Source organism: Triturus cristatus, chromosome 9, assembly GCF_964204655.1.
Source record: "Triturus cristatus chromosome 9, aTriCri1.1, whole genome shotgun sequence".
Lineage (NCBI taxonomy): Eukaryota > Metazoa > Chordata > Amphibia > Caudata > Salamandridae > Triturus > Triturus cristatus.
In genome coordinates this window covers 782,907,439-783,195,796 of record NC_140592.1, presented here as the reverse complement: position 1 = coordinate 783,195,796, position 288,358 = coordinate 782,907,439, and the positions used below count along the sequence as shown (strand labels likewise).

Here is a 288,358-nt window from a genome sequence, read left to right as displayed (position 1 = left end):
GGAGATGTGGTTAACAAAAAAGGAGGAGACATAGAACAAGGCCGTTCAATAATACCCATTTATGTACATACTATTCAAGAATTGGTTGTCTAATAATATAGTAACACAACCTGTGGAGTTCTTTAATGTTTCTTTACAAGACTTAATGTCCTGCAGATGGGCATTGTGAGGATATGTTTGAATAACACTATCAAAGTAATAAGTACATATCACCAGCATAACCGCCAGTGGGACATTCCTCTAAATCGTGTGTCTGACGTGTTCTATTCGTTATGCTGTCAATCAGTGATGATATTTTGGCGAATTGAATCCTTCTGTATAATAACAGGAGATGAATAAGGTCAGAAATGTAATATTTCGAAATGAGGTTACACTACCTTTGAATAACACTAATAAAGTAACAGGTAGAACATACCTCTAAATTATGTGTCAAAACATATATTACTTGTTATCCTTTCAAACAGTATCGGTATTTTGACAGATCGAATCCTTCTGTAGAGTAATAGAAAAGCTGTAAAGTGTAAAGAAGAACTGTACTATAAGACATCACTAAATCAAAATGATGTACAACAAGCAACTTCATAACTGTCTACAATAAACATTTGATATAAGTGCTATCTTTTTAAAAATGCTCCACCCTCAATGAAGACTATGACTTCATAGAGTTTAAAAGCCTCGTCGATATCAACAAGGGCAGTTGTAAGCGCCCTCATTAGTAGAGACCATTGATGGTATCACGACACCCAATTTTCACTCATTACAATGGCTGTAAAGGTCCCTACAGTTCACGAAACTCGGGGTCCCCACTAGTAAGTGTAGGACCATAATTACCTATTGCTAAAACAGCGCCATATTGAAAAGGAACATGCGATATATCTGGTGAAACCAGCATTAGTTATATATCACTAATTTTACTGGGCTGATCTGTATCCATATTATAGAAGTGACTTGAAACTACTCAGGATGATTGAAGTAAACGCTCGCTTGATCCTTATACACATCCATTAACAGCGAATTTATTAATTAATTCAACTCACGTATTACTGGGTCCATGTGCCCAGAGCGCATCAATCTCCCTCGCGGTGTCGTGCAGCAAACGTTCAGCGATGGACTAGGGAATGTTTATATACTCACAACCATCAAGCTAGATTCTTAACACCTGGCTCTGATTGTTTTGTAATGCCTATCGGATTTTGAGGATTTGGCCGCCATCTTACAGCATGTCGATGGACATACATATATACTGGGCAATTGTTTCTGATGCTAATAAAGGGCAGCTGACAACCTAGTACAAGCCTGGAAAGAAATGATAAAGCAAACTATCTTTGTTTTTCTAGTATGTGACAAAAGCGATTCTATATTAGGTATTGCAAGGTTCACAGCTCTATGCTAATGAGGCATTTACAACGGCGCCATCTTGAAAAATGTAAGAGGAAGAAGGCTTGGTCACCATCTTGTAACATGTTAATGGACATGGATATATATTTATAGAATGTTGTAGTTGCTAGATGGGAGTGAATGATGGCTCAGTCTATGCCTAAGACCATGTTTTCAAACGAACTATCTTAGTTTTCATCTTTTGGTACAAATGTCCCTTCTATATGCGATGTTATGGAAGTCACAGCTCTTTACTAATAAGGCATTTGCAATGGCGCCATCTTGGAACGTGCAAGGTGTTTAGCATGAACACATGATATAAGTCTCTTTTTATGTAAATACTAAGTACAAATTCACTTAAGTTGTCAATGACAGGTAGTAGAATTATTTGTACAATCAACAACAAACATATTTAATATAGGGGAAACGAAAAAAGATTGTTAAAAGTTGCTATTATTATCCTATTTACAGAGCATGAAGTTGACTAAAACAGTGCCATCTTTGAGAGGGTAAGAGTCATTATAACTTGTCAATATGTATCAGCATTAATATTCATTTGATAATTATAGACATGATGTTTTGCATATCATACAAATAATCAATATCCTTGCATGAATCTTATTACAATGTATTGGCCAAAGGGTCATTACTATTAATTTCAAAATTACCATATTTGTAATGCAGACAATAGTAGTACTTTAAGCACATTCTCAGAGTATTTGACAGCAAAATGTAGATACATCAATGCATCATTAGGACTTGTTTACATGAGCTCTTAAACACTTGTGGAAGCATCATACATGGACTCACAATCATGTATCACAGAAACATGGAGAGGTACTATAAAAAATGATGGAATTCATTATTAGTATTAAGATCCAACAGTACTGATCAGAAACAACAGATCCATTTAGATTCTGCCTGTCTTTGGGCCGCTTCTCTGTCGCCTCCCCTTTCATGGGACAGTATCTGTTCCATGGCATGTAGCCAAATTCTTATTTCACCTGGATGTTCCCCATATATATGAGTCACAACCGGGTACTTTGGATCTCTGTTTCTAACAGCTCTGACGTGTTCTTGAATTCGCAACTTTAAGCTGCGCTTGCTGCTTCCAATATATACTTTGCCGCAAGCACAGCCTATCAATTATACCGTAAAGGTGGTATTACACTTCATAAAAGAGTCAATAGATTATTCTCTGGACTAATTGTATTTACAGTGTTTTAATCTATTCAGTCCCAAAGCACATACATTACAAGACTCACGTGTATAGAAGCCTCGTGGTTTTTCAGGTAACCAAGTTTTCTCCTCACTACGTATGTTTTTAATGTAGCTGGGACATAATGTATTTTTAAGGGTTCTACCTCTGCGGTACACTACTCTAGTTTTTTTTTAGAGTGTGCCCTCTGGTATATAATTTAGAATTCAATAAATGCCATTTTTTTCTCAGGATGTTGTAGACATGAGTGCCGTATGTGCTAACTTCCGTTATGAATATAACTTCAGATGATTTTGCCTTTGAGTATTTTTTGGATTTAGGGTTCAAGGTATCCTTTCTTTTTAGCTTTCTTGCTCTTTTCTCTGCTTCAATTAGGCACGACATTTCATAGCCTCTTTCTATGAAGTTTTGCTTGATTTCATTAATGTTTCTACGGAAATCAGAATCCTGGCTTCAATTGCGCCTTGCCCTAACCATCTCACCATATGGTATGGCTTTTATGGTTGACTTGGGATGTGCGCTTGTTACGTGTAAGACGCTATTGCAGGCGGTTTCCTTCTTATATATGTCACTCTGTATCTTGTTATCACTGATGTACAGTCATAGATCAAGAAATTCAATTTCTGACCTAGAATGTTTAATTGTTAATTTAAGATTTGAACAATTATCATTCAGTTATCTATGATAAGCTGAAAGCTCACTCAGACCACCATTCCAAATCATTATGATGTTGTCTATATAATGACCATAAAGGATAATATTGTCACTCCAGTTACATGCTCCTAGGCCCCAGGTATGCTCCACCTCAAACAAACCCATAAAAAGATTCACATAGGATTGCGCAAACCTGGAGCCCATGGCCGTCCCTTGCTTTTGTAAGTACACATCATCATGTAAAAAAGCATTTTGTGTCAAAATTATTTCAGACATGTTGAGCAACATCATGGCATGTTTCAGATGTTTGACATTGCGTTTAAATAGGAAGTATTTTAAAGCTTTGAGGCCCCGTGTATGTTGTATACAAGTATAATGGCTGTCAACGTCCATCGTTATAGATAGACGATCCTGAATGTCTCACTTTTAAGTTTGCACAGTACGTCCCTGAATGTCCTTCAAGTAGGACAGAAGATTTTGTACAATTGGCTGTAGAAACTTGTCCACATACTCAGACATGTGTTCAGTCGGTCCACCATTTCCTGAAATAATCAGTGATCCTGGTGGGAATGAGACACCTTTGTGGATCTTTGGTTGAACATAGATGCAAGGATACCTTGAACGATATACTTTTAAGTATCTGTATTCTAAGTCTGTCAGTAGACATGACTCATGCCAATCAAGTAATTTCGAGTTAGTAAATGTTTCAATCTAAGCAATGGAGTTTGATTTAAGTGTCTCATAGCAAGCAATATTACTTAATTGTCTCGCTTTTTCCCCAAATAATCACATCAATTCATAGGGACGATGTTGCCGCCCTTATCAGCCTTATGGATGACAATACTGGTGTTCTCCTTCAATGATTTCAATACCTCTCTGTCCTTTTCAGTCATGTTATATTCATGTTTGCATGAATGAGAACCAGTATGTTCATCCTCTAAACAATACAGATCCCTTGTCACATTATCATGAAATTCATCAATGACTGTATACTGTGTATTGGGTGGAATGTATTTTGATTTATGTCGTATGCCACTATCTATGTTAACATCTTCTTGTATCGCTAAATCTTGGGCAAGTTGAATTATATCACCCACTTCATTTTCTTTATCCAATGTCGCAATTACATGTATGTTATTCAAGTCTACGATGGTAAGATCAGATGCATCAGGGATTTGTGACATAGGAGTGAGCACAATAGGATGTTCATCAAAATGTTTTAATTTGATTTTACGCACAAATTTGTACAGATCTATGTGCACCTTCTCAAAATTACAATGTCCAGTAGGACAGTAGTTTAGGCCTTTACATAAGACATTTGTTTCTTGTACAGTCAATATTCTTGATGACAAGTTAACCACACTTTAATCTTTAGAGGTGCAAAATACATTCTCTTTTGCGAATAAAGGCATCGAATTATCAACAGTCAACACAATTACATGTTCTTGTTCTGCAGCATTGCACGTACCCCTGCTCTTGTGTTTCTTGCCACCCCTCCTGAGTCTTCGTTTACGGGTCTTTTTTTGTTCCCTAACCAGTACCTCTGTACCTCCCTTACAAAATCAGAGGATGAGTTGTTCAAGTTGCTATTGCTTGGGCCTTCTCCTGGATTTGTCTCCACAGAGGAGAGGGATCTACTGCTTGAGGAGACACTTGTGTCTCTCTCATTATTAGTTGTACCTGTTTGGCTCTTAGTAGTAATGTCATCATATTTCTTAGCAAATGTTAAAATACGTCCTCTTTCATGATCACCCTCATCTCTTTGGATCTTTTTCTGTTTCTTCTCCTTCAAATATAGCTGATAACTTGCTAATTCTTTTTTCAGGATTTCGTAGTTTTTCTGTATGGCTTCCCTTAAGTTGCTTTCACTGATTTCTTTTTCAGGTTTTGCTATTTCTTCTCTTATATTCTTAACTGTGCCTTCAGAATTTCTAATACGAATTTCCATCATTCTGTATGAGTCCATGTATAAGCCTTCTTCCCATTCCTCTAATAGGGCGGGTTCCAGATCTTCATAGTTAGGGAAAATTAGTATACGTAACCCTCTTGGTATCCTTTTATTCTCAATGTATTTTTTTAGAGTGACCCCATCCCACCACTTAGCTAACTTTAACTTCTTGGGTTTTTCTAGTCTCATGAACTTGTTCTTCAGACCATCTGCCTTTGGTATTATTGAACGGCCTTGTTCTATGTTTCCTCCTTTTTTGTTAACCACATCTCCCAAAAGCTCCTCTCTATTGACCTCAAAATTCATTATATGTTTCTCTGTTATGAACCCTGACGTTAGTGCTGGTGTACCCAATTTACATAAAAACACAGGACATTAATTCTTGAAAAGAAACATTAAAGAACACCACAGGTTGTCTTACTATATTATTAGGTAACAATTTCTTGAATAGTATGTACATAAATGGGTAGTCAAAGTCTCAATTCATTAAATCTCCCAATCATGAGTAAGATGTGCCAAACTAGAGTATACATAGACCTAAAATCTGGATGTCCTCTATGTATTAATAACACAGTAAGAGGATATGCCCAACAGAAATAATCAGTATATGTGATCTATCTCTTTTTTGTATAATTATAGAGCACTGTTGATATAAATCCAATTGTGTAATACATTTCGTTGTTGGAGTCACAATATCCACTGTCTAGCATATCGGAGCAAGATTGTGAAAATGTACAGCTTATCTGTTTTAAAATTTTGTATCTATGTATAGATTGTGTAAATATTTTCTGTATATACTCTTTGTAGCCCTAAAGAAGTCTGTGAAAGGACGAAACGCGTTGGCTACAACTATCTTTAATCCACGACGTTTCTTTTAAAGAAGAAAAAAGAATAAAGAATATTTGAACTATAATATCTTTTGTCGAATGCAGTGATTAAATGTCGCTCATTATTCTTACCTAATATGTTTCAAGTATAAACTTGTGGACTATTCTCATGCCGGATTCCCAGTAATATGATTATATTGATTACATTTTTGTGTGTGCGGGACCATTAGGTGGATATGTCGTGATAAAGCTTGATGTATCATGATGCTTCTTCAAGCTCAAGCAGATAGAATTCCTTAGTGAGGTCGAGCTCTAAGAAGAATCTTGAAGCACTCAGTTGATGAATCATGTCCTAGAAGTGTGGAGCAAATGTCTCTCTCATATGGTTAGGTTCAATGGGCACCTGTCCACACACTTTATTCCTAGAATGTTATCTAGGTACTGGAACAAAAGAAAAATCCCACGGTGTAGGCGCTTCAACTGGTTCCATATTGTCCAATTTTAGAAGACTGACGATTCCTTCCTCCACTTGGTTTTGAATATTAAAGGGGATGCCTCTGAAATAGTAGCAAAGAAGGGGAGCAGCGCACTCCTATTAACTTCCTTATCAATAAGCTTTGAATAAATGAAATAGGTGCTGCAGCGTTATGCTCGCTGTCTATCGAGCATATGTAAGACAGAAGAAAGAGAACAACCAACTAATGGTTGACGCTGCGCACAGTGCTAGGGGTAACAAAGACCCAAACAATTAGACACATTGGCAAAACAATCATCGAATGCAATATGTTGTGTTCAGAGAAACATATATTTAACTCATATATGCAATGAAACAATGTCACATTTTATCGACATGTAAAAAGTAAAATCACACTTTCTGGTGGTCATCCACCTGAAACAATTCTGATATAAAATCTAGTACATAATACATTTGAATGATCACATGATGGTATACTGGTGAGCCCAATGCATTTCGGGACTATGTTGTCCCTTCGTCAGGGGCGATCTGTGAAAGAGAATACATAAATATCACAACCGTTGATAAACATTAAGGTTTACATTCAAGAATACTCCATGGTGAAAACATCTCAGGTCAAATGGTGGTCAACATTACCTTAACCCAGATTAATAAAAAAAGGGGAGACCTTGTTGAGCATGCTGAACATAAGTAATGTGAAATGTAGAAAAAAGGTTGAGCAGTTATATCACCCAGAGCAGTGGTTACGCCAAGACGGTGTAAGTGAATCGTTTAGAAATAGATGTCAAGAAAGAGAGAGGGAATCGGAAAAATGATGGCTGGGAATGTCCTCACCTAAGGTATTATGTATTAACCTCAAGACATGAATGAAGATAATCGTAAAAACCGGACTGCGACGTGATAGACTGAAAGGCAAGGAAATGAGGTATCAGAACACAGAAAGGGCAACTGAAGAGAGTGTTGGGGATGAGGGTTTCTCCCTACTTACCAACAAGATGATGTAGACGAATGCGAAGGCTAGTGCTAAAAGAAATGTATGAAAATGTCATTTAAAAAGTGATCTGATGGAAAATTAGTGGATTAAAGCGCTTTAGATACTGAATCTACAAATGAACAAGATACTCACATAAAATAAAAAAGGAGGAGATAGCGTAACAGAGCCTCGGTGTATTCGAAGAGTCCCGTAAAGGAAACAAGATGATCTAGTATGAACCAAACGCCAATGGATGGCGCTCAAAACAGAAGCTCTAGATACAGATGCTGGAGCGAGAGCTGAAAAGATATAAGTAGGAGTAACGTTAACTGGTGGCCTAAAGACATGACGGCAGAGTGAACACTGTTGGTATGAGACTACGTGAGGGCAGGGTACTTACTGGAAAAAGCCAATGGCGTGGCGATAATCGGAGTGTCACGAAGCGTCCCGTTGCTGAAGCGGGATGTTCTGGTGTGAATAGCGCGCCATTAAGTAGCTCTAGAACGATATTGCTACAGCGGAAGTGCTAAAAGCGGATGTGATTAGTCGGAGAAATGGTGAAGAGAGAAAGGGGACTGGTTCTGGACGCCATGTTAAGTTGGTGTGTCGAAGAAAGCGAAACTAACGTCGGGAATGGGGAATAACTATGTAAATATCATAAATAGTCATAGAGGAACGGTAAAAAAACTATGAGTCACATATAAATATATAGAAAAGGAATAAAGAGCTGAAAGATGATAAATATAGGAAATATGGATAGAGGTAGGTGTCTGTATATGTATATGGTATATGAACTACGGAATACAGTGATGTTGGCATAAGATCTAAGATTGAACATACGAGAGTGAAGAAAATGATTTGTGAATGTGGGTGAATGAACATGCTATCCCTTGGTCATATGATATATAGAGAAAGAGTAAAAAAGCGTGAAGCCATGTGGTGAGAGTGTTAAAAAAGAAAAGGAAGGTAAACCTCAGGATGATAGAAACAGGTCAAGGAAAGAAGGCATACTAATGTTTACAAAAAACATGAAAAATCTAATCGATCATTGAGCCCACATGGGGCTAGGGTTTGCAATTTCTGGATCCAAAAAATCTCCCTACGTAAGAGTAGATTGGTTATGTCAGCGCCTGGTCTGACATCGATGGTTTCAATGATTTGAAAACGAAGTTGGGACATTGTATGTTGGGCTTCTAACCAATGCATGGCAAGACTTGAAGTACTGTTTTTATTTCTGATCCTTGATTTGTGCTCTGTAATGCGAGTTTTAATTTTCCGTTCGGTTTTGCCTACATAGGCCTTGCCACACGGGCATTTGATACAATAAATGGCATGTGAGGTGTTACAATCACTGTTGTGCTTCAAAGAGATTTTAGAACCCGAAGTCGGGTGAGTGAGGATATTTCCTGTAATTACATTGTTGCAATGTACGCATGCATGACATTTGCGAGTTCCATAATAAGAGATAGGTTTCTCAATGGTCCTGGTGGGTTTAAGAAGATCTCGTAGGTTTTTGCCTCTGGTATATGCAAACATGGGTTTCTCCTTGAAAAGGTCTTGAAAATCTTGTTCCTGTTGGAGAAGTTCCCACCGTGAGTGGATGATGTTCTTGATTTTGGTCGATGAAGTGGAAAAACTGCTGACAAATACCAGTCTATTAGAGGGAGTGCGTAGTTGCTGTTTCAATAAGTCATCTCGCGATGTGGCCAAGGCTCTTGTTAGGCAGTTGTTTAATACCTCCTGAGGATACCCTCTCGATGAAAAACGTTTTGAAGTTTCTAGTAGTTGGAATTTGCTGTTCACAGGGTCAGAGCAAATTCTACGTATTCGTGTGAATTGAGAGAGTGGCAGATTCGTGATGAGATGACGTGGATGAAAACTTGAAAAAGTAAGAAGACTACTGCGGTCTGTAGGTTTATGAAAAACAGTAGTGTTGAATTGATTCAAAGATGTTTTGGTGACTTGAACATCCAAATAATGAACCGAGTCCTTGTGAATAGTATATGTGAGTTGGATGTGAGTGTTGGTCCTGTTTAAAGTATCAATCATAGAGGTGAAAGACTGGACTGAGTCATTCCAGATCAAGAAGATGTCGTCTATATAGAGATAATATAAACTTATTTTCGACCACCAATCAATATTTGAGATGATGTTGTCTTGTTCATATTGTGCCATGTAGATGTTCGCATATGCAGGTGCTCCCGAAAATCCCATGGAAGTCCCATTCAGTTGTGCATAAAATTGCTGGTGGTATTGAAAGTAGCTATTATGCAGGCAAAACTTCAAAAGCTGGAGAATGAAAATTTTCTCAATGTCAATGTCATCCATTTTAAGTAGGGCCCATTCTACTGCCTCAAGTCCTGCAGCATGTGGGATCGAAGTATAGAGGGCTGTTACATCAATGGTACACAGGAAGATGGAGTCTTGAGGGTCAATGGTAATTTGTTGGAGAACTTGAAGGAAGTGAGTGGTGTCTTTGAGATAAGTCGTCCATATTTCTACAAATTTTTGGAGATAATAGTCCAAGAATTTTCCAATGGGGTCAAAGATGGATCTGCAACCAGATACGATTGGGCGGAATGGAGGATCCTTGGGGTCCTTATGAATTTTTGGGATCATGTACAAATGAGGACGTTGTGGATTAGATGACAATAAAAAAAGCCGTGTGGAGTTGTCAATCCATTCTTGGTCTAGTGCCGTATTGAGAATTGAGCTAAGCAAATCAAATAGTTGTGCTGTAGGGTCACATGGTAATGGCAGGTAAGTGTTGGTGTCAGAAACGTGTGCCAGTACCTTGGAATGGTAATATTCAGAATCCATCACCACTATGGCACCTCCTTTGTCTGCCGGTTGAATTGTGATCAAAGGATTGTTGGACAATTTCTGTAAGACATGACATTCGTATTTTGATGTATTACTGTGATGTTTGGGTCTGTAGTTCAGCTTTTCCAGGTCTTTGTTAACCAGTATTTCAAAACTGTCCAGGGTTTTGTGCGTTGAGGGCGGCATAAAGGTGCTCCTAGGTTTAAATTGGTGTTGGATAGATGTCCTGTCTTGTGGGGTATTCATTACAACATTGTTGAAGAAATGCTTGAGACGGATGGTACGCATGAATTTGAAAAATTCCCCTTGAGTTTAAAGATGGTTGGAATGAGATGTTGGTACAAAAGATAGCCCACGTCCCAAAAGGGACTTTTCTTGGTCGTTGAGACTGTATGATGATATGTTGATCACTAGTTCACCGTTTTCCCGCTTCGTAAGGCTTTTCCGCTGCCTTCCTTTCCCTCTCCTGGTTTTTCGTGTGTGGTTGATTTGAGTGTCTCTCTTTGGGGAGGTGGGCGCCCCTGATCCGTGGCCTGTGATAAAAAAGAAGACGTAGAAGCACTCGTGGAGGCAGTCGTGGTATCAGTTAAGGCACCAACCCCTGAGGGGGTAGAGCCAGTTTGTTGGGCAAGATTTACTGTGGAGGCAGGTGTGCGGCTGGTGGTTGTATCTCTTTCTGACGCCAAACTTTCATCGGATGATGTGGGTGTTTTCTTGTGGTCAAATCTTTTGCGAGTATATATCTCCGCCCACGTATAAACCTCGTTCAGTTTATAGTCAATGGTGTCACGTCTGTATTTTCGTAGCTTGCCTTCTTGTAACTCCCTTTCATAACTATCCAATTTTTGGTTAAGAACTTCCAGTTGTAACTTCCAGGAATCTGCTTCCATGCGTAATTGTAACTCATTTTTTAGAGAATAAATTTCATCTTCTAAATCTTTGATGGTTTTTGATAATTCCTCAATTATTAAGAGGATGAGGTCTAGTGAACATTTATTAAGGATAGAGTACCATTTGTCCATGAACACAGTGTTGAGGTGAAAACGAAATAGCATTGGTTTGATGGCCAGGCGCAATCCTCGCGGAATTCTTTTTGCTTTATGATATTGCACAAGGGTGGAGGCATGTAGTCTCTGATTAAGTTGTCTCCTTGTGATGAATTCAAGCTGACGGAGTTGTTGAGTGATAGATCCACCATGGGTGTCGGTGGTTTTGACTTCTTGAATGAGTGAATATATTTCAGAAGCTTCATCAGAGGTGTAAGCTTTCGTATTAGCTCTATTGTCCGTGATATTTGTAATGGCGTCAAATGTCATGATTATCGAGTGGGTGCTGCTGCTGGGACAGAAAAAACGAATGCAAAGAAGGGGAGCAGCGCACTCCTATTAACTTCCTTATCAATAAGCTTTGAATAAATGAAATAGGTGCTGCAGCGTTATGCTCGCTGTCTATCGAGCATATGTAAGACAGAAGAAAGAGAACAACCAACTAATGGTTGACGCTGCGCACAGTGCTAGGGGTAACAAAGACCCAAACAGTTAGACACATTGGCAAAACAATCATCGAATGCAATATGTTGTGTTCAGAGAAACATATATTTAACTCATATATGCAATGAAACAATGTCACATTTTATCGACATGTAAAAAGTAAAATCACACTTAGTGGTGGTCATCCACCTGAAACAATTCTGATATAAAATCTAGTACATAATACATTTGAATGGTCACATGATGGTATACTGGTGAGCCCAATGCATTTCGGGACTATGTTGTCCCTTCGTCAGGGGCGATCTGTGAAAGAGAATACATAAATATCACAACCATTGATAAACATTAAGGTTTACATTCAAGAATACTCCATGGTGAAAACATCTCAGGTCAAATGGTGGTCAACATTACCTTAACCCAGATTAATAAAAAAAGGGGAGACCTTGTTGAGCATGCTGAACATAAGTAATGTGAAATGTAGAAAAAAGGTTGAGCAGTTATATCACCCAGAGCAGCGGTTACGCCAAGACGGTGTAAGTGAATCGTTTAGAAATAGATGTCAAGAAAGAGAGAGGGAATCGGAAAAATGATGGCTGGGAATGTCCTCACCTAAGGTATTATGTATTAACCTCAAGACATGAATGAAGATAATCGTAAAAACCGGACTGCGACATGATAGACTGAAAGGCAAGGAAATGAGGTATCAGAACACAGAAAGGGCAACTGAAGAGAGTGTTGGGGATGAGGGTTACTCCCTACTTACCAACAAGGTGATGTAGACGAATGCGAAGGCTAGTGCTAAAAGAAATGTATGAAAATGTCATTTAAAAAGTGATCTGATGGAAAATTAGTGGATTAAAGCGCTTTAGATACTGAATCTACAAGATACTCACATAAAATAAAAAAGGAGGAGATAGCGTAACAGAGCCTCGGTGTATTCGAAGAGTCCCGTAAAGGAAACAAGATGATCTAGTATGAACCAAACGCCAATGGATGGCGCTCAAAACAGAAGCTCTAGATACAGATGCTGGAGCGAGAGCTGAAAAGATATAAGTAGGAGTAACGTTAACTGGTGGCCTAAAGACATGACGGCAGAGTGAACACTGTTGGTATGAGACTACGTGAGGGCAGGGTACTTACTGGAAAAAGCCAATGGCGTGGCGATAATCGGAGTGTCACGAAGCGTCCCGTTGCTGAAGCGGGATGTTCTGGTGTGAATAGCGCGCCATTAAGTAGCTCTAGTCGGAGAAATGGTGAAGAGAGAAAGGGGACTGGTTCTGGACGCCAAAACTCGCATTACAGAGCACAAATCAAGGATCAGAAATAAAAACAGTACTTCAAGTCTGTTAGAGTCGGGGATCTCTGGTTGGCGCAAGGTTGCCCTTGTGTCAAGCAGGAACCCTCTCCTCCACGTCAGGGCGCAGGATAACCCCTCGCGAATGACCCTTGCTCACCCTCTAGGTGCGTGGCGTGAGCAGCCAAGGCGATTCCTCAGGCGTTGTTGGTTAAGCACTTACAATCGTACACACAGTAAATACATCAATCCCCCCAGAAACGGACACCAGACTTGGATATATATAAAAATACGATTCTTTATGTAAAAATAGGTATATATATCTCAGCAGACTTATCACAAGACCAATAACGTTTTCGCTATGCCACCAGGTTGTAAAGCAGGCAAATGTTCGTTGTTCGTAGCTTCAAATGGATACTTTATAGTCTCTTGCAAATGTTAATCGTGGTTCCAGTACTCACAGAGATCGGCTCCTGCGAACGGGGAAATAAGGCGTTGCGGGCCCCGAGCCCGATACTGGAACTTCTCTCGGGATGTGGAGAGTCGGCACAGGTCGGTGCGACCCTCAGCTTGGGAAGTGTTCTTGGGTCCTCAATCAGCAGGTGTGGGCACGTAGGCAGGCGCGGCCAGCGACCCTTTAGCACGGCGGTGCAGGAGGGTCTCCACAGCGGGGGCGGCGCGGCCAGAGATGTCCGGGGATAGCGAAGCGGGGTCGCAGGGCACGGTCAGTGCAGCTGGATGACCCGGCGTAGATCACAGTCGTCGGACGGCTTCCGGCGGGAGGGGTGATAGCGCGGTCAGCGCGCTCCAGTAGCAGGCGGTGACAGGGATGCAGGCGGCCTGGCCCGGGGACAGAGAGCGGCTCGGGACGGAGCGGGGCTCTCACGGGTTTGAGGCAGGCGAGCTTCTGAGTGTCACGGCCCTAGGAGGGGCGATGAGGGGCGCAGTCTCTTTCCAGCGGGATGCACACACGGCTCGAATTGGAGGACGAGCAAAAGCACAGAGAACCCACTGTTCCTGGGGTTCAGTTCAGGGGGCAAGCTCAGATCAAGCCCTTGGAGAATGTTCAAGCACAAAGTAGCAAAGTCTTTTCAGTAAGTCTCTTCCTCTCCTTTCTCAGCAAGGCAAGCAGCAGGCCAGCTCCTCCAGCGTCTTCTTCTCCTTCTAGTCGGGCAGAGGTTCTTTGTGGTAAACAGGATTCTGATTTCTTAGGAGCCAGGCTCCTACTTTTATACCATGATTCTTTTGTTCTTTAGCGCCAGGGGGCCTAGGCCTGGCTCAGTCCAGTTCTGGAGCACTTTGTTATGGTGACTCTGCTCTTTCCTTTCAGCAGCAGGGCAGAGACATCAGCCGCCCCACAGGGGGTGGCGCCGGCTTTGTGGTGGCAGAGCACAGGTCTATTCAAGAGTCAAGGTGTACTCCTCCCACCCATCCAGGTGTAATCTCTCTACCCACCACCTGGCAGCCAACCTGTCTCTGCGGATTCCCCAACCCTGCTCCTTACTGTTGCCAGGCAGAACACATACACACAGCAGAGGCGGACTGAGATGGTCAGGTCAGTAAATACTAACTTTCTAAAAGTAGTATTTACAAACCCAGGATATTAAAATAAACTTGACTACAAGAAGTATTTTATCATCCTGAGTTCAGGCATATCAAACTTGACACTTCTACCATGCTCTCTGAGTCCACTGGGGTCACAGCGTTGGCGTGATCCCGGCAGCCCATTCTGGCCTATGGAGAGCAGGTAGCCTTCAATAGTGAAGAACGGAAATGGCTGTAATTCACTACTAAGACATGCCACACACATCAGGGCATGTCCTACCTTATGCCTACAATGCACCCTGCCCTTGGGCCTACCAGAGGGGTGGCTAATATGTAGGTAAGGGAAGGTTTAGGGACTGGCACGTGGGGGCACTTGCGCAGTCAGCGCGACGGTCCCGGACCGCGCACAGGGCCTGCGGTGGCAGACCCTAGACACACTTTACAAGGCCGCTTCCGTGGGTGGCGCAACCAGCGCTGCAAGCCCACCAGCAGCATTGGCATCCACAAGCCCTGGCACCCCTGGTGCACTTTACTGGGGACTGACAGTGAATCCAATCAACCAATCATGGACATCAATTACAGGTACACTTTACTTAGGGAGCACTTGCACTGCGGCACGGGTTAGCCGTGGCGCAGTGCCCCGAGCGGACAACACCAGCAAAACAATCGAGGCACACCATCAAAAAGTGGAAGGGAAACTCACGCCAAGGTGCCAGGTCTAACACGTGTCCCCTCCAGCTGAAATGTGGGGAGAACTACCCTTGCCCAGGGGGTTCCTCGTCACTAAGGCGGAAATACCTGGACAGACCGTCAGCGTTGGCGTGATCTGTACCAGGACGGTGTTCCACCGTAAAGTCCATACCCTGTAGGGAGATGGACCACCTCAACAGCTTCGGGTTTTCACCCCTCATTTGCATCAACCATCTGAGGGGCCTGTGGTCCGTCTGAACCCGGAAGTGAGACCCAAACAAGTAGGGTCTTAGCTTCTTCAGCGCCCAGACCACAGCAAATGCTTCTCGCTCAATTGCACTCCACCTACTTTCCCGTGGAAGTAACCTCCTACTGATGAAGGCTACGGGTTGGTCCCAGCCCTCCTTAGTCATCTGTGAGAGAACAGCCCCCACACCATGCTCTGAAGCGTCTGTCTGGACTAGGAATTCCTTGGAGAAGTCAGGGGCCAAGAGCACGGGCGCCGTGCACATGGCAGTCTTCAGGGTGTCGAAAGCTTTCTGACAGGTGTCAGTCCAAATCACGTTCCTGGGCTGCTTCTTGGAAGTCAGCTCTGTCAAGGGGGCAACGATCGTTCCATAGCCCTTGACAAACCTCCTGTAGTACCCAGTGAGCCCCAGGAAGGCCCTCACTGCGGTCTGCGTCTTGGGGGGTTCCCAAGCCAGGATGGTCTCAATTTTGGGTTGCAAGGGTGCCACCTTGCCACTCCCCACTTGGTGTCCCAAGTACACCACGGAACCCTGCCCGATCTGGCACTTGCTTGCCTTGATCGTGAGGCCTGCTCGGCGCAGCGCCATCAACACTTCCCAGAGGTGGCGCAGGTGTTCAGGCCAGGTGGCACTGAACACTGCGATGTCATCCAGGTAGGCGGCACTGAACGCATCCAGCCCAACCAGTACCTGGTTGACCAACCTCTGAAAGGTGGCAGGGGCATTCTTCATCCCAAATGGCATGACTCGGAACTGGAAGTGCCCATCTGGTGTAGAGAATGCAGACCTCTCTTTGGCCCCATCGGTCAAGGCGATCTGCCAGTACCCAGACGTTAAATCAAACGTACTGAGGAACCGGGCAGCCCCCAGCCGATCAATGAGCTCATCAGCTCTGGGGATGGGGTGCGCGTCAGTCTTCGTGACTGAATTGAGTCCTCTGTAGTCCACACAGAACCGGAGTTCAGGTGTGGCTCCCGGCGCAGCAGCCTTTGGGACCAAGACCACGGGGCTGGACCAAGGACTGCGGGAGGATTCAACCACCCCTAGCGCAAGCATCTTGGAGACCTCCTCCTGAATGCAAGCTCTGACCCTGTCAGTTACCCTGTAAGCCTTGTGCTTCACAGGTAAGCTGTCTCCTGTGTCCACATCATGGACGCACCAATCTGTGACACCAGGAACCAGGGAGAATCGGTCGGAAAATTGTCCCAGCAAGTGGCGGCAGTCTTCCTGTTGTTCGGGCGTCAGGGTGGGTGAGAGGTTAACTCCATCCACTGACCCATCTTTCTCAGAGGCCACTAAGAGGTCAGGAAGAGGCTCGGTCTCCTCTTCCATTCCATCATCAGTGGCCAGCAGCATGCCCACTTCGGTCCTCTCTAAGTGGGGCTTAAGGCGGTTAACATGTAGGACCCTCAAAGGGTTCCTGGGAGTCTGCATGTCCACCAAGTAGGTGATAGGACTTTTGCGCTCCACAACCTCAAATGGACCTGTCCACTTATCCTGAAGTGCACACGGCTCCACTGGGGCCAAGACCCACACCTTTTGTCCAGGTTGAAGCTCTACCAGAGTGGCATTCCGGTCGTACCACCGCTTCATCTCCTCCTGGCTGGCTTCCAGATTTGCCTCAGCAAGTCGCCTGAAACGCCGAGTCTGGTTTCGGAAGGCCAGCATGTAACTATATACATTCTGGGGAGGTTTCCTGGGAGATTGCTCCCAGCCTTCCTTCACCAAACTCAGAGGTCCTCTTACCGGGTGACCATACAGAAGCTCAAAGGGGCTGAATCCTAGAGACTTCTGTGGCACCTCTCGGTAAGCGAAGAGCAGGCATGGCAAGAGGACGTCCCACTTACGCCTCATTGGACCGTCCAGGCCCATGATCATGCCTTTGAGGGTTCGGTTGAATCTCTCAACCAACCCATTTCCTTGGGGGTGGTAAGGAGTGGTGAACTTGTAAGTTACCCCACACTCCTTCCACAGGGATTTCATATACGTGGATATGAAATTGGTCCCCCTGTCGCTCACCACCTCTAGAGGGAATCCCACTCGGGAGAAAATTCCCATCAGTGCCCGTCCCACCACGGGGGCCGTCACTGTCCTCAGAGGGATGGCTTCAGGGTACCGGGTGGCATGGTCCACCAAGACCAGGATGAACCTGTTGCCCAGGGCTGTCTTGGGGTCCAGAGGCCCCACAATATCAATACCCACTCGTTGGAATGGCGTACCGACCACAGGGAAAGGTTGCAGAGGAGCCTTGTGCTTCCCTCCGCTCTTACCACTTGCCTGGCAAGTCTGACAGGTTCTGCAGTAGGAATCGGAATTCTTGTGCATTTGGGGCCAGTAAAAGTGGGTGACAAGCCTGTCATAGGTCTTGTCCATCCCCAAATGTCCTGCTAAAGGCACATCGTGAGCCAGCCCCAGTAGGAAGGTTCTGAACTTCTGGGGTACCACCAGCACACGGGCTGACCCAGGTTCAGCAGCCTTAGGCTCGGAATACAGGAGGTCACTCTCCCAGTACACGTAGTGTGTTTTGGCCTGAACACCGTTGGCCTGGTCTGCAGCCTGCTGCCGCATACCTACGAGAGAAGGGCATTCTTTCTGCTCCCTGCAGAATTCCTCCCTGGAGGGACCTCCTTCTTGCTGCCAATGGGTCAGCTCAGGCAAGTCTCCCAGTTCGGCGATCTGTTCCCCGGTAGGCTCCAGAGCATCCCCCTCAGGGTCTACTTCCTCCTGGGCCGTGGGAACTTCGGGGGCCGGTTTCCCGCGCCTCCTGCGCCTTCTCCCTAAGGCCGGTTCCTGGACCTCTCCCTCAGGCTCCAGGACCCTCTCAACACCCCTACTGGCTGCCATGGACCGGGTGGTCACGCACGCCCAGTCGGGTAGACCCACCATCCTCAGATGCGTGGTCTTCTCCACCTTTTCCCAAGGGGAACTCTCCAGGTCGTTCCCTAGCAGACAATCTACAGGCATGTCAGTTCTCACAGCGACTTGTAGAGTACCAGAGACCTCCCCCCACTCAAAGGGAACTTGAGCCATTGGACAACGACTCTCTACGTTGTCAGCATTGACAACCCTACAGTAGGCATTGGGTACAATTTGCTCTTGAGACACCAGGTGTTGCCTCACCGAGGTCACGCTGGCTCCTGTATCTCTAAGAGCCTCAACCTTCTTTCCATTGATGGTCACCACTTGCCCATATTTCTTAGTGTTAGAGGGCAGGTAGGTTACAGGGACCATCTCACTGTCTCCTAGCGAGACTAGGGTCATCTGCCCGGGACCCCCACCCTCCTGGACTGCTACCTCCTCCCCAAAGTTAACACTAGCTACTTGCCGGGGTGGAGCACCAGTGGGTGCGGTCTTACCAAACAGGCGACACTTAGGATCAGAGGCAATGTGACCCGGGTCACCACACTTATAACAATTGAAGGGCCCCTTTGGAACAGGTCTACCTGTCGGGGCCCCGTTCTGCTGCGGGGGTGGGGGAGGCTGAGAACCCTTCTGCTGGTTCCCTTGGGAATTACTTTGGGGGCCTTTTTGGAACCCCTTCTGTTTACCCTTGTCCCCCCCACTCTTCTGCTGGGGACCCTGCCCACCTTTGGCGGAGTCTCCCACTTGACCCTTGTGGACCCTGGTGCTGAGCCAGCGGTCCGCCTCCTCAGCAAGCTTCCTCGGGTTGGACAGCTTGCTATCGATCAGGTGCTGGCGTAGCTCAGGAAAACATTGACTGGACAAGTGCTCCCATGCAATTAAATCAAGCAGCCCTTGATAATCATTCACTTTGCTACCCTTCACCCAACCATCCAGCGCTCTGCAGAAAAAGGTCACATATTCCACATACGTACTCTCAGGGATCTTCTTGGTCTCCCTGAACCTCTGTCTATATAGCTCAGGAGTTAACCCATACCTGGTCATTAAAGCTTCCTTCATATGGGGGTATGAGGTTTGGAGATCTAAGGGTAAATCTAACAGTGTGTCACGCCCTTCAGCAAGGAACCTTCCCCACAACCCCGCTCCCCAGTCTTTCTCAGGGACCCGGTGTGAGGACATGGCCACCTCGTAGGCCCTAAACCACTGCCCTATGTCATCCTTTCTGAAATACTCCTTTACTACATCTTTGGGGATGTACACCTTGGACTCTACCTGCGCTGGTGGAGTGCTGCCACCAGAAGGAGCGGTGTCCAAACTTTTCGCCTTCAGCTCCAACTCCTTCAATCTTATATCATGATCCATTTGGCGTTGTTGTGCCTCCAGGGCCAACTTCTGCTTTTCCATTTCCATTTGTCCTGCCAACTTTGCCATCTCCATTGCATGCGCCCTGTCTGCTGCCCTGTCTGCCAGCTCCTCTGGCGACCGGACTCTGCTGGGCTCCTCCAGGTTGTCGGGTGGAACGATGTCCCCCGCATTCCGTGGGTCTCGTGACTCCTTCCAGGCTCTCAGCGCCTTGGCGTACTGGGTTCTCCTCTTGAATCCAGCATGGGGGACTCGGAATTTTACACTGTAGCCTTTCAATTGCTCTATCGTGTAGCCTTCCAGTCTCTCCCAATCCACCTCATCGATTCCAGAAATCACAGAGAGTGCTCTCCCAGCGGAGTGTGAGCCAGGCATGGTTGCAGTAATGGCAGATGTCTCAACAAAGTTCAACAAATGAAAACCTGTGGTTGCGTTATTTGGTCTGCTCTCACTATCTGGTGATTAATAATTCACTGTATGCAAATTACAAGTGCAAATCCGAAATCCCAACCGCTGCCAACAATGTTAGAGTCGGGGATCTCTGGTTGGCGCAAGGTTGCCCTTGTGTCAAGCAGGAACCCTCTCCTCCACGTCAGGGCGCAGGATAACCCCTCGCGAATGACCCTTGCTCACCCTCTAGGTGCGTGGCGTGAGCAGCCAAGGCGATTCCTCAGGCGTTGTTGGTTAAGCACTTACAATCGTACACACAGTAAATACATCAATCCCCCCAGAAACGGACACCAGACTTGGATATATATAAAAATACGATTCTTTATGTAAAAATAGGTATATATATCTCAGCAGACTTATCACAAGACCAATAACGTTTTCGCTATGCCACCAGGTTGTAAAGCAGGCAAATGTTCGTTGTTCGTAGCTTCAAATGGATACTTTATAGTCTCTTGCAAATGTTACTCGTGGTTCCAGTACTCACAGAGATCGGCTCCTGCGAACGGGGAAATAAGGCGTTGCGGGCCCCGAGCCCGATACTGGAACTTCTCTCGGGATGTGGAGAGTCGGCACAGGTCGGTGCGACCCTCAGCTTGGGAAGTGTTCTTGGGTCCTCAATCAGCAGGTGTGGGCACGTAGGCAGGCGCGGCCAGCGACCCTTTAGCACGGCGGTGCAGGAGGGTCTCCACAGCGGGGGCGGCGCGGCCAGAGATGTCCGGGGATAGCGAAGCGGGGTCGCAGGGCACGGTCAGTGCAGCTGGATGACCCGGCGTAGATCACAGTCGTCGGACGGCTTCCGGCGGGAGGGGTGATAGCGCGGTCAGCGCGCTCCAGTAGCAGGCGGTGACAGGGATGCAGGCGGCCTGGCCCGGGGACAGAGAGCGGCTCGGGACGGAGCGGGGCTCTCACGGGTTTGAGGCAGGCGAGCTTCTGAGTGTCACGGCCCTAGGAGGGGCGATGAGGGGCGCAGTCTCTTTCCAGCGGGATGCACACACGGCTCGAATTGGAGGACGAGCAAAAGCACAGAGAACCCACTGTTCCTGGGGTTCAGTTCAGGGGGCAAGCTCAGATCAAGCCCTTGGAGAATGTTCAAGCACAAAGTAGCAAAGTCTTTTCAGTAAGTCTCTTCCTCTCCTTTCTCAGCAAGGCAAGCAGCAGGCCAGCTCCTCCAGCGTCTTCTTCTCCTTCTAGTCGGGCAGAGGTTCTTTGTGGTAAACAGGATTCTGATTTCTTAGGAGCCAGGCTCCTACTTTTATACCATGATTCTTTTGTTCTTTAGCGCCAGGGGGCCTAGGCCTGGCTCAGTCCAGTTCTGGAGCACTTTGTTATGGTGACTCTGCTCTTTCCTTTCAGCAGCAGGGCAGAGACATCAGCCGCCCCACAGGGGGTGGCGCCGGCTTTGTGGTGGCAGAGCACAGGTCTATTCAAGAGTCAAGGTGTACTCCTCCCACCCATCCAGGTGTAATCTCTCTACCCACCACCTGGCAGCCAACCTGTCTCTGCGGATTCCCCAACCCTGCTCCTTACTGTTGCCAGGCAGAACACATACACACAGCAGAGGCGGACTGAGATGGTCAGGTCAGTAAATACTAACTTTCTAAAAGTAGTATTTACAAACCCAGGATATTAAAATAAACTTGACTACAAGAAGTATTTTATCATCCTGAGTTCAGGCATATCAAACTTGACACTTCTACCATGCTCTCTGAGTCCACTGGGGTCACAGCGTTGGCGTGATCCCGGCAGCCCATTCTGGCCTATGGAGAGCAGGTAGCCTTCAATAGTGAAGAACGGAAATGGCTGTAATTCACTACTAAGACATGCCACACACATCAGGGCATGTCCTACCTTATGCCTACAATGCACCCTGCCCTTGGGCCTACCAGAGGGGTGGCTAATATGTAGGTAAGGGAAGGTTTAGGGACTGGCACGTGGGGGCACTTGCGCAGTCAGCGCGACGGTCCCGGACCGCGCACAGGGCCTGAGGTGGCAGACCCTAGACACACTTTACAAGGCCGCTTCCGTGGGTGGCGCAACCAGCGCTGCAAGCCCACCAGCAGCATTGGCATCCACAAGCCCTGGCACCCCTGGTGCACTTTACTGGGGACTGACAGTGAATCCAATCAACCAATCATGGACATCAATTACAGGTACACTTTACTTAGGGAGCACTTGCACTGCGGCACGGATTAGCCGTGGCGCAGTGCCCCGAGCGGACAACACCAGCAAAACAATCGAGGCACACCATCAAAAAGTGGAAGGGAAACTCACGCCAAGGTGCCAGGTCTAACAAAGTCTTGCCATGCATTGGTTAGAAGCCCAACATACAATGTCCCAACTTCGTTTTCAAATCATTGAAACCATCGATGTCAGACCAGGCGCTGACATAACCAATCTACTCTTACGTAGGGAGATTTTTTGGATCCAGAAATTGCAAACCCTAGCCCCATGTGGGCTCAATGATCGATTAGATTTTTCATGTTTTTTGTAAACATTAGTATGCCTTCTTTCCTTGACCTGTTTCTATCATCCTGAGGTTTACCTTCCTTTTCTTTTTTAACACTCTCACCACATGGCTTCGCGCTTTTTTACTCTTTCTCTATATATCATATGACCATGGTATAGCATGTTCATTCACCCACATTCACAAATCATTTTCTTCACTCTCGTATGTTCAATCTTAGATCTTATGCCAACATCACTGTATTCCGTAGTTCATATACCATATACATATACAGACACCTACCTCTATCCATATTTCCTATATTTATCATCTTTCAGCTCTTTATTCCTTTTCTATATATTTATATGTGACTCATTGTTTTTTTACCGTTCCTCTATGACTATTTATGATATTTACATAGTTATTCCCCATTCCCGACGTTAGTTTCGCTTTCTTCGACACACCAACTTAACATGGCGTCCAGAACCAGTCCCCTTTCTCTCTTCACCATTTCTCCGACTAATCACATCCGCTTTTAGCACTTCCGCTGTAGCAATATCGTTCTAGAGCTACTTAATGGCGCGCTATTCACACCAGAATATCCCGCTTCAGCAACGGGACGCTTCGTGACACTCCGATTATCGCCACGCCATTGGCTTTTTCCAGTAAGTACCCTGCCCTCACGTAGTCTCATACCAACAGTGTTCACTCTGCCGTCATGTCTTTAGGCCACCAGTTAACGTTACTCCTACTTATATCTTTTCAGCTCTCGCTCCAGCATCTGTATCTAGAGCTTCTGTTTTGAGCGCCATCCATTGGCGTTTGGTTCATACTAGATCATCTTGTTTCCTTTACGGGACTCTTCGAATACACCGAGGCTCTGTTACACTATCTCCTCCTTTTTTATTTTATGTGAGTATCTTGTTCATTTGTAGATTTAGTATCTAAAGCGCTTTAATCCACTAATTTTCCATCAGATCACTTTTTAAATGACATTTTCATACATTTCTTTTAGCTCTAGCCTTCGCATTCGTCTACATCACCTTGTTGGTAAGTAGGGAGTAACCCTCATCCCCAACACTCTCTTCAGTTGCCCTTTCTGTGTTCTGATACCTCATTTCCTTGCCTTTCAGTCTATCACGTCGCAGTCCGGTTTTTACGATTATCTTCATTCATGTCTTGAGGTTAATACATAATACCTTAGGTGAGGACATTCCCAGCCATCATTTTTCCGATTCCCTCTCTCTTTCTTGACATCTATTTCTAAACGATTCACTTACACCGTCTTGGCGTAACCACTGCTCTGGGTGATATAACTGCTCAACCTTTTTTCTACATTTCACATTACTTATGTTCAGCATGCTCAACAAGGTCTCCCCTTTTTTTATTAATCTGGGTTAAGGTAATGTTGACCACCATTTGACCTGAGATGTTTTCACCATGGAGTATTCTTGAATGTAAACCTTAATGTTTATCAACGGTTGTGATATTTATGTATTCTCTTTCACAGATCGCCCCTGACGAAGGGACAACATAGTCCCGAAATGCATTGGGCTCACCAGTATACCATCATGTGACCATTCAAATGTATTATGTACTAGATTTTATATCAGAATTGTTTCAGGTGGATGACCACCACTAAGTGTGATTTTACTTTTTACATGTCGATAAAATGTGACATTGTTTCATTGCATATATGAGTTAAATATATGTTTCTCTGAACACAACATATTGCATTCGATGATTGTTTTGCCAATGTGTCTAACTGTTTGGGTCTTTGTTACCCCTAGCACTGTGCGCAGCGTCAACCATTAGTTGGTTGTTCTCTTTCTTCTGAAATAGTAGGCCAGTGGCTTCACAAATTCAGCAGCATGCATTCATATCCTATAGTTTTTCAGCTTCGTAAAGACTCTGAACAGCACTGGAAATAGTTTCTTCCTGTTGGCATCCTGAAGTGAAGTCGCTATAGCAGTCAAAAGTCTGCCAGGAGGCCCATCTTAAAGCATACCTAAAACTCAGTAAGTAGCCTGTTTCACTAAGGGCTTCAACCACCAGATATTTTAAGCACATCAATCTTCACTGCTGAGGATATGGAAAGTCAGGAGGCAAATTTGACTTTCCATTTATAAGTCTGCCAACTGGCTCGAAGGCCTATACCACAAGCCAGTCCTTGCTTTACAGCCAGCAGCATGTTATATTTTGGGGCTTGTAGTTTTGCATTAGTTGGGTAAGCCACCAGAATTGTCTGAAGGCGTTATATATGTAAAGCGTTATACACGTTATACATGTAAAGCATGAGCGACATGCATTCATGCCAATATTTTAAAACAGGAAAGTGATAGATTTGGAAGAAGAAAAAAATTAGGGAAGGTATTTTCCCCATTGAGCTCTAATGAACTGCTGGTAATTTCAGGCGGTAGACAGCTCAAATAAATCCTAAGTCTCCCACTTGAATCAGGTGTATCGGCATGTATGGACATGTAGGTTAGTAGCAGTTAGCCTGGCGCAGCCCAATTGCAGCTTAGTTAACTATGCTCTAGGCTAGTACACAGGTTCCAACCTCTTCAAAAAGATTTTTTTTAAAATCAAAGAAAGGTTATTGAGTTTTCTATAATAAAAGAAAAAGAACCCCCCTACTTTCAGAACAATTACACAAATAGATAGGCATCTTGAGGTACACAACTGTTATGTGTCCCAGTTAGAAATAGTAGGACATGTTGTCGTTTTTACTTGTACACAGATCTTTCCTAAAGTTGCCTCCACTTTTCACATTGACTTTTGACATACATTTGCATTTGTGACACTTTGGGTTTGTTTCCTGGAAACACTGACCTTGCTTACACGAATCAACTTCGCAAGAACACTATCATATTGCCTTGTCTTTGTGTACAAGGCCTACACGTACATTGTGCAAATGTGTTTGTTATTTACGTCCATATGGCGACACAGCTATCTGTAGAATACAATCAACAGCAGCTTGATCACAATCTTGGCACAGAGCAAGGATGCCTTTTTTTTATATATAAACATCTGTTTCCAGGTATAGTCTCAGGAGGCACTCCTGCTGACTTTGTGAGGTCCCTACATGCTTAAGCTTTGTCCCAGCAGCTGACTGACATCTTTGTGAGGGGTCCTATATTTTTACCCACCAGGTAATGGGGTTAGCTCATCCAGTAAGGGGTTTCTTGGCAGAAAATATATACACCTTAGACACATAGGTTAGGGTCTGCATAGTAGGAGTATGCCAGATTGTTATATTATTTCATATGCTTGCATATATACGCTGTCTCAGCATGATGGTGGAAATTGTTTTTCTGCTCAATGTCCTGATACTTATTATAACTATCATTTGCTTTTGTCTATTGATCATTGCAGCACATACATTCTATACAAGAATCACTTTGGTTCAATACACATTGAAAACGTCCCTTTGTTTATTCTTTGTATATTTCTCTGAGCAAAAGAGAGCACGAGTGCATGAGCAAAGTGTTCTAGATCTGTCACCACTGTTCCTGAGGGAACAGGATTGTCATGTTCAGTGGTTGCCAGAACTGGCCGCTCCCTGTCTAGGTTTAGGGGGGCTTATGGTGACACCGTGAGCTAGCTGATCTAAGGGACAACATATCCTGCTGGGGTGCATGGAATCACTCTGGCACCATCCTAAAGTTTATGTAATCCACAAACATGCAGTTCCAACCTACATGGCGCCACTAACGTTGGTAGTGTTCTTATTTTCTATGGATCAACTGAGTAGTTACTCTTACTTACCAAGAACATTTTAATTGGTTTAAAGGCGCCCTCCCACACACCAAAGAAAATGTGAGACTGGGCCCACTCAGCAATAGCCAGTCCTAGCCGGATACACACTGCATCCTGGTATTAATAATTTGGCCGGAGCCCAGCTGCTGGGATTATAAAATAATCTATTAACAATATACAGATGCCTTACACAGTTTGTTATGCAAACATTAATACTTACTTAATACTCAGCCACATGTGAAGTTGTGAAAGGGCATATGCATGATAGAGAATTCCATCCTGAGAAAACCTACACACAGTCACTAAGTGATTGCACAGCACAGCTGGCAGAATGTAAACTCTAGTGCTGCCACTGCAGAATACGGATGCTGGATTCCCCACACTTCTAGTGTGTAATTCGTATTATTATGTGCAGTCATAAAATAAAAACCTATATTATTGGAGCCAGAATGGAGTCAGAGAATCAAAAGACTGCAGAGTAAAGCGCATGCTGCTTTGGGAACAGGTGGTGAAGCTGAAAGAATGCTTGCCACAGGCTTCTGTCATTCACACACTGAGCCATTAACGTGTTTGCGTTCACATTGCAGGGAATTCAATGGCTCATGAAGCCGCTAAAGCAACAATTCGCACTGCCGCGGTTGCTGCAATCACTTGTTCTAGTACGAGCATAGACAGAGACATCATTGTGGCCATCAATGCTTCTTTCAATTACACACACCTGCTGAAATGCTTTCCACTCAAGTACTCCTACAATTTAGATGCACAAAACACACCTTATACTCAGATTCCAGGATAGAGTTATACCAAATAGTGATCCTAGACTGGGGTTAATTCTAGCTGCACATGAGGGTCTGGCTTCTGCACATGCAAGGGTAGCTGCTACAATTTCACTACTGCAGTAACGCTATTGGGGGCCAGGTCTTTCAAACAGACCAAGGAATCTTTCCTCAGATACGACATCTGCCAGCAGATGAAGGGGTCCACAGTGGCACGTCCACCACAGACACATCTACTGGTTTCAAACAAGCCATTGTTTTGTGATTATTGCAGCCCCCTATCATCAGACTGGGCTTATACGTATATTTTGGTAGCAGTGGATTCCTGCTCTCGATTACTTTGGGCCTGGCCATAGCGATAGGCAGATGCCCAAACTGTTATGAAGGATCTGCAAGTCTTTATCGCAACATACACAGTAGGCACATTGTATTCTGACCAGGGACTGGCATTTAGCTCTGGCTTACGAAGAGCCTATGGGAAGTTTGGGTGTGACCCAGTGTTTCACCTCTCCATATCATCCCGAGGGAAACGCAGTAGTGAAGAGTAAAAACTGTGACTTACACAGTCTTTAACAGCGAGGGTCCTAGGTTCTGGTGGCAGTTGGGACCATCACCTATATGGGGTCCAGAGGGCTTTAAAACACATTCCAAGAAAGTCTCTGGGTGGTCAGACTCCCTATGAGATCCTGTTTGGGGTTAAGATGTTGTTCCCAGACATCGACAATGCCAGCACATTGGCGGCAGAAACACCATTTGACATCAATGAATGCTTGGCTGTTTTACAAGAACTGAATGACTTCTGGGATGAACAAAGCAATGTCCAAGTAAAATGCACAGCCACTAGAGAAGTGGAGGTATTTCTGCCAAAGCCTGGCTGGATCCCAAGGGTTGGGGATCTGGTCAGAGGAAAGATTGTGGACAAATAGGAGTTTGGGCCATTGTATAGAGAGCCTGTCCTGGCTGTTGAAGGTACACGAATTATACTTCTTCAACCCTATTCCAGACGTTGAGACAAACGGTTTGTCTCTATTATTCTGATCAAACCACAGTATGTGGCCGATTCTTAACAGTAAGCTGCGTGAGCTCACAAGTAGCTGCCAGTCTCCTTTCAACTACCATAGAGGAGGTTCAGATGGAAGCTTTAATTACAAATGAAGCCTGCTCTCTTCGACAAGAGACAATACTTAACAACAATGAAGTATGTCTTCTACTTGTTGCAAAAACCCCGACAACTGTACAGTCAACAAGTACCGAAACACAAATTTCAATTTGTAATCCTGAAAAGAACAAGATCTATATCAGTGTACCACAGATCGAGTCTCCAACAAGTTCAACACAACCTGCTGAGCTGCCAAGGATAGACCAGGCAGCTTCTGGTTACTTCATCGACTTCTCCTCCGGCCCCACGCCCCTGTCTTTTGAACTGAAGGTGTGTGTCTTCTGTCTTTGACTGAAAAGAACATACTTTGTTTCTATATGGTTACACCTTTGGATTACAATTGAATTACTGTTCCTAGTCCTTTGGATTGGGTTTGTGATGGTGTTATTTCTGCTTCTAAACAGACATTTTATCTCAGAACGCTCCGCAGTACACATGGTAAACTTGGTTCTGAAACTGAACACTTCATCTCACCATAAACAGAGAGACTTGTCCCTAGTGAACATTTCATCTGTTCCAGTTCCAGATGGGATTGTAGGGGATAAGGTATAATTGTATGTGTATGTTCCCATTGAACTTTTACAAATTCCACATTTGTTTAAAATTTCCTTAAATGACATTATCACCCCTAGTACTGTTTCTGATGGTTGGGACATTGATGCAGTGTATGAAATGAGAGAAGATTTAGATCATTCAGCCTTGTTTTCTTCTGATGATTTGTATGAGGGTACAGCTAACTTTGATGAGATGTTTTGTTTTCCACATTACGGACATCATTTTGTATTGTAGTTAGTATTACTCGTGCGGTTTTCAACTTTACACAATGGGAACATTGCCCTACACAACCAAGGGGGTTGTGCAAACGCATTTGTACAGAAGTTTGGTTATTTTTCTAGGTATGACATCTCTGACACGGCCTCTTTCTTTTAAAGGCTTGAACCGTCACCTGCAAAGAAAAATATGTTAACAGACACTAAGCTGATTGACTCTGCTTCTTTCTTTTGCCAACTCTCTGAACAAGGTTTCGACTTTTGGAGGGACACAATAGATGTGAAATCTATCTGGGGGACTAAAGATTGTCAGGTTCAGGGAACTGAGGTTTTATTTAGAGCCTATTTAATACCACAACAAAGGATTTTCCTAAACAAAACTGTGCAATAGCAACGTGTCTTGGCTTTGCCAAAATAAAAGATTTGAACACACCACAGGTTCCCACTCTTACACAATTTGAGAAATGGCAGCAATTAACATCATACACTGAGGATACCATACACGGCATGCTCCGTACGAGTAAACATAACTCATCAGACCCCAATTGGAAGGGATGGTTAATCTGGCCATTAGACACAAACAAATGTCAGGCTCGATTCCTAGGTAACAGCAAGGGATTTACAGCAAAAAGGCCCGACATGCAATATATGCAGACTGAACATTCGGGAGTGGTAACAACTTACAGTGTTGGGAAGTTGTGCCTTGATTGGCTGAAGACCTCGATACTGTCTCAGTTAAAGCAGCACTTGCTTCTTTTATCTGATGACCTGGAACTACGGGAATTTTTATTGGGTCCTTGAAAACCATTTCAAAAACACTTTCTTTATGTAGTCTATAATGAGATATGGAAAATCTCTCATCAGGAGGCTGCTGAAAGATTGCACGAGATTGACAGGGCCAACTTAGAACAGGCTCTTGCAATAGTGGACAACGGTATGACTACATTATCCTCCAGAATATATTCCTTGGGTAACATTGGATCATCCGTACAGCAAGACATGACTGCATTACAACACAGACAGTCCCAACTTAGGTCTATCCTATTGTTGAACTGAACATTACAGACACTACGTTCTGGCCACGTGCCGTGGCGACACATTAACATCACAAATCTATATTCACCTTACCACCTTCCAGAACAACAAATAGCTATGGCACGGAGGGATGCAAAATACACTATGTTACATATTGAAAGACTGAAGAAATTACCTTTTACAGTTCCAGATATAGCATCCTCGGACTGGGTAATCTATGGGTACATTAGACTACCAATCTTGACTTTCCACTTTCAGTACTGTCTACAACACCATTAAGTGGGCAGAGATGAAGTGCTAGATGATGGGTTCATACATGAACCTTGGGACCTTCCTTTCATATTCTGGTATTGGAAAAAGGATATTGAAGTTTTTCTATGCAAAGATATTTAACTGCACAGAACATGTCATGCCTCAGTGGCAACCTTGTCTTGCTACTTGAAGGGCTCTCCGGAAGCCATGATACGTTCAAATTCGGATTACTCTTGAATGGGAGTTACCTGATGTTGAACAATCAAGACTGCTGTGGGATGGAACCAGGGGTTGCCTATGTGGTGACCGTGTCTTTCATTGTTACTTGTTGTACACACGTCCTGTTTCTGTCTTCCTGTACAGTAAGGTAGGATACGCTATGGCCTTTAATTAATCTTACAAACATGCATTTTGATGCCCATAGCAAACAGAAAGCCTTATTATTTCAAAAAGTTGTGGTCTTAACGTCAATCAAGGAGACGTTTGATCTTCAGAGTTATAGGCGCTACTCTGCACCAACTTCCCACAACATTTTGGGGAACAGGTGCATTGTATTTTTAACATGTCTAGTACGAGTGGAATAGCAGTGTTTTTCAGAAGCATAGGCTTTGGGTTTGTCAACACCTTCCAGGTGGTGTTTGGAGTTATTCCATCTTTTAGCCACTCCGTCCTTAGAAGCATCTTTGGAGGTCTTCCGCTGGTCCTGCTCCTAATTGCAGGGATATTGCCTTTATAATTTTGATCCGCAGTGGATGTCTAATTTCGAGATCAAATGGAGCTGGCACTGCCTGACGTCCTGTTATGCCATGAGCACATGGTGCATTGCTTCGGCACATCTTTGCTTCGGGAACTGGATGAGCATTGGTTCCTGTCATTCCAGCCTGTATGGCTTCATTGTGTGCAGCCTGTATTCCACTGTCTCCCTGGACTTGTGCTTGGAGTTGCAGTTGATTGAACCTTCGGCCATTCACGTCATGATCGACCCACTAGAGGCCCATTTGTATAGCTGTCCTTTGAGGATTCCATTGCTCTGGGCCACGTTCTACAAGCCTCTCTGGGTTGCCTCTGCGCATGGTGGTTTGGATCTTGGCTTTGTCTCAACAAAACACCAATTGGTTGTTTTCACTCCTGCAGCAGTTGCTGTTGGGGGGGGGGGGTGGAAACATACTTGCTCTATTAACTTGGTGTCATGGTTCAGGTCTGGGTTCTAAATACCTGACCACCTTCAAACAGAACCATTGAAGGAATGCTGCATGACTGTGGGAAAGGCCCTACTTTTCTTTGCCTTTTCTTCAACCAACAGTGTACTAGGTATTTAGCGCAGGCATACATACCGAAGCTTAACAACTCATTATCAGGTTAGTGGTACAGTCATTAATTTCTTGCCAGGCTGCCTGAACTCAGCAGGTTGGAGTGTACATCAGGGTCATGGGCTATTAATGCACGGATCACGCATCCGACGCTGCTTCGTATCCTGTTCTGTTCCCTGAAGCCGCCATCCGTATTTTGGTACAGCTGATCGTCTGTCTGAACTTCCTTGCTGCGAAGTATTCCAACGCCATTGGAGCCACTCTCCAACCAGTGCTAGTCCTACTTTAGTCTCCTTCGTTCATGTCGTGAGTACACACCCAGGAGGTGCATTCCTCATGTCTCTCTTATTACATTTTAGTCCAGGTAGTAACCCACAGCGGCCGTGGGTATTGCTTAGGGATATCAACCAAGACTATCTGGTGCATGTAGCGCATTATTGGTGACTAAAGGATTGCACACCATTCTTTAGCATGTTCGTGTTATGAGATTTAGGATTTTTTTTTTTTACATGCACTGGAAGCTGCTTTTCAGCAAGCCTACATTTGTTTGGTTCATTCGCGTACAAAGTGCATTTACCCTGGTTACAGTTCGGCACGCATTGGGAAAGTCTGAGATTCAAAACGCTTTTTGGGGTGAAAATGATTATACAGTGGAATAGTGCTGTTCTGGGCAAATTTCTACAGTTTTAGGCAAAGAACGTTTATTTACTTTTCATGGTGATCTCTTAAACATGAGGAAACAAGCTCATGGCAGAAACTAACTTTCCTACTTGGAACACAACTAGGGAAAGGTGCATGGAATTATCATTTATTGAAGTACAGATAACATTTCTCCTATATCTACACTCAGTGATGACCAACTGAGCACTTAAAATAATCCTGGATCAAGGATTGCTCATGCTTATCAAGGATTGTTCATGCTTATTAAGGTTATTATCGAAAGGGTGCAGGTTAGGGGGAACATGGCGGCCGCTGCCTGAACGGCCGCGGGTGCTCCTCTCCGGGCTCCGTGTTACCGGTTGTAATGGCTTATTCTGAGGCGAAAGCAATGCTTTAAAATACCCTGTTTTAGTCCGTAAATCATGGTGTGCTTCCAGAATCCCTTTTTTTACATGCCGAAGCCGTTTTCGACGACGACGCTACTGGCGGTTGCGGCCGCAGTTCCGGCGCGGATAGACTCCCCTCGACTTCCTGATTCCTGCTGCAGCTGTCGGATCAGCTGGTGCGGAGGCTGGGTCGTGTACGGAATTCCGGCGGGGAGGGGCGAATTCGGAGCTGCTGAACGCCCAAGTTGGAGGTGGGGGAATGCCGCGGAGGTTCTGAGACGAAACAGAACCTTCCTGGTGAATCGTGCTCCACTTCTGATGCTTCTTTCTTGGATTTCCTCCCTCTTCCTCAGAAACAGGTAGTGAGGGCTGGGATTGAGTGTCAGATGGGTTGGCGAGGATTACAGGTAGGAGTGAGAGCGGTGTGCCCCTTGGAAATACCTAGGCTGATTTTCCCGTTGGTGGGAGGAATATCCCTGAGTACGGGGGAAAGACTGTTCTGGACACAATTAGGGGGGAATCATTACTGCTTATTCCTAACACTAAAAACGGATATAGGAATCATACGTGGAGGAATACAGAGGGGGTAATCTAAGGTCAAATTCCCCCCGAATGTATGGAGAATAGGATCCCTGTGCTGGAGGGTGCTTCCCCCCCTAAACTAACCAGATACTCATTAAGGGCCAGGGCGGCACATTTAGATTCCAACAAATTAATTACCCACTCAATTTTTCCGCAGCAAATACCCCCCCCCAGTGGCCGAGATAAGCATCTCGGATAGGAAGGGGAAGCAGTTTAAGCAGGAAAGGTCCTCAGGGGCCTCAGAGATATCTGCTCATTTCCCAAAATCCCAAAGGGGTAAGCTGAAATTAAAAGAAAAAAAACCTGTGGGTATCAAAGTAAGAACTACCCCCTCATTAAAATCCTACTACCAGGTCATGTCTCAGGCCTCCACAAAAGTGAACCCTCGACCTCAAATACAAACCTGCAGTGGCTCTAAAAGGGCATCCTTATTAGAGTCCACTATGCCTCATTCACCTGCTAGCGCTCCCTCCTCCCTCCCCTCGAAAGAGAAGAAAGGTATTGGAAGTTATTGACTCTGAGCAGAACAGCATGTATGGAGAAAATACCTTATCGGAGTCAAGAGATTCAGTAAATCCAGAAGTACATTTAGAAGTACATCCGGCTATTACCTTGGTCAACAGATACTCTATTCTGAATTCGCAGAAAGAGGAAGAGCAGTTACAGGGAACACAGCTAGCTAAAGGTCGGGAGGGAGAGCATGGAATGGATAAGCAAGAACTATAAGAGTCATCAACGGAGAGTCAAAACAAAGGAAAGGCAAAAGGACAATCTGAGGATACGGGTTGTTCCACTAGCCAGTCTGCTAAAGGGTCTGCACCCCTCCATATGGAAATTAAGGCCGGCCCAGTTACAAGCTCGCATTCGTTGGCCGACATCCTCTTAGCGCTGAAGGATGAAATGGCGAATAGGTTTACAGTCTCTGAGGCTAACCACGCGGATTTGGCGAATAGATTCTTGGTCTCTGAGGCGAATCAGGCTGCCATTCAATCATCCTGCGAGTTGCTGGCTCAGAAATTGGAACTAGTAACCGCAAGGACAGATGCAATCGAGGAGGAAATCCCCAAGATTAAGAACACAATGGAGGCCACAGCAGCAAAACTGGAAAAAATATCTATCCAGAACAAAGATCTCAAAGACGATCTTGAGAGGTTAGAGAACCACTCAAGAAGAAATAATTTGAAAATTTTGAATGTTCCTGAAGCAATGGAAGGAGATGATATTAAGAACTTTTTGATCTCCCTATTGAAGCGCACCGTTTTGAAAGATCATACTGGCATAGATTTAAGTTATGAAATCCAGAGAGTGCACAGGGACCCATTCAAAAGAAATCCCGGTCGGTTGAAACCCCGGAAAATTCTGGTTAACTTTTTATCTTATTCTGTGAAAGAACTGATTCTAGCCGCCGCTTTAAAAGAAGGTGCTATCCCCTCGCCATTTTCAGAACAAGCCCCCTTCTCTTTTTTCATTAGATCAGACATTTCTCATATAACAGCGGAAAGACAATGGGAATTGGGGAAAAGACTACCAGAACTGAATGGGTTGGGGGCAAAGGCCGAATTGAGGTTTCCAGCCACACTGAGGGTGATGTGGAACAACCATATGCACATGATACGCTCATCACAAGAAGTTGACACCTTAATTGCAAAAATTCAGCATGACAAACAGGGAGGTCTGTGAGGTCCGTGAGGTGCCTCAGTTAAGTAAAGCTGTTAAGTTAATCAAATTGGTAGCCCGGAGAGGAAATTAGCCCGAATAGGCATTTGCCTTTTGAAAGGTAGGGTTCCTCAGGGAGTAAGGAAGCTAGGGGGTCACGAAGGGTGGAAGGGGAAGGGGGTGGGAAGAGGGGAGCACAGGGTGGCAGGAAAAACAGGAAAAAGGAAAAAAGGAAAAAAATGAAAAATCCTCATTTCACCGATTATTTAGAATAAATTGTAAGTGCTGTCTGTTAAGTAATGAATTAACTTCGGAAGGATAAAAGAAAAGGGGGTAGTAAGATTCAAGTTATTTCATGGAATATAAATGGTTTAAGATGTCCTAGAAGACAAAGACTGATTTTTAAGTATTTAGAGATGCTACCAGTTCAGGTCTGTTTACTGCAGGAAACTCATCTCAACCAAGAAGAGTCTAAGAGTATTTTCTCTAAACTCCCATGGATACAATCTTTCTGTCACTCCCAACAATCAGTGAACTGCCGCGGGGTGGCAATCTTGGTTAAGAGGGGAATGACCTGCGAAATAAAATCAGTCTTAACAGATCAAACAGGAAGATGGATTATTGCCCAGTTGGACTTTGGAGGGGAAAAATTGACTTGTTCTTCCTTCTATGGTCCCAACGTGGACGATCCCTCTTTCCTGGTTAAATTACAGGATAATCTTATTTCAGTACCCCCCCCCCCCCTCCTGATTGTGGGAGGTAATTTTAATGTGCGGTTGGACCCGGTTAAGGACAGGTCTAATCAGAGTCATACTATCGGCTCTCCAAGATCTCGAAGGGTCATGAAAAACCTCCTATTAAATTATCAATTTGGTGGATGTTTGGAGATCCAAGATGGGTAGTGTTCAGGGCTTTACTTTTTATAGTAAAAAGTATCGTCATTCGGCCAGGATAGATTATGTCCTGATAAATAAAGAGGCCCTGGACAGGATCCTCAATATCTCCATCCTTCCGAGCCATCTTTCAGACCACGCACCTTTACTTCTGCAATATTCTATGAGTAATACACGTCCGCAATCAAGGTGGACCCTGAATAGAGTATTTCTGTCAGATCCAGGGATTATCCAGGCAGTTAAAGAGGCTACGACTGAATTTTTTGTTTTTAATATCGGTTCTGCCCCAATAGACCAGTTTTGGGAGGCATATAAAGCTAATCTGAGAGGGGTGCTGGGTAGTCAAATAGGAATTAAAAATAAAAAAAAGATCCTGGAATTACAGTCATTAGCGCTAAGAATATCTGTCCTTGAAAAAGAAAGGAATTGTATTAATCCTGAGAGGACTAGGGATATGGATAAATTAGAGAAAGAACTTGAGGATGCTCGACAGAATCTCAGGATTTTTTTAGATGAGAAATGTAAGGCCCAGTGGCGTGTACGGAATATGGAGAACTTCGAATATGGGGAAAGAGCCGGAGCACTACTGGCCTGGAAAGCTAGATTAGATCGGGCAAAAAATGATATAAACGAACTCATTATAGACAGTGGAGGTACTAAATCCAGCATACAAGTAGAAATGCAGGAATGTCTTCGGTCCCTTTTCTCAAAGTTGTACAGTGAAGACATATCCCCTTCCGCTGAATCAATCAGCTCATGGTTAAGGGATAAGTCCTTACCTACGTTAACTGAAGCCGCCAAAGGTCAGTTAGAAGCACCTATCTCTATTGAGGAGATAAGGGCTCAAATTAAGAGGGCAAAAAATAAGAAAACGGCAGGTCTTGATTCTCTCCCTAATGAGGTCTATAAATTGTTATTAGAAGAACTCCTGCCAATTCTCCATACACTCTTTAATGCAGTTTACAGTACCTCCGGGGTGGTCCCTTGATCTTGGAAAGAGGCCATAATAGTTTTAATATTGAAACCGGGGAAAAATCCCCTGGGGGCAGACTCGTATCGACCAATCTCTCTGCTAAATGCCGACTATAAAGTTTTTATGGGCATTTTAGCAGAGAGACTAGCAAAATTGGCACCAAATCTAATAAACATAGATCAGAAGGGTTTTATGGTCGGGAGATCTATCCAGGAACAAACCCAAATCTTGATTGGAAATATCTACTTGGCAGAGATCAGAGGTGACCCCTTGGCGGTAGTGGCCTTAGATGCTGCTAAGGCCTTCGATCGAGTATGTTGGAGCTTCCTATGGGGAGCGCTAGAGACAGCAGGTATAGGACCGATATTTATTCAGACCCTAAAAAATTGCTATGCTGGGGCATCGGTGAAAATTCTACTAAATGGTTCTCTGATTCCCAGCTTTGAAATAAGGAGAGGAACAAGGCAGGGATGTCCCTTGTCCCCTCTTTTATTCAATATATATATTGAACCTTTGGCGCAAATGATTAGGCTGGATAAAGATATAAGCCTATTTGTATCACAGGACTATGATAGTAAAATTGCACTTTACGCCGATGATATTATTATCTACACCAGTGACCCCAATACAGCAATTCCCCGGATCGAGATATTGTTGCAAGAGTTCGGTGCATTGTCAGGATATCTAGCAAACTCGGATAAAACAGAAATTATGTGTTGGAACACAACATATAGCCTAGGTCCTGAGAGTTGGGAGTTTAGATATCTCGGAATAAAAATAGTGAAAGATCTGAAGAAAATACCTTTCCTAAATATCGCCAAAATTGAAAAGGACATAGATTATCTCTTTGCTAGGTGGAAGAACCTTCCTATGACGATATATGGAAGAGTAAACCTAGTAAAGATGTCGGTTCTTCCAAAATTGACATATCTTTTTAATACGATCCCCCTCACTTTTCCACCAAAAATTATTAGTAAAATTCAGGGCAATATTGGAAGTTTTATATGGGCGCAAAAGAGTGCAAGACTTTCGTGGAAGAAACTAAGAAGGAAGCTTCTGTAGGACGGCTTGGCCCTACCAGATATTAATTGGTATCTAATGGCATTCCAGTTCAAGGGCACTAGGATGTTATTAACAACTCTGGTGGAATCTAGATGGGGCAGGCTGCTGGGGGAAATGATTTCAGCAGAGGGGGAAATTGGACAAAGTGGGTTTCTGTATAAATTTGGGGCCCCCAGATTTTTTAAACGTGTACGCCTTAAAGTTCTAAAAACTGCTTTATGAAACTGGTATAAAATAAGGCGAACTCTGGGTATAGGCTATTTCTCCCACTTTGCCCCAATATGGGATTCACCAGGGACCCCAGAGAGTCTGAAGGACGGCTTAGCTGTCCCGATAAGGAAGGCTGGTCTGGGGAGATGGTCGGACCTGGTAGACTCAGAGGGGGTACTCCCGTGGGAGCTGTTAGAGGCCAAGATTGGCCCCACCCTTTCAAGGTTCAAATACCTTCAGTTAAGATCATGGCATGAGGCAGAAGTGAGTGAAATCAAAGGGAATTGGGACATGGAGCAATTACTTCAGGATCCACATGCAAGAAAAAAAGAAATATCTCTATGGTATACAAATCTGCTGGAGGCGGAGGATAGAGAGATCCCGCCTCAAGCATTGGTGTGGAGCCCTCTCCCTCAAGCCCACCCTATTGAAGCACGTTATGAATCTTCTTTTAAGTTACTCTATAGATATATAAAGCCTGCTAGGCTGAAAAAGAATCACTTTTTTGTGCTGAATAGGCATTATTATACTCCCGCCAGAATTGCTAGGTTTGCCCTGGTCCCGACTCCACAATGCCCCAGATGTAAATATGACAAAGCGGATGATATCCATATTTTTTTGAGTGTATAGAATTGTGTTCATTCTGGAGGAATGTGGGGGATATCTTGACTGCTATTTTTGATATAAAATTGGAAGTTGACGTAAACCTTGTATTTTTTGGTTCAAACGACCCTATAAAGGAAGCATTGTCCCAATTAGAAAGGGGATTACTACTATATCTAATTATTTTGGCTCGGAGAGAGATCTGTTTAAGGTGGAAGGATCCGATCCCCCCCAATAGAGAAGACTGGGTAAAAGCTGCGCTGAATATGGCATGTTTGAACTAGGAAGATAGGACAGAAGTAGACGGAAACATCTGGTCCCCCCTATTAGTGTGGGGAGGTCGTTTGCAACTGATCAATCGCTAGTGCTATGAAGGCTGAATCCTGGTCCAATGATTACACCTATCCTCAACAGCGTGGGGAAGCCCAAGGGGGCAGCGACCAATGCAGTGAGTCGAAGGGCGCCCAGTTTCTCAATTCTCGGCTTGTAAAATCTGCCTAGGTTTAACGGTGAGATGAGGCCAAAAAAAAAAAAAAAAGTTTATTATCGTCATCTCTTACCTGTTTAATACTTGGTTGAATGGTGTTGAATGTATCGGGTACAAATACGTCTTGTTCCTTCTGTGTTTCATAATTTTGTTTCTGCCTCCAGGAAGAAATCTTGTCCAGACTATTCTGACCCTGTACACTTCCTCTTCTACAATACTCCTTTTCTTTTCAGGTTGTTATAGAAAAACATACAGTGGGTTATAGAAGATGGAGGAGGGTCTAGGAACATATATGCTTCTTAGTCTAATCACCCTGTTTTCTTTTTCACCTGCTTTAAGGAGTCAGACCGTGTCCCTACAAAGAGTGACAGCACATCCAATGTCCAGATCTCCTTCCCCATAAATCCTTCCTTCCTCCTTGTTTAGTATTGCACAATTACAAGCAGAGGGAAAGGAACGGTGAAGACAGATTCATATTATCTCTGCAAAGTCACATTGTGAGTAGAAGGTAAAAACTACGGTGATCTAATACTTGCTCTGAGGTGTGCCTCTGGGATCATCTGTGGACACTGGAAAAAGAAATGTTTTGTCTATCACCCACAACACATAAACATCTGGCTCTTCCGTGTGGTGGGAACTTTTTATTTGGCCTGGTTTTAACTTCCAAATTTCTTATAAATTGCCCTACATTTTATAACTTACATTTTTTTTAGAGATAATTTGGGTCCCCGAATAGCATGAGTGCCTGTTTTTAAGCGTTTTTATCATTATTTTAATATATGGTTTTTAGCAATTTCCTTTATATATGCTGTTTCATCTTTAGTAGTAGGATTTTTAGCTATTGATAGCTTCGTAGTCAAATTATGTCCTAGGAGTGGGTGTCATGTGTCCCAGTTAGGCCGACTGGGAAACGTTTAAATTTTTAAATGTACATGGATCTTTCCTAAAGTTATCCTCACTTTTCATATCGACTTTTGATACACATTTGCGAAACTTTGGGTTAGTTTCCTGGGAACACCAAACTTGTTTACATGAATCAACTTCGCAAGAACATGATCATATTGCCTTGGCATTGTGTACAAGGCGTACACGTTCATTGTGCTAATGTGTTTGTTATTTATGTCCATATGGCGACACAGCTAAAAGTAGAATACAAACAATGGCAGCTTGATCACAATCTCGGCCCAAAGCAAGTATGCCTTTTTTTTTATATATATCAACATCTCATTTCAAGTATAGTCAGAGGAGGCACTTCTGCTGATTTCGAGAGGTCCTTACATGCTAAAGCTTTCTCCTAGCAGCTGGCTGACATCTCTGTGAGGGGTGTCCAGCTCGTCACCAAGACGGGGTCCTACATTCTTACCCACCGGGTAAAGGGTTTAGATCATTCAGTAAGGGGTTTCTTGGCAGAACATAATCCCTAGACACATAGGTTAGGGTCTGCATAGTAGGGGTACACCAGAGTGTTATATACGCTGTCTCAGCACGATGGTGGATTTATTTCTGTTCACTGTCCTGATGCTTATTACAACTTTCATCTGCTTCTGTCTATTGATTATTGCAGCACATATATTCTATACAAGAACCACTTTGGTTCAAAAAACATTGAAAACGTTGCTCTGTGTATTCTTTGTATATTTACCAGAGCAAAAGAGAGCACAAGTGCATGAGCGAAAGGTTGTAGGTCCTGAGGGGACAGGGTTTTCAAGTTTAGTAGTCGCTCCCTGTCTAGGTTTAGGGGGCTTATTGTGGCACTGTGAGCTAGCTGGTCTAAGGGGCAACATATTCTGTGGGGGTGCACGGAATCAGTCTGGCACCATCCTAAATGTTATGTCGTTCACAAATGTGCACTTCCTACTGATTAGTAGAAACTACACAACAAGAGTGGTATTGCAAAGGTATTGTCACCTTATGCTTCAAATATAGGAGTACAAAACACATTTAGGGGACTCTTCAACTACACTGAGAGACTGAGCGACCTCAAGGGTCTAAGGCATGGGTATCGCACACAATTTCCAGAGGGCCAAAATGTTTCAGCTCGTGTGAGCGAGTGCTGCATTGATGGCAGGTGTGGGTGTAACGTGGGCATAAGGGATGCATAGTATGTACATATAAAGGCTGAATTGCACATTATGAAGCAAGAAGACCTGAGGTCAATCCCTGCTTTTCCACTTGGAAAAATTGTGTGATCCTAGACAATTGTTTTATTTCACTTTACCTTCTTTTTCTTCATTATCACTTATAAAAGAGGACCTCAAACTACATTACTTTACGATATGCACTATATGAAACCTTCTCCTGCGTTTCATTTGCTAAACTATGACTGCCTGCAGTGACGGCCTTCGCTGCAGCCAGCTCAGTGATTGTAAACATAGGAAGTTAATGAGCGATAGGCCTGTTGGGAGGGCAGAGGCCACAGCTCAGCCCTTCACCCCGACCCTCCCATCTCCGCCTCACGAGCCAGGACCTCACGTCCCTCCCGACACTCTCATGGACATCTTGCCTGCCACCTGTTAATGGCTGCTCAAACCCCCTGGGCACAACCAGTTTCGTTTCTATGGGATTATCATGTGTCCTCAAACTCCACCCCACCTTCGAGGGCTTGTCACACACCGCCTACATTTCACTCCTTTAGCCCGCTAACTTTCCCATATTCATGTTCCACCAGTAAAAAAAAAAAACTTCGAGTTTAACTCATCACTCTCATTTTGTACTCTACTAGCCATGCTTCTCAAAGCCAATCTTTCCTCCCTTCACCACGTCTGTTGTCCTTCAATAAAGCTACCTAATTATTATGAACACCCTCATGTCTTCTGCAAAACAGTGTTGTTACTTATGTGAAACTCGCTGCAAAAGTTCAGATATCTAAATGATATCTGTGTAAATATTGTTGTATATTTGTAATGTACAAAGTGCTCTGATCGTGTCGGATAGTGACGTGGCCACAATTCGTTATTGTTTTTTTGGTGTGTTAATCTAATTGGTGTAATAGAGGTAAAACAATACTGCAACACCTAGAATGGGTTTAGTTAACACAAGGAAGTCCAGAGCTTGAAACTGCATCCTTGATGACCTGGATGGAGGTGATCACCCTATGGATACTGGTCTGCTCCGTACAGCACTCCAAATACAGATCGCCTTCTCAATTTTTCCTTTAACTTTGCTTGTTTTAAGGTATATCTTGCTGTAATGAAGATCTAATCTACCTTTTTAGAAGGTTGAAAGGCTGATAATTGTCAAAAACGATTGAAAACAAATTCCTGAACCAGTGAAGTACTGTGATGTTGCCCAACTGTATTGAAAATCAATTTGAAAAAAATATAAAACGTACTTTCACAAAACCCTACCTCCTTGATCCTCCTTCAGGCCGTGTGCATACTATCCTCACAACTTAGTAGAAACCATTGCAATCCTGATCTACCACCATTTTTAGGTCTCGCCTACGTGGCGCGCATGCGTTGCATAGGAGACCTTTAGCTGTCGTACAGCTCTTTTTCAAAGCACATACTCGTGCTTGTGGCGGCATATGCCTTGCGGGAGTGTGCAGCGGCGCGCCACAAGCACGAGTATATGCTTTGAAAAAGAGCAGTCTGCTCTCCCCAGCACGCACGCAACACTCGTGGGTGCACCCCTCCGCCTCTCTCTCCCGCTGCAGCCTGCATGTTTTCACATCACTTTTTAGCGCGTGCTCTCTCTGTTTTTTGGGGGTTTGTTTGAATCATTCCCTCGGTGGTTGGCTTTTAACATTAGCACATAACGATTTTATTTTTACAAACCCCAGTTGTTGGACTTGGCCCTTCTGGCCGGTTCACCCCGAAACTTTTTGCTTAATACTGTGACTTGGTTTAGTGATTTTATTGACTTCTGCGCACTTTACCGCTGTGTCCCAGGGTAAAGTGCGTGCGTGTTGTGAGGTTGGCCTGCCCGCCCATAGGAATGCATGGGGGAATGTATGTGCCCTGGTAGTTCCTGATGCGTGGGGTGTGCAGGCCCGTGTTTGGTATGTGCGGACTCGTGTGAGTGAATGCTGCGCGTTGATGTGTGCGGCGTGCATGTACCTAGTGTGGAAGTGCCACTTCTAGAAGTGGGCACTTCAGTGTGCAGTATGAAATGTGTGGCTTGTCTGGCGATTGGCTGGTGAGGTCATGTGACGGGCTAGGGAAATCCCCAGAGTCAGAAGGAGTCACCCAGTGGTGAATGGGGAGTTAGCATGTTGATGGCTGGGGAGGAGTGTACCTGGGTCCTGAATAGGACAGGGCTTCCCCCACACAATGCTGGCGCCGGCCCCTGTGGTGCGTCTAATGACCCTAGCCCTGCCAGTGAATAGGGAGAGGGGCTGAGCAAAACAAAGTGCTCAGGAACCTGTTGGAACTGGTTCGCCCCCTCCCTGCACCTTAGACGAAGCCTGGTACTGTATAAAAAGGGGCTGTGTCCCCTTACATGGTGTTCTCTTGCAGGATCCACTTGAGGGGGGGCCTGCTGCTGCTGGGCGCCAGGAGAGACCGCCACTGGGGACTGCCTCCCTGCTGGAGGGCCCTGTGAGCTGGCTCTGGGCCCAGCCTTTGCCCCCCTGCTCTCTGAAGGAACTTTTGATGGCTGGACGTTGCTTATAGCGCCTGGGAGCGCTTTCTGGACTTCGTGGCGCTGTGCGCGCTGTTTTCCTGGACTTTGCCATCTTTATAGCGCTGGGAGCGCTGTTTTGCTTTATAGCGCTAGGCGCGCTGTGATTCTGATAGCGGGTGCCCACCCCGCGATTCTGCCGTGTTTCGACCAGGTCGGCGGGTGCCCACCCCGCCGTTGTGTTCGTTACGAGGGAGCCTACCCCTCATTGCCGCTGTGGACGAGAATCACCGCTGCAGCCCGGACCGGAAGTCAGGCGGGCTGAGGGCGGGCCTCCGGGACAACCGGAACTGAGAAGAGGAGGGCGGGAGCCTACCCAGCCTCCTACCGAAGCGTCGCGGCTGCTTAACCCCCGGAGCAGGCAGGAGCCTACCCTGCGCCCCGGGGTACTGAGGAGAGTGACGAGGACGGCCGGAGCTGGAGCGGAGGGGGGCGCGAGGCACATTGTCGGTGCCTGCCCCCTCCGTGTCGAGAAGCAGCCCCGGAGTCCGCCGGCACCAGAAAGAGCAGAGCGGAGACAACGCGGGAGTCCCCCAAGCAGCCGGTGAGTGTCTAGAGGGCTGGGGGACTCCGTGCGTGTGCCTGTGGGTGCCGGTCCCAGACCGGCTGATTCTTCAAGAGGCTCCAAACGGGGCGCATGGGTTCCTGAGCCCCGTAGCTCAAACGGAGGGGCAAAGTATTGATTGCTCGAGCCTGTGAGGTTTTACACCTCTGAATGTTTTATGCATCATGTGTGTTCCTTCCTTGCACCTCTGAATGTGTTTTGATGCGTCATGTGCCATTGCTTTACAACTCTGAATGTTTTAGGCATCATGTGTTTTCCTTCCCTACACCTCTGAATGTGATGCATCATGTGTAACGTTCTATTACCCCTACAGGTATTGTGATACTTAGGTGGTTGTTGCTTTCTCCTAGTACAGGTGGTGCTAGTGAGGTTCTAGTTCCCTGCGTGACAGTCTCCTAAGGTAGTTAGGGTTACGCAGGTGGTACTTCCCCGATACCAGTAAGTACTGGTTGTGTGCTATACATATTATTTTTGTGCTACAGTGATCTTATATATTTTTGTGCTAAAAAGTGCTAATTCTGGACAGTGGACCAGGTGGCCCTGTCTTGTACATAATCCCTTGTAAATTCTGCCTGTGCCTGTTGGCACATTGTAAAGTGTGTGTTTTTATCTAATGTGTTGTGTATAATACAAAGGTTATTTTTATAGAATACCTTGTGTGGAGTTTCCTTTGTGGTGGGCCCTGGGTGTTGTTGCTGGGTGCGCGCGCAAACGCTTTACACATCGCCTCAGAGATGAGCCTGACTGCTCGTGCCAAGCTACCAAGGGGGTGAGCAGGGGTTATCTTTGGCGTGTAACTTCCTTGCCCTGACTAGAGTGGTGGTTTCTGCCTGACTTTGGCGCAAGCCTTAGCCAACCAGAAATCGCCAGGTCTAACATTGGTGATCAGCGGTGGGATTTGGACTAGCGTTTGCGCTGTACCGCAGCAGCGACTGGCTACACCACAAAACTCTGCATTAGATAAATCACATTTTTGGGGATTATTGTTTTGAAGTTCCTTTATTTCTTCTCCTGAAGGTATCATTGTGTAATTGTGTCCAGTACATTTGTCCCCCTCCCTGCGCCCAGAGTTGGTACCTGTGTCACGTGGTGGTCAGGTTGAGGGATCAGGGGTGGTAGAAACTGCCTTACCAGTCCGAGGGGAGGGTTGTGTGTGGATGGTGTGTGTGGCATTAGACAGTGAGTGTGAGTTCTCCAGGATAGAGAGCTCACTGAAACCTTTTGTGAATTGTGTACTTCTGTGTAGCTCCGACCCCCAGGTTCCTTGTGTTGAACTCTTCTCAGGAACGTCCGCCAAAATGGAGCCTGCTTTTAACTTCTGTAGTCTGTTTAGGTACAGTAGGTTGGAGCTGGTAAGGTTCTGTGAGGAGAGGGACATAGAGGTGGGTGAGTCAGATACCCAGTCCAAACTGAGGGACAACCTGATCCTTTGGCAAAAGGAGGAGTGGGAGCGAGAGCGCAGCGAGGAAGATAGGGCCCGGGCCGCACGCCGAGAGGGTGGTGGGTCTGAGGGGAGCCCTGAGGAATCTGAAGAGGAGGAAGGTTACCTGACAGGGACGCCAGTAGAGAGTGAAGACCCCATAGATAGGGAGTCCCTTGCTGGGTCCAGTGTCAGGAGCAGCACCCCATCCCTTTCCCTGTCCCCAGAGGAGTGGGTAGATAGGAGGGAAGAGAGGGAGCATCAGCTGGCCATGGAGAAGCTCAGGTTAGAGCATGCCTGGGGGATGGCACAGCTGACTAGAGAAGAGAAAAAGCTGGAGACCGAGAGGGTCTTAGCGCAGGAGAGGATGGCGGAGGCTGAGAGGGCCTTCGCCAGGGAGAGATTAGCTCTGGAGGGTAAGTTGTCCCCAGAGCGCAGTGGTAGTTTTCTGGGCTCCCCAGGGAGGGTTGAGTCCAGTGGTGGCAGCAATAGAGAGACCAGTGCAGAGAATCCCATTCCCAGTTCCCCCAGTATGGTACCTAGTTCCCGGGAGGAGGAATGTAGGTTGAAATTCAGGGGCAGGAAGAAGCTGCCTCACCAGTCTTGGGAGAAGTTCGTGGAGGAATGCGATGATGCACTGTTTGATTGGGTAATGGTTAGCACGAAGGAGGATTTTGAAAAACTGTATGATCTGCTCATCAGAGAGCAGCTATCCAGTAGTTTTTATCCCGAGTTGCGCCAACACCTGTTAGCATGGGGGCGCACTGATCCATGGGAGCTGGCAACGGAAGCAGACCGATGGGAACGGGCCCCGAGTTATGATGAGGAATGGGATAGTTCTTCCCACACTAGTGACTCAAGTAGTGGTTCAGGTACCTTCCAGCCCAGCGTGGTGGAAGAGGCTCCGTGTAGCCCAGCTAGGTCCCAGGATAGCGAGGAGGGTGTAGGGGCTTACGGCCTGGCTCAGTGGAGCGGGAGTAAGTGGGTGACCGAGGGTCCCCAGACGTACGAAACCCTGCCTCAGGACTTGGGTGGTTTCCTGAGGGAACACCAAGTTGGGGACCTAGGCTGTCCTGTTAGCCCATTTGAGGAGGATCACCGAGTGAGTAGAGGACCTGGAGCGCCTGTAAGCAGGGCTCCTGTGGTTCTAGAGGCTGGCAGTACCGCTCCGGTAGGGAGGGTACAGGAGTCCAGCGTGAGGAGTGGTTGGGGGATGAGTTTCCCAGTGGATGCACCAGTGGACCAGGGACTAGCCAGTTGGGCTAGATCTTCTTGGGGGGACCCGGGTGGCGCCACTTCTGTTCTGGGGGATCTTTGCGCACTGTCAGGTGGACAGGGGACGGGAGATCTGCGCCAGACAGACAGTCACACGACACATGGGTCATGTGTCAGCCTCAGGGGGATGGCGTGTAAGTCCCCAGAAGTCCTGGAGTGCCAGGCAATTATTCCACCGAAGGTTTTAGACCAAAGGTTGGGAGGCCAGGTTCAGGAGCAGCCTGACCTGAAGGGTCTGACTACTGTAACCAGTGTCCTGACCGGTTCTTCTTCCAGAGGGACCGCCCCAGTTGGTAGGGAGCAGGACTCTGGAAGGGGGTGCAGAGGGTGGGAGAGCCCACCTCTGACCCCGGTGCAACCTGAGGGGTTAAACCCTAGGTTGGTAGACCAGTTCTCAGGGAGGGGTCCTGAGCTGGTTGGTGAGTTATGTTACGGGGTCGCCTCTCAGAGGAAGAGAGGGCGGAACCCTAGGAGAAGAGGTAGGGGGAGGAGAGCCTCACCCGTGACGTTTGGTCAGCTTGAGGGTACAGACCCTAGGCTGGAAGATCAGTGGCAGTTTAGACCTGCCCTGATGAGGGGTAGAGTGGAGAATGGCTGCTATGTGCCAGGGGTTACCACCCCCCACTCTGTGGTTAGGCAAGGACCAGTGGCACCTGGGTGGCCTAGGGCCTGGTCTTGGCCGCGGACAGCTTGGGAGTACCAGTGGGGTAGCCTAGTTGGTCCGGAGAGTGGTTTGAGAAGAAACCCCATGGGTTCACCGTGGCGTAGAACAGGAGGGTGTCCCGGCAGTGGCGGGCCCGCGTCCGTGTTCTATCGCCCCAAGCAGGGAAGTCCATCACGGTGGTGATTGGTCTACCCTGCGTTTTGGCTGGAAGGGGGTTGTGTTGGACTTGGCCCTTCTGGCCGGTTCACCCCGAAACTTTTTGCTTAATACTGTGACTTGGTTTAGTGATTTTATTGACTTCTGCGCACTTTACCGCTGTGTCCCAGGGTAAAGTGCGTGCGTGTTGTGAGGTTGGCCTGCCCGCCCATAGGAATGCATGGGGGAATGTATGTGCCCTGGTAGTTCCTGATGCGTGGGGTGTGCAGGCCCGTGTTTGGTATGTGCGGACTCGTGTGAGTGAATGCTGCGCGTTGATGTGTGTGGCGTGCATGTACCTAGTGTGGAAGTGCCACTTCTAGAAGTGGGCACTTCAGTGTGCAGTATGAAATGTGTGGCTTGTCTGGCGATTGGCTGGTGAGGTCATGTGACGGGCTAGGGAAATCCCCAGAGTCAGGAGGAGTCACCCAGTGGTGAATGGGGAGTTAGCATGTTGATGGCTGGGGAGGAGTGTACTGAATAGGACAGGGCTTCCCCCACACAATGCTGGCGCCGGCCCCTGTGGTGCGTCTAATGACCCTAGCCCTGCCAGTGAATAGGGAGAGAGGCTGAGCAAAACAAAGTGCTCAGGAACCTGTTGGAACTGGTTCGCCCCCTCCCTGCACCTTAGACGAAGCCTGGTACTGTATAAAAAGGGGCTGTGTCCCCTTACATGGTGTTCTCTTGCAGGATCCACTTGAGGGGGGGCCTGCTGCTGCTGGGCGCCAGGAGAGACCGCCACTGGGGACTGCCTCCCTGCTGGAGGGCCCTGTGAGCTGGCTCTGGGCCCAGCCTTTGCCCCCCTGCTCTCTGAAGGAACTTTTGATGGCTGGACGTTGCTTATAGCGCCTGGGAGCGCTTTCTGGACTTCGTGGCGCTGTGCGCGCTGTTTTCCTGGACTTTGCCATCTTTATAGCGCTGGGAGCGCTGTTTTGCTTTATAGCGCTAGGCGCGCTGTGATTCTGATAGCGGGTGCCCACCCCGCGATTCTGCCGTGTTTCGACCAGGTCGGCGGGTGCCCACCCCGCCGTTGTGTTCGTTACGAGGGAGCCTACCCCTCATTGCCGCTGTGGACGAGAATCACCGCTGCAGCCCGGACCGGAAGTCAGGCGGGCTGAGGGCGGGCCTCCGGGACAACCGGAACTGAGAAGAGGAGGGCGGGAGCCTACCCCGCCTCCTACCGAAGCGTCGCGGCTGCTTAACCCCCGGAGCAGGCAGGAGCCTACCCTGCGCCCCGGGGTACTGAGGAGAGTGACGAGGACGGCCGGAGCTGGAGCGGAGGGGGGCACGAGGCACATTGTCGGTGCCTGCCCCCTCCGTGTCGAGAAGCAGCCCCGGAGTCCGCCGGCACCAGAAAGAGCAGAGCGGAGACAACGCGGGAGTCCCCCAAGCAGCCGGTGAGTGTCTAGAGGGCTGGGGGACTCCGTGCGTGTGCCTGTGGGTGCCGGTCCCAGACCGGCTGATTCTTCAAGAGGCTCCAAACGGGGCGCATGGGTTCCTGAGCCCCGTAGCTCAAACGGAGGGGCAAAGTATTGATTGCTCGAGCCTGTGAGGCTCTAGGAGGCATTGTCTGGTGCTCAGAGCCCTGAGGCTCCAACGTAAGGAGCACTGTAGTTTCCGAGCGCGTGGCGCTCCAACGTTGTGGGACATTGGTTGTGCAGAGCCACGAAGGCTCTAGAGGGCATTTTTAATGGTCAGAGCCCAGAGAGGGCTCCAGAGGCACGCAGAGTGCCTGAAGTTCGTTTTCCAGCTGCCCAGCACTTAGTGGGCAGCTGCCACGTTTAGGTGGGGGACCATTTTCGTTTTAGTCTGCGCAGCTGGCGCAGCTTGACTGAACGCAGGGCGTCCTAGCCCCTTCCAGGCCAGTTGGCCCAGGGACTGCCACAGGTGGTGGCATAGGAGTTCTTGCGCAATTGTTCCTACTTGCACCTCTGAATGTGTGTTGATGCATCATGTGCCTTGTTTTACACCTCTGAATGTTTTATGCATCATGTGTGTTCCTTCCTTGCACCTCTGAATGTGTTTTGATGCGTCATGTGCCATTGCTTTACACCTCTGAATGTTTTAGGCATCATGTGTTTTCCTTCCCTACACCTCTGAATGTGATGCATCATGTGTAACGTTCTATTACCCCTACAGGTATTGTGATACTTAGGTGGTTGTTGCTTTCTCCTAGTACAGGTGGTGCTAGTGAGGTTCTAGTTCCCTGCGTGACAGTCTCCTAAGGTAGTTAGGGTTACGCAGGTGGTACTTCCCCGATACCAGTAAGTACTGGTTGTGTGCTATACATATTATTTTTGTGCTACAGTGATCTTATATATTTTTGTGCTAAAAAGTGCTAATTCTGGACAGTGGACCAGGTGGCCCTGTCTTGTACATAATCCCTTGTAAATTCTGCCTGTGGGCACATTGTAAAGTGTGTGTTTTTATCTAATGTGTTGTGTATAATACAAAGGTTATTTTTATAGAATACCTTGTGTGGAGTTTCCTTTGTGGTGGGCCCTGGGTGTTGTTGCTGGGTGCGCGCTTAAACGCTTTACACATCGCCTCAGAGATAAGCCTGACTGCTCGTGCCAAGCTACCAAGGGGGTGAGCAGGGGTTATCTTTGGCGTGTAACTTCCTTGCCCTGACTAGAGTGGTGGTTTCTGCCTGACTTTGGCGCAAGCCTTAGCCAACCAGAAATCGCCAGGTCTAACACCAGTTAATGTACATAGTAAGAAAACTTATGATAGTCTTCTAATCATTTTCGTGAATGCACATTCATTTTCTCCTTCACAAGAAAACCCTCTTGCAATAACACATCTTCACCTTTTCCTGTTTCTTTATTAGATAATTTACTCGTTCCAATTTACTAACATGAAAAAAAAAATTTTTATATATACCTCACTGTTACTTTCACCACATACCTTTTGGCAAAGTCCTATACACCAGTCACTATTAACTGATAATGACTTTCTGCAGATTCATTCAGTTAATCATAGCAGCTATCAGATAGGAAATTCATACAGACACACATTGCACGAACCTACTCATGTGCCAAACTCTACCGTCCGGTTGATGTGCAGCATTTCTCAAAACTCTGACAACTCTCATTGGATTTTAGAAAAACACTCTCTTGCTTAGTGGTCTTGCCAGGCTTCTTCACCTCTACCCACTGTCGTGATATCAAGCTGCACCTCTTGTGTATTCCTTTTCTTGTCATTATAGGCTTTTCAGTGTTCTCTAATTGCACTAATCCTGTCTCTTCAATGGACCGCAAACATTTCATACCAATAAATAACCATACTGGACAACGCTTAGATTTAGAAAACTTTCCTCTCAAGTTCAAATGGTGTCACCTTTGGTACCTCACAACAAGTCGTTTTTAGGTTTTGCCTGCAGAGTGCTTGCGCTATGCTTATAAATCTATTGAATTCCATACAATGTTTAAAGGGGCCCTGCTCATCATTGGTTCCTGTGCTTGCCACTTACTTTTCCTCCATTTCCATTGGCTATAGCATACTATTTCCTGTTGCTGTTTGTGTGCTCCATCTTATTAGTTTCCCAAGGACCAATTATTGTTTTCATCCGCTGTTCGAAAGACCATTCATGTGGTTACACACCACTTCTTATGACTTTAAGTTGAACTCATGAATGAAAGTCTGCTCACTGGCTATTGATTAAATGTAAATATTGTAATTATTAACACACTGACTTTATTCTGTATGTTGGACTCCACTATTTACCAATATACTTATTTCCCTGATTTTGTCTCAGTGCATCCATGTGTATTGTAAATAAACATGCATAAAATAACACGCAGCATGGTACTTTATTTTTAAAGCATTTTTGCATTTGTAAACTCAGCAGGAACGTCTGCCAATACTCCTGCTTACTTTACCTCTCATATTGAAAACATCCCCCTCATTCAGTACAGGACTTTAGCACTGCAGTATACCTTGACCACCAGTGGCCCTGTTTTTTTTCAACGTGAGACTGCTTGTGAAGGGACTAGAATAATGTGATGCAAAACAGCGCTGGCTCTTCAAATAGTAACATGGAAATTAGGTTAAAGATATACGTAGTCCTTGAGCCCTTGCAGCTTGCCGTAGTTTTCCTCTATGACCATTCAATACATGTTCCTTTCAGAAAACATAAAACCCATCTCTAAGAAGGCGTGGTGGTGTTTTGCAATGAGTTGTTGTTTCACTGTGTATGTGCACATGAATAATAATTAGCATTTTTACCTACCAACAGCATTGTTAAATAAAACTCAGGAGAGGACTACATACATAATAAGCATTGGCATAGGCAATAGGTCTCGTTTTTGGGACCTTACAAGTATTTAGTTATGCAGCACAATATCCTTGGTGCAACAACATTAACTGTTGCATGTTTAAACACTTATAAGGCCCCAAAGGCGAGACCTATTGGCTATGCCAATGCTTGTTTAATCAGTCAACACAGCAGCATTACCCCTAACCATATTTCTTCCAATTTGACTGGTTAACTCAATCACCTTGTAGAAAACTGCTTTTCTATTTTTTTTCTCTTTAGTCTAAACAAATGACAATAGCTTTTATTTATGTACGCTTTGTACGTATAGTTGGTGCTTGCAGGTTTTCAAAACATATCAATAAAAGCCATTGCCATTTACAATGCCAATAGCTCAAACTCTCGCAACTGCGAGACCTATTGCATTGCAAAGGCTTGTTTTAAAAACGAAGGCGTTCCTAAATTTAAATGGTGCACAACACCTGAATTACTTCCTTTAGCATAAGTTAAGCTGTAAATAAATGTGTACCCCTTTATTTAACACATTTCTCTACGCTAGTGCGGAGTAGAGAAACAGCAGCCCAATGCTGATGCTTACCAGAGGGCTGCATGTAAAGGTCAGGAGGGACACATGTGGCCCCCTGGTGGTACTTTGAATATCACTGCGGGAATCATAGGCGCAGGCTTTAAGTAGGCCAGGTCCTGCACCTGCAGTTCTAAAAAGCAGGTGCTGAGAGGGTCTCTATCGGGCTCTTCATTTTTGCCCTCACTCTCAGGATGAAAAAAAATACATCTTAATTCTTCAGCAGCACCACCCTTCACAGCCTTTGATGCAACTTCAGACACTCGCTATAGTACTTTCACAGTCTCATCATTTCAGAACGGAGGCATTTTCAATACTATGTTGTCTATTTATCTTATGCAACTAACAAGCATTGACAAGCCTATAGTCCTGGCTTGTTGTAGGCATAAGTGTACGTGTTGTAATATATGTCTGGATGCAATGACAGGAGCAGCAAAATACCAGTGGGGCAGCACCCTATGGTAAGCACAGATTTTTTAACTTGGTTGTTTTTAAGCCACGCCTTTTATATCGACCACGCCCCTTTGAAAGACCCCCCAGTTTATTCATCCCACTTAAAGCCATGCATAGGCGGATATCTGCCCGATAATCTACAAAAATGTGCAATTGTTCATCAAATGTGTAGTCCATATAAACAAAACTCCATAGCGATCAATGTCTTCGAAAAGATTTTTGGATATGCGAGCAACAAGCTGTGCAATCCCCCGCCCGAGGGCTGCCAATACAGCTAATCTAAAGTCATTTTTGTTGGCTTTAAAACCACAAGCTTCCCGCCTCAAATGTGTGTGATAACATGCATGGGGACGCTACAAAATAAAATGTAAACAAGTCTAATTTGGCGCCGCTGTGCTCTTGAGGGAAAGGAACACCTCATTTTTCCGATGTCGCACAATAATCCCACTTCATCTTGTCGTGAGCCCCTTCGAGCGGAGGTTTCAGTTTGGCGGCAACCTCCCAGGGAACAATGGCTACCGCCGCACACGTCAAAGGTGAAGGGTATACTGATAAGAAGGTCGTAAATCTTAGCCGCCGAAGAGTCCAACGAAGTCGGTAGAGGCACAAAAAAAACGAGGGCGGGGACCTCAACAAGCGCCGCCCTACTGCCCCAGACTAGAAAAGAGGTAGATGCCGGGCTGGCAGGGTTGTTCTCCGAGGACCAAAACAGCCTTGCAGAACGGCCCGGTGGACACGACGCCTGTACTGGACCCTTCGCAGTGTAAGCGCTCGGACCAGCCACACCATGGAGCTCTGCCTGTGCGACGTCCTGTGGGGCTGCGCGCTGCTCTACCTAGTCCTGCAGCTCATCAGGTTTCTTCGGGCGGATGGGGATCTCTCCCTTCTCTGGGCTGACCTCTTTGGAACCTCTCCAGGTAATAGTGGTTTTCCAGGTTTTTTTCTGGGAGGAAGGGGCTTGGGAGCAGGGTGGAGTTCAACAGTGCCTCTTAGGTACTTCTTGTCACGATGCCCCGCCCCCGTCTCACTCGGTCAAATTTTAGTTGAGGTTGTCCGGTATGATTAGTGTTTTATGACCTTGTCAACACAGGCAGTCGCTTTTCGTTTGTTTTCCGGGTTCACATAGAGCTAAACAACTAACCTCGAGGCGGGACATCATTTCTAGTTTGTCCTGTGAGCGATTTATTGTTTATGGGCAACCGTGCTGAGGGAGCAGTGTCTGCTTTGCCCAGACCACTGCTGGGGGCGCAGTGATAGAGCACTGCCAGTTCCTCCGAGCTTCCCTTTGCTTAAAAGGGCGTCCTGGGCGAAACCCGTTTTGACGCACCGACCCACACTTTTCTTTAGATCTAAGTCGCAGGAAGGCTGCTTACCTCTGGGAGCTCCAGAGAGCCTCCAAATCGGTGTCCTGTGGGCTCAGGACGCATGATGAGGTTGACACTTGCCTGTGCTGCCCCTGTTACTACAACATCTGAAAGCTTCCGGCGTCTGTACTCCGGAAATGATTGGTTCTGGAATTTTGAAGTCATGTAATTCCTGACCTGGAGACGCGCAAAATTGCGAGTTGCATGAGTTTATCAGTGAAGCAGGTGAAATCCTGTATGAAGGCACCAGAGCAACAGTGCCACGTAGGGTTGCGTTTGAGATTTTCACTTTGCAAACATATAAACAATGCAATGCGTATTTTATAGGTGGGCGAGCTAACAAATTAAATGGAAGATCCGAGCAAAGGGTCGACTGTTGCTCTAAGAGCCCGTGCATGAGTGAAGCCTGAAAATAGTTGGCATATAATCATTTGAGATCTATTTAGAATTCAAACTTATGACCATTTTAAACACGCAGAAGTAAGTGTTTCCCACCTTATTATTAAACGTAATCGTTTTTAAACAGGAACTTTAAACTTCTGCTCCCTGAGGTCATATTGAATGAAGTATCAGTTGTCATCTGTACCCTGTATGTGCGCTAATTTCTTTTTATAGGTGGGGCAACATTATAGTCCATCCAGCACAAGAGGTTTTCGATCATCGCTCATTCTGACTGCAAGTTTTTAAAGGTGCTGTCATGTTTAACTGAGAAAAAGGAGGTTGGGCGAAATAGCATAGTTGACTATGATCACCCAGTGTGGCCAAGCGGGGAAACCGTTAGAAAAAAAAAAAAATTCTCTAACATCAAAATTGTATTTGGTTAAAAAAAAAAAAATCTTAGAACATGAGGTTAGAGCGTGGGTAGCAAGCAGAAGTCACATGAAAGCTTGGCTCTTTTTGGTCTCGAAGGTCCAAGCCGAGCTAGGCATCTGTCTCCAGCTTTGAGTTTCTCGCCCATCTCTAGTATAATTATATTTAATCATTCATAGCAAATGGATCTATGCTGTAATTAAAACCATATGATCACACTGGATACATTATATGAAGCATATATACATAGTGCTACTCACCATGTGAACACATGCGTGATTTAGTTCAAAGTGAGGAAACTGTAAACATGGATGTCAATCTTGCTAGGAACCCAGGAGAAGAAGGGAGAGTGAGATGGAGTCCTGCACACGGAAAGCAATATATGCGTCGCTGCTGACCTGCTCCGCAGTTGGTGGCATTTTATAAACCATGTCTGCCAGTTTAAATATTGACGTTTGTTTTTATCGAACATCTACTGTGTAAATAAATGCTGTTTTTAGGGATTAAAGCTACGCCGTCTACGTGAGTAGCATGGACTTTTGCCTTATGCTATACAACCTTATAAAACAACTAATATATCCTGTTAAGAAAGGTTGTTTTTGGTGTTGCTGCTGTGGTAACTGATAATGTGCTGAATGAGTGTCCACATCTGTTGTTACACTTGGTAGGTTTCACAACATATCTTCTTGTCACCTCACAAACTTATCATGGCTTCGAGTCTCTGTGGGCAAGGTTGTTTAGCCAGGAGGTGGTTAGGCCACAGAATTGCAGGCTCTAACATGGCACTGCTGGGCTCTCCCTTACTGAAGTGGGTACTTATCCTTGTCTGTGTCCTTTCGAAGCCTGTTGGGTGGGTAAGAGAGGGTGTTGTCACAGCACAGTATTAAGCTCCTTTCGTTATTATGGGGGCGTTGGGAGGAAGGGGTTGGAATAACACTTTTCCAGTCTGCACTGCAACAAAAACCAATCAAAGGTACAGAAACCTTGCTGGGCACTCCTAAACGCACTGAAGCTCACCTACCAGACATGTGAATTCCCTCTTCTTCTGACGGAGTGCAATTTAAAAACCAGCACTGGCAAAACCTGACTCTCTCTAGTGACACTGGGGCATAGACCTATGTACCTTGCTAATGTTTTTTGCTCCATATGGCTGCTGTTCATGTGTCTATAAGCCATATTGGAATGGTTTTTCTTAAGGGTCTTAATAAGGTATTCTAAGATGACTATCATGGGTGGGCGTATATGCATGCTTACACATTGCAGCTTCCTTTGAATATTTTTAGGTCTCGCCTTGCTATCGCGTAAGCGATCGCAAAGCGAGACTATTGTAAGGGTGTTTTAAAAGTGCTCCCAAAAAGCGGATTGCATGGCTAGCACGCGCACAATCACGCGCATTGTGCCGCCATGCAATCCGTTTGGCAGCGCACTTCGAAGGGTCCGCTCCCCCGCCTGGAATGCGCTCCCCCGCCAAGCGCGCGCGCCACGCTCCGCCGGGCTTGTCTTGTTAAGATCTGTAGTGTGAAATCGAATATAGCTCTGGTATTCTCATAGTTTTCGCTGACTTGCTCTGTGCCCGGTTTACAAATGGTTAATATTCTGGCTGACTTCTGCCGACAGACCTGCTGCTACACCAAATATGTTTAGTTGCTGATTTATTTAACCTTGGCGAAATAACTCTGCTCATGGTGTTTTTCTGAATACTTTTGTCCCCTTGTGTTACGTGACGTCCAAGTCTGGCTTGCAGAGCCGGTACTGCACACGCACGACATTCTGCATAGCCCTCGTCATTCTGTGGATCCCATGTTCTAGTTCCATATGCTCATTGCAGTGGAATATTTTCATTATGAGGCTTAGGTTTCTACTCCATGCAGTGCATCTCTGCACGAGCGGAGAGTGTCAAAGGTGGTAGACACGAACGCGCCGTTTGGCTTGCATCAGTTAGCCGAAAGGCTGCCTCCCCTCACTGCTCTAGTTAACATACTAGGTAATGCCCCCATTCAAAACATTATATGGGTAAGCCCATAGAGTGCACATTCCACTTATTTACAGGTGCACGTCCCTAAACCGGAGGCATGTTTGGCGCTAGCATTGCAACGCTCTACCATCAGCCGAATGTTCACTGGTTTGTATTCTGGCTTGTCACATCAACAACTTTATTGTGTACTGCCTTCCCTCGCAATGCCAACTTCATTAACACAGTATGATTGAAATCCCGAGGGTGGGGGTTCCTGTCACATGCAAATATACAAATACCAATGTAGTTAAAACTCAATTAATTGATATCCACTCGAAAATTAGGTTGACCCGATAATCGGGCTACCGTATGCAGTGATTTAACATTGGATTATGATAACATCCGTAATCCAGAGTATGGCAGCAGTGTGTATAGTGTCATATGAACTCACTGCACCCTAACCCCTTTTACCAGTTTCCGCGACTGTTTTGTGTTTGCCAATAATCGGTCAGCAGAATGTAAATCTGTTGCTTTTGAGATTACACAATGCAAAGTCTTCACATAAAAGGCCAGTTTGTAGCCCAACAGTCCCCAGCATTTGAATATATGTTCAACATGGTCCCAAAGTTGCGCATTTCCTTCCCGGTGACTGTTTCATGCCATCTCCCAAAGTGACTTCATCTGATGCTTGGTGCAGCTAGTTATTTATTGCACACGCCATGTCGTCATTCCTTAGCACACAATAAGATGTATATACTACATAAGGTACAACCTATAAATATTAACACACCTCCAACTGCCCCACGCAAAAAACCACAAAAAAATACCACAGGCATGGAGTAACTTTTAATGTTGTATAAATATCTATAAAAACCAGCAACTCTCACAAAATACATTCGCAAAGCAGTACCTTACTTTTATTAAATGCATCTTTAAGCCCTTTTACTGCACTCCATAATTTTAATACACTATCGAATACATCTTTAGCTAACTACAAACCTCCATATAGCAGACACATGCCCTGCAGCACTGTTTACTGTCTGCGAGAAACATTATTTTTTCTAATCTATCACACCATCTATTGTGTGTTCTCAATTTGCCGCTTAAACAAGCTTGTCTGGTTCGTATACCTCAAGCTGCGCCTTTACCCCTCCCCGTAAAAGCTTCCATGTCAATTACAAACCGCAAACAGCCAGACTAAACAAGCGTTTGCAATGCAATAGGTCTCGCATTTACGCAGGTTTAAACTATTGGCATTGTAAATGAGAATGCCCTTTATTTATATTTTGGTTTACAAAACCTAAATAAAAGGCATTGTCATTTACAATGCCAATAGTTTAAACCTGCGTAAATGTGAGACCTATTGCATTGCAAATGCTTTTTTATTTTGTCACAGTAATTAATATTTTAATTGCAAAATCCATATTTGGGATAGCTGTAATCTATTTCCAGCGAAGGCGTGGCGGGCTGACATTAAACAGTGTAAAGAGCACTGTGGTAATAAATGCCTGTCCAGTGGCACATAATATGGCATCAACGTGCAGTGAATTTATTTTCTTAACTAAGGGGCATGCCACAGCTATGTCTGCTCCCCAGTATTCCACCTTTTTGCTGCTCTTCTGGAGTGCTCATTGGCTCTGGTCACCTGCAGTGCTTTAAATGCACTTCTCCATTGCCAAGGAGGGTACTGGTACTCGGGGTCGAATTGATATGGTGGGCACTGGGCCGAGGGACAGCGGTGTTCTTGTTTTTTAGCAGCGTGTTTACCGTTTTGCCGTTTGTCTGTGTCATTCAGCAGTGGCAAGCTGCACCATGGGGCTTGAACGGCCTGCTGGAGGCCTGCTGCTGTGCCAAGTAGGCCTCTGCTCCCTCCCCACCCAGTTGGAAGCTCTCATTGTCCTCAACAGCCCCCTGCCGAGCCTCCATGCTGGGTCGTCTTGTTAGATGGCCTATGGGACACTTTCTGCCTGGGCCGCAGTGGTGTGTGCAGACTGAATGAGTGGGGGTGGGGGCGGAGAGCCTGCTCAGGAGTGGCCACTTAGGAACACAGGTAATAAGGTCCATTTTTACCCCTTGACCTCTCACTGGGGTTTGACTGTCTTTCCCTTGACTCACTTGCCCCTGCAAATCAACCCCCACCCTGCTCACCTGCTGTGACATTGAGTCCATGATGGGCGGGGATGAGGTAGTGTGGATTACCTAGGTGGACTCCCTTCTGCCCAGGTGAGGTGAGAGGCGGTCTACTGACCTTACCATTAGAGGCTAGTATTGTTCTGCCCCTGACCTCCACCCTGCTGCACTCTGCACACGTTCACGACCCAGCAGTGCTCACTGTCTGAAAGCTTACTGACCGTGGGGCCTTCTGCTGAGGGGAGAGGACGGATAATGGGGTGAGAGAAGGTGAAGAGTAAAGGGGCAAAGATAGAACAAGCATTTGCAATGCAATAGGTCTCGCAATTAGGCAAGTTTAAGTTATTGGCATTGTAAATGACAATGCCTTTTATTTATGTTTTGGAAAAACAAATTAAAGGCATTGTTATTTGCAATGTCAATAGCTCAAAGTCACGTAAATGCGAGACCTATTGCATTGCAAATGCTTGTTCTATAAGGAAGAAAAGTATTCCAGTGTGAACTTTGCATGCACACGTGCAAAGGTGTCCATCTTGGAATTCTTTAGAAATCGCTCAAAGGTGACTGCCTTGTGGTACACCAGTAGAGGGAGTGCGAGGTGACAATAGGACACTGAGGGGGCTGATGTTTATTAAAAGGGAGTGGAACAAGAAAGGAGGTAGAGCAGGGAGAGCCAAGAAGGATACAGATATAAAATAGTCCCTCGCACTCTTCAGTACAGCGTCCAGAAATCAGCAGTCGAAGGATACAACTCATCCCAAAAACATCATCCATAGACAGGATAAACATAAGTATAGGGCGGAAAGCCATTGAGATGGTTGCAGTGAACTGAGATGCACAAGAAGGCCATGGGATTATGGGCAAGGGGTCGATCTAAAGCCCACCCTATTGTTTACAATAGGTTTGTTTTGAAACGAGCAATTAAAGCTGTCTGTAGGCAAAACTTAAAAGAAGTGACAAAGTAAAGGATCGTTTGAAAATTAGTGTAGAATGCAGAGTTGTCAGTCTGCGGTAGTCTGCTGCATTTTTAGGTAATTTACCATCAATTTCTTTAGACTTGGGGACGCAAGGTAATAGGTTACATCACTGCAGTCATTTGTCAATCGGACTGAAATCTAAACCTTGCTCCATTTTACCCTTCTTTGCTCTCACTAGAAAAGTTATTCCGTTTCATTTGCTGAGCACTCATCCTCCTAACCCCACCTACAGGCGATCACTCTCCGTGGTTTCAGTGTAAAAACAAGCATTGGCAAAGCCAATCGGTCTCGGCAATGCCTGCGCTATTGGCGTTGTGGATGTGTTTTACCAGTACTGGAAAAAATAGAAAGTTGCAACAAGGAAAAGAAGCATTGGCACAGCTAATAGGTCTCGCCTTTGGGACCTTATAAGTGTTTAGCCATGCAACAGTTGCATAACTAAATACTTATAAGGTCCCAAAAGTGAGACCTATTGGCTATGCAAAGCGGCCACGAAAGTGAAAGTGATCGCGGTAAAGCGCGGCGCCCGCGCACATGCACTGTAGCTCCAGGCTGGCCTGGTAGCACTTTTTGGAGCCCTCTCAATAAGTCTCGCCAGACCAGCGCATACGCTGGGTCAGGCGAGACCTAAAAACGAAACATTTCAGGCGGGGGAGACTAGTGAAACAATTGTCTATATAATTTAAAACGAATAAATGCCAGAGTATTTTTAGCTGAAAACATTTAGATGGATTTACTTAAGTCTGTGTCTTATTTAAGGAAAGCGTTCCTAGATGCAAAGCCTGTGGAGGCTATTGGTGGTAGGATACGAAAGAAGATAAATAAGTGAATAGTGGCTTTGTTTTCGGCCACCCTATTCAAGGACACTAACTGAAGGAGACTGGAAAAGTCAAAAGTTGACATGTTACGAAGTTGCTGTGAGTCGATTTTCCTGCCAGGTAAGATTGAGGAACCTACGTTTGGCTCTGAGTGGAGCAGTCCTTACATAAACTGAAACAAGTGCCCAAACTGGCTGAGCACAGCTCCTCCCTGGCCTGGCTCATTCCTGGCATGTGCTTAACCCACAGTAGCAGTCGTATAGTAATAGGCGTACGTATCTAGGCAGTGTGCAGAGTAGTATTGGGTGTTTTAGAGCGCACCCACTTTTCTTTTTTTGCAACCCCATAGACGTACTTTGCATTACACATGGCATATTCTTTCAGTATTTTCTGTGGATCCCAGGTAACAAGTTGAGTGTAAAGACTGTGGTATTTTGCTATAAGTTCTTGGAGGGTAGTTTACGGTCAGAGGGATGAGCTTATGTTTCTGCAGCTTCCAACTGAGAAGTGTTGTGCCTCGTGGATTCCTCCTTCCTCCTCTCAGGATTGCGTGTTCCATGGTGTCTACTGTTAATGAAGAGGCATTTTACATTTTCAGGCTTTTGCTTAGCCCTGATTCCTTTTTTTTTTTTTTCTTTAAAAAAATTTGTCTTAAACAAGGTTTAAAGGCGAAGAAGTTGATAGTCCATTAAAAATATGAAGGGGTGGTGTGATGTTCATTGCAGTTGTCACTCACATTTACCTCGGTTTGTGGCTACCAAATTTATCAAATTATTTGTGCCCTTGCTGGGTTTACGAGTAGCTCCATTGAGGCTAGGTGCTGTGCGCAGGTCGATGGATGGCCGGACCCATAAAGTCCTGTGTACATGCTCTGCAAATGAATACATTTTCCCCCAAACCTTAGGCCAGTACTTTAACCACTTGCTTATGAATTGTGTATTGCACTGACCAACCACCGCTTGCATAAGCCAGTGCTCCTTTGAACCCAGAAAGCTGGGAACATACCCTAGCTAAAGTGAAGATTAGCCTGCATACAATCTAAAATGACACAGCAGTAGATGTCACAACCTTATCTTGCCTTTAATGGGAATGAGATTGTTTTCCAGTCAAAGTTGAGATACAAGCTAGGTATATAGTGTAAGTATTTAGGTATACAGATTGTATAATATTTACCATACATAAATCACAGATTCATGTTCATCGATGTTGGTGAATGCAGGGCAGCAGTGAACGGTTGAGGCAATGCATCATTATGGAACAATTCTTTTTATTTCTTTAAGGTAAAAATACACCTCCTCCTACCTACATCCATCGGCTGGCAGGCCTAATGCCAGTAAAGCAGTACTCTTAAGTACTGGGAGCACAGGTGTTATTTAAATTCCGTTGTTAGAAACGATAAACTAGGTTTCATAATGTCTCGAACCTTTTCCCTCTTTTCTCCAGTGATACAGAAATCTTTACTAAACCAATTAACTCTCAGATCTTATGTAGCCAATCCCTGTGGTCAGGTGTCCTGTTTCATCACCTGAATGCCACAATCACTTGTTTGACAGCATACTAGAGGAGTGATATTCGCTTCTCCCCCGGGGGAATGCAGGGTTATGTGAGTCTGTCAGTCAACCCAACTGTTATAAATGTAGGGAATCTAAGAAGTTGTTTTTTCAAAATGAAGTTTGTCGTCCAGAGCCTCCACCCAGTATTTAGTTCGCATAAGGCAATGTGATGGCAGATGCAGGCTTGTGCCATTACAGCTCTACCGTCTCCAACATTCTTCAGTCTTGAATTTATCCCAGGATTGTATCCTCTCTGTAGTATAGGGCCAGAATATTAATCTTTATTAAAGTCTCCTTGTTGGCCATTGTAGGAAATTAAGTTACTGGCTGAGGGGAGTGAAACCCTGCTCAAGCAGCAACCACAATCACTGTCGGGGTGAAACACAAGCAAACCCCAAATTAACCTGTGCTTAACACTTTGCTAGTTTGACTCAAAAGCAATCGAGCTTAACTTGGGGGCAGTGTGTAAAGTATTTATGCAGCACTTCAAACTCCAATAAAGTGAAAACACAACACCAAGAAAAATCCCTCACTAATTTAGAAAAAAAAGCATAACGTTTGATAAATGATTTGAGACCCAAATGACAAAAATTGGATCAGTAGAACCGGAGATATGCAATTTAAAGGTTTAAGTGAAAATAGTGCCTAGAAGCACAAAGCGCCAACTGGGATTATGTGGTTGCACCGTGACAAAGTCACAAGTTCAAGCTGACCCCGATGGAGTGCGGGCTGGATACGGGCACCATGTTAGGCCTACTGAATAAAGTACAGTCCATCCTAGTTTGCAGAGCATTGCAAGATCCCACATCGTGAATGCCTTGTGCAGTGGCGGTTCCGAGGGGCTGCACTGCAGAGACTTGCATTGTTGAATGTTGTAGAGGAGGGCCTTGCAATGTGAAGTCTGGCGTTGAGCATGCGTCGCACAGTGGTGGTTTCAAAGAAGCTTTGGGGCTGCGATGTGAAATTCGGTGTTGCCATCCAGGATACCCTCGATGAGGGGCTTGAGATGTGAAGGCATGCATCAAGGATGCCTTGTGCAGTGGCAATTCTTAGGAGACTGTGGGCTTTCAGAAGTCCGGCGTCGGGCTGCAATGCAAGGTCCGGCGTTGGGGATGCTGTGGCATTTCCGAAGTGGAGATAAGTTGCGCTGCCTCACTTCTGACCACAGCTGGGCTGGCAGAGCACCCTCAGGCCCACTTCCAAGGGTCCAGGACTGAGGTGGCACCCAGTTGCGGCCGGCATGATTCTAGGGTGGGAGGGGGTCGCGCGCACAGGGGTAATTTTAAAAAAACAAACTTCCCATCGGCAGTCTGGTCCTGCATCTGCCTTGCAGGAAGCAGCTGCAGGCAGCCTCCCTCCCATCCCCTAAGCCAATCACAACGCTGCAATGGTAGCATTGTGATTGGCTGGGAAGCAGATCGCACAGGTGACTATGGGGTGGCTGTTTTCTCCATGCAGGCTGCATGCAGCTTACATGGAGAAAAGGGCAGTGTGTATGACTGGTTTGGTTGGCCCTGGGGCCGACCAAACATTCCGCGCCCACAACATTGGGCTAGCCTCCTCCCCAACCCGCTCACCCCCAACCAAACCCTTCTTCTGCTTTCTTGCAGTGCGAGAAGTAGAAACATAAAATGGTATTTATACCATGTCTAATCGAAAGGGTTTAAGATATGCCAGGAAGTAAGGCGCCTTGCTCTGTTTGCATTAAGTGTATTCGCTCTGCCATATGGCACGGTGCAACCAGGATAGGGGAAATACCCTGAACCCCCTAATTATGTGCGGGTGAAGACCCACACAATTTGCAAAAAAACATGGTCCCGGGCACATGTTAACTTGGTAAATGCACTGTTAGCCAAAGTCTCCTGCATTCAACAGTGTTTAGCAAATATGATCCACACAATTCTTCTTCAAATTATTTAATCTTTATGAAAACAACCAGCCAACATGTGTTTCGTCACAATGGAAAGTATCTCGTGACTTTCTCAGGGCTGGGAAGGATACAAAAGGGTAATATAAGCTATATATATATATATATATATATTTTTTTTTTTTTACACAAAATGCCAAGCTCCACTGGGGGATGGCCCCAAGGAAATTGGAGGTAGGAACACCATTAAGTCGTGCAAACCCTAAAAGAAAGTGTCAATACAAAGCAATGGTGACATCCTACAGAAGTCAATGCATGCATTGTTCTCTTTTTCCTTTAGCGGTATGGTTAACCCAACGAGTTCGAATTAACTACTATTTCTCAAATGTTTCCTTTTTGTTTTAGGCTTCACCGTTGGAAGCAATCTAGGAAGTGAAGTGTGGCCTACGCCACACCCACACAGTGGTAACCAGAACGGAGCCCCCTTGATTTCACTAGGTCCTGATGAATGCCATGGACCCAACTGGGCCACTTTGGCAGAAACATGTTGACCATTCATGAGACGGTTAGGGGACACCAATTACCCCAATCAGTGTCACATATATTTTAATATCATAGTTTTCAGTCACATTAAAAACACTCCTGATTACTATAATGATTTTTAAATCCACTCACTATTTCACGGGCCCCCACTCAGTTATTTAGAAGTGCATCCTTGTCGTTGTGTATGCCCGGCCTCTATCAAATGAAGGTTTTAGAGGGCGAGGACTGGTCAATGATGAAGCATGACACCAGGTGGTGTGTGAGACCAGTCCGTAACTTTTTGTGAGAGGCCCACACTCGCGACGTTCTTGTAACTTGTTTGGGTTATCACACTAGGAGCAGCTGTTTTGTGGTAAACATTTAATATTGGAGGCTGCTAGCTCCTAGAACCCCATGCCTCTTGTTCCCTTCTCCACACACATAGTGGGGTTCTTTTGTGATTGGACATCCCACAAAAAACACAGACCCGGTGGTAAAACAAGTGATTAAGCTGCATGATAGAAGTTCACGCTGTTTAAAACAGATGAACAGTCTATTTATTGCACATATGCAATTTGCTCCCTGAAAATGCTTGGGTGGTGTATTGTGAGGGGAGTCTATTTAGTGCTTTACAAGTGCGTTCTAGCTGGGCAGAAGGGTTTAAAGAAAAAAGATTACTCCGTAATATTTAGACAAGCGACTAAGCCGAGTGTTCTTAAGAAAAAAGTATTTGTCATACTGGCACATGAGCATTATTTCATTATTGGAACAAGTTCAAAAAGATTCAGAATATAATTAAGGCTGAACAGAAAAACTAAAAGCTGAGGTCAAATTTCTCAAATGTCATTACGCTAAATAATCCTTGAACATTGTTACGCATATATTGGAGTTAGTTCAAAACGATTCGTAATAGAATTGGGGCTGAAAAACATTGAAAACGAAGGTCAAAATTAACCTTGAACATTTTTGCGCACATAATGAGGATATAATCCATTATCGTGAGTATTAAGTAGTGCTTGTAAGTAAACGGATATTAAAAAAAACCCATTAAAGATGGCATAAGTATGCTGCCTGTCAGAAAAGCATCGATTGTCGGGTGAGGTCTAATGGGAAAAACGACAGCAAAAGGAGAGTCAAAATAAGGACAAAAACACAAAGAAGAATGAGCAAGAGTGAAGATAGCAAAAATAAGCAAAACCTCACTACTCCGCTGGTGATAATTCCAAACAGGCTGGTCTGGTGGGGATAGGATAAATCCTCTTAGTAGTGTGAAATCAAGAAAAGAAGTTCCTGAAAGGTCAAATGGGCAAGATTTAAAAAACGGTATAAGTAAACGGGGTCCCAAACTGGGCAGGGTGCTCCAAGAGGTCTTGCCGGAGATCTCCGAACTGAGAAGCGGAATGGACCAGATTAACGGTCCGCTTGTAGAGTAGGCTTGCCTGCAAATATAAGGGGTGCAAAGAACTGTAACTACAGTACGAAGACCGACAAAAACGAGGGGTATATGTCAGCATAAAACAATGCGCTGGAGGATCTTACCGGGGTATTGGCGATCCACAAACAAAAAGCGCCTGTCAATTGCAGAGCGGTGGGTTCTCCGTAGGAGAGATTCTGTGGAGAATAAATAACTCAAAGTTGCCCAACCATCGTTCGATCCGTTATTACTGCAATAAAAGCGAAGAGGATCGGCGCAGGACCACGGGGCTTACCTGTAGCGGGTGTGCTTCAGGACACTGACAGGCACTGGTTTGCCTCTGCTCCGGAAGCGGACAGTCAAACCGGAAGTGCCTTTAAATAGTATTCGGGACAAAGAAAAGACTAGTCAGTAAATCGCTGGTTTCGACGGAAAGGGTATAGCCAATAACCACGCCCCAAAATTAAGGAGCAGAGTATGTCCGTAATGAAATTAAAAGGGATAACCTATAACTGGGATGATGCGCGGATGTATTAAAGAGATTGGAAAAGCCACAAAATAATGGGCCAATGGTAATAAGCGCAGCGGGCTCAAAAGGATTACCTTGGCATCCGCATGAGTATGAATGCACATAAAAACCCAGAAATATAGTCAAAAAAAGGGTTAGAATGTGACACTACAACTCACCCCCTGGGGTTCCTCTCGTAGACCAATTTGGGACTCATTGGATACCAAACTTCTGAGCTACAAGCCACCGTAAACTCTTATCTCAGGAGAGTGCTATGCTGTCTAAAAGACATTCTCTTTCACAGCCATTTTACATTATAACACATCCTCTCCGCACACACAGGGCCCTTGTACTTTTTTTATTCTAACATGTAGGATTTTTATCCAATTTATACCCAATTTAGAATCTATGCATCACCTCGGTCATTGGTGCTCCAATTACCGCCTCATCATAGTCAATTAGATGACAGTGAGTGCCTTAACGTTGTCAATATGTATTCATGATTATTGTGATGTACTGTTGCTACAACCTAATGCAACATAAATCTACTGATGTGCACAATTTATAGTAGTCGATTGTTGTGGGTAATCTCCAAAGGTCAATAGACCTGCTATGATCGATTTCAAATCGTACAGTGACTTTTCTCCCCCCACCCCTGTATCCCTACTACACGCTCTTTCTGTATATTTATTTATTTTACCACTGTACTTCTATGCTTATGTACTGTTTGTCCTATGTCGCAGAAAATTCAATAAAAAGACTTGACCAAAAAAAAGGGTTAGAATAGGAAAAACCACATGACTACTGAGCCAAGGGTACTGAGAGCAGTGGGCTCAAAACTGATTAACTCTGCATCCGCACAATTGTGAATCAACATATAAAGGAGACCATTAACGCTAGATAAATCGCAAAATTATGCACACAGGACAGATGTGTCCAGACTGAAGAAACAGGATCATGAGGAAGCTGTGACCCCCAAAGTTAATTGAAAGCATAGGTAGGAAATGCATTTGGAGAAGCGGAAAGTTCATGAGTGCTCACAGTGTCGGATAGACCTACCATCCCGTATGATGCGGGAATAGAAAGATATACCAAAATAAGGTTAAAGGGAAGGTCTGTGAAAGATCAGTAGAAATACTAAAGACGGTTCAGAAAAGGAGGTTGCATGTGATTATAGTGAATGTATGAATGAAAGCATGGAATCCAATATTGTAATGTAGATATAATTCCCCGTTCCGCATCATACCAGAAATATGACACACAAAAAACATGTGATAGACTTAATATGGAGTTGAACAAACCGGTACCAATTAGTAATACTGTATGCAATCATGATGTAGCTTCCTCAGTTGCCGAGTAAGTTTTCCATTTCATGGTCACTGTTCAACCCATGCTTGACCGTGTGCAAACGCATGATCCAGGTGGCTTCCATGCAACGCAATCTGAGTTCTCTGTTGCTGCTTCTTATGTTTGCTGCCATAACATCAATGCCATAGAAAGAGAAAAGTTTTCGGAGACCTTGAAGGGCAAGTAGCAGCATGCACTGCCAAAGGGTATCTGGCATCCTGTTGATGACGTGCTCTAGCGTGCTCACTTATGCTTTCTTTCAGTGGTCTGATGGTGCGTCCCACGTATTTGCCATTGCATGCACACTAAGATGTACACCACAAATGTGGTGTTGCAATTGATGTTGTAATTTATATTGTACTTGTGTCCTTTATCAAAGCTGCTGAATTCTTTGATTCTGTGTCTAGCCCATCTGCAAACTCCACAGCAACCGCATTTGTGGAAGCCTAAGGTGTGTTGTAAGCCATGTGGTATTGTTAGCGGTTCGAGGAACAGTTGGACTGAGTCTGTTCCTAGGTGTCAAGCCTCGCCTGTAGGTGATCTGAGGTCGAGAGGAGATGAAGTCACTAAGTGTTCTGTCTGCTTGTAGGACAGTTCTGTGTTTGTTAAAGCTCTTTCTAATCATCTCACTCATGTCGGTGTAGTCAATAACTAATCTCACTGGTTGTTTGCGCATTTGGGTTCTAGTCTTGTCGCGTAATGTGTCTTCTCTGCGGGTGGTGAGGATTCTATCTTCAGCTTTGTTGATGTAGGATGTTTTATACCCTCTGTTTTTAAATCTGCTTTTCATGTCTGCAATGCTTTGCTTGAATCCTAGTTCTTCACTGCAATTTCTTCTCGCTCTCACAAATTCACCGCAGGGAATCACCTGCAATTGCTGTACTGGGTGTGAACTTGTGGCGGGTAAAATGGAATTACAGGAAGTCTCCTTCCTGAAAAGTCGACTGTGAAGCTTTTCTTCCCTGATGTATAGTTCAACATCTAGGAAACTAATGTGGGAAAAGCTGGAGTGTTTAGTAAATCTCATAACCATGTCGTTTGAGTTGAGATGAATGTATAATTCTTCTAGTCCTTCATTGGTGCCTGACCATAGTAATAGACAGTTGTCTATGTAGCGACCCCAAAAACAATGGAGTTGATCCATTGAGCTCCCTTAGTGCCCCTGATCCATTAGCTTCAAGTCCACCCATGTATAGATTGGCAAATGAGGGTGAAAATCTCAGCCCATGGCTACCCCTTTGGTCTGTTTATACCATTGTTTGTCAAAGATAAAGAAGTTGTGGAGTATCACCTGCATCCTAGTGATGAGCATGTTAGTGTGTTGCCGTTGAGTGGCCGGCCTGTTGTGTAGAAATCTGGTGATGACTTCTATGTCTAGATCTGGATTTATGCTGGTGTAAAGACACCACATCAAGGGTAACTAGAATCATGCCAGGTTGCCACTGTAGGTCAGCTTAGATGCTTCCTATGTGTTTGGTGTCCTAAATGAACAAGGGTAGGTTTTTAACCATGGGACCCAAGAAGATGTCCACATATTGTGCCAGTCTCTCTATGGGACCTCCTATGCCCGAGACTATAGGTCTTCTAGGTGAGAAAGGAGCTGGTTTGTGTATCTTCGGTAGGGTATATAGGCATGGGAAGCTGGGTCTAAAAACCTTCATGTATGAGTGTTCGTCATCATCAATGAGCCCTAACGTGTGCCACTCTGTAAGATGTTTGATTTATAGGGTCAAGGGACCCGTGGGATTGTACCGGGTAGGTTCATAGCAGGAGGTGTCTGACAATTGTGACAGGATTTCGTCGTGGTAGTCTTCCTGGTTCATGATCACAACATTTCCCCCTTTGTCGGCCTCCCTGATTAGGACGTCAGGGTCTGAAATCAATGATTTGAGTGCTAGGCGTTCATTTTTTGCCAGGTTGTCATTACTGTAGTGTTTGGTCTTAGTTCTCCTCTGTTCACAACACACCACCCAAGAATTTTCAGGGAGCAAATTGTATATGTGCAATGAATAGACTGTCTGTTTTTAACAGCGTGAACTTATATCATGCAACTTAATCACTTGTTTTACCACCGGGTCTGTGTTTTTTGTGTGATGTCACCATTGCTTTGTTTTGACACTTTCTTTTAGGGTTTCCACGACTTAATGGTGTTCTCTTACCTCTAATTTCCCCTATTGTGATGAAACTCGTGTTGACTGGTTGTGTTCGTAAAGATTAAATAATTTGAAGAATTGTGTGGATCAGATTTGCTAAACATTGTTGAATGCAGGAGACTTTGACTAACCGTGCATTTACCGAGAACGTGTGCCCGGTACTTTGTTTTTTTTGGTATTTATACCATTTTATGTTTGTTTCTTGCACTGCAAGAAAGCAGTGGGGCGCGACGCTCCTCTGACCACGTGGAGGATCTGCCACTGGTGGCGGCACCACTTGGCGGGGGGAGGGGGGGGGGTGGAAGGGAGTTAGGACTCCCAGCAGTCCAAGTACTGGGTTAAAGGTGGTTGTCAGGGTTGTGGAATCTTATAAAATATCTACTTGCCCAAGGGACAGGTTGCTTCAAAAATCTACTTGCCCTGTAACAAAACCCACATGTTCCGTAGGTGCTATGTAGTACGGCGGCAAATTATGGCAGCAATCCCATTATATAAGGGCTCTGATAATAGCCTCTCTGATTATGCCAGAGCTCATAACATAGCAGGATTTGAATACTAGCAATTGGCTTATTTTGCTACCTTTCTGCCAATCTACATACTGGGGCTGGAGGCAGCGGTAAGCAATAGTTCCCCATGGTTGGAATGTCCTTTTTAGTTTGTGCAAACCTACTAGCATGTTTTTTTTTGTTAAACTTTATTGTGTTTTTTTCTTTTTTGTTACCGAACAAATAAACATATTCATATCTTCATATATATCGTAATAATTCTGTGGTTTATAAGGCCTGCATCAAATATGTCACATAGTCAACATTGTGATCTTCCTAAGAAATTACATCCAACGTTTATTTTTGTGCAGCAGTAAATTCTCACACGATGATGTACAGATCACGTATTGGAGTACTTATAACAAATCAACACCCAATAACCCCACCCTCCTCACCTCTTAACACTGCCCCCCCCCCCCCCCCCCCGCCTCCGGCTCTGACTGTTTAGTGTAAAAATCAATTGAACGTCTCCAGCTAGTTAAACGTTCTGTGTCCAATTTCTGATCACACTGCCCCATCTATAACCTTCAGGGGTTTATACACATAATACTATGTGATTGCAGTTACTTTTGAGTATTTGGAACGGCTAAGGTATCGTCCGGGTTGATATTCTATATGCTTCCACCATTGCATCCTACTCCAAGGAGATTGGATTTTTCCTTGGGCCACGGGCCTCCTCTTTACGCAGCGCTTTCAGCTCCCGCCCATCGAAGCAGTTTATTATGCCATATACCTAGGGTGGGGGCTCTGGCTGATTTCCAGCGCATGGTGATGGACCTTTTTGCAACTATAAGCGCCAAGTCCAGAAAACGGAGCTGAACCTTTTGTGTCTTCGTTCGTCTGCGAATACCCAATATGCACTCTAGAGCCGTACTCCCCATGGGCAGGTGTGTAATGTCTCCCAACATATGTATAACCCCCTCCAAAACTCACCAAGGCAAACACACGCCCACACCATATGAATGAGATATGCTTCAGCCAATTTACATCTGGGGCAGTGATGTGCTGTTTCCAGGTACATTCTGTGTAGCCTTTGAGGTGTCAAGTAAGCTCTGTTTATAATCCTACATTGAATAAACTTGAATTTGGCATTGTGTGGTATTTTCCGTGGGTACTCCAATATGTCCCCCCCCCTCCCCCCCCCCCCCCCCCGTTCCCTGTCCGTTATGTCCCGTCCCAGATCTGCCACCCACTGTGCGCATGTGTTATCCAGCGGGATTTTGGCATGCGCATGGATACTGAGGTATAACCATTTAATGAGGTGGCTTCCACGTCCCATGTAATACAGAAATGGAACGAATTCACGCTGTGGGGCCCATTGTATTTTAATGTAGTGCAGTAGGGCGGCATGTGTCATGTAGAGTGTGGCAGGAGCTCCCGTAGCTCGTATGAAAGTGTCATGGTCCATTACTGTCCAATCCCCCAAAAAAGCTCCAATAGTCTCCTCACCCACATCTGTCCAGGGTCCAAGTACTCTTTGCGTCAGCCTGCCGCTCGCCAATGGTATCCCTACCAATGGAATGTTAGCTGCATATCTACCACCTCTAAAAGTATATCGCAGCGTGCTCCCCCAGCACTGCAGTGCCGTCTGGAGGAGGTTTGGTAGCGCTGGGGGTGGTTTACTATGGGGCAGTAGTAAAGATTGGAGCGCTCCCTGTTCGATGTGCCTGGAACTGTAATCAATTACCTGTAAATTACGTCATGCTGTCCAGTAGGACAGCCACTGTGCTTGACATGCATAGTAATAAGCTCTGAAGTCAGGTGCCCCCAGGCCAACTTCCCGTGTACTGATTTGGAGTTTCCTAAGACTTATTCAGCGTCGGCCCGTCCCCCATATTAAATCTATCAGGATAGTGTCTAGTGTACTAAAAGTTGTTGCGGGTATTAACAACGGTAGGTTTGTGAAATAATACTAAAGACAGGGAAGTACCACCATCTGAGAAAGCCACGCGGCCTATAGCAGATAATGGCAACGTGGTCCAGAAAGCTACCTGCAAGCGTATTCCCCGAATAGCCTTACCCAGGTTGCCCTGCAACATGTCTGCCTCCTGAGCGGTATACATTAATGACCATGTATTTAAAGGTATGTAGGGCCACTGGCAACTGGAGCTCTCCGAAAGCAATACAGTCCGGGTGTACTCGGTGCCTAAAGAAAAAGGCATTGGACTTAGATTAATTGAGGGATAAGCCTGATATCCGTTCGAACGCAGCAAAAATACGGGGAAGCGAACCCAGTCCCTTCAACAGGTCCGCCGCATATAAGATCAGATCATCTGCATATGCCGATACCAGATGTGTTGATGTGCCTATAGGGATACCGCACCGTGTGGCCTCTTGCCGTATACGGAGTGCCAATGGCTCCAGTGCTAGAACAAATATCGGTGACGGGGCAGCCTTGTCACGTACCCCTGTGTATACCATATTCCCTGGAGATAAGCTTCCCGGTTCGGACTCTTGCAGTGGGTGCCGCATATAGTAGCTTTACCCATTTTACGTATTCGGGGGGGTAAACCAAAGTGCAATGGCCCTGAGCATGTATTCCCACGATTGCTTGTCTCCTGTCCAGGGATATGCAGCTGGCGTTTGGATAGTGTGTGAGATCAGTAGACATGATGTGGTGCAGTCTGCGTAGGTTTAATGAAGTACTCCTAGCTGGTATAAACTCGCACTGATCCGTATGAATCAACTTGTGGAGATATGGCTGAATTCTGTTAGCCAATACCTTGCTTAAAATGTTGTATTCCGTACACAGCAGTGACAGGGGGCGATAGCCGATATGTCTGCCGGGTCCCTACCTGGCTTGGCCAAGGACACCACCAGCGCCTGGGCGGTGGTGTAAGGAAGACGTCCCACCTTGAGCGATTTCTTATGACTCTTCCAAGCGCGGTATTAATATCTCAGAATTAGCGTCAAAGAATTCCACCGGCAGTCCATCTTGGCCCGGTGTTTTATTGCATGAGTTCGCCTATAGCTGCTTTAAACTCTGCCCTGGTAATAGGTCCCTCCAGGTTCTTCTGCATGCATGTCGGGGGTTGTGGATACGTTATGTCTGTGAGAAATTCTTCGTTGAAAGACTTCCACCCCCCCCCCCACGTGTCACATGGGGACCAACCCTGCACCCATACGCAAAGAGCTTCTGCCTGCTTGCTAGCTGTTGTGTCTCGCAGGGGAGGATGTAATCGATCCAGGGTGATGTCCATCACCGCGTTGCAGTCTCCCCCCCCCCCCCCCCCCCCCCCCCTATGAGCCATGGATACGCTTCCCACCCCGCCAGTATGGAGTTCATACTCATGAAATATGTGTGTTGGTCATAATTCGGAGCATAAATGTTTCCTAGTATAACGGTATTCCGTCTAGTGTACCGCGCAGGAATATGTATCTGCCCTGCGTATCTATTAGTTTGTCCAGCACGACAAATGGTACTCTCCCCCTCTTATCCAGATCGTCACCCCGAGCAAAGGCAGAGTAATTTGTGGATATGACTTGACCTCTCCATTTCTTCCTCATTTTTGCAGCCTCCGCTTCCATTTAGTGCGATTCTTGGAGGAAGGCCACCTGCGCCCCTCAGCGTAACAAAAAAGCGGGTACCCTAGGTCGTTTGTGTATGGAGCCTAACCCCAGTATGTTCCATATAACAAATTTATATTTGTCTAGCATATGCAGTGCCATTCAAGCATGTGATTCTTCTGCTTTGCGGTGGATCATACAATCGTGGGAGAACTAACGCTATTAATGTGCCAGAGCTGTGTAACCCCCAACCTAAACATAATACCAGGTCACGCTTACAACCTAAAACAGGCCAGACCAAACCAGATGAACAGTGAACTAATACACAATAAACTGTAGCAATTGCAAAGTGGGGACTGGCAGCCACAGCCATTATGTAACGCAACACATAACCTGGAGCTCCCTAGAGCCCAAGCGTATCATATAGGATATTGCATTTGTCATAATAACCTAGATAAACCATGTAAAAGGATATGCAAGTTGTAGGGGAACAGTGCACCGGCAGCGCTTTCACCGACAGCAGTTTGCAGCAATGCAATCATCGTGATCAAACCACTATCCCAGTATTCCATCTGCCGGTTGAGGCGTCACAGGAGGAAAGAGTGTTAAGCTGCCTTCGGAGTCCAAGCGAACCGTGCTGTGTTCTGATTATTCTGACAGTCTGCAGAAGGAGCGGTCGCTGAAGATGTTCGCTGCCGCCAGGGCCGTCTCCTTGCTTGTCTGGGCCTGCTTCTGTGTGGGACCAGGAAATGATTTCAGGTTCGTGGACTCAGTCAATCGTGATCGCCGGTGTCTCGTATATCCAGGTCCACGTGACCTAGGAAGGGACCGGCCCGAGAGTTGTGTAGGTTCCATAAATTCAAGCCACTCTTCGACGTCTTCAGGGCTTTCGAAGAATTATGTCTTCTGGTCATAGATTACCTTCAAACAGGCGGGAAACAATAGTGCATATTTGAGGGTCATGGTCCGTAACTTCCTCTTTACATCTTGAAATGAAGATTACCTCCATTGCACCACGAGCTTGTAATCCGGATATAGCGAGATTTGACAGTTCTCAAACTGGATCTGTGGTCTTACGTGCTTTTTGCAATAGCATATCGTGGTCCCTATAGTTGAGCACTTTCACAATTCAAGGTCTCTGCTGGGCTCCCACCCTCTGCCTTCCCTTGGGGATCCGATGCGTCCTTTCAACACAAAAGAAGTCGGAGGGGCCCTCAGGGGCCACATGCATGCGGAACCAGTGTTCCATGTAGGTCGTCTCCTCAGTCCCTTCGCTTCATTCCGGCAGTCCTATAACGCGAATGTTATTGCTTCATGCCCTGCCCTCCACGTCCTCGACCCTGTCCATCATTCCTGTGACCTGTTTTCAAAGGGACTGGAGCTGACTCATGTTCCTTGTGTTGGGGCACCAAATCTTCCAGTGTGGAGCTATGATCCTTCAACGTGTCAGCCAATTTATTATGGTCTGCTTTCAATCTGGTAAAACCAGTGGTGAGGGTGCCTATTTGCTGCTCTATAGCTCTCCTGGATTCTCTGACTTTTTTTTAAGTATCAAGTCCAGTTTATCCTGTGCTCCCACGTCGTCTGTGGGAGGGATCGTGTTGAGCGTTTGCATGCTCATGGTTGCATCTCCATCTTCCAGATCTTGGAGTTAGTGGCCGCTGCCTCTTGAGTTTTGCCCTGTTGGCAGCCCATTGCTGCACTTCAGGTAATCGTGTTGCACGCCTTCTGAGCAATAGATCTGGGAGTCCGGGACAGGTGCAGTAGCTTGGCTGGTGTCTTTCAGGCCCCTGTGGTTAGTATATACCAGCTTTCCGACGCTATGAAGGAGATCTGTGTACAAAAAGCACAAAGAGCCCAGCTAGGCATCAAATCGCAGGTGTCGTGTAATAACTTGTGCGACTGTACACTCTCCGCCCCAACTGCCTGGCAGGTCAGATATCATAAAGAAGAGCCCCCAAGGTCCCAGGTTATCTGCTGCAGATGCAGGGGATGCAGCGCGCGCCACAGGATTCCTCGCTGCCTACAAACACCAATACAATGCGCCAAGCTGGTTATGATGCCCTGCGTGATTACCACCGCCTTTGACTGTGGTCCTGGGGTCACTGTCACACAAATTATGCCAGAGTCAATGGTGGGAGTGGGGGCAGGGGAGGAAGGGGGACACCACATGTCCGCCACCATGATCACTGTTCCCTCCTCTCCCCTGCGGTACCTGCTTGTTCGGTAGAGGCCCTCGCATCCATGCACCATCCATGGCAAAGCCGGTGTAGGCCACACACGCTCTCCTCACAATAGTGCCAGTCTCCCAAAGCCGACCACAGATGTGAAAGCTGGTCTGGTGTCCAACACACCGTCAAAAGGTAGAACATGCAGGGGACAAAGGTTAGTTCCAGCTGTCCCACCGTTGCATCGGTGCCTTTTTGTGGGGGACTCCGCTCTCCGACAGTTTGAACCGCCCAGGGGGGACCTGCACATCAGAGGCCTGCAGCTTTGTTGCGCATCTCCGTCCCGCCAGGCTATCATTCACTGAGCTCACGGGGGGGGGGGGGCGAGGGCATCACGCTGACACCTGAACCCCCAGGCAGGAGCAACGGGCAGTAGCAAAGGGCCCTCAGCTCAGTCTCACCTTGCATGCCCGGCCCAGATCCAGTTTTTCACCGCGCTCCAGCCGCCAGCGCCAGGCAGGATGAGATCGCTCGCCGGCCACTACGCCCCAGGGGCAGGGCCTCCGATTGTTCACTCTGCGGCCCACAGGATAGCCTCTGCACCTCGAGGGACGTCACAGCTTCACGCAGGCAGAGCCCGGTCACCGCACGGTCCGATGAGGTACCTTGGTGGCGCCGCCGTGGAGCTGCCCAGCAATTCAGCCCTCCCCACCCCCTCTGCAATGGCCGTCCCTCCAATCCTGGTCTCACAGCCTCCGAAAGCCGGGGTTGGCGCAGTTTTGGGCATCGGTGCACTGCTCACCTGTTGTGCTTCGCTTGCGGCCGGTTTTGTATCGCAATTACAAGTCACGATGCATGTTAATTCAGGATATTTGAGCTCGGGCTCCGGAGCTCTCAATCCGCCATGTTCAGCAGCTGGCCACGCCCCCCCACCTAAGGGCCTGTTTTATGGGTTTTCATCAGCTCCTCTCCAATATTTTACCATACAGAGACTGGCTGGAAATGAGGGCAGAAGTAAAACTTCTTCCAGGGGGAAAAAAGTGGTTGGTAAGAAAGTGAACTTGTTACTGCTCCACAGATTTGCACATGTGCAAATCTACACCTGCATATTTGCTCGGGCTAAATTGCAGTTAAAATATATTTTCTAGAAATAGGATTTCCTGACTTACTCCTGTAAATTCTTGTGAGTTGATAAACGCTGTAAATCTGCACTAATCCAAGGACATATACCATGACTACACTTTTGTAACTTTCTTTAAGAATTGGGCCCCTATTTAGATCCAGGGTTAACCCAAATCTTTTGTTTTTTATTACAATTCGCTCTATCCCTCTCCCTCTCCTCCACCCCCCTCTTCCCCCCCCCCCCCCCCCCTCCCTCCCCCCAAGCTAACCTCACAGTATTCTGCTCTTTCACAAGAAGCGTATCTGCACACAAAGTAGTTTTGTTCTTTGCATGGCAGTGTGAAGTTTTTGAAATCAGAAATATTTTTGCTATTGCTAATGTTTGTTATAATGAGGGCCCGGCAGCTCCCACAACTATACAGTTGTACAAAAAGTATGTCACAACACTCATTTCCAAAATCAAAAGGCCGACCAGCCATGACAAACCTGTGGGCTTTGCCAATGCTTGTTTGTCACGTTTCCTATAGTTTTGTTGAAAATGGTGGTTCTGATTTTCCATTATGAATATTTCTTTGAAATACTAGCATGCATTATCAAATTTTACCAAACGATGCTTCAGAGATATGGTACATAACATTTCATGATTGTTTAGCAAAACATTTTGTTTCTAGTTGTGTTTTTTTTAGTTTGAAAGCAAAGAATCCTCACTCTTGCTTTCAAGCATTTGCATCTAATCCGAGAGAATCCTGGAAGCATTATACGTAGCCTTATATTGTTAAAATTTGCAAATGTGTGTATATATTTTTAGACTGGAACCACTGACCGTATTGCAGTCTAAACTCACATTTCCTTAAAGCTCTCATCCTAATAATGAAGGCTTTCTATTTATGAACTATAAATACAAGTCCGAGTAGCATTAGCAGATGGACACAAATATTACCTTAACTGCAGACAATGTGCTTCCCTGATTATAATGTTGGTACTGTATTCTGGCAGCCAAAGGATTTGTGCTGCAGGGGGTTGGGTCTTGTCCCAAGGACAAGAGAAACTTGAACATTTGTTGTCCTTGACCCCAAACAATATGTCCTGGTCGTTGGGCTATAGGAATTCCTCACCTCTGAGTTGGAGCCTTTTCTTTCCCTGAGGTTCTGATCAGGAGGCTGGTCAACTAGCCCTTGGAGTCACTCCGGTGTTCCTGGATTGAAGATGCAGGTCCAGTTCTTCTTAGATATGGAGTTTATCATCACGCTGTCGCAGAATTCGGTTCTCATGGCCTCCACCTTGTGTCTATGCTTGGCAGAGGTTGCTAGGTGGATGGACTTGAATTGTCTCAGGCTCAACGTGGGAAACACTGAGGTTCTGACCATAGGCAATAGAGCAAACATTTGGGCCACTGCATGGTGGCCTCAGGAGCTGGGCTCAGCTCCATTTCCTTAACTTGAGAACCTTGGAGTTTTACCGGTTAAGTTATCTTTGGATAGTCCAGTCACTACAATGACAGGAAAATGCTTTGGTTTGCTCAAGATGCTGCGTAAAAACATGCGCCTTTTGCCGGAGTCTGCAACGGTTATCCAGGCCTTGATTATATCAAGATTAGCTTTTTTACAATCTTCTCTATCTTCGGGTTACTCGAACGGATCAAAAGACTCCAGAGGGCGCAAAACTCTGCGACACGCCTCCTACTAAATCTGTCGAGGTGTTTGTGTATTGGGGCCGTGCTTAGAAAATTACATTGGCTGCCAGCGACGCAATGATCTTCTTTTGAAGCTTTGTACTATTGTCGCCAAGCTTTTGCTAACAAAGGGCCGGGATATCTTCAGTCGCTAATAAAACTGTATGTACCTTCCAGGAATCTAAGATCATCAGGGGAGTTACAGGTGACTGTTCCAATGGATAAGAAAGTGTGCTCTGGCGGGAACTCTTTCAGCTACTTGGCACCAAAGCTGTGGAACCACTTGCTCTTATCAGTTCGTCTGGTGCAATCGGAATATCTTTTCAGGAAGAAACTCAAAACCTGTGTTTTTTAGGTCAAGATGTTTGAGAGTTTGAAACCGTTAGGCAGGGTGCAGAGATCTGCTTCCAGTGCTGGGATACCTTGTTTAAGGTAGCCATGCGCTTTAGAAATTATTTTATTATTATTCAGGCAACAGAGTAGTAGACCTTCTTGCAGAGCAGCATAGCAGTCCTTCGGAGTCTTCCACAGGTCCAGAGGTTTACTGGAGAGTTGGGTCTGACCGTCCATTGTTGATGCGTACTTTGAAGCAGCAGAAGGTTCTGAAGGTTTTCACCCTCAGCGGTGTTTTGAATTTCCTGCCTCCCTGCCCTGGCCCCAGCTTGTGTGGGGTCACAAAAGACTACTGTCAAAACCGTTGCAGTGTGCTGGGCAGAACCTTTTGTAATGTGTAAGTGTGGTAGATGACTGCTCCTCCCCCTCCTCAAGTCAGATGGCCTATTCTGCAAACATCTATTCCTCCTTTGTCTCACTGTCTGGGAGTAATACACAAGAGCTAATTGACAGCTACACCTAGTCATGTATGTAATGTCAAGATACCAACTTTGCAAAAGTGGCATTTTTCAGAATTGTGACTTCAACATGACTTCACTATAACTTCACTAATGAAGGGAGTTTTAAGTTGACACCAAACTTGACATTCCTACCTGCTTCCAATTGGAAGTTATCACTTATTAAATGTATTAAGTTAACCCAATGTTATCCTATGGAAGAGGCAGACCTTGCAGTAGTGAAAATCGAATGCAAGAGTTTTTCTCTACCAGGACATGTAAAAGTTAAAAGTACATGTTCAACTTTTTAAATAACATGAACATTGGAGGAAGCAGACCTTTAGATGGTCCAATATACAATCTCCTATATAATAGAACAAATTAAATAGGTTATACTGTTCGATATTGGATTCAAAGTATTATATTAAGGATCAAGAACTCGTATGTCACTAGGAACATTGCTTATAGAAGCAAGAGCCCTCACCCACCCGAAGGTGGCTTTTATCATTGTAATCAAATGCAACTTCTCTTGGAAGAACTTTATATTCTTGATCTCCTCATTCATTCATGCAATGTGCAAATATCCACTACAAAAATATTTAAAACAGGACCCAAAAAGGCAATTCAAAATGAATTTAAGTAAATATCAATGTATATTTATTAAAAAATTATTACAATTGTAATCATATAAAACACAATTCATATCCCCAAAGATATTCAAAGTTAAAAATAATCCAATAGTCAGTGTATCGTTGTATAAATAACAATTATAAAAACGAGAGACAGAGTGACAAACATATATCCTCATAATTGTGTTAATTCGTATTGTCCGAGTCTATGGATTTTATTGTGTATAGACACTACAGTTCCTTGACTTTAACAGGAGTAAAGTAGCGTTGACTCGTTTTGGTGGATAGATTATTGATAAGCCACCTTCTTCAGGACTAACCATTTTTTTAACCTCTTAGGAATGGGATACATGCACCTATATAAAAGCAAGAACAAAATATGTACAACTCCATTGTGTAATACCAAGATAATATTTTGCTTATTCCTATTCACAAGGTTGAAACCCATACGTTTCTAAGGGTACCACCCCATTTCTTATACATCAACAAGGATAATACAATTGATTTTTAATTGTTTAAAGGGTCCATTATAATAATAAAGCTAAAACATTTCTTATCACTGCACTCCATTCACACCTTAGTATCCTATTTATATACAATAAAGGATACCCTAACTAGGTTAAGGATGGGGTTACTCAAACTCCACATCCTTCCTGCATGTAATAAAAGCAGACTTCCCTAGTGGAACATTCTGGGACTTTTTATATGTATAAAAATATATTTTGCCTGATTTTCTAGTGTTCCTTCCAATGTTATAGAATAGGTGCATGCAGTTTCTATTGATAACTAACTCCTTTATAATACATCCTCAAAGGAACTCCTACCTCATGGATAAAAAGATGATTGTTGGTTAAAAACATATCGGATATTTCTCAATTTAATCTGTATGGCACTTTTTCCCATTGGCACCCTGTGTGGAAAAGACGAAAACCATTATATTAGAGGGTAAAAGAAGGCATCATTCGTGATTCTTACTCTGATTTTATGACGCGTCTCTGATCATTTAACACCCACCTTTTTAATAATACGTTTTTAGGCAATCCGCTTCAGTTATGGTCAAGGCACTATTTAGCGCCACAGTAACGTGTATAAATCCTACTCCAAATTAAAGATCCTGGAAAACAACCACCAGGGTTATACTCTCCTTACAAATCAACCCGTGACTTCAGTCGATAATCTTTAGATAATAGGACATACCTCCGATATTGGGATATCGTAATGGAAACTAATCACCAGTTTATTATGGCGCCGTAAAGATCAATAGTATGCTTCCGACCGTTTCAGAAATGCTACAAAGAATAATGGAAAGCATGAATAGCTAATGGTTATTAGTGGTAAGGGCTTATATCCTACTGATGCGACGGTATGGTTATATATTGCATTATCCCTTAGGCGGGGCTATGGTTGCCTAAAAACCAAGTCCCTTTATAGTTTATGTGCTTAAATTTATCCTTAAGGGCAACTGAATAAATCCTCAATGACTCCTCGACTAGAGTATATCACAGGTGCGAACTGTCACTCACCGTTTGTTTTCTTTTCCACGGGCTGTTGGGGTTGGGGGGGGGGGGGGCTTCTGTTTTCGTCAGGGTTGCGGTAAAGAATGAAAACTTTCCATTTTCTGCTTTAAATACATTTGCGTTCACCGAAGCCGGGCGTGTAGTTCCCAGCGTCTAATTGTGAAGCGAGCGTCGCACATGACGCAATACGTTAGTCGTTGATATTTTAAAGGTGATTCAGCTTGCCAGTGACCGCCATCTTATAATGGTTTTTAAATCACTATATGATCCTTAAAGATTAAATTGATGATTTTTCATGTCATAGGTCACCTATATCTGAGATCTGTTAAAGTTGGTGCCCTCGATTATGGTAATCGTATATGCTGAATCTTTTATATAAGATTTCTGTTTTAAAACTAAAGGTTTTAAGAAACTATCTATATATTTTGTTTAATGGCTTCAAAACCGAGCCAATACAGTTTATGATAGGTCTCAACAGAGGGTACTCTCGTTTTCATTAATTTTTGGTAACCCATATATGGCTGGTATAATGGCTTTTTTGTTATGAAGAAATTTAAATTTATTCTCTCATATCCAGTTATTGTCCCTAGCAGTGGTTAAAAGGGCTCCTATCTGTATTTTTAGTGAATTCCACCTTCTCATGGGTACCTCTCTGTAATGTTCCTCAACATTCAAAAGATTCACGATCCTGTTCTCAAAGTCTAGTGTGTCAAAAATGACCACTCCTCCCCACTTGTCGGCGGGCTTGATCGTGATACTTAAGTCATTGTTGAGAGCTACAATGGCTTCGCTGGGTGCCTTACTAATATTGATATTTGTGCAGGATTGTCCCACACTTTATGTATTTCAGATTCCACTACACGCTCAAAAGTAGCAATATTGCAGCTCACGTGGCAGATATTAGGAGTAAATGTAGACTTGGGTTTTAAGCATGAAATAATATTCTCCTCATTGTATTCTCGATTCTCAAAATGTTTGAGTCTAATTTTTCTGAAAAATGATTTAAGATCCTTTTCCAACATAAATGCAATAACATTAGTTATGAATGCAAAACGAAATCCTTTTTCTAAAACCTCAAGTTCTTTTTTGTCAAGTTCTCTGCAAGATAAATTCACAGTAGGGAATTCTTTACCGTCAGTATTTCTGATTCCTGGTTTTGAGAAATTCGTCTGGGGGGGGGGGGGGGGGGGGGGATTTCTCATATATTGTCCTATCCCCTGATTTCGATTTGATTCCATGCCCCTTCTTGGGCGTTCTAAAGAAAAAAAAAGAGTAACTAGTACCATAGTCTTTTGATGATGTACCCCCTGATCTAATCTGGTCGTCCCCTCATCTGCACTGCTCTGACCCGAGCTTTCAGAAAATGTAATGTGTTTCCAACCACCTCTTGTATAGATGGGCCTTTGTTGGTAGGGCCTCACGACCCTGGTCTCATTTGTTGATAGTAGTCTTTACCAAGGTAGGGATAATTCAATATTCCACTCCATTTACTAATATCTCTTCTCAATTCTTTTGTTTACCAAATAATCTTTATAGCCATCCACTTCTACATTAAGTTCTTTTAATTTCTTTTTTCCTCATCGAATGCTGTGGTGTTCCTCATCTCTAGTTCTAATTGTTCTATTTCTTGTTTCATCATCGTGCCTGCTCCTCATTGGGCTGACGCTGCAATGCACAACCGGCCCCATGAAGTGGCACTTTGCTGGAGATCTTTTGATTCATCTGAAAAAGGAGTTTGTGTATCCCAGTACCACTATAGAAAGGCTAGTAAGGCAAAGCGAGGGTTAACATTTTGCCGCTTTACCCTGCATGTAGTATTTCTATAGCACAAACCTATCCAAAAGGCAGCAGAGCACTGTACATGGTCAAAGATGATCATAAAATCAACAAGTAGTAGGAGAGGAAGCTAGATTGTGGACCGGGATTGCATTGTGATGTAAAGCTCTTTAAAGATGGGGAGTCTTCAACTCTTTCCTAAATTGAAGCAGCGTTGGGGTGGTTTTGAGAGGTTGTTCTAGATCCGGGGTATGTAAATGGAAGAGGCTTGTTGTCTTGTTTTCCATTTTATTTATACTTCTCAGTTTGCAGTCTGGTGTCCTCGTGCATTTGTGCTGCTAACCCCCAGAGTTGGTGAGCTTGTCTGCAAGATGATATAGGGTGCTGGTCGTGATGGCTTTTTAAATAAGGCAGCAGGTTTTGAAGATCGTGCAGGCCACGAAGGGGAGCCAATGGAGTTCCATCAAGGTGGAGATAATGTGATTATATTTCTTTTTGCTCTTGACAGGATGTGCTGCAGTATTTAGGATGCTCCTAAGGGGGTGCCAGTATAAAGCGTGAGAGGCCATGGAGTATGGTTTACCACCATCCAGATCCAACTGTATGAGGGCTTGAACAGTAGTTGTGAAGTAGCTTTTTGGAAGAAATAGTTTGACTTTGCCTTCTCATTTGGAAGGGACATAATGAGAATCAAAGTATTCTGGTCTTGAGAAACACATGGAGAAGTGCACTCTTTGCTGCTATCTGATAACATGGTGTTTCTTCTTCTGCAGGGCGCCAGAGCTTTTTTTTTTTTTTTTTTTTTAAACCTTTATTAATTTGTGCACAATAAACAAAGGACACATTTCCATTCATATGGCAGTTGCAAGTACCAGAAGTAATCAATGGTCCTACAGCATAATTTCCAAACTGGGCAGCGGGCAAATAAAATCCCATTACATTTCGCTGTCAACACGCACCACCCCACGAACCTTAGTCGCTCTCCTAGCTGCAGGCCCACCTTATGAAATGTCCTGGTGATAATTGAAGGTCTAATTCCCCAGTGCCTCTGCTTTCAATACTCTTTGTCCTCTGTCATCATCAGAACCCGCACTGTCACTAAACTTCAAAATTGGTCGCTCTCGTGTCTTGGTGCACTTCGTCAGTGGATGTATCGTCCCCTTCCTTAGTTGCCCTGTATGCTCTATACAGCGCCCAAAATTTCTTGGGCCTATTGCGGGGAGGGAGAAGGTCACTATAGTTCTCCAATATAGCATGTCGTTCGCCCACTGAGCAATCGTAGGAGGCGGTCCCTTCGACCAACAAATCGCCACTCTGTGCTTGGCCAGCAGCAGGCCCATGTCGACTAATCTGCGCACTGCTTTAGGTATTAATTTAGAATAGCCCAGCAGAGCCAATACCGGTTCCAGCGCAAGCTCCTGCCCAATCACCGCTGTAATTACTTAAATACTCACTCCCAAATACTCACTCCCAAAATCTGGCTATGTCCGGGCAGGACTATGCGAGATGTACAAAGTCAGCCAACTGTTCGCTGCATCGCTCACACCTAGTTTCTTCCCTGAGGCCATATCTGCACAACCTTTCTGGGGTGTAGTAAACCCTGTTGAGATATTTAAAATGAATCAGACGGTGTCTACCATTGAGTGAGCTACGTTTCGTGCTGGTGCAGCAGTACGTCCACCTAGCGTTGTCAACGTCCCTGTCTAGGTCTCTCTGCCAAGCTAAGCGGGCCATAGTGAAGTAGTTCTCTCTATAGGACATGGTCAGCTTGTAGATTTTAGAAACTATACGTGTCGGTTCGTCAGTTTTGATAACATAAGACAGGGCAGTCGGATCCGGAGGTTCTGCCAAGTCTCCCCCAAAATCCGTACTTATGCTTGCCGTGTTCTGTGGAATTGAAATTTTGGTAAGAAGGGTGGGCGCTGCATTCAGTGTCCCCAAGTCCTCCCAGCTTCTCGCTGTGCCTCCTTCAAACAAGTTCCCTATAGTCCGGACCTCTATTGAGTTGAGCGCTCGCACAATTCCCCCGTCCCTACACGGGGACACCCAGTGGCACAAGTCCAGTGGTGCAAAAGGAATACAGGATAGCACCTGAATGTGTAGCTTTTAAAGGTGGTGCCATGCATGTGTAGTCACGATGACTGAGTCAGGAATTCCTGTCCTACGGTCCTGGGGCGAAAATAGCAGAGCAGGAGATGGACGAGGGGAGGCCACAACTCTCTATACGCAAGTTAGGGGTGTCCGGTGAGCCATGGATCCAGTAATAAGCATGTGCACTTTGTGCTGCCCTATAATATAAGTTCAAATCGGGCGCTCCCAGCCCCCTACCCCCCCCCCCCCCACACCCATGTGGTAACGTGGAATAAGGATTTGCCATTTGACCCAAGGTTGGTTGCCAGCCCATGCCAATTTAATCATCAATGTGTTGAGCCTCTTAAAAAATGCGCTCGGGAGTACTAACGGGATATTGGAGAAAAGAAACAAAGCGAGGCAGTATCACCATTTTCATTATCGAAACTCTCGACCTCCTCTTCCAATTTACTAACCGCTCCGCCATAGTTTTCCCTAAACGACTTCAGAGTCCGAGTGCACCTGGATACTTCGGTATCGCACTGAGTCCGTCGTCCACTGCAATGGGTAGTCCGGTTCGAACTGTGTTGTGGCAGGGGTAAAGGGAAATATGATGGACTTCGGCCAGTTAACTCACAGACCCGACACCACTCCAAAGTGCACCACTTCGCGCAGTACAGGGGAGAGATTGCACTCAGGATCGCAGATATATAGGAGCGTATCATCCGCGTAGGTTGAGACGATAAGTTCGTAGTCCGGGAAACATATACCCCTATACCTATGGTATTCTCGAAGCGCACAAGCTGAAGGTTCTGCCACCAAAGCATATAGTATCTGCAACAGCGGGCAGCCCTATCGCCTTCTCCTCTAGTAATATGTATAGCTTCAGTCACCAGATTACCGATTTTGATCCTGGCTGTGGGCGCACTGTACAATAAACCTATAAGCTGCAGTAAGACTTTCCCCAGTCCCATCCTTGTCAACACCTGTCAAAGGGCCATTCAACAGTCAAAGGCATTCTCCTTGTCGAGAAATACTGCTGCCGCTTGAATACTCTGCTTAGTGTGCTGAATCGCATCAAACACTGTTCGCAGATTATAAGTAAGGTTTCGACCCGAAACAAACCCCACCTGTTCCGGGGCAACAAGTGTCGGGACCAAAGGGACCAGCCTGTTCGCCAGGATCTTTGCGAAGATTTTCATGTCAACATTAAGCAAGGCAAGCGGATGATAGGATGCGCACTCCTCAGGGGACTTACCAGGTTTCAGGATGGCTACAATGATCGCTTCTCTCATCGAAGGTGGCATAGTGCCCGACACACACATGTCCTCAAAGAGTGGCTAAGTGCGGCAGTAGCAGGTCCAAATATGCCTTGTAGAAAGCGACAGTCAGACCATCTATACCTGGTGCGCTACCCGGTTTCATGCTTGATAATGCCATAGTGATTTCTTCCCTTTCTAGGGGTCGAATCAGGAATTCACAATGCGTGTTCGTTAACCATGGCAACTTAATGAGTTAAATAGTCTAAAATGTCCTTGTCAGTACCTCCCACTAAAAGTAGAGTAGAGCTGTGAGTAATATTTCCTAAACCTCCCTGCTATGGCTGTCTCTTTAGTAAGTGTATCTCCCTCAGCCGACTTGATTTCAGCGACTACCGTTTTTTCTCGTTGTTTTTTTAGTAACTGGGCTAGTACCGCGCCCGGCCGTTCGCCTTCTCCGTGGGTGCGAGCTGTGGCGTATTTACCAAGATGTTTTATTTCCACGTCTGCAGTATCGTGATATTCTTCTAACTGGGCTATGAATTCCTTTATTACTTCATCATCCGCTCTAATTTGGAGGCATGCCTCCAGATTAGCGAAGGTCGTTTCCAGATCTGTAAGTCTCCGACGTATCGCCCTAAAGACACCGGCGTGTTTAGTCCTAGTTACTCCGCGGATATAGACTTTGAACGCCTCCCAAACCACCTGGAAGCTGCCCACCGAACACACATTTGCAACAAAGAACGTTTCGATCGCTTCAGCTAGCTCCTCTTTAAACACCGCATCTAGCAGAGAGTACGGTGGGAACAGCCAAGTAAAGGAGGGGGATAGACTTCTGGGGCACGTCTAAAACTAATAGTATCGGGGAATGGCCTGAGAGCGTACGGGTAAGTGCCTCGCAGGACCGAGTACACTTGTACAGCTGCCCGGTTGCTAACCAATCGTCTATGCATGTATGCAAATCATGATACGCTGAGTAATGTGTATATCCCCCTTTGTCTGGGAATCTCTGCCTCCACACAGCATGCAAGTCTATCTGTACCATTATATCCGTCACAGTCCGAGCTGCTGCCGTGACATGTCTCTCCGGCCTATCCTGGTGTGGGTTAAAAACTAAGTTGAGGTCGCCACCCCAGAGTTGGTGCCCTTCACCGCAATGACGTACCTTTCAGACAATGCAGCATAAAAGTTGGGATTATCCTAATTGGGGCTGTATATCTTAATTATGAGCACGTCCATTCCCTTTCCCCGGCACCTGGATATTACATATCGCTCATCCCCGTCAGTGTCTATTGGTTCGAGTTTAAGGGTGACCTTGGGGTTCACCCATGTAAGCACTCCTCGCGCATGTGTGGTAAAACCTGCTGCGTGTATGTGACCTTGCAATCCCCAGCTGCGAAGCATGGGGCTATTGAGAGAAAGGTGCGTCTCCTGCAGCAGCGCACTATCTACCTCGTGTCACGTCAAGTAGGCAAGGACCTTGGGGGGGCGTGGCTTGGCGCCGATGTAAGCAGCAGCGGACATTGGAGCTCCTCCGCGGCTGCCCTCCGCCGTAGATCATCCTGACGGGATACGGAGGCCCCCGATACTGCAAACTGGAGCGGAATACCGGGTGCTCTCCTGGCTGAACTTTTGAGCCGTGAGAAGCGCTGGTAACGGGAGAAAATGTAGTTCTCTCTGCGAGTCGATCCTCGCTGAAGCGGGACCTAAAATGGCGGCTGTGGTCGGAGGAGGAGATGCCAGCCGTTAGGGATTTTGGGTGCCCCTGGCTCGACTGCTGGCTGTCGTGCCCCGGCTGCCCGGAGGTAGGATCCTCCCTGGGAACCCTCTGGACGGTGAGGCCGCGGGGCGGTGAAGACTGACTCGCCTCTGTGGGTTGACTGGCCGAGGCTGCCTGACCCTAAGATGGCGGACGGAGGGACACTGCCTATCCCGAAGTGAAACTGCTCGCATCCGGCCGCCTCTCCTGCACACGGTGCCCGCCGGCACAGATTGGCGCTCTATCCGGCTGAGGCGGCAGATTGTGGCGACACCCGACTACACTGGTCTTGGGGCGGAAGAATAAGTTCCTGTGGCCAGAACCTCTGAGGTTCGCGCGTCTGGGGCTGCCGTGGCCCGCAGACATCTGCAGCGCCTGGAGGGGCTGGAGATTGCCACAACTGCCCTAGACTCTCGGAGACCTTGTGGTGCAGTCAGGAGGGAGAGAGACGGAGGCGCTAGTGGACCGCGGCTGGAGACACCTGAAGTAGCCTGCGATTCCGGGATTTGGTGAGCGAAGCGCACATGCTACCCCTGGTGAGTGCTGGCGGGCGCCTCACTTGCCCATGCTGAGTGGCACAGAGACGTGACAAGAGAGCGGGGCTGAGGGAGAGCATGGGGGAGGACCGAACAAAGTCACTGCTCACAGCACAGCTGTACTGGCACTGGAGGTGCACCGTGACGGACCGCCTTGTAGTGACGGTCACTGCGGGTGTCATCGCAGCACCAGGGGGGGGGGGGGTCTCGGGCCCAGAGCCTGCTAAGCCGGAGGGCCAAAGTGATAGCGCTGCGGGTCTTCCTATTTCCTGCACTGCACCCCCCCCCCCCCCCCCCCCAATCCCTTTTCCTAGTTGGACCGCCTGTCACGCTACTGAGGGAGCTGGGGCGACTGTGGACTGGAGTTGTTCGGCCCACGTGCTGTCAGACAAATAGCGCGTGGGCTGAGGTGCCACCGCGCCCACTGGAGGACGGCTGCTTCGTACTTGGACCAGTAAAGGTGGGGCCCTCGGACTTTACACACGCATCACTGTACTTCCAACAATAGCTTGGAAAATGGGGAGAGTGTCCAGGAGCAGGAGATATGAGGTGCTGCAGCCGACCGAACCGGAACAACACACAGACGACGAGGGCGGTACAGCCGGGGGGCATGGCGGAGGGCAACTCAGAGACCCCTCATTGGGTGACATCATGCAGGCCATCATATCCTCACGGGAAGCGTTGGAGGCGAGGATGGACACCATTGGGTCGGATCTCACCCTCTTGAAAGACAACCACCGGGAACTTAAAGAGAGGGTAGTGACCAACGAGACTACCATGAAGGACATCCCAGATGCTGTCACTATCCTGCAAAGCTCACTGAAAGAAGTGGTACACAGGGTTAAGGTCCTAGAGATGAGAGCTGAGGACAGCGAGGGGCGCTCAAGAAGGAACAACCTCCGCATAGTAGGTGCTCCGGAACGGGAGGAAGGGGCTGATGCGGTTCAGTATCTGGAAACCTGGCTGAAAGCTGAGGTGGCTCCGGAGGGTCTCTTCCCCCTTCTATGCACTGGAACGTGCTCACAGGGTCCCGGCTCGCCCACCTAGACCTGGAGCCCCACCCCGTCCACTTGTGGTGCGGCTGCTGCATTACCGGGATCGGGACTCTCTTCGACAGAGGGCCCACGAGAAACAGAACCTACAGATTGGGAACAGCAAGGTGATGATATTCCTGGATTATACTAGGGAGGTGTAGGGTCAGAGATCCTCCTTCCTGGCTGTTAAACGGAAACTGCGGCAACTTCATCTTCCCTATGCAATGCTGTTCCCGGCCCGCCTTAGAGTAACCTCTGGGGCAAAGACTCACTTTTTCCTCACCCCGCAAGCTGCTTGGGACTGGCTGGACACCCGAGGCGATGTTGGGCCGCGCTCGCCACACCTGAATTCGCCCCAGCCGCAGTTGTATCCCGTTTCACCCCCACGGAGGTCCCTTTCTCCTGCTGGCCGCCGGCGGGAACGAGAGAGGGCGGTTTTGGCAGTGGCGGCCATTAGCTGTGGAAATGGCAGTCCGACTGGCACGGAGATGGACCGCGAGAGGGACAGGACTGAGCTCGAGGGCGAGTAGTGTCCAGGAGCTCTCTGATGCTGAACTTCCGGATGTCACTCTGCAGGCAGCAGAGGAGGTGTTTGGTTAGTTGGTCTGCCGGTTCCTTGGAGAGAACCCGGTGAGCTGCCCCCTATTGGCCCTGGTCCCTGTGTCCTAACTGTTATCTGATGGAGGGGCTTGGCTATACAGTGGGGCCTGGCTGCATGACCTAGGGATGGCGAGGGGAGTCGGGAGTTCTGGGGACATCGGGAGTGGGACACGTACCTCCACCTTTTCTTAGTTTCAAGTATGACTGCCGTAGTTTGGATGGGGACCTGTTTTTGTGTGCCTGTCCTGGGATGTGGGAGTTGGGTAGGGTTTATTGTTTGGGATACGAGGGTTGGGGTCAGACATATCACTCAGGGGAATCACTGCTGTCAGTATGTGAGTCAGGATTATGGGTACCTCCGTAGGCATAAAAATTATGACCTGGAATGTTAGGGGGATGCATACGATGAACAGATGGCACAAAATACATGCCTACCTGACGGAGAAGAGGAGTTCAAATAGCCTTACTTCAAGAAACTCACTTGACTAAGACCGAAGGGGCTGCACTACACAGCGCCGATGGAGGGGGGGGGGGGGGGGGGTCAGGTGTTTCACACTACGTACTCTACCTTTGCGCGAGGGACCCTGGTGTGGGTGCATGCGGGGGTTCCCTTTCAATGTGTACGACAGATAATAGACCCTGAGGGGCGATTTGTGGTAGTGGTGGGGTGCCTGGATGGCCGGGATGTTACTCTGGCAAGTATATACGCCCCTAATGTAGATCTGCCGGCTTACTTTGCACAGCTATCTCAGAAGCTGGTGCTGGTCCTGACTTGCTCTGTGCTGTTGGGGGGGGGGGGGGGAGGGGGGACTTTACCTGCGTCACTGAAGTGACCCTGGACCAGTCCCATCCTCCCCGACGCCCCCACGCATAGAACAGCAGAAGCTCGACGGGACTGGCAGCGGCACTGGGAGCTGATAGACAATTGGAGAGCTCATCACCCAGGGGAACGGGACTCTTCTTATTTCTTATTTACATGAGCTACATGTTAGGCTGGACTATTCTCTGTTCCCCAGATGTGCATGGAGGCATCACCCGGAGTGAATATTTAGCCAGGACAATATCAGATCATTATCTCCTGCTGGTGTCCCTGAATTGGCTGCGAGTTAGGTCCACTATTCCCAGTTGGCGCCTCAGACCGGAGATGTTGGAAGACCAGGTCTTTCGAACCACAATAGGCACTGCTATCGGAGTATTTCCAGACCAACACTAACACGACCACTAGCATTCATAATGAGTGGGATGCTTTTAAAGTAGTGATAAGAGGTCACTGTATAGGAGAAGCGGTTGGGGTGCGCAGAACCCTGCTGCAAGAGGTTCAGAGGGCAGAACAGCTCCGAGATAGGGAAAGACCTGAATGGGTGGATGGACAGGAGGGGCCCACGACGGCCAGGGAAGGATTGGCGATCCAAGTAGAACGCCTGAGATGTTTTGATTATAGGGCGTACGCGGTGCAGGCGCACGCTGAGAGACAAATCTGGGACACTACTGGCGTGGCTGGCCAACCCAGCGCGAAGGGGAACTCCAATCTTAGAACTGCGGGATGGAGATGGGGCAGTGCATTATGGGCAGCAGGCTATTAATGGCCAGTTTCTGGAATACTACACCACACTCTATCAAAGCCTGCTACACCCCCAGGTGTTGGAGGAGGAGGATTTCCTGGATATTGAACTCCCTCAGGTTGAGGTGGGAGACGCGGAGAAACTGGGTCGAGATGTGGAACTGGAGGAGGTCCGGGGAGCAATAAAGCGTATGGCCAGGAATAAAACCCCCGGCTCAGACAGGCTCCCCATAGTTTTACGCCACATTTGTGGATCAGTTGACCCCCCCATCTGTTAGCCCTCTACAACAAGTCGCGGCAGGAAGGCTGCTTGCCTCGTGCAACCAGAGAAGCAATTATCGTACCACTTCTCAAGCCAGACAAACTGGCGTGGGATCGCGCTGCTTATCGCCCCCTCGCAATGCTTAACCTTGATTCCAAGATATTGAGCAACATTCTAGCCGTCCGTCTCCTGACCCACATGACAACACTGGTGCATGTGGATCAGGCCGGGTTTATTCCTTCCCGGAACACGGCCATGAATGTCTGTCGATTATGTCAGTTGCTTCACAATTCAGCACATTTCGGGGAAGAGGCGTGTATCGATTGACATTGAGAAGGCATTCGATTAGTTTGGAGTGGCCGTATTTGTTTCGAGTTCTCCGGGCTTTCGGTCTGGGCGAGAGATTTGTGGACTGGACGAGGATATTATACTACCTCTAGACTGCCAGGGTCTGCATGGGGGGGATTGATTTCGGAGGCCTGCAGCGTGGGCAGGGGATGAGACTAGGATGTCCGTTGTCTCCCCTCCTGTTGGCGCTGGCAATGGAGCCGCTAGCGGTGCATGCACGATTGGGACGATTTTACAAGGGATTGGACGGGGTGGGTTAGTGCCATTGCATCGCTCTGTACGCAGACGATCTCCTAATGTTCCTTGCCAATGCTGCTGAGGAGCTGCGGGTGGCCCGAGAACTGTAGGCTGGACTGGGTCGGGTGGCAGGCCTCAGTCAACTGGAATAAGACGTGCCTTTTCCCTATTCGGGGTGGTAGAGGGGCACCTCCAGGTGCGCCAGACGTGAGGTGGGGAAGCAGCTGCCTGACTTACCTAGGAGCCCGGATCTATCATGAACCCTCTGACCTGCTGGACGGGAATATCGGAAGGGCGTTACGAACCACTAGGAGCAACTTCGAATTCTGGGGGACCCATCCACTCTCGTAGCGGGGAGGGTGGCGTTGTTAAAGATGGTCACCTTGCCACGCCTTCTGTATTACTTTGGCTCCCTTCCCCTATGGATACAGCAAAAATATTTCACCCAGCTCAACACTATGACTACGGGATTTTTATGGGGGTCTGGGAGGCGCAGAGTGGCGCTTCCTACCATGCAGCGCCCCAGGCGGGAGGCTGGATTCGCAGCCCCTATTACCATGCAGCCAATTTTCAATGGTTTACAAAGTGGATGGCCAGGAGATTACGCCTGGGGGGAGGACCACGGGGGCATGAGCCCGGACCTGCGCCAGCTCTCTCGGACACTTCTCCGGCTTCCAATGCGGGAGATCCCGAGGGAGCTGTGGGTGGTACGGCAGTGCTGGAATCAGGCAAACAGAAGAGCCAAGATGGGACCCCCGTACACCCCGTAGATACCGCTGAGGGTCTGCGAGGCTCTGCCACATGGGGGGGGGGGGGGGGGGGGGATTGGCAGCGACTGCAAGGTTGGGAAGAAGTGGGGGTCTCCACTATTTGGGACCACTATGAGGATGTCGTGCTTTTACCTTACCAGGACCTCTTCAAAAGGTACGAACTGCCCGCCATGACTTTCTTTTACATGCTGCCTTGATGACAGCTCTCCGGAAGCACTGGAAGAGGGGGATGGCGGAACCCCCGACCGTTCTCCCCTGCCAATATGTGGTATATGCAGCAGGGACTATTAAAGCGGTAACCTGCCTATACAGGCGTCTTACTCAGGAGATTAGGTCCCCTTTGGAGAGGCTACGTATCAAGTGAGAAGTGGCCCTTGGGATACCTATAGAGGAAAGACCGTGGGAGGAAATGATGGAGCAGGCGTAGAAATGCGAGATTTCAGCTGATACAATTTTATGTCTTCCACAGGGCGTATCTCACCCCGCACAAAATCAATGAATTATTCGGGTCCCAAACTGCCTGTCCCCGTTGTAAATTAGAGAATGCTACATTTTTACATATGCTTTAGGAGTGTCCATTGCTGCATGAGTATTGGGGGGGAGGTAACGGCTAAACTGGGCGAAATAACGGAGAGGAGCATTGATCAGACCCCGGGTTTTTGCTTAATTCACTGGTTTCCCCACACTGCCCGTAGCAAAGTTACCAGTAAATTCATAGACTTGGGGCTTGTCCTTGCTAAACGAGAAATCACCAGTCATTGGAAAGCGATCACGGCGCCTAATGCTGCGCGCTGGCTGCGAGAATTGATAAAATGGGCCGACTGCAAGGGGACTCTCAGACTACAAATGGCCCAGAGAGCCAATAATGACAAAATGTTGACTGCAGCCAGAGCATGGGTGGCGATGGTGGACTTACTTAAGAACCCGACGGACGACACTGACTGATCCCCCTTCACGACAACACTAGCGCACATGCATGGCTGCATCGCCCTTATAGAGCGGGTGGTAGGGCTGGAGGGCAGTGGGTAATGAGTGGTAGCTCCCGTCCATTTGTCCTCTGACATTGTGATACCAGTGGTCCAATCAGCGTGACTCATTCTTAATACTGGGAGATAGCGGATGGAGTGACATGTCTGACGGGTGGGGGGGGAAGTTGGGAGGGGTGGGGGGAGGGTTGAGGGTGATTTGTTAACCCGTTATCTATTGAGGAGGCTTGAAGTGAGGTCTCACAGGGACACTTATGCACTGGATCCTCCAGATGGGGCTATAGATCGTGCCTAACCTGGAGCTGCCGACTATGTGCGGGATTGCAGGACCAAGAGGGGAAATAGGGGTAGTGGGAAAGCCATGAATCAAACTATGCTGCTATCCAACATCCACCTGTGGTCAGCATGTGCCCATATGTGTGTTGTCTAACTCTGCATGCATGCACACATCTGGGTATAATCTGTATGCATGCGAGTGCGCCTGCAAGTTCAGTTAGTGGATCAAAACCTATTTTACCGCACTTTAAGACCCCTGCAATGTATCAAAGAACTCATAACCCGAAAACTAGCCAAACAATATGGCTTTGCCAATGCTTACTATCTATGATCAGGGGCTGGTGATGTGGCCTACAGAACGGTTATTTTTTGTTCACCTCTATTCTTCATCCTATGTACAATACGTGAAATTCTCGTGAAGCCTTGAGAGAAATCTTACCATTCAGTTTTTGAGGTGTACAGTTTTGTACCTCTTAACAATTTTTGGTAAGTGATAAAGTGCTCTTTCGCAATGGTTTTTATTTAATGTTCAGAATGGCAAACACATTGAACAGAGGTAAGTTAAGTATGTGGGCGTCGCCTACAAGTGAACTTTGCTATGATGATTTTTGTGACCTTTGGTCAGAGGGAGGACAGGTGAGGACCTGGATACGTTTGCCAAAATAACGTGTACACCGGTTATCAAAATGTGAGGAAAAATACATTTGTGATCAAAAATTGGAAGTAGGCGAAGCATAAGATTTTCTTCCCAAATGAGGTTGTCTGTTAGCTAATGTAACATTGCAATTCAAATACTTAGGAAATGAAATTAGTAAAGTCCAGGTATTCAGATTAAAATATAAAAATATACTCCCCATGAAGCATTTAAAAACAAGATTAATTTAACTGAGACTAATATCCTTATAATAGGTAAAGCGTGACACCAGAGGATGAAAATGTGTTGTGGATGCTAGCGAGACCAAAACGTTATGAACTATTGTTTAAGCAGTGTGAAATCACTGACAAAATGTAGGCTGTGGACCAGGTTGAATTATTTCCCCTAGAAATGTACCTTAAGTGGCAGCGCAAAAGGAGGGTTCCATGCTGCTTGGTGGTCGGTGCTTGAAATGTTTTGTGATTTACTGTTAAGTTTCTTTTGCCTCAGAAAAATAACATTTGCCAATTTGACGAAAGTACATATGAACGTAACCATAGAGGAGAAATGAGCAGAATTATTCTCTAGAATTTCTATCGGAGAATTTGCTGCAGTGGAGTAGCAAGTGTGATTGCGCTACTCAAGTGACTGGTGTGGACACAAGCTTTACAGATAACACTGGAAGGCTCTCCAGCTGTAGCACTACCTCACACCAAACTTTTCCTGATTTTCTTCTGACCTTCTAATAAAGTTTTGTTATGAGAAGGTTTTTTTCTTTATCTTTAGAATAATGAAAGTGATTTGAAGCTCAGTAGCACCGATTGTTATTCAAGCTATCACAGAAGCATTATTCTGCGTGGATATTTCTCTGCTTACAAACTGGCATTACCTCATTTCTCTAGTGAGAAAGTCCAAAGAGTTCGAAATACTACTTAAGAGTTACTCTGAAACTAAATATGGGGAGTCGTTTACCAGAGTAATAATTACATACACCAAAATGCATTGGGTTTTGCTACTCCAGGTAATTGTAATCTTCAGTTGTGATTTAAAAGTATAACTGAAATATACAACTACATGGTCCACAATGCATGGACAGACCAATCAGAGAGGAATGTCTGTGAAAGCTGGTTCATTGGAGTTTGGCCTCAGTACACACTTTTGGTGGCTACTTCAATGTGTCTAGGTTGGCCAGTAGCATGGATATGTCCATAACCTAGAGGTGACAGTTGGTCCTTCTGATAGATAAGTTCTTAAACACCAGAATTTCCAAAGCCAGTTAGAGTTGAAGTAAAAGATTTTCTTATGAAAACATTTGTGCCACTTGGAGTTGGCTTCCAGAATGCCTCGCAAAGTAACTGAGCCATCAGAAAAGCTTTATGCTACCTGGTCCAGCAATAACCAAATCAGAAGTCCTCTATTCTGTTATTTTAGCTTGCAACCCAACCCTTGGTTGAGTACTACACAGAACATGGGTGTAATTTGTCCGGGGCGGGGGGGGGGGGGGGGGGGAGTGGGTTCAGACTGTAAACTAAGCGTGGCTTTTAGCACCACCGAGAAATGTAAAAAGTGGCCTAGTATTTGATTGTGTCAGGGTTGATATAGGATTGTTTTTCCACTTTGCTGCAGCGCTCTACCTGACAATGTTTTATCCTTTAGTAGTAGCTCTGGTGCTGAAATTTCCTCTTCTAGTGAAAGTGTCCAGAAAGAATCCTTATGTTTTTCCCCCAGCTCTTCGTCTTTTACAGAAATTAGATTGATGCAATTTCTAAGATTCTACATGCACAATCCACCTACCTCCTGGGTCGAGGTATGTCTGAACGTTTCAATAAAAACTCTTAGGCGGGGGATTCTTTTGAGAACAAAGGGTTTTATCCCAGTTGAAAAAACATCATAAGCTAGCCTTGGTTACCGTATGACTAATAGTTCATCACAAAGCATGGGCAGATATACCCTCCCGAAGCAATGGACATTTCCAGGCAGCATATACAGAAAAACAACAACCATCCATTGATAGCTCATCCTGGCACAGTTGATAATTCTAACGAGAAAGAAATAATATTCTTTCCATCATGGATTCAACCTTCAAACACAGCTGCAAGTCTTGACACCTGAACACTGTAGGCGTCCTCTCTAATAATTATCACAGCACAGGAAAGTCGAGCTCTGCAAAATACCTATTTCCGATTTCTAATGTTAACCCTGTCCTGTGATTATATACTTTGTGGTGCAGACACATGATCTAAACAAGATGGGGGTCTGCTAGGTTTCTTAAATGCGTCCTAGATGTTCTCAGAGAAAATGTACAAAATAAGAATGGTTAGGATAGCACTTAATAAAGATAAATCCTGAAGTTTCTTCCAGCTCAAATTTCTCACCCAACCTGTAACTAAGTGACTTAAGAAGTGGTGCTTCCATCTACATTGGCCTAGAAAGGACCAGTACACTTGGAGCCTAATTTAGAGTTTGTAGGGTGGATTACCCCATCAGAAACGTGACTGCTATTCTGTCCACCTTATTACAAGTGCCTTCAGATATATTATACTTTTAATAAGGAGGATGGGATACCCATGGCCTTTGTAACCGAGGAATCGGTCTGCTAAACTCTAAACCAGGCCCTAAAAGCGCTGACTAAGTCTACCTCAGCACAAAGAGGATGAGTTTTTTTTCATACATTTCTTTCTCTCAAAACCCTCATCTGAAAGGATATTAATATAGTATTCAGAAGTTAACTACTGCCACCACCTTAGCAAGCTTTAAGTCTCCACCTGTATGCAAAGCAGGTGGCTACATGCACCCTAAACCAAATTGTGAGATACCCCGACTTATTTGGTCTAAAATTCTCCAGAATAAAATAGTATGAAGTGGGACAGTGGTTGATGAAATATCTAGAGCTGCCAGATGGCCATACTTTCTTGATTGTACGTGTAGGTTCTTCGGTTAGTTGAGCATTTAAATGTTTGTGGATCTATGACTATTTATTATTGTGTTTTTAATTCTCCTTCTTTCAGGAAAAGATCTGTCTGGGAAAGTAGTTTGGGTAACTGGAGCATCAAGTGGAATCGGAGAAGAAATGTCTTATCAGCTTGCAAAGCTCGGAGCGTTACTTGTGCTGTCAGCAAGAAGAGAGGACGAACTGCAAAGAGTTAAACAAAAGTGTCTCGGTAAGTAGCTGTTCGCCAAATATAAATTATTTTGTTTTGGAAATAGCTGTTTTGCTTAGTACAACGGTTTAGTTATTGAGATATAATCCTGATGTTATCAAAGTCAGAAGCGTAAAATAGCAGCTTAGGTGTGTGTGTTGGCATAAAACCCATTGACTTTCACCCAATTGTATACTTAACAGATCCTGCTAATTTGTTACGCATAGGCTCCCAAGAACCTTGTGGGCACATTTACGAGGGCTGCCGATGTCAGCAGACCGATAGACACCTCACTCAGCTGTTCCGCACACTTGTGTACCTATTATGTTCTTGGGCGTGTCGGTGCTTCATTTACATTCCCACCACCGTGCTAAGCGTAGATGGGTAAAGTTGTACTTTACCCCTCCTATTTTATGAGCGGTGGCCTAAAGCCTGTGCAATGGAAGAATGTCCCTCTTCGCTGCCTACGCACTCTCCTGGTGCAGCCACGTGCTGGATGGTCTGCCAGGTGAAGTCTTCATTGTGTCTTCTTGGGCGATATTGGCTTTCGGTTTGTGGCAAGCCTATGTGTATCTCACACAAAAGGTCAAAGGAAGAACAAATCTATCCTATATGTCTTCCATATCCTTGAACTCACACAGAGTATAGGGTAGCAATTGAGAGAAAATCTAAAGGGAGGCAAAGTAATGAAAGTTATTGAAAGTGAATGAGCACAACATGGTTGTGGATGAAAACCCTCACTCACCCGAGGGTGACATGCTTCATCATTGGGTTTCTCCAAACACACGAGGACCGCGTGGTACCTCGTGTGGCCTACAACTTAACCCAGAAGGGAAGGAGCAGGAGTAAAAAGTACGTGTAAGTTCTACCAACTCAATGTGGTGAGGAGGGGCAGAGTGCTACAAATTAAATATAAAGTGTATTAAACTATCTACCTAGGGGCAACAACTTTATTCCTCCTTCCTAGGTGGTAGTGATTAAAATACAGGTGAGTGTAGGGTTAGATATATATACCCTATTCTATGATAAACCTGTTTCTGCCAGTGTGACTCAATGTTCAAGGCATTCGTCAGGATCAAGCACCAGTCACTCTGCAATATCAGGTGTAAAATAAAAATACTAAACTGTGATACTTAGGCCTCTAACTCTTGACCATCATTCCCATGTGTGAATCAATAAGATCGGTCAGGAGGCTCTGAAAAACAATAACATTACATCCCAACATAACAATAGCCTTTCAAAAGCTTTTAAATCATCTAGTTTAGGAGTATAATTTATCAAAAAGGTGCTTACCTAAGTATAGTGCGTAATATAAACCAACTTCTACCAGATGTATCAACCTGTCCGTTATTCTAGTAGAGGGTGAAAATATGAGCAGAACGGCCTGATTAGAAGCCTATTGCAAACACCACAACAATATACTGGCTTGACTGTACAACGAATGGTATATTATCCTGTTCCTTACAAAGTATGAGGATAAAGGAAATGTAGAATAAAAAGTTGTATATATAAATGTTAAATCTGGACTCTTGTAGATGATTAAACTAATGTTTAAATGGCCATTTGATACTATTGTCTACATTTGTGCACTAACCTTGGTTGCCAGTAGGAGTATCTTGTATAGGAAGTATACTCAAGGACACCTAAAACAGCACATGTATTACTACCCCCAAAAAACCATAATAGTTATACCAGTCAACGTGCTATCCTTTCTCAACACCCTGTCAAAACTTGGTTAGGAGTGTATCTAGCACGAAAAACAGAAAAGAGAGAAACTACAAATTGGAGATTAGCGTGGCGGGCTCACTTATTATGAATGAACGGTCGTTGCTTAAATCTCGGGAGGACCGCGGCGCTAAATCAATGTGAATAAATACCGGGAAAACGGGGGCGTGGCACGCAGAACGCTTGCGTCCATGTCACGTGCGCGCCACATCTCGTTCCCATAGAGACGAAGGTAAGCACTCATGATAAACATGCCGCGCAATTGCGGTCCTGTTTATCGGCCCTTTTTAAAACTTGTAACTTTCGTTCTACAATATGAGTATTGTTCAAATGTGTGTGCAAAAAGCAATATATTCTTGATTAAATCAGCACACGAGTGCCCAGGGAAGCTCATAAGCTGTAAGGAATATATCGCAATATTTTATTTATAGTAAAGAATGTAGACCGTTCACGGCCAGAATAAAACCAATCCTGCCCTGAACACACGAGTAATATGCCGCAAATATTGGGGTCATACGTAACAGCCCATCTATGTGTGCATTTCATTCTCAATAATACTTGCAGGAAAAATATACATGTAGGGACGTTATCAGCTATAATACAAATCCTTCATTGATATTAGTAGCTAAGATCAGTAGCAACCAAACTCGTAGGATCCATGTTACTTGATGTTTTATATACCATTTTAAAGGAACAAAGGATTCTACCCAAAGCCGGGTAAGGGTGTGGACAATATTATCTAAGGTTCAGATATCATCCAAATTCTATTACCTTATGCAATATCAAATCAAAAATTGGTATTGCTACTTCTAAGGGGTGAATTGCTACTTAGCAGGTGTATATGTATGATGACTCGTCATGCGTCCGCATGATGTATCGCCTGTTGTGTGTTAGAGCCCACAGCACACCAGGGTATATCCTCATTAAGGCCTTTATGATGACTATCCAATCTAAAGACCCATCTTTGTTCTCTGTGGAACAACAGTTTCAAGAGGTCCCATATTATGGTAATGGGGTTTGTCTAATACCACCCAGATCTTTCTGTGTGTCCCACATCTAGGAAATGTCTGGTGAGTTTAGTATTCGATTTTTTACGTTTGATTGAACTCTTGTGTTCAATCATCCTAGTCTTGACCTTACGGGTAATCATACCAACATAGTATAACTTGCATGGGTATTGTATCAGATATATCACCGCTTCAGAGTTACAATTGGTGTGACTGAGAACCCAGGGTTTTTGTAGGCCCAAGTCAAGTTGAAGCGTCCGTGTGGTCAAATGACCAACTACACATGAACCACACGGAAAATGGCCCTGAACCGGTAAACTAGTATGAATAGTACGTAGTTGGTTTCTTTCTTGTAATACTCTCGGCCGAGAGTGCCTTTAAACGTAGCAGGAATCTTGGGAATATATTAGTACAAAGAGAAGCCTCTCATTCATTTTCTTGCCTTTATTCAAGATGTGCCAATTGGAATTGATAGCTTTCTTGTTAGTGGTGTTAAGATGGCTGACAGTGCTGACCCATACCAAACGATTGGTGGGAGGCTTATCATATGTCTCTAGCAATGCCTCACGATTATTATTCTTAGCTCTTCTTCGCATTCTGTATCAATCATGTAGGGTAGTGTCGAATTTGGAGATGTTCTCAGTGTAGTTGCATGTTTGTTATGCATACTCAAATCTGTGCAGTTCCTCCTTAATCGCAAAAACTGTCCAACGGGAAGGTTATCGCGGAGGGCACGGGGATGGAAACTCGTGTAGTTAAGTGCGTTGCATGCCATAGGTTTCTGATATAATTCTGTGAATATCTTGCCATCTTTCGGATATAATCTCAAATCAAGAAAAGGTAACGTCTCATTACTTGCTTCACAAGTACATTTCAAATGTGAGTTGAGAGTGTCAAGCCATCTTGAAAAATCCAGGCGAGAATTATGGTCACCTTCCCAGATGACTAGAATATCATCAACATAACGCTTCCACAGCAAGAGTTTGCTGTGGAAGGGATTGTCAATTGGGTAGATGTGTGTCACTTCAAACCAATGCATGAAGAGATTGGCCATACTGGGGGCACAGGTACTGCCCATTGAAGTACCCATCACTTGCCATTACAGCTGATCTTCATTAGAAAAAAAGTTCTCCTTCATTGCTAAATTGGCGAGTTTCATCACAAAAGGCCTTGGTGTCTGATCGCTCCTGGGATTATCTTTTAACAGCTGGCCTAGCATTTGATGAGGAAATGGTTCAAGCCATATTGCAGACAACCAGCATTTTAGATATGGCCACGCCCCTGTTTTTCTGGTATTTATTCACATTGATTTAGCGGCGCGGTTCTCCCTCCCGAGATTTAAGCAACGACCGTTCATTCCTAATAGGTGAGCCCGCCGCGCTAATCTCTAATTTTTAATTTTTATTTCTCTTCGTTTTTCTGTTTATCGTGCTATATACGCTCCTAACCCAGTTTTGAGAGAGTATCGCACGTTGACTGGTATAACTATTATGGTTTTTTGGGGGGTAGTAATACCTGTGCTGTTTTTAGGTGTCCTTGAGTATACTTCCTATATAAGATACTCCTACTGGCAACCAAGGTTAGTGCACAAATGTAGACAATAGTATCAAATGGCCATTTAAACATTGGTTTAATCATCTTCAAGAGTCCAGATTTAACATTTAGATTTACAACTTTTTATTCTACATTTCCTTAATCCTCATACTTTGTAAGGAACAGGATCATATACCATTCGTTGTACAGTCTAGCCAGTATCTTGTGTCTGCAATAGGCTTCTAATCCTGCCATTCTGCTCATATTTTCACCCTCTACTAGAATAACAGACATGTTTATACATCCGGTAGAAGGTTGAGTTTATATTACGCACTATACTTAGGCAAGCACGTTTTTGATTAATTATACTCCTAAATGAGATGATTTAAAAGCTTTTAAAAGGCTATTGAGTTGGGATGTAATGTTGTTTTTTCAGAGCCTCCTGACCAATCTTATTGATTCACACATGGGAATGATGGTCAAGAGTTAGAGGCCGAAGTATCACAGATTATTATTTTATTTTACACCTGATATTGTAGAGTGACTGGTGCTTGATCCTGATGAATGCCTTGAACATTGAGTCACACTGGCAAACATGTTCATCATAGAATAGGGTATATATCTATAACCCTACACTCACCTGTATTTTAATCACCACCACCTAGGAAGGAGGAATAAAGTTGTTGCCTCAGGTAGGTCGTTTTTTAATACACTTTATATTTAATTTGTAGCACTCTGCCCCTCCTCACCACATTGAGTTGGTAGAACTTACATGTGCTTTTTACTCCTGCTCCTTCCCTTCTGGGTTAAGTTGTAGCCCACACGAGGTACCTTGCGGTCCTCGTGTGTTTGGAGAAACCCAATGATGAAGCGTGTCACCCTCGGGTGAGTGAGGGTTTTCGTCCACAACCATGTTGTGCTCATTCACTTTCAATAACTCATTACTTTCCCTCCCTTTTAGTTTTTCTCTAAATTGCTACCCTATACTCGGAGTTCAAAGCCTCGGATTGTGCCATCTTTGCGAGGATATCCGACACTGAATGTCCTTGAGCTGTAATTGGCTGCAAGTAAGCACAGTGCTCCGTTTATTTATGGTCTGTCTCAGCCCATGTTTACAACTTGTTATATCCACATAACTACAGCCGAGAACTGGATGCACCCTAATTCTAATTGTGGTGTGGCTATTTTCGTCTGGGGAAGAATCTTCTGAAGTGGTTTAGAAGTGTAATTATTTACTTTAATACATTAAGGTGATTTTGCTTAGTATTACTTTAAACTCAAGACTTGCAGTTGATTACTTATGTTGCCAACTGAGGATCATTGAGACGGTCACGTTCTGTTTTTCTCTGCGTTACCGCTCTAGTGTAACATTGAGCAAATTACTTTATTTTACTGTGCCGTTGTTTCCTGTGAGCATGCACAAAGCACCACATTTATAGCTGAGCATTTACAAATTATGACTAGTTGAAGACTGCATGGTCTGGATGGATTGTACATGTTATGGCTTTTAGATGTATTTTACACTGAAACGTTATTTTTAAGTCTTTCAAAAACAGGCATGATAAACACATTTTTACATAAACTATTTTAAAGAAACTGCACTTATCTGTTACTAATGGAAAAAATGTTGTTTTCATTCTAGAAATTAGCGGGTTAAAAACCGAAGAAATCCTTGTTTTACCTCTTGATTTGGTAAAAAGGCACTCGCATGAATCTGCAGCCACAACAGTTCTTCACCACTTTGGTCGAGTAAGTGATAATTTAGTTTCTAACATTTTTAACATGCCCGTGAGAACAGAAAATATGCAGACTAATTGGGCTTTTTTTTTTTCAATCACTTAACATAAATTCTATTAATAGTCTAAATACATTGGCATTCCATTTTTAGGTGGAGCCGGGCAATGCTCATGTACTGTCTGCAGGACATGCTGTATTCACTAAAAGGACTTTAATCACGCCTGCTACTTACCACATGTACACTCAAGCAGGGCTCTTCTTTGCAGCCTACTATTGGTTCTCGCACTCGATACACCACTTCTGTTTGCCGATGAGGAGCACTGCTCAACTACAGATGAATTCCCCTTTATTAGTGGCCATCCACTTTGATGCAGGTACTATTCCTTCGACCTCCCCCCTCCCATTCCACCTGCCCTCTTTGCCATTGAATGCTTTTCTCAACCCCCAGCTCCCTTAATCTCACCCAAGACTTGCAGGCTGTGGGTAACCTGCCATTGTTCCACATCGTTGTGTGATCCTCCTGCTACCTTCTGCCCTCCTCCTTCTAAAAAAAGCTTAGTGAAAATGCATTCCATGTACCAACATGAAATGCATTTTTACAAAGTATTTTCATTTGTAATTAAAAAACAAGACTGCAAGCCTTCTTGTTAGTCTGTTTAAAAAAACTAACGAAAAAACTCCTATCCGGTGAACCTGGTGTCTTCAGAAAGCGCATTGAATGCTGCTTTAACAACATTATTCATAAAGTGCATACTCTCCTCTCCTGTCCGCAGAGACACCATCCGAGTATGGGTGTGGCAGGGAGGACAAGGGAGTCCTGCTTGAGGACTCGCATCTGCTGATGAATAGCCTTCAGCAGCACAAGTGCTCGCCTGCATAGTGTTTAGAGAAGACTTCTTTCCAGCAGACTGGGTACAAAAAGCTTTACTTTGCCTCCTTTCCGTATGTAAAACGGGCTGCGTGCTTTCCTTGTTCAGGTGAATGTGTAGGTGTTGCTGTGTGATAAAGAACAGTGCATCGTTCCTGCTCCATATTCTTCGGGTCTTCTTATTGACCTCATTTATGGTCCTCCCCGCCCCCCCCCCCCCCCCCCCCCCTCCTCCCTCACTCCCCTCCACACTCTGGAGCTGGTACATGGTATTTTCAGCGCTCGTCTTCACATGGATCTATCTTTATCCCCCTATTTCAGTGTTTTCCTTTTCTCATCTTCTCTTTTATTGTGTTCATTTTAGCCTGTTGTGTTCTTATCTGCATTGACTCCAGTGGGTAAAGAAACACCCCCGACCTCACCCCTCCACCCGTCATCTGTTTTTGCCCATGCCTGGCAGAACACTATGGAGGGGGCAAGAGGCTGTCCTCAGTGACTCTGCTGACGCACGCACCCGTTTTCCATCACAATTGTTTGTGCTACATTGCACTTTATTCCCCTATTGTTCTGTCCATATTCTGTTTCTTGGCACCCCCACCCCTTCGTCCCACATCTGTTTCTCATCACCCCAGCCCCCCCTTCCTCCCGTTGTCTGTTTTTGCAGTGTGCCCAGAGTTTTCCACCAAGCCCCCCCCCCCCCCTGAAAAAATCCCTCTTTTCAATGTTTTCGCCCGGTGTTTGTAAGGAAAGTGCCCCCTTCCATTGGTCAAAGAACAGGCTGTTGGAAGGTGCAAGCTCCCATAAGGGTGTTATGGCGCCTTTTTAAATAAAGTTTTAATCCAGCTACAAGATTTGCATTGTCGTTACTTTAAATAGAACACAGTGCCTGAGGACTACATTGAAGTCGTTCTACAGAAAGGTGGGGTAAACATTCACAATTCAAAGCCAAACTCCTATGCTTATTTTAAAATCTGCACATGTTTAATCTGTATTTGCCAGGGCCTTAGAATTCTGAATCATGCCTGTCATTGTACATATTGCTAATGCACGCACAATAACAGCCCATGTACTCTGAGCATTTGTATAAAGCAAATTTCACAGTAAACATTGGTGGGCTTTAGGATGAGGCTTCTTTGTCTGGAATACTATCCGAACAAAAGCCGTTTTGTACAGATCCTTCCGTGGTGGTTGTTCTTTTAAAACATGGCGGTTAAAATGCAATGGCACAGGCGAGTGTATCAACCCGCATAGCCAGATTATCACTACCACATAAATACACACCACATAAAACCAATCTATACCACATGGCAACAATCCACATATATACACTCCACAGCATGCCACCTAATTGCTATCCGCATAATTTCACTCAACCCCACAGTTCTACGCCATACCAATCAAGCCAACACCTTTCCATTACACACCACAAAATTCAACAAGAGACCACATAATTTGAATCAACAACACAATTACATAACACACCACATACATACAATCCACACCACCTAATTCCACATCACACCACAAAATTAAACAGCCCGCCACATAATTAAACTCTACTACATAACACAAAATACTATATCACATAATTACTCTCCATAGCACACAATCCCACTCCACATAATTCCTATACACTAAATACCATACAATACATAATTCAACTGCACAACATACCACAATTCCACTGCAAACCACATACATCCACTCCAAAACACACAAGTAAACATTTACAACACCAAATGCTCAAATTCTTGCAAATGCAAGACCTCTTGCATTGCAAATGCTTGTTTTCTTACTGTGATGGTCACTGACGCAAGTAGCCAGCATTCACCATTTTGTTCTCAAATTTTGCTCATTTCAAGTAGTGAACATACATATGATGGTGCTCAACAATCGAAGAGCATTGGAAAATGCAATAGGTCTCGCCTTTGATTAAGTTAAAGCCATTTGCTTAGCTAATGGTATTGTATTCTAGCTTTGCATTATTTAGTGTATATTTGTGATATTTTGTAGTTGTATGTAGTTAGAATTGTTTTGTTAGATGTGTAGTACTTTAAAGCATAGCTTTGGCAGGAAAAAAGCAGTGTTTCAGATTTTGGAGGTGAATAAATAGAAGAATAGTATGTGTTAATTTCGTATAGTGAGTATTACAATAGCATGAGGCAGACGAAAGGGGCGAGGGGAGAGCAAATATATGCACATCACAAATATATACTAAATAATGCAAAGCTAGAATACAATACCATTAGCAAATCAAATGGCTTTAACTTAATCAAAGGCGAGACCTATTGCATTTTCAATGCTTGTTTCAGTGGCGAGGGATACAAATCCCACAATTAACAGGACTTCCGGTAACCGGAGAGATCTGCACGGGCGGCGGCTCCTGTTCATGCACAGTGTACATACAGGCCGGATGACTGCATTCAAATCTATGATACATGTTAAACTTGAATAAAAAAACAAACACCTCCACGTTTCAATCCTTTGTTGCAATTTTAAACTATGCTAAGAAATCCGTCCATACTGGTGCCGCAGCGAGCACAGGTTGTGGACTCCCACCGGTTGGCAATCCATTTGTAGTGGGTTACAAGAGTACAGGCGCTTCTTGGTGCTTTATTGGGCATAGTTTGATAAACGCTCCTTCTACAACAGACTGAGTTTATTTGACTACAGTGTCCATAGGAGGAACGGACTTCAGCACAGTGAGAACCCGTACCTCGACTCTTAGAATGGTACACCACCGTGCTCTTTACTGAGAGTATTAGTATATAGTGCCTGTCGTGTCAATAGCCTTGTAGCGCTCTACCTGGTTTTCTCGCTGACCATGCGTTATGGGGCCATGTGTTTCTAATTAGAAATACATGGCCCCGTAAAGATAAAGTGCTTTGCGACTGCAGCAAAGCAAGCCACCGAGTCCGGATCGGAGACGAAAGGGCGTCGACCAAAAACCCTCATTTCCAATGGCAGGCCACAGTTTAGCATAAACGGTGACGCCAGCCAATGGAAATGAGGGGCGGGGCTTAAAGCCCTCTTCTGAAAGTCCTTGTTAGCAATAAATCTCGCTGCAACGCTAGGCGAGACCTAAAAAGTAAGAGAACTGTGATTCTGTGCACAATGGGGCGGGATGAGTAAGCGTGGGGGCGAAGTTAAAGGCGTATCTAAAAAACAAATATTATGTATCTATTTTCGGTCTTCCATCTTCAGGTATGTACAACTAAAATAACACACAGCTTAAATGTAAAATAAATGCAAGTTATGTTAATCAGTGAGAAATACTCTATCGTACTTCATGAAATCTTAGTTAATGCAGTGCAGAGGTCTGTGTCTGTAACCAGACAGCCACGAAATTGAATCCTGGTTGAAGCAGTGGAGAATAGTTAGGGGCTAACACAGGCCCCTGCTGTGTTACGCCCCTTTCAAAAGCATGCACTTCACTGCTCAGCTGGTAGCTCCTTTCCAGTACCACTCAAAAAGGATACATCTGTCCTCAGGGAGTGTCAAGTGATTCCACTAATCAAAGCCAATACCGGCTTCTGACCTCCCTTTTATATTTGCATATTGACCCATTGTGCACATTTACATTTCTTTCAGGTAAGCAGACAGTCTGACAAGGCGGCTTATTTAGGTGTTTGCTTGCCTTTGGTTTCACAGCACAAGAGACTCCCTGCCTTACACTGCAGTTGAAGCATGTCAGCTCTCGGAATTAACCGCCCCCTGACGGTTATCTTTTTACAAAAAGTTGGGCAACTGTTTTCCTTAAATAAAAAAATAAAAAAAGAATGGATACATTGTGCCCCTCCAATCCTGCACACTTTGACCGCTGATTGTGCTGGTCTATTAACTTCATAGTACTGCCTATTTTACTTGTTTTGCAGAGAATTTACATTTTCTCACAGAATCTACTACATCCCGAGAGGTTACATAGATACGGGCTCCTGAATACAGCGGGGAGTCACAGATGTGCGGAACCCTCCGCTAACTTCGCACATGTAGCCTGGTACTGTCCCGAAGTGTTCGCTTTCTTGGAGGCTATATTCCATGAATTAGAATGCATAACAGACATCGCACTGGAAGTAGATCCCATAATGTCCCTATTAGGCTATACGAAAACCATCGTAAAAACGCATCGTAAACTGATAGCAATCGGGTGGTTGTTTGGCCAAACGTTGTATAGCGAAGTGATGGGCTAAAGGCCCAGTATGCCATGTTTCAATTGTGGGCAGAGACATGACCTACTAGAACATACAGTCTGAGGTATATAATGACCTCCATTTGCGAAGCTGCCTCAAACATGTGGGACAGCTTCCGTACATTCTTAAACACGAGGGACTCAAACAGTCGGGAGGTAGCCACTTTTCAAGAAGCATAATCTACGAGTGTACTGACACCACACACAATATGCGCTTTGGATGCATAGGAACCAAACTGTTTATGCTGCAGGGAGGTTTAGTACCGAGTGAGGTTGCAATAGCATAATTAGCATACTTTACCCACTATAAGACACGGTTTCATCTGTCTGTTGGAATGTACTAGCGAGCTGCAAAGTGCAATAAGTGATGTTGAACATATATAATGTTATGATGTACATTGTCCGGTAAGTTGTCGTGCCTGACTGATCTTTATTTTTTTAAAAATATTTTTATAAAAACAAGTTATTAAAAAAAAAAAAAAACTTATATTTTCTCTACTCATCGCAAAACAGTTGGTCAATATTTCAAATTTATATTTAAAAAAACTACTTGAGGCTGTGGAGCGGGCTTACTTCGTCTTTGCTTGTAACTAAAGTAATGCTTTCTCGTCTCGATTGTAGATATTTTGGATTTCACCTCAATTTTAAAATGTGCTTGTGAAACTGTGGTTGTTTCAACAGTATTGGAGCTGCTTCCTCTCTATTTCATGTTGGGTCCCGTTCACATTTAGCTTCAAGAAACCCTTAAGGGTGTATGTATGTCCCACTCTACAAATCCAAGGAAAATACATTTAGAAACCTTTGTGTCAGATGAAGCTTCTATTTCTGAATTTATAAATTTGTTCTTAGCATATATTCCACACCACAGTGACATAAAGGATGTTTTGAGAAACCAGTATAACTGCTTGATTACTCACCTGTAACCTTTATCACACCTAGCCCAGTTCATACTTATTTAAGTCCTAAATCAGGGTGATATCACAGCTCCCCCTGAATGGTGGAGCAGCGTCGCCCCAATACAGATGGAAAAAAAGAAACTACAATAAAACAATTTTATCATTTTATTTTTCACTGACGGACGATGCTGCCGAGACTAGGGTGGGGGCCGGGCTATCCTCCGTGGACAGACAGCAGCACTGTAAGTGCGCATGTCAGTTTGGCCGGCGTCTTAGGACGGCCACGCTGACATGCACACTTGGATTTCTCCAGCCCAGCTGAATTGTGCAGCTAGGTGGAGAAAAGGCACAGGCTCTCGCTAACCGGGGTGCTCAGGCCAATCCTGGCGTTGCTCTCATGCTGGGCATTAGCATGAGAGCACAGTCTCGATTGGGTGGGGAGTCTGGGAACCTGTGCAGGCCCATGGACTTCTGGGAAGAGCGGAGCACTGAGGCGGCCGGCAGCGGGAGCAGCAGGAAAGTGGTTTTTTTTTTTTAATTTCAAAATGGAAATTGGCTAAATGTATAGGCCACAGAGGCCTTTATCGGCTATCAAATTTTAGATACTGTGGTTTATTAGAAATGTCGTACAACAGACCATGTGCCTGTTTAAAACTTTGGCGAACCTTTCACAATATAACAGCAGTGAAGACTTTACACCAAAGTTTGGAGAGGCTCCCCACTTTTTAGAAGAAAGTATACAAAAACTTTGAAATCCAAGTGGTGTCAATTTTTTCTAGATCTTAGATTTTCCCAAAGAAAGTCCACACTCCTGTGTCTAAATGGCCATTTAGAATCCTTGCATGTCTCATAATTTGAATAAGGGTTGAGAAAAGTCTTAATTCTACATATATTTAGATCTACAACCACAAAGATTTTCAACTTTTTGGGGACTCACAAAAATCACTTGTTTGCAAGGTAATCTGCATAGGTCAGATGTCCATGCACCCTCCTTTTCTTCATTGTATGCTATGGTAGACCATGTGTATGATTGCCTATGTCCACTATGAGACCGAAATGTGCATTTGCAAATGTATATTTTTTTTTTCCAAACTCAAAATATTTTCTGACAAAAGGCCTCATACCATGTGTTTCCTACTAATCATGAAAAGAGTCACTCCTGAATTTACTGTGAGCAATTTTATGTACGTTTCCTGGGTGGGAAAGGCTGTGAAGATTCTATTTGAAAATCCAGACTTCGGAGTTTGCAGGTGTTTCGAACATTCGGAATGCCCATCACCTCTTTAAAGCCGCCTTTCTTCTCTAAACACTTCCAACTAGTACTGCAGAATAATTGTCGTCGTCCTGGTGGTTTTTCCACAATGCTAAATTTAGAGAAAAAAGATGGGTGGAATGTCTAAATGAATCTAAGCTACTGGTAATTACACCGGGCTGCTTTTAAAGTCGATCATTTTTTGCCCAGTGTGACTATCGAAACAAGAACCATCCTCATGCAAGTGTGGCTTGGTCCTGCCATCAGAACTGCCTAGCTGACTTTGAACGGGAAACAAACATCCCCTTAATGCTAAACTCAATCTGCTGGCATAAGCTACCTCAACTCCTGTTTTTTGTTAATCAGCATTTGGAAATGCACATACATAAGGCACTGTTTGTGAACACCTAAATTCGATTTTGGTGTGCATAAAGTCCTATGGCTTTAGTCTTACCTTGTAAACTAAAACACAGAAAACAAACCCCTTGTGAACAATTGTTCTATAAGTATGTCTAAGTTTAAATCGGCAAGACATACTCTAATAACCAACACTAGTGACTAGTCCCCCAGGCCTAGATGCTAAATACCATATCTAATATCAAATGTGTTGTAATCATTAAAATGTCACAATGGCAGTGAAACCATCAGACAATACACAAGCAACTGATGCCAACGCTGGGGCAATCATTCACCCAGAGGCTGGGAAAGGCACAGAGGCCTCAGCACTCCTTGAACTGCAAACTGACTGTCAATTACAAGAAGTGTTTGTGGTTAGTACATTGGGCTTGATCTATGGAGGTGCAAGTTATAATAAACCACTCGGCCTACCCGAGCAGCGCTGGGATCCTGAGAACCTCTGTGTGTGCCAGAGAGATGAGGCAATTACACAGCATATCCTCCAGCACCTACATAATTACTTGGTTTCCAAGTTACCAATAAAGAGGAAAACGACACATGCTGTGAACAACAACGTGGTGCCAGTTTATAAGTGTGGAGTGTTCCAGGGCATCGCTCTACAAGATATGTATGCATGTATGTTCTATATGTCCTTCTTTTGGGTCAAAGAACTGTGAACTGGACAGCTGTGCGTATATTTAGTAATGTCATCCAGGAGAGCTCACTAGAAGTGCATGGATCCCGGGAGAGAGACCCCTCCATCTAATGAGCGCGAATGAGCTAGATCTTTAGAGCAGCAAGCTGTCATGATGGAAACCAAATGCTATTTTCCACAAAGTTCGGTTTGGAACACGCATTTTAACATTTCATTTGCCAAGCATTCCAACGTTAATTACAAAATGCTGACCAATTAATCTAAGAAAGTAATAATAGCAAAAAGAGAAAGGGAGGATAAGGCAGAGAAGTGGCGAGCTGAGAGGAGAAAAAGCTAGAAAGTGGGAGAAATAAAAGAATGAGAAAGCAGACGAGAAGAAAGGAAGAGGAAAAGAGTGAAAGAGAAGGAAATAAGAGACCAAAGAAAGGAGGAAGGGAAGAAGAAAGATGGCAGGGAAGAAGAAAGCTGGAAGGAAACGGGGATTTTGTAAGTGAGGAAAGAAAAAAGAAGTAAAAGCAAAGAGCTAGAAAGAATGAGAACGGAGAAGAAAGAAATAAAGAAAAGGAAGAGCTCAAGACTAGTGTAAGAAATGAGGTGAGCAGAGCAAGGTGGAGATAAGGAAGAAACGAACGAAGAAAGGAAGGAAGAGCATCGTGCGTGCACTGACAACAGCACCAGCAGGGCGCGCCATCAGAAACCCACCTCTTGAAGACTGACAGCGGGCTCCGGAAGCGCCTGCAGCTGCTCTGCGAGAGCAGACAGAATGTTAGCAGGCTGCTAATGAGGGTAGCCATGTCCAGCCTGCTGTGCCCGGCAGAGGGCAGCGGCGCTCGGCGGGCGGCTCTGTTCCCAACAATTAGGCGGCAGCATCCATTCAGCGCTTGATTAGCGCACGCACGGCGGGCACCCTACGGCCGCCACCAAGCCATCCGTCTCCTTGGGTGACGCGCGCCAAATCAGGAAGGTGGGCAATCCCCCACAGTGCGCCGTCTCTATTATTAACCTCAGAAGGAACAAGCATTGAAAGCGTACAAGCATTGAAAGCGTGTGTCATCGCAATCGCTCTGAAAGTGATCGTGATGACGCACAAGTTTTCAAAGTGCTGACCTATTGGCTATGCCAATGCTTGTTGTGCCCTGTAGATAAGAGTGGCCGTTTGTATGAGAAGGATTGATGTATGTGACAGTGGCCAAGATCAAGCTTGAGGATCGTAGGAACGATACGGTGATCCCATATTGCTGCTTTGCGCGCCTCGTGCACTGTAGCTCTATGCCAGCGGTAGCACTTTGAAAAAGTCCCTTACAAAATGTCTCTCCGAGCCAGCGCATACGCTGGGCTCGGCGAGACCTAAAAATGCACCAGGGAACAAACTGTCAGCCTCTGTAATAAGACCTTCGAACCCCAGACCGCTACCAGGAAGCATGCAGGAGCCACCACTGACCCTTAAACACATACACCATAGTAGAACAGGCAGGTCAAGGCAGAAATTAAGGGCAGCCAATTGTAGGTTAAAGAAGACCCTGCACTCCCGAACTGAGCCAACACTGACTGAGACCAGACAAAAGGCAAGTGATGGAAGTGGGACATGCCACACAGGGGCGTAGGCACAAGAGTGCAGAAGATGCTGTGGCACCTGAGACCAAGAGATAAGCATGCTTTGCATCCGTCAAAAAGGGTCCAGAACGACCCAAGCTGGCATTCAGCCAGACACCCATCAGACATTGGGACAAATGGCAAAAAAGCTGTGGTTAAGAACACCACATACTCATCCCCCACAACTGAACACTATGTCTGGTACAGGGGGAAGAAGGATGCCTCCAGTGGGACACACAACCATGGAGCAGAACGCAAGTCAGAAATGGAAACAAAAGGCCAGGCAGTGCCTGACAAAACCCTATTCCAAGCTTATAAGTAAAGACCAGGGCAAAAAAGCAGAAGCCACTCGGGTAACTGAGCATCACTGACCGTAACGTAGAAAGACTCTTGCTGCTAGCGAAGGGAAGTGTGCCATGTGGATGGAGAATGCCAAATACAACACAGCAGGCACAAAAAGTACCAACAAACTAGACCAAGGAGTAGGCGACAAACACAGCCCAGGCTTAGGACAACCAAAGCACAAGTCCCTGCAACAGCCAGAGCAGCACTGGGCATGCCAGTGGGACTCAGAGGCTCATGCCACAGCTCCCAAAATTAAGTCAAAGCAATCTCTGCACTTGACACTCCAAGGGGATGTAAATTGGTAGAGCCTGTGCTGCTAGACCAGAGCTGCTTTAAGGCATGGCGAATCCTGGTACAGAAGACTAGCTGTGTACTGGCTAGAACCAAGTCATAGGACCCCAAAGGGACCATGAGATGTAACCTGCACTCCCGCTACTGCGAAGCTACACCAGGAAGTAAGAAAACACTTCATACAGAGACAGACATTGCTGCCAACAAGCAGCCTGGGAAACATGATATAAAAGGTGCAGAGCTTCCTTATGCAGCGATAGGGTTTGTAACCAAAACCATTCTTTTTTCTTTCTAGGTTAGCAAAGTAGTTGCTTTCAGAAAGGTGAGAGTCGTGCATTCAAAGTAAATAAAGGATGCGAAGAGGACGACGGGTGTGGTGGTAATGGAGTAATTAAATGTACTTGATCTCATGTTATTTGTTTTAATTTCGCCGTTGGATTTCCAGTCAAATTAGCAAAACCATGCCTCATGCTTTCAGAGTTAACCGGGCAGCTGTTTGCTGTCTCCACAGATCAGCGGAGGCTGTGGGTCCCGATCCGTGGCAGAGAGCAGTCCTCCATAATTCGAGATCCCACCCATTGGCTGTCTGGAATCCCTTGTTCGTATATCCATCGCTTCGGGAGCCTTACTGAAGGCATTCATTTTGACTAAGCAGGTGCCATGTTTGTTGCTTTTGGGCTGCAAAGGTGGTTTTCAAGAACAATATCCCAAAGCATGAGCGGAAAAAAACGTGCACCAGTCAGTATTTCCAAACCAATTCCTGCATGTTTTTTGTCATTTCTATGCAGTTTCACCCAACATTTAATCTGCTTGGACCAGGTACAGTGTCCGCATGTTTCACGGGACATAGCAACTCAGGAATTTTTCATGCAAACAAAATGGGATGGCAATACCAGTTACCAGCAACTGGTCTAATTGGGCACTCCGATTAAGGTTAGTGACCGGTCTTCTTTATCTGCCAGCAGCGCCCTCGCTTGTTCATTCCCTTTGCAACATCTGAATTTAATTCGTTTGTTTCTGCTTTATCATGGTCTGGTACTTTTCCCGTTTTATTGTTGCCCCCAACGAACGTGTATAGCTTTCCCGATCGAGGCCTACTAAACATTTGCAAAGTGACCAACCCCTGTCTGGAACGGAGTGTTGGCGTGACTTCACCATTCTTTTAATGTATAAAGACATGGGCAAAATTATTGATAAGGGCTAAAACGACAGAAACAAGTAACTTTGATATCTACCGTGCTCCTGATCCTAACAACCTGCAGGACTGTGATGCTCTACATCCATAATCCATTTAAAGTGAATTTAGGCCATCCGCTAATGAAGCTACTTTTACTGACGTGCCACATTTGAAATGATTGTGCAACCCTTATTTGGTTGTCTGTAGTCTATTTATGATATATCACTTTTTTGTTTGCTACAATTCCATTTTCCTTGCTCTGCAGTGGACAGTGATTCAGCCATTAAAACATAGATTCTCCTATCAGGTACACTTATAGAAATGAATAGCAAATGCGCCCAATAAATAAGCCATGCTGTGTCACCTGCTGTGGCATATAGCCAGAGAAAATTAATGAAATGAAAGAAAGCCTTGTGACAACAATGCAGATAATATGGGCATGAGTGCCACATTCTGCAAAAGCAACTGCAGTGCGTAAAGATGATCACTGGGCCAGGAGCCCCAGGGGCAAGGACAGTTGACTGCAAGTGTGTAATCCTCGATTTACTATTCTCACTAATAAATGTAAAGTATGAAGATATGGCATTCAAATGGTGTATTAATTCTAACGAGAAATGCTTATCAAGCCTCTAGCTGGGGTGTATGAAATAACTAGGTAACGTCAGAGCACAAAGGAGTGGGAAGTTGCACTAGTGAAAACAAAACCCATCACAGCGGAACAGTGACCAACCGCTATGAAGCCCAAAGGCCCACATAGCTTTTCTTCATAAAGAAATCAAAGCTCTAGATATAATAAAGGCTGCTCTTCAGGCAGTGTTGATCCTGGACTTTCAGATGGATCTGCTAAGAGGAAAGCAAGTAAGGGAAGCAAACCTCTTACTGAGAGGCCCAGGTTATGTTACACCCACCCCTAGTCTGTGGTTCTTTTGAATAGACTTCAGGAACCCCACAGAGTTCCTGTAAAGTGGTTACCATTTACCTCAGTCAGAAGATTCTATGCTGTCCTTTGATAATAGCAGCGACATTAAGAAGTCTAAGTTTAATTTGTAACACTGTCGATGTAGAGGAGAATTTCCATGTTTAAGAAACTTTTGTAGTCGGAAGCATGATTCTGAGGTGTGCTTTGTTGAGGCACCGATATGTTACTTGATGCTTGAACTGTGGTTGACACCGAGAACCCACTGATTATCCACCTGCTTCTTTTAAACATATTGTTCGTTTTCAGCTGTCTTGAACATATACCTGTGAGATCCAGGCCTCTGAGGGCTCTTTCAGCCTCTCCAGGATGAGTATGTCCAGTGGGTAGGTATTGGCCTGTATGAAGTCAGACCACAATCTTTAGCCCACACGTCCTAGGATAACCACAACCTACCAGCCTAACGTATCAGTGGTTATATTAATGCTGCATGGAGCAGTAGTCTTGAGTTTCTATTATGTGAGTGGTGATCATTTCTGAATCAGTGGAAGCTTCGCAAACACAAGATGATGGATGGAGTGCTGAAAGTTTTCAACCACTCACTCCCAGTCACAGATCTGGGTTTAAATCCATTGTTATTTTGCTCACTACGCCACCGCAGTTTGGACCCAGCTATATGCCAGTCAGTCTTGACACTGTTCCTCATGGGAAAAGTCCAGCCCGAACTGTACGGTCCCCCCTGGACCGGAAACAAGCCTCCTGGGACCGGTTTCGGGGTTTCACCCCTCATCAGCCAGGCTAACTTGAATCCAGTGGCACAGAGCGCAAGGGACCCACCTGGATTCCGGTGAGCAAGTAGTTGATCCGTCTGAGCCCGTCCCCATTGATGTCAATGTGGTGGAGTTTTTCGGTCAGGGTGTGGTCGGATACGGTGTCAAAGGTTGCTGAGAGGTCGAGGAGGAGCCACAAAAGAATGTGTTAGTGCTTGCATGCCTTGACTACAGACAGGTTTTCCTTTCCTGCTTGGTAGTACGACCATTTGATGTCTGACAGACTGCGACTGGCATGTGAAACAATGTGTCTGTCTTCATCATGTCGATGTTGTACTAGAATGGCTCCTTGGCTCACTGGCTTGCGTCCACGGTGGGCTCTGTATACCATGGCGGGTCAAAGTATGTCTAAACTTCCTTTTTGATTTCTTAGAAGGTTCTTTCACATTCTAAATTTGTGAAAATTCTTCGTCCGTTCCCTCCAGGGATTGCGGATGGTCGCTTAGCCCTTGATTTTATCGAATAACAGTGGCGCGCCATCCCTTGGAATGATCTGACATCGCCTCCGTCCTTGGGGGCTGGTGTCTCATTTAGTGCCTTGATTTTGTGTGGATCAGGTATAATGCCATCGCGTGAAGACCTTTGTCCATAAAAATTTAAGTAGAACTTACATTTGGCTGGATTCAATGTTAAGTTGGTTCTTTGGATTTACTAGCATATTTGTTCCAATGCTCGGCCGTGCTCTTCTGTATTTCCGAATATCAGGATGTTGTCACTTTAGTTGAGTATATTTTCACGACTGAACTGATGGCTCACCTATGAGCTCTTGAGAGATCTTGGCTACTGATGACACTCCACAGCTGAGCCATTTGTATAGGAACAAACTTTAAGGTTCATGGTGAATCGTGTCATGTATCTCAAGTCTTCATGGAATTCTAATTGATGGTATCTTATGTTGCGGTCTAGTTTTGAGAATATCCCAGCTCCATTAAGGAGCATGATTGTGTCAAACAGGTGTGGACCAGGGTGTCGCTATTGAATAGCAGTGTTGGGTATTCTCACGTTCACACACAGCCAAACTTGTCCTTCTGTGTTGTGTATGGGTACAATTACTAGTAGAGACACCCATGGCATTGGCCCTTGTGTCCTTTTGATGGTGTCCTCCTTTCGGAGCTCCTGGAGTTCCTCCTCAACCGTTATCTGAGGTGAAATCAGCAGTAGGCCTTCCTTAAGGGCAGAAGGGTCCTACCCCTCCACCTTTTACCTGACGACAAGTGTGTGTCAGGCGGAGTACAAATCAGCCTGACGCACACTCTTCTTGTTCAGGTCGGGCATCCAGTCACTGTACATGTAATAAATGTGCAGGAGCCTAGCTGCCTCAGCTGAACTTTGTCGGGCTGAAGACGTCATTGCCCTGTGGGTGTGATCTCCTTGCCTGGCAAAGCCCTTGGTGGTCCCCACCCTCATTACAATGGGGAGCCTCAAACATGCACGCTTCAGTTTTAAGCTCTGAAGTGCCAGGTCTGGGTGTCTATCATGACTCCTCGTCAGAGTAGGGTGGGGTAAGCCTCCTCACTGACCACTTTTCACTCTGTGACCAGTGACAACTGCTGTCGCCTCTCTTTGGCTGACCCATAACTAGGTCAGCCAATGAGAGGATGTAGCAGTGCCAATCATTAGGATCCATCGAGGCTTCCCTACTGCCATCGGAAATCACCCCTGCAGTTCCAGTAAGTGTTTGTTTGGTGTGTGTGTGTGTGTGTGTGTGTGTGTGTGTGTGTATGAATGTATGTATGCATATTTGTGAGTGCGAGCAGTGAATGGGTGTGTGCGTGTGTGGGAATGTGTTTGTGGCTGGCCTGCCTGCTGCCCCTCTTGGTCAAATTACTGACTGCCACTGGGTGAAAAAGTAATCTTCTATGGTGTTTGGCTACCAGCTTGACCTGTTGGTTGATGTGCAGACGCTCTGTAAAGTCTTTCACTTTCCCAAGCCCTGTGAATAGTTTTGGATATCCGCTCACTGCCGGTGGTATGTGCTCTACTATGTACAAAACTAATTTGAGTTGTTCAACAGTGGGTAGGATGAGTAGACCTTCTAGTGGGCTTATTCATCCATAACGTGCTTGTCTGCTTTCATGGTTTGCTCTTTTTATGAGAATGTCATAAATTTTCCTAGGCATGGTAGTATTACGCCACGGGCTGTGGTGTGGCCAGTGACTCCCATCTACACCGGCGAGGGCCGCGGTTCAGTCCGCGGAGCTTCCCTATTCCTCTCGGACACGCCATTGTTCCACGCGGCAGCCCACCATTTTTGTAGTGTCTAGGGTGCAACCCACAAACCTAAATCTGCACCGCCACGGGACGCAGTTCAGCCCGCAAATGCATCCCTCCTGTTCTCCGGCACGCCGCGGATCCATGCGGCAATCCTCTGTTATTTCTGTAGCATCTCTGGTACACTGAGGTTCCAGTTTTGGATTCGAAGCTCCCTGCACAATGCTCTGCTTGGGCCCTCAGTTTCTTGCATCACCCCTGGGAGACCGATATGATGAACTCTCCAATAGCCATTCTCCTGCCTGGAGGCCAATTTACTGCATGTCTTTTTCCCTTGATTCCGCAGCCTTGTTCCCCGAATGCCTTGGGAAGGGTTTTCTTGTACCATTCCAAGATTACAGCCTTATCTTTTCACCACTACTTCCTAATCCAAGATGGTGCCTGCTCACTTCCTGTTGCATCACTTCCGGTCTATGGGTATATAAGGGGCCTCATCTTTAATTTTCTTGTGTTGCAACACTCCTCGCTCCTGCTGATGTGTCCTCGCTCCTGTTGGTGCATCTTCATTCCTGTCGGCTTTGGTTGCTTTTTTGGAAATCCTTTTGGACCTTTGTCCCTGTTGGACCCTTTTCTGTTTCCTGGTCTGACCTCTCCTTGCTGGTTATTTTATCGTGCCTGCTTCTGCTCCCTGGTTTTCTGTTGTCTTTTTTTCTGTTCCTGGAGTCTCCACCTCAACCAGAGTGTTTTTCCCTTTGGGGTCTTTCCTCTTTGAGACTCCTTCTGGAAGGCACTGTCTACCCTGGCGTTACATTGTCACCAGCACCATGGCTACTGGAAAGGGTCGCCCCTACCTCGGACAGCCAAGAACCTTCAAGACCCGGAACCGGGAAACCTCTATGCTCACTGGAGTCGAAAAGAAAAGTTCTGAACTTGACATATTGAAACGCCCAAAACCCCATATGGGTCTGGATGCTATGGATGTTCCCCAAACATTTCCTCAAGAAGGCGCTTTAAAAGCAGCACACGCTGTAGTGCAGACTGTTAAGCAACAAGCTCAGGACCTGCAACAATTTCGAGATGAACATTTATCATTATGTCAAGTTCTTGTAACTAGGGTATATGATATACCAACAATCTCAGCAACCATTCCACTTTATTTGGTGAGTCAAACTGAAAGAATGAATTCATGGATGCTTTGACAGTCTTGTTCGCTTTTTGCCCAGTTCAGTTTTAACTAGACAGAACCAAAGTCGGTTATTTGAACAGTGCTTTGTCCGGTCCTGCATTGGCATTGGTGACACCTTTGGAAGCCACAGAAGACCCACGATTGTCCAACTACAGGACCTTTTTCACTGCCTTCATATAAATGTTTGAAAGGCCTGGCTTCGAAACCTCAGCAGAGGAAGCTCTGTGATTTCCAGCAAGGTAACCAAGATGTCCTCCATTACATAACTTGCTTCCGACAGCTAGCTGCTGAGACCACTTGGGTGGAACGCACTCTAGCTACTCTGTTTTGCCAAGGTCTTCATGAAGAAATCAAGGACAAGTTTGTGCATTCGTCTCTTACTGATACTATCACTGGTCTGATGGATTTGGCTTGGTCTTTAGAACACCGTCTCAATGAACGCTGGTTGGAGAGACGCAAGGCTTGTGTCCAGCAACATACAAGAACATCACAACTCTATATTCGCAGGACAGAAGCTTACCTGCCTAAAATTTCTCCTTTGACAGGAGAAGAGCCTATGCAGATAGGTCTGGCCCGAGGACGACTGTCCGAGACCGAACGGGAACATAGAAGGAAACAATGGGTATGCTTGTATTGTAGTTCTCCTGGCCATATGATTCGTAGCTGCCCTACTCTTCCACATAACCGCCAGGAAAACGCCGGATCCCGCCCTCTGTAAGAAGGGCGAGGGTTGGATGGTCTGGTATTCCTTCAATCTGTTCTTCAAAAGAAACCTCAAATTCTCTTTCTCTTACCTATGCTCTTATGATTACCAACTAGTACAGAGGAGGAAGTACTAACCTTGTTAGACTACGGAGCCAGCGGTATTTATCTGGATGGGCCACCGAAAAACAAATGCTCTGCGTTTTTTAAAGAAACGTCTGAACAAGTGCGTACTGTTGACTGAACCGCACTTGTCTCCAGACCAGTAAAAGAAATGAAATGGTTATCGTTAACTTTCGGAAGGCATCAAGAGTACTTGTCCTTTGATCTTATAGCCTCTTCTAACCATGTCATGATTTTGGTAATCCCATGGCTGATCAGACACAATCCTTATGTCAACTGGGAAACCAGAACTATCTCCTCTTCCTCACATTTTTGTCAACAGTTTAGTTATGCTACTGAGGAATACTGGTCACCAAAGGAGATGCCTATAGTAAAGAAAGTTGTATGCAACTCCTTCAATGTCATACAAGGGGTACCTAATTGCTATCGGATGTATGTGAACGTGTTCCAGAAACCAAAGAATCTGATCTTACCTCCTCATAGAGCATTTAATTGTACCATTCCTCTTGAACCTGAGGTCAGTGCCTTTTGGAAGAGTGTACTCCCTCAATGAATCAGAGAAAGACACACAATACCTAGAAGAAAATCTTCAAAGTGGTGTAATTACATGGTCTTCATCGCTTGCCGGGGCACCTCTCTTCTTCGTACCACAGAAGACCAAAGATTTATGGCCATGTATAGACTTTAAAGGATTAAACAAAGTCTCTATCAGAGGTCGCTACCCCTTGCTTCTCATCAAGGACATATTAGAATCGGAGGGCACAGTTGTTTACCAATCTCTACCTTCGGGGTGCGGATCTCCTTTGATTCAAGGAAGGAGATGAGTGAAAGACCACATTTAGTACACCCTTGGGCCATTTTGAATATCTGGTTATTCCCTGTGGACTGACAAATGCTCCTTTTATCTTTCAAAGATTTATGGACAATGTGTTTGCAGATCTACTAAACCAGACCATGGCAATGTATTTGGATTACAGTCTTGTCTATTTTTCAAACACCGATCTTCAAAATGTGCATGTCACTCAAGTTCTTGAAAGACTACGCCAGAACAGCCTGTTCTGTAAACCAGAAAAGTGCTAGTTTGACCAACCCGAAGTTGAGTATTTGGGTTATTGAATCAACAAGACAGGAATTGCCATGGATCCACAAAAGATAAAAGCTATACTGGATTGGCCATCACCTTCAACCATTAAAGAAACCCAATGTTTCCTGGGGTTGGCAAACTTGTATCGTCCTTTTATTGACAACTCTGCCCACCTAACCAGTTTCTTTTCCCAAACGTTAAAGGAAAATCTCTGACGAAGGTTCAAGTGGACTTGGGCTGCAGAAAAGGCTTTTCAGACCTTAAAGAGGACTTCACTCATCTTCCTATTCTGCACGATCCCAATGCAACCAAGACGTTTATAGTCCAAACAGATGCATCAGACCGGGTCAGAGGAGCTGTCCTACTCCAAAGACCAGAGGATGATGGGCTTGAACACCCTTTTTTTTTTAATTTGTCACATGTCCTGTCAGATTCAGAGAGAAACTACTCTGTTATTAAGCGAACTATTCGCTTTGACGCTAGCCTGTCATGAATGGAGACTGTTCCTAATGGGTACTAAAGAACCGTTTGAAATCAGAACAGATCATAGGAATCTGCAATGTCTTTGCAGTATTCAGTGCCAAAATAGCCGCCAAGCTCGATGGGTCTACTTTTTCAGTGAATACGGCTTCACCATTACCTATATGCCAGGTCCTCAAAACAATCTGTCAGACACTCAGATGTCCTGAAAGTCTTACTATTCCTCAACAAAACATCATAGAATCACAACGTCTCATTGACTGTTGAATCGTTGCTTGACAGGGTCCAGTCGGGCTATGCATCTCTAACCAATGAAGATTGGAATAATGTGACCTATCAGCTTAACCAACGAGATAAACATTACTACAAGGCAAAGGTGCTATTCCTCCCTAATAAAAAAAGTAAAATTGGAGGCCTTGCAAATGTCATGATTCTCCCTTCGCTGGCCACTGTGGCCTCAAGAATACTCTTGAATTAGTGCTTCATTTCTTTTGGTGCCCATCAGTACAAGAAGAGAACAAAATATGCGTCCTCCTGTCCGACCTGTGCTGAAGCTAAGACTTCTCACACCAGACATGTGGGATTGCTTCAAGTTCTACCTGTTCCTAAAGCAGCATGTCATACGGTATCCACTGTTTTTTTTAAATTTATTTATTTTTTATTTTTTCTCTTCCTTGCCCCCGTCTGCAGGAAACAAAGTAATTACGGTGACAGTGGACTCATTTTCCTAGAGGGCACATTTTTCTGCTTTGAGGAACTTGCCTACTGCAAGAGAGTTAGGAAAGATCTTCATACAGGAGATCGTTCGTCTTCATGGCCTTACATAGGTTATTATATCCGATCAAGGTCATCAGTATACAGCCCAGTTGTGGGAACACGTCTGTAAAATCCTTTCACATCTAGGTGGCCTTATCCTCTGGGATCCATCCTCAGACCAACGGTCAGACCGAACGCATTAATCAAGGCCTTCTGCAGGAGCAACACACAACGGGAACAGACCTCATGGAAGGTTACAGCAAGAGAAAGGCGGTTACTAAGGAGGGACTACCAAGCCTATTGATGACCTATGAAAAGCCTCAATTTACAAAGGACAGTAAAAGGAGCTAATTAAAAAGATGGATGGAAAGTGGGCAGGGCTTCATGCTCCTATCCTGAATAAAATTATAAACAATGGGGTGACCCAAACTTAACCCAGAGGACCTGGGTAATATATGCTACACACAGTGGGCCGACCCGGGGAGCAACCACAACGACTAGAAATGATTGAATCACTGTTAAAACTGAGAAAGCACAAGTGAGGGACAAACAAATGATTATTTGCAATAAATGCTTCAGAAGAAAATGATGAGGCACAAACACATATGGTCACGTCAGCAATTTTTTTTAGATGTTATTGGAAATTAATAGAAAACACTGATTTATACAAATCTTACATAAAATCTTAAAACTGATCAATAAGTGCTCAAGCTCCCATAGAGTTGGAGGATAGGAATAGTGAGTGCTCAATGAAGGTGCTCTTGAAGGTGTAAAAAGGAATGGAGTACATGCTTTTCTTAATTAGATTTCTTCATCCAAAGGCCTGTCAAATACATAAATATGACATTAGCTCCATCCCATCTAGAGCACAGCTGTTTTTTAAACCTTTGTCCAGGCTGGTTTTAATGGGGCGTCGACGTTTCGAACCAACACAATAGAAGGGACCACTGAATGCCTCAAATGTGGGTCTTCATCAGGACTAAAGGGGAGAGCAACCTGGATGTGGGCGCCAACCAAATATGACAACGAATGCCGAAACTGTGCAGTAAAACAAACCAGAGGGTTCTGCCTTCTTAGGTGATTGATATCCTCCTGGATTTCAGAGTCATCCCAGGGTACTCTAAGGGAAATCAATCCCCAGATGTTCCACAAAAGATCAAACTGACGGCTACCGGCAAAAAAACTGGCTCAACGGCTCCGAATAGTTAAGCTTGATAATTCAATTATCGAGGGACCTTATGTCCAAACAGCAGCTTCTCTTCTCGCCGCTGCCCCTTCCATTGTATCAGGTCAAACAAGCCTAGCTAAAGTTTTTATTTTATTTTTTATTTTATTAATTAAGAAAAGCAATTCCCCCCCCCCCCCCCCTTCCTTTTTGCACCTTCCTTGAGCACGATTACTACCCCTTAACTCTATCGGAGCCTGAGCACTTATTGATCAGTTATAAGTATTAATGTAAGATGTGCATAAATTACTGTTTTCTATTAATTTCAACTAAAATCTAATAAATTGTTGAAGGGACTGTCTCGTCATTTTTGTCTGAAGCATTTGTTGAAAATAATCATTTATTTGTCCCTCACCTGTGCTTTCTCATATCGTGTTAACAAAGTTATTCAATCATTTCTTGTTGTTGTGATTGCCCCCCCCCCCCCCCCCCCCCGATTGGACCACTGTTTTTGTATCCTATCCTGAATATAGAATGGCTCGAAGAGATGGTTCAAATGCTGCCTAGGCGAGACCTAAAAATAAACTCCAGGCTGTGAGCTACCGGTAACTCGAATTAGACTGGTTGGAGACACTTTAAGTGTTTTTAGATAACTAAATGTATGCGGTTTTTCTCTGGCAGCAGCCCACTGGGAGGAGGGCAGTTAATAACCTACATGGATTTTCAGGACTGCGTGAAAGTGCTAATTTCACCTGACTTTTTAACCTACACCCGTATTTTTCTACTGTTCTTTGCTTCCACACAAATGCTTATCGATTCTCCTACCTTCTACGCGAAATTCTTCCCATTACTATACAACATTCCTTTAAAGCCAGCCGTAAGCATTACCATTTATTTGTTTATTTATATAGTGCCTGAATCGACCCCCGAAGGGGTATCTCTGCGCTTCGGACGGGCAACATGGGTGTAGTGCTACTACAGCAGATTCAAAGACAGAAAAGAGTGGTCTTGAGCAACTTCCTAAATTGTAGGTGGTCGGAGCATTGTCTCAGGAGCAGGGGGAGCTCGTTCCAGCAGTGGGGGCAAAGACAGGAAAAGGCCTTCCCCCCCTAATCTTGCCTTCCTGATTCGAGGAACCTCAGGAAGATGTTTGGAGCCTGAGCGGAGAGACCTGGAAGGTATGTAGGGTGTAAATTTCTCTGAGATAGGTGGGACCAAGATTGAAAAGCGCCATGTGGATGGTGCAGCAGACCTTAAATTTTACCCGTTGGCGTATGGGAAGCCAATGGAGCTGCATGAGAAGAGGGCGGGAGGCAGTCCGTGGGGGGTGGGGTGTTGAGGACCAGATGCGCCACAGTATTCTGGACTACCTGTAGTCTGCTAAGCAAGGTCTCATTAGCGGAAATCAGCAGAACATTGCAGTAGTCCAGGCGGCCTAATATGAGCGCCTGAGCCAATGTCTCCCGAGTTGAGTCAGGATGCAAAGGAAACACACCGGAGTAGGCCCAGTGTATGGAAACGGGAGCCAGCAGTCTGTGCAGCATGCTCCTTCAGAGTGAGGGCTTGATCCAGACGGATATCTACGTTCTTAACAGAGGCTTTGGGGCCAGGAGGGACGCCCAAGTCGGCCGGCCACCATTCTGGTGTCCATAATAAGGGGGCCTCTCCGAAGAGCAAAATCTCCGTTTTCCCAACTGTTTGATTTGGGGGTCTCTAGTTGGCATAGGTAGGTACCTGTGGCAAATAGGGACCCTTGTGTCTAGTCAGGGTAAGGAGCAACACTCCTAAAATAATCCCTGCTCACCTCCTTGGTAGCTTGGCGCAAGCAGGCAGGCTTATCTCAGAGGCAGTGTGTAAAGCATTTGTGAACCCATACAGTATTACAGTGACAACACTACAAATGGACACCACACAGGTTGTATTATAAAAATGAGTATTTTTATCTAGACTTAACACAAGACCAGACGACAAAAATCCACAATACTGTACTCAAAAATAGTCTCTTAAATGTTCTAAAATAGCTCAGTTCTCTCGTTGTAAATGCAACACTTTACTCTCAATGTACCTTAGATGCGTAGTGCAAAGAAAACAAAAGGGTTGCAGGGGAGTGGATGCCTCGGTTCCTTACTGCTGCGCAGGGAAGTTGATGCTCGCTTCCTTACTGTGTGGGGAGTTGATGCGTCGGTTTCTTACTGCTCTCTGGTGCGATGCGACACGCTGGCACTTCGATGCGATAATCTTCTCCGGTGCGATGCAACAAAATGGCGTCTTGGTTGCGATGCGACAACGGTGTGATGCGACACGGCCATGCGGCGACTTGATGATCTTTGGAGCCGCGACGGGCCCTGCGACGCACTTCTCCGGTGATGCGACGATGACATCTGTGGCAGCGTCCTGCTTCTCCGGTGATGCGCAGCTTCGGCGATGCGATGATGACCGCGGCGGCTCACTTCCTCGGCAATGAGATGACAGCGGCGGCGACACGCTTCTCGTTGTTGCGTTGCGCTTCCAGCTCCCAGCAACACGCAATCTCTCAGAAGGCCCAGCACAACAGCAGGCACTTCAGTTCCCAGCAAGGGAATTCAGGGGAGAGCTGGTTGGTGAAGTCTTGTATCCCTGAGACTTCAGGCAGGAGGCAAGCTCTAGTTCAAGCCCTTGGAGAGTCTTCTTCAAGTTGATAGAAAGCACACTCAGTCCTTTTTTCCTCTCTTTGGCAATGAAGAAACCACTGCAGGCCACCCCCCAAACACACAGCACAGAGGCAGTCTCCTCCTTCAGCTTCTTGGTTCTTCTCCTCAGCAAAGGTTCGTCTTGGTTCCCAGAAGTGATCTAAAGTTCTTGGGTCTGGGTCCCAATATTTATACTCCTTTTCCCTTTGTTCTCTGAAGGCAGATAGGCCTTTGCCTAATCCAAACCAGTTCTGGTCAGTCCTGGAGCACTTTGTTGCCATGTCTCCTTCTTTCCTTTTACAGTGCAGGGCAGGGATATCAGACACACCACAGGAGGTCGAGCCAGCATTGTGGAGGGAAGGCACAGCCCTATTCAGGTCCCAGGTGCTACTCCTCCCACCCATCTAGATGCAGATCTCTCTATTCACCACTGGGCCACCTCACCCTGTCTCCTGGAATTCCCCAGCCCTGTCACTCAAACTCCAGACAAGGAATACACAACCTAGCAGAGGCAGGTTTGGATGGTTAGATAAGAAAATTCCTACTTTCTAAAAGTGGCTTTTTCAAACCCAGAATGTTAAAACCAACTTCACTAAAAGATGTATTTTATCATTCTGAGTTCAGGCATACTAAACTCTCATTCATACCATGTTCTGAGTCCGTTAGGATTATAAAATGTAATAACCAAACTGCCCATTCTGACCTATGGAGAACAGGTAGCCTTGCAATAGTGAAAAACGAAAATGGCTGTAATTCGCTATTAGGACATGCCACACACCATTTTGTCCTACCTTTTACCTACAATGCACCCTGCCCTTGGGTCTACCATAGGGGTGAATAATGTATATAAAAGGGAAGGTTTAGGGACTGGCAAGTGGGTGCACTTGCACTGTCAGCATGGCAGTACCGGACTGCACACAGGCTCTGCAATGGCAGACCTGAGACACACTTTACAAGCTACTCCGGTGGGTGGCACTATCCGTGCTGCAAGCCCACCAGCAGCATTGGTTACAATCCCTGGTCACACGCAGTGCACTGTACTAAGGTCTGACAAGTAAAGCAATCAAGACCATCATGGAGTCACTAATCCATATATCAATTTACCATGGGGAGCACTTGCACTGAACAGCAGTGGCACAGTGCCCAAAGCATCTATAACAAGCACAAACGCATGCGGCAACAGCAAAAAATGGAAGGGAGACCCACACCAATGGTGCCAGGTCTAACACCAACCTTACACTGGAGGAAATTACTCTTCATCCAGTGGGAAATGGCTCTCATTCCAGAAGAGAAGGCCAACTGTACAGATGGAGTAAATTTGTCAAAGGTGGAAAGCAGCTGTGTCATCAGCGTAGGATGTAGGGGTGAACCCATGCATCTTCAGGAGAACAACATAGATGTTAAACAGTGTGGGGCTCAAACATGAGCCCTGAGGTACTCTCTTGGACAATTCCATGGGTGCCGAGCGATACGGGCCCAAATTGATGGTCTGGGAGCGAGCAGATAAAAAGCTTGTCATCCACTGAAAAGCAGAGTTTCTTAATCCAATCTCCTTCTGTCTCCTGAACAATGGTTGATGTGAAACTATACTTGTTCTTTTCATGTTTATATTGGGACAAATTGTAGAGGTAGTAAACTATTTTTGTATCATGGAATTGGAAATCTAAAACAAAGTGTTACGTTGAATGCTTTCTGTGCTTGTGCATGTAGCGAAGTGGCTTACTTTTGTGCTGTATCATTTGTGCAAAAATTATTTCAACTGCAGATATTCGTGAATATAGTGTAGTGGGACATTATTTTTTTATGTGTAAATTATATGGCATATTTTTAATTTAAAAAAATTCTGTTTGTAAATAAGTAAATATTCGATTTCCTTTGTTTATCTATCTGTTGTATTATTTCTCCTTATCTTCTCTCCCGCTAGCCATACTTTTTCAACTCTTAATTTAAGTAATCTGTTTCTCTTGTGTTTTGTTACAGATAGATGTTTTGATAAACAATGGTGGCCGCTCTCAACGTTCACTATTTGTGGACTCCAGCTTGGATGTTTATGAAGCACTAATTCAAATTAACTATTTGGGAACAATTTCCCTAACTAAATGTGTTCTGAAGCACATGATTGAAAGGAAGAAAGGGAAAATTGCCACAGTGAGCAGCATAACCGGCCTCATTGGAGTACCTCTTTCTTCTGGGTATGCTGCAAGCAAACATGCTCTTCAGGTAAATTTGCACATGCTTATTTTATCATCTTGGTTAAGTAACACTTCACTTCAAAGAGTGTGTGCATTAATATCTAGCAAACACATGTGCAAATGTTAGTTTTTGGATGTTTGAAAAAAGGATAGGAGCAAAGTGATAAACACTACAGTCGTGGTGAGTTGGTATTTGAAGTCATTACCTTAGTTTGGTGATTTTGGTGTGTAGTTTCTAGACGTTGTCTAGACTGGTATACCAGTCGAGACTAAGATCTGAGTGATCCGTTGAACACCCTTCGCTTCTGTCCTGTCAGGAATCTTGTATGCTGTATTGGGGTATGAATGTAAGAGTGAGAGGTCAAGCAACTACATGCAGAGATGATCGCCTGGAGGAGAAACTCTGTCACTCTAGAAGTCACACTCTGTAGTTGTCTTCTTGTACTTGTGTCCAGTAGACTGCTAACTATTACCTGATCAGCCTTACCATATTCCCTTTTTGCTATGCCCTTCCCAATGTTCCCAACAGCAGAATCCACCTACAAGCCTCATGTGTTCCTTCTTTTCTGAATCAAGTAGCAGACACAACGTTAAAACCCCTATGCTGTCACCTTACTTATTTTGATTGACACTGGTATTGCACTAATTTTTTTCAGTGTAGTTCACCCCTCTCAGCGAACCTCTATATTCTGTGTCTGTGTACTTGGTGTCTTTCACACCTGCATGGTAACCAACTGACGCGTTTCTGGCCGAATCGACAATCTTATTGTTCTCATTGTCTCTTTGGTCAAATCAAATATGAGCTTTAATGTGGTTTGTATATTTAGGACTTGGCAGGGGAATGTAAAATGGGATCCCAGAAGGGGCAATGAAGTAAATAATTGTAGAAGGGAAAAACCTTGGAGCGCATCAGGATGATGGAAAGGGTTAAAATGAGGAGAATCTAGATAAGGCGGGAGTACAAATCTAAAGTTTATTGGAGAGACACTCCATCTCGTATGGAAATCAAAGACAATCTGGACAGAAAGATGAAAGCTATACTGCTGCTGCAAAATATCAATTGTTCCCAACCAGGCGAATGTATTGCAGGAGGGGCCAAAATTGTACAGTCACAATCCTATTTTTAAGTTCTGGCTCTTTCACATTAATACGAGGAATCTGTTGCAGTGGTATTGAAAATGGACCACAGGGCAGGGAGTTGCCAAAGCTTCACTTGTAGATGCTTCCCAGGTGAGTGCTTCCATTGCTGTGCATTCATGCTTGCATGGTGTAGTGTTCATTCAGTGTAAGGTAAGCATGGTATAGCTATTATCTGTATAGAAATTAATACTTGGCCATCTTGAAACGAAGGTGCCTTTGTTACTGAAGGGGGGCGTGGAAGCAGTAGTTCCGACTGCAGTTTTCCTATGTCAAGAGCTATCAAATGTGCAGGCATCAGTGATGTGTTGAGTGGCACATGGTGGGAGTGGAGAAAACTGACTGCTCAATAGGACTCCGTAGCGGTCTTCACTGGGGAGTAGCCATGGAGCACACAGAGCAGTCGGTGGCCTCTCCATCTCTACTTATTATTGTAAAATAGGAAGGAGACTGGCTGCTGCCTCAACTGATGTCACTCAGCGTCTCAATATTTAATTTCCCCCAAAAGACGTGTCCGTGCCCCTTGCACTCTAGACGAAATGTCTAGGTACAAAAACAAAGCAGTGTCAGAAAAAGATATGGGAAACGTGGAAGCAACAGCAGCTTGACCATGTTTATATGACAACTGACAGTCAAAGGGACATTTACCAATTTTTTCGAAATGAGCTGCTTAGATATGTTCTGTAATTTTTTTTTTTTAAACTTATTTTTATTGCCATTTTCACATTTCATACATTGTACATCATTCATATTCTTCAAGTGGTCGTGTCCGATCATACATAGATATGTTCTGTAATACTACCTAATTAAGTAAAAAAGCTGTAGGAAGCCTGTAAACCATATTCCCCATCCACTATAAAATCTATTCAGTAGAGGTTACACGCTTAGAACTAGAAATGGTAATAATGTCTGGAAAGACCGCAAAATGACAAGGCAGCTAGCAGCCAAGGTAAGCAGGAAAATAATATCCTGATTGAATTCCTTCAGTAGTGGTTCATGAAAAAGAGCAAGCAATAGAGGGGACAAATGACAGCACTTTCACCTGCCTGTTTTAGTCAACAATGCATAAAAGTTGAGTTGAGAGAATTGCTGTAAGCAAGCTATTGAGTTTTTTGATAAGATATGTAATATCAATCAGTTCAACCAAACTACACATAAATAATACCTATCAAACTCCTTCAGATTCCTTGTCCATATCCAGTACGATCAGCTAGATAAGAGTTTTATCTGCATGGCATGATTTAAGAGAATAGAGGACAGCTTTTTGTTAACAGTAGTGCTTCTCCCAGTGACAAATGGTTGGTTATAACTTTTTTAAAAATATTTTCCCATCCTTCTTAGGGAAGACAATAGACTTGTATAATGAACTTTGTTTCACAAACCTAGTTTTATTTGCATGAGTCTCTCAGTCGGGTATATATTTTTAATACAATATTTTAATTGAGTTTCTTTCGGTCACAACCCAACAATTGCACAAGTCGTAGACATGTGTCTATTAAAGTTCTCAGTTCATTCCCTTTACATGCACATTCTTCAGTATTCCTTACAATCGTTTGCTCCTTTTCCCACCCTCTTGCTAAGTTGGTCCCCTCTTTCTCTCCCTTTCCATCCATTGTGACTGTCGCATTCCCATTTACAGCTTGGGTGGGTGCGTCAATGAAATCCAGTCCATAGTGTTGCATCCAGTTTCCCCATACCTTTCAAAACTTGCCTGGGCATCCTCTACTTTTATACGTCACCCTTTCCGCTGCCATACATTGGTCCATCCCTATTTTCCATTCCTTTAGTGTTGGTGTGTCTTGTGCTCCCCAATGTCGTACTAAAGCTCTCTTCTCCACCACTAATCCCAAAGCACTAAACAGTAGTTGTGGTCTCTGTATGTCTACTTCACTTTGTTCCTTATAGGAGGAATTTTGGGTCTAGGGTAAGGGAAACCTGGAGAATCCCACTGAATTCTCGTATAATCTTGTCCCAGTATATCTGTATCTTGGGTCAATTGTGTATGGTAAAGGTCACTCTTCTCCCCCTGGCGTCTCAAGCAATTTGGGTTTCCGGCACTGTAAACTTCGGGGTCCCCATGGGATATCAGGGGTGGGGGGGAGAGTAACTACACCAGGGTTAGCCCCAAGCAGGCACTAGGAATACTGGGGGCTAAATCGGGCACAACAGTTTCAATAAGACATGACCACCTCTTGGTGTCATGTGCCCCTGACATTACCTTTATTTATACACCCTGGTCCACGCCCGGTCCAGGGAGTTGTGTGCTACAAAGTCTTGTCTGGGCCGTGTGGCTCACTACATCCCATCTAACCAATGGGCGAACAAAATAAGAAACTAAACCAAATAACCAAGGTAACAAGCTAACATAACATGGTGAAATGTCCGCAGCATACCAGCTGCCACTCACAGTTCGGCGGTCTTCAGCACACAGTCTTTCAGTCGGGTGCTGGGCTGAAGGTTACTTCTTAGCTGGTACCGTTGTCCTCCTCCCGGCTTAAGGGTATCTACCGGTCTCATTTCTGTTCCCTCGTTCACACCCACTGTAGGAGCTTTCGGTTCTTCATCCAGTTCCACGCCTGATGCTGACTCGCGTTGCTCAGGAGTTCCTTTATTCTGCAGGCTTCGGCTTCCTTCAGTTTCTCTCCTCTTCCACCTCCGGCCCCACAGCCGGTACAGGAACCTTCTTGAACCACATAGCATTTCGCACTAACTGGTGAGGGCCTCTTCTGGCTGTGATCATTGATCCTTTCACTTGTGTCACTTCCCACAGCTCTCTTTCAAACGGTGTTTGAAACTTTGATCCCGGATGTCGATCTTTAACATAGTTTCCTCGGCTGATCCACGCAGGCCTGACTCTCCTTTACTGGCTTGTCTGGTCATTGGTGCGTTTTCTTGTGGCTTTAGTCCGAATCTGGTCCATTTCAGCAGGCGACCATTCTTCACTGGTGGGTATTATATCCCTTACGGCTTGCTGCATTAGGAGATCACTAGGTTGACATCAGGTGGTGCAGTGTGGAGTTTGGCGATAGGCTCGCAGAAAATGGTGTAGACACCCTTCAAGTTCTTCGGACTGGTACACTCCAATTCTCAGTGCTTTGTTGAGTTCTCGTGAACCTTTCCACATCCCCATTGGCTTGCGGCCACTGTGGGGTTATTGTTCGGTGTTGTGTGTTGTTCAGGATCATGTATTCACAGAACTCCTGCCCTTGGAATGAAGGACCCTTGTCGGTTCGTATTTCTGCGGGCATTCCAAGAAGTGTGAACGTCTTCTCCAGTATTGGTTTGACACTCTCAAATGCGGTTGATGCCACCACTGGAAACTTGGAATGACTGTCCATCACCACTGTGTCTTTCGTCTGGAAAACTGCCAAAATATAGACTTATGATGTTACACGTTGTCATGCTGGGAGCCTCAGTGATGACCGGCATGGGTGGGAGCTTCAGCCCCGGTGATCAGACACGCATGGCATCCTCGAACGTTTTCTTCCACCATGCGATCCATGCCAGGAAACCACACTTTTGCCCTCAGTCGTGCCTTGGTCTACTCAACGCCTTGGTGGGTAAGTTCCACCGTCCTTTTCCACAGCTTAGCAGTAATCGCCATCTTCGCACCACGGAGTAGGACACCCTCACATCCTTCACTCAGTTCTTCGCGGCACCTCCACAGCCCTTGTCGGTACTCTTTCTCTGCTTCCGTTAGCCCGCTCAGCCCTGCAGGAATAGCTTCCACTGATGGTTGCGTAACGCTTGTGTCACGGCTTGCAAACACCCATCCTCCTTGGTCACTCCCTGGATCGCCTCCACCGACAGTGCTCACGGGCAGGCATCTTCCACCACTTGTTTCACAAACTATTCAGTTCCTGCATCGACTTCGCCCCGGATCTCTGGGCCGATTGCCAGCAGATGTCTTGACAAATAATCGGCCGGGTTGTTAACCCCTGGACGATATACCACCTCAAACTTGTAGTGTTGGATTTGCATCGCCCATCATTCGATCCGTGGCGGTCCGCCCTAGCGGTGCCCTCAAACAACGACACCAAAGGCTTGTGGTCCGTGACCATGGTGACGTTATGTCCACACAGGTAAATATCGAAGTGCTGACAAGCCCAACGAATGGCTAACGCCTCCCGTTCAATTTGAGCGTACCTGCTTTCTACCGCAGTCAACGCCCGACTGGCGTATGCGATGGGCACCCATTCTTCCTGCTTATCTTTCTGGAGCAGTACCGCCCCCAGGCCCACTGGACTGGCATCTACCACGAGCTTGGTGGCTTATCCTGGCGTTAAATATGCTGCGGTGGCTCCTTGCAGCAACGCCTTCTTGATGGCATTAAATGCCTTAGCTTCCTCACAGGACCACTGCCAACGCACATGCTTTTTTGTAAGGTTTCTAAGCGGCTCCTGAGAGCGTGGCGAGGTGAGGTATAAATCTGCCACACTAATTGGCCATTCCCCAAAAACTCCAAACTTCTGACTGGGTCTGAGGTATTGCCACCGCTCTTATAGCTTCGACCTTGGCTGGATCAATCTGCAAGCCTTTCACCGAGAACTTGTATCCAAAGAAGTCAACTTCATTGGCGTAGAATTCGCACTTGGCCTTATGTAAGGTCAGTTCTTGCTCCACTAGCCTCCTCAACGTTGCTCTGAGTCGAGTGTGGTGTTCTTCCAATGATTTGGAGAAGATGAGAATGTCATCACTGACATTTAGTACACCCACCAATCCTGACAGGGCCTCCCTCACCGCATCTTGGAACACCTCTGCCGCTGAGGATACCCCAAAGCTGAGACGTATGAATCGTCGGAGCCCCACGTGTGTTGAAAATGTGGTTATATAGACTTTTCTCTGCCAACACCAGCTGGTGATATCTCATTCAGGTCCACCTTCGAGAACTATTGTGCTCCATTGATGTCGGCCACGATTTCGTCTATGGTGGGCATAATGTGTCTTTCTCTTCGGATAGCTTTATTCGGCAGTCTCATGTCCACACAGAGGCGGATCTCTCCAGGCTGCTTGGGCTTTGGCGTGATCCCCAACGGCGACACCCACGGTGTTGGTCCAGATACCTTCTCAATCGCTCCGTCCTTTTCCAATTGCTCCAACTCCACCCCGACGCAGATGAAATGGCACTCTCCTGTGCCGCAGGGCCACGGGCTTGATGGTGTCATCAATGTTGAGTTGTACCTCAACACCCTTCAGGCACGCCAAACCTCGAAACCGCTCCGGGAATTCAGCCAGGATTACCTCAGCCTGCGACTGATGGATGTGTCTTGCAAACATCACTAGTCCCAAGTCTTCCACCGAGTGACAGCCCAATATAGACCCAGCCCAATCACATGTGACATGGAATCATGTGTGTGTTGATTGGTTTCCATGCCTGACCTCCACCTCTATCATGCCTTGAAGAGGTATGGGTACGTCCCCTCCATAGGTGAATATCTTGCCTTTGTAGTTAACACGGTCGGTTTTGGGTACCAGGGCTTCATACTGATGTGCGTCGAGGATATTCAGATGTGCCGGTGTCGATCAAAGCCTTTACATTGTTGTCTCCAATCCATATCTGACAGACGGGCGGTGGCCTCCTGCTGATGTTGACGCCACGTATATTCGACACCACAAAGACCTAGTCATCTTCATCATCCTCCGTGAGGTGCATTTTCTGGCACCGACTGGCCATATCCTCCACCTCTTGCACAGTCTTTACGTTTTGCGGATGTTTTGTGCTCCGGTTGCGTCCAGATCCTGTGCCTGCTGTTCCCATGCACACCTTCACGAAGTGTCCGTAACGGTTACCTTTCAGGCACTGCCGGCCCTGTGCTGGACATACTTTCTGGGAGTGGCTTGCCATAGCAAAATTCTGCACCATGGCCTTCCTTGATGATCGCTGACCCCGCCCCGACTGTGCACCTTCTTTATGGCCTCAACGTGCGCCTCCTTTTATGGGCGTCTGGTTGAACGGTTGTGGGGTGCGGAGACGTCTCGCTAACGAAGATTCCATCTCCCCAGCCCTCGCGTCGGCCAATTCATGGGACCTTCCAAGAATGAGGATGTCATCCAACGATATTCCCGGTTGTCATAGTATCAGCTTGGACAATTCCAATGATTTGCATCCCACGATTAGCGGTGCTCTAGTTTCAAATAGTCGGTCAGTTCCCACGCAGGAGCTTGCCAACTTCCTCAAATGCGTGAAGAACATGTCTTATCGACTCAACCTCCCTCTGCTTGGCCTGGCGCAATTTGAAGTGTTCAAAGTCTGGGTTAACCTGTGGGTCGAAGTGCCGATCCAACGCCCTCACGGCCTTGTCATAGTCGTTTCCATCCCTCGTGTCCGGCAGTTCCTGGAATAGGTCGTAGAGTTAATCTCCACCCATGAGCAGCTTGGTTGAGTGCTTCACTGCATTGTCAGTTTCCCTGTTGGCCACAAAGTAATTTTCCAGTTGGCCAATCCCTTTTTTGCCACCCGGGTGCTGCCGTGGTTGGGTCCGCCAACTGGCTGAATGGCGGCAGTGACTTCACCGCCATGCGGGAACTGGGCGGTCTCGCTGCTGCACCTTCACCCTGCACAGCCGCCTGAGCCTGTGGCATGCTCATGTTGAGAATACACTGCCCTTGTCTTGTGGTGTCCATTAGCACACACGTGCACTCGCCTCAATGCCTCTCCGCAGTGGACCCACCTCACCAGGCTGCACCACTCCAACAAGCCTTGTGCCCCTGACAGTCTTTGCACACACTCAGCGCGTTGCTGTGCAGATCTCCCTTTGCTCTGTGAAGGCAATCGCACCACTGCGCGTATCTTCTTGTGCCCCCCTCGCCGATGGCACTGTGCGCCGTCCCCCGCCACTGCAGTCAGGCTCTGTTCCAGGCGCCGCTCGCGCTGCCATCCTCATAAGCGACCTGTCCTCGAAACGATGTCTGGCTCCGCATGCGCGCGCCTCGCGGATGGGCCTGCACCACGCTCGGCCGCCCGCACCAGCCGAAATCTTGACACTTGCCGGCCGCACTCATGCAGGACCATCCGCCCCCTTCCAGCCACCTTACCGCCTCCGTTGCAGTTCGCGGATGACACCGCACGGTCAGCTCACGCCTTCTCCCGGCTGCGGCACTTGTCCCGCGCACCCTCAACGCCGATTCGTGTTGAGGGGCAAGCGTGTGGTACGAAAACACCACTCCTCGTCGCCAAATGTAAACTTCGGGGTCCCCACGGGATATCGGGGGTGGGGGTGTAGAGAATAATTACACCAGGGTCAGCCACAAGGGGCACTAGGAATACTGGGGGCTAAATCGGGCACGGGAGTTTCAATAAGACACAACCACCTCTTAGTCTCACTGTGCCACCAGGTCACGTGCCTCTGACGTCCCCTTTATTTATACTCCCTGGTCCGTGCCCGGCCCAGGGAGTTGTGTGCTACAAAGTGTAGTAGGGGCCGTGTGGCTCACTACAGGCACGTCCTATTTTATAGCGCTTGGCCCTATCGTAGTAGATCCTGTGTAATATCTTCTATTGAATAAGTCCGAATCGTGCCCTGCTTGCCACCTCTGAGGTGCATTAGAACAGCTTCCCAGTCTACGGTCTCCATTTCTCCCCCTTCCTCCTCCCATTTATCTCAGATTATACCTAGGTTCTCCGGCATGTTCAGCGTTTTATGTGAGGGCTACTGCTTTGTCAGGGACTTTTGCAATAAGCAACCTTCTAGTGGGGCATATTCTGGGAGGTTCTCTACATTCATGGATTCCGCTACCCATGCATGTCTTATTTGTGCGTATTTGAAGAGTTGGGTGTTCTGGAGTTGATATTCAGTGAGGGAATGGATTTTAGAGCCCCTTTGTCTGTGATGTCTCCCACCATCGATTCTAGTTAGGGGAGGCCAGTGTTCCAGGGATCTGGGACTGTATACCAACGATTTGTGCCAGTGTACCTTGTGGCCTGAGTGTCTATCGTAGTCTTCAATGGTCTGGAAGACAGTGTGGATCGAACCTTTGGGTTTGGTTATTTATAGCAAGATGTCATCTGCATATAGAGTGTTTTCTACCCATGTATACTCTGCTGTGATTCTAAAACCCTGAATTTTGGAGTGTTGTCGATTCGAAATGTCAGTGTCTCTATCGTTAGTGCAAACAGCAGAGGGGATAGGGGGCATCCCGGTCTAGTCCCTCTACCAATTGGGAATTCCTGCGATGTTTTACTGTTCACTCTCACCATCACTCTAGAAGAGTTGTACAGCAGAACCACCCATTTTCTGAATTTTGGTCCAAGACCAAATTTAACCAGAGTTCCTCCACGAAGGGCCAGTGTACTGCGACAAATGCCTTCTCGGGTTCTAGTGATAGGAATATGTGTAGTGTCTTGCTTACTAGCCCCCATTATCCAGTTATGTGTTCTTCTAAGATACCACCTAGTTGCCCTACCGGGCATGTAGCCCAATTGGTCCCAGTAGACCAGTGATGTTATGACATTTCTCAGTCTTGTGGCCAGGATGGTCGCTAAGACCTTCACTTCAAAAATTAGGAGGGAGATTGGACAATATGGCTCACATCTGTTCCTCGCCTTACCCTCCTTATGTATGGTCACAATTGTGGCAAGTCAGAGGTCTGGTATCCCGTCCTCATAGGCATCTTTGAAGAGGTTAAGCAGGTGGGTAAGCAGGTGGCTACTCAGGACATCTGAGCATCTCTTGTATAGTTACACAGGCAGGCCATTCGGTCCCGGGGTTTTCCCTGTGCTGAGTATCATTATTGCCCCTTTCACCTCCTGCAGGGACAAGTCCTCATCTAGCGCTTCTCTACCTGTCTCTTCTAAGGACGGGGTCTCTGTTTGTCAGTCCACGATCTCCGAGGTGTCAGTTAAGGTTTTATCCCTATAGAAGTCTTTATAATATGTGGTGAACGCTGTCGCAATCTGTTCATCAGTTATGTGTTCCTGTCCGCGGCCTGTACTTTTGTCTAAGTGTCTCCAGTTGCCGAGTGACCTGTGTGTCATATCTTGTGATTTTCTGCTTTTCTAGCGTCAGGAGTTGGTTTTCTATTGTCTCTATCCGTTCCACTTTTTTTCCTTTCCCACGCTATGCGGTTTTGCACCCTATCTCTTAGCACTGCTTTGTATGCCTCCCAAAGGGTGACCCTTGCCTTTAACCATTCCCTCGTTCTCTTTAAAGAAGAGCTCAGTGTCAGTCTGTAGGCCGCGCATAATGATTTCGTTTTGAGGTCCTAGGCCGTTAGTCTCCATTGTGGTTGCTGTCTCCGATTTCTGTTCCCCAGCTTAATCCATAATGGTGTGTGATCAGACAGTCCTCTGGCTAGGTACTCTATGTTCGAGGCATGTGAGCTGCAGGTTGTACACTTTGCATAGATCGCCATCTGGTGTTGGGCTCAGATGTTTTTGACTTTGAAGAAGTCTTGTAGTCACGAGGTTGGTGACTCCTCCTTCAGTTAACAGTGGGCATGGGCATCGGCTCCATCGTTAGATGTTTTTTTTTTTTTCCCCGCCATCGGGTTCGGATGTGAGTTTCTGCGCTCCAGGTCGTTGTCATTATCGAACCCCCCCTTCGTCGCGCAATCACAGCTAGCCGACAGTATTGTCTTGATCGCGTTTCTTTTAACGCGCACCCTCGACAACAACTTTAAAAAAAATTCGATGCAGGCCGCTGGGCCTACCCGCGCCAGTAAAGACGGAAGTCGATGGAACGGACTCCCTATAAGTAATGTCCCCAGTGTGGTGCTAAATTCCCACACACTGACCTCCATCCCGTTTGTAATCTGTGCCTTTCTCCAGAACATCGAGAGGATGACTGTGAGGCTTGTCTATCCTTCAAGTCCAAGAAGACCATCTGGGATCGGCGAGCTTGACGCCACGAGATGTCCCGAGGCACAGGTTCCATTCAGGACATCTTCCATCCAGGTCCTGATAGCCTTCCGGAACCAGAGCATGAAGAACGGGTCCTGGATGACATCACCCTGGCTCAAAGGGATGTGAGTTATGGGACCCCCGCCCCACCCGAACCCATACCTAAGGCTCCGGTGACATCTTCGCCTCCGGTCCACACCGTAGCGCCCCGCCTCTGGGTCCGACTCCAAAGGAAAAACAAAAGGCTTCCAGTTCTGACCCAAGCCAGCCACCTGGTCCCCAATAACCATCTTTGGTGCCAAAAGCTAAGTCTCCAGAGATGCCGCGTGTCCCCCCCCTCCGTCGGCACCAGATAAACATTCTGCACCAAAACCGCTAAAAGACACCTCGGCACCGAAGAAGCCAGATAAGACCTCGACACCGAAGACCTCTGAGCTGAAACCATCTAAAGAGAAGCCTTTCATAACTAAGCCTCCCAAGCAAAAACCTCCGGAGCTGAAACTATCCGCACCGACTGTCTCTGAGCCAGGGTTAGCTTCTATATCGGACACTGTTGCTAAACAGCCAAGACCAGTTTCCAAAGACAAATCTTCCATGCCTATCTATTTCGAAGAACTTTTTCTTCCGGATCCGAAGCAAACCACCATCTTATTTCCAAAGATTGTGGGTATACCTTATGACATGCACATCTATTAACAATAATATTTAATTGCCTTCAGCCATATCCTTGAAATAACAATATTTTAGGGTGCTCTCATGGTGTCACAATACCCACCCACCAGGGTATGCTTCCACTAGGACTGAAGACAGCCTAGAACAATATTTAACCAAAATACACCAAAGCACACCAAGTGGTTGTAACTATTATCCAAAGATTTTCCACAATGCGTGGTTCAACCCATCATAAACAAATGTCCTATTGTAGAAATACACAAAGAATCTTGAATCTGGTACTTTCACTTGTTTTATTTCATTTCCTTATACATGGAAGACTGCAGCAGCAGCCGACGTACGTTTCGCCCCCCTGGGCTGTCTCAAGGCTCCGATTTGAAAACTGAGTTCACTTCCGTATTTTCAATGGCATAATAGTAAATGAATACCCTCAGGAAAAGTTTGGGATAATAGTTACAACCACTTGGTGTATTTTGGTTAAACCACCATCTTAATTCACCCAAGGACTGGTCAGATAGTTGCTTCACTACCTACAAAGAGGAAACCAGAACACGCACCGCTTCCTCTAAAGAAAATACACATGGCCACTAACACTTTGCCACCACCTTCACCCCCCCCCCCCCCACCCCCACCAATTAGCCCTAACCTACTAATTTCTCCAGCACATTCTCTACAACCAGAGGATATTGACGATGCACATGGGGATGGGCAAAAAGATGATGATAGTATAATACCATTGCACACCGAGGATCCTGATCCAGTCATCACAGGATCCAGACCTATGGTATGATTAGAATACCAATCCAGATTTACATAATGACCCAGATTTCTACCCCTCAAAACAATCTCCACCAGATGACAATGTTTGTTTTGCCCAACTAATAAATAGGGCCGCAACATATCATGGAGTCAAACTACACTCAGACCCTGTAGAAGAGGATTTCCTTCTAGAAACCTTTGACCAGCCACAAAATTCATCCCATGTCTTGCCAATGCTAAAAGGTCTTTTTAAACACGCTCCGGAGGTGTTCAAAGACCCGGTTAGAGCTAGGCTGCTTAACCCCAGAGTTGATTAAAAAAAAAAAAAAAAATACAAGACAGCTCCCACTGACCCAAAATACATTAAAGGTGAAATTCCTTTAGACTCCCTGGTCATAGACCATGCACGCAAAAGGGCAAATTCTCAGGGGTCAGGTGACACTCCACCTCCTGACAAAGAATCTAAGTATTGGGCAAATGCATGGCGTATCAAGCTGCTAATTATTGGAAAATAACCAACACTCAAGCCCTCTTGGCAAGGTATGACAGGGCTCACAATGATGAGCTGGAAAAGTAATTCAACACTTACCGCAACAATATAATGATAAAGCCAATGACCTTATACAGGAAGGCAAACTGATCACTAACACATCCATCAAATGCGCGCTTGACGCAGCAGACCGTGTCCCGTGCAGTAAATACTAGTGTTTTACTACGCAGACATGCCTGGCTCAGGATATCTGGCTTTAAACAAGAAGTGCAGAACAGTATCCTTAATCAGCCTTTTGATCATGAGCACCTCTTTGGCCCTGCAGTGGACACATCTTTAGAAAACTGCCAAGTCCATGGGAGCCCTACAGTCAACCTCTACTAGAGGCTCCTTTCGGCGTTCATTTTATAGAGCAGGCTCCAAAACAAATACACCAGAACACCCGTACTCATCCTACAAAAGTCCCAACCAGGGCTCTTTTTCCAGAGGTTACTCAAGAGGTTATAGGGGCAACAAGGGCAGATGCAGGGGTAACAACACCCGCAGCTCCCCTAACACCAAACCGTGACTTCCCCGCGCTTCCCCTCGATCATCCCACTCCTGTCGGGGTACGCCTCTCTAAGTTCCTACCGGTCTGGAATTCCATCATAACAGACCAGTGAGTAAGACAAATTATCCAGTATGGTTATCGCCTGGAACTCACTTCTACCCCTCCCAACAATCCTCCCAAACAGCGTCCAATATCATCAGAACACCTGACGCTTCTCAAACCGGTTCTTGCACTATTACAAAAACATGCAATCGAGCCAGTTCCCTTGCCTCATCAAGGCACAGGGATCTATTCCCTTTATTTTATAATTGGAAAAAAGGACGGGCTCTCAGACCAATACTGGACCTCCGACTTCTACATCCAATCGGACCACTTCCACATGGTCACTTTACTACAAGTGCTTCCACTACTTCAACAAGGCAACTTTCTCTCCACCCTAGATCTAAAGGACGCCTACTTCCACATTCCCATTCATCCCGCTCACGGGAAAGATCTCAGGTTTGTGGTAGATGGTCAACACTACCAATTCGAAGTTCTACTATTCTGGGTCACCACGGCACCCAGAGTTTTCACCAAGTGCCTTGCAGTGGTTGCAGCCCATTTAAGACAAACGCATTCATGTCTTCCCCTATCTGGACGACTGGCTCATAAAAGCAAAATCGCACAACAGCTGTGTTCAAGACATGCTCAGCACAATACAACTGCTTCACAGTCTGGGATTCACCATAAATCTGGGCAAATCACACCTCCAACCGTCCAGAATACAATACCTAGGAGCTACAATAAACACTTCCACAGCCCTAGCATATCCCAACCCAGTCAGGATAAGTGCTATACAAGCGCTAGTCCAAAAATTTCAGCCACAACACTCGATACCAGCACGAGTGTTCATGCAATTAATAGGGATGATGGCCTCTTCCATTTTTCTTATTCCTCATGCAAGACTACAAATGCGTCCATTACCAGTGTTTGGCACGTCAGTGGAACCAGGCTCAAGGACAACTAACAGATCTGGTGTTGGTGGATGACCGCACACATCGTTCCCTACAATGGTGGAACACACAGAACCTTTCCAAGGGGCGGTCGTTTCTCGAGCCAGTTCCACAGACCTTGCTAACAGACGTATCGCTCACTGACTGGGGAGCTCATCTCCAAACCCATACCATCCAGGGTCTCTGGACCTCCCAACAAAAAAAAAAAACACATACACTACCTGGCATTGTTAGCAATCTTCCTGTCATTGAAATCTTTTTCCAACTACACCTTCTGGGCAAGACTGTTCTGATCCATACGGACAACATAACAGCAATGTATTACATACAAAAGCAAGGAGGAACACACTCCCTGCAGCTCACACCTAGCTCGGAGCATATGGAGATGGGCCATTCCGCAAAAGATATACCTCCTTGCAGAACATCTCCCAGGCATACACAATCAGATTGCCGATCTGCTCGCCTGTCAAGCACAGTAGATCCACGAATGGGAACTTCATCCTCAAATTCTTCTTCCGTTCTTTTGCATGTGGGGACACCCAGAAATAGATCTGTTTGCCACACATTAAAATGCAAAATGCCCAAACTTCACATCCAGGTACCCACACCCATTGTCCAAAGGCAATGTGATATGGATGAATTGGTCAGGCAAATTTGCCTACGCTTTTCCGCCTCTCCCACTCATTCCGTTAGTGGTTCAGAAACTCAAACATTATCTTACAATGATCCTAGTTGCTCCAACATGGGCAAGGCAACCATGGTTCACAACTTTATTGGAACTATCAGTAGTACCACATCAAACACTACACCTCTCACCCAAACTGCTTACTCAGAACCATGTCGAGATAAGACACCCAGATCCCAATCAACTCAAACTGGCGATCTGGCACCTGAAATCTTAGAGTTTGGCTATCTCAATCTCCCACCAGAATGTATGAACCTTATCAAAGAAGCTAGACGTTCTACAACAAGGGCATGCTATGCGGCAAAATGTAAGATTCGTCATTTACTGCACGCACAACAAGATCAACCCACTAGATGCTTCCATTCAGAACATCATCTGTTACCTCTTGCATCTACAACAATGTAACCTAGCGTATACATCTGTTAGGTTGCATCTAGCCGCTATAGCCGCCTACTTACAAAACCGACAACACTTGTCTTTGTTTCGAGTTCCTTCTATTAAATCTTTTATGGAAGGACTTAAAAGAATAATTTCACCAAGAGCTCCGCCCTCTCCGGTGTGGAACCTTAATGTAGTCCTTACCAGACTAATGGGTCCGCCTTTTGAACCTCTCCACAAATGCCAACTACAGTTCCTCACTTGGAAAGTAACCTTTCTAATTGCTATCGCATCTCAGTCAGTGAACTCCATGCATTAACTATACAAGAACCATTTTTACAGATCCATCATAATAAAGTGGTTCTTAGGACTAACCCAACATTTTTATCTAAAGTAGTATCTGCCTTCCATCTCAACCAGTCTGTTGAACTCCCAATGTTTTTGCCTCAAGCAGACTCGGTGGCAGAAAGAGTTCTACACACCTTAGATGTGAAAAGCACAATACTTGACTACATTGAAGGATCAAAATCCTTTCGAAAGACCAAACAACTTTTTGTGGCTTTCTCCCCACCTCATAAAGGTAATCCTATATCCAAGACTGGAATTGCAAAGTGGATTGTAAAATGCATACAAATATGCTACATTGAAGCCAAACGTACGTTAACCATTCCCCCTAGAGCTCACTCAACACGGAAACTAGGGGCTTCTATGGCATTCTTGGGGAACATTGCCCTAGATGACATATGCAAAGCAGCAACTTGGGCTGCACCACACATCTTCACAAAACACTGTTGTGTAGATATGCAGGCAAAACAACAAGCTTATGTGGGCCAGGCTGTATTAAGAACACTATTCCAAACTACTGCAACAGATACAGGTAGCCACCGCTAAGAGGTAACTGCTGTATAGTCTATGCAGTGTACAACCTGTAACTCGTATGCCTCGAACGGAAAATGCTACTTACCAGTATGCATTTGTTCTTGGCATGTAGAGCTGCAGAGTTGTACGCGCCCACCTGCCTCCCTGGATACCTCTATCTGTTCCAGTATTATCTTACTTGGATACATTACGCATGGACATCTTTCTACTTCTCACTACTCCATCTAACCCTACATGGCAAAAACAATCTAACGATGGAGCCGATGCCCATGCGCACTGTCGACCGAAGGAGTCACCAACCTCGTGACTACAAGACTTCTTCGAAGACAAAAACAACATGCAAACATCAAGTCCAACACCAGACGGCGATCTATGCAAAGAGTACAACTCTGCAGCTCTACATGCCAAGACCAGATGCATACTGGTGAGTAGCACTTTCCTTCTTGGACCTCCCTCAATTCACCCTTTGGAATAAGGATATAGTTTAGCCTTGAATACACCTTGTGGGCCCCGAAAATGTATAAGTATTTTGGCCTGTGATTTCTGTACCTGCCATACATCTACCAGTCCCGTTGTGTTTGCAAATTGTCAGTGCTGTAAGTGGGGTAGTCTGTGACCTGTCTCCAGTGCTGTCTAGGGACACGTCCACCAGGTCGTTGAAGTCCCCTCCTATCATATGTAGTGAGGCTGTGGCTTTCAAGAGGGTTTCTGTGATTTTATGTAGTGTCTGCAGTTGCGGAGGGGCGTAAGCACAGATCCGGGTGACAGTCAGTCTGCCCCAGGTACCCGTCACCCTGGCATAGGTTTTATCTGAGTCTGTCCATATGCTTGTCGTGTCAAAAGAGCATCTTTCTTATCATAATCGCCACCCCTCGGGATCCAGTGGTGTAACCTGCGTCTGCCAAGACTCTGTAGGCTCCCCTCCCCAGGAATCCACACTTGGTGCCTTGTAGGTGAGTCTCCTGGAGCATCACCACATCTGGATGAAGGTGTCTGATATAGCATAGCACCAGTCCCGCACCAGTCCCCTTTTTATTCGATCTCCAAGGCCATTCACATTCCACGTCAAGCATGTGGCAGTTGGACTATCTATGGAGACCGGCATGGGTGGAGTTTAACGTTTGTTTTCCCCGTCCGCATGCGTGCCATGTACTGGGAATATTTCTTTCGAGGCCTATGCCATGGTCTCACCAGGGCTGTGCAATAAAACTGCTTTCTAACTTGTTGGACCTTATGTCCCAAACTCCTTCCCACATCACCTGACCCCCCCCCCCCCAAACTGTTGTCCCCCTTCTGCCACCCGCCCCCCCCCCCCGTAAAACCACTTTTATGCTACGAGTTCAAACTCTTACAGCCTGCAATTAAAACAGTCTATTTTGTAAAAAAAAATCTCTTCGGTGCCTCTTGAGAACTCGAGGCGTCGGTGCCAAGTGGGGGACGACAGGTACGTCGTCTCATAGTGCCGATCTCCAGCCTTTTCTGCCGGAGCGACCTTGTCATCTATTCTCCTGACTTTGGCAGGTCTGTAATTTCCTCCTGTGGTGCTGAATGTTCCGGGTCTGAGTTGGCTCCATATTTCTTATTTCAGCAACCAACGGGTGTGTGATTTTGTTGTCCAAAGAGGAGTCTTGATTTTCTGATTCGTATGCTGCAGTCATCTGTTCCTTTGGGTGTCTGTGATGTGTGGGGTGTCCCTCTTTTCCTGGGGTCACTGCCAGATCTCTTCGTTTCTCTCAGAGGATTGGGGTGCCCCCTTTGGCCTGGCTTCTCCGGTGTTCGAATTTGCGCTTGCGTGATGCCTTTCCGGATGCTCTGACATGCGTTGTTTGGCGGACGTGATCAAGTTTGTTTTTCACCAGGGGGATGGATGACTGGCCTTTCCTCCACCCACTTCCAGGCCTGCTCTGGAGGTTGGAAAAAGTACGTCTTACCCATGAAGATTACTTTGAGATTTGAAGGAAACATTAAACTACTGTGTGTTGTGGGCTCTAAACTTGGCCTTCACTGCGTCGAAGGTCCGCCTTTGACGTTGCACCTCTGGACTATAGTTCTGGAAGATCATTATTTTTGAATTGTCATGTCACACTTCTCCCAGTCTTCTTGCTTCCCTCAGAATCGTATCCCTATCCAGGAAGTTGAAGAACCTCGCTATTAATGGTCTCAGTGGTGTGCCTGGAGGGGGTCGTGCACTCAATGCTCTGTGCGCCCTTTCGATCACGAAGCAGGTGGAGATTTTTTCTTCTGTGATGTTTTTCAGCCATCTGGACAGGAGGTTTGACACATTTGCTTGTTTCACCCTTTCAGGAAAAGGCCACAAATCTGACCTTGTTCCTTCGGGCCCTATTTTCTGCATCTTCAGTGCACCAGAGCGTGCTCATGCTGGCCTCCTGTAGCTTTGTCATTCCTGGTTGTATCTCCTTTAGTGCCTCTTCAGTTTCCGTGATAAGTTTTTCAGGTGTGGTCACTTTTTCAGATACATTTCACAGATCTTGGCGCAACAGTGTTACTTCAGATTCTACCTCCCCTATTTTGGTTTCCAGTATCTCTCTTGAAGCCTTTATGGCCTGGAGCAGCAAGGCCCTGGTTGTTAATGGGGGTTGCGCCGTTTCAGGGGGAGTGACCGGCTTTGTATAGCAATCCGTGGGTAGTTGGGCTCCTTGTCTTTTCCCAACGCTGGCTGCATGGGGGATGATTTTTCCCTTGCATTGTTTTGTGTTATTTTGAATTACTGGGTATCTTTCCCTCCTCTGTTTTGGTGATGTGTCTTTTGGGGATCGTTAGGGGCCTATGTTGGTCTGAATCCATCCCTTTGTGTCCAGGCTGCACAGTGTGGTATTAATCTTCGGCCTCTCTTCTTCCCTCCAGTCCTCTTGCCACAGGGGGTTAGGTGTTTCCTGCTCTTGGGTTAGTGTGCAATGTCTGCCTCTCGTCCCTGGATTTCTCCTCTCTTCCGGCTAGTGTGGTAGTTTCTGGACTGTTTCATAGCGCCTTGGGTATCTGGCCCCTCTCAGCCGTATTCCCTGCCTGCGCTCTTGTATTTCTTCCTGCCTGATGGGTCTCGGCCTGTTTCTGCCAGTGCCTGGTTGAGTGCTCACCCCTCTCTGGCGGATCTTGCGGGTAGCCCTTCTGTCTCCCTCCCCCAGCTGGGTAGTCTCTGCGGCGTGGTCCCACCCGTTACCTCCGATCCGCGTTGAGCTGTGGAGGGGGTCGGGAGGGATGTATGTGGGCCTTTGGGTCTAGTGGGGGCTTCGCGTCATTCCTCTCCTTGTTGCGGTCTGGTCGCTGCTCTTCTCTCCGGCTATGCGGCCCTGCTTGCGCTCCTTTCCTTGTGTCTTCCTCCAAGTCCTGGGCTACGTCTTGGCGTTGGCCCCATTTTCTGCTGGTCCTCTTGTATTCCTTCTTGCCTGGTGTGCCTCGACTCAGCCCCTCCTGCGCCTGACAGATTCTCTCTCCTTTGGGTTTGCCACTGCATGCAAACCTCTAGTTTCTTCTTCCCCCCCCCCCCCCCCCCACCCCCCGTCTGCTAAGTAATCTGTGTTGCTCGGTCTCTGCTGCTGCGTTTGGCCCACACTGTGCTAGGGGGTAGGGGGTGGCCCCGGCCTGCTCCTTCCTGCGGTCTAATCACTTTCACTCCCTCCAGCCATGCGGCCTTAATTGCACTCCATTTCTCGTTGCTCCCTCACTGCCCCCTCCTCACAGGGCCTGGGTTGTTCCTTTCCTTTGGCCTGGATCTAGTGTCGAGGGGAGGCGGGAGAGGGTCAGGGGTCCTGGTCTCATGGACTGTCTGTCGGCTGGAGCGGTGGCTTCCTCCTGCGTCGCCCCATGGTGTGGCCAGGATGCCCGATCTCCGCAGCTTCACTGCCCAGGCCCAACGCAGCCTCTGCGAGCGCGGCCTCTTCCACGCTGCCGCACACGGCCTTCCACTCACCATCACCCACTCGGAGGGAGTCGCTCGTCTTTCCTGGTCCTGCACACCTTTCCATGGGTATCCTTGGGAGCCACCGGCAGGTTTCTTCTTTCCTCTGAACGTTGGGCGGGAAGGAGGTGGTGATTTTCTCCAGCCACGTCGTTGCCTCGTCCGGCCACAGGGATCCGCCGTCACTTGGGCCCTCTCCCAATCTTAGATGTCTCGTCTCCGTGCGTCGAGCCAAAAGGGTGTTCTCAACTTCAGCGTGTGTTATATTCTCATTGTGCAGTCTCCGTACCTTTTGGGAGGTGTCAGGCAGCAGGATTTAGCACAGATTCATTGCTCCGGCCAGAGCTCTGCAGAGACAAGTCTGTCGGCCATGTTGGTGGCCACGCCCCCCAGTCCGGTATATTTTGTATTTCTAACTAGACTACCCAGAAAACTTTACAAAGATATAATTCTATAGAAACTTCATCAGTGCTATCAGATTTGTTATTTGGAAGTCTTAAATTGCAGGATGTGTTGTATAGTTTCTTTTGCACCAGATAACAATTGGAAAGAGGAAAATGGCCTTTCCTAGATATACGTTGTCCTCCAAATAAAGCAGACTGTAAAAGTCTACCAACACCTAGATAGCCATGGCCTCCTTGATTGGACTGGCTGGTGAGGGACCTCTCAGTAACAAAACTGAGATTGGCAAAGAGTCTTCCTCAATCCATCAAATGACCGGTCTCTTTCATTGCATGTGGCAAGTTGTAGGGCACCTATTCTAAAGTCACTCATTCTGAATTAAAGATGGTATAAAAAAAAGTAAAAAGATCAAGCCCATTGATTGCACATGAATCCTTGATAGGAAAACTAACTTTACACAGATGAAAATCCACCATGATGAATTATGGTGATAAGATGCAGCTGTATGTCTAGAAAATTGGGAATATATAGTTGGCAGTGTCAACATGTGTAGAGGTGTAACGTAATTCCTGTGACATGATTTTCTTGTCTCCTTGAATAGATCTGATCACCACCTTTCTTCTGCCTTACTGTTTTCTATGCTGGACTCCATGGCTATCAACCTTGCGCATAAATATTCTCCTCAATGTTTGATTCCACATTTCATACAATTCCTTCTTCTTTTCTTCTCTGTAATGTGAATTCAATTAAAACCAATTCATAAAGATAAATGTACGGAATCCACTTTTAAAACAGATTGTTTGGCTTAATGCAGCTAATCGGGGAGCACAGAGACCGCAAATGTTAGGCACCTTCTTGTGGGCTCAAGAAAGATTTTTTTTTTTTAAACAACTGAAAATAACTGCAGTAGAATGGAGACGATTATTCCATAATTTCATCTCCTGCCAGATTATTCATACTAGTAAGCGACGTGCTTGCAGGGTTGTCAAGCCTCCCTTGCAGTCTGTCAGTTTGAGTATTAAATCCATATTGTCAATTGCCCCAGCCATCCAGATGGAATTCTGTTTGCCTGATGCACACTAACACATACAATAATAACTTGTAGCGAGAAAGCCCTGGGTTCAAACACGAAATCTGGCAGTACTGTACAAGCTGTTTTATATTGGGTTGATAAGAAGAAATTGTTCTCTGCTTTGTGAGTCCCAAAATCAAAGTTAGTTTTGGTAGGTGCAACAAAAGTAAACTAACAAAACCAAAAATTTGAATAACCGTGGATTAGATTAATTTACTATTCATGGGTTATTCAGGTTTGGTTCAGGATCCCTAACCAGGAGCATTGCTTCAGGAGGGTGCCTCGGGTGTCACACCCCCTAACAAATGAATTATCTAGTAAGTAGTTGTGTACAGGTGCTTTTATTTCGGTATGGTGAGGTATCTGCAGGATTTCCCCAGGCATTTTATATGTACACACGCAGACAGCAACACACACAAATGCGCTTTCTCTCTCTAATCTGTTTTGAGGGTCTTTAAAAGTTTGCTTATTTTGCTAAATATTGTGTTTTAAATACCCTTAACAATTCGCACTCCTCTCCCTGTCTCCTGCCTCTTATGTTCCCCCTCATTCCCTACTACTCGTATAATATTTTATGATATGCCAGCTTGATTGTTGGAAAATCTGATGCTAACACCCTTGCAGTCATACTGACTAAGCTACGCCCTGTAGACTCATGTGAGCTAGAAATGACAGAGCCCCTTTGGCTCCTGATGGACTCCTCAGAACTGTGACGCAAGAGTTTAAGTGAAGTGAATGCAGGTTTAAAATGTTTGCGGTTACCCACAGGCGAATAAAGACGTGTTATCCTAAGTTCCTTGTGTGGGATAGTCATTACTGGGTACCCAGGCTGGAAAGGGTGCTACAACTGGTGACGAGATAAGGGATAAGTGACCCTGAAGATCGACAGTGCTCTCCCAGAGTTTGCCGCGGTCTAGCAAACTGCTTGTGTGTGCCACATGCGTCTCCGTCGAAGTACAGAATCAACGCCTCGCGTATGTGGAGTCAAAGCTCAACTCCAGCCTGTGTAATATAACGAAAGCTTCACTGAAAAGTCTACACATCATTGGCCAAGAACCTGCTGGGAAGACCATAGAGAGAGGTAGCGCGCTACTACTCAACGTGCTGTACATCATACAGAGCAATAACACTAAAAGCAGATAAAAACATGTTTTTGAAAAACGCAGCAAATGGCGACAGCCAATTGCAAAATAGCGCTGCAATCAGAGCACTGCAAGGCAGAGATCAACTAGGTGTAAGACAGTATAAAGAGAAGCCTAGAAGCAGAGAATCAAATACAAGAAACACCCATCTGCTTACCAGAACTGAGTAAAGAGTCCTCATTCCACAGCGTTGGGGGAAGTTGCCCCAGAAGAAGTGCCCGGAGTTGTTTACGGAGCAGTCTATACCTGAAGTGACACATCACCACAGCTGCCGAGAGCAACTCCAGAGGTAGGTCTTCGAAGCTCGGAGAGCGGTGATCGGAAGAGTGAAAGGTTGTTTTCCCAAAGCAAGAAAGAGTCCACGTTTCCTGTAATTATCAAGGATGACCCAAAGCCAGCACGCCCTAAGGACTCAGATAATTTACATAAACAAGATCACCAAGCAGCGTCGGAAAGAACACTACTTTCTACATCCGGAAGTTCCACCAACGGTATTGTTGCTTCTGCATTCCTTAAACCACCATTCGATACTGCCAAAAAGCTGAATATTGGCGACAGATGGACTGCTTGGATAGAGACAATTGATTATTTAATTGTTGCATTAAAAGAAACAGCAAGAAATTATCTAATATCTTAAAAATCTAATTGGTGAAAGTGTAAAAGGAGTTACAAAGAAAATTCATTGAGTTGATAAAATTACATACCGTCCAAGCATCCTTGAATCTCAAGTTGAATTTAATGCTAAATGTAAATTACAAAAGGGACATTTTCAGTCAACAATGAAAAAGTTGGTGAAACCATCAACACATTTGTTACGAGACTGGATACACTAAACACTGTACGTTTAATGATGAGAAAGCTATACGCCTCAGTTATTGACGCATGCCTGTCCGATTCATTCAGACGATGAATACTATGAAACTCTTAGTTGGGAGTGCGTTCTCATGGCTTACCAAGCTGAAGAGCAAGCCGATCAACAAGCTGCTTACATGGAGGTCCAAGGTGCCCAGAGTGGCTCAGTTGTGAGGGTGAAAAGTAAGCCAAAGCACAAAGCAGAGGGACTCGAGTGATGTCTCCACAGAAGAAGTAGTTGTGCTTCAGGTGCGGATTTTCAGTCCCACACGAAGGTAAATGTCCCACCATTGGACAGGTTCGCAAAGGCTGTGGGAAGGAGAACCATTTTGTAACAATTTGCAAGGCAAAGAAAAATAAGTGCATCACAGTGCGAAAACAAAATGACCAACCGAACACTTAAGCGATTTTTGCACGCCCACAAGGCCAAGCGATCACACCAATTGAGGCAAATCGACACCAAATGAAATCGATCGTCATCTAAATCATCGTCAAAAAGTTCTTCAGTATTGACATAGTGAAGACCATGGTTGTACAATGGCGATGTTTACCTCAGTAAAATGTAAGCATGTTGGACTGACCGCTCAGGAAGAAAAATACAGGTCATAGAAAAGTCAACATGAAAATGTACCAAAGTCATTCAGACATTGTCTGAAGATTACACTTAAAGTAAACAATTGCTCAATACCTTTTTATTATCTGAGGGGTGTGTCAATAAACCTAATGCCTGAGGAGAAATACAGTGAACTATCTCCATTGCCACGACTTGCGCCATCAAAAACTAAAGTGTACACCTGGGCTGCACCGACGCCATTAAAAAATCCGGGTTCATTTGCAGCAACGATGAAACACAAGAAAACAAAGGTACAAGCACCCATTCATTTACACCAAGGTATGGCATCAAGTGCCTGTTTACTCAGTTTCATCACAGTTGCTGATATGGGACAGATATCCGTGAACTATAACATGAATGCTCATCACGAAATAGTAAGTTCTCTTCAGTGTTTCATGGGTGAGAAACTCAAGACTAAAAGTACAATTACACATTAATGATTACGTTTTTCCTATTGCACAAAGACAGACTGCATTTCATTTAAAGGAAGCTGTTGAAAAAGAACTTGAATCATTGATCAAACACGATATCATTGAACGTGCCACTGATCTAGCTCCCTTAGTTTCTACCATGGTGGTAGTGCCCAAAAAGGCCAGTGAAGGAGCTCTACACATATGCGTTGATATGCACCAAGCAAACAAGACAATTGAACAAGAATGACATCTATTTACACACATCTATGACGTAACACAACTGAATGATGCGAAGGTCTGTTCTTGCCTTGATTTGATTAAAGAATATCATCAGTTGAAACTTTAGGAGAGCTGCAGGTACATTACAACCCTTTTCTACATATATTGTTCTGTTCCGATACAAAAGACGAAGTTTCGGTGTGTTCTCAGCTGTAGAGCTGTTACAGGATGTCATTTTACGTATCCTACATCCTGTCATGAATGCGCTTAATTATATTGATTGGTTTTCAGAGCTACACAGAAGGAGCACAATAAAGCTCTTGCGCAAGTGTCATTTACTTGCAGATGCAGGTTTGACTTTGAATGCTGAAAAATGTGAGTTCCATTAGGCAAAACTAAAATTCTTTGGCCGTATCTTTTCTGACGGGGGTATGACACCCAATACAGCTAAAGTGCAAGCGTTGTCAACTGGCAGTCTCTCAGAAGATGTTTCAATGTTACGTTAATTCCTTGGCATGGCCATCTACTGTTCTAGATTTATACGAGACTTTGCCACCTTGAGTGCTCTGTTGAGAGACTTGACGAAAAAGAATGTTTAATTTCATTGATCACATAAGCAAAGTTTTAAGAAGTTCAAACAAGCTATTGAGAACCCTAATGAAATGGTATACTTTGATCCAAAGCTTCATTCAAAGATTGTTTTGACACTAGCCCCATCAGGTTAGGCACAATTCTTACACAGCACAGTGGACACCGAACTGCTCGAAGACATTTTGTGGCATTTCCAAGCAGAAGTTTGTCCCAAACTGAGTGTTTATTCACAGCTTGAGAAGGAAAGTTTAACAGTGGTGTGGGCTTGTGAACATATCCACGTATTCTTATATGGAAAGCCTGTTATCCTCCAGCATTGTTGACCATCTTTCACAATACAAAGGCCAAGATGCCTCCTCGCATTGAACATTAGGGTTTATAATTACAATACAACTACACAATTGTGCACCGTCCAGGGAAAGATTAAAACCCTGCCAACTACTTCTCACAAGTGCCTCAACAGTGCTACAGTACCCCTTCTGTAGCTGAAGCCTACACAAAATTCATTGTGAAATCGAGCACACCAGCTGCCATTTCGTTGGGACAAATTTTTACTGCCAAGATAATGTTAAAATTGAAAAACATTATTACACATCTGTCTTGAAATCAGCGCACTTGACCTCCTTACCAGTGACCGGAAATACCAGAAGTTTAAAAATGACAAAGATGCACTGTCTGTTACTCAAGAAACCTGCTCAGTGCGATTTATTGAAAAAGCTTGACTTTGACACCTGTATTGAATTCTACTCTTTGAACTTACTGATCGACCCCTCACTCAACCACAGGTGAAAGCTCTGCACCTTGATGTTCGGGAGAGCCATGACAACCAAGTTACCTCAATGGACCAACAGATGTTTAAGTACTGAGGATTAAACTTATCTAGGAGACTTGGATCATAAAATGAATATGAAGGCCTATGTAGACAACTGTCGACATGCAAAAGCCGTTACTTTTACTAGAGGATAGAGTGCTTGTTCTTCAGTCTAGAAAATCTGAGGCTCCCCTCCATGGTGAGCCCTTTCATGTCATGACCAGGAAAGGACCCATGGTGATTACCCAATGTCCTGGGGAGTCCATCATGCGAGATTCCGTCATGATGCTCATCAGGCACTGATGTCCATGTAAAGACTGGGTCTGAAAAGACCATTGAAGACCACCTGACTGCTGCTGTTCCTAAATCGTCAACTCTATCATGGACACTTCGACTGGCTGTCTCCAATTTCCAAAGACACTGTCAGGACGTGTGATCAGAGCACCACAAAGACTCATCAAAGAACTATGATTGTATATATTTGTAAAAAAAAAAAAAATATTTAACAGAGGGGGAGATGTAATGTTGTGTGAATTAACAATGATGGAAACCCTTTGGCTCCTGATGGACTCTGTAGAACTGACACGTGCGTGTTGGAGCTTAGTGGCGTGAATGCAGGTTTAGAATGTGGAGTTCAAGGTTATCCGCAGATGAATAAAGGCGTGTTATGCTAAGCTCCTTGTGTGGGGCCGTCATTAGCGGGTACCCAGGCTTGGGAGGGCGCTACACGCCTGTGTCCCTAACGTGGCCTGTGCTCTCCATAAATAACCTATTGGTCTGCTACATCATATGCCATATTTTCTTTACAGTGTATCTGGAGCTATGTAGTTATTGTCCTTGTTCTCATCCTCAATCAGCACATTTTGAAATGTAGTTAGAATGCCCCCCCTGTGTTCTGCACTTTCTTCCGGCCATAGCCAAGACTGATGATAGAGCACCAGGCTTGCACAAAGTGGCAAAGGGAGCCAGGAGGCTCCAACACACCCTAGCTCTTCAGCATTATTCTCTTGTTCTCTTTTTCCATTCAGATTGGCAAGAGGACTCCATGCTTGTAGCTCACCCTGTGTATCCCTGGAGAGGAATAAAAAAAAAAAGCCCCAGCAAAGTTATTACACAGGCGAAAGGTGGGGCTTACTTTTTTTTAATTAAACTTTTTATTGATTTTAACAACCAGGTATCGGCACATGACATATGTTATCACAAAATAATTCCCTTCCACAGCACACAATTCCATTTAACATCCACTTGTGAAATGAGCAAGGAGCATTACAAATCGCTGAGAGTATGTCGAACCCAATTGATCATAGAACGTAGCCCTATACATAGAGATACAGATCTTGGTACAGGAGAGGACGGAGACCGGGAGGCCACCCCACTACTAATTCAGTGGGAGGAGAAGCGTCTACTTCTGCCATCAACTGGGCCATCCGTTCATGCCTCTTTCTGCAGCTCCACCGTTGGGGAGATACAGATATCCCCTCTGTATTTATTCCATTTACCCCATTTATGACCCCGTTTCTTGGGGCATCCGCGGCCCTTAAAGACTGACTTTTCCACAATGATTGCGGTATCCATATCTCTTGCCCAGGCACCCTGGAGCGGGACAGCCTCCACCCCCCAGTTTCGTGCAATGTTTCGCTTCGCGATGGCAAATTCCATTGAAGCCCAAACCTGTTCAGCCTGAAAAAGATCGATCGCCCTCCAAAAATTAAGCAGGCAGAAGCTGGGAGATAGCGTCCGGGACTTGCCGCATGCTCTCTCGCGTTGATGGGCAACCCTCGCCCAATAATCCTGGATGTGTGGGCATTCCCATAATATGTTAATGAAGTGCCTCCTTGATTGCAATTAGAGACGGGTCGGGGCGTCTACCTATCCGGAACAGGAGTTTAGCGTCAAAGTAGACCCGGTGAATGATCTTGAGCTGTAGGAGTCGTATGCGCATTGGGATGGCCACTTCACGAGGGGAGGCCAATGTGTCACGCTAATCCTCATCTTCTATCATACCCAGTTCTTTCTCCCAGCTCGTCCTCCACTTATACATCGGATCTGCACGGTTGTTGACCAGTTTCCTGTAGGTGAGTGAAATGGCCTTGTGATCCATGGGATCCAATAACAACCGGTCCTCCAAGGGGGAGGAGTCGGGGAGTAGGCCGTCTCGTGGCAGAGCAGACGATACGGCATGACTAATCTGTAAGTACCTGAAGGTCTCGGTTTGGGCCAGCTGGTATTTCGTCTGAAGCTCTGCAAACGTGGCCAGTTTCCCCGTTCACCCACATATCCCCAACCGCAGATATCCCTATAGTGTCCCATTTGTCGAACCCTGGGCATTTACTAAGTTGTCCCAAAATGTTGGGTTCCCATAATGGTGTCTCCTTTATCAAACGCCTATGCCAGCCCAGTTTTTTAGTGATGGCATGTCAAGTCTCGACCGTGTGAGCAGTGGGGCCGGTCAAATTGAGTTTACTGTGAGTATTGTACAGCGCTCTGTTGTAACCGCGTCTTCCCAATGCCCCCGTCATAACAGCCCATGGTGAGTTTACTCATGGCTATCCGTGGCGTACGATTCTCCCACAATAAACCCCGTAGTGCATCCTCGATCTGAGAAAAATAGGAATCTGGAACGGGGTTGGGGGTGTTCCGTAATGCATACAGAAAACGTGGAAGTGCAAGCATCTTGAACAGGGACGTGCACCCCAGGAGAGAGAGTGAGAGAACGCCAATGCATGGCATCCGATTTGAAACGTTGAAGGGGTCCGAGCAAGTTTCGTTCAAAGAAGAGATCTGCGTCCGGGGTGACAAAAAATGCCTAGATAACAAACTGCGGAGAGCCACCGGTATCTCATAGCCGGACTAGCTGGGGGGCACCCCATAGCGCATACATCTGGGACTTGGACCAGTTTATACGATATCCTGAGTGGGCTCCAAAGATATGGAAGATATGAAGTATGGAGTAATCCCGCTGGGGAATCCAAAGACAAGAGTATGTCATTCGCGTAAAGCGAGATGTGGTCCTCGTGGCTCGGCGACCATTTAAACCCCCGTATTTCTGGATCGCCCAGGACCCATACAGTCAGGGGTTCCAAAACTAGGGCAAAGAGTAGTGCAGACAAGGGACAACCCTGTCTTGTGCCTCGGAGTGTGAAAGCGGCGGAGCGATGGTTAACGACAACCTGTGCCGTGGGTTGCGAATAAAGTAATCTGATCCAACGTATCAGTTTGGGTCCAAATCCCATGCGAGCCAAAACGGCGAAGAGAGTCCCATTCCATGGTATCAAACGCCATAGAGGCGTCAAGCGAGAGTAGGATTGAGTCCTCCTCGATGGTGTGAATCCTACCAAGGACCCTATGCACCCGTCGCAAATTCCGGGCCGTGTTCCTCCCTGGCATAAAACCTGACTGGTCCGGTGGACCAGGTCCGTGATGTAGAGGAGTCTAAGGTGGGGCTTACTTGGCATACCCTTTTACTTACATTCTGGGTGGCTGACAGCAATCACCTTAACAATGCTCCGCTGCCCCCTCTGAACCGCTATGATGTCCTGGTTTTGCTATGAAATGGCCCACTGGATATATTCTGTTGAGACCAGAATACTCATTCATGTACTGCTACTATGTGGGATGCCCAATAGTACCTTAGTAGATCCAACTATGCTAAGCCCCCATCATAAACACCCATCGGTGTGTCTGGCATTTTGAAAATTTCCTTTGAGACCCAGTAATGTGTAGCAGATCCAAAAACTTGGGAAACACTAAAGCTTTTAAAAAATACACATCTCCAGAGTGCGAGTGGGAACAATCGCAAGTGAGAATATCATCTAAAAACCTATTGAGTACAAGTTATGCATGAAATATTCTTCCCTGTTTCAGGTCACATAGATACCACAGTTTATGAAACACTTCCCTTTGAACAAGGACATCTAAAAAGGGGCTTTGGGTGCTCTCTTTATAGAGGGAAAATCCTAGTTAATGCTAAGCCCAGAATAGTTTCCAAAACCGCCTACATGGACAGATTGGGGTGGGCAACATATTCCTAAATATCATCTGCCTATGGAGGTTTTCTTTCATCCCAGGAGCTGCCCCATCTAAACTTGTATCCAAGGCATCCTGTCTTATCCAACAGGCTAACAGTTTTACAGCAATAGCAAAAAGCACATGTGAGAGTAGGCATTCCTCTCCCATGTCCCTATGTTGGGGAAAGGAGCCAGATAAAAGGCTGTTCACCCTCATAATGGGAATCGCTTTATTGTACAGCAGTTTAATTATTGATGGAAAAAACAAAAATATGGCCAAAGGCTCTTAATTTGTTTTTTTTGTAAAATAGCAAACACTTTGGCCGCATTGGGCAGAAGATCTAAGGTAGGCTTCATCACTGTCCAGGTGTATTCCATTTACTCATATAGCCTCCTAAGGCCAGCTGTGTGATCCTATTACCAGGCTTGAAGCCAGATTAATGTGCGCTTTGCTAATATCTTTGCAAGATTCGTCATTTCCACATTCGAGGTAAGTAAGAGGAGAAATCACTTTCAAACTTTTCGTTCTTGTGGATTAACACTATGGTAACCATACTTAAGTACCAGGCAAGACATCCTTCACCATTTGTGCAGTCTGCCGCAAATGGTCTGTATTTTTAATTATTGGCAGTTTAAAAAAACTTGGCAGCTAGGACATTGGGACCAGGGGCAATCCACTCTGAAGCTGTGTTGTGACCGCCACCATGTCCATTGAGTACTTTTTTTAAAAACAATCTTTATTGGCATTTCAGTGATTAATCCCAAATAGTTTTCACATACTATACATATTCATAACATTATTCCTGGTGTATCTAGTTCCAATTCACATGGTAAACAGTCTTCATACACATTTTATGGCGTATTTCAGTGGTAGTTGACATATGACGCATATCAATGAATGTTCTTTCGTTGCAGGATTACCATTAAAGTAATCTTCATAGAATAATGACTGTACCATTCTTCTATAACCATAACCCCGGCCCCACCCCCTCCCATGGGCCTGTGTCTCAATGCCCTACTTCCATATTCTTACCTGGGGGGGCCGATGTCCATCAACCGGGTGCAGCACCACGCAATCATCCATTAGTTTTTATTCCGAGGCTTGCTGGGAGTCTCCCCTCTCTTCTCCCTCCCCTTCTTGTGATTCTCTCATGTCTACAATCATCACAGACCATACCCGCACATCCTCTTCCGGTTTATCATCTTTCCTAATGTTTCATCTGCACCAATTCAGCGGTTGCCCATTCTTTCATGTCACGCAGCCATTTGTTTATGGGTGGAGGAATCGTGCTAAGACACGAAATTGCTCTCCTTCTCTTTGCCATCACCAACCCTAAAAGCACGGACCTCCTACTCCCCTTTTTCTCCGGCGTAGGATTTGGATTCAATAGAGCTGAAGGTATTCTGGGGATGGACCATCCAGTCGCCTGGTGTATAGGCCCCAACACCCCTTCCCAAAAAGGGCTCAAAATCTTACATTCCCATACCATATGCACAAAGCATGCTGTTGCTTCCCCACACCTGGGGCAGGCACTTGTGCGCTCCGGGTAAATTTTACTTCGCCTGTGGCTAGTTAGATATACTTGGTGCACTGTTATATTTGATTAACTTAAAGCGTGCTTTGGAGCTGACTTCACTCCTTCATGTACTTTCACCCACTCTTGTGTTATGGGTTCCTCTAATACCTCCTCCCATCTTGCCTGTACTGGAAGTGCTGACCAAGAAATCATGTCGAAGAGCCCCCCACCCGCCTCCCCCCCCCCCCCCCCCCCCCCCCCCTCCATCAGTGATATTATGGTGGTGAGGACAGCTGTAAGGGGGGTGTTCCTCTGGAAAGTAACTCCCGGGCTGCCGCCGCAATCTTGCCATATTGTAGGAATTGCCCCGAACCCAGGTCAAATGTGACTGCTGCCTCCTCTCGAGTCATGAATGTATTATTATGATACAGATCCCCTATTGTAAGGCATCCCCCATCTTTCCATCTCTGGACGGACATGGTCTTTGCAATTTTTTTTGAGCTGTTTTATGACCCACAAAGGCATGTGAGATAGGGTGCCTTCCGAATAACTCTGGACTATGTCTCCCCATGGTCTTGACACGTATCTAATATCTAATCATGTATGAGCATGCATCTGGGACCGCAGCTCCCATCATAAGCAACTCCGGAAGAGTGTCACTGCCATAAGTGCCCTCTAACCGGGCCTTCTCCCAGTTGCTACCATCATCCAACCAGTAGACCGCATATTGCGATTGGGCGGCCAAGTAGTACAAATGTAGGCGGGGAATCTCTACCTCCCCACCCCTGTCCACCCATTTCCGTTGTAGAGTGTCCAATTTGACACATTTCTGTTTGTTCTCACACAGCAACTCTGCCAGCAAGCTATCCAGTGCTGAGAAATATGATTTGGGGATTTAATAGAGTGCTGTAAAGTATAAAGGCATCTGGGTAGTATCATTTTTATAATTGCCACTTTTCTCATTAGAAAGGGAGGCAGGGACTTTCAGAACCCCACAGAAGCGTGCACACCGTTTAATATCCTCCCTGTATTATGCTCTAAGAACATCATAGGTGAATGCCATATTTGGACCCCCAGTTATCTCGTACCCTTTTTTTTTAACGGCAAACCCACTTCAGGGTATGCGTCAATTGTCTCTTGTGCCATTTTCCCAATAGGGAATATTAATGATGTTCCGGGGTTAATGCTGAGTCCGAAGAACTCCCCGAACCTCCGTAGTTCGAGTAAGAGGGCTGGCAGCACCTGGGCTGGGTGTCTGAAGTACACCAGCATATCATCTGCATACAGGGAGACGACATTTGTGGATCCAATAGCCTTCCATGTTTGTCCTGAGCGTGGTTGCTAGGGGTTCTATCGTCGCCGCAAAAAGCAGCAGCTACAAAGGGCGCATCCTTGTCTTGTTCCTCTAAACAGGGCAAACTTATCAGATATCACCCCCCTCCCCCACCCCCCCAGAGTCGCACCCAGGCCGTCGGATTCATATACAGCACCTCAGCCCATCGGAGCAACCCCTGTCGCATCCCCAGTTTTTTTTTTTAATTTTACAAACTTTATTAAAGAAAAAGGAAAAAAAAGACAAATACAAAACATTACAATATTTCTCGATCCACATTGATTTATTTTAGTGCTGTTATGCATTCCTCCAGCCAGTTGTTCACACTAGTCGTCCCCCTCGTGTGCTTACATCTTCATATCCTAATCAACGCACAAAAAGGAAAGAAAAAAAAAAAAACCCAGCCCTCATCAGTGGTTTAATTAAATGTTACTCCAGCAGCTGGAGAAATGCAATGCATGTCAATCTATTCGTCCTTTACCCCCCCCCCCCCCCAGCCCTCTCGCCAAGATTCTACGAACAATTTGAGATACATCCTAGTGCTCTGCCTCCGCCTATTCAGCAAGAATACATGTAATGGTTCCCATATGTTTCTGGGCCTTGAGATCGCAGGTAGTTCCTCTGCGTATGTTTCCAAATTATCCTTACAATACACCAGGTCCCTCAACCAGTGCTCCTCTGTCAGGCTACGTCTCCCTCCCCACGTAATCGCCACCCTACGTGCTGCTAACAGTAATGCTAATCTCACAAATCTTCCTTTCGTTCCCTTAATATGCGGCACGAAACAAAGCAGGCAGACACCCAGCGTGCATTGGAGTTCCACAGCCCCCATAGTCTTCAAGTTTCTCACCACCCCTACCCAAAACTTGTACACCTTGCTGCACCCCCACGCCAAGTGCAAAAAAATCCGCATTCCCCTGCCCACATCTCACACAACAATCCGTCTCACGCAGTCCGAAGCCATATAACTTTGCCGGTGTATAGTATACCTGATGTATATATTTAAAGTGTATAATGCGCAAATTTCCATTCATGCTGAGTGTTCCCGTCAATTCACACACATTTCCAATCTTTCTCCCGAAATGGTACAGGCAAACAAGCATTCCACCGTTCCAAGCTCTTGTCTGGTTTATTCCTGCTTTCACCCTTGATTGACTTGTATAGCCTGGATATCGATTTCTTGTTGGTGGGTGTGGTGAGGGCAAGTTGCAGTGTTAACAGCTTGGGAGGTTCGCTAGGGTAGGTGGCGTAGTGTACCCTGATCGCCTGGCGCAACCTATGCATTGCAAATGTAAATAGTAGTGACTGATTTCTAATGTACTGAAGAGAATCTATGGTGACACATGACCCATCCTGGTATATGTCCTGCATTCGCTGGAAACCTGCCTCCTTAAGCAGACGCATCGATGGCATCTCATGAGTAACCGACAGCGCCGCATGATATTCAATATACGTAGCTGGAGCATTTACCGGTAGCTTCCGCGCCAACCGCCCTATTGCCTGCCATGCCGCTATGGTGTCCACAGCATTAATCTCGGTTTTCGGGGTTCCACGCGTCCGATGTGTAATTGTACTATGCTGCGGAACCAGGTGTGTGTCTCCCTCCTCCACAGCCACGTGTGGAGTGTACGCATGCGGTCTCATCCAATAGTAGATGTATTTCGCCTGCGCACTGAGATAGTAGACCTAAAAATCCGGCGCTCCAAAGCCTCCCCGGTCATACCCGTTAGTTAGCGTCGCCCAATTCACGCGCGCACCTGTCGTATCGGAGTTCTACGAATGTTCTGAAAGAAACCCATCGTCAGCACCACCGGGATGTTTACGAATAAGTATAGGAACCGCGGCAACACCACCATTTTAATCAAGGCAATGCGGTCCGCAAGAGACATCGGTAATGAGACCCACACGTCCACCTGTTCTAACCTAGAATACGCTCTCACATAATTTTCCCGTATCACTACACTTGGATCACGATGGATCCACACTCCAAGGTATTTAACCGGGTCCGTGGACCAAATCAACGGGAATTCCACATCTGGACGTCTAGTGGATTCCATCAACGGAATAATTATGGATTTATCCCAATTTACAAGGAACCCTGACAGGTGACCAAAGCGTACATATTCTCGTAGCAACTGTGCCAGAAAGTGAGATGGGTCACGTACAAAAAGCACCATGTCGTCCGGGTATAATGATATGGCCACAGGGCGGTGTGCAAAATGTAATGCCGTTTCCCTGTGCCTCTGCCGTATAGCGCAAGCCAGTGCCTCTAATATTATAGCAAACAGGAGTGGCGATAACGGGCATCCCTGACGCGTGCCCCTCTTTATGATGATAGGATCCAATGTCAACCCGCCCACTCGTACCATAGCCGTCGGAGCAGCATACAGCACCGCTATCCATTGTAAAAATAACGGGGGGGAACCCCATCCGCCTCAGAACAAACATCATATACTTCCACTCCACTGAATCAAACGCTTTCGCAGCGTCCAATAGTGCCGCCGCCGCAGACCTGCTTGGTTCCAATATATGGAACATGGAAAAAACCGTCCTGAGGTTATGCGATGTAGATCTCTCGGGGATAAAACCCGACTGGTCTGGTAGTACCAGCCGTGGCATCAAGGGCTGTAGTCTAGTCGCCAAAACTTTAGCCAATATCTTCGTCTATATTGATCAGGGACAGTAGGCGATAAGAGTTGCATCTATCCGGAGACTTATCCTTCTTGAGCAGGTGGCAACCTTCCTGCCTCATGTGCCTCGGCGTACATTTCCAACAAGTGTGGGGCAAGCAAATCTACATACTTCTTGTAGAATTCCACCGTAAGGCCATCAGGCCCTGGTGCCTTACCGTTAGGAAGTGTTGCGATAGCCGCCCTGATATCTTGTTCGTCAATGGGCATACATAAATATTCCCTGTGGTCGTTCGATAGCCAGGCACAGGCTACATTTTCCAGATAGTCCTCCATTTCGGCCTCTGTCGTCTCCCCCTTAGAAGCATACAGCTCTGCATAAAAACTCCGAAGTTGTTATGGCCTGCGGATGATAGTGTTCTGTCCCATGTTCATTAGTGATCTTATCGATATGTGTCTGTTCCGATAGCTCCTTAATTTTAAGCGCTAATGTACGCCCAGTCCGTCCTCCTTCCCCATACCTGCGCGCCGTGTGCCTGCACAATAAATATCTTACTTCCGTGTCAGCAGGTCTGTCATATTCCTTGACCAGCTCATTAATACGGACCAGCGCCTCCGCCGTAGGAGTATTCGCATATATACTCCAGCTTACGCAGGGCTGTCTCAGTGTTTTGCAGCTGTGTCCTGATGTCCCTAAGGATGCCTACCGCGGTCCCAATGCACACCCCTCTGATTGTTACCTTGAACGCTTCCCACAGCGTTGAGGCCTCATCCACTGTACCCTTATTGATTGAGAAGTACTGTACTATGGCCTCCCTAACAGTGTTCTCATATATGGGGTCCAACAATGCTTCCGAACGCAGACTCCACGTGAACGGAAGCCGTATGGCTGTTGGGACTTCTATATCCAGCTGTACAGGATTATGATCTGATAGTGTGCGCAGCAAGTTCATCACTTCCCTCACCCAGCCCGCTGCCTCCTCTCCCACCAACTATTAGTCTAGTCTCGACCAGCTATTGTGTGATGTCGCATGTGTCCCCTCTTTTGCTAATGGATTCCGCATTCTCCATACATCACGCAACCCAAATTCCTCCAAGGCACATATAACGCTTCTGGCGATCTTAGGAGTTCGATGAGACATTGGATTGGACTGATCTAAATCAGGATCTAGATAGGTATTCAGGTCACCTCCCTACAGGACAGGGGCCACCGGCCAGGTTCTTAATATACCATACATTCCAACAAAGCATCCTGGGTCATCCACCACAGGCCCGTACATGTTGACTATAGTGACCAATGCGCCTCCCAACTTGCCCTGTACCATAGCACATCTTCCTGCGTCCTCCACATACGTATGAGCCGGCTGAAATGCCACCCCTCGCTTAATTAAGTTCATCGTGCCACGCGCATATGACGAGTAAGCGGCCGCCAACCTGAAGCCCGCCCACCTCCCTGCTACCCTCCGCTCAGTATGTTGTGTCAGGTGCGTCTCTTGCTGCAAAGCTATGTGGATAGAATGACGATTCAGATAGGCCAACACATGCCGTACTTTTTTAGGAGAATTTAGGCCTCTAACATTCCAAGTCAACATACAAAGTCTCTCACCCATTACCTTCCTGCGCAGCAACTATGTGGCCCAGCACTGGCTCTAGCGGCCATAGGGGGGCACTGCCCTCAACAATGCCATTTGCCCCAACCTGCTGCACACATCGCGAGCCCTCCAGCTGTAGACTGACAAAAGCAACACAAACAAAACAAAAATACAACACATACCATCCCCATCTCTCCCGCCGCCCCCCACCCACTCTAACCTCCCAATTAGGTTGAGACTGACACCAATCTCCCACCCCAGCCCCCCCTCCTGTAACAGACCCATCAACCATTGGGGAATACCCGCTAGGGGGAGCAGATCGGCAACGAATACTCCCACCGAAGTGAGGTCGCCAGGTTAAGACCATACGGTCCGCCTGTGCTCGCATACCTTGTATGCCACTAGTATCTACAATCCTGGACAACAATAGACTGCAACATTATGAAACTATTAACAGGAACCTGCAGGAACCATCCTTCCTCCCCCAACCACCACATAAGTATCACCAAAACAACATGTATATATGAGTGCTGTCATCATGTAGAAAAGTAAACGGCCCCATCACCACCATAAATCAGAATGCAATGTCCTCAAGTTCAGTCTGTTTCTTCCAGTCCCGATGTCGCCACTTCAGTCTCCGCCCCTTCACGACGAGGCTTTGATCTGCAAATCTGCTTTGCGAATTTGAGAGCCGACTTTGCATCAGTGAAGAAATGTGCCTGCCCTTCACTAGTTATTTTCAATTTGGCCGGGTAAAGCATGGCATACGGCACCAATGCCGCCTGCGGCATTTTTTTCGTTGGTGCAAACTCCCTTCTGGCGTCCTGCACCCCAGGGGTGTAATCCGGAAAAACGGACAACGTGTCCCCCTTGTAAGTGACCGGCGCCTTAGCCCTAGCCTCCCAGAGGATTGCGTCTCTATCAGCATAGTTCAAAAGGCGTGCAATGATCGGGCGGGGGGGCGCCCCAGGCCTCGGCCTGGGGCCCAAGGAGCGATGTGCCCTCTCCACTATCATCACAGGAGACAGTACCGAGCCAAATAAATCACGCAGCATCCCATCAATGAAGTCTCCATTTTGGATATGGCGGTCGACTCCGGCAGCCCAAGAATGCGAAGATTATTGCGCCTGGAGCGCGCTTCCAAATCCTCGTTCTTTGCACGCATGATTTCCAGAACTTTCTCCATCTGTAGTATTTGAGTCCGCTTCAGCCTGCGAGTCCTGCGTATCGGAGTCTGTTTTCCAGAACATCCAACCGGTGCTCATGCTTCTCTACCTTTTTCTTTACCACATCCTGTCCGGTCGCTAGCGCATCTATTTTACTATTAATCGATTTTCATGCCAGCGAGCAGCCCCTATCAGAATAGTTCTGGTGTCGTCTTCAGTGTCCTCTGCCATCCCCTGGGCACCCTGCGGACCGGTCTGTTCACTTCCCGCCTCAGTGGCTTGTGTGTTTCGCTTGCTTTCGAAGTGTAACCTGGGCTGCTTGGGGTCAGGCTTCCCCATGGTGAGACCAACGGCAGCGGAAAGCTGAGCGGGATCCAACGCCGCCGCACGCCCCCCCTAGACGTCTCTCAAAATCCGGCGTCCATCCCCTAGCACAGCGGTCCCCCGCCAGCAACCACCACCCGCTGCGCACTGTGTACGCCCTGGACGGGCCGAGATGAATCCGCCGCGCAGTGCAGCCCTGCCCAACTCTCCAAGCCCTATGGAATGGCCGCAGGGGGCTCCACAACCTCTTCCAGAGTACAAACCCAGCAGTGACCACTCGAGACTCCAGTGCACTACACCTCCACCGCCCAGGGACTCCGACATTCAGCGCCCATGCAGGAATCAGGGCCTTTATTCGCATGCAGGATGGCCAGGGTGATGCCACGCCGCCCCCCCAGCGCCCACTGGCCCGAAAGAGGACCGCCGGTGCACTAGCTCACCCAGGCAGGCACCCCCCCACCACAGCGAGTCAGGCCGGTGCACCCCCGGCGCAGCAGAAGCACCGAGTGCCCACCCCTGTGGCAGCCAGGCACCGCCGCCCCCACCAGGCACCTCCACAACCACCTCCTGGTGGACCCAATAGGGCCGCGCCGCCCACCCCGCACCACCCACCCCGCACCAGGACCAGCCGGCACCCAATCCCCACTTACTGCACCAGCGTCGGCAGTAGCGCTCCAGCCCGTAGCTCCAAGGGCACCCCCTGTCACGTCCAGCCAGGTCTCTTTAGTGCACTCTCCTTGCAGCTCCGCAATCGTCTCAGGTGCAGCCGAGCTGTCGGCCAGGCGCCCCCAGCAATCGGGCACGATGTTTCAGCACTGGGCAGCAGCTTAGGCAGCGCTGCTCGGAGGCTTCCCACCAGGGCACGCCCCTCTCACCATTGCGGTCCCCAGCAACTCAGCTCCATTCGTGTGCGATCGGCGCCTCCATCGCGCCGATCGCCAAGCGGGGACCCAGCAATCCAAAAGTCATCTCCTCGTCGGCCGCCACGCCGCGGTCATTCCGGTAACACCTCCTCAGCGCCGAAACTTCTCGATCGGGTCCTGGGCAGGCGCCATTTTGCCGAGCATCGCCCCGTCACTGCAGCGGCTCAAACCAGTGGCACAGACGGCAAGTTTTCGGGACACAAAGGATTCCGCAGTACTCCACCACACTCCGCTCCCGTCCCATGGCACCCTGGCGTCGCACAGACTGCATTTGCAGATGGTATTTGTCAAGCGAAGGACCTGACTAGCGGAGCTCCCTCAAGAGGCAGCCATTCCGCCTCGTGCCGAAGCCACGCCCCCCACCCCGTGCCCCCCCCCCCCCCCCCCCCGCCGCATCCCCAGTTTTTGTCGGACATCCCAGATGTATGCCCACTCCACTGAGTCGAAGGCTTGCTCAATATCCAGCAAAGCTTGGGCGCAGTCCTCTTGTTGTATTACCAGGGTGTGCCATATGTATGCAAGTTCTTAGGTTATGCGTGGTAGTTCTCTTAGTTATAAATCCTGCCTGGTCCAGGTGTATTGGGTGTGACATATGGGGCAGCAACCTGGTTGCCTAAATCCCGCTCAGTATCTGGATATCTAGATTTAGGAGTGAAATCTGCCGATTTGAGCCAGGCTGTAGGGAGTTCCTATCTGTCTGTAAAATTATAGACACCAACGCCTCCTGCATAGTGCCAGACAGGGATTGACGTACCCGTGCCCCATTATAAACCTACAGTAGCTTGTCCGCTATGAACGGTGTGAACCACTGATAAAAGTCGGCAGGGAGACAATCATTCAGTCCTAAGATGTCTGATAGCAAATAAGGCCTCCTCAGTTATGGGGCTGCAAGGGCCTCTGCCTCCTCTTGGCCCGTCTGGGGAAGCTCAATACAACTTAGATAGGGCCAGATGTATGTACCTTTATTTTAACTCACAAACTGGCTGATTCGGAGAACCTGTTACCGAATCGCAGTTTGGGTTTGGATATTAGAAAGTGGCGTGTTTAGGGTGTCCCTTCCCAATACCGAATCACATTGGTATGTATGAATGTTTTGGGACCCTAAATGCGGTCGCAAAACATTAGCATTTTACCACCTACTTCAAGTAGGTGGTAACCCATTCGCAAAAGGAAAGGGGTCCCAAAGGGACCCCTTCCCCTTTGTGAATGTTTGAAAAAGCATTTTTTAAGAGCAGGCAGTGGTCTCACGGACCACTGCCTGTACTTAAACAATGAAAAGAACCTTTTCATTTTTCTTTTTTTAAATACAACCTGTTTTCCTTTGTGGTAAACTGGCTGCTTAAAAAAAAAATGGTTACTTTATTTAAAGGCAATCACGTAAAATGGTGGTCTGCTGACTCCAGCGGGCCCTCATCCCCGTGATTTTAGCAATTCCTAGGGGGTTGCAAATTCTGACCTACCTCATTAATATTCATGAGGTAGGTCACTTGCGACCCCTAGGAATCGCAGAATGTGTTCAACACTTTCATACATGCCGTTTTGCAACTTTCCTAATTGCGAATCCTTGTGATTCTCAATTAGGAAATCGCAAAATGGTATCTTCTTACATCTGGCACATTGTCTTGTATTATTTCTGGGGATATAACTGAGTTGGTTTGACAGGTAGTGGCTATGTGTTCGGCTAGAGTATCCACAATTGCACGCTGGGTACAGACCATCTCTCCATTTCTGTCCTTCAATTGTAGGATAGGGGAAGAGCCGGACTCAGATTTAATCAATCTCGCTAGGAGGGCCCCCGATCTTATCACCTTCCATAAGGATGCGCTGTCGATATGTTATTTATTTGTTTTTCCAGTCAGTCCCATGAAGCCAGCAGTTCTCTATGCATTTTTCCCCCAATCCCCTAGAGCTTTCGGGTCTGTATGCAGGGAAACCTCCAGTCTACTCAGCCTCTCTTCCTGTACCCGAATGTCCTACTGTAGCTGGTGCCTAACTCCATATGTAGTCTTAATAGCTACCCCTCGAATCACAACCTTCATGGCCTCCCATTGTATTGCTCTAGTGGATGCGGTCCCCCCAGTTTTCGTTGCAGTAGTGAGTGAGTATTTCCTTAAGGGTGGCCTCATACGGAGGATCCAACAACGCATCTGCATGCAGTCACCATAATGGTATCGCTGGGCGCCCCACTCCCGTTTTGAGACTCGTCAGTAGCCGGGAATGATCTGACGGGTATCTGGGTAAGTATGAGATCCCATCTACCCCTGGAGCCAATCCTGAAGAGATACAGCAGTAGTCTAGATGGCTAAATGTATTGTTGGGGGGGGGGGGAGGGGGGGGGATGACAGGAGAACACCCTCTTTGAGGGAATACGCATTCATATGTCCATGAGCTGCAGGCCAGTGAGGGGATCTACTATGACTCTGTGCGAGGTTTAGTATTTTCTCTGGATGGGTCCCTATCTAGCCGTGTGTGAGAAAGTGCCCCCTTTCTGCATTGTAGCCCCCACTTTTTGCTGAACTGCTGATGTGCTTTGACTGAGTGTGCCCTGGGCTCCTGCCAATCTGGTACACAGGGCCTATGTTCTTTCCCTAAAACTGCATTGAAAACAAAACCCAATTGGCATCTCTGGCCACAGGTCAGCTCCTGGTAAATGGTACCACAGGCACCCAGGGTCCTGTGCCACCCTTAGAGGCCCTGTACCACTACACTCACACTCTGCCCTTGCAGTCTGTGTTTTGGTGAAGAACAAAGTGAAGTCAACATGGCACACATCCCTGTGTGCCATGCCTATAACCCACTGCCCTGGCATAGATCAGTCACCCCTCTAGCTGGGTGCCCAATAGCAGTAGTGAGGGTGCAGGTGCATGAGCCCTGTACCTCTACAGTGTCTATGTCCATTCCTAGACATTGTAAGTTCGGTGCTGCCATTGAGAGTATATGGTGCTGCAAGTTTGTCATTACGAACTACACGGCACCATAACGGCTGCACTGAAAACTGAAGTTTGGTATCAAACTTCTCAGCACATTAAACCCACACTGACTGTGTGGGATTTAATGAAAAATGCACACAAAGGGCATCTTAGAGATTCCCCCTGAAGAACGACCTACCACTAGTGTCCAGACTGAGTGGCTGCTTTCAGCTCCCACCACCAGACCTATTTCTAGACACCTGGGTCGAGAGCCTGCTGCTCTCGGGGGCCTGAAACCATGCACATCCTGGGACAAGGTGCCAAGCCTCCTCCCTCGGGATGGGCAGGGTCCACAAAGGGGGAGCTTCAAAGGCTTGCCGCCTTAAGGAGCTTCCCCAGGCCACTTGCTGCTTTCAGCAACTGGTCCCCACTGTTTCTGACCCTCACTTTGGGCGGGAAAGCCAGCGGGAAAAACAAGTGAGGAAGTGAGGTGTGCCTACCTCTGCCTACTCCACCTCTCTGGTGGGGGAGGTGAGGTGAAGCACAACTCGGTCCTGCCATCTTGCAGATGAGGGACCAAGCCAACCAGGGAAAGGCTTATGCTCCACTCTCACTGGAGGGTGGCAGAATAGGGGTGTACCCACCCCAGGGAAGGGACCCATTAGTCCCAACCTTTTACTTGCCTGTAACGCCATTAAATCTAGTATTTAGGGGGCACCCCTGAACCTTGCTTCCTCAGACAAGAAACCAGAAGAAGAAAAGTACCAAACAGCCGTGCCGACGCGTACAAGAGAAGGACGCCCACTAACTTGGCCCCAGCCCTACCGGCCTGTCCCCACCTCAAACCTGCACCAGCGAAATCCTGGTGTCCTGTAGCCAGCAACCTCGCGAAACCTGGAGCACCTTCCTGCCGTCCATCCTAAAGGTTCTGTCTCTGTGAACACCGGATTTGTTCAACAACAAACTCCAGCTCCGCAAGGATCTGCGAGTTTGTACCACTCTGCACCTGACACCCACGGCCCGAGTTCAAGTGGCCCAACACCAAGAGGAGGTCCCTCCGGCGATCCTGACCCGAGATCCGGCAACCCCTGACCTGCCTCAAGCCTCCAGCGGACGCCTGCAGCCTCAAACTGGAAGGTCCCCGCGACCAGGAGCTGGTAAGATCCGACCCTAAAAAGGCACCCCAGCACCTGACGCCCCACGGCCTTGGGTGGCTCAACCGACGGTGCCAAACCAACCCCCAAGATCCCAACTTACCTCTCCAAGTGGTGGTCTCAGCCAGAAGACCTTCGTCCCAGAGCCTGCAGTGCTTTTGCACACCAGAGACTCCCCTTTGAAACCTACAGGGCTTCCGACGCCAAAACAGCACTCTGCACCTGACCGCCCCAGTGCCGCTGAGGGTGCATCTTTCGTGCTGGCCTAAACCCCCATTTGCCTCTACCTTAAGTCCAGGAGCTTTGCTCCCACAACCCAGTGGCCTACTCGTCAGCAGCCACCAACTGGAGGCCCCCTATCCCCTATTGGATAACATTGGGTCTCAGCACTCTGCATGTGGCCGCCCTAGTGCCGCTGAGGGTATGACAAGAGTGCATCCTTGACCCTGGGTGACCCCGGAGTCTAACCCCAGAATACCAACTCCCACAAAAAAATACTTACCTTTGACCGATAACACTATTTTCCTCTCTAGGATAACAGACTGTTTTTCTCTGAAAAGTTTTTAAGTGTGGAGTTGGAAAACCTAAGAAATCCTTTCACAACTGTACTAAATACAAACGCTTTTACTCCCCTGTTTACAGGAAATGTCTCAGTGCACTATCCAGGTTTACTGTACTGTGTAAGAAAAGTAATCTGCAAATAAATCTACTGGTAATTTCACTAAACCTATACCAAGTATATATACTGTATTCTGAAAAACATTGCATTATCAGTAACCCTACTGTAATCCAATCAAAGTTCATTTACAATTACCAACCAAACTGTGTTACAACTGTATATTTACTGCGTACCTGTGCCAGGCTTGCTTGGTTCTTGGTTCTAGAAAATAAGATAACTAAAAGAATATTTTTACACAAACAATTGGTCTGAAGTTCAGTTTTTGGGTGTGTAAATGCATTTGCTGATAGTGTAAAACAAATGCACAACACTGTCCTGTCTGATAAAGCCTTACTGCTCAACCACACTACCACAAACGGAGTGAGGTGCTATCTACTTTACCTCTGCCTACCTTTTGGGTTCCACTGGACTCTGTGCACACCATACCTCACTTTGGTATTGGATATACATAGCCAGCTTCCTACACCCTGCATCTAGAACACAAAGTCTCCTAACAAATCACCTCCGCTCCTAAGAATGGGGCAGCTACCTCCAAACAGTGTTGTAAAAATGTCAGGACTATCCGTATTGGGGGCATAAATATTAATGAGGCATCTCTCGTCCCTCCCATGTCCCATATAGTCCTTCTGGGTTCTTCACATGTTTGTGTTGGAAGGGCACCCCTGGAGCCACCCATAGAAGTGTCTCCCTAGCGAACCCAGAATAGGAAGTGGCATACATCTGGCCTCTTCAATGCTTCCTGACGCATGGGACTGCATCCCCCCATACATGCGTTTCTTGCAGACCTGCAATTGCCACTCTATAACATTTCAAATATTACAGTACCCTTCTCCTTTTCTGATAGTTTCCCATACCACGTACATTCCATGTTATAATTTTTAACTCCTGTATCCCCATATGTGCATGCAATTACTCCTGGGCATCCCAAGCATTGCACTGCTGATGCTGTCCGTCTTCCTTCTCCGTCTCTTGGATCGTTTCCCAAGATCAGGCATGAGACCATTTAAATTTAACGTAGTCATGCATACCCCTTGAAACAGAACTACTTGCATCCCCCCCCTCCTACCGGGTATTCCTGTGAGTCTCATCCCCTCTGGACAGTGCGGGATATCAGCCTACTGGTACACCTAACTCCACCCACGGCTGCAACTATAGAACTTAGGGTTGTGCTCCATCATCATCTGCTAATGAGATCAAGAGTACATAGATCTGCTTTCACACCAGCAACGTCTGTGGAAAACAATTCCTCACCTTAGTGTATTCTTTGAATTCATAGAGCGCATCTATAGCACAGTAGGGCAACCCATCTCGTGTTTCCAACATCAAATGTTTGAAGAACTCCTTGTACTATGGTTGATAGAAGAAAGTAATCTGGCTCCCAGTACTCTCCAGTCCATCATTCTTTCTTCCCTCAGCCCACATGGTTACATTTATCTTTTGGTTCAATTAATCAATCTAGGATGTTTTCTTCAGAGTATCTGACTTCTTGCTTACATTTTCTGCTGAATGTTTCTTCTGAGATTTAGATTGTTCCCTTCCTAAATCTCTTATTCAATTTTCAAAGGCAAAGATTCAGTTTGTGTTATCTTTATATAACCATCCTCAACATTTTAGTACGTAGTGGTGCTTCTGAAGAGCACAGGGTCTGATGTATCAACGGGTTTTTACATATTTTGTATCTATGGTGAAATGCATCCTCACCACATTTTTTATCGCTTTTTTTATTGGTATTTATTTGTCAAACAAAATCTGTTATTGGCACATTACTCTTCAGCACAATAACACATAGCAGCTCAATATGCATCTGCGACTTATCCACATATTATAAATAGAATCAAGCCATCTCTTCCTGTTTCCAAAGGCTTTGCTCATATTTTGGTCCTGAAGTGGGCAAGCCTTGGTCACTAGATTTTTACATGTTTCTGTGGGCATTCCCTAGCCTGCTAAATAGGTTTCCCAAACATGGCCTATCTGTACAATTTCCACAACCACCCTGGAAAGGGCCATGGGAGACTTCCAGTGCCTGGCAATGCAACTCATGACCCACAGAAAACCCCAGCTAATGAGTGTATTTGCACCCCTGCTTCCACCTTAATTCCCAGCAGTGCACATTTTGGGGAGCAAATCTATAGAGTTGGAGAACCTTTGCCTGTGAATTGTATTTGCTCCAGCAACAAGTTTCAAATCCTGTAAGGAGTGCCACAAACAGTGGTCTGTGATGGACAAGGTCTTTTTTTGGTTTCATAGTTGGAGGGAGCTCTTGTGTGCGATGGCGTGTCCTCCTCCTGGACTGCTGGTGCTGTCCTTCTTCTGGATCTTGTATCCGTCGGGGGTGGCGATGTTGGTCCAGGTTTCTGTGAAGAAGGCGGCATCTGGCGAGAGGATGTCGGAGTTCCCAGCTCTCTACGGCATGTCTGTGCTGGGAGTGCACATTGAGGAGGATGCATTTCAGGGCTTCTGTGGTGCTGGCATCCAGTGCAGGGGCAGCAGCTGTGGGGGTCCGGAGGGTGGTGAAGGTTTGGTGGCAGGAGAACTGGCTGTGGGCAGTGTTCGGAGTGGGCAGCTGGCAGTAGTTCCTTCCGGGGTACAGTGGGAGGAGGGCAGCTGAGTCATAGCGGTTGATGGTCAGAGATCCAGGGTCCCTGGCGCTGGTCGCGGATGGAAGCTGACGGGCTTGCCTTTGGCATACCAGCGGCACGTCCACTGCGAGTGGCCACCATTAAATTGGGAAGTGGGAAGGGAAGAGCAGCTGGGAGGCGGGAGCAGGAAGCAGCAGGGGGGTGGAGGGAGGGGCCGCGGGGGCAGCAGCGGCAGGAAGGGAACGGCACTAGTCACGAAAAAACAAACAAAACGAAGGAACCAACAGAGGCACAATAACAGAAAAGACAGAAAATTCGGGCACAATAGCGAAAAGACAGAAAAACTGGTACAAACCAGACAGAAGACCGGCACAACGCAATAAAGACAGCAGTGGAACTAGCAGAAGAGCAAGGCTCTCACTGGACCGCCAGGGATGAGGCGCGGGCCGGAGCCTGCAGGTGGAGGAGGGCCTCGAACACCTACCAGAGAGGTGAGCGGGGTCAACGGCAGCAGCACAACAGTGGAGCTGCTGGGGGACAGAGCTGGTCTCTGACCAGGAGGTCAGAGGTCTTGCTCATTACTGCTGTGCACCCTATTCGAGCCAATGCACAGTTGCCCTTTAAGGTTTCTCGTAGCTGAAGAACGTTTCTTATTGCGCTCGAATCAGTCGCGTGAGCTTCAGGTACCTTCTGTCCGGTTGCCATACATCTCCTTCCCAGACTAGCTAGTGTTGAGGACTAAAGCTGTCTTTCTCCCGAAGGCTGTAACACCTTTCCACATTGTGCAGTCTATTACCCTAAAAGCGTTCTTCACTCCATCTCTTCCGTCTAAGGAAGATAGAGATTACATCACCCTAAAAGTGCTATGATCTGTGTAGCGGTGATATCTGGGGGTTTCAACCTTACATTTTGAAGGGCTTTCAAGGCCGGTCCTCTTTAATTTGCCATTATCTGTTTTCTCCTCTTCAGACCCCTTCCTGTGCCAGCATCAAGTTAAGCCAGTTGTCAAAGCTATCTGCCATTTTAAACCGGCATGTCCTCTGAGAAAGGCCTCATTCTAAAATACTGTTCACTCTCAGTGGGTAGTTTCATTGCTTCATTCAATAGTCTTCAAAGAATATCGGCAAAGGTAACCATTTAAACTTTGGTGGAAGCATCACCATAAATACTGGGTTTCGCTGAATTACTCCACAGTTCATTGGTGCAAGGATGTTCTGTTCAGAACCTCTGGTTCATGTTTCTTTTAGGTAAACCTTGCATTGAACTCCATTCACTCGCAGTCTCTGCACTTGCAAGTTTCTCCTGTGATCCCATCAGTTTTTTTGGCAAATGTTTGAGCATAGACACTTTATTGCCAGTGGCGGCTGGTGACATTTGAAAGTGGTGTTGCGTAAAATTAGTGGTGGAGCACACCGTCGCGAGCAAGCCCAACCGGCCTAAGGGGATTGGGGGGGGGTGTGGAAGGGGGGGGGGTGGCAAATGGAGCATTTTCAAGCAAATTTGAGAACACATACACTTTACCCTTCAGTCAAAAACGAGGTGCGGGTTTGCCTAAACTAATTATTAGTCTAGACCAACGTTCACCTCCTTTTTGACTGAAGAGTAATGTGCATGTAGTTATGTAGATGCTTAAAAACATACATCCCATCCTAGTCAGCCTAGCCTGACTCGCACAAGAAAATATATATAATTGCGCCTCTACTTGTATCTCTTGCAGACAGAATATCAGTTGTTTCTGTGGCACAGCTCTACCGATGAGACAGCCGGGACTGCAAGCTTTTAAATTTATGATTTTTTTTAGATACATTGGACTGGCAGAGCTAAAGCTGTCTCTTGACCTAACCTACAAATACAAGGTCTATTAATAACAATGGCTTTATACGTATCATCCACCTCTAAGTCGTATAACTGGAGATTTTTGTCCAAACTTGTAATGATTCTCATTTTACTGGCATTGCAAGGATAAACGACTGAGCTGGCCCTGGTATCATTGTGTTTCCAGACCTGCACAGGCCTCTGTGTATAGCCACCTCGGTAACACTGCATGGCCAGACCTGCACAGGCCTCACTCTTTGAGATGAGAGACAGGGTAGCCCCCATAAGAAGAACGTGACATCAGGCACAGTGACCAGGACAGCCTGCGAAAGAGGGACAAGAGGTTTGACGCAGGGGCAGTCGGCAACAGAGAGTGCGCTGTGAGACAGACACGAGGAAGCCTTCAAAGCGCTGGTATCTGATATCAGGCACGACCCAGCCTCTAGAAGCGAGGCACGTGAGATCAGAGAAAGGGGATAGCTTTTAAGCAAAGGGGCATGTGGGGTCAGGCAAAAAACAGGCTTCTAAACCTGAATTGGTGAGATCTGATACAGGGACTGACCAGTGGCGAACGGTGACATTTGAAAGTGGTGAGGCGTAAAATGTTTGGCATACTTCAGCATAGCGAGCGAGCGTAGAAAATTTTGAAAGAGTGGAAAAATGGTGCACTTAATCCCCAGGACAAGACGGCTTCATGCTTCAATTAAATAAGACTTTCATCCACACTCCCTGTACATCGGGGACATGGCAGGGCTGTCCTATGTCCCTGCTCCTATTTGCTTAATACATGGAACCCCTAACACAGTGCATTCAAGCGTACCCCCTCATTACTGGGTTGCAATTCAGGGGGAACACCCACCCCATTAGTCTATAGGCGGACAACGTGTTGGTGGCCTTGACAGACCCTATGACTTCATTCTCTGCCTTAATATGGAATTGTAGCATTTTGGGGACATCTCGGGGTTTAAGGTCAACCTTTCCAAATCCCAAATAATTCGACTTACAGTATCTAAGACACATCAAGATCAGCTGAGGGATCAATATCCGATCACTTGGGGCCCAGCCTCCCTCCCATACTTCGAGTACAGCTTACTTCCATTACGGTCACAACAGCTTGGTTAACTAAAACTGTCTCGTTAGGCAAGTGAAAGCAGAACTATTGATGTGGCAGCACCTCCAGATTTCGTTAATGGAGTCAATTGCTGCGATTAAATTTACTATTTTATCTAAAATATATACATTCCAAGCCTTACGCATAACATGACCGAGAAACTAGCTGACAAGCGGCGAAGGTGTCTCAAAGTAAAGCGGATAATCTCTTTCCTGCACTATATATCATCACGTATTTACAGACGTTTATGTGAACCCCTTTATTCTGCTCATTCAATGAAATCCGGCACTGATGGGATTCTGGGGAGAAAGGCAACGTACCCCAGAAGTTGGTATCGGTTGCAAAGTTATACTCTCCCCCTTTACAAAGAAGGAAATCTGCCGAAGGACAGAAGAATGAACAGCTTAGACGGCCCATTGGGGCTTCAAATCGATCTGCACTCGTATATTTCTGCTGCAGATGTATTGACCCGCTGAGCTAAGAGCCGCGTCAATGGGGAATGGATAGGATTTTACACCAATTTAAATTGCACTGTTGAGAAAACCACCCTTCTGTAAAAAGTTATGTATGAAGGACTTTGAAACTCATACATACAAGTTCTTCTTTTCGTAGTCAACGACTAATCGATTACTTCATTTTAATTACAAAACGGAGGACCAGTTATACAGCTGCCATCGAATGGCGGGTAGCATAGCCAACAGGATGCTACACTGAGGACGGAAGAACTTGCTACTCGCCGTTAAGCTCTCCCAACACCTCGTCGGAGGTAGTAAGCGCTACATTAACGTAATTTCCTGCCGCCTTCGTTATACAATAAGCAGCCGTTCTGCAACAAGAACACACCACAAAACCCAGACTACCACTGACGACCAGATAAAGATAAACCCTTAAAAAAATCTCACCAACCCAAATATCAAACACTCGCACACAAGGGACGTCAGTTCCCTTTCGAATCATCTACAGCCACAACATATGACGCATATATATGTTAATCCAACGAACAGCCTCAACCAACCAGCACCAGTGTATTCACCGTGGACCCCACAAACGACCAGTCTCTGGAGCACGGCTGATTTGCTGCGGGAGACTGCACTATAGAGTAACCGCCTTTCTGGCGGGATACCGCGGCAGTCGCGGCTCGCGAGGGGAGAAGAGGGGGTGTCGCGCGGGGGAGGTAGTTTTAAAATAATTAAAATCAATCCTACCTGACCAGGTCTGCGCCGCCGGCCTCTGGTCCGTTCTGGCGCCAACAGTGGAACAGCCGCATCACTGCTGGGAACTAAGTAGCAAACCCTTCTAAGCCAATCAGAGCAGGCGTAGGGCGATGTTACGCTTTGCCCGCCTGCCCATTAGGAGACCGAGGTTCGCTCTCCTAATGGGCATGCGCCAGCCTGAGCAGGCACCAGTGCGCATGACTGGGCACGGTGCAAAAATTTGCCACCATCCCCACTCATGCGCACTTGTGCTTGCCTGCTGCCTGCCCCTGACAATCATGACTGTCAGTCAACATGACGCCAGACCGGAGACCGCCCACCCCCTTCAGACTCTGAAGGAGGTGGGCGGTCCGACGTCTGACTCATGCTGACTGACAGTCATGATTGTCAATGTCAGTTCTCCCTCGGAGCCGCTGCGGCTGAACTTCAATAAAACTAAGAGTTACGGTGCGGGTGCGGGTGCGGGCACAACGCCCCAACGCCCACAATGGACGCACCGCCACTGGGACTGACTACAGCAAAGAGCATGGATTTTGAGACCGCCTCCAAAATTGAGACGTATTTGACCAGTCTGCATAGACAGAGGGAAGAGACGCACCAGACTCTCGAAGTTTTAGACACAGGTAGACTAGGAGAGAGATTGCACATGGGCTCGGGCACCGAAAGAGAGTGCAAAAATATAGTTACTGGGTCAGATATAACCAGGGATAACTTGCAAACGAGCTTTGTTTGTTATTTTCATGTTTGGTCGGAGAAAGAATCTGCTTTAATGCGTCCTGAGAGCCACAGGGAAACTCAAAGCCTCAAACACACGGGCACGGCAGCCATGTCACAGTCCGAGACTTGTGGTAAAAATTACCTTTTCTGCTCAGAAAACATAACCTGAGCAGTGCACCTCTGTGGGAATGCAGTCTGTGCCCCGGAGATAAGATTACACTGCGCTGAGCAGAGGACACCCGGCGCTCTCTCTGCAGTCACTTTGTGTGATTCCAGCCAGAGCTCCCAGGAGGGCTTAACCATGCAGGGCTCGACGTCCGAGCCCATGGCAGAGGTTTAATGTATCTAGTATTGATTAAAACCCGGTGACTGCCTGCCTCCTTGGAGCCAAGGACCCGCACTCTTCAGGCTCTTTCCAGTGGGGTGGAGCACTCTGGGGCAGTACAATTAAATGCAGGATAGAATATAGACCTGTAAAGTGTCTCTCTGAACCCATACTTGGGCCCGCTGAACTGGCCGCGCACCCCTGCCCGCTCTGGTGTTCTGATCCTACAGGTGTTGGCGCAGTGTAGTTTGAGCAGTCTTCCCTGAGACAGGCCGGCAGTCACGGCTCGCAAACTCGCGGGGGTTTAAAAAATAAAGTATTAAGAAAACTTACCGGGTCCACGCCGCCTCTGCTCATGGGCCGTGGTCCGACTCCCAACTCCCGCATTGGCGCCTGCCTTCAACCTCTTCGGAGTGGCTGGCAACCCCTCAGCCAATCCAGACGCTGCATTAGCAGCAACCGGATTGGCTAGAGCAGGGATACTCCCCGCCCATTAGGAGACCGGGGGCAGCTGCATGAAGCAACCCTCGGATCCCTCGCTCTCCTAATGGGAAGAATAGTAGTAGTGGCTAGTGCGCATGTTCGGGGTTGGTCGTAAAAATGACCTCGCCAAAACCGAACATGTGCACCACTGCCGCTGCCGCGCTGTCAGTTATTGAGAGACTGTCACTCAAGTACTGCCACAGGTCCACCTGCCCGCCCCCTTCAGCCTTCACCGTCCGATTGCCTCGGGCGTGTGACGTGTCCCGGTCAGGTACAGTTTACAATTAACATGGCTCCATGACTCCATTCACGCCTAAATTAGTTTAATAATAACTCTCGCAGTCTTGTGCAGCGGTTGCACTGAAATGCAAATTATTAGCGTTTCAGCGCGACTGCTGCGCGAGACTGCAAGAGTTATTATTAAACTAATTTAGTCGTGAATGGAGCCATGTGGCATTAGTGGTGCAACGCCCAAGCGCCCCAATGGACGCACCGCCCCCATTGCTGTAGGCGATTATTTTGAATTTGCCGTTAACACCATTAATCAGTTTCTCCGGCATCTGTACATCTCCATGTCCTTTTAAACTTCGAAAAGTATTTTGAACAAAATGTGTTTGTTTGGGGTATCTGGGCTTACACCATTAACCTGTAAACATTTTTCTGGTACCGTTTTTCTTTTGATGGGCCTGGTCTCTTAATATGTTATCATCAAGTACTCGCCCGACCTTCCTGCTATGCCTGATATCAATTAGTGTTATCTTGATAGTCTTTCTGAGCGGCTTACTGTTACTTTACACGCTTTAACCCTACAGTGGTACCACATGTCCTGAAGCAGGTAGCTTGGTCGAACATGCATATGCTTTCACCAAGGGCTCTGGAGTTACCTATATTGACTTCAGCTGCGTACTTTACTGCTCAACCTAGTATTTTTTTTTCATTTTTACATATCTTTGTACTATGAGGTAAAACAGGGAAGGGGGGTCTCATTTTCTCACAAATATGGATAAATATACGTTCACCTATATTCTTCTCAAGGATTTTCAGCATGAATTAGAGATTCTTAACATAAATTGTAGATCATGTCAAGAATGCAATGTTCCTATTGCATTTTTAAACATTCACAAATACTGTACTAACACAGTAGCACAGATTAGCCATTCTTGTATTATATGGATTGTGAATGAAGGAATTGCACCACATTTAGAAGTATGTTGTAAAGAATAACATTTAAACATAAACCATGCTTCCTCAAATTGAATGGGATCAACAATTGAACCTACTGGAGACAAATGCAATTTCTTGTTCAAAATCTTACTTTATAACCCACACTTGGATTCACCATACTGTGGTATTTTAAAAACTTAGTCACTGCATGTGAACAACCTTTCTGGTTTAAAGTGACATCATACAACCATCATCATATACATGCTGATAGAATCATTCTTGGATTACTGTTGACGTGCTTTATCCATGAACTCAAAAATGCTTATTTCCACAGGGATTTTTTAATAGTCTAAGGCTTGAACTTTACGATTATCCAGATATAATGATCACCAACCTATGCCCGGGACCTGTCATTTCCAACATTGTAGAAAACTGCTTTGCTGAAGAAGTCACCAAGGTAAACATTCTTTAGTAGAAATGCTTATAAATACTGCAACAACATTATTTGGTGATTTTGATTTCTGTTAATTAATGTTAATCCAGGAGGAGGCTGTCGGGTGAATGGCATCACTTATTAAACAAGCCAGATTTAAATGCAGAGGTTACTGTATATGAGCTGCTGGGTCGAAAATCTCACTAAATTGGCAGTAGAGGTGGTGTGTAGATAGTGGATACAAACCACATTTCTTGGTAATTGTGTGCTCCCTCTCAGGAAGGAATATTAATGAAACTGAATGCTCGTGTAAGGTAAGAGTCCTGACCTCATGGTGTTTGGTTCCTAAATGATATTGCCTCCTTCACATACTACACTTTGTTATACAATCAATGTAAATATAATGTGCAGCAGTATCTGTGCTGATATTGAAGAAAGAACAGCGGTTGTTGAAGGTCTCAGAAGTTCTTCCTCTTCTCCAAATGAGACTGGTGCGACCAAGAATGCTGTTTTGCGCTTTAAGATTGATGGTAGCTGTCCTCAGTTCATGTTTTGTCTGTCACCCAGTTAAGCCTCAGACTGTATTTAACACCTACATGTGGTGCTTTGTTGTGCATATTTAGTAGTGTTTACTATCTCAATAGTGCTCAACAGCTCACACTGTACACTATACCTTCTGATAACATTGGGACTTAAGTGACTGCCAACTTAAATGGGTAACTCTGGTACGAGCACTCTGGTTTCCATGCTGCTTAGAACTTCATTCAGGTCCATGCAGCTCAATAACTACACAAGGAAAGTACAAACTGAGTAAACTATTAACCTACTGAGTTTTCTATGCCTCATTTAAAGTAGCATCATGAGTTTTATAGGTTTCAGTCTGTATCCCTCATTATGTAGTGCCACTTTCCAAACCCACAATCGGTGTTTGTTTCAGAGAAGTCCATCTGTCCCTGCTAATCCCACAACTTATTTTCCTTAGAGTTCTTACTCAAATGAGAACCACCCCACCTTTTTCAAAACTCTGTGCCGACAGCATCAAACATAAGAGTTGCTTGTTTTTTCTCTCCATTGTGCATTTTGAGAAGCACTGTGGTTGTCTGGTACTTGGCTGTGTTTTTAAAAACCTATTCAAAGCACTGTGAGAAGGAATTAGGCTGGGCATATGTAGGCACAAAGACTTGACTTCTAAAAGCAGTGGTGATCCTACCACCTAGATTTGTCCCCATCTCCTCAAGAGTCTCCATTGACGCATGCATTGCTCCAAAGGTTTGCATGCTGATGGAGACCTGGATCCTTACTCTTGGTATTCAGGGTTAGGAACTGACTCGCAACAATTGTGATTTTAATTGATTCTATGGCTGTTTAAAACAGATTTAGTAGGGGGCATGGCCGGGGCAGAGACCAAGATAGCCACCAGCTAGTGCACCTCCAGAGGTGGTGGACCCAAAATATACAAGACTCACCTTCTTGGGGCATCTCTGAGCATCAACCATATCTGTTTATGCCCCTGTAGGCAGCAAAGCATCGGGATCTGCGGGTACTATTGGTCGGCGAGACCCACCTGCCTGAAAACTGCGAGGGGGACCCGCACTGACCAACATCTCCTCTGAGGCCTCGCAGCAACAGGGGCAACGGGCGAGCCGAAGGTTGAGACTAGAGTCCTGCCGGGGCCTCATCCACGATCATCCAACCCAAGGGGCTCCTTGCTGGTTTTGCAGGCTGCCGCTGCCTGGGACTGGCTTGTCGGGACACACTGCATCAGTGCTATCACAGCTGCTGGGGGGGGGGTGTGCCGAGTGGGCGGATTCTTCAGCCGGCCGCCTATGGTGCCTGCTGGGTGAGTGTTATGCCTGTTGTGGGCGGCCTGTTTGTGAAGGGCCACCTGCGTGCTGGCCTCTCAATCCTTCGTCTTCCTGCTTTGTTCTGCCCTGCCAGAGCCACTTTGCTCTGGTAGGTTGTTCATAATAATTTGATTAATTTCTATTCTTGGATGGATTATGCATCTGCATAGTGTTATCTTGAAATGAATCCACAGTGAACCCTTGTTTTATTTACATTACAGGTTGGGGAGAGCACAGGCCATGCTACCAGTTGGTCGTCCAGCTCCCAAAAAGTTAAAATAACGTGTCCGGGTGTCCTGGCGTTTTTCTGCCACCCCAAGGAGGTGGATTAGGCTGAACACCTCCTAAACTCTGTGCCCAGAGGTGTGTGTGTGTGGGGGGGGGGGGGGGTTACCCCCCCCCCCCCCAAGCCCGTCCCCAACACAAAAAACAGAACATTCCCGAAGTCTGCTGTCATTTTCCTTTGTTGCAATGTCAGCGTGGTGTGAGTGCTGGCATTTCATCAAAACAAAGAATAATCGTGCAAAGTCGGGGTGCAAGGGAAGCTGTTTATTTTGAAAAAGAAAATGCATCTTTTTTTAAAATTAGTAGCATTTTCTTTTCAGGTTAGACTAACAAAACATTGACATCTAGGCTATGAAGTTGGTTATGGAGTTAATTTAGTCTTTCATTGTTTCTAGACAACCTGTTGGTCTGATTTTCAAAACTGCTCAAATTATTTTCCTTCCCTGCTGAGGGAACTCCAAGAATTGTGTGCAGTGTCAGGATTCAACCTTGATTGACACAGACCAGAAACCATGAGTATCAATATGCCACAAGAAAACCTGGAATAGCTCTGAATACAATCACTGTCAGATGGTGCATACCATTGATTCATCATTAGGACAGCTCACCGTGACCATACAAGAGCTTTATATTTCTCACATCTCACAATTAGTTAGTAAAATTTGGCCAGACCACCAAAGGTAGCATAACTCCCTTTCGTAACTAGGCTATATTGCAAAAGTTAAGATGGTGTAATAACTAAAGTGCTATTCTTGTTTCATGCAGTGTCTTGTTATTGGCCTGTAGTTTTTGTACCAAATGCAGCAGACCTGTATGGACTGGGTGGGAAGAGATGTAGTGAAGAGGCTAGAATAGGATAAGTTATCAACCAGCTAGGAAAGGAGGCATTGGTGCTCCTAATTTAACTGGTACTACTAGATGGCATGTCTCAGCTACCTTCTGGAGTACCTAAAAGAAAAGACCGAGATACGTTGGTGTTTCTTTGATCATACCATAGAAGTGCAACCAATGGGATGTACCCTTGCTGAAGCCATTGAAGCCATTGAACTGCCAACATGTTGTGCTCCCCTGTTTCGCACACATTAGGTTTGAGTTCAGGTATGGTCAAGATGGGTATTGCCTTGTTTTCATCTCCATACACCGCAATCCTAGAAAACCGGATGTTTACCCCTGGTTTGAGTAGAGCGGACTTTTGCATTTCACAACTGGAAAGATTATTGGGCATGTTCTTAAAGAATGCAATTACGTTTTTAATACTGGAATTATTTGGACCCAGAGGAGACAGAGTTATAGATACATGCAGGTTGGGCATGAAGTGTTAAAACCAGAAGTCAAAACTATAAAACCTCTTATTTAATTGGAAAAATGATTACAAATAGTAGATAACGATAAACATCTTATTTCTAGAATCTGCCAACTGCTCCGGGCAGGAGCCCGAAATGGGCAATTTCAGATCAAGGTGGAGGAAGAGCTAGAATTGACCCTTTGAGGTGATTGACCATATCCAGGGTACAGAAGCATCCAACATTTTGCTATTGATAGTGATGCATCAGAGAAGTGATAGAGAGGTTGTGGGAGCACAGGACCACTCAAGCATAATCTATGGAGATGTTATAGGATACTGACTATTGCTATGGAGTGTTTGGGGGGTACTTTGCACACGCATTTTCAGAGCCAGCCAAAGAGCTAGCGCATACCTGGGCTTCCACCAGCAGCATCCGGACCACCTACGCCGTTGTCTCCCTGCCGCCGTCCCAACACCCACGGCCCAGAGACTACAATCCCCAGCCTGCAAAGTGGCACTGGGACACTTCCGGACGCCGTTGCGCCCGGAGGCGCTTAAAAACGAGAGGCTTCCTCCGCGTCGCGGGACGCGCGCTGGCGGCGCCGGGAGAAGGGCGGGACCGTCTGTGGCCGTCCGGGGCCGGGAGAGGCTGGGCTGGGCTGGGCTCCCCCCCTGAAAACCTTGGTACCACCACACTTGGCCCCATTCAGGTACTGATGCTGACTTTTGTGATCGTTCGCCTAACGCAGTGGTTGCAGATTGGGGTTGTGCCTACTGGACTTAATTTATGGTAACCTGCTTGCTGTTTGTAGGCACGATAGAGCCTGGGACCTTTTTGTCTTAAAATCGGACTGTTATCCCTTATTGTAACGCATTATTTAATTTTGTGCAAGGGCTTTGTAGTGTTTCTTCTATAAAGCTCTGTTTAGTAATAGTAATGTCAACTCGTTCTGAGAAAAGTTTGAGGGGGGAAAGAGGGGGGTATGGCGGGCACTATGGACCAGTTCATCACTCGTGTGGCCAACGTTATTGATAAAGAAATTACTATGGCTGAACGGCGGCTATCCCAAAGCCCGTTTGCCGATAGACGTTCTTCGATTGGCCAGCTAGCCCAGATACCCTCCCCGGACCGAACCTCGGTCTCGTTCCCTCATGCCCCCCACTCCTTGGACCACCCTCGAGTTGCGGCCTTGAGAGCCAATATAGAAGGCCTTGAAAGCCTGACGGCCACGGCACTTAATACCCAAAATGATGTGGCCCCCATCTTAGCAGTAGCCAAGCCAGCCACTTCTTCTTTTTCTTCACATTCGGCCGACCCCACTATCCTCCTAACATCGCCCCCCACGGCGGTTATCGGGGTGCAGGCAGAAATTCATCCTGCCTCTCCGAAGAGGATAAGATTTGTCACACCCCGGAAAATCAGACTGCCTAAAAATTGTAAAAACAAGAGGCAGGTAGGCGTTAGGAGGGTTGTTCATAATAAAGTAGTGGGGAGGGTGATCAGTCCCTGTCAGGAAGAGAATGATGAGGACACTACTGGGGAGCCTGCAGATTCTGTGTCCAACAATCAGACTGCGGGTAGTGCGGTGACTCTCCCCCTAGATTCTCCTCTCACCAAAAAAATGGAGGATATAATGAAATCCTTACTCCTTCCAGTACTTGATAGAATTAGTGGGTTAACTGAGCGGGTGGACAAATTGGAACAGAAAAGTGCAGCTAAGGTTGAGGGAGGAAGGACTAGGGGGGATACGATGGTAAGCCACTGTCTACCGTTCATCATAGTTTAGTTACCACCGTTGACAACTTATCAGCTGGGTTGAAAGTACCTAACTGTGATTTGTACCCTACTGTGTTGGCGGAGGACACTGCCAGTAATCCAGCCCACCCCTCCCATAGGCCTACGGTGAAAATTAAGACCCCTAAGGCTCCCAGCCTCATCTCAGGCAAAAAGACGACACGTTTCTTAGCCCCGGGTTGTTCAGGCGTCAAACTCAACTACTATACTTACCTCGCCAGTAGAACATAGTATACATGAGACCCCAATCGCCAGCTCAGTTCAAACTGCAAAGGTCAACATGGTGCTGCCAGGTGAGGCCCCTTCTTGTATGCGGGACCTTAACATAAATCTTCCTCCTGATTGCCAGCCCTATGTAGTTGTGTTGACCGGTGTACCGGCGCTTAGTCCGGGCAAGAGTGAGCCTTATATCGATTTGTTTAATAAGACTCTATTCTGGCTCAAAGAGAATAGACCCTTGCCAGACTCTTGGGAGGGCCGGATAATCCATGTACGTAGAGTTGGATGGATTGGTAGCAGGGAAAAATCTATTAATGGGGACTGTATCATAGTGAACTTTGAAGACCCAAGGATCGTCCGTTATATACGTAGGGGACCTAGGAAGGCACATAGTTCAGTAGGCAGTATGGGCTCAATTGATACTCGTGACCTTAGTTATTTTAATCCTCCAATCCCGCCTGTGAGACAAGCTGGACTCCACATGCGGGAGGGCTGGGACAGCTGCCATTTTCGTGGTTGCACCTCTAAATTCAGCTTATTTAATACTAACCTCAGCCAGCCGCAGGGCCGTCTTTGGCAAGGTTATTGACAGGAAATCTGCCCTAGACAGGAGTGCCATATTGAAGCATCTGGGGAATCTGACATCGACAACTCTCCACCTGGAGAGCAATTGGGGAACCCTCCCACCCCTACCCTCGCCCCCTTATCTACCCCTTGGGGACATCCACAGGCTGTGCCAGAGCCCAGCAGGGATCCACCCACTAAAGGCCTTTTGACCACTTATGACGTGGCACCACTTGTTGGCGATTTAAACTTTATTACTAACCCTACTTCCATTATAAGAGCACCAGCTCTAGGGCAGGGAGGGGACCCTAATACGTCTCTGAAGGTAGCTAGCTGGAATATTGCCGGTCTAGCCCGAAACATAGGTATCCCAGATTGGAATGCACTCATTGAAACATTTGGGATTTGCTTGTTCCAGGAAACTTGGTGCCTGGAACCTCAGTATAAGCTGGGCTTTACCACTTATTTTGTTCCAGCTGTTCGACCGAAGGAAGGTAAGGGGCGCCCTTCCGGAGGGCTCTTAATATGGGTAAGCATTTCCCTGCGGTGTTCTATCAAATGTTTCGTCACCACTTCCCCGGATTTACAGAGACTTTTAGTGCGTGGCCCGCGTGGAGGGCGGGCACTCGAAATATTTAATATCTATGTCAGAGGGTCTCGGGGTGGTGTATCCACCCTCTCCCCGACGGGCATTGATGAGGAACTTAAGAACTGTGGTCCAGATTCCCTTGTTTTATTAGCGGGGGATTTTAATTGCACATTCGAACCTCTTGCAGTGGACGATGTGCTGGGCCTCGACGACGATGCAAGGAGAGGCATCCCGCCGCTGTCAATTGCTCCAATCAAAAGATGGTCCCAAAACGCAATTGACCTCAATGCCCTCTGTCTGGCGTATGGCCTTAGAGCTACCAATGGCAGAACCAAGTCAGACCAAATGGGGGCACACACATTCAATAGAATAGGCCATTCCTCCAGGATTGACTACATTATGTTGAATTTTCGTTTGTGGTCTTTCTTGGTGGATATGGAGGTCCGTCCATCCATCGACAGTGACCATAACCCTCTATCCTTATCTCTGTCCCCCTTGTGGAAGGGAAGCTCCCCTCTCTCAACTCCGCATTTGTGGAAATCATCACACGAAGTGTGTCCGTCTAACTGTGGCAGGCGCCTGAAATGGAAGAATTTTATTGGCAATGAGGCCAAGATGCGGGAGGCACAATCTATAATGGCTAATATTTTACCTCGCCTAGACTCCCCTTCTATCAGTGCGCCAGAGGTATCCGCAGTTTTTGTACAAACCACAAAGGCTATAGGTGAGTTATTCATAGCCAAGAACGTGGGAAAGGGGGCTAATATGAGAGATGGCAGGAAGGGTCCAGCCGGGTGGTTCTCAGGTGCATGTCGTGTGGCCAAATGGGAACTACTAAAGGCAGTAAAAGCTAAGAATAGAGCCCTGGTATGTGCTGCTAGGGACAATTACAGGAGGGCCTTAATAAAAGCAAAGGCAGATTGGAAAGACCAGTTCTGGTGTGATCTCAAAGCCGCAAGCTTAAGGAAGGATGCAAAGGGTTTTTGGGACTTATTGAGATCCAGGGAGAAACCTGTGGACACAATGATTACATGTAATGTCCCCGAGAGTGCGTGGGTTGACCATTTCTCCCAACTTTATTCAATGGCTCAGGAAGTGGGGGATAGCTTGAGTGTACGACACCCTTATGTATCTCCCCAGTCGAAGGACGAGCTTCTGTTTACATCTAAGGAAGTGGTAGGGGCGATAAATAGTCTGGTGCCCAATAAAGCAGCAGGTCTGGATGGCATTCCCGGAGACTTGTTACGCACCAACCAGGAAGCTTGGGGAAAACTTATTTCTACCCTATTAAATTCCAGTTTTGAAGGAGCAACTTTCCCGACTTCATGGAAGGGTGCTGAGGTCGTCCCGATTTTTAAGAAAGGCTGTCGGAATGACCCAGCTAACTACCGCCCAATAAGTCTCCTAGACACTTCACAAAAGGTGGCTGGGAAGGTAGTCTTGACCAGGATACTGCAGTGGGTGGAGGAAAAGGGCATCCTTTCAGACTTTCAGGCTGGCTTTAGATCAGGCACGGGGACAATAGAGCAATCCTTTCGACTTATGATGCTTTACTGGAAGGTTGTTGCATTGGCCAAGGGCAGTCTGTATCTTGCTTTTATAGATTTGCGGACTGCCTTTGACCTAGTTCCCCGCAGCCAACTCTGGAGAGTGCTTGACGAACAGGGTATTCCACCCTATTTGTTAAATCTGTTCATAAATCTCCAAGCGGACAATTTTGCCCAGATCAGGTGGGGTAATCAGGGGCAAAAAACAGCATGCATCCCTGTAAATAGAGGGGTACGCCAGGGATGTGTTCTTGCTCCCACCTTGTTCTCCTTGTATGTCAATGGAGTGGTGGAGCACCTGCTTCAACACCCTGCAGACGCACCATCCCTGGCCTTAAGAAGAATACCTACCCTCCTATTTGCAGATGATACCCTTCTGATATCTAAAACCCCGGCAGGTTTGCAGAGTTTAATAGCAAACTTCAAGTCTTTCTGCGATACGAGAAGGCTAGTCATTAATACTGCGAAGACCAAGTATTTGGTCCTCAACCCCCCGAAAAAGTTGGCCAAACCACCGACTCTAGATCTTGTCGCCCTTGAGAGAGTCTCGGAGTTTGACTACCTTGGTATTCGACTCTGCGACTCCATGAGCTGGAATTGCCACCTCCAAAAGATGTTGCTGACCCACAAGAGGGTGGTGGGTGCCCTGCTTAAGGAACATCGTGCTTCAGCCTTGAAACCCATCGCTGCTGTTCTAGATATTTACAGGGCAAGGGCTGTTGGTGCTGCTCTATAGGGGGCTGAACTTTGGGGGATTCACAAGGTGGACCTTCTTTCCCGCTCGGAAAACAAATTCCTTAAAGATCTAATGGGGCTCCCCTATAGCACCCCAACCCTCCCTTTGCTTCTAGATACGGGTATTCGCCCACTTAGCGATCAGGCAAGGCTCCGCCCTCTTCTCCTATGGGCGAGAATATGGAGAACACCAGAATTAACCAGCTATGCGGATGGCTTAACTGATGTGTTGGGATCTCCAGCCTGGGCCAAGATTCCTTGGCTGAGGGAGGTCAAGCGTCTTCTCTTCAGCCTTGGACTCGGCGAAGACTGGAATAACAGAACTGCACCTCCTAAGCCAGAGCTGAAAAAGATCTATTGGAGCTGGGTAGCTGGCACCAGAAGTAGCAATGCCAATCTGTGTAGGTCCTCCATGGATTTTCTCCTGATAAAGGAAGTGCACTTCTGTGAACCTTACCTGGACATTATTTCAAACCGTAAGGACAGGGCTTTATACTTCCAATTCAGAGTAGGCTTACTCCCCGTTGGTGAACTGACATGCAGGTGGAAGGTTCCAATCCAGACAACTCCTTTTTGCCCCTTTTTCGAAAAAAGGTCTGAGTCTGTCCCCCATTTTCTGTTTGAATGCCCGGCCTATGCAGCTCCCTGGTGTAGATGGCTCGAGCCTCTTTGCAGAGAACTTGGAACTAGACTCCACGTAGAGGCCATGCGAATACTAAAAAATGATCCACGGCCCCTCTTTGCCTGTGGGTTAGCCAAGTTCCTAGGTTGGGCTTGGCGTATCAGATCAGCTAGGCTTTCGTATCTTGTTTAATATGCTTTTTATTCCAGGTTTTTACTTAATTTATTGACACCAGTAGCTGTTTTGAAATGTTTGTACACTTCTTTATGCACTGGTTCCTTTTTACTATTTTATCGTGTATTATTGTATTCCTGCTTTTTAAGATATAATCATATTGAAATAAAGCCTTCTTGACTGACTATTGCTATGGAGTGTTTGGGGGATAAAGGAAGCTGAGGATACAGATATCAGAATATCTGGCTTACATTCTATTAGAATGGCTTCCCAAGGTCAACTGGGCAGTTGGCAAGAGAGCTGATGCCTGATTAATATAGTATTGTTGTCAGCTAAACAGCCTGTTTTGGCAACATGGGGAAAGGCATTGGTCCCATTTCTTTACATCTTGCATAACAGACTATAAATATCCTGGGCATGAAGCAAAACACCCATTGAATAGAAGCTCAGAACACATGTACCTTCCCTGTACTAGAATCACTTCTTCTTGAACACTTTGGCACAGACTGCAAAATAATTGCCTATTAGATGAAAATCGTGTTGTCTTCTCCTTAACTTTACCACATTTTGCTTCTTGCTGAGAGGATAAGTCTTCTCCTAGATTCCACAGCTGTACTGCTGGGGGGAGGGGTAGAAATTGCAATTTTACCTCTCGTTTTTTGAAACCTCTAATAGCAGTTTATTGAATCTTCGATAAGCTTTACCTCTCTAGCAACGATTCCTCTAATTTTAGGCCTATCTCTGTGCTACCTTACATCTCAAAACCTCTGGAAAAAACTAATTTCTCAACAATAGCCCTTTGGGGAAACAGTAATGTCTTAGTCTCACTCTGGTTGCAGAGTTGCCATGAATGCTAAACTTGCAATAACTTATGTAGTTGATGACTTGCGAATGATTGATGTTAATTCAATTAGATTTATCTGCTAATTGAATTTTACCTCACTGACCGTTACACCTAGTTGCAGCATTTGAAGTACTGTCTAATATCTAAAACTATTCTGTCTTGAACCAAGTCATTCTTATCAGGCAAAGCACAATATGTCCAGCTTAGTCCATTAGTCTGAGAGCATATACCACCACTGCTATTGGATTCCACAAGTTTTGATTAAAATTCCTTTGCTATTTAATATTTGCTTGCATCCTTTGGCCAAACTCTTGACCAGCTTTAATACAGAGCTGCACTTGTATGCAGATAATACACTATTAGTTCTTACCTGTGTGACCAGTTCTAAAATGTTCCCTTAGATCTTCCAGCAGCTTTAGAGGCAACTTTTGTTTGAATGGAATCTACCTTTTAAAAAAAAAAAAAACATTTTTTACAGTGATTGCAACTCCCCCACATTGTATCCGGCATTTCAGATCCACATACATCCAAACAGGAACTTGAGCGCTTCCATGCCTCTGGCCAATAAGCAGCCATCCTCGGGGCACATTGCTGAGGGTAAACACTATTAACAAATACGGCGAATAATACAGATCTAGGTGTTGAGTAATTCCCTAAGTGGAGAGGGGAGAGGCCCCAACCTCCGATGCTAACTGGTCCAACAGTTCTCGTCTTTCGTGCCATAGCTCAATCGTAGGGGAGATACAAATGCCACCTCTGTATCTGTTCCACCTCCTCCATTTGTGGTCCCACTTCCTAGAGCATCCCCGTCCCTTAAATACTGTTTATTCTGCAATCAATGTAGAGTACATATCCTTAGCCCAGTCTCAACATCGGAACCCCGTCCACCCCCCTACTTCTGTGCAATGTTGCGTTTCGCGATGGTAAAGCCCATCGTGACCCAAGTCTGTTCAGCCTGGGAGAGGTCATTCGCCTTCCAAATATTGAAGGCAGAGCTGGGGGGACATTTGCTGGGGCTCATCACATGTTCTCACAAGTTGACGGGTGACTGCGCCCCAGTACTGCTGTATTTGTGGGCATTCCCACAGGATGTGGAAAAAAGTACCTACTTGATGACCATGTCGGAGACAGAGTGTGTCAGGGCGTCTACCCAGTCGGAATAGGAGTGGGACATCAAAGTAAACTCTATGGAGGATTTTCAACTGGATTAGCCGTAGCCGCATGGGAATGGCTACTTCCCTGGGGGAGGACAGTGCGTCGCGCCAATCCTCGTCCTCTATAATACCCAAGTCTGTTTACCAGCTCCCTTTTAGTCTCTGCATTGGATCAGCCCGGTTGTTGACAAGCTTTTTGTATATGAGCGATATCGCCTTATGGTCCATGGGATCTAACAGCAACCTGTCCTTCAGGGAGGATGAGTCCGGGAGAGCGAACTCCTTCGGCAAGGCTGTCAAGAGAGCATGTCTAATCTCTAGGTACCCAAATGCCGCCGATGGTGCTAGTTGGAATTTTGTCTGGGAGGTCACTAAATGAGGCCAACCTCCCTTTCACCCACATGTCCCCCACTGTGGAGATTCCAATCATGTCCCATTTATCGAACCCAGCGCATTGACTAAGTCAACCCAGCTTCTCAGGCTCCCATAACGGTGTCGCCTTGGTAAGGTGGTTCTACCACCCTAGCTTACTTGTGACTTTGTGCCAAGTCTCAACCGTCCGGGCAGTGGGGCCTGTTAACTGCAACTTGCGGGGATTTGTGTAGAGCGCCCTATTATAGCCACCCGTTCCCATAAGCGTGTGGAAGTTTGGGTCGTCATAGGGGCCGAACACCCAGCTGTTAACCGCAATCAACTGGGAGGCCTAATAGTAGAGTCGTAGATCTGGTAACCCTATACCTCTGTCGTACAACCCCCATCGTGAGTTTGGACAGTGTAATTCGCGGGGCTTGGTCATCCCACAAAAGTCCCCGTACAACTCCATCGATTTGGGCAAAGTAGGAATCTGGGATAGGATTGGGGGTGTTTTGTAGCACATATAGAAAGCATGGGAGCGCAAGCATTTTAAACGGGGACGCACGTCCCAGGAGAGTGAGGGGGAGAGATCGCCAATGAAGGGCATCAGATTTAAGGCGTTGAAGGGGCCCAAGCAGGTTGTGTTCATAAAAGAGATCAGCATCGAGGGTGACAAATACCAAGATAGCGAAAGCCGCAGTTTGCAACCGGTATCTCATAGCCCCTTGGACTTGAGGGGGGAGCACCCCACAGCATAAACATTTGGGACTTGGGCCAATAGAGCACGCTGGAGAGGCCAAATATAAGAGAATATAGTCAGCGGATCCCCCCCCTCACCCAGATGGCCAATGGTTCCAATACCAGTGCGCAGAGCAGAGGAGACTGGGGCACCCCTGCCTCGTACCCCGGCGTAGAGCGAACGTGATCGAACAATGGTTATTAACGACTGTGTGCGGTGGGTTGGGTATACAATAACTTAATCCAGCGTATCATTTTGGGCCCGAACCCCATGCGAGCCAGCACAGCGAAAAGTAAATCCCATTCGATGGTATCAAATGCCATGCTGGTGTCTAAAGATAATAGGACCGCGTCTTCTTCGATGGTATTTATCCTGCCGAGAGCCCCGTTCACCCTCCGGAGGTTTCGGGCCGTGTTACTGCCCGGCATGAAGCCTGATTGATCTGGATGAACTAAGTCGGTGATATGAGGAAGGAGTCGATTGGCCAAAAGTTTGGGCAAGACTTTGGCCTCGACTGTCAGGAGAGAAATAGGGTGGTAGGATTTGCAGTCATCGACCGGCTTGTTAGGTTTATGGATGACCATGATGGCAGCGTTGCGGACGTCGGCCGGAAGGAGTCCCATCTCGAAGCACTCCTGATAAAGGTTCAGCAAGTGGGGAGCCAACAGTGTAGCCATGGGTTTAAAAAGCTCGATGGGGAGTCTGTTTGGGCCCATCGCCTTTCCAGAACAGACACGTTGAATAGCTCTCTGAATCCGTCTCAGTGATATCGACCTTGAGCACTCTCCTGTGGGGAGATGCTGTTCACCTCTATAGTGTTCAGTAGGTTTTGCTAAGAGACATCGCACCTCACTCCTAATTGCTAAATTCGCCCGACCTGAGGGCTGGAAGCCTCCGAGCTATACAGTTCATCTATTTCTCTTGTTGCTGCTATTTTGTAATACTGTTGCTGCTATTTTGTAATTCTATTGTCTGTAACTTGGTATAACTGGTTTTTAAGAGCTGAATTTTAATATTTTAATATTTAACTGTTGTTGCACACTAGATTCGCACGGCCCACTTACCCGCACTTTAAAAATCGATTTCTTCACTCGCTTCGCGAGACTCCTCCCCCTCTTGCCCGGGGCCTATCTTTGGGCGCCATTTTCGTTTGGGCGGACTGCCGGGGACTACTTAATCTAGGCCAATGCAAGCGCGCAGCGCGCGCACGCAGCGGGCGCGCCGGAGGCACGCCAGAGGCAAGCCCGTCTGCGCCCGTCCGCGCCCTGACGGGACCTGGGGCCATTCCCCCTGTTTCTGCCCCCACAGCCCCCAGACGCACTTACTCTCGTTCCTGCTTGTATAACCTTCGACCGTTACCAGGTATACGCTGCCTTCGTTTGCATGGTAATGATGCCCCTTTGGCATGCCCTATATGCGCTCTGGCTCTTATATCTCTCCCCTCGGAAATAAACATTCCCTCCTCTTCCTTTTGGACTGCCACCCCTCTCCCAGTGACAGCACACCCTTCTGACTCTTCCTCCGACCTCAGTTTCCTCAGTTTAAATTGCAGATCTCTGCCTAAACATAAGAGGGACATATTTGACCTCCTTACTTCATCTAGGCCCTCGGCCCTGTTTCTTACTGAAACTTGGCTTAATGATTGTTCTGGGCCAGATATTGCCACTGCCCTCCCCGAGGAATACACCTTTGTGGGACGTAACAGAACTCTCAAGGATGGAGGTGGCATTGCCATCATTTACAAGAGGTGCTATACCTGCAAGTGGGAAGACTTTGATATCCCTAATTGTGAAGCTGGTAGTTTTAAATTGTTACTATCTCCGAAGTTCACATTGTCCGGTGTCCTTTTGTATCGCCTGCCAGGTGCCGCTGGTGCATGGGCAGCTGCCCTTCCTGAGCTCATTGCTCCTCTTTTGCTGGAATCCAATAACTTTCTGCTATTGGGTGACCTGAATATCCATTTTAACGATACCCTATGCTCTATCAGCACTCATCTTATACAGGATTTTGCCGCCCTTAATTTAAGTCTTCTTAACTCTGGCCCAACCCATAATGGCGGCAATCTATTAGATCCGATCTTTGCTAACTTGGCCAATGTGACCTGTTCTCCTTCCAGACCCATTACTTGGTCTGACCATTTTATTGTAGAGTTCTACATCAAGACACCGGGTGCTATGTGCCCTTCTACTAACCCACATTCCCTTGGAATCAGTAGAAATTGGCAAAAACTCAATTTGGAGCATCTTAATATTTCTCTTGAGAAGACCATACCTCCTCTCTTGAATATTTCCACGGACGATGCAGGGACAATCAATACTTGGCTCACCTCTGCAATTGATTTATGCCTACCGGCACGTAAATGTAAGCATAACTTCCGGCACCCTCCTGCTCCTTGGTTTAATGAACAATTAAAAATAGAGAAGTCCCGCTGCAAAAGACTAGAGCGTATCTGGAGGTCTAACTATTCTCTGGTTGATAAGGATAACTACAAACTTGCATTACACAATTACCATGCTTTATGTAATATCGCCAGGGCTAAGCACGTAAACAACATGATACAGAAGGCTCAGAACCGTCCTAAAGCCCTTTTTAGGGCAGTTCAGGAACTATCTGGTGCATCTTGTGCTCCTAAAGCCCCCTGTCTAGATAGCCTTCAATGCAATTCCTTGGCGAACTTCTTTAAGAAGAAAATTGATAACATCTATACTGGTTTTGATGTCTCACCAGCTCTTTCATCCAAGACCTCTACAATGAATCATGACCTACCTTCCCATCAGGATGATTCCGCATTGTCTTCATTTCCTCCACTTGATAAGTGGGAACCCATTTCTATGCCCGCTTTCCAGAATTTGCTGGCAGAGATTAAATCTGGTTCCCCTCTGGATCCTATGCCTCCGCAGATCCTCTGTTCCCTTGCTGACGCCTCACTGGATTGTATCTTGGCTCTTTTGAATGCTTCTCTTATGGAAGCAACTGTTCCTAACGCCTGGAAACATGCGATGGTGGTCCCACTCCTTAAGAAAGCTAACGCGGACCCCAGTAACCCAGCCAACTTTCGCCCCATCTCTTTGCTTCCCTGCTTCTCGAAGATATTGGAGAAGCATGTTAACTGTTACTTAACTACTCACATCGAATCAGCTAATGTTCTTCATCCCTCCCAATCTGGTTTTCGGACAGGCTTCTCTACGGAGTCCACCCTCCTAGGAGTCTCCGAGTCAGTCAGACGTCACGTAGATAATGGGGAGACGGTAGCACTCATCCTTCTGGATTTGAGTGCTGCGTTTGATACCGTCTCCCATACCATCCTTCTGTCTGCTCTGAAGTCTGTCGGGATTGGCGGCCATGCACTTGCTTGGATTTCTAGTTTTCTCTCGAAACGCACCTTTCAAGTTTTCTCTTCCTCTGCGGTGTCCACCGTTCACAACTCTCCTTATGGTGTTCCCCAGGGTTCCATTCTTAGTCCTTCGTTTTTCAACCTTTGTTAGACCCCTTGTCTTTCTTGCTGAACAGTCTGGTCTATCTATTTTTTCATATGCGGATGACACCCAGATTATTTTCTCTCTTTCTTCTAACCAGCACTCCTCTTCCTCCTCTCTTTGCTCTGGGCTTGCTGACATCGCCAATTGGATGCTGACTAACAAACTGAAATTGAACGGCAACAAAACTGAGCTGCTCCTATTTGGTCCTGACTCCACTCTCTGGGGCCCTCAACATTGGCCTCAGCAAATGGGTCCACTTCCTGTGCCTACAACAGCCGCACGCAATCTCGGGGTCCTTTTTGATAGTCAGTTATCCATGAGACAACATGTGGTTAACGTAGCCGCCACCTGTACCACCATCATCAGGTGGCTGAGGAAGATCCTGTGGATGCTCCCTCCCGACACCCAGAAGTCAGTAGTCCAGGCCTTGGTGACCTCGCGTCTGGATTACGGTAATGTACTACTTCTGGGCGCCTGTAAGGAGGTCTCTCGTAAACTCCAAGTAGTCCAGAACATGGCTGTCCGCTTACTTTGCAATCTACCCAGAACCTCCTCTGTTTCTTCTTTTTTGCGCAGCCTGCACTGGCTGCGCATAGAATCTAGATCTAAATTTAAAGCTTTATGCTTTATGCATCGTATTAAAGCGGGTAAAGCCCCTCATTATCTTTCCACTTTAGTCCATCAATACTGTCCCTCCCGCACCCTCAGATCTTCGACTCAATGCAGATTCTCTGTCCCCCGTTTTAAGCGTGCTAGAGTTGGCGGTCGCTCCTTCTCTTATCTGGCGCCCTCACTCTGGAATTCGCTTCCCATTCTTTTACGGTCTGAAACCTGTTATCTTAAATTTCGCAGAGGAGTGAAGACCTGGCTGTTCTCAATGTAATTCATTTTCTCAAACTCTTCTGCTTGACCTCTTCTTCCCCTCTTGTGTGTCTAGCGCCGGGAAACCTTCAGGTAGCTGCGCGCTTAACAAATTCATATATAATAATAATAATAATAATAATAGGTCAACTGACATCGGTGCTTGATGTCGGCGAACTAGCATAAACCTCCTCGAAACAAGACGCAAAGGTGTCAGCTACAAGTTGGGGATCCGTGTGAAGTGTACCGTCCGGGGCTGCGATTACATAGACCCATCGCGAAGCCTGCTCTTTACGCTCCAGCCAAGCCAGGAGCTTGCCTGTCCGTTCCCCTTGTTCATAAACCCAGTGTCAAGAGGTCAAGGAGCGCATTGTAGCTTCTTCCAGAAGTAACTGTTTATAGTCCTGTCTCTTGAGCTTAAGGCTGTGCTGAGTTGCGTGGTCAGAGCCGCTCGCAGCCGACTCCTCCAGAGCTAATATTTCCGCTTCAATCTCAACCACCCTCTTGGACCTCTCGTTCCTATGCCCCACTACCAAGGAGAGGGCCCTTCCCTTTATTACGGCTCCAAACGCACCCCATAGTGTCCATGCCGAGTCGACAGTGCCTACATTTTCGGCAAAATAATATTCTGCATCCTTGCGTAGAGTGTTCTTAATGTGAGGGACCTTCAACGCCCATGGCTGTACGGTTATTATGCCGGGGCGTCTGGCCTTACGTATTGCAAAACATGTAAGGACAGGAGAATGAACCAAGATTCCGCGAGCAAGGCATGTAGCGCTCGTGAAGGTGTGAATATCCTGGGCATGTGTGAATATGTGATCTATACGGGATTGGCTACTGTGTGCCCCAGATTGAAATGTGAAGTGCCTGTGTAGAGGGTTAAGCCATCTCCGAATGTCAACTACCCCCAGGGCATTAGCCAACTCTAGTAATTGCGAGCCCTTCGGGGGGTCCTCCCGAACTGGGAAACAGTCCCGAGTACCATCCATTGCTAAGTTTAAAATCCCCCACCATCACCAAGATTACCAAGGGAAGATCCAACAGCAGGGCACCGATATCCCGCAGCGTCAATCTGCAACCCTGGGGGGGGCATAAACAGAGACAATATTAAGAACACGTCCCTCCCAGGAGCCCGTAACTGCCGTATATCTACCCTGCAAATCAGTCCAGGAATTGTGTACGATATATGGACAGTTCTTTCGGAGGAGAATCCCCACCCCCCTGGAGTGGACTATTGGTCAGTAACCTTTCCTATTCAAGGCTCCACACGTATTACCAATTAGGTGTGTCTCTTGCAACATTACTATATCCAGCTCCTGCCTCTTGATATATTGCAGTACAATACGGTTAGAATCCGGGGTCTCTGGTTGGCGCAGGTAGGCACTTGCGACAAGCCAGGTCGTAGGATCACCTCTTTAAAAATAACCCCTGCTCACCCTCTAGGTAACGTGGCGCGAGCAGTCAGGCTAGATTCCAGAGGGCATTAGGTTAAGTGTTGCAAGTTGTCCCACACAATAATCACCAAACCACCACACAGACACGAGTGTGTGGTTATATCAAAATAAAGTTCTTTATATAAAAGATTTCTTTGCAGGCAGGTTGATAAACTACAGTTCTCTTGTAAGTACTAATCCAGTTACTGTTTAAAGGCTTAAAATACAGTCCACAGTTATAAAAATGGCACAGTTCTGATCAAAATAAGGTTATTTGGGGGGTTGTGCGCTTCGTAGCGCCTCAGGTACGCTTCGTACCGCTATTTCAGGGCGTCGTGCCGTTCCTCACGCTTCTCGCGTGAGTACGCGTATGCAGGCAGTGAACCAGATGGGCCGTACCTACGTAGGTACGAGTCGAACTCGATCCAGGCTTCGCTCGCCAAGTCTCACGCTTCCCACGTGAGCGCCGGTAATGCTTTTCAATGTGGTACGGTCCGGACAGTGGCAGAGACGAGCCGTACACGGACGGCAGCACAAGTACGGTTCAAACTAAAGGCAGGTACGGCTCAAATTACAATACTTTCGAGGCAGGTACGGTTCGAACTAAAGGCAGGTACGGCTCAAATTATAATACTTTCGAGGCAGGTATGGTCCGTACGAAGGCAAGTACGGGCCGTATCTTAGCGCGGACAGTCACTAATACCTTCTTTCTTCACGGGGATGGTCACGGCAGCCTCGGGTTTCCACGGGGAGGTGTCCCACGTCGCGGTGTCGTCCCTCGCAGTCAGAGGGTGGCGGTGCTTCGTGGCACACTCGCAGAAGGTCTCAGCCACACGATAGAAGGCAGATGAGGGGAAGGCAGCTCCGGGGCAATTCTTAGCGCGTTGCAGCGCCGACGGAGTCTCGGTAGATCACCAGTATATTGTAGGTCCTTGCGGGGATCTCGGCGGCGCGGGGTCGCCAAGGCTCGGTGCGCAGACACTCTGGGTCCTTTCCTTGCGGTGTGAGCTACGGCTCGGAGGGGCAGGTACTTGCGGTGCTGGGACCAGGCAGGTCCTTGCGGTGCTCATGGTAGCCCCAGGTGGCAGATGTCGCGGTGCTGGGAAAGGGGTAGAGGCACACAGGTTCTCTGGGAGTCAGCTTCACAGAATCGCTTCCAGGCACTTCTCCTCTTCTTTAGGAAAGGTAGCGCCCACTGTTCCTGGGGCGCAGATCAGGGGGGCAAGTTCACAAGCAAGTCCTTGGAGATTGTTTAGAAGCACAAGTTGAATCAAAGTCTTTTTCTGTAGTCTTTTCCTCTTCTTCCAGCAGACGGGCACCCACTGCAGGCCAGTCTCTTAGGCAGAGAGACAGTATTCCTCCTTCAGCTTCTCCAGGTCCTTCTCCTTCAGGCAGAGGTTCGTCTTGGCGTAAACAGGATCTGATTTCTTAGGAGCAGGGCTCCTTCCTTTATACACCAAATCCTTTGTTCTTTGTCGCCAGGGGGCCTGGGCCTGGCTCAGTCCAGTTCTGGAGCACTTTGTTGTGGTGACTCTGCTCTTTCCTTTCAGCAGCAGGGCAGAGACATCAGCCGCTCCACAGGGGGCGGAGCCGGCTTTGTGGTGGCAGAGCACAGGTCTATTCAAGAGTCAAGGTGTACTCCTCCCACCCATCCTGGTGTAATCTCTCTACCCACCACCTGGCAGCCAGCCTGTCTCCTGGAATTCCCCAGCCCTGCTCCTTCCCTGTTAATAGGCAGAACACACACACACAGCGCAGAGGCGGACTGAAATGGCCAGGTCAGTAAATACTAACTTTCTAAAAGTAGTATTTACAAACTCAGGATATTAAAATAAACTTTACTAAAAGAAGTATTTTATTATTCTGAGTTCAGGCATACTAAATATGACTTTCTACCATGCTCTGAGTCCACTGGGATCACAGGGTGTAGCAATTCCAGCAGCCCATTCTGGCCTATGGAGAGCAGGTAACCTTCAACAGTGAAACGTAAATGGCTGTAATTCACTATTAAGACATGCCACACACATCGGGGCATGTCCTACCTTATGCCTACAATGCACCCTGCCCTTGGGCCTACCAGAGGGGTGACTAATATGTAGTTAAGGGAAGGTTTAGGGACTGGCAAGTGGGTGCCCTTGCGCAGTCAGCGCGACAGTACCAGACTGCGCGCAGGTTCTGCAGTGGCAGATCCTAGACACATTTTACTAGGCTGCTTCTGTGGGTGGCACAGCGGTACAAAAGGGGGTGGTGATGGACGGAGCATCAGAACCAATCAAACACTCACACCCAGTCAACAGATCTGGGTTTGATCCATCACCGTTCTTTAGCCCACTCTGCTACCCCAGTTCAGACATGGCCATATGCAAATCAGTCTGACCCTGTGCCTCATGGGAACAGTCCAGCCCGAACTGCCAAGCCATGCCTTCCCTGGACCGGAAACAAGCTTCCTAGGACCGGTTTCTGGCATTTCAGCCGTCTTCAGCCAGGCTTGCTTGAATCCAGTGGCAAAGTGAGCAAGGGACTCACGTCTGAGCATACCCTGCCAACTTATGGCGAACAAAGCGGTACAAAAGGGGGTGGTGATGGACGGAGCATATGGCTGGGTTCAAACTGGAATGGCGTGGTGAGCAAAAAAACGATGGATTTAGGCCCAGATCTCTGTACTGGGGTGAATGTATGACATTGTTCTGCATTCTGTCCATCAACTGTTTTTGCATTTGTCACCCCGAGTGGGATGGGTATGCTCAGACGCGAGTCCCGTGCTCTCCATGCCACTGGAATCAAGCTATCCTGGCTGAAGAGGGGTGAAACCCCGAAACCGGTCCTAGGATGCTTGGTTCCAGTCCAGGGAGGACCTGGCTTGGCAGTTCGGGCTGGACTGTTCCCATGAGGCACAGGGTCAAGACTGATTTGCATATGGCTGGGTTCAAACTGGAATGGCATGGTGAGCAAAAAAACGATGGATTTAGGCCCAGATCTTTGTACTGGGGTGAATGTATGACATTGTTCTGCATTCTGTCCATCAATTGTTGTTTTTGCATCTGTGGGTGGCACAAGCAGTGCTGCAAGCCCACCAGCGGTATTTGTATTTACAAGCCCTGGCACTCCTGGTGCACTTTACTAGGGGCTGACAGTAAACCAAATGAACCAATCATGGACACCAATCAATGTATACACTTTTCAAAGGGAGCACTTGCACTGTGGCACTGATTAGCAGTGGCACAGTGCCCTGAGCAGATAACACCAACAAAACACAATGAGGCACATCAGCAAAAAGTGGAAGGGAAACTCATGCCAAGGTGCCAGGTCTAACACGTGTCCCCTCCAGCTGAAATGTGTGGGGGGGGGGGGAACTACCTTACCCCAGGGAGTTCCTCTTCACTAAGGCGGAAAAACCTGGACAGACCGTCGGCATTGGCGTGATCTGTGCCAGGGCGATGCTCCACCGTCAAGTCCATACCCTGTAGGGAGATGGACCACCTCAACAGTTTTGGGTTCTCACCCCTCATTTGCATCAACCATCTGAGGGGCCTGTGGTCGGTCTGAACCCAGAAGTGAGACCCAAACAAGTAGGGTCTTTAGCTTCTTCAGCGCCCAGACCACAGCAAATGCTTCTCGCTCTATCGCACTCCACCTTTGTTCCCGTGGAAGTAACCTTCTACTAATCAAGGCTACAGGTTGGTCCCACCCCTCCTCAGTCATCTGTGAGAGAACAGCCCCTACACCATGCTCTGATGCGTCTGTCTGCACTAGGAATTCTTTGGAGAAGTCAGGAGCCAAGAGCACGGGCGCCGTGCACATGGCAGTTTTCAGGGTATCAAAGGCTTTCTGACAGGCATCAGTCCATATCACTTTTCTGGGCTGCTTCTTCGAAGTCAGCTCTGTCAAGGGGGCAACTATGCTGCCATACCCCTTGACAAACCTTCTGTAGTACCCTGTGAGTCCTAAAAAGGCCCTCACCTCAGTCTGGGTCTTTGGGGGCTCCCAAGCCAGGATGGTTTCTATCTTGGGTTGTAGGGGCGCCACCTGGCCGCTCCCCACCTGGTGTCCCAAGTACACCACGGACCCCTGCCCGATCTGACGCTTGCTTGCCTTGATCATGAGGCCTGCCTTGCGCAGTGCCATCAGCACTTCCCAGAGATGTTGCAGGTGTTCTTCCCATGTGCCACTGAACACTGCGATGTCATCCAGGTATGCTGCGCTGAACTCGGTCAGTCCAGCCAACACCTGGTTGACCAACCTCTGGAAGGTGGTAGGGGCATTCTTCATCCCAAATGGCATAACCCGGAACTGGAAATGCCCATCTGGTGTGGAGAATGCGGACCTCTCTTTGGCCCCATCAGTTAAGGCGATCTGCCAGTACCCAGACGTTAGATCAAACGTGCTGAGGTACCGTGCAGCCCCTAACCGATCGATGAGCTCATCAGCTCTGGGGATGGGGGTGCGTGTCAGTCTTCGTGACTGAATTGAGTCCTCTGTAGTCCACACAGAACCGGAGTTCGGGTGTGGCACCCGGCGCTGCAGCCTTTGGGACCAAGACCACTGGGCTGGCCCAAGAACTGCTGGAGGACTCAACTACCCCAAGAGCAAGCATCTTTGAGACCTCCTCTTTGATGCAGGCTCTGACCCTGTCAGTTACCCTGTAAGCCTTGTGCTTCACAGGTAAGCTGTCTCCTGTATCTACATCATGGACGCACCAATCTGTGATACCAGGAACCAGGGAGAACAGGTCAGGAAATTGCCCCAGCAGCTGGCGGCAGTTATCCTGTTGCTCAGGGGTCAGGGTGGGTGAGAGGTTTACTCCATCCACTGACCCGTCTTGCTCTGAGGCTACCAAGAGGTCAGGAAGAGGCTCAGACTCCTACTCCGTCCCATCATCGGTGGCCAAGAGCATGCCCACTTCGTACCTCTCCAAGTGGGGCTTCAGTCGATTGACATGGAGGACCCTCAAGGGGTTCCTTGGAGACTGCAAGTCCACCAAGTAGGTGACAGAACTCTTGCGCTCCACAATCTCAAAGGGTCCTGTCTACTTGTCCTGGAGTGCACAAGGCTCCACAGGGGCCAGGACCCATACCTTTTGACCAGGTTGAAGCTCAACCAGAGTGGCATTCTGGTCGTTCCACCGCTTCATTTCCTCCTGGCTGGCTTCCAGATTTGCCTCAGCAAGTTGCCTGAAACGCCGAGTCTGGTTCCGGAAGGCCAGCATGTAACTGTATACATTCTGGGGAGGTTTCCCGGGAGATTGCTCCCAGCCTTCCTTGACCAGACTAAGAGGTCCTCGTACTGGGTGGCCGTACAAAAGCTCAAAGGGACTGAACCCCAGAGACTTTTGTGGCACCTCGCGGTATGCAAAGAGAAGGCATGGTAAGAGGACGTCCCACTTACGCCTCATGGGTTCCTCAAGACCCATAATCATGCCTTTTAGGGTTCGGTTGAAGCGCTCAACTAAACAGTTTCCTTGGGGATGGTAAGGGGTGGTGAACTTGTATGTCACACCACACTCTTGCCAAAGGGATTTCATATATTTCGATATGAAATTGGTCCCCCTGTCGGACACCACCTCTAGAGGGAATCCTACTCGTGAGAAAATTCCCATCAGTGCCCGTCCCACCACGGGGGCAGTCACTGTCCTCAGAGGGATGTCTTCAGGGTACCGGGTGGCATGGTCCACCAAGACCAGGCTAAACCTGTTGCCCATGGCTGTCTTGGGGTCCAGTGGCCCCACAATGTAAATCCCCACTCGCTGGGATGGGGTACTGACCACAGGGAAAGGTTGGAGTGGAGCTTTCAGCTTCCTTCCACTCTTGCCACTTGCCTGGCAAGTCTGGCATGTCCTGCAGTGAGTGTCAGAACTCCTGCGCATTTGGGGCCAATAGAAGTGGGTGACAAGCCTCTCAAAGGTCTTGTCCTGCCCCAAATGCCCTGCTAACGGAACGTCGTGAGCCAGCCCCAGTAGGAAGGCTCAACTTCTGGGGTACCACCAGCGCACGGGTTGACCCAGGTTCAGCAACCTTAGGCTCTGAGTACAGGAGGTCGTTCTCCCAGTAGACCAAGTGAGTACCGGACTGATCACCATTGGCCTGGGCTGCAGCCGCATACCCTCTAGAGAAGGGCACTCTTTCTGCTCCCTGTAGAATTCTTCCCTGGAGGGGCCTCCTTCTTGCTGCCAATGGGTCAGCTCAGGCAGGTCCCCCAGTTTGGCTATCTGTTCCCCGGTAGGCTCCAGGGCATCCCCCTCAAGGTCTGCTTCCTCCTGGGCCGTGGGAACTTCAGGAGCCGGTTTCCCGTGCCTCCCTTGCCCTCTCTAAGGCTGGTTCCTGGGCCTCTCCCTCAGGCTCCAGGGTCCCTTCAACACCCCTACTGGCTGCCATTGACCGGGTGGTCACGCACGCCCAATCAGGTAAACCCACCATCCGCAGATGGGCTGTCTTCTCCACCTTTTCCCAAGGGGAGCTCTCCAAGTCATTCCCTAGGAGACAGTCTACAGGCGTGGCAGTTCTCACAGCGACTTGCAGAGCACCAGAGACCCCCCCCACTCAAAGGGAACTTGAGCCATTGGACAACGACTCTCTGTGTTGTCAGCATTGACAACCCGACCAATAGGCACGGGGTATGACCTGCTCTTGAGATACCAGGTGCTGCCGCTCTGCAGTCACGCTGGCTCCTGTGTCTCTAAGAGCCTCTACCTTCTTCCCATTGACGGTCACCACTTGCCCATATTTCTTAGTGTTAGAGGGCAAGTTGGCTTGGGGGGACCATCTCACTGTCTCCTAGTGAGAATAAGGTCATCTGGACGGGGTCCCACCCACCTTGGACTTCTACCTCCTCCCCAAAGGCTACTGTAGCCACTTGCCTGGGTGGAGCACCAGTGGGTGCAGGTTTCACATACTGGCGACACTTGGGATCACTGGCAAAGTGATCCAGCTCACCACATTTATAACACTGAGGAGGCCCCTTGGAAACCGGTTTACCTGTCGGGGCCCCTGTCTGCTTCAGGGGCGGGGGAGGCAGAGAACCTTTCTGCCGGTTCCCTTGGGTATTACTTTGGGGGCCTTTTGGAAACCCCTTCTGTTTTCCCCTGTCCCCCCCCCCCCACTCTTCTGCTGGGGACCCTGCCCACCCTTGGCGGAGTCTCCCACGTGACCCTTGTGGACCCTGGTGCTGACCCAGCGGTCCGCCTCCTCTGCACGCTTCCTAGGGTTAGTCAGCTTGCAATCTATCAGGTGTTGGCGTAGCTCAGGAAAACAATTAAGCGACAAGTGCTCCCATGCAATTGAATCAAAGAGACCTTGGTAATCATCAACTTTGCTACCCTTTACCCAGCCATCCATTGCTCTGCAGAAAAAGGTCACATACTCCACATACGTACTCCCCGCAATCTTGGTGCACCCCCTGAACCTCTGTCTATACAATTCATTAAAGCTTCTTTCATGTGGGGGTAAGAATTCTGCATGTCAAAGGGCAAATCTAAAAGTGTGTCCCGCCCCTCACTGAGGAACCGTCCCCCACAACCCCGCTCCCCAATCTCTCTTAGGGACCCGGTGGGAGGACATGGCTACCTCATAGGCCCGGAACCATTGCCCTATGTCATCATTCCTGAAGAACTCTTTAACTACATCTTTTGGTATGTACACCCTTGACTCTACCTGCACCGGCGTTGCGCTGCCACCAGAGGGAGTGTTGTCCAAACATTTCTCTTTTCTCGCCAGTTCCCTCATTCTGGCGTCGTACTCCATTTGGATCTTTCTTTCTTCAAGAGCCATTTTCTTGCTCTCTAACTCCAATTGTCCTTTTAGCTTCAGCTCTGCCAATTTCATTTCATGATTCCTGGTGGCCTGTCTGTCTGCCAGCTCCCTTGGTGACAGATCTTGGCCAGCACTGTGGATGCTCTCCGCTGGCTCCACTAGGTCAGCTTCCTCAGGTACACTATCCTCAGCTGCAGCCCTTGATTCCATCCGGGCTCTCAGCGCCGTGAGGTAGTGTGCTTTGTTTGTGCACCCTCTGCGTGGGACCTTGAACTTCTTGCAGAAGTGTATGAGTTGGTCTTTGGTGTATTTGTCCACTTTCGACTCATCCCATTCCAGTTCCATTCCAGAGGCTTCAGATGCTGTATTTTCTGTGCTGTTTGAGCCCGGCATGACTTCAAACGCAAGGGATCTTCTTTAATTTGGCAAGCGAAATTAAAGTTTAAAAAGTTCTGTGGTTCAAGCTACTGGACAGTCTACTGTGCAATGGTTAGTAATCACTGCGCAGACACCAAGAACGCAAATCCGTAAATCCCACCGCTGCCACCAATGTTAGAATCCGGGGTCTCTGGTTGGCGCAGGTAGGCACTTGCGACAAGCAGGGACCCTTTCCTCTAAGTCAGGGCGTAGGATCACCTCTTTAAAAATAACCCCTGCTCACCCTCTAGGTAACGTGGCGCGAGCAGTCAGGCTAGATTCCAGAGGGCATTAGGTTAAGCGTTGCAAGTTGTCCCACACAATAAGTGCCAGGTCTAATAAATACCCCTTTTAAATTTATCCTCAAGACCGTTAACATTCCACGTCGCTATATTAAGCGTGAAGTCAGTCGCCATCCTGCAGGTCAAAGGGAAGAAAACAGAACAGGATGTAGTTGTCGGCGGGGTAAGTCTCCGGGCACCCTCTCAACTCATGACACTGCATTGTGAACTGCGAGGAGCAGGTGGTGTGGAACGTATTAGCGCTAATCATAGTGGGACTATGCCAAAATTGGAGTCGAGCATTGTCATGTACCGATACTAAACAGAAAAGAACAAACAACCAAAGTAATACCGAACCCAAAACACCCCCTTCTCCCGAACCTCCCTCCCCAACTCCCTCTCCCCTCCCTGCATGACGGGCCTTGAACCACCCGCCACCCCCAACTTGCAGAGCACCTGTTGCCCACCCGAAACATTCAAGAAACGTGATACAATCCCATTCCCTAAAGCATCAAGAAAGAAAACAGTGCCCACCCCGGCCCATCAATCCCCGAACAGAAATTTAAAGCAAAGTCACAGAGCCTGCTGTTACACCCTGACAACAGACCAACAATTCCGTTGCAAAAAAGACTCTCAATCAGTTGTCATACCCCCCCTCTTCACAGACACTATGCAGAACTGAGCAAACAGAACAGGGAAAAATCCGTCATGGACAGTCTAGGGCCACGGGTGAAGGGTTGTGGGAAATCTTCACTTCCCTTGATAGATAGCATACTTGCAGTTCTGACTCAATCACCCTTCCGGACCCCGAGTCGTCGATTCCTCCAGTGTCGGCGACCCCGGTTGGCGGCCACGGCCACTGGGGGCCCCAGCACCTCCCGTTGACCTGTGGGATCGCTTGCCAACAGTTCTCCAGCCCTCAAGCCAGTCCCATGCCTCCTCTGGCCTAGTGAAGAATAAGAGTTTCCCTTCCGTTACAATACGTAGCTTGGCTGGAGACATCATTGCATACTTAACATCCTGATCCCTAAGAGCTCGCTTCACTTCTAGGAAACTGCGCCGCTGCTTCTGGACCCGCAGAGTGAAGTCGGGAAAGAAGGTCACCCTGCTGTTTTCAATGATTATTGGTGGGGCCGCTCTCGCTGTTTGCAAAATTGCATCTCTATCGCGATAATTGAACACCTGCGCCAGGAGAGGTCTGGGTGGTGCCCCAGGTCGAGGTCTACGCCCGGGTACACGGTGGGCACGTTCAATAGAAAAATATTTAGATAGGCCCCTTGGCTGAAGCTGCTGGAGAATCAATTCTTCCACATAGAGGTCAGCTGCAGGCCCCTCTGCCCGTTCCGGTACGCCCAGGATGCGGACGTTGTCTCATGCGGCCTTCATAGTCATCGAGGTGCAGCGTTGGTGTGCCTCTTGCGCCGTCTGGAGCTTAGAAACTTGGCTCTTAAGAAGCTCTGAATCAGTTTTAAGGTCTTTTGTGGTCATCTCCACAGTCCCAACCCGCTCCGCATAATCTGCATATTTGCTCTTATCAGGGATACCTCCGTGGCTACAGTGGCAATACTGGCTTCAAGGGAGGTGCGCACTGTCGTTATTGCTGATAAAATGTCTTGTAGTGTGGGCTCCGGACGTCCCTCAGGGGTCTTGGAATTAGTCTGATTTCTCTCCTGGCTCCTGCCACGCAAATTTGTCAAGTTTGGCTTGACCCATGAGATTGAATAAGCGGAACTTCGTCTTTCCCTAGATCCTTCTATAATGCAGAGACGTTCATCACTGGGCATCCCTAACAATAACCTGGGTGACACTGAATGGGTTTGCCTGTAATACCACCAAATGTACCATTGATTTCTCCTTAGCCGGTCCCGGTTGTACCCCTTGTAGCAGCCCCAGAGGTACCTTGTGTAGCCACGAGACCACTGGTCTCTAAATCTTCTGAAGTAAAGAGCACCCAGTAAAACTGATGCGGGGCACTGGTATACAAAAAACAAGGAATACAAAGGGATCTCAGTGTCAACTGCATAAACGACCATGGTATACCAAAAACAAATTCTGTGAGAACACAAACTGATGTGGCTACTTCTCTTTTCCCATTAAGTCATGATGATGTTGGGGACGATACTTCTGCTACTATGGCTACTGTTGAAGAATCTGCTTTGGAAACTGCGCTAGCTTGTATTCCAGAACTGATTGGAAAGAACTTCACACTTTTATGGGAAAAATTGGATCGTCTGGATGCTGAATAATTTAAGTGGTAATAATACGATACAGCATCCTAGTGTTATTGAGGGAGAGGGTTTAAAAATAGCAGGGAATGTTAACCCAACTACGAAACCACGAAGTTCAGATGGCAAAGCTAAGGAAACTCCCATGCTAAGCCATAGTACCATGAAAGGTAATACATATTAAGTACCCCATGGATCCAGCACGGAACGGTTGGGCTCGCTCAAGACCCCTTTAGATCGTCTAGCTATAGGCAATACACCTAACTTGATTGATAATATCAGAGAGGGTTCAAGAAACAAATGTCTAAAGCCTAATACTGAGGTGCTGAGTCTACCCCCAGCTACGTGCCCCTATGTCTTACTTTTGGCTGGTGTCCCTGCTCTCAGGGAGGACCAGAGGTAGTCATGGGTTGACTTGCGTAACGAAACCATGGACTGGTTAACTAAATATAAAAAATTCCACCTGTCCGCCATAAAAGAGATTTTAATGGTGCGTAGAGTTGGTTGGATTGGCCAATCCCCCAAGACCATTGAGTGTGACTGCATTGTGGTCAATTTTCGCAGGCCTCATTTGGTCCGATGTTTTAATGAGCTAAATCCTAGCCAACATACCACAATTAGCGCCCTTCCATTGGGTTTCTTTTATAGACCTCCCTCTGGGTGTCTTGTAAACAATCTTTCCCCATCTCCCTTGTTTAATAGGTTCCAGGTTCTATCTGATCTAAATGCTCAAGACTGACCACTATCACTACTGGAACATGAATTTTACTTCAGATCCCCCTGTATGTAAAATTAAAGTTCAAGATGACCAACTAACTTCAGCTAAGACTTAGGAAAACAATGGTTCAAGTGTTTCAAATATGAACGTAGGTAGATCCCAGCTGGAAATAGGTGTACGGTATTGGCTATGTTTGATAATAGAAAAGGACGCAGCCATGCACCTTGAACCTTTAGACGCACCACTTACACCCCTGTTTAATGAGTGTGGCTATAGTTGAGGTGAATCAATCCTCATATAATAATGAAACGGGCTACCTTGACACTATTAACAAAAGTCATGAAACCTCGGGAGCAAGGAATGAGATGGGAATTGTACATAACGATCAAATCAGGGAGAAAGGGCAATCAGAAATACGTTGAACATCATGGAATATAGCCGGGTTGAAGAGGAACTTAAGAGATGTAGAATGGCAGGAATACATTGGACAAAGCGAAATATGTCTCCTACAGGAAACCTGGGCTTTGGAGACCCCGCATAAAAGTGGGATTTAAAACATAGTGTCCATGCTATCCCTTCGGTTAGAGGCAGGCCATCAGGAGGTCTCGTTATTTGGGTAAAAACGACTCTATGCACGGACATAACTCAGTTGAATTTTTCGTCTCAGGATTTAATTGGTATAAAGATTTGAACACAGGACAGCACTCAATTATGTGATAAATATTTACAGCAGACCAAGCCCAGCTAGTAGGGAATCTCTGGTGGTAGAGCAGTTAGATCAATTTTTAAATTCACTAGATCCAAGTATATTGGTAATCGTGGGGGGTGACTTCAATCGTAAATTTGAACCGGTCGTGGGATTTGGAAATATCTTCGATAAGGAAGATATGGAAAACAATTTTCCCCTTCTGGAAAGCACCCCGGTAGTACCCTGTACAGTTCCTGTTGCACAATTAGTAAGATTAGTGACAGGACATGGACTTGGAGCCTGCAATGGCCGATTACATTCTGATAGTCCAAATTTTGCCACATTTAATAGGAATAACTGTAAGAGCAGTATTGATTATATATTGGCCTTTGGCCAATTTTACACGACTAGGTGGTTGAGGTCAGAACTGAAAATGACCATTATCCACTACATCTGATACTAGAAGCCCATTTATTTCTACTAGCTCCTTTGAACACTGTAGACAGCAACTGTAGCGTCATTGAACCATTACTAAGCAATAATCTAAGAGCCTTAAAATGGCCATATTTAGTGGGAAATGACAAGGTTATGAAGCAGATTTATGACACTTTCATAGACCCTATTTCACCATATGTTGATCTTCTTGCTACAGAATTCCCTATTACAAATGTACTCTGTATATTGGTAGATGCATTGAAACTTGTTGTGAGTAGAATCCCAAAAGAACGTAAAAGGGATAGAGCAAAATTAAGTAATTTGGATAATCCCTGGTTTAATAAAGAATGCAGAGAAGCAACAAAAATCTTATTTTGGCAACAAAAACAAATAATGTCATGGTCTTAAGGGAGAAGAGGAACAAGTATAAGAGATTACTAATGCAAGATAAGAGACTGGGATGACAATATCTGGACGGATCTGATTAGTGCAGCCAAATCCAAAGACTGTTCGCTTTTGTCGATTGATATCTAAAGGTAATAAAGCGGGAAGATGTAACAAGGACCCCTTTTTAGACGCAAAAACTTGGGCCGCTTATTTTTCCCGTCTTTACTCGTCCTCGACGAAAGATGCAATGCTTAGTTTACACGATAATGCAATCCCAAGCATAGCTCCTTCACACTTCACCTTGGAAGACACTTTGGCTGCAATTGATGCCGTAAAACTGGGGAAAGCACCAGGCCCAGATTAAATACCGGTGGATTTATTTAGACACGGTAAAAATGTCTGGGGTCTGTACATTAATCTTCTTTGTAATTCAGTTGCTGCGGGTGCACCAATACCGTAATCTTGGAAAGGGGCTGAAATTACAACAATTTTTTTTTTTTTTATAAATGTTTATTGCCATTTTTATAGTTGCAATACAGATACAATACTCATTAAGAATGTGAAGATGTTTCAATAGGAGTACTTCAACATCAAATTCTGTGTACAGTGGTATACAATAAGACAGTTGTGGCCGGTCCCTTCGGCTCCCCCCCCCCCCCCCCCCCCCCCCCACACCAACCCCGTTCCCTCTTCCCGCCCAATCTCAAGACTTCATTGGGAGTCAGTAAGCGTAAGTCCAAAGTTTTTAAGCCAAGGCTTCCATTTTCTCCAAATCTTTTTGGGACAACCCCGTGCCTGATAAGTCGTTTTCTCCCCCAGCATGTACATGTCCATATTTTCCCTCCACTCATTCAGTGATGGGCCCGTCATTGCCCTGCATGTCTTGGCCAGGTCACATTTCGCCGCAGCTAGTCCTAGCTGGAGTAGCAGTATTTTTGTCCTAGGGAGATCAACCTCCGTGGAGACTCCCAGCAGCACTAATTGCGGGTTCAGAGGAATCGTCTCCTCCAGAATGGCCCCTAGTTCCTCTAACAGATTCCCCCAATATCTCTGAATCTGGGAACACTCCCAAACTGTGTGGAAGAAGTTGCCCTCCGGTACTCTGCAGCGCAAGCAATTGGGCTCCTCCGCCCTCCCTATACGATGTAAATGTGCCCTATCATAGTACGCCCTGTGTAGATACTTGAGTTGGATCAGTCTTTATCGTGTCTTGCCTCGCCAGGGTGCATAACCGCCATTTCGTTCTCCATTGCCCCCACGTCTAGTTCCCATTTGGCCTTCAACTTCTGTAAGGAGTCCGGCTTGTTATTGATGATGGTTCTGTATGTCCAGGAGACTGCCTCATCTCCTATCTCTCCCATCAGGAGGCGACCCTCTAATGGTGCATATTCCGGAATGACTGTCGTGTAAATATGTTGTGCCTGCCACGCATGTGTCAGCTGCAGATATTTTGTAATGTTGGGATTTGGCCATGGCATACTCTGTCTGGAGGTACGAGAATGTTACCAGTTTCCCTCGACACAGTATGTCCTTCAGCTGGGAGATGCCCAGCTGGTCCCATTTCCTGAAACCTCTCAGTTTCGCAATTTCTTTAAGTCTGTTACCTACCCACAGTGGGGTTTCCTTTGTCACTCTACCCGTCCATTTTATCTGCCTTTCCGCCTTTTTCCATGTTGCTATAACGATCTGTGTGGCTGTGAGGAGACTTTTGGAACCCTTACCACCATAGATATAATGTGCATATGGGTGGTCAGTGAATTGCGCATGTTCAAGCGCATATGTGGGGTGGTCTCTGTCTACATGACCCCATTCATTCACCACAATGAGGTGGGTTACCCAATAATGGGCCCGCAGGTCGGGCAGAGAGACCACTATTATATTGGTTTCGTTGTAATGTCGCCAGCGCTATCCTCTGTAGTTTCCCATCCTAGAGGAATGTTCTCTGTGTGTCCTCTATTCTGCTGAACACCTCGTCCGTCATCCATTGGTACGTGTTTTTCAGGACATATAAGAACTTCGGGAGCACTATCATTTTATAGAGTGCAGCCCGGCCCAGCAATGTAAGCGCCAATGTCCGCCACCTGTCAGCATCCGCTCGGAATTACCTGTGTACCCTGTAGTGGTTTCGGTCTAGAGCTGCTGCCGTATTTGTCATAACATAGATACCCAAGTATTTGATGCCTTTGTTGCAGCGCGGAGCGTCAAATTCCCCCTCCGGCACAGACCAACTACCTCCGCATCAAATTCACTCAAATACATTCATTTGGTGGGGCCCATAACACCAAATATAATTATACTCCGTTGATCTGTTTCTCTCAAGGGAAATACGCCTCCAAACGCTGACATGAAAGGAATACCTTTACCTTACACTTAAACATATTAACCTCAGACCCAAGATATCCCTCTCATAAGGAGATGGATCATTTAGTTGTTTTGAAGGTTTAGATTCAGTCATTTATCTAGTCTTAAATCCCATCAAACTCTCTTTTTATAATAATCGACACCACATTTGTCAATTAATCAAACATTCTTTATCTAAGAAATATTGCAAGAAACGTTAGAAATCATCATCCGCATTTTAGGGTATCCTATTTACCTATTCTGGCTAAAGTCGTCCTCTAAGTCAATCAGTCAAGGAAGAATTTATTCAGCAAAGTTAGGCCGCAATTAAGTCTCTCAAATTCAGGATAACAGCTGTCCCGCAGTGTCACTGTCCTCTCCGTCAGCATAACGTCAGGAAATCGAGTTCGTCAAAGAAGAGCGTGTCGATCAGCGATATCATTAGCGTTTTTAGCCTAATTCCCTACCTACTTTTATAATGAAAATAATGTCAAAGTATCCAGAACGGGGTTAAGAGAGTCCTGATTGGTCCATTTGGGGTAGCGGGGTACAGTTCTCAGGGTGTCAAACAATGAAGTCCTCACACTTGCTTGTTCCGGCTTTTAAATTGAGCTTTGTCTTTGGTCTTGGATGGGTTCCCGGAGCATCCTTGAAGGGCACATGTTCTCCCGGGGTCAGGTCCAGACCACTGCTGCTGGCGGGGACGCCTGCGCACTTCACCCAGAACCTTGTGTTGTCAGGGCAGTCACGCTTAACGTCTCGTTCAGCCATCTTGTTTAGGCCGAAATGGTCAATTTGAGCAAAAGAAACAAAACAACGTAATTAAACATAGAAATTGGCTAATAAAATGTTATCCCCTTGCTAATACCCAATGTGTGTGTATTTATCTAGCAGAAGCAACACTCAGAGCGGTTTATACTCACTGAATAAAGCACAAATCACAAATACATCACCAAAGCGACATATAACATTCAATATTCTAGTTTTCTACTATTAATATGCGTACTCAAGTTAGTTTACAATTAATATAGCCATGCAAGGTGCAATTCCCACGTGTAATTCTTTAATATAGTTGGTGAGTTAGCACTTCAAACAAATTAATAATAAAATTAATTGATTATTCGGATTAATATAAACATGCAGAATGGGGGGGTATACAATGTTGTATTACCCGCTCCAGCACCTTCAGGGGCCAGTTGGAGTTGCCTCGGGCACACATCATACCCACTACCTCTGCCCACCAGGTAAAGACAGGATTTCTCCCAATTAATTGTGTATCCCGCGTGAGCTCCTTAAGTTTTGCAACTATTCATTATTGTAGGGATTGATGTCTCTGGTTTTGTGACGTACATTAGTATGTCGTCTGCATACAATGAGATACGTTCGTCTGAACCCTCCTCTCCTGGGCCCCGAAATTCCATTATATCTGGGTGCGCCCTAATAACGCACATAAGAGGTTCCAGTACCAAAGCAAAAAGTAGTGGAGACAGGAGACATCCCTGACAGGTACCCCTGCCGATCTGGAATTCCCTGGACACCTCCCCGTTGACTCTGGTTCTGGCCAGTGGTCATTCATCGAACGGCTATCCACTGTCTGAATATCGGGCGAAATCCAAACACTTCCAACACTAATATAAGAAATGGCCAATGGACAGTATCAAAAGCCTTTTCGGCGTCCAGAGTCGGGATGAGATGTGGTTGTTAATTAGTGGTGGCCACCTCCAACCTCGGAAGGTTGAGCCGTGTCGACCGCTTAGGCATAAAGCCAGACTGGTCCTGATCTATGAGTTCCGATATTACTCCAGTAAGTCTGTTAGCCAGTATCCTAGCCAGTATTTTAGTTTCCATGTTGATAAGAGATGGGTCTCTATGAGCTATACTCATGCGGCGGTCTGCCCTGCTTGTGGATCACCACAATTGTGGCTGTCCTCAGATCTCTGGGTAGACTGCCGGTCTCATGCGCCTTCAGGTATAGTTGGAGATGTGGGCAAAAAAGTGTCACGTTCTGTTTGAAAAATTCTGGGGGGAGCCCATGTGGGCCCGGGTCCTGGCCAGTCTTCAGCTGGCCGATGGCTGTCACAGTTTCCTCTTAAGTAATTTTCCCATCTAATGTCTGCGAGTCACTATCTGTCAGTTTTGGAAATTGCGTGAGCTGGAGGTAGGCCCGTATCTGTTCGGGTCCTGCCAAGTCGCGTTGTGTGTAAAAGTGTTCATAATGGTCTGCAAAGGCATTGGATATTGCTATAGGGGTATCATGCGTCTGGCCAGTGTCGGTTCTTATCTGTGACACCCACCTGCTTTCGAACTCTTTCTTACTGAGCCATGCAAGCAGACGCCCGTTTTGTCTCCAGCGTCCTATAACCTTCGGTGCATGGCTTGTGCCGCATTTTGCGCATCTCTTTGCCAGCGCAAAATATTCCCGTCTGAGGAGTTGCATTCTACGCAGCAATGAAGGGTCAGTACTTGTGCTGTTCTGTGTTTCCACCTGCAATAGTTGGGATTCAAGCCCCGCAATCTGCACTACATACTTTCGTTTCTTGTGGGCTATGATGTTTTGGGCTCTATCTCTCAATACTGGTTTGTAGTCCTCCCACAGTGTAATAGCCGAATCTAAACCATTTTTTAAAAAGGTAATCGCCAAGACCCTTCGCATTACCGACCGATTAGTTTTATTGATACTTTACAAAAAATGTATGCTTAACAAAATTAAGTGATTGGATTGAGGAGAATTGCATTTTATCGAAATACCAGGCCGGTTTCAGAGCCAAGATTATTACAGTTGACCAGGTCTTTAGATTTGTCTGTATGAGTTGGAAGTACAGTTTTTAAGAAGGGCCATTTGTATATCGCCTTTGTTGACCTAAAGGCCGCCTTCGACCTTATCCCTAGAAACCTGGTTTGGAAAACATTAAAAGATCAGGGGGTTCCAGGGGAAATAGTAATACAAATGAGATTGCATGAGGATAATTGTGCAAAGGTTAGATGGGGTCCAAGAGGTGAACTTACTGAGCAAGTTCGAGTAAGCAGGGGCGTAAGGCAGGGCTGTGTGCTGGCACCCACCCTATTCTCACGGAATGTAAATGATATTCCAGAATATTTATTGGGCTGCGAACATGATTCTCCCAAGCTAGGGGGGGTGCCAGTACCAGCGCTTTTGTTCACTGATGATACCATCTTAATATCTCAAACTCCAGATTGGTTGCAATGTTTAATGGATACTTTTGGTGTGTACTGTGAATCTAAGGGCCTGGAAATAAACTCTAGCAAGACAAAATAAATGGCGATTAACCCTAATAAGTCCTTCAAGAAGAACTTAACCGTCAAAAGTCAAAAGATAGAATACGTGCACAACTTTAACTATTTGGGAATAAATGTAGACACTAAAATGACCTGGAAACCGCAACTAGAGAAAAGTAAGACTATCTTCAAAACTCTCTACTGATAGTAACATGAGAGTAGTATCTCGAAGGTGGTATCCCCAGCATTTGAGGTATCCAAGTATAGGGCAGAATCGGCATCTCTTTATGGGGCAGAATTATGGGGGCCTTCATGTAACAATACTTTTATGGTAGTAGAAAATACATTTTTTAGGAAACGTCTAAGCCCCATCGTCATGGACTTAAACATAAAGTGTATAGAGCACCAAACAATATTAAGACCTCTATTGTTTTGGGTACGATTATGGTCTACAGCAGAACTTGTCCATTATAAAGAAGGGCTAGAGGAAATCTTAAGATTCAACCATAGTATAGGCCCAAAGTGGCTTAAGCACGTTTATTGTTGGTTTCATTAATTTAGACTTGAAACTTTTTTGGGAGGAACCTGCACAATTAACCATGGTCTCCAAGAAAATATTGAAATCTACCTTTTGGGCTTACATTCAAGACAGCGTGTCCCGTAGCTCAGCTGTTGGAACGTTAACACAGTTCCTCTCCAAGAAACCAGCAGCGAGCTTCGAACAGTTTTTAGGTGCAGCCGCAGCTAGCAAAATCCTTATACTTGAAATTTCGATACGGTGTCTTGCAAATCAATTTGAATAATCTAAATGGGCACATAAACAAGGAGATGATAAAGCTGAATGTTGTGTATTATGTCAACCCGATACAAAAGAGAATGGCCTACACATATTATTCTTCTGTCCTGCCTATGCAAAATCTAGGAAGAAATGGATTAAACCTATCTGTCTGAATTTAGGCACTGGATCTTTCCTTGAGGCAGAAAAAATATTGACAACTGACACTTCTCAAAGTTGTTTTTAGTGTCTGTAGGTAGAATAAGATCAAAGGCACGATGGGAATTTTAGCGGATTATACTTGGAACATTGTTGATGTATTAACTATTGCATTTGCACTTTAAATATTAATATCATAAGGGCAATGTTATTCCAATTCTTATGTGTTGCAACTAAAGCACTTGCACTTTTAAACCTCTATTATTGTTGTACTAAAAAGAATGCTATAGATTTAATCAGCCCTGAGTTTTACAATGCAATCCGATCAGGAACTCCTCACAATGTTTTATCTATTTTTTAAGCGCTAGTTTTTAATTGTATTTATTCTGTTGCAAAAGGGTCTTGCATTTAGAATAGGATTATTAATACTGCACTAATGGTCTAGCGATACCTTGAGAATGTATGTTTTTATTATCTTAATGTGTGTTTTATTATTGTATATCTTTTATGGTTTTTCAAACCAAAAAAAAAATTAATTGATAGTCATATTTGCTTATGATATCCTTTTAGGAGTGCTAATATCTATTGCATCAACCAAGTCATTAGTCAAATCAACATGGCACCCTGGAGTAAAGCTTTTCAGGCTCTCATTAATAGGAGTGTAGGAAGAACTATGTTTTGTCTGGCCACTAAAACTTTAACAAGCTGTCAATATCAATAGTAAGCATATGTTATTCACTGATTCGTTTTTACAAAAAGTTATTAAAGGATTTAGACACACAGCAATTTCTGTGTATGTTTCGCTTTTCATTGAATTTACTTTCTTTGGCAATTGAAGGTGAGAATGATCCCCACTTCATTGATAATGGCGTTCCTAAGCTCTTTGATAAGAGTTTAACATATGATTCTAAAAGTACTGATTCGTATACCATTCCCTGGAAGTGTCCGTGTTGAATAGCTTTTAGCAAAACTAATAGATGCATCTCCTTGGTTTAGAAGATAAGTTGAGGCAGCAAGTTGTAACAATAAAGAATGTTCTCTAATAGATTTCCACACACGACAGGGCTTTATTTATCGGTCTACTTCTACGTCAACACCACTGTTGGAACATATTGTAGCCCTGCCTCCCTTTAATCTCTGAAAGCGAATAACCCATCAAAACATGGTGGTCTGGAAAAGGGAGAAAATGCAACACTAACCCTAATTAGCACACTCACCACTCACATGGATTCGATAGAAGACTGCAAGATCGGCCTCCCCCTTTCCATCAAGCCCAAACAAACGCCTCTTTAAAGAACAGTACATATTGACAAACAGTCCACCTCCTCTCATTCCAATCCAGTCACTCAGTGAACATTTGTTTACCTTTTGACCCCGTACAGCATTTCATTGCCTTTTGACTGGGTTTGCGCAGTATAAATACTACATATATGCATGCATTTGTACCCTATGGTGCCCTCACCAATTGGAAAACCCACAGCTAGCAGATAAAAGTCTGCACACTGTTACACCCAGTGAGCCAAAACACTACAAGTGCTGGAGTGTGCCAAAACAAACCTTAAGGTAACATAATGTTGATAACAACATTTTCAGCTGGTACAGTTGAAGCTCCGGAGCTTCAGAAGGATAAAATGTTACACCTAGTTTTTTAAAGAAAAAAAACACAAGTGCTAAGGTCACTCTTGCAGAGGAACACAATTCTTTCTGCCTTGATATACTTGAAGGAGTCCTACGGCATGTATAGGGCACCCGTGTTGAAGTATGCCACAAATTGTGGGTGAGGTGACCTATTCAAGTCTTTCACGTCTTCTTGGACTTCTGCAAGTATATCAGGGCAGAAAGAACATTGTTCATTTACTAGAGAGACCTAAGCACTTGTTTGTGGTTTTTGTTGATCTGGAGGTTGTGATGAGGTCAGACACCTCTCACACTCTGTGGGTATGTGTTCAGAAATAGTCTTCAAACAGTGAGTAGTTTAACAGCACAGTGGCGGCTGCCATTGAGTACAACAGGTGTGGCGGGGGGGGGATCCAAAAATAAAGTAAAAGTTACTTTCCTTGCTGCCGGCCGCCGCCTTGCCTCCGTCCAATTCTGTTCCTGCAGGAAGCACACACAGGCTCCCCAAACGCTGCTGTCACACTGAATTGAAAATGCTGCTCTTAATTTGATGTGATCTATCATCCACCCACTTGCATGAGTGGAAATCATTTTCGCAACCCTTCTGAAAGTATTTGGGATTATTTCTGGGAAATTTGGATTTTGTTACAAAATGCTGAGAGCTTGTCTATACTCTACCCTGCATCGCCTGTATAAATCTGGGAGCATTTGTAATATTTGCAATCCATTTCGTATTTTTGCAAAATGGGACTTTGTTGCTACCAATCCTGGAAGTAAAAACTAAAGTACTGACGGAAGTCTTCACACTTGGTGATTTACTGAGGCTCCCACAGACACCCTTATAGGCACCTGGTCTAAGCTCTGTTCAGGGCTACTCATTAATAGGCAGGTTGTTTATCGCCATCACCCTGCTGCTTGCGATTATTCCTTTCTACCACAGCACCACACCAGAGTCTGGTGGCACAGATATCCACCAGCAAAGTAAACATCAGTGCCTTTCCTACCACTCTACCTGATTGTGAGCCCACAAAAATAGGGGTATTTCGCAAGCGTATTGTCTCCTCCACAAGCTCATGCCCTTTGGGACACAGTGGCACAAATATGCCGAGTTGCTCCAGGCGACATTCCTTTGTCCATTGCCCAGACTGTTTAGGATGGTCGCTAAGTGGCAAAAATGTGTAATGAGATTGGGACCAGACACCGCTGATTCATTGACAGTCATTGGGACACTTGCCGGGGGCGGGCTTCGACATTTCCTCCAAGGCTGGAAATCCATCACTACAGAAGAGTGGGTCCTCCATATTATCCAACCTTGCTATGCCTTCCTATTTCTTTCTGTCTCGCCACACCTTCCACGGCCATCAGGGCAGCTAATGGAGGACCATCTGTCTTACGGCAAGATGTGCAGGCCTTTTTGGCCAAATAGGCCATAGAGAGGGTTCTGACCTTGGAAGTAGGAATGGGTGTTACTGCTGCTACTTCCTTGTGCAGAAGAAGGATGCAGGCCTTTGCCAGTTTTGTGTCTTTGCTCTCTCAATGCCTTCCTGTTGAAGGGAAAATTCCAGATGCTCATGCTAGCCCACGTCCTGTCTGCCTTAGACCCACAATACTGGATGGTGGAGTTGGACCTGCAGGTTGCTTATTTTCATATCCCCTTCCTGCACGTCCACAAGCGCTACCTGCAGCTCACTGTGGTCCCGGAGATTTTCAATTCGTAACCACCAGTTCTCTTCGGGTGTTCACAAAATTGATGACTGAGTGCAGCACACCTTCATAGGTAATGTGTATCGGTCGTCCCCTGCCTCAACTGGCTGCGGAAGCTGAACAGTCATCGCCCTCCTCCAGATGGCGGCATACAACCTAATATCATTGGGGTTCACTGTCAACTTGCCAAACTCACACTTCAATCCTTTGCAGACACTCCTGTTCATCTGAACTACTCTAGATATGGTCTGGTTTTGTGCCGTTCCCCATAAATGCAGAGTCCAAATGTTCATGCTATGATCCCAATGGTTCAGCCTCTGTGTTGGATCTCTGTGCTGCAGCCTGTGTGGCTTCTGGGTTTGTTGGCCTCCTGCATCCTGCTTGTGAAACCTGCCAGACGGCACATGCAGTTCTGCAGTGGGGCCTCCAATCCCAGTGTGAATAACATAATGGAAATCTGTTGGATTGTAGCCAGATTCATGAGGCGATTATGAAAAATATGCAGTGGTGGCTGCTGGACCATGATTGGATCCGTGGCAGAACCCTCTACTTACTCCAACCAGAGCTGACTGTGGTTACAAATGCATCACTGCTGGGTTGGGGAGGCCACTGTGTAAGAGGAGGAGATCAAAGAATTCTGATCTCTGGTGGAGATTCGACTCAACATCAATCTATTGGAGTTGAGGGCAATTTGCTTGCCATTGAAGGCCTTCCTACCCACCTTCAAAAGAAGGATGGTGCAGGAGCTGATGGACAACACCACTGCAACATTCACATGGGGTAGGGTTTTGGTTCCTGTGTCAAGACGCTCTGCGACCCTGGAAGTGGATTTATTTGTGGGACAGCCACCTGATGGGATCTTTAAACCCCAGTGAAATAAACTTTGGTGCCTAGTGGATCAAAAATTGCATTTTCACCCAGAGGTGGCAAAGGTGGTCTTTCAGCAAGAGAAACCATGGCTCCATCTTTTTGGCACTGCTGAGAATGTGTAATGTTAGCACTCCTGCGCCCTGATGTTTCCAAAGCAGGTATTGTGCAGAATTGCTTTCATGCTGGAAGTGGAGCTCAGGACTCCTGTATGCCTTCCCGCCACTGCCTCTCCTGATATGAGTTATGAAGATCAGGAACGATCGGCCCCTAGTCTTCCTAGTCGCACTGGATTGGGACTGAAGAGTGTGGTACCTGGGACTCATGGCCTTGGGCATCTGTCTTCCGATAAAGCTACCCCTTCGCGAGGGCCTTCTGTCACAGCAGCAGGGCATGGTGTTGCACTTAGGCCTGTACACTTTGCATCTCCATGGTTGAAGGTTGAGAGGAAACCGTTTAACTTCCTTCAACCTGCACCCTCAAGTCATTGACTATATCCTGGTGGTGAGGCTTCCCTTGTCAAAAATCAGTGTACCTCAGTCAATGAAACAAATTTGTGGATTGCTGCAACGCCCGACAAATTGACCTATTACAGGCAGGCTGTATAAAGAATTGTTTGTTCTGCCCCTAGCCCATCAAGGAATATCCTAAGGCATAGGTAATGGCTAATTATCAGCTCTTTCAGCTTTCTTGTGGTTACCAGACCAACGTTTGTTATTCAAGTCACACTTAGTGATGAGATTTTTGAGAGGTTTGCAACATTTGTTCAAGCCAAAACCCCCTGTGATGCCGGGGGGGGGGGGGGAGAGAAACTTAAACTTCACCCTGACCTTCACGTGCACGTCTTTTGAGCTGCTGCAATGTTGTCCTTTGAGACTTCTGACCTTAAGATATTCATTCTCATCGCCATAAAAGCAGCTAGATGTGTGAGTGAACCTTAAGCGCTCTCTTCAATCCACCCAATATCACCAATTCTTCCCTGATACGTTGGTTTTGAGGACCCGAGCTTCATTTATACCTAAAGTGGTTACTCCCTTTCATGTCAGCCAGGCTACACCCTCCTGGCATGCTTTGCTCCCCCTGGTCCCTCTAAGGAGGAAGAGACACTGCATTGTTTGGACCCTCAGAAAGCATTGGGCTTCCATATTGATCGTGCCAGGGAACATTGAGTGGATGACCAGGTCTTTGTTGGGCTTTCTGGAGTAAAGAAAGGCAAGGCAGTGCAAAAATTGACCATCTCCCAATGGATTGTTCTCAGCATAAGGCTCTGCTATGCACTGGCAAAAAAAAAAGCCTCCATTCAGGCTTATGGGCTCATTCCACCAGGGACAAAGCTGCTACCACTGTTAGCTCCTTGAGTGACTTTCCTGGACATCTGTCAAGTTGCTACGTGGACGCCTTTACACATGTTCACGAAGGACTACTACCTTAACAGTCCGGTCTGTTGAGGGGGGCATTTTGCCCGCTCAGCCCTGCAGGATTTTGTGGTTCACCTTGGGAGGTTCTGCTAGGATATCTATTCATAAGGTGAGAAAAAGAACAAGCTAATTTCCTTCGATAACTATCTTTCTGGTGGATACTCTAGCTGCAAATTGCTCATAACACTCCCCTCTCGACAAGACCTTTTTAGAGAAATCTGCACACTGATCATACCGATCTGCTCTTAGACTGAGTACACAAACAGCCTAGAAAGAAACTGACATCATGCTTTAAGTGGTGCTTATATGCAGTTCCAATTCTCACTTCCACAGCAGAATGGCGTTGCCGCGGAGCGCACAATACCACTTATCGGCATGCAGGAGACCTGCTCTAAATGTTTCTGGATTTAGTCTGTCACCTGGGGAAGTAACTTGTTCTTCATGGTATTATCTTCAAAATCTTTGGATATAGTTCAATCAATCGTCTATAGTCTTTATTTCGCATTTAAAAATGAAATTCATAAAAGTACATAGATCAAATTCACTATATATATATATATATATATATATATATATATATATATAGCATTAAGAGTATTACAGTGCAATCCCGGCTCGTTTAATCTGAGTAGAATAATTGAATGATTTAATACAGGATCTTTTGATTTATGTAAGTAACAGGGTTCTCTAAAACCATCCTAACACTAATTTTATAATACCACCGGATTACCTATGCTGCCTTCTAACAACCACCTTGTAACAACCACCTTAGATAACATTTTCAAATTTAAAATAGATCGTAGAAACAGATTTTGCCAAAGATTCATTGTAAGGTTTAGCAGCAGAATCACAAACTATATAAACCAGAATTTTAAAAACATGGGATTTAAATAGGATAAAATAACCTTGTTTAGAATTGGTTAAGAATCTTACATGTACCATACATACAGAGCATAAACTTCATGATTAGTCTTTGCATTAAAATCAACGAACTGACCACCTTATTAAATTGTTAATGTATTTGCGACCCCACGAGTTTTTGTTGCTGCTAGTAAATAAGCGGCAGTTAAAAAGCATACATAAGAGGTTTCAAGTTGTTGAAGATCAAATAATGCCTCCTTAGTATGACTCTGATTTTTAAATATTTTTGTATATAGTTATTTTTGTAGCGATTTTATGAAGTAACTTTAAGTGTTGAACTAAATAACAATACTAGCAACCGGAACCATAAAGCTAGTGGACTAATGCTAATGTGTGCACTTTTACATTTATTAACTCTAACCTTTTGTGTTGCAGACTCCTAAGAGAACAGATCAGTCCTACAAAATGCCCACGGCACGCTGTGTTCGGTTGATGCTGGTTAGCATTGCCAATAACTTGAATGAAACCTGGATTGCATATCAACCATTTTTGTTTGTATACTACTTGTGGCAATATACACCTACATGGGCGTGGTGGCTAACTGAAAAGATTGCCAAGAAAAGAATACAGAACTTTAAAGACGGATTGGTATGATTTATTTTAATATCGCTTTCAAAAAATGATGCATGCATGTTTACATCGAAGTTTAACTACTTACCCTAATGTATATTACAATGCCCACCGCTTCAATATGAGTTTCTTTCCCTTTAGCAAATGTTAGAACATCTTCATGAACGGCTGTCTTATCTTCTATTAGGAGCCATCTGTAAACACTTTTGTAATGTCGCGGAAGTTTAGAATTTAACTCATTGTCACAAATGAAATGACTTGTCCCTTGTCTCTAAGAGAAGGATAGAGGGCCAGTAGTCTGACTTTCTCCATCTCCCGCAGGATCACTACAGATGGAGCAAAGCAGCAAAAAAGGTAATTCTGCTGAGAGCACTTTCTCTGCGTATCTGCTTATGAAAAGAACTACAGTCCTCTAGATTGGCAGGTGCTGCAACACCACCGCTCTAATTCATCCACTGCTTATCCCCACGGTCTCTACATATTCAAGAGCAATCTGGTACTGTTGAACAAAGTTCCTATCGTCACTTATCTCACCTGGGTCTCTTTAGGCTTCAGTGTGTGGATGCCATTGGCTGCTACTTTGTCACTATTAGAGAGCTGTTGCCAAGTGCACTAGCTGCCATCGACTCTGCTTCATATGTGGGAAGGTGGCAAGATTCCAGCTATTTTAAATGTGAGTAAATGGAGGGCCATTGTAGGTCTGAGATTATCAGGACACCAGTGTATTTTACTATGAGCTGGACAAAACCTTTCTGTGTGTGCTAAGGAACTATGTCCCCATCAAAAACTACAGGATTCAAGCCATGTGGAGACTGCACAACGCAGGCGTCCGATGCAGACATTCGCAGACAAGAACAAGGCATGCATGTTGTGTTTGGGTTCAGGCCGTGGCTCTACATCATGCTCCAAGGTTGCCTTCATGCACCCTAATGCTATTCGGGCATAAGAAGCAGACCTCTGTGTTGCATAGAAACAGCCGCAATTGTAGCACTGTTCTGCTCTTCTTGCAGGTCATGAGCCTAGTTGTGGTCCCAGACACAACTGTCCCTGCCAAAAGTTCACTTCTTGCTTGAAGTCTTCTGAGGTGACTTACAGGCTCTGGGATAAAAAGGTCAAGCAGGACGCTGCTCCATCCCACCACTTGAAGTCTAGCGAGAAGGCACAAGGGCTTGATGATGATCGCACTCCCCTGGTGACTCTCGATTCCAAACTGATGCCGCAAATGGTTCTGGGTGGCCCAGAGGTTCCTGGGCCGTTGTTGACCACTTAGCAAATAGCGGCCTTCAAGGAGGCCATGCTGCGGAGTTTTAGTGGTATTCTGGCTCCCTCTAGCATGCCTTCAGGCTCACAGAGCTTCTAGTCGAACTTCCGCCTGCTGGCCTGTCCCGACACCATTTGCCCCTCCAGTAACGACTTCAACTCTGGCACCAAAATCTACACTGGTTCCTTCCATACTGATACTAACTCACTGGTGCCGGTTGTGGATCCTGACCCCGGGCTCCAACCTCAAACTGCTGTCGACCTGTTCCTGCTCCATTTCACTCTGTGAAATCACAGAAACCCAGCAAGTGATTATATAAACAGAATCCAATCCCAGACCTTTAGCTTGACATCCGTATCGGCAGAGGGTTTACGCTTTTTTTTGTTTGTCTTTCAGGTTCACTGCCTGAGGTTAATGTGCCACTGCAACACTGATGAATATGAAGAATTAGATTGCTGCCTCCTCATTAAACTATTGATGTATTGTATTTCAACTTATAATCTTGCCAGTGGGCTAGACACATCTCCTGAAACCGAGCTAGACTCCTCCCTTGGTGCTACCAATGGAAGAAAGTGCTTTAATTGCAGTGGTGGTTCAGACAACGGCTGGAACATTGGCATAGTTGCCCCCTCTTGAGACGAAAATAAATGTATTAACTGAGATACTTCAACCAGGCTAGCCTCCTCTGAGCCATTGTCATTTAATTAAGCCCTCTGGCTACATGGTCCAAGCCATGCTTGACCACCAGTCTGCCTCTTGTGTAGGTACAGCCAGGCATTAAGGGATATGGCCCGCAACATCTTGCTGGCCTTCCCGAAGGGCCTCATTTCCCCCAGCAATTAAAGATGGTCAGGATGCAGCCAGGTATGTGCACTGGGCTAGCCTGGACACTACATTCTCCATCAGCAGAGTCACTGGCAGTGTCAATCTCAGATGTCATGCCTGGGTGAGATCAGCTGGGTTTATACAGACATCCCTAATACCGATGCCCTTTGGCTCAAAGCTCGAAGTTAAAAAAAAAAAAACACCTGATTCGACACTGGAACTTTTCAAAGACAGGCATAGCACATTCTCGAAGGCTTGATACAGCCAAACAATGTGCACACCAGTACTGAAAATTCGAAAGCCATACCTTTGGGCTAGCTCACAGGCAGCACCAGCTCTCCCAACTTGCACTGCAAAAGTCAGCATGTCCTTTCAAGGCCTCACTGGCATATGTACTCACTTTTCAAACTTGCACAGGCAACAGTCCTCATTCTTCTCTGCCCTGCTGCGGGTGGCTGCTAAGCTGCTTTAGTTTGCCCATCCTGATTCCCTTCTGGCCAGTAGGAGGCAGTGTGAAATTTCCTCCTTGGTTGGCGATCCATTATATTAGAAAGATTGGTCATACAGATTATACCTTGCCCCATCTCTCGTCCCCACTGCACATTCCTCCTACATCTGAGAGACTCGGAGGAGCACTTCACAGCCCTGATGCCAGAGATCAACCTTATGTTGTCCCAGGATCCCATAAAAGGGTACAGTATTCTGAGAAGTAGGAAGGTTGCAACTTGCTTTACTTTCATATTACTTTGTCCTCTGATCAGGCTTCCACATCAACAGGAGCTCCTATCTCTTCAACAGGGTATTGTAGCTCATGCAAGTCTCCGTAACCTATGCCTCTGTGTTGTTGAGCTGCGACCGCTAAATGCGACCTGCTGAATTAGGCAGTTGATGACATTCTTGCACCATCCATCAAAGTTTGGCTTACTAGGGGGTCAATGTTGTAAGTACCACACCAAGTGACAAATTTGTCCCAGTACCCAGACGTCCTTCCTTGAAGTTGATTTACTCTGCACACTGGGACAAATGTGTCACTTGGTGTGGTACTTGCAACACTGACTTCCTTGTAAGCCAAACTTTCTGATCTTCTTTTGTTTCTTATTTTGCTACCACAGTAAGGCAAGTCAGTGGCCACAATGAAAGGGTATTTATGGGCTTTTCCGGCCTTTCTGTTCTTACTTGACCAACCATTTTTGCTTACGTTGCCTGTCCTACATTTTTATATAGGATTGAAGCATGTTTTTCCCCACAAGCCATTTGTTATGCCTCAGTAGAACCTGAACTGGGTTTTGACAAAGGAAATTAGGAGAAAAGGAGTCCTTTTCCTGAGCTTTTTAAGGATCGTAAACCAGGTGGCAACTTCCTGGTTGACTTGGTTAACAAAAGTCAAACTATGGTTGAATATGACCCATAGATTTATGGCAGTAGAAGTCAGAATGAGGGTATTTCTGAGGTCTGATGGCCACCAGCCGGGTGACCATAAGGATGTTTGCTTGCCAAACTTCAAAATTGCTGTCTTATCGCCATTATGCTTAAGATAATTGTGGTTCATTCATTTAGCTGCAGTGCTCATACAAGCACTGAATCTGTCCTGTGTGAGACTGGTGACTCCTGACATTGAGATAAAGATTTGTTGTGTCCTCTGCATATGACATGATTTGGAAACCAAATGATTGAACTTGGGCTGACAGTGGGGTCAGTCACATAGATACTGAATATTGTGGAACTGAGAGATAAGCTTTGAGGTACTCAAAGGAATAGCAAGAGAATTAGAAGTGAAAGATAGAAAGTTTAACTGATTTCGGATTAATAGAAAAGACTGAAACCAGCCAATGGCTTTCCCCTCAAATGCAAAGATAAGAGATAGATAGTGTGAGATATGTTGAATCCAGCCAGCAAATCTAAAAGGACCAAGGCCGCCTTGATGAGTGATGTTCCTGAGACTTTCAGAGCAGATTTAGTGGTAATCTGGGGGATTTAAGTTTAATTTGGAATAGTCTAATATAGTGTTGCTCTCTACATAGTGGGAAATAGTTTTATTTGATTGGTTTCCCAGGAATTTGGTGGGGAAAAGGCAAAAGAGAAATTGTGTGAATAGAAGTATTAGCTGTGGTTTTGCTTACAGTGGTTTGAAAAATGCTTGCTTCCCTATAACTGGAACAAGGATCGATTTATGTGTTATTGAAATCTGGGACAATCATATCTTGGCCTATGTAGAATAGCTGAGGCTAACCAGGGTCAGAATGTGATCCTAACTTAATGTGTGTCATAGCAAATAAAAGTTCTTCCAGTGAGAGATGAGAGAGCTCTGTATTGCAAGCGCCAGATGTGAACTTTGGGCAGAGGGATACAGTGACTAATATATGAGGATGATTACGTGGAGAAGTTGCTGTAGATTTAAAAAAAGGAATCCAGGAAATCTTTGGCATGGCTGGAGCATAGATCCTCAGAAGGGGTGAGTGTGTAACTCTTAGAGTCGGAGAAGTAAGGTTTTTAATATCCTAAAGATTTCACAGGTGAGTTCTTGCGGATTCAATTAGTGTAAAATTGAATAGGAGTAGTGCAAATTAAACAAATTTAAACACTGATATTCCTCAATAGCTCTCTCGGTTAGAAGTTTTGAGTAGGGATCATAGTCTAGTCTCCAGATTCTTTCCAAGCTCTTGCAATTAACTTTTCTTTATGAATATGATATGATTATTCTTGTTATGGTACCATGAGGCTGGAGGTGCTTACTGATGACGTGCACCATTAGTGGGGAGTTGTGTGTGTGTTGGAAAATTTAATAAAAAATATAAAAAAAAAAAATGAGGCTGGAGGTGCTCAACGATAATGGCACATTTTTAAAGGGGCCAATGCAGTAAGATCTGAGGTAATAAAGAAATTTAAATTTGAGCTTGCAGTAATTGCAACTTTGGCCTAGGGCAAACGTATCTTGGAAAGCATCTGATTGATGCGGTATGGTTTGATATTTGAAAGGTTCGATGTAATGTAAACCGAGTAGGAGGTTGCTTTAGAATTTAGGTGGATAGAAAGAGTAAAGGAAAAAGGGAATGCAAAATAGTCAGACCAGATATGAAGGCAGAGGTTTGAGAACAGAGAATTATAAATCGTAGAAAGTGGGAGCAAATAAATGGTCCGCATGATGAGCAGACAGAATTTAAGAGAGGGAGTCCTAGAGTGTTAAGGCTGTCAGTTAGATTAACCGAGCTGATATTGGATCTTTTTTCATGGTGAAAGTTTAGGTACCCAAGGATGATGAAATTAGGACATTGTAGAATATAAGGGGAAGGTTTAAGTCTGGGCGGTGAACTCCTCTCCGCTCGCGAACCTCCCGTCGATTTCTCAACGCGCCAGATTTCTGTTTGCGAGTGGTCACGTATGCGCGCGACCGCTCGCGTTGAGAAACAGCCTGTTCGTGTTGAGAACTGCTGCTCGAGTTAAAATCTACTCGGGTGGCAGAAAGAAAGCAGCGCCCGCTTGCGCTGTGCATGGTGCCGTTCGCAAGGATTTCGCAGTGCGGACAAGCACCTGGTACTAAACGGCATTTATCCAAAGAATCTCTGCTGCTTGTAGAGCTCTGTGTAGCGTGGTGGATTTTTTTTATGCAATTCGCGAACTCCGCCTAGGCTTAGAAAGGTTGCCAATAAGATGTTTTCAGAAGTCTTTCTTATGGCCTGATGGGTGGTACATTAAAATGCCATATAAACAGAATATGGGACTCTATATAAGTGAAAAGATAGACCGTCTTATTTTTCAGATTTAGTGCTTAGTTAAAGAGAGCACTTTATTTCAGTCCTGTGTATTATCAGTTTGACCCAGTGCCTGAGAGGGTGGTCAAGGCGAAGAATTCACCTTGAAGTATTGTGGCAGCAATACCAGGACCGGATGTAACCTTCAGCCAGGTTTTAGTTGAGGCTGGGACATCTGGCTGTTGCAAAGTGCGAATCAAAAGAAATCATGGGGAACTCTGTCGCAAACAACAATTGTCACCCTGTCTACATGCATCCATTCACCCTACAAACAAAGCCCTACTTACTCTTTGAACATGAACAAAGGCAGCAGTTGGCAAAAATGCACATACTTTGAAAGCAGAGTGCTTCCACCTTAGCTGTTATATCAGTACCACAGAAATGTAATTAAAAACAAAGGTGAAGTCGCATGTCTACTAAGGAAGCTAAGATGCCTATAATTTCGGTCAAATAGCACACCTATGAAATGTACATTGAACCCTGCAAAAACAGATGAATGTTTTAGACTACACATTCCTGCCATGCCTAAATAATGTGGAGTACTAGTTCCTTAATTCTCCATCTTCAAAATTGCCATATATCTTTACGATCACATCTTATTCCTACACAAATGTGTATTTATTGGTCTACTTTTCTGAGAAGTTTGTCTGTTTATTACAAGGTACACCCATTACTCTTTTTTTAAACTTCCCCAGCTACATAACCATTTCTTTTCCAGCAGTGCAAGGGTTGTTGCGGATGTAGCAAGCAGGAATCATTTGAACAATAACTAATGTCATAGTGAGAATTGAATCAATCAACCAATCTTGAGTGCAGATCACAGCAGGAGCACCCTACCCGACTTTATACATCTAATTCTGTTGCTCAAAATGTGTACATTTCTGTTTGTACCACTTTAGTTCATACCCCATTCTCCTTTTTAAGAGGTGACCCAGCCGTGCCGCTCCATTTTTAGGTCTAGCCTAGACAGTAAGCGCTGTCTCTTCGCGACATGTATATACTTAGTGGACTTACAGCTCTACCATTGCTTTTCCTTTCTTTCTCTGTGTCCTTTAAAAATCCTTGTTTCCAAGTGGTTAATCTTTACAATTTGTTTCTCCTTTTCATTGGTTGTTCACTTCCATGGAGCAGCGCGCCGTTACTTGTAGCCTTCCACTTGTCACATTATAGCAAGTATAAGAGGGACTACTTTTTCCTTTGTACAAGAGCACTGTACAAGAGTGCCTGATCTTTTCAGTAGCTCTGACTTTCTTTTCTGTAAACGGGGCTGAAATGAATGTTTTTTGTTTTGAGCTCTTAACATGAGCGCTCGTGTCACTCAGCTCCAATGGCCCTGTACATTTTCACACACCTTTCTTTTATCAGCACGGTGCCCACTTTCATGCGTCATCATTGCGGCCACATCAGGAGGCAGTACACCTTCTATTTTTTCAGCAGGGTGCCCGTTTCATGGCCACTGCATTTCATGTTTCACCCTGGCAGGCACGTGCCCACATTTTATCTACACAGTTCACACTTGTGCCCAATAGATGGCCACTGCGCTTCAAGGTTCAACACAGCATCCCGCTTTCATGTTTTATTTCTTTATGTATCTACTGTTGCTTCCCGTTCATTGAAGATGCTTACTCTTCTTCCACTCTCCCCTGTCTTTGCATCTGCTGTTCCCATGGTATCTGCCATTCCTGTTCAGTTAATGCTCTTTTCTCTCCTCTTTATGTGCTTGTTTCGTATTCCCTTCGATCCTCACAATGGCTTTTAATTCCTCTCTCCTCCAGCCCTCTGTTGGCGCTCTCCTCCCATTCTGTTCTACCTTGTGTACCTCCTTCCTTTTTCGGTATCTGTCCTGCCTTCCATTGCCTGCTCACTTCTTCTCTGTTAACTGTCCTGCCCCTTCATTACCTGCCACCCTTCATTGCACAATAGCTTTTTACTATCTCTTCTAGGTATCTGTTCTCCCTCTTCCCCCTTTTTTAACTGAAATACACTGTCTTAGTAGCTCTGCTTTGAACCCACTCTCGCATGAGGAACATTGATCTTTTCTGCCTTCCCTTTTCTATCAGCCCTTCATTCCACTACACTCTTGTGTGTGCTCTAAGCCATTTCCTCAATCCTCCTTCCCCTGGCCCAGGCATGTGTACTTTGTGGTTGGTGCGCGACGGCTTAACACAAGGTTTTCTCCAGACCTGTCACTCTGATATAGGCCAGTGTTATGGCACGTTCCCACAGAGCAGGAGCTCATGGTTCAGACGTCTCCTCTGTACCAGATTATGGCTCATGAATGGTCGCCTCCCTCAGACTGTCCGCAGTTCGGTAAGCACTGCCTTCCGGTTCTGAGGCTTCGTTAAGTGGGATCCCATTTGATGAGCGTTTTGGTCTGTGTATGGGTTCCTCTTTCTTTATCAGATGGACTGTTAGCATTAATGCGTTCTCTGCATCCACCACCTAAACACAAACTTGTTGAATTTGTCAATTATAGTTTTTGTTTTCTAGGACTGAATGTTTGATGTGCAGCCTATAGCCTTCAGAAGTGCTTGGGACTTGCGCACTTTTATTTGGAAAGGAAAACGGCCCCCCTATCTCCAATGCCCTTCTTATGCTTCCCCAGCACAGGGGTGGCCTGGCCTGCCACTATCTCCAGGATTATTACCTTGCTGCTCAACTCTGCTTTATTTCGGAATGGGTAGTGAGGGAAAGCGAAAAACACTGGGTGCATAGGGACAGATCAGTGGCGTGCAAACCACTGTGGACCTGGCCTGGCTCCCAAAACACTTGCACCTACGGAGTGCATACATTGCTACTCCGACGCGTACGGTTTTAGAGGTGTGAGATAGACTTGCACCTTAAAGGAATCTCACCACCTTTCCTTCTCCGATCACCCCCATCACTTGCAATCCGGATTTTACCCCTGCACTTTCTCACATTTTTTCCAGCATGGGTCAAGGGTGAATACAGAATATTGCATGACATTTTCCAGGGTGAATCTTTTAAATCTTATGAGCAGTGCAAGACAGAGTTCCTACTTCCTGATGCTGCCAGACACCAGTACTTCCAGCTACGCCATGGGGCCCTGCACCCTTCTAATGCTTCAGCTGATACACTGCTCCTCACCCCCTTTGAATCCCTTGTCCGCAATTTTGAGGGCACGCGTGGACTAGTTTCCAAGACCTATGCAGTCCTACAACAATCCGCCTCCTGCCCAGCCATTTATACCAACGAATGTGGGAATTAGACTGCATCCAAGACATTACAGGTAAACAGTGTGAAACCCTGTGGTGTGAAATCCCAAAGATCTGTAGAAGTATTCTCCGCAAGAAACAGCCTACACGATCATGGTCCGATGGTATTATACCTCGGCCCGCTTACACTCCATCTACACGAACGTGCTGCCAACCTGCTGGCGTTGTGGGGAACCAGAAGGGAGACTTTTGACACACATGGTGGACATGTCCACCCATTGCACTTTTCCGAAAGGAAATACTAAGTCATATTAAAAACACTTAGGTTACCCAATCCAGGTAGAATATAGCACTGTTATGTTAGGACCCCATCCTCCAACACTTAAAACAATGACACATTCAGACTGGTTCTTAACTCAACATATGATGGGCGCGGCCCAACCACTGATTGCCTTTGCTTGGAACTCCCCCAACGCTCTCCCAATGACTTCCTGGTACACTAAACTATGGCACAGCTAGCAATGGAACAACAAACTCACAAATTAGCTAACACCGACAAGAATTTTACATGTCTTTAAGAGCCCCTTATTGAATACATGTCTAGGCTGGAACATCTGTTTCCAACTGCCCCGACTCTGCGCTCTCCGTTTATTTGAGTAGATAGACCAGCAGAAAGAGTCCTCCCTCTAGATTTCCCCATCGGTTATGAGCAGTGGGGGATGCTTTCGCCTCTGGAATGGATACTTATTTTGAGACCCCGCCCCTTCTTTCCCCACAGTGCTACTCCCCCTGTACCTTTATTTCATGACTTGCTACCCCTACTTTCCTTGCTGCCCTCTGCCCCTTCCATAGAATACACTGTCTGGTTTGTCTTGCCTCCCACTCCTCCCTCCCCCTTAGTAGCAGAGGCTCGTTGTCCTTCCTCCCCGGTCCCTAACTTTACCTTGGGTTCACTTGCTATTCTCACATGCCAGAGACAGCCTCAGAGACGCCCTTCTCCCTACACTAGAGAGCCAAATTCTCTTCAGAGGACATCTCATAGCCCTCTTTTTAGCTCCTCAGGCAGTGCACACCCACGCACAGTATATTTTTTGCTCCAAAGACCATCACTGTTGCTCCAGTAAGATGCTAATGTTTCAAATGCTGTATATTTCATCGTCCAACTATATTTGTTTTGGGCTTTCTGTCATCTGCCATGAATGCAATATGAACCCTTGTAATGTTCTTTTATGGAAAACTCAATAAAACCGATTTTAAGTAATAAAGAAGTTGGTTTTCATGTGTGGCGTTAGCTAAGCCCAGACTGAAATTATTTGTAAAATCTACTTTCATATAGGGGTGTCGTGTAGTTCCTATAAACCTATATTGGATCTGCGCATTTAAATGACATACACTGTAGGATTGGTGTCCAGACTGATTCTAGACAACCCTGTCGGGTTTGTTAGCCTGTATACCAGCTAGCTCACAGTGCCACTAGAATCCCCACCCCCCTTACCAAGGAGAGAATAGTTCTTGACAACTATCGAACATGACAACTCTGTCCCATCCGGTATCGTGGAAACCGTGCTATACTTTTCTCTCAGTCACTCGTGCTTACTTTGTCTCAGAGAAATACACGGAATAAACGGTGGGGACGTTTTCCAAAAAGCATTTATTGAACCCGCGTCATACTAATGTAAAATAGGTGTGCTGAAGCAACCATTAGACAGACAGATATAAATGATTAGAAGTGCTAACGGAGGAAAGGGATGGTCGATTTCTACCATCGTGTTAAAAATAAAATAAAAAATACAGGCAAGTATATAAAATACATGACTTGCGCACTCCTACGATGCAACCCTAACTATAGGTACCTAAGTGTACCTAGCATGTATGTAGGTGTAAAGCCAAGAATCCCTCTATTATAAAGTCAACCCCATTACCTGAAGTGAGAGACTGTGGAACCCCGCCTTGGTCTCGAGTTGGACATCCCACGAGGGATATCAGACCCCTGCGAGCTGGAGTGTCTGTGTGCAGTAACCTCAGTGTCTTGTGTCCGCATGGAAGTCCTTTTCTCCTCTGACTACCTCAGCAAGATATGGTGTTTATATGCCAAAAGTGATACCCTCAGGGGTTCTACCTTGCTGTGTCATGTCAGACTTAGGACGACGGAAGGAATGACCATTATACATACTTATTATGCAGGAGATGGTAGTCTTGCTGAGTTTCCTAGAATCCTCATACATAATGGATGAGGCTAGTTTTCACGGAAAACCCCATGTCCTGTTAGCAGTACCGTAACTAGGTAAAAGGTCAGTCCCAAGAACCGTTATTTAGTGTAATGGTAGGGGAGAATATAGGTGAAAGGGTAGGTTGCTACCTGAGCCTATATTGGGGTACCTATATGGAACACAATACCCACTCCTCATCCGACTGGACGACATACTTAAATTCGAACGTATTTGTAGGCGTTTGTACGCGAACAACTAAAAACATTATAAAACGGTGTTTAAAAATGTAAAAATCCGTAAAAATGGGTAAGATGATAGGTTTAAGTGATAGAAGTCTTAACTACAATTTTGTTCATATATATAGTTCGAACAACTGAGTGACTGAAAGCCATGCAGCTCAGCAAAAAGTGTCTATTGTTTAAAAAATCCAAATTTGGTTGTTTTTGAAAAGCCAATTTTTGCCCAGCACACGATCCGCCAAATGTTTGTGTCTTGGCTGGGAGACGCAACATCATTGTTGCCTGCAGTCACAGACGACGGTCCTTGCAACACCTCACAGATTAGGTTGATTGAGCACAGATGTTCCTCCGTATTCTCCACAGCCGCTGCTGGGAATGCCTGTGTGACAACAAAGGCCGGTATCTGCTCCAGCAGGAGCTGACGCATCCTTTGGCAGCTCTAAGAATGCTGACATAAACTTTGGAATACGATGAGGACACAGCAGAACATGGGTCGTTATCGGGTCCAGTAGAGCATCGTCTGGTGGTACACCTGATGGAAGTGTTAAACAGAGATCCAACATGCATTCTTGTCCGCAGAACAGGCATTGGAGGACAGGCAGAATACAGTCGATCCAGACTGGTCTGAATGATAGGAACCAAGAGTCACTCAGTTCTCAAAGGCGAGGTGTGCCCAGATGGAGTACCATGCGATCACGGCATTGGCGCTCCAAGAGCGTTTTTTTCATCTCTTTGGTGACTGGGACGTCCATTGCGTAGCAGAAAAATGACAATCAGGATACCTGCTATTAGGAACAGGATCAGTGGAAGCCTTCCAAAAATGCTTCAGAATGCGGAGTGTATGAAGTTGGAAATAACTCCGAAGATTGTCTGAAAGGTGCTTAACAGTCCAGAACCTATGGTCTTAAATAGGTGTACTATACCAGTCGTATCAGACATGTTAAAGATACGTTGTTCCATTTCTGTGAAATGGAAAGGGCAGTTTGTTCGTACTAGTGCCTGTATCTCAGCCGAGGACCTTGCAACCTGGAGATCATAAGTTTCTCGGGCGGAGGTTAAGGGCACGGTTTTCTGTAAAAGTATGGCTTTCATTCTGCTCAGAGTATCAAACCATATGAAGGACACATTGAACGAAGGCCATAACGGCGCCTCCTTGACTGTATGGGTCGGTGGAAACAATACTTGCATACAGCAAGTCACCCTGGAGCTTACAGTGACAAGATATGCGATGCCCGGGATCATCCCACAACAGCCTTAATCATTCAGCATCAAGTAACTCCCATTTAAATAACTTGATTACTGGATTAATCACGGCAACTGGGGACCCTTTCAAGTGACAGGATAAGTTAGCAACTGAACCATTACAGGCCCGTGAAGCATGATATCCTGGCATAGGAGAGATCCACTTAAAGCGTGCTTGCAGTTTGTACCGCTTAGAAACACGCAGCATTGTATATTTTGCTTCCCTTTGTGCATTATTTGCTTTTTAGTTAGATTGTATGCAGAAAAAAGGGACGTACTGTTGATAAATCGCAATGGCACATAACCAGCGCGCAATGATTGCAACGTCTGGCTTAATAACATAATAGAACATAGTTGAGATTGTCCGTGTTGTAGTATGGACAACTCCTTCTAATATATCTATGGCAGAAGATACAATGTTGCCCAGTGAATAAATCCTGGATGTTAATGTAGTCATACCATTGTCCACTATAGCTAACGCCTTTTCTAGGTTAATTCTATCTATTTCACCAAGTCTCTCTGCGGCTTCTTGTTGAGAGATTTTCCAGATTTCATTATAAATAGCACATAAAACATTTCTGACATGGCTTTCAGGGACCTAATAAAAAATCCCTAAAATCCACCTAATCTGAGAGTAAGGAGAAGTGTTTCACCCGGGACAGTGGTGAGGTTTTTAGCCAATCGAGATTCAACTTCCCAACACTGTATGATGTCACCACCCCAATGTTCTTTGTACATATCGTTGGCCTGGCCTATGGCTACTAAACCCTTCGGTTGTACCCTTGAATCTTGATCGACATCTGATTCTGTCTGTGGGCCAAACTAACCATCCCTTCCAATTGGGGTCTAATGAATTGTACTGTATGATGTCATCTATTGTATCCCTTCCACGTGATGTAAAATGTTGTCACCCCTCAAAGTGTGACGGTGTTCGAATCTGAGGTGTGTTCAAATCCTTGTTCTTGGCTATCCCAAGACAGGAAGTCTGTTGCACAGTGTCATGCAGAAATATCTGCTGTGGAATGAGGCACACTCTGAATAGTGCTTCTGTTCCCTGTACCTGCCATTCGTTTGAACCCCAGACTGATTTAATGTCTATAGTGTCCTTCCATAAGTCGAAACCCTGTTCAGTCGGGAAATAAAAGATGCAGAGTACATCTGTTTTGGTGTTAGCATATTTTTCTGTGCAGGTGCAACCTTATAGTAATATGAGGTTGGGTCAGAAATGTTAAACCCTGAAAAATTAAAACCTTTCTGTGAAAATGTTTGTCCAACGCCATCAAAAGGTAGTTCAAAATGTTCACATTGGTGGTGTGTGAAAACATTTCGTGGGATACTGGATTTGTGTAAAAAGTGATGACCATAATGATGGTAACAGTACATATTGTCAAAATCAGATGTGTCTAACATTTCAGTGCTTGAAAATGCAGCACATTGTTCCAAATCAGACAACGTACTATTTACAGTTTCAAAATCCCAATCGTCAGAATATGTACTCAATCAATCAATCATTCGCATTTATAAAGCGCGCTACTCACCCATCAAGGGTCTCAAGGCGCTGGGGAGGGGGGGGGGGGGGGGTCAGTGCTCGAAGAGCCAGGTCTTGAGCTGCCTTCTGAAGGACTGGAGTACTGGAGGTAGTGATATAATTTAGAGAAATTTTAAATAAATGTGGTACTTTCAAAAGTTCAGTAGGACCAAATACATCTTAATCAACCTTGTCCCAAACAATACCATCAGGAATTGGAACAGCTGTAATGTTCACGAAGGACAGGACTTTGTTCACGATGAGAAGTATGAGGTTTCAGGACCCAGTTCACATCTGATATTGCAGAGCGTTCTGGGAGATGGTTTCAATTCATGAGTAAGCAAAAGACAGTCACTAGGCCAATCCAGAACAGAAAAAAGAATATTCCCATTATCAAGAGCTGGAGCCAAGGTGATACTAAGTAAGTCTTTTTCAGAAAAATGTAGAAGTCACAAAATTGCTGCTTACGGGAAACTGGAGTTGGCTTTGACTCAAGTTAACTGGGATCCAGAGAAAATATATCAAAATCGATGAAGTAGCCAGATGCAGTTTGATCGATCTTTGGTAGCTCAGCAGGTTTTGTTGAACTGGCAGATGTCTCTTGTTGTGGCATATTGATGTAGACATCGGTGTTAGGCCGCATTGAAATTTGTGTTTTGAAGTTGTGTTTCAAGAGGAACAAGTTCCATTTCATTGTTGGAAATTCCATCGTTTTGTATTGGTGATTCTTCAAATGTTATGAGTCTTTCTGTCTAACTTCCTGTATGGTAGCGAGAGGAGAGCGCTGGCTACCCAGGAGCCCACGAGGCCTACTAGTCCGTATCGGCCACATATTGTAGTTTGATCAGATCAATGGAGATGAATCTTTTCTTTTTTGCCAGCAAGAGGCGGAAGTACTGTTATTGTTCCTTCAACAGCCAAGATAGGGACTGGCTTTCTGTACGATGGCCCAAATTCTTTCTTGTCCACAATCTTTTCTCTTACCAGATTCCCGACTATTGGGATCCAGGCAGGTCTTGTCATGACTGATTTGACTTCCCCCAGTGGCACATTTTTTTTGTAGTGCCCGGAATTCATTGAGATCCTGTAAAACAGCCAAACGTTTATTGATGTCAAATGCTTTTTCATCTGCCACTGTGCTTTCAAAATAGAGATCAGGTACCCACATTCTCGTCCCAAAAAGGACTTCGTAAGGAGTGACACCACTTAGGGAACTTCTTGGCATATTAGTAAGGGCTCTTTGTACCCCATGTAAGTGAATGACCCAACTACCACCCCAACCCAATACCCTTGCTGTTAAAGATTGCTTCAAGACCCAGTTTTTTCCTCTCCACGACCGAATTTCCCTCTGGATGGTATGGAGAGGTGTACCACAGTGCAACACCCAGACTTCCCATGGCTTCCTTGTAAGCCCTAGAGCTAAACGCAGAGCCACGGTCAGAGTGTAATGTGCCAACTGCATATGTCCCTAAGAAGACTCACAAATCTTTTATAACAGTACGAGCGTCAGCTGAGCGCTGAGGCCATACCCATAGGAATCTAGAGCATGTATCCACTGCCACCAACATATACCTGTAAGCCTCATCTGATTGTAAGGGACCGCAGTGGTCCAAATAGACACACGCAAGTGATCTGTCTGATAGTAGTGGTGGTGTCTGTGCTGGATGTGCCATGGTGGAACCCTTCATCTGCTGACAGATGTCGAACTTTAAGACAAAATTCTTTGTCTGTTTAGTAAGTCCTAGCCACCAATAGCACTGTTTCAGCAATGAAACTGTCGCTGTAACTCCTGCGTGTGCAGAACCCAGACCCTTGTGTGCAGCTAGTATTTAACCCAATCTGGTATTACTCTATACCCCACTCCTGAAATCTGAGCATATGGAATGTTATTTGCATGTAACTTGTAGGAGTACTTGAGTGGAAAACCTTTTGGTAAGGCTTTGCTGTTCTTGTGTGAAGCAATGAACGCTACCATTATCTGTCTATTCTCATTTTTTAACAAGTGATTGCAGCTACGGCAGTAGTACGTACTGCCCCTTTTGTGGCAATGAATTCCCTTCAACGTGAACGCCATCACGTTTATGACTCAGCGTGTGTATCACGTGAGCGCTTTTGTAGTTAGTTTTCCAACTCCGCACCTGTTCCCATAGCATTGTATGCTTAATTGTGCTACCTCTTGAGTATCTAAACCCTTTTTGACCCCAGTAGTGAAGATATTCATTGTGTGACTGGACACAATAAAAGGAATTGCACACAATCCGTGTGGGGAATTCTTGATCCGTGTTTATCAGTGCCAGTAACAGGGCTTTTAGTTCTGCCAGCTGAGCCATGAAGTCTCCTAGAGACTGTGTTTTCGTACTTCTAGGACGGAACTTGCCTTCCTGCATACGACCCTTCACAATTGCACATGCAGCGCTGTATTGCGGTTTACTTCCTACAGCCGGCTGAGCAGATCCGTCAGTGTAAATGATATATTCATACTGATCTAGAGGCATTATTTCATTTGGGAGAGGATATTCTTGTTCATATTGCAGAAACGCTTGTGTTTTTATACTAGGGTCATATCTTTATTCTACATCCGTTGCAGTGAGACAATTAGCCCATTGTATCTATCTTGGATGTAATGCTTTAGCATTAGGAACGCTTGCCTTTGTAGCAGCCTCTAAGGCTGGTACTGGAGTTACAATTATTTGTTTGCCCTGAGCCAGTGCTCTTTCTCTCACTACAGCGCTTTGTACTGCTGTCAATTTTTTCTGTAGAAGCAAAACGCATTACAGCATTTGTGTTAAAGTGTGATTTGTATGCTATGGGTACTGCTTCGCCTTCATTGAAGGTTAGGTAAGTATACTCATATTGACCCACTATAACATGGATCACCGGGTTGCGGACATTCACGCGTGTCTAAGTGTTTTGATGCTATCATGTCAGCTTGTAGGGAATGAAGGATATATGTGTGTTCCGGTTTCCAATGCCTAACTGAAAAATCAAGTTTTATTAAATCGTAGAAAGGTTTCACTTTTTCTGTGTAATCCAAAATGTATGTTCTGCCAAAATGTAAGAATCCCAATATGGATTGTAGATTTTCCAGGGATTTAAGGAGGTTGGAGCAGCGCATATTTTTCTAAAAAAAAGTTAGCTGCCAGGCTTTTCCCTTCACAATTCAATTCAATTTAATGTTATTGATATAGATCTCTTACGAGATCAACAATTGTACATAATTCCATTTATAATCATAAAGTGCTTGTATCAAATATTTTAAAACTTAATGATACTCGCACATTTAAAATAAGAGTAAAACGCATTTAAAACGTGGGTAAAATTAATAGCACACATTCATTTGGTGGATTATCACAAAAACAATTAAATCTAGAACATAACCATAATATATGTGCTAGGTACTGATTTCCATGATTGCATTCATCACATACCCCACTATCGTTATCGAGGTTGTTCCAGTGTCTTGTAAAGACCTTTTAAAGGAAGTATTCCTAATCGCAACATAGTAATAAATCTCCTAATTTTATGTTCCAAGGTACAATTTGTGTACTGTTGATGGGACTTAAACTCGATTGTAGTAGTGATATCGTTGTAATGAGTTAAATTCAGGCAGTATGCCTTATCCAGGTCGAAACTTAAACGGGGAGTCAAAATTTTCAGAAAGGGTTTCAAGTGTGCTGGAGTCCAGGACTGAAGAATGGATTCAGTACACTAGAAGTATTGTAGAGCAGTCTTAAGGTTTGTTTGAAATGTGTTTTTGTTTTTTCCTCGAACTAAAGCTTTCGTATCTCAATAGGTCCCTTAATGAGCCTTCTGCATGCAGAAATTTAAAGTCCCATCTCATTATATTTGCTAAGGCTATTGAAAAAGCACTTCTGATGACCAATTTCAAGTGAAGAATCTGTACTGGGACAGCTTGACTTAATAACAATATGCAAAGAAATGTACCTTCACTGATATGCAGAGCGTTCCATCTGGCTAAAGGGATATACTCTATGGCGTAGGTTATTGTTGATGCAATTTTGGCCCTGTATATTTCAAAAAGTGCTTGAAAATGCCTGAGCCTGCATAGTTATAAAATTTCCTTATGTGCCTCTGCTTTTTGGTTCATGTGATTATGATGAGAATGAACTTCTAAAGTTTGAGATAAGAAACGCCCGAGATATGTGTATGATTTTGCCACCTCAAATTTAGTGCAGTCGAATTGCCAATTATAGTTTTGCCTTCACTTGAAAGCTCGTATCCCAAAAATAGGACTTTGAGGTGGGCTATTATCGAATTTTTTTTAAAGTTGAATTTGTAGCCCTCCGAGGCGAACCCCAAAATTATGTTGCTCACTCTGGTCAAGTGATCCTTTAAATCCTCACCCGTCAGATAAATATCATCCAAATTCTGAAGTAACTCTGTTACTTTAGCGGAGAACAACCCAGGGCTATTCTTTTACCCTTAGGGGAGTTGACAAAACTGACCCTGGGAACCTAGCGCTGAGAATGATGTTAAATATCTGCTCTCGGGCACTATATTTTGGCAGAAAAATCCATTTGAGATGTCTAGTGTTTTGTATTTTTTCTGCCCTTTGTTATTCATTAATGCGGCACTGTGTGCATTCTGTACTGCAAATGTTTTAGTGCATGTTTTCAGATGCCGGTAGTCTAAAACTAGACTGTATGAATTATTGGGTTTCACTACGGGAAACAAAGGATTATTCATTGAAGAGGTGCAAGTTTCAATTACACCTTGGTATTCAAGTTGATCTAAGATTACCCTGACCTGTTTTTCCGCTTCTTGTTTTATTGGGTACTGTCTCTGGGGAATTGGAGTCGTTTTTACTGGGATTGTATGGTGGGGTGACTAAGAATCCCACCCAACATGGTTGCGATATAGTGCAGGAGCAAGTGTTACCGCCCACTCCTGCACGTATGTGTGTATTGGAACAAGATCAGAAAAAGCCAGTAAAATTACTGTTTCTCCCTTTGGGCAATCAATAACCATTTCAGGCAGCAAATCTTTTTCAGCTAAAAGCATGTCATAGCAATAAGTCAGGTTCTCTCAAAAGAGACCTTTAATTTTTCTAGGTTTGTCCCCCTCCATTTGGAGTGTTCATGTAACATATGTGGGACACTTATCGGTGTATCGCGTGTTTCCACCGTGATATGCTCATTCAACTCCGCGGTCACCAGAAATTCCATCCGGTTCTGGCGAGCTATTGTTACTTCTGGTGCGCTGTCTAGCATCATCGGAGCTCATTCCCCGTTCAGACGTTGAGTCCTCAGAATTCTGGGCATGTCTTACTTTGCGATCTGCTACTTTCTTCTTTTTAAATTGAGGTATTGATTTTGGCTTTTCTTCTTTTTTGGAAGTATAGTCTGAAGTGCGTTGTGTGTCTCTGGACTTTGTATGCTCTTCTTGTCTGTGTTCTGACCGTCCTTCCCTCTCAGTGTTTTGATGAACCCTGAAAGGAACGAGAGGAACGTGTATCAGTGTCCAGATACCTGTCAGGTTTTTTAATGTTATCACGTTTCCTAAGGTTGTACCTTCTTTCGGAGGGCTCCTGTTGAGGAGACCCACCTCTGGATAGTTATCTATTCTTTTGTTGTTTTCCCATTTCTTCTTCGAAGAAGTAGGTCCTTGCTTAGCATTATCTTTCATGACCACAAATGAGTTTGTTTTACTGCTCTAGCTCCCAAACTATCTCTATCTAATTCAGCATAGGTGTCTTCGATAATTTTAGGTAATTCATATTCCTGTTGTAAAGGAGTGAAGTCCCTCAGGCATTGGCGTATTGCCGCTGCTGCTGCCTCGCATTTTATGTTTGTTAATATTATAGCTGATATCTGGGCAAAATTTCCTAATAATTTCATCCCTAAGTTCAGAGCAGGTTCTGCTCCATACTCATTCTGTGTTTTGTCTTAATACATCTGGTATTACTGCTAATGAAGAGATACCATGAGTTCTGGTATACATGGCAGCGAAAACTGTACCCCAAGAGGTACAATCCTTTATCTGGGGAGCTATCCCCATTGGAAAGCAGATTGTTAGCATTCTGTGTTTTTCTTGAGGGCTTGTGTGTGGAAGTACTGCCTCTAATTGTGTTATTTTTTGAGCTATCCAAAATGGCATTTGCTCACGTTTAGTTGGCATTTTACCCATAGCCGCATGTAGCGTGTGAGGTGTTTGTCTTGCTTGTGTAGCCCTTGCTGGCTGAAGTGAGTGTTCTCATCACGAACTGTCAGATTTCTGTAAAGTTGTATTATTTCTTTATGAAGTGGACGTAAGTCTGCTACTGGCATTATGTTAATGTCTGGATGTGCTGTATTGGTCGCTAGGACTGGCCAAGTCGCACCATCTCTTCCGAGCAGAGTCTCACTATTCCTTTTTTGTGTTTAAGGGCACCTTTAAACCAGTTTATGTGCTCCTGGTAGGTGAGCGGAACTTCAGTGTCCTCATATGGACGGTATTCGTCTGGTGTTTAATCCTCAGTATAAGAATGAAATGTTTTTGATTGTGCATCCGCTTGTGGGAATTTAACCCATGAATAGAATACCCCTGTTCTATATGATTGGTGTGCCTCCATCATGAATGTGACTGTCCCACCCCTAGCTGTGACTCCATAGTCTGCTAGGTTTAGACTAAAGGCAGTTTTAACATTTTCTGAAATGTTTATTTCCCCTTCTTGCTCTTCCCTTGCTGGAACCGCATGTTGTGCTAGCACAGCGGCATCTTCGTCGGCCATTATTTTGAAGGAAAAAGTTTCACGGAAACTGAGAAGGTTTTATGCACAATCCTGTCCTTCAAGCTTGATAAACCTACAGCCAATACATATGATATGCCTACTCTACTGTGGCGGATAGTTCCCTTTCCACTCTAGACGTCTCTGGGGAAATGTGAGTAGGGGATCTTCTGAGAATAGCACGACTGATCTACTCAGATTTGACCGTTAAATAAGTACCCAACCAACGTTGGCGGCGCCATGTCGTGTAGTTCCTATTAATCTATATAGAATCTGCGCTTTTAAACAACCTACACTGTAGGATTGGTGTCAAGACTGATTCTAGACACCCCCACCGGGTATGTTAGCCCCTCTAACCAAGAAGAGAATAGTTCTTGGCAACTATTAAACATGACAACTCTGTCCCATCCGGGATCGTGGAAACAGTGCTATACTTTTCGCTCAGTCACTCGTGCTCAATTTGTCTCAGAGAAATACACAGAATAAACGTTGGGGACGTTTTCCAATAAGCATTTATTGAACCTGCGTCATTCTAGTGTAAAATAGGTGTGCTGAAACAACCATTAGACAGAAACAGATATAAATGATTAGAAGTACTAACTGAGTAAAAGGATGGTAGATTTCTACCATCGTGCTAAAACAATGAATACAGACAAGTATATAAAACCTACGATGCGACCCTAACTAGATGTACCCAAGTGTACCGATCATGCATGTAGGTGTAAAGCCAAGAATCCCTCTAGGATAAAGTCAACCCCATTACCTGAAGTGAGAGACTATGGGACCCTGGCTTGGTCTTGAGATGGACACCCCGCAAGGGATGTCAGATCACTGCGAGCTGGAGTGCCTGCGCGCATGAACCTGTGTGTCAGCATGGAAGTCTTTCTCGTGACTACCTCAGCAAGATATGGTATTTATATACCCAAAGTGGTACCCTCAGGGGTTCTAATTTGCTGTGTCATGTCGGAGTGAGGATGACGGAAGGCATGACCCTTATACATAGTTATTATGCAGGAGCTCTTTTTTTTTTTTTTTTTTTTTTTTTTATTTTATTTTTTATAGCAGTTTGAACACAACAGTATAAAATACATCAGCACAAATGCATATCAGACCTGGACAGAATACAGTACATAACACACACAAAGAGACTTATTACAGCAGATCTAAAATTTGACTGCCTAGCACTACTAGCTGTTTGTCTTTTCCCTCCATATTGTGATCGGGGCCCAGAATTTTCTACCAAAGTCGCATACCTTTTTGCCCTTCTGCTCATACAAGCATATCTCTATGTTATGGATGCTTAGCAGCCTTGAAAGCCACATTTGAAATGAGGGGGCCAGAGCATCTTTCCAACCTGAAGAAATTAACATCCTTAATACCGCAACCGACATAAAAACCAACGCTTCTTCTGTTTGAACCAATTTCTGCTTATTGTCACAGCCCAACATCATCAGGGTAGGAGATAGATCGATCTTAAGACCTAGCAGCCCCTCCCAGAACTTGCATATTTCCCTCTGTATTGAGGAAAGTGAACTGCAATAAAAAAACATATGCAAGAGGTCAGCTTGGACAGCATTACATCTAGGGCATCTATCATCCCCTCTGACCCCCCAGGCGAATAATTTGGCTGGGGTATGATACAGATTAAAAAACGTTTTATAATGCTGGGCCCTCAGGTTGGTAGATCTAAACTTTTTTATTGAAGATAATGGCTAGATCTAGGTCAACATCAGGGTTTTCCAGTTTGCGAGCCAGAGTAGCTTCTGCTTTTTCCATATCGTCTGGTATTCCCAAAATTAGCAGCTTATAAACCGCTTTGATCTTTTTACACCCATCCATTAACAGTTCGATTACGGGAACACCCTCCATATTCATTGGTTTCGGTCTCACTGCTTTTAATGACCGGACCACTTGACCATACAGGAACCAGTGATTGGCCGGAATGCCAAACCTTTGTCGGATGGTGTCAAATCCTAACGGTTCCTGGTCTCCCCATATATCACCGAGGGACCTAATACCACAGTTTCTCCAAACCAACAGGTTACTATCAGCCCCAACATACGGAAGTAAGCTCAAGTTACAAAACTGGAGATAACGATTTACCTTTGGGATTTTACAAATCTTCGAGATAGATCTCCATACCTCCCAGACCCCTTCCAGGATCTTCAGGCGAGGCCTTTTATAGTATCTACGATCCACCTCACGCCACAACAACCCAAAGGCCTGTCCCCCAATTAATAGCTCAAAGATAGAAGGTAAATCCTGGGCTGATGAATTAATACAACCAGAATACACTTCATTTCGAAACAAGATGGACATTTGTGTCAACAGGCATGACCAATGGTACAATCTCAAATTAGGTAGGGCCAAACCACCCCTTTCCCTGGGGAGAGACATAAAGTTTGTTGATCGCCTGATCCTGCCATATTGCCAAACAAATTTAATGAAAATAGACTCCAACCTTTTAATAGTTTTTTCCTCCAAAAATAAGGGTATTGATCTGAACAAATAAAGAACTCTGGGGAAGATAGACATTTTTAAAACATTCACCCGCCCAATCAAGGAAAGATGTAGCACGTCTATCCTTTTTTAGCTCTTTTTCAATGGAGTTTATGAGTGGGGGGTAGTTCTCAGCAATGATTTCCCCAACTGAGGTGTTGATCTTAATCCCTAAATAGGTTGCTGAGTCCATATACCTTGCATCGCTTTTAACTATATTAGAGGAGCAGATTATCTGGGTTTTGGTCTCGTTAAGAAGATAACCCGACCGCTTACCAAATTCCTCTGCTATTTCAACTAGGGCCGTGAGTGCCTGCTGAGGATTCACTGTGATGATTGCCAAATCGTCAGCATAGGCCAGGATTTTGCTGACGTGGCCATTGCATACCACTGGACTGATCCTGGAAGACCCCAAAATTTCCTGGATGAGAGGGTCTATATATAAAGCAAAGAGTATCGGGGAGCAGGGGCAGCCTTGACGAGTGCCTCTCCTAATATCTATTGTCCCAGAGCTCTCACCCATAACTACCACCCTAGCAACAGGATCTACGTACATTGCTTTGAGAGCTCTGATGACTTTTTCGCCGAACCCTCTTCCGACCAATACACCCCATAGGAAGTCCGATAGGGTCGTTTGGAACGCTTTTTCTGCGTCGAGCAGAATCATAGCGATCTCCCCTCCCCTTGCCACCTGGAAATCAAACAGCGCTATTGCTCTTCTGACATGGTCTGTTGTACTGCGACCAGGAATAAATCCATGTTGCCAAGGGGAGACAAGACCGCCGATGATCCTGCCCAACCTCTTAGCCCATACCCTGGAGTAAAGCTTGGTGTCCGCGTTTATAAGCGAGATCGGGCGGTAAGAGCCAAGTTTCTCCGGGGGTTTCCCCTTCTTATGAAAGACCACAATGTTGGTTTCACGCCAGGAGGCTGGAACCACTCCCGTGCAGATTATTCCATTAAACAGATCCACTAATAATGGAATAATTACTAATTCTAACCTTTTGTAAACTTCTAGGGGGATCCCATCCGGGCCGGCGGCCTTACCAGAGGCTAATTCATGCAGAGCTTCTGAGATCTCTCCCCCACTAATCTCCCTATCAAGTTCATCCTTCTCCGAGGTGTTAAGGCGGGGACCATTGTCAACCACATCGATGTCTAGATTATCATCCCGAATTTCTTCGTCATACAGGCGCTGGTAGAAGTCTTTAAATGCCTGTAAGATCTCATTTGGCGGTGTAAAAACCTCCCCATTTTCCTCAGAGAAATAATATTCCTGGCTCTCCCCTGTCTTATTTGTAAGGCTAGAACTCTTCCCGCCTGTTCCCCCGTTTCATATCGCTTAACCCTGGATGTTTGATACTCTCCTGAGGCTTTCTGGGTCATCAACTTATGAAGTTCAGCCCTACTTTTTAACCGTTCACTTTGGCTCTTCATGCTGTCCCTACCCCTAATTATATCTCTCGTATGCTGTTCTTCTGCAATAGACAAAACGCCTACTAGTCTCTCGCCTTCCCTCTTATCCTCCTTTCTTAATCTAGCCCCGAGACTTATGGATTCCCCTCTTAAAGCCGCTTTAAAAGAGTCCCAAACATCATTCCTAGAGGCGCTATATCGATTGGCAGCAAAAAACTCATCTGCCCATTTCAAAATATGACCAGTAAATCTTACATCTGTCAAGAGTTGCCTCTCAAAAGTCCACCTAGTCCTTGCCCTAGCAGATCCAGCTATTTCATAAGATAATATAAGCGGGTTATGGTCAGATAATACCTTCGGAGATTTCGTTATTTCTACCTTATTTAATTCATTAGTGGAAATAAAAAAATCCAGTTTTGTGAATTTCTGATAAGGATTAGAAAAATAAGTATAACCCAGGTTAGATGGTTCTCTTGCATCCCACAAATCCTTAAGCCCATGTGAATTAATAAGGGCCTTTATTGCCCTAAACACTCTTGGTTTCCTGCCCAGATACTTTGCAGAATCACCCCAATCAGCGAAGATATTAAAATCGCCGCACATAATTAAGGGAGTTGGCCAGGATGCGATTTCTAATTCCAGAAAATCAAATAGCTCCGGATCATCTTCATTCGAGCCGTAAACCACACAAAGTGTTGGACCACACTCAAGTTCCACCAAAACCCATCTACTGTTACTATCCGACTTAGTCCGTCTCGCCCCACCCAAAGTTTTTTTAACTAAAATCGCAACCCCTCTAATTGTAGATGTTTGGGTGGAACAGGCCACCAGCTCAAAACCGCTAAGGGACAGCAATTTCCTTTTAGACCAGGGAAGGTGGGTCTCCTGAAGACAAAGAATATCGACCCTGTTACTCTTAGCAAAATAACCCATCTTTAAGCGTTTCCTCCAGTCATTTAGTCCACCTATATTTAGAGAACAAATCCTAATGCGAGCCATCTAGACATAGAAAATGAACAACACAATAAGCCTGTTTTTCACTCTGTTTCTGTATCACTGAAGCCATTGCTTGACAAAAATAAAAAAAAATAAACACGATGTAACAAACTGCAATTTTAACCCCTTTACCCCCCTCAACCCCCCCACCTTGACCTCCCTCCCACCCGCTCTGACCTCCCTCCCCACCCCCATCGCTAACCCTCTCCAACACCCCCCTTAGTGAGGCGCTCAGACTAAGTCTGTGCATGTGATGGAAGTACAGTGAGTGAGGACAAAGCCAAAAGACCAAATAACTAGAAACCCTTATACGCCCCTAAACTTGAAGATATCTGTTTTTAACTATTTTAACCAGTAACGGACCAATCTAAACATACTGATCACACAGAGACCGAACTACTTGTTAGTCAGTCTACTTATCCAACGAATCCAGGTATTCCCTTGCTTTAATTTCTGATGCGAAGAAGAGGGTTCTCCCCTCATTAATCACTTTTAGCTGAGCCGGGTTGACAAGGGCTTGCATTCTCTTCTCCTGGAAAAGTTTAATCATCTCTCTCAAGCGCCATCTTCTTTCCACAGTTGTATGGCAATAGTCCAGGCGAATAAAAAAGGAGAACCCATCCCCATTCCTCTTGGCGTCAGGTCGAGCTTTTTCAGCAATAGCTTGTCTCAGAATGAAGTTTCCGAAGAATATCAAAACTGCACGGGGTCTATCGCCTTCTTTGGCATTGGGTCGGATCTTAAAAGGAGTGCGATTAACTCGTTGAATCTCGTTCACCCAGTTCCAGCTTGAAAGTTCAGGAAAAGCTTGTTCGAAGAGCTTGATCATGAATGCCTTTATGTCCGGCCCTTCCATCCCCTCCGGGACCCCCAAGACCCTAAAGTTCTTTCTTCGGAGCCTGTTCTCCATTTCCTCCATTTTCCACTGTAAGTCCGAAACCTGCGAATATTGAGCGTTAACTTTACTAGTGGCCCCGGCTACTTCAGCCTCCGTGGATACCACCCTTTCCTCGAGGTTCGAAACTCTATCAGCTGTATTGTTACAGGCTTTCGATAGCTTCCTTACCACTCCCTGCATCTTCCTCATAGCAGCCTGCACTTTGCGGTTGTCCTGGCGCGTTTCTTCTCTATGGGCCAGAATCTCCTGATGTATAGTCTCCAAGAGGGAGCGGTTTGAGCCATCTGCCGCTGGTCCTCCCTGCAGTGTTAGGTCAGGAGTGTGACCCCACCCAGTTCTCGGGAGGAGTGACCTTCTCTCAAAGATTGACTCTTGACCGCCGGGGGTCGCGTAATGGTAGATGGAACACCATCGTCAGATTCAGAGTCCGACCCTAGAAAGGAGCTACGTTCTTCATCTTCAGACCACTCCACACCATCTGATACCGAAAAATAGTATTCACTTGGCACTTTTTCTTTATCTGACGTTGTACCAATTGGCAATAGATCAAATTTCGCTCTTTCAGTATTTACTTCTGCTCCTAACTCTGGCCGGTTTTCCGATATACTGGATTCTTTCCCCATCTCTCGGAGTGCTCCGGTCATATCCGCGAGGACCGGCCCATCAGGGACGGCCTCTGTATCTGCAGAGGTGGACCCCGGACTTGAGTCGTTCGCTAAGGGTATACCGATAGGGATAGTAGGGATAGTAGGGGCGTTACACTCCAAGTTTGCACAGGAATTGCTAGGAGTAACCCCCACCGGCGGGTTCGCGCCTGCCCCCACTATCTTTGAACCCTTCTCCTTAACCTTTTCCTTATCCCTCCCGGCCTTGGGAAAGATATCAGCGATTGACGCTGCCGCCAGCCGGGTCCTACCTGCAGCCTGTTTCTTTTTAGCTTGCCCCGGTAAGATTTGGTTTCCTTGTGGGTCCTCGGGTCCTTCCGACCCCATCTCATCCCTTTGAGATTTTCTCCTTACAATCGCTGACTTGACCCCAGCAGCCACCTTAGGAGCCATAGCAATTTTCTGCAGTCTCTGCTCTCTCCGCTCTCTCAGTGCTCTCGGTTCCCTCGGTCTCCGAAAACAGCCTCCTCGAATGCCACTGCCGCCGAGCTCCTCAGACCGCGGATTACACGTCAGTACTCCCCGTCGTCTCCGTACCTGGCTCCGCCCTCTTTCACCTCCGCGGCACTCGCAGTTTCTGTGAGCGGCAGAGAGAGCAGCGGTGAACGCGGCGAGAGTGAAACGTAGGGCCTGCCTCAGCATCCGAGACCCGGTGAGCGCCGTTAGCATGGTTAGCCACAATATGTCCTCAGTATGTCCTCAGTCCTAGTGGGATAATAAGATCGTGGCTGCCGGTACCGGTACCTATCCCCAGGGGCTTAGCTCCCTGCCCTCACTGCTCTGCTGCACCGGTCCGTTACGGGACTGCCATCTTGCCTCTAGGATAAAGTCAACCCCATTACCTGAAGTGAGAGACTGTGGGACCCTGGCTTGGTCTTGAGATGGACACCCCGCAAGGGATGTCAGATCACTGCGAGCTGGAGTGACTGCGCGCATGAACCTGTGTGTCAGCATGGAAGTCTTTCTCCTGACTACCTCAGCAAGATATGGTATTTATATACCCAAAGTGGTACCCTCAGGGGTTCTAATTTGCTGTGTCATGTCGGAGTGAGGATGACGGAAGGCATGACCCTTATACATAGTTATTATGCAGGAGCTGGTAGTCTTGCTGAGTTTCCAAGAATCCTCATGCATAATGGATGAGGCTAGTTTCCAGGGAAATCCCCACGTCCTGTTAGCAGTACCGTAACTAGGTAAAAGGTCAGTCCGAAGAACCGTTATGTGGTGTAATGGTACGGAAGAATATACGTGAAAGGGTAGGTTGCTACCTGAGCCTATATTGGGGTTCCTATATGGAACATAACCGGGGCTTTTAGCTAGCCCTGTTCATCCAGTGGGTGGCATTGTCACCAATCTTTTTTTCATTACATGAGGAACATCGAGCGTAGACTTGTTTTAGCAAACCATATCAGCCAGTAGTAACCAGCCATATGAACTATCTAGATCTTTTTTTCATCATAGCTGAACATTGAGCGTGGGCTCGTTTTTAACAATCGATATTAGTTTTCAGTAACCAGCAACATGAACTTCACGAACGTCATGTAAAACTTGACAGCTCGGTCAGGTTAGCACTATTTGATAGGGGAACCATAATTTTACACAAGTGCACTTTCCTGTAACTGAACAAGTTACGATATCTTCGCACAGCCTGATTTTATTACGGATACCGGGATTTCGTTAAAATACAGAGGTCATTCACCACATTGTCCCAATACGAATGCACGTTGTGCATTATGACCATTTTATACACTTTTGCGTGCTGCTATCTGTTATTTAATCTGTGTACTGAGATTGAATGGTGTTTATTTCACAGATTTTTATGTTTTACGGACACTGACACCAAAGATCAGTACACTCTACTGCAGTCTACGCAACATCCTTTATGGCACTCAACTGTGCTCTACACCACTCCACAGCACTCTACTCCACTTTAACAGTCTACTCCACTCTAAGCTCTTTCACTATACGACCCTATACTCCCTACATTTCACAACACTACATGCAACTTCATAATACACTGTACCACTCAACTCTACACCATTCCACTCCATAATGCTACACTCTACTGCACTTTATAACATTTCCTTGCACGCCCCTTCACTTCAATAACTTTTAGCTATACTGAATAGCAGCCACACTACTGTACAACATGACTAAAACATATTGTCAAAGCCATAGGCGAGATCTATTGACTATGTCAATGCTTGTTTGTCATGCTTTAAAGAAAATGGGAAACCATGCAAGGAAATCCATGTTTTTCTTTCAGCAACCATTAAAAATGGAACAAAATGGTGAGGAGGATTAAAGTGAAAGTTGTGATCCTTAGATAAATGTTTTTATTCAAACAGTATTCAACATACTGGAACAACAATAAAAAATCTGACCAACCCACAATTACTTTCCCCTTCCCTTCCACTGAGGCCAATGTTCACTCATGGCCATATGTAGGAAGCTGGGTTTCTGTTGCAGAAACCCCACCACTTGCTGCCAGATTTTGATGCACTTTGACTTCATGTGCCATGCCAATTAGGTTCCAGGACCTGTGTGCTTTCCCAAAACTGTACCTTTGTACCCTCAATTGGCATCTCTCTGGCCACATGTAAGTCCCTTGTAAAAGGTACCAAGGGCACTGTGAACAGGAAAGGTCTCTGAGCTGCAGCATATATTGTGCCACTCTTTAGAGGTTCCATACCTTAACACACACACACACACTGCCATCGCAGGCTGCATGTTTTGGTGCAGAGAAAAGTGAAGAGTCGACATGGCACACATACCTATTTGCCATGCTTGCAGCCCAATGCCTATGGTATAGGTAAGGCACTCCTCTAGCTGGATATACTATACCACTGGTGAGGGTACAGCTGCATGAGCAGTGTACCCCTACAGTGTCTATGTCCATTCTTAGACATTTTAGGTGCAGTAAAGCCATAAAAAGTATATGGTCTGGGAGATTGTCATTACGAGCTCCGCAGCACCATAATGGCTTTACTGAATTCTGGGAAGTTTGGTAGCACACTTCTCAGCACAATAAACCCAAACTGATGCCAGTGTGGGATTTATTATACCATGCACTCAGAGGGCATCTTGGAGATGCCCCCTGAAAAACGAGCAGTCTCTGGTGGGTTCCCTGACTGGTGAACACCAGCCTGTCACCAGGAGACATGTTTCTGGACCCCTGGGGTGAGAACCTTCGCTCCCTGGGCCTGGAAACAAAGCCTTTCCTGGGCGTAGGTGGTCACACCTCCCCCAGGTCAGGAAGAGCCATCTGTGGCAGGGGCGCTTCAAAGGCCTTGACGTCCAATGCGATCCCCCCCGCCTCTCCTGCTATCAGGCGCAGGCCCCCTTCCTGTCTCACCCCCTTTTCGGCGGGAGGAGAGGTGGGGAAAAATGAGCACAGCACAGAAGGTGTGCCCACCTCTGCCAATCCCACCCCTCAGGTGGGGGAGGCGAGGTGAAGCCCACTCTGCAGTGCCCGCCATCTTGCAGATTGCAGGCACTCTCTAATCAGTGTTAGGGATTGTGAGCACGCCGAGGGTGTAGTCACTCTAAGGTCAGTAGCCCATGGGCTACTGACCTAGAGACCCCTAAAACGCCCCCTAGATACAGTATTTAGGGGGCAATTCCCACAATCTACGAAAGACGCTCAGCAGAGGAGACTGCAGAGAAAAATTGACATGGCCCCAGCCCGTTTGTAGTTTCCAGAGATCCTGTGCCAAAGGTTGCCTTGTCCTACAGCCAGCGATCTTCAGAACCCTTGGGAGGACTGACTGCCTTCCTTCAACAAAGACCGGATTTCCTGTGAATAGCAGCTCTGTTCACAATCGCCAAGCCTGCTGAAGACCAAGAAACATGATGCCTGGAACCACCATTGCACTCATCACATACGGCCTGAGTAGCCCACCGGTCCCAGTGAGGTTCCCCAGTGCTCCAGAGTCCGAGTCCACCGTGGGTAGACCCCTCCAGGACTCCCCAACGTTGCTTGCAGCCTCTGCACGGAGACCCCTGCCCCCCCCCCCCCCTCCCAACCGCGAGTGGTCGGGTAAGGGGAAACCAGACCTCAAAAGACACACCTGCATCCAGCCGCCCTGCACCCTGGAGAAGAGGACCTGAAGTGCACCTACGTCCCAGAACCTCTCAACTTACCTGCCCAGCTGTTGGTTCTTCCCGGCAGACTTCCTGGACCAAGCCTGCAGACAAAAATCCTAAACCGGCAACTCCCATTGAAAACAACAAGGCACCCGATGACCAATCAGCACTCTGCACCCGTCCGACCCTGTATCGCTGTGGGTGCATCTTGTGTGCTAACTCTGATCCCCTTTGCCCTGAGTTAAACCCTATGAGATTTGCTCCCACATCCAAGTGGCCTGTCAGTGAGCAGCCACCAACTGGATGCCCTATACCCCCATTGGATAACATTGGGCCTCAGCACCCGGCCACCCTAGTGCCGCTGAGGATGCTCTTTGAGTTCATCCTTGACCCTGGGGAACCCTGGGTCTAACCCTAGAAACTCCACTCTCAAGACCGATTTCTCACCCTTAAACCGATAAGCTGATTTTCTCCCCTAGGATGGCATTGACTGATTTTCTGTGGAGAAAGTTCAAAGTGTGGAGTTGACAATTGTATGGGAACCTAAAACAGTTTTTCCTTGCCTTTTATCTAGGAAATGTCCCAGTGTGAAATCTAGGCATATCACACTGAGTAAGAAAAGTAATCTGAAAAGTAACTTAAAAAGTAATCCTACAGTATCTGCAAAGTAACTGAAAAGTAATCACAACTGTTCCTAAATAATTGACCTACCTGTATACAAAAAAAGTGCATACAACTGCACACAACTGTATTGTTTTTGCTAAGTATTTCACTTACCTGCACCAGGCCTGGCTTTGTCCTAGAAATAAAATACAAATCAATAATATTTTTATACAAAACAAATTGGTTAGAGTTTAGTCTTTGAGTGTGTGAAATCATTTCTTGCCTGAGTTTGTACAATAAATGCTTAGCAGTACCCTCTGATAAAGCCTTACTGCTCAGCCGCACTACCACAAACAGAGAGTAAGGTATTATCTACTTTTACCTCTGCCTACCTTTGGGAATTCACTGGACTCTGTGCCCACTATACCTTACTTTGGTATAGTATATACAGAGCCAGTTGTCTACATTTACAAAATTTCCTTAGACGCCCTTTTATTACAATAAGTTTTAGTCATACTGAATAGCAGCCACACTACTGTACAACATGACTAAAACATATTGGCAAAGCCATAGGTGAGATCTATTGACTATACCAATGGTTTAAAGAAAATGTGAAACAATACAAGGAAATCAATGTTTTTCTCTTTCAGCTACTGTAAAAAATTGAATAAAAACATTTGTTCAAGGCTCACAATCCTCATTTTGTTCTAACGGCTTTCAACACATCGGAACAATAAAACAATCTGACCATCTGACCATCCCACAAGCTTTTTATAGTCTTTTCCTAAAGTAATAGTACCGATTGATTCTTGAAGTCCTTCCCTTTTACTTGGGCAGCTTTTGCCAGCTTTTCCATTCCCAGTTACTTCCACATTTATCCATCTAGCTATTTTCTGTCAGGGCAGTGGACGCGCCCCACAACTCAATTCTAGTTTGTTTTGCTGCTAATAGCATATGTGAAAGGAGTTTTCCTTCACGCCACATAGGGGATAGATTTCCTCAGATGACCTGTCTGGGATTATCACCTGTGTGACCACCAAAATAGTTTGTAGCTCTCCCTGCCAGAAGGGTCTAACCTGTGGACAGGATGATGGTGTCAATGAGCTGTTACTCCCAGAGACACAATGACAGTGAATCTACAGGGGTGTCTCATGATCCCTTCATCCCTTTTACATATGTACAGTTTTTTCACCATTGTTTCCCTTTTCCTAGTATGAGTCATGAAATTATTAGTTCATGTAAGGATATCATTCTGTTGGCCTTTGTGTAAAGTTATATTTAATCCTTTTTGCCATGCTTTTTGAAGAGAAGTTTCTCCTCATCTACAGGCATATTTAACATTTAGATACATGAAATTGTGTGTTTTTCGCTTTCACAAGAGATGAAAGATTTCTCAAATGGTGCAGGTTTTCTCTTTGCTCTTTGCTTAACTAGGAGTAGCTGTATCCAATGTCTCACTTGAAGGAATCAGAAGTGATCTGCCTTAAGCAGACCTAAGTCATGCTTTAGTTGCTAAATGGGCTTCACTCCACCCATCAAGCTTGGTGCTTTGGAAAGGTGGCAGCTAGGTACTGCTTTTGGAATGTCTTCTTTTATTATTGGCTTTTCTAATTTATCTATATTGCTTGTATCTTTGGTACGTAGATATGTTCCCACTAAATATATTTTTTGAAAGTAGTCTTCAGGTGCTTCTCCAGCATTGAGGCAATCATAGAATTCGAGGAAGCAGATGGGTTTGTCATTCTCCTTCTATGTAAATCACCCTCTACATCTTTCACCTCCTCAATGTGGCTCTTCACTCGATTGAGCTGTAACCTTTTTGGCTAGAAGCTTACCAGGTTTGTTACCCAAATTGTAGAACCATTGGTCTACTCTGACTAGCAGAAAGTTCACTCTTATTACGAGGGTCCCAATTGGTCCCCGAACAATTGTAATATATTTCAGTACATTTTGTGGCTAGGCCTGAATTTCCACCTCAAAGCATCTTTTAGTACTGCTTGGTCAGTGGGGGTATTCCCAGCAAGGGGGTACGTAGGGATGGGTGAGGGGTAGAGGGGGTGGTTTGTTCGTGATCATTTGTTACCATTGCCTCTATCTTAGTTTACTCACTGCAGCACGTTGTGTTCTAGCTGTGACGCACAACTACAATCACTGTTAACTTGCTTGAATGTCAGTGTGGGGTAGGTTGTCTACTTTTTCAGATCTGACGCTGATCACCTGGAACGTAAGGGGCCTCAATGCTACAACGCCATAAGGTTGATGTTGCATTTCTACAAGAAACACACCTGCCCAAGTCCGCTCCCACCAATTTCGCTTCAAGTTTGGGCCCGCATCACTACTTTGCAAATTACAGCACATATGCAATGATCCACAAACGTCTGCCCTTTCAGTTTTCCAAGGTCCATAATGACATTGAGGGTCGCTATACGATGGTAGTTGGTCAATTGATGGGACACCGCATGGTATTTGTATGTGTCTACGCGCCTAATGTGGACAGCCCAGCATTTTTTCTTGGCCTCCACGCACAGCTCCTATAGTTGGATGCAGACTATATTTGCATGGGTGGGATTTTAATCTCCTGTTGGATCCTGCGTGTGACAGTACGTCCAGCTCACCGGATACCAAACCTCGCGCGTGCGCCACGCAATGTTGGATCTGTGCAGCTCTATGGGCTTAGCTGATGTGTGGTGCCAGCACAAACCGGGAGAATCCGCATAAACTCACTACTCTGCTTAGTACGACACCTGGACACGATTAGATTATTGGCTTGTCACTCCTAATTTGGCAAATTGGTATCTGTCATCCCAACATCTCCCCAGCACGTACTCTGATCACTCCCCGGTCGTATTGCAAGTTTGGGTCTCCAGACCTGAGGGCTGTGAGAGACAGTGGAGGTTCCCCGGACAGGCCCCGACGGATGATATGTTCCATACGGAACTTCAGGAGACCATTGGGGAATACTTCAATCTAAGTAAAGGATCAGTGAGCTCATGGGCCACACTTTTGGTGGCCTTTAAAGCCTACATGTGGGGGGGTCTGCATCTCTAAACATGCTGCGGTGTTGAAAGACGTGAGATGTACGTTAGCTCATATTGAACAACTAGATGCACTCGACAGAGCAGGTTGAACGGCCTGATCCGTCTAGGATTGGTCGCCGCTTGACGCTCTTGACAGAGTTTAGAGGCAGCGGAGCGTGAGAATCACTTGAGTAAATATGCCATTGCACGGTGTTATGGAGAGGCTTACAGACCTAGCTGCACATTACCGCGGCTCCTGAGACCCTCGGCCGGGGAATCGTACATTTCTTGTATACGCTTCTCAACTGGCCAGACCCTGACAGGCACCCCAGACATACGGGGCAAGTTTTTAGCATATTACTCCGCATTATATGCGACGCGTGTTTAACACACAGCGAGGAAGACCGCAGGGACTTCCTTGCAGAAATTATAGTGGTGTGGCTCAAAGTTCATGCAACAGTTTCTAGCTGAGACATTCTCCACTGAGTAAATTATCAGTGCCATAGATGCCATGAACAATAGCTCAACAGGGGAATTATGTAAAGGGACCGTTAAACACAAGATTTAATCAAAACAGCCAAAGAGGGACAAGGGAGACCAAAGGGAATGAAAAAAAATATAATTTTTAATTAGATACACAACCGGTATGTACAATTTACAGTAACCATAACAATCATATGTGCACTGATAGTGAAGTGAACGGCGCAGTGACATGAGTGTTAAAAGGACAACATAGTGCGGCAAAGAACTATTCAAAGGATAAGGGTCAAACAAGAATATATACAATTGACAATGTATTTAAATCACAAATGGCCTTTCAAGGAGCCGCGATTGATGTCAAGTCGACGACGTTTCAACCTCCTTACGTTGAGGTCATCATCAGGACTATGGTTACCAGAGTATTTAAAAAATACCTGTGTTAGAAATCATCAATCGCGGCACCTTGAAGGGCCATTTGTGAATTAAATACATTGTCTTGTAAATTGTCAATTGTATATATTCTTGTTTGACCCTTATCCTTTGAATAGTTCTTTGCCGCACTATGTTGTCCTTTTAACACTCATGTCACTGCGCCGTTGACTTGTTCACTTCACCTTCACTGCACATGATTGTTATGGTTACTGTAAATTGTACATACCGGTTGTGTATCTAATTACAAATTATATTTTTTCATTCCCTTTGGTCTCCCTTGTCCCTCTTTGGCTGTTTTGTTTAAATCTTGTGTTTAACGGTCCCTTTACATAATTCCCCTGTTGAGATATTGTTTTTGCTACTACATATACCTGGTCTCAACTGGGCTAACGGGTTTGCTCCTGTTTTTCTTGTTTTTATAGATGCCATGAATGGCTCGACCGCCCCGGGCCCAGATGGTTTCACTGGCATCTTTAATAAAACATATAAGAACCTCTTAGCGCCATACCTTCTTGAGGCCTATAATGAAGCACTCTAACGCAAGGAGTTACCCCCCACTCTACGTGAAGCGGTAATCATTTTTCTCCCAAAAACTGTGAAAGATCCGCTCTTATGCGGCTGGTGCTAAAATGATTGCGCTGAGACTGGCCTTGCTGCTGGATCGAATTATCTCCCCGACCAAATCTGGCTTTGTCCCTCATAGGTCGCCAGCCTTGAATCTGTGAACATTATTTGCGGTGATGCATAGAATCTCACTGGACGTCCCGGCGTCTGCTGTCCTTCTTGATACTGAAAAGGCCGTCCACTCCTTGGAGTGGCCTTTTTCCTTAGCGGTTGAGGACGTTGGGCATCCCTAAGGAATTCATTGACATTCCTGCACTGCTTTACACTGCACCCACCACTAGGCTTCGACTGAACGGCACCCTGTCCCCTCCGTTTGCTCTTACCCGCGGCACTAGGTAAGGCTGCCCACTCTCCCCACTGCTTTTTATAATGGCTCTGGACCCTCTGGTTTGCCACTTTCAGGAGCGACATCTGCATAGAGGTCTCCAGTTCAAAACGGGTCCTCTCCTAATCTCCCTTTACGCAGATGATATCATTCTCTATGTCCGCAACCCTCGGGAGAATTTGGAACCGCTCATCAGAGATTATCTAATTTGGTGTGTTTTCTGGGCTGGGAATAAACTGGGGCAAGTCAGAAATTTTCCCCCTGACGCCAAGTACTGTTCGGTGGGATTGAGAGTTCCCTGTGACGTGGTGTGAGGAGTACTTGGAGTTCAGATCCATAGAGAAACGGAACAGATTATTCTGCTAAATTACGGCCCAGCATTGCAAAGCCTAGAGCAGCAGGTAGAGCGATGGCTGAGACTCCCTCTCTCCCTAGCTGGTTGAGTTGCACTTACAAGAATTTAGGAAGGACTACCATTTTTATATCTGTTCCACAACATTCCCATTCTGCTCCCTAAGTTTCTTTTGCACTCTCCGATCCCATCTTATCAGACTGGTTTAGGGGGGTGGGAGGCCCAGGGTTAGCTTGAATACATGGACCTTACAGTATGAGAGCGGTGTATTTGGGGCCCCCAATTTTCAAATGTATGATCTGGTAGCACAGTGCAGTTTTGCACATCCCTGGTACCACCCAGATGCGTGGATTTCCTACACTAGACCTGAGACTGACCTAGTGCTTCCAGCTCCCCTGCGTATGGTGTTGCCACAGGAATTTCCCAGAGACCCCTGGGATATTCAAACCGTATCCACAACTAGCTGGGCCTGGCAGAAGCTGGCGTGTGACTGGCTGGCGCGCCTTATACTCCTCTGAGATCCCCATCATTAACAACCCATGGCTTCCCATTACGGAAGAAAAGCTGGTCGAACGCACACTCACTTCATACTCATTAGACCAGATTGGAGACCTGTTTCCAGAGGGGCATGTCTTCTCTAGCACTGAGGAAGGGAGGTTCAGTGAGGCAACATTCGTGGACCAATTTGTTCTCAGTCGGATTCATAGGGCACTCCGAGCTAAGATTCCGGAATTCCCATTGGAGCCAGAGTCCTTCCCTTCATGACTCTTAATTACGAATACCAGGGGAGATCATCTAAAGTTATATAGAGCATGTATGTCTGTAGTCCCTAGCAAGGTTGCCAAGATCCGGGAGGCGTGGGAGCGGGACCTTGGACACCCAATTTAAGACTCCCACTGGTCCTTTTGTTGAACTCAGACTAAAGAGGTCTCCCTAAACAGCAGACCCAAATTAATACATTTTAAATATTTGTGGAGGGTTTATATGTCCCCGGTTAAAATTCATTCTATCGACCCCAACTGGCCGCACACGTGTCCTAAGTGCAGAGGACCGCAAGCCGATTTTGCTCACATGACCTGGAACTGTGCTAAGATTGGGGATTACTGGAGAGCCACTTTCAGATTGTTATAAAAAAAAATATAAACCTAGATCTAGACCCTACGCCTGAGGTCACCTTGTTGGGATGTGTATGATCTCCCAAAAAAGCTGCCAAAGTTACTGCCATTGCCCTTTTGCTCTCAAAGAGGGAAGTAGCGATCAAATGGGGCAGTAGAGACTTCCCCCCACAGTGAAAGCTTGGCTTAATAGCCTCACATTTAGCAATACGAATTGTGAACTTTATGCAACAACTCAACCCCCTGCATCCCGGCCCAAAGATATTTGGGGGAGCTAATTGCTGGACATCGGTTCTGCCCCTTCTTCACAGTAGCCCACAGAGATGGTCCCCACTGGGGTGGGGTAAGTTATGCACTACTAGCTCTCACAATAGCTGTGTTTATTATGTCAAGGTGAATGGGTGATGGGCCGTTGGGGAGAGCCCTATTGCTTGGGTCGATTGGATGTTTGTAATTCAATGTATGATGTATATGCTATCCCGAGACAATTTTGCATTATGTGAACTCATTTGCTTCGTAAAAATTTCTTTTTTAGCTTGTATTGTCGCAGTGAGTAACCATGCAATGTTTGTAAACATTTATGGAAAATGATCACTAAAGTTCAAAAAAAAAAAAAAAAAAAAGACCGTCTCCAGTTTCATTTTGTTCGATATATTCTGAAATGCTTTGCTTTCTGTTAGTTAGGACTGCTGCGTCCTTTAACAAGATATCATTGAGGCACCATTAAACCCCCTGCTTTCGTAGTGTAGTGCTTGAGCTATTGATTGTTCATGTGGTACCAATACATTTATGAGTCTTCTCATAAAAGGGCATGGAGATGCCATTTATCCCACAGGATATAATCTATACGAGTGTAGCTTTTGTGTGCTGCTGAATGGTGGGCGTATTCTGATTCTAAGGGTGCCAGGCCCTGCTCTTATCTAATAAACCCAGCTCTTTCCAGATGCACTTTACTCGCTACCGGTAAGACCGTGGTATTTTCGCTTTATTCTGTTGCTCCACTTATAAACATATTTAAATCTTCAGGTATTACAGCTGGTCCTGTCACTTATGCTGTTATTGCTTGGATTGTTTAATTCAGGAATTGTTCCTGGCCTTGATTGGGGAGATTATTTTCACGTGGGTCGCACTCCGCTGGTCTTTAGCAAGTAGCCCCATAGGATTCTGGATGATAGAGTAGCAGCGGCGAGTACACCTATGCTACAAAGTGTAATAATAAATGCCATCCCTGGACACGTGTTTCGAGGTAGTTGCCTCTCGTCAGCAGGGAGCAGGACTGTGTGGGGGGTGCCGTAGACTGCCAAAAAATATGAGGTTTAAGTACCTTTCGTGGCGGCGCGCGGGTGCAGACTCCAGGCTCGTCAGCCAATCGCTCAGGGAGCTTCAAACATTATTTTCACGTGGGTCGCACTCCGCTGGTCTTTAGCAAGTAGCCCCATAGGATTCTGGATGATAGAGTAGCAGCGGCGAGTACACCTATGCTACAAAGTGTAATAATAAATGCCATCCCTGGACACGTGTTTCGAGGTAGTTGCCTCTCGTCAGCAGGGAGCAGGACTGTGTGGGGGGTGCCGTAGACTGCCAAAAAATATGAGGTTTAAGTACCTTTCGTGGCGGCGCGCGGGTGCAGACTCCAGGCTCGTCAGCCAATCGCTCAGGGAGCTTCAAACATTATTTTCACGTGGGTCGCACTCCGCTGGTCTTTAGCAAGTAGCCCCATAGGATTCTGGATGATAGAGTAGCAGCGGCGAGTACACCTATGCTACAAAGTGTAATAATAAATGCCATCCCTGGACACGTGTTTCGAGGTAGTTGCCTCTCGTCAGCAGGGAGCAGGACTGTGTGGGGGGTGCCGTAGACTGCCAAAAAATATGAGGTTTAAGTACCTTTCGTGGCGGCGCGCGGGTGCAGACTCCAGGCTCGTCAGCCAATCGCTCAGGGAGCTTCAAACATTATTTTCACGTGGGTCGCACTCCGCTGGTCTTTAGCAAGTAGCCCCATAGGATTCTGGATGATAGAGTAGCAGCGGCGAGTACACCTATGCTACAAAGTGTAATAATAAATGCCATCCCTGGACACGTGTTTCGAGGTAGTTGCCTCTCGTCAGCAGGGAGCAGGACTGTGTGGGGGGTGCCGTAGACTGCCAAAAAATATGAGGTTTAAGTACCTTTCGTGGCGGCGCGCGGGTGCAGACTCCAGGCTCGTCAGCCAATCGCTCAGGGAGCTTCAAACATTATTTTCACGTGGGTCGCACTCCGCTGGTCTTTAGCAAGTAGCCCCATAGGATTCTGGATGATAGAGTAGCAGCGGCGAGTACACCTATGCTACAAAGTGTAATAATAAATGCCATCCCTGGACACGTGTTTCGAGGTAGTTGCCTCTCGTCAGCAGGGAGCAGGACTGTGTGGGGGGTGCCGTAGACTGCCAAAAAATATGAGGTTTAAGTACCTTTCGTGGCGGCGTAAATCACTAATAGCTCATTCGAGCGACTTTGGCTGACGAGCCCGGTGTCTGCACCTGCGCGCCTTGGAAGGTATTTTACCTATATATATGGCAGTCATCGGCACCCCGCATACCTACCTGCTCCCTGCTGACGAGAGGCAATTACCTCGAAACACGTGTCCAGGGATGGCATTATATTTCTATATACTCGTGGCGTAGGCGTACTCACCGTAGCCACTACACTATCCAGAATCCTTTGGGGTTATTTGCAGCATGACGAGCAGTGTCGCGACCCATTTACGTAAATCACTAATAGCTCATTCGAGCGACTTTGGCTGACGAGCCCGGTGTCTGCACCTGCGCGCCTTGGAAGGTATTTTACCTATATATATGGCAGTCATCGGCACCCCGCATACCTACCTGCTCCCTGCTGACGAGAGGCAATTACCTCGAAACACGTGTCCAGGGATGGCATTATATTTCTATATACTCGTGGCGTAGGCGTACTCACCGTAGCCACTACACTATCCAGAATCCTTTGGGGTTATTTGCAGCATGACGAGCAGTGTCGCGACCCATTTACGTAAATCACTAATAGCTCATTCGAGCGACTTTGGCTGACGAGCCCGGTGTCTGCACCTGCGCGCCTTGGAAGGTATTTTACCTATATATATGGCAGTCATCGGCACCCCGCATACCTACCTGCTCCCTGCTGACGAGAGGCAATTACCTCGAAACACGTGTCCAGGGATGGCATTATATTTCTATATACTCGTGGCGTAGGCGTACTCACCGTAGCCACTACACTATCCAGAATCCTTTGGGGTTATTTGCAGCATGACGAGCAGTGTCGCGACCCATTTACGTAAATCACTAATAGCTCATTCGAGCGACTTTGGCTGACGAGCCCGGTGTCTGCACCTGCGCGCCTTGGAAGGTATTTTACCTATATATATGGCAGTCATCGGCACCCCGCATACCTACCTGCTCCCTGCTGACGAGAGGCAATTACCTCGAAACACGTGTCCAGGGATGGCATTATATTTCTATATACTCGTGGCGTAGGCGTACTCACCGTAGCCACTACACTATCCAGAATCCTTTGGGGTTATTTGCAGCATGACGAGCAGTGTCGCGACCCATTTACGTAAATCACTAATAGCTCATTCGAGCGACTTTGGCTGACGAGCCCGGTGTCTGCACCTGCGCGCCTTGGAAGGTATTTTACCTATATATATGGCAGTCATCGGCACCCCGCATACCTACCTGCTCCCTGCTGACGAGAGGCAATTACCTCGAAACACGTGTCCAGGGATGGCATTATATTTCTATATACTCGTGGCGTAGGCGTACTCACCGTAGCCACTACACTATCCAGAATCCTTTGGGGTTATTTGCAGCATGACGAGCAGTGTCGCGACCCATTTACGTAAATCATTGATTGGGGAGATATATATATATATATATATATATATATATATATATATATATGTTCGAGGCATATGAGCTGCAGATTACACACTGTGCATAGATCGCCATCTGGTGTTGAGTCCGGATGTTGCAGTTGTTTTTCTCTTGGAAAGTCTTTGGAAGTCACGAGGTATGTGACTCCTCCTTTGGATGATCTTGCGCATGGGCTTCGGCTCCATCCTCAGATTGTTTCTTTTCCTCCATCGGGCTCGGATGCGTTCGCGCTCCAGTTCGGAACCGTTCCAGTTTTCCCGTTCGGCACACAATCCTTCCCCTGTTCGACGGTATTGTCTCGATCGCGTTCCCCACACTCGACGCGACTCTCCACGATCGAAGTCTTCGATTCCGGTCGTCGACGAAGGCCTTCGGGCCTACCTGGGCCTCCTGTCCTGGCTGATGGAACGGACACCATTTAAAAAGTGTCCTCGATATGGGTCAAAGTTTCCCCACACCGATCTACATGAGGTGTGCAACCTCTGCCTCTCCAGAACACTAGGCAAGGGACTGTCCAGCTTGCGCCTCCTTCCGATCGAAGAAGACAATTCGGGACCGACTAGCAAGGAGAACGATGGCTCACTCGTCGACTTCGATCCCCGACGACCTCTTCGAAGAAGGCATCGATGTTCCGGAACAGCACACCGAAGAAGGCCACGCCTCCGAAGCTGACGACGTTGAGGACATCACTCCGGCACAGAGGGGCGTGAGTACAGACGTCGACCCCAAACCCCCCTCCACGCCATTAAAGGCTTCGGTCGCGCCTTCGGGCCTAGGTATACACCGAGAGACTGCTTCCCATACCTCGCTTCCGGGCCCAGTTAAGAAGCCCATCAAGCCTTCAGGCAGCTCGGGCTCGAGCCAGCCTACCCTTGGTGCTGAAACTCTCATCCACACCGGCACCGAAAAAGAAAACTCCCCTTTCCTCGTCCGCGCCGAGCTCGACACCGAAGCACTCTGCGCCGAAGACTGGCACTGGCTCCTCTGCACCGATAACAACCTCCTCGGAGCCGAGCAAGAAACCAAAGAGCCTCGACTCCCAAGCCTCGAAGCCGAAACCCACCTCGGAACCGAGGAAGACCAAAAATTTCTAAACCCCACGGTTCCAAACAAAGAAACCGTGCCAAATCGATGCCTAAAAAAAACCACGGCTCCGACACCATCGGCACCGAAGGATCTGTCCCCTACAGATCAACTGTTTCGACCCGATCCTTACCAAAAAACTCTCGTAAAGGATCCAAAGACTGGGCATTTGACGCTTAGCACCAGAAAAAGATAACTGGACAAGCCTGCACCAGCTCCACCACCAAAAAGGAGAGACTTTGCCACCTCAACTTTGAGGATTCCTTCACCTCCCCTACCCCATCATTCTCCCACACCATCTCCAGATGAGGATGATATTATCTACGACACAGGGGACGGAGCGGACAACCAACCAACAGGGGATCATACTCCTACAGGCTCCCCAGACCCATGGGACGACTACAACATCCCAGACGTCCCTAACGTCCCGCAGGACGATCTTTATCCTTCCAGAACCCCCCCCCCCGAAGACACAATGGGCTTTAACCAGCTACTCCATAGGGCTGCCCACTACCACGGGGTTGATCTCCACACAGACCCCGTGGAGGAGGATTTCCTCTTGGATACATTTGACACTGCACAGAGGTCCACCTCAATTCTGCCCATGCTTAAGGGGGTTATTAAGCACGCACCAGAGGTCTTTAAAGACCCAGTTAGGGCAAGGGTCATCAACCCTCGCATTGAGAAGAAATATAAGGCCGCCCCAACAGATCCAACCTACATTAGTGGCCCCGCACCACTAGACTCCCTGGTAGTCTCCAATGCGAGGAAACGTGCCAATTGCCAGGCATCAGGTGAGGCTCCACCGCCAGATAAGGAGTGTAAACTTCTCGACGCCTCTGGCAAGCGGACAGCGACCCAAGCGGCATATGGCGCATTGCTAACACCCAAGCGCTCCTAGCCAGATATGACAGGGCACATTATGATGAGCTGGAGTCAATAATGCAACACCTCCCTGACAAATATAAACCTAGTGCCAACAAACTCATTCAGGAGGGTAAAACTATCACGAATACCTCCATCCGTTGTGCCCTCGATGCAGCTGACCGCGCCTCCAGGGCAATAAATACTAGCGTCCTTCTGCGTAGGAATGCCTGGGTATGCATTTCAGGGTTCAACCTGAGGTTCAGAGTTCCATCCTCAACCACCCCTTTGAGAAACACCTGTTTGGCCCTAATGTCGACGTAGCCCTCAAAAAATGAGAAAGGACACAGACACGGCAAAATCTATGGGAGCCTTGCAGTCGCAAGCTCCCAGGCGCTCCTTTCGCCGTTCCTCCTTTAGAAACACCACCAGAGGCTACTCCGACGACAGAGCCTCCACTTCCTACAAGGCCCCTACCCAATCCACCTTCACTAGGGGTTACCAAAGAAGCAGTTACAAGGGTAACAACAACAAAGTCAGAGGCAAAACTAACACCTCCCGCTCTGCCTCCACCCCCACCCAGTGACTTCCCTCCACTCCCCCCAGACTATTCCACTCAATTCGGGGGCAGACTCCACAATTTCCTTCCTGTCTGGGCTACCATCACCTCAGGCTACTGTCTAGAACTAACATCTACCCCCCCCCAACCATTCCACCCAAACAGCGCCCAATGTCACAGGAACATTTGTCACTTTTAAAGCAGGAGGTGATCTTCCTCCTACAAAAAAGTGCAATAGAACCAGTTCCTACCCAACAACATAATAAGGGAGTTTACTCCCTATATTTTCTCATTCCAAAAAAGGACGGCTCTCTAAGACCCATTCTGGATCTCAGACCCCTAAACCAATACATACACTCAGACCACTTTCACATGGTCACACTCCAGCAGGTACTTCCTCTGCTCTCCCAGAATGACTTCCTTGCCACCAAAGACCTCCAGGACACCGTTTTCCACATCCCCGTTCACAACGCTCACAGGAAGTTTCTCAGATTCGTAGTGGACGTCAGCTCTACCAATTCAAAGTACTCCCAGTCTGAGTCACCACAGCACCACAAGTGTTTACCAAGTGTCTAGCGGTAGTGGCAGCACACCTGAGAAGACAACACATCCACGTCTTCCCATACCTAGACCAGCTCATAAAAGCCAGCTCATACAACCAGTGTGTACAACACACTCACGCCACTATCCAACTACTTCACGACCTGGGCTTCACAGTAAACTACGCCAAGTCCCATCTGCATCCGTCCCACGTACAACAATACCTCGGTGCTACCATAGACACCAAGAGCGTTCGCCTACCCCGGTCCCGCCAGGATAGCAAGCATACAGGCTCTTCGCGCCAACTTTCAACCACAATACGCTCTACCAGCCTGAGTGTTTATGCAACTTATAGGGATGATGGCCTCTTGCATATTCATAGTACCTCATGCAAGACTCCAGATGTGTCCTCTCCAAGAGTGCTTAGCACGCCAATGGAGCCAGGCTCAGGGTCAATTATCAGATCTGGTGTTGGTAGACGGTCGTGCCCATCACTCTCTGCAGTGGTGGACCACCAAAAACCCCTTCCAAAGGGCAACCGTTCCTAGAGCCAGTTCCTCAAATAGTTCTAACTGCGGACGAATTGCTCTCCGGCTGGGGAGCTCACCTACTACATCACACCATGCAGGGCAGGTGGACACCTCAACAAAAGTTACTCCACATCAACCATCTGGAGTTACTGGCCAAATTCCTAGCCCTAAAAGCCTTTCAAACACACGTCTCAGGCAAGGCTGTCTTAGTCCGGACAGACCACATGACAGCCATGTACTACAGCCAAAAACAGGGCGGCACACACTCTCTGCAGCTCTCTCAGCTAGCACAGAGCATATGGAGGTGGGCCATACCTCAAAAAATTTCTCCTAGCCCAACATGTCCCAGGAGTCCAAAATACCATTGCAGATCTGTTGAGCCGTCCAACACAACAGATACACGAGTGGGAACTTCATCCACAAGTTCTTCAACCATTCTTTCAAATGTGGGGGCAACCACAGACCTCTTCGCCACCCACAAACGCCAAATGCCCAAGCTTCGCCGCCAGATATCCACACCCATTGTCCAAAGGCAATGTGATATGGATGAACTGGTCAGGCAGATTTGCGTACGCTTTTCCGCCTCTCCCACTCATTCCATTAGTGGTGCGCAAACTACAGCAACATTCCCTAACTCTCATCCTAGTTGCTCCGATTTGGGCCAGACAACCGTGGTACAACACATTGCTGGAACTCTCCGTAGTTCCGCACCAAAAGTTACACCTCTCTCCACGCCTCTTAACCCAGAACCATGGAGAGATCAGACACCCGGACCCAGCTCAGCTCAACCTTGCGATCTGGCTCCTGAAATCCTAGAATTTGGTTACCTTAATCTTCCCCCTGACTGTATGAATGTCATAAAGAAGCTAGACGACCTACCACTAGAGCTTGCTACGCAGCCAAGTGGAAACGTTTCGTGATCTATTGTCACAACAATAACGTCAATCCCTTAGATGTGTCTATCCAACACATCATAGGCTACTTACTACACCTACAAAGCTGCAACCTAGCCTACATGTCTATTAGACTACACCTTGCTGCACCATAGCGGCGTAACTACAAAATAGACCGCATCTATCACTCTTGAGAGTACCTGCCATAATAGGCTTCATGGAAGGCCTTAAGAGAATAATTCCCCCCAGAGTGCCACCATCACCTGTGTGGAACCTAAACATCGTTCTCACAAGACTAATGGGGCCTCCATTTGAACCTCTACATCAGGGGTACTCACCAACTTTCTCTTGGGGGCCAAATTTACAGTGTGGTTTGTGGCCGAGGGCTGCACCTTGGGGGCGGGCTCATTGGGGGAGGGGGCGGGGCTAGAGCAACAAAAAAAACTGACCATGAGGTGGAACACAGGTCCCTGCAGCGGACGCCTTCGTCCACTGAGCCACCGAACCCGGCATACACATCCCTCCCTCTCTGTCCCCCCCCCTCTCTGTCCCCCCCCCCTCTGTCCCTCCCCCCCCTCTGTCCCTCCCCCCCTCTGTCCCTCCCCCCCTCTGTCTCTCCCCCCCCCTCTGTCTCTCCCCCCCTCTGTCTCTCCCCCCCTCTGTCTCCCCCCCTCTGTCTCCCCCCCTCTGTCTCCCCCCCTCTGTCTCCCCCCCTCTGTCTCCCCCCCTCTGTCTCCCCCCCTCTGTCTCCCCCCCCTCTGTCTCCCCCCCTCTGTCTCCCCCCCCCTCTGTCTCCCCCCCCTCTGTCTCCCCCCCCTCTGTCTCCCCCCCTCTGTCTCCCCCCCTCTGTCTCCCCCCCTCTGTCTCCCCCCCTCTGTCTCCCCCCCTCTGTCTCCCCCCCTCTGTCTCCCCCCCTCTGTCTCCCCCCCTCTGTCTCCCCCCCTCTGTCTCCCCCCCTCTGTCTCCCCCCCTCTGTCTCCCCCCCTCTGTCTCCCCCCCCTCTGTCTCCCCCCCCTCTGTCTCCCCCCCCTCTGTCTCCCCCCCCTCTGTCTCCCCCCCCTCTGTCTCTCCCCCCTCTGTCTCTCCCCCCTCTGTCTCTCCCCCCTCTGTCTCTCCCCCCTCTGTCTCTCCCCCCTCTGTCTCTCCCCCCTCTGTCTCTCCCCCCTCTGTCTCTTCCTCCCCGTCTGTCTCTCCCCCTCTCTCTCTGTCTCTCCCCCTCTCTCTGTCTCTGTCTGTCTGTCTGTCTCTTTCCCCCTCTCTGTCTCTTCCCCCCCCCTCTCTGTCTCTTCCCCCCCCTCTCTGTCTCTTCCTCCCCCCTCTCTGTCTCTTCCTCCCCTCTCTCTGTCTCTTCCCCCTCTCTCTGTCTCTTCCCCCTCTCTCTGTCTCTCCCCCTCTCTCTCTGTCTCTCCCCCTCTCTCTCTGTCTCTCCCCCTCTCTCTCTGTCTCTCCCCCTCTCTCTGTCTCTGTCTGTCTGTCTGTCTCTTTCCCCCTCTCTGTCTCTCCCCCTCTCTCTCTGTCTCTCCCCCTCTCTCTGTCTCTGTCTGTCTGTCTGTCTCTTTCCCCCTCTCTGTCTCTTCCCCCCTCTCTGTCTCTTCCCCCCCCTCTCTGTCTCTTCCTCCCCGTCTGTCTCTCCCCCTCTCTCTCTGTCTCTCCCCCTCTCTCTCTGTCTCTCCCCCTCTCTCTGTCTCTGTCTGTCTGTCTGTCTCTTTCCCCCTCTCTGTCTCTCCCCCTCTCTCTCTGTCTCTCCCCCTCTCTCTGTCTCTGTCTGTCTGTCTGTCTCTGTCTGTCTGTCTGTCTCTTCCCCCCTCTCTGTCTCTTCCCCCCCCTCTCTGTCTCTTCCCCCCCCTCTCTGTCTCTTCCTCCCCGTCTGTCTCTCCCCCTCTCTCTCTGTCTCTCCCCCTCTCTCTCTGTCTCTCCCCCTCTCTCTGTCTCTGTCTGTCTGTCTGTCTCTTTCCCCCTCTCTGTCTCTTCCCCCCCCCTCTCTGTCTCTTCCCCCCCCTCTCTGTCTCTTCCTCCCCCCTCTCTGTCTCTTCCTCCCCTCTCTCTGTCTCTTCCCCCTCTCTCTCTGTCTCTCCCCCTCTCTCTGTCTCTCCCCCTCTCTCTCTGTCTCTCCCCCTCTCTCTCTGTCTCTCCCCCTCTCTCTGTCTCTGTCTGTCTGTCTGTCTCTTTCCCCCTCTCTGTCTCTCCCCCTCTCTCTCTGTCTCTCCCCCTCTCTCTGTCTCTGTCTGTCTGTCTGTCTCTTTCCCCCTCTCTGTCTCTTCCCCCCTCTCTGTCTCTTCCCCCCCCTCTCTGTCTCTTCCTCCCCGTCTGTCTCTCCCCCTCTCTCTCTGTCTCTCCCCCTCTCTCTGTCTCTGTCTGTCTGTCTGTCTCTTTCCCCCTCTCTCTCTCCCCCCCCTCTCTGTCTGTCTCTGTCTGTCTCTCCCTACTGCCCTCTGTCCCCTTACCAGACTCTCACACCCTGCTGTTCTCTTCTCATTCTTTATCACCTCAAACCCCCCCCCGCGCGCCCCCCCCCCCCACCTCTTCGCTTGTGTGGCAGCTGCGGCAGCTTCCCTTCCAGGGCACACACACAGCCCCACCCGAGTAATTCACAGGTCTTTAAGAGACCATTTGCATGATAACTAGGCTTTGTTGTATTTCACCTCTTGGCGCCATAGCAGCTCCACTCGGACTATCGCTTGAATCCCCGGGCCCCCACAGAGCAGAGTCTGTGTTTGCTGACACTGTTAATAAAAAAACAACAACAACAAAACACCGGTACGATGTCTGCAAGGTCCGCGGGCCGCCAAGAAAGGCTTGCCGGGCCGCTGGCGGCCCGCAGGCCGTACTAAGAGTACCCCAGCTCTACATATATGTGAGCTTCAATTTTTAACATGGAAAACTGCTTTCCTTGTAGCCATTACTTCGCTCAGAAGAGTCGGTGAGATACAAGCACTCACCATTCGGGAACCCTTTCTGCAAATGCATCATACTAAGGTTGTTCTCCGCAGTAATCCAAAATTCCTTCCTAAAGTAATTTCTCCCTTCAACCTCAATCAATCTGTGGAACTGCCCGTATTCTTCTCGCAGCCACAAACCATTGCAGAAAGAGCTCTACACACTCTGATGTCTAAAGAGCTTTACTCTACTACATCGAGAGAACACAACCTAAGTCGTAAGACCAAACAACTATTCGTGTCTTTCTCACCACCACACAAAGGCAACCCCATCTCCAAATCTGGGATAGCTAGGTGGATTATTAAGTGCATACAGATTTGCTACCACAAAGCAAAACTAACGCTATCTGTTCCCCCTAAAGCCCACTCTACACGTAAGATAGGGGCTTCCATGGCATTTTTAGGGAACATCCCCTTAGATGATATCTGCAGAGCAGCTACATGGTCTACACCACACACTTTCACTCAACACTATTGTGTAGATGTGCAAACTAAGCAACAAGCTAGTGTGGGCCAGGCTGTCCTCAAAACATTGTTTCAAACAACTGCAACAGATACTGGTGGTCGCCGCTAGGAGCGGGTACTGCTATATAATCTATGCACAGTGTGTAATCTGCAGCTCATATGCCTCGAACAGAATATGCTACTTACCAGTATGCATCTGTTCTTGGCATGTAGAGCTACAGATCTACACACGCCCACCCGCCTCCCTGGGTACCTTTATCTGTTCCAGTTTTATCTTATTTAGATACAGCACACATGGGTATCTTTCATCTTTCTTGCAAAGCTCCATCATTTCAGATGTCATCAGTGATGTCACTGACCATGTCATGAGTGATGTACTATGTGACGTCATCAGCTGTGCATTGCGGGGGCGCGAGTTATAGTTAGCTGAACTAACTATAACAGGGGAATTTCTAGGGTTTTGTATGAGGGAAATGTCCAGCTAACTAACGCCCCTGAAACCTATGGTTTTTTTCAGTGAATTTCTAAGGTTTTTTAAATGCTAATTCCTAACTATATCAGGCCTGAAACCTATGGTTTTTTCAGTGAAATTCAAAGGTTTTCTAAATGAAAATTTTGAATGTAACTGTTATACTGAATTTTTTTTTATACTGATTTACTAAAGTTTTTTAAACTTTTTTTTTAGATATATTTTTTTTAATTACATTATAATTACATTATACATTACAATACAAAATATACTTTCTCAGAATGAATTACTTTAGTTTATATACTTGCCAAATAGGCAACAGACTTTTAAGTACAGTAGTTACAGTTGTTGCAATGGGCAACACAATTTCAAACACAAAGCAACATTGAGCTCAATGTGAATTTCTACTTAAATGCAATTAGTTACTTTATGGATTACTTTTCTAACCACAAGACTGGATCCTAGATTCAGTCTTTGGACATCTCCTGTAAACAGTTGAGTAAAAGAGCTTTGGTTACAGTAGTGATTTTTAAGGAATATTATTGTATTTTAAAAGTTGACACTTAGAAACTTTTTCCCATAGAATCACCAATGTTATCCTATGGCAGAAAATTCAATTAGCAGGTAAGTCGTGTTATCGTTACTTTTTCTTACTCGGTGGTGGATCCTGGATCCAGCACTGGCCAACCTCCTGTAAACAGTTGAAAGAATGTGTTTAGGTCATACAGACTATTTTTTAGGAATATTTTTAGTTTGTGAAAATAGACACTTAAAAACTTTTCTGGTGAAAACCACACAATGGATTCCTATGGAAGCAAATACAAGTTACTGGTAAGTACGCTTAGAATTACTTTTCAGGGTCAGTGCTGGGCTAAAAGATGCAGCCCTGGGTTCTATCCCGATTTACTCACCTGTTATCAGAATTCGTAGTTCGGCTGATTTTAGAGGAATATTTGTACAATGGTGAAGGAAGGGGGAGGGGCCTGAGGTGATGTGTGCAAACACGCCCTGTGGCGCGTTTTAAGTTGGGTGTTTGCACAGCTCTCCCCTCAGGCCCGCCCCCTACCTTCACCACTGTGCAAACACGCCCAGTGGGGTGTTTTAAGTTGGGGGATTAAGTCCCCTTGAATCCTGAGCTCCCCTGGCGGCCAACTAGCCCACCAGGTACCTCCAGTAGGCGCCAGGGAGCTGCCTTGCAAAGAGGTCTTCAGAGGCCACACCCCTTTTTACAACACTCTGCAATGCAGCTCCGTGGCGGTACCTAGTGGGCTATTTGCCCCCTAGGGGACCTCTGGATTGAAGAGGAATTAATTCCCCAACTTAAAACGCCCCACAGGGCGTGTTTGCACAGTATCACCTCAGGCCCCGCCCCCTACCTTCACCACTGTGCAAACGCGCCCCGTGGCGCGTTTTAAGTTGGGAGATTAAGTCCCCTTGAATCCTGAGGTCCCCTGGCGGCCAACTAGCCCACCAGGTACCTCCAGTAAGCGCCAAGGAGCTGCGTTGCAGAGATGTGTAAAAAGGGGCGTGTAGACCGCCAGTAGATATATATATATAATTTATTATTTCAGTAGTTTACCACTATGTCCATTATCGCTACCCATTTACCCACCTTATCCTCTTGGCGTCCCTCTGTTTTGAAAGGACATTAATGGTTTATGAAGGTTCCCACTCCAGCTGTTATATTCTGTCCCTCTTTCAATCCTCTTTCTTAACACTGTCTAAGACCCTCATTTTTCCCTAGTTTCCCACTGTATCTTAAACTGTCAAGTTGAAAATCTTATAGTTAGCTGAACAGTACTTCTCATTTAGCATCCTTTAACTAAAATCATCCCTGTATTCAGTGAATCATTTTTATGATAAAGCTCGACTAAACAGACTATTCTCAAGTGGGCCACGTAGAGTTCTTTCTTATATATTGCCTGCTTTAAAGATCAATTTAGCAATACGTGTTACTGACATTTTTCATTCCTGTTTTTTATAGGATGTTGATTATTCATATTTTTCAACGAAGGCAAAATCTTCATAATGGACGTCACTGGCGGGTACATAATGACTTGTTAAATACCAGAGAAACCAGCATTTGAATCACATTAAAACTCCTGCTTCTTGTTGGCAGCACACTTTTTTTCCCCAGCCACACTATGAAACTCGAAACCACGTCAACAGGAAAACAAAAGAGGAACTTGTTATTGTATTAAAAGTCTTTTTTGCAACGTTATTGTGTTTCTTTAAATCAATGTTCACGTTTCCTTTTCTACATAGGCTTCAATTTTGATTACAAATTATCTGTAACAACCCCTAAATATGGTTGCAAACCAAATGAAGATATGAGTTATTGACTTTCACTGTGTAGGTTCGGCTGCTAAAGCAGCTAAAATCTTTGTGAAACACCAGGATAAAAAATGCAAGAATCTGCGTGGAAACAATGCTTTCAAAGTTAATCACCAAAGACCTTTATACCCCCTTATTTCACTGGCCTCAGAATTACAAAGATCCTCCATAACAGGAATTCCGGGTGGGAAATTGTAGGGTTTATTCTGAGCCACTTACAATAAAGGCTTTGGTCATTTTTAGAGTGTTTATAATGCATACCTCTGTTTAGAGTGGAAAGAGTAACTGATTGTATACAATCTATTAAAGTATGCCATAGGGTTTTGCACAGTATTGCAGGTTTAATATCAGCCTGCCGCAATATTGTGCCCCTTAGTTCTACTACCAGCTCACTGTCCTGGTAAAAAGATGTGGAGTTAAGAATGCTTGGATTACCTACTGGTAATAGAGATTACACTGAAACTTATCTTCCTTGTCCTTTCCTAAAATGTGAAGTGTTCCACCCCAGAGACGGTCACCGACAACCCCTTTAAGGGGACTTCTAGTTCACGGAGTTAAAGAAGAAGTGCTTCCTCCCAAACAAATCTGAGGAGCAACCAAAGCCAGAGAATGATATAACAACCTATGATGATGTGCATAGCACTTTACTACTTGATTGGCCATTCTAATTGGAACTGCTCTCTGCTCCAATCCTATCGCTAAGTGCTGCAAAGCTATCAGTGTTGCTGATAGCTCCTGCTAGTTCAAGGAGTGGTTGACTCTGTCCATAGACTCCTGCACAACTCCTTATTCTGTACATTCTGGGGCAGATTTACAATAACTGGCGCATCCCTGCATATTAGCAGGGATGCCCAGTTATCCAGTATTGGGGGTATCTTTCATTGATTCACATGCTTAGAATCATCCCCGCCGACGAGGTAGGAGTCTCGCGGCCCAATAAAACATATACATAATAGTCATGAAAAGCATTCTACAATAGGCTACTATGGACAGTAAGGTCACTACATTAGCCTATCTTAGTCCTTTTGTAAAAAGAACCTAATTTGGAACACAGCCAATCAGGCTGCAGCACCCTCTTAGAACCCTCCACAGAGAGGCAAACCCTCAGATTTTCTACTGCACGTCGTGTGACTGGGAGTCTCCCTGAGCTCTGCTCAGTTTTTCTTCACCTTTGTGAGTAGTCATATCTGATTCATAAAAAAAAAAAAAGCTTGTTTTTGCCTTGTTCCTCATGTGGGAAGAGGAGACTACGGGGCATATCATCAAGGGAAAGCGATAAAATTATCGCCGCTTTAGCGTCCCTTTTCGGGCGAAAAGCGGCGATAGTGCAATAAAATTCTCAGCAAGAACACGCTAGTGTGTTTCTATGCCTCTGCGCCAGTTTCCCTAACGCCCAGCTTTGCATCTCTAATGATATGCAAAGTGGGCGTTCCTCACCAAAATAACGTGGGAAATGTCGCTAACAGACATTTCTCCTATCCGCAAGCTGCACGCTAACCTTCACAGCGACGAGAAATGTAGCGCTAACCGCGCCTAACGCAGGTTTGATTACGCCTGCTTGTAACCTGACTAAACCATTTTAGCCTATGGGTGGTGGATTATAGGGCCGAGACCACCCAGCCCAATGAACAAGGTATCGCCTGTCGCTGTGCGATTATCGCTGGATTTCCAGCGATAATCGCACTTTTTGCAGCTATCGCTGGATTATATATCGCATCGGAGATGAGCGTTGCTGATAGCGTGCTATCTCTGCGATATAATCCAGCGATAGCCGGTGATAATTACCCTCGTGCGAAGCACGCTTAGCGATAATTATCGCCGGCTGTTACTGATCTGCACCTACATTTTGAGGATCCCCACAAGGAATGTATTTGTCTTTACCCAGTACACAAGGTTAAGACTGCAGGATTTGTAGAACCTTCCCTGCCAATACTTTGAAAGACAGAGAGGGAAGATTGCTGGTTTGGCTGGAGAAGTTGAAGGCTACATCTGATGTTGTTTCAGGAGATGATGGCAGTGTGAGTCCTCAGGCGTCCACCCCTCTGGCCAAAAAGAGGGATAGATCTGGTGATCCCCCTGAGCGACACAGTAAGACATTGAAGAAGCCTCACTCTGAAACTGGTCACTCTTCCTGTAAAAAAGAAGCTTTCATTCTCTTCAGAGGTGAAATCTGCTGACAAAATTAAGATTTCAGTGAAAACTGCCTCAAAACAGCAGAAGACTCATTCTGAGATCCTGTCAACGTCGCAAAAAAAGCTCCGTCGACGATAATCTCCTCAGATGGTGAGTGATTCCTCGACGTTAACGAAGAAATCCCGTTGTCGACGATCGCTTCGTCGACGACAGCACCGTCGACTATGCTAATCTCGTCGACGCCTACTTCGTCGTCGAGGGGACACATGCTGTCGACATAGACGACGATACAACACTCGTCGACGAGTCCACCATCAACGAAGATACTACTCCCATCGACGAGTCCACTGTCGACGACGGCAGCGGCTTAGATTACGACAACATCGTTGAAGATGGTTTTTCCGTCGACGATTACAACGTCGAAGGTAGCTTCTGTTATGGCTATCTCTACTGATACTGATTCACCGTCTGTGTATATCTCATTGAAGCGTAAAAGGTCTACATCTTTACAGATTACGCCAGTTTTAACATCAAAATTGTCGTCTTTCTCATCTTCAAGAAACTATTACCAGGACGTTTCCCATATTTCACCCTTGCCTCCTAGTCACTATCTGGAGGAGTCAGATGATGATGGACTTTTTAGCCCAGCACGTAACCCTTCTCAACTCCGGATCAAGTATCAGGATGAGGAAGAGTACTATGAGCTTTGTGAGTCTCTGCGGGGTCCTCAAGAGGCTTCATTTCAGCAGGAACCTATGGTGCAGATGCCTATATCCTTGATGAAGGATCTGCTATGTTGAGGGATTATCATACTCTTTCCACCAACAGCGACTGTTCCAACACAAACTACTACGTCTACGGTTTTGCAGATTGCAAGTCCTTCTACCCCCTATCAATGTACCTCAGGAGGTTGTACCTGCATAACATTTAGTCCAAGATGATGATGGCAATACTGTGGCTGAAGCTAGGGAATTTCCAAACTCACCCACAACTGTAGATGAATAGGATGAATATTTGATTCCTACACCATCCTCACTAGTTCCTCAGGCAGTAGATTCCCCTCCTGAAGATATTGGAGGTTTTCACGCAATTATGGAAAGGGCAGCAACCAGGTTTCATCTTCCTATATCTGTGAAGCAAACAGATTGTTTCCTTTATGATTTTAAGGACCAAAGTAGGAAGTCTGTGCGTTCTATCCCTATAATAGATCATATCTGGGAAGAAGGGACTAAAATAATAAACTCCATTTTCAGTGCCTGCAATTCTCCCTAGAATCGATTTAAAAGTACAAAGCACCGGATAATGCCCCTGCTTGCCTGTCTGGACATCCTAGACCAGATTCCGTTATTTCACAGGCGGCTCAGCGTAAGTCTCGCAATACATCCATTCCTGTGACGGCACCGCTGGATAAGGATGGGAGGCGCCTTGATAACATTGGTAAGTGTTTCACCACCATGGCGGGTGCTTCAGTTCGTGCTACTAACTCTTTGGCGATTCTAGGGAGATATGACCGCCAACTATGGTCAGACATTTCTCCATACCTTGATTTTCTACCTGATGACAAGAAGCAGGAGGTAAAGAAAATTCTTCTTGAAGGAGAAAGGGCTGCATCGGAAATTATTGATATTTCTATGGACTTAGCCTCCTTGGGCTTTCGTCCACTTGTCGGAGCAGCAGTCCTTAGACGTCAGGGATGGTTGAAATCTACCACCTTTCGCCCTGAGGTCCAAACGAAGATTTTGGACATGCCAT

At 46.2% G+C, this 288,358-nt stretch overlaps 1 protein-coding gene across 1 annotated transcript; it reads left to right on the top strand.

The window, feature by feature from the left end:
• The first annotated feature begins 53,905 nt into the window (after positions 1-53,905).
• On the top strand, positions 53,906-284,360 carry DHRS7 (dehydrogenase/reductase 7). The gene is made up of 7 exons (XM_085626168.1): positions 53,906-54,200; positions 99,807-99,959; positions 105,846-105,952; positions 131,705-131,944; positions 186,304-186,426; positions 231,235-231,447; positions 284,124-284,360. The coding sequence occupies exons 1-7, from the start codon at positions 54,071-54,073 to the stop codon at positions 284,166-284,168; spliced, it is 1,011 nt and encodes a 336-aa protein (XP_085482294.1). The 5' UTR covers positions 53,906-54,070; the 3' UTR covers positions 284,169-284,360.
• Positions 284,361-288,358: the final 3,998 nt, after the last annotated feature.

What these genes read in the sequence shown, in the direction of transcription:
- DHRS7 (XM_085626168.1), top strand. Translation starts at nt 54,071, where the DNA reads ATGGAGCTCTGCCTGTGCGACGTCCTGTGGGGCTGCGCGCTGCTCTAC. An exon ending in TTCTTCACCACTTTGGTCGA is followed by an intron (nt 105,953 to 131,704) that starts GTAAGTGATAAT and finishes GTTTTGTTACAG; the next exon opens with ATAGATGTTTTGATAAACAA. An exon ending in TTGCTGAAGAAGTCACCAAG is followed by an intron (nt 186,427 to 231,234) that starts GTAAACATTCTT and finishes TTTGTGTTGCAG; the next exon opens with ACTCCTAAGAGAACAGATCA.